General features: G+C 44.1%; 4 protein-coding genes and 1 pseudogene across 15 annotated transcripts; 4 read left to right on the top strand and 1 right to left on the bottom strand.

The window, feature by feature from the left end:
• Positions 1–42201: 42201 nt before the first annotated feature.
• Positions 42202–160144, top strand: IRAG1 (inositol 1,4,5-triphosphate receptor associated 1). 3 transcript variants are annotated; one of them, XM_063094327.1, is made up of 21 exons: positions 42202–42268; positions 86997–87154; positions 101089–101189; positions 102336–102406; positions 104501–104674; positions 105717–105794; positions 106528–106580; positions 106784–106828; positions 108015–108632; positions 110990–111068; positions 123935–124058; positions 128799–128829; positions 131047–131187; positions 132183–132314; positions 134676–134817; positions 143784–143833; positions 144379–144486; positions 146336–146400; positions 154083–154202; positions 155450–155584; positions 159888–160144. In XM_063094327.1, the coding sequence occupies exons 1-21, from the start codon at positions 42202–42204 to the stop codon at positions 160129–160131; spliced, it is 2736 nt and encodes a 911-aa protein (XP_062950397.1). In that variant the 3' UTR covers positions 160132–160144. The 3 variants fall into 3 exon arrangements, with proteins under 3 accessions (XP_062950397.1, XP_062950400.1, XP_062950399.1); XM_063094330.1 differs by lacking the exon at positions 108015–108632; XM_063094329.1 differs by lacking the exon at positions 42202–42268 and having other exon boundaries at positions 87086–87145; positions 106781–106828.
• On the top strand, positions 140205–141818 carry LOC134375018 (AN1-type zinc finger protein 6-like; annotated as a pseudogene).
• Positions 160145–168905: 8761 nt separating the features above from the next.
• On the top strand, positions 168906–181246 carry LYVE1 (lymphatic vessel endothelial hyaluronan receptor 1). Its single transcript, XM_063094608.1, has 6 exons — positions 168906–169109; positions 173208–173379; positions 173501–173640; positions 178806–179108; positions 179721–179799; positions 180328–181246. The coding sequence occupies exons 1-6, from the start codon at positions 169025–169027 to the stop codon at positions 180512–180514; spliced, it is 966 nt and encodes a 321-aa protein (XP_062950678.1). The 5' UTR covers positions 168906–169024; the 3' UTR covers positions 180515–181246.
• A 15418-nt stretch (positions 181247–196664) lies between these two features.
• On the top strand, positions 196665–228537 carry RNF141 (ring finger protein 141). Its single transcript, XM_063092698.1, has 6 exons — positions 196665–196749; positions 203970–204163; positions 211928–212036; positions 216046–216227; positions 221072–221179; positions 225487–228537. The coding sequence occupies exons 2-6, from the start codon at positions 204021–204023 to the stop codon at positions 225635–225637; spliced, it is 693 nt and encodes a 230-aa protein (XP_062948768.1). The 5' UTR covers positions 196665–196749; positions 203970–204020; the 3' UTR covers positions 225638–228537.
• Positions 228538–229257: 720 nt separating this feature from the next.
• On the bottom strand, positions 229258–273258 carry AMPD3 (adenosine monophosphate deaminase 3). Of its 10 annotated transcripts, none has more exons than XM_063092695.1 (15): positions 273241–273258; positions 263491–263716; positions 256197–256401; positions 252696–252858; positions 250229–250448; positions 249120–249249; positions 243552–243746; positions 241811–241942; positions 241078–241241; positions 240182–240308; positions 237237–237400; positions 235923–236043; positions 234585–234758; positions 232870–232980; positions 229258–231775 (listed from the first exon to the last, which is right to left on the bottom strand). In XM_063092695.1, exons 2-15 carry the CDS (start codon positions 263709–263711, stop codon positions 231599–231601), a joined length of 2304 nt encoding a protein of 767 aa, XP_062948765.1. In that variant the 5' UTR covers positions 263712–263716; positions 273241–273258; the 3' UTR covers positions 229258–231598. The 10 variants fall into 10 exon arrangements, 8 of the variants coding, with proteins under 8 accessions (XP_062948765.1, XP_062948762.1, XP_062948759.1 ...); XM_063092692.1 differs by lacking the exon at positions 273241–273258 and adding an exon at positions 272644–272702; XM_063092689.1 differs by lacking the exon at positions 273241–273258 and adding an exon at positions 268177–268487.
• Positions 273259–282074: the final 8816 nt, after the last annotated feature.

Below are 282074 nucleotides of genomic sequence, written 5' to 3'. Positions count from 1 at the left end.
GGCTTTAGCGCACGCAGTGTGGCTCCAGATCCACACTCTGAGTCACTACACTTGACCGCTTTCCATGCAGCTAACCAGGCTTTCCTAAGCAAGCACCGAGGAGGCACTTGGTGAAAAGATGCGGAAGAGAGACACAGTCCTTGTCATCATGGACGCATGGTCCAGTGGGAGACACACTAGCCATACATAGACACATAAAAGAAATAAAAGAATTATAAATTAGGATAAGTTCTATGAAATAAATTGGTGCTAAGATAGAAAATATCGATGACATAGTTTGGGTCTATAAATGGAAAACAAACTGTTTTTTCCTTCTACATTCACACTCACCACTATACATAGGACACTCTGGTCATCAAAATGTATATGGGGTGTTTCCCGTACACCAAGCTATTCTCCAGTGGACATTAACTGGGTGTCCTATAATTCAATTCAATTTTGGCACTACCTGGAGTTAGCATAGTTCTCACAGATTGAGGGCTCAGTCCCACAAGACTGCCCCAGTTCAGATGCCAGTGGCAAGTCCTAGGTTGTCACTTGTGTTTCTGACCAACCAGCTATAAATCAGGGGTTTCCAAGACCCCCTCCTCAGTTTGGTTAACTTGCTAAAGCAACTTACAGAACTCAGGGAAACACATTTACTGGTTTATTATAAAGTATATAATAAAGGAGACAGATGAACAGCCAGATGAAGAGCTGCATAGGACAAGGAATGTGGGAATGGGTGTGGGACTTCCATGTCCTCTCTGTGCACATCACCCTCCAGGAACCTCCATGTGTTCAGCAATTTGGTAGCCCTCTGAGCCCTATAGTTCAGAGATTTTTATGGAGGCTTCCTCAGGTAGGCATTATTGATTGTTAACTCAGTCTCCAGTCCCTCTCCCCTTCGCAGAGGATGGAGGGCAGGGCTAAAACTTCCAAGCTTCTAATCATGCGTGGCCTTTCTGGTGACCAGCCCCCATCTGGGAGCCTACCAAGAGTCACCTCATATTAGAACAAAAGATGCTCCTGTCATTCCAAGAGATTAAGAATCCGTGTCAGGAACTGAGGTCAAAGACCAAAAGATGCATTTAGCACCCCTATCACTCAGGAAATTACAAAGGTTTTAAGAGCTCTGCACTAGGAACTGGGACCAGAGACCAAATATTTCTTATATCACAATATCACAGGGAGAGAGAAACCACAGAGTAGGTCAAACAGGGGAAGTTTAATATAAGGAATTATTAATTGTGGTAAAAGAATAACTGTCAGATGTAAAGAAACTATATTTGGTATCTATCGTAAGGCCAAGGGAGTGTACTTATGGAAGGACAAACTTGATGGGAATTCAGATCCCATTGGAGGAGATGTGGTTCAGCCACTGGATAGGAGAAAGTTGTCTGGTCTGGCCAGGCTAGAGCTGTTCTACAGTTGCTGGACAAGCAATAGGCCACCCCCTGGAATGGCAGGAAGGAGTGCAGGCCATCAGCCACTGGTGGCATGGGTGGTCTGGGCACTGGTTTGGGCCGGAGGTCTTCAGAGCATGTGGGCTGCACAGGCACCACATGGAGGCTCTAGTTTTTGTAGAGAGGGCGGTGGAAAGGTTATGGGTGGGCTGAGCCTGCAAGGCTACAGAGGGACAGTGCTCTGCACTCATCCCTGGGGCGAGGCCACCATATGTCCTTACCCTCACCAACCCCCACCAACCCCCGATCTCAGCGAAATGGCAGGAAAGCCTCTTTCTCCTACAGTGTCCCTCCAGCACCTTCAACTGAGAAAGCTTAACATCTTGCTCACTTTAAAAGACAAATGCTTAAAGGAATTCTGTTGTTTAGCATAAAGTATATATTGAAAGGTTCATTCAGAGCTGAGAGGCAAATAAATTGATAACAAAAAACTGAGCACCAACTTTCTAAAAAATAGAAATTAAAAAATAATATAAACCCAAAGTAAAAATTTTCAAGTCCTTCAACTCTACTCCAGAAAAATACAAAATGACAATCCTGAAAAATACAAAAGGAGAATCACATTCCTTCCCTTCCCATCTCGTTTTCTTTCCTCAAAGGTAAAAAGCATACTTTCCTGTGATGGCTTCCAGATTTTAAAAACGCACTTATCTATATATGTGTCGATGTTATAATTTATGCAAAAGGGATACTTTTCCTCAACACCATGCATTTTTCACTTAATATTTCTTAAAAGTATTTCCACATCAGCACATCCAGATCTACTTTATTTTCTTTAATTGCTCTATAGTATTGTGTCATGTGGATAACAAATAATTTATGTATTTTTGATAGACATTTGGGATTTGCATTTATAAAAATTCTGCCAAGAAGATTTCTGTACATACATGTGGCTGAATTTTTGAAGGTAAAATACAACCATATCTAAATTCTTTACTATGTGAAAGAATACGTGCCTTTTAAATTTTGATAGCCTGTGAAATTAACCTGCAGTAAGATTGCGTCAGTTTGCACTACCCTCTTATCGCAAGTGGAAGACAGTTTTCCTTCCCTCACATTCCTGCCAGCCCTGGAGAAGCCTTTTGCCAGTTTGTGAAGTGAAACAAATGTTTTCTCACTATTTTGATTTGCATTTCTTTAATTATACATAAAGTGAAGCATCCTTCCATATGTTCATAATCTTTTGAATTTGTTTTTTCTATGAATCATTTCTGTCCTTTGCACAGTTTTCAATTGGGCTGTTTATTTTTTTTTCCATATACTTTTATATCAGTTCTATTTAAGTTAAGGAAAAGAGCTCTTTACATATATGTTTTAAATATGTTTTCCCTATTTTTGAACTTAGTCTTTTAATTTTATTTTAATTTTTCTCCCTCTTCTTTTTTCATACTAAAGTTAGATTGCTACTTAAACAAATTTATTAACTTTTCCTTTTATGGCTTCTGGGTTTTTATAACCTGCTCAGAAAAGCCTTCATCTTTCTTAGATTAGTAATAAATTAACCCACATTTTTAGAAATTTTATTTGTTATTCTTGATGTTTGAATATTTGGTTCATCTGGAATCAATTTGGCTATAAGGAGTGAGATAGGAACTCAGCTTTGCTGTTATCTCAGTATGCACCGACCAGCTATGTCGTCGCCATTTACTTATTAATCTCTCTTTTCCCAAGTGCTCTGAAATCTCCCCTTTACAGCATACTAACTTCTCTGTGCATTTGAGTCTATATAGTTCTGATTTTTTCCTTTGGTTCCGTGAATTTCTTCTCTTATATCAAATTGCTTTATTGACTGGAGTTTCAAAATATGTTTTGATATCAGAATAGACTTAGGAGTGGACATACTCTGGATGGGGAGGGCAGAGAAGATCTTGCTGACCAGGTGCCATGTAGGCTGACATCAAAAGAGCAAGAAGTGACCAGCTTCACGGAGATGGGGGCAGGAGCATTCTGGAAAGAGGAAGCTGCATATGCAAAGGTTGGGAGGCAGAAAACAGCTTGGCATGTTTGAAGGAACTAAAAAAAGACCAGTGTGTTGAGCACATTAAACAAGGGAGAGAGGGAGATGGGTTTGGAAAAACAAGCCAGGTTTTACAGGACCTGGAGGACCACGGTGGAGAGCTTGGTTTTGTCCTAAGCACAAGGGGAAGCAGGTAATGAATTTGAAGTAGGGAGGGGACATGCTCCAACCTCCCAGAGCATAACATCATCACTCTGAGTGTTATGAGGAGAACAGGTGGGAGAAAGTCAGTTCAGAGGTCGTTGTGGCTTCCAGGCAAGAGACGGTGGTGGGCAGTGGAGATGGGGAGAGATGGACACGTGAGACACATTCTGAGACACATCTTGGAGAATTGACAAGACTTGTTCCCAGCTATAGGGTGAATAATAGGAAGGAATCAAGGCTGATTTGCAGGGGCCCCCTTTTCCTTTTGTACCTGTCTGGACCATTTATGTTGACCCACCTGGTTTACATGTACATGTTAAAATGGAAAAATGGCAATGGCTCGAGGATGGTTGAAAAACTTTAAAAAATATCATATTTGAGCTTATTTATATTATAAAGTCTCAGCAGGTGGTACCATTTGCTGGCATGGGGAAGATGTGGAGGAGAAACAGGTTTGGGAGTGAAAGGGAGCAGGCCGGGGTTGTATCACGAGTGCAGGAGTGAGATGTTGAGTTTGAGACATCTGAGAAATCCAAAGGCAGGCAGCAAACAGGCAGTTCTCCCGTATCTGGATCCAGAGCCAGAAGGAGAGGTCTAGGTGGAGACACCAACCCACGTATGAATGTCATTTAGAATTGCAGGAATGCATGAGAGGGTGGAGGAGGAAGACAGTGTGGAAAGAGAAGAGAAGAGAGCCCCAGTCTGAGCCCTGAGGACCTCCCGCCTTTAGAGATGGTGCAGAAGGAGCTGGTGAGCGAGCAGCCCAAGGTGTGGTGGGAAGAGCAGGAGAGCGTGGTCTCAAAATCCCCTTCCCGGCCCTTCAGCAGCTTCCACTGCACTTAGAATAGAATCCAAACCTCTTTCCACCCTCTGCAAGGCCCTGCCCACTCTGGCCAGTGTCTGCTGCCCCTCCTTCAGCCCCAGCGACTCCCAGCCTCGGTCACCTTCTTTACGGCCCTCACACGGTCCTCTCGCCTCTCTGCTTGGAAGACCATTCCACACCCCTTATCCTTTAGGTCTGACTCATAGTCATTGACATGAATATTCATGTTATATTCTGTCCCAGCCTCTTACTGATGTCCTTTATCACGATTCGTAACTATATATTTGTTTATACAGGACAGTAAGCTCCATTAGGGCAGGGATAGTTTCTTTTTCATTTCTTTTTGTCTCCTTACTGCCAACACAGCACCTTGCAAACAGTAGGCATGCAGTAAACATATGGTTCATGAATGAATAAGCCCTTTTAATCTTCACCATGGTTTTGTGAGGTAGGGGTTTTAATCCTTTTTTCCCTTTCATTTTTTTTTAAACAGTTGAGGACAGGAAACTCAGAATGCGTAGCTGATTGTTCACAGGTTCCAGCATAAGCGAGTGGTAATAGTGGGTGAAAACACTGGTGAACCATATTCCAGAGGCCAAAGGGGAACGTGAAAGGGTTGGCAAGGAGAGCCCCTGGTTCCCTGCTGCTGGTGAGGCCCGGGGCTGTGTGGGCGAGGCCCCTGCAGAGGGCAGCAGAGGGCTGCACTGGCTGGGGATTCTGCACGCCTGAGCGGCCCTGGGCCCCAGCTGGCCGGCTGCAGGCTGTACTAGGCTAGGGTTTGGAGAGGAGGGACCTTCTGTCTGTTCTTTGTAGGACTCTAAAGTGCGCCGATGGAGAGCTTGAGGCACCCTTCCTATTGTTGCTAGGTGTGCTGATCCCTGTCACACAGAGTATAATGGGCCCCTTATCCTACTCTGGGCCCCTTGTTGTTGGAAAGGGTACAGAGTCTCTCCAAGAAAATAGATGACGGGAGAGTATCAAATCAGCTTAGTTTCCAGGGTAGATTCCTATTGCCCTAAACCCCTCAACATCATCCCAATGCCCTTGGCATTCCCTTGGCCACCGAGATTGTTTTAGGAATGGACGTACAACAACACTGATCCATTAGCTGTGAATGAGGACACAGGTAGCCCTGGAAGCTGTCAGCAGCCAACCTGTTACCCCAAGAAAAGGCTGGTTTAGAAAAAGCTGACAGAGGGAGGCAGAGGTGAGAGACTCATAGACAAACAGAGTTGTGGCCCCCCAAACTTTGGGATCCTCTGTACAATCTGTGCCAGAATCCCACATTATCTCTGGATTTGAGATTTGGGAAACCAATAAATTGTTTTGGTTGTTTAGGGCATTCAAGTTATATTTTCTTTTTCTTATATCAGAAAACCTCAAATGGATCCACTCCTCCCAGAACTCTTTTATGGGAAGGATGGGAGGTCTACTTTAATGGAAGGGCTCTTCCTTCCTCCCCTCTTTTTGCCTTTTGGTCTTCAAAGTGACCACGATGCACCTGGCACAGTTCTTGGAGCTTTACAAATACAACAGAGAACAAGAGAATAGTATTTAAAACCAAGACCATCTATAGCCTCTTTGCCTTATAAGGAAAGTGACACAACTCAAATGTGTGGAGGAAGAAACCTCTAAATGGACCTTGTTCCTTGCAGAGGCTGAGATGAGATTCAAGCCAACGTTTTTGAATTTCAAAGGGCAGGAAACCCTGGCTGGCATGGGAGATTATACAGATATATAATGAGTGAGTGTATATATATGTGTATGTGTACACACACACACACACACACACACACGTACATGCATACGTACACACTTAATCTCTCTAGCCACCCTGAGGGATGAGCATTATTTATTTTACAGAAGATGAGAGAGGCTCAGAGTGGGTGTCACTGCTCAGCTATAAAGGAGTGGAGCTGGGTTTCCAACACAGGGCTCTGGCTCTAAAGATCATGGTTGCCCTTCCAGGGTAGAATACTATCTACCACACCCATGGCTGCCTCCTGTATGTGATTTTTTCTGGGTGGGCTTCTTGGGGGGGTGGTGGTGAAGAGATAAAAGGGAAGTTATCCAGGTATGTTTATTTAACTTTTCATGGGAGTGGTGGAGGGAATGGGCAGGAGAGAGAGCCTCTTACACCAGGATCCTGAGCATGGTAGGATGGAGAAGCAAAGTGGACTTTGGAAAGTCAACCACTGCCAGGGAGGCAGTGTAGCATAGTAGCTGGATACATAGGCTCAGAGCCCAACTAGACTGGGTTCAAGTCCTAGGGCCATGATGTATTAGCTCTCTGACCTCAGGCAAGTTAGTTAACTTATTGAGACTTGACTTTCATCCCTAAAAATGAGACCTATCTCTCAGAGTTTTTGTGTGGATCAAACCAAAAACCGTGAGTACAGTATGCAGCATAGTGCCTGGCATCCCATAGCGCTTGGCAGATCTGGAGGCATTCTCAAGTCCCTTCTGATAATAATCGCCATGCTCAAATACTATATCATACTGAGTGGGCACAGGGAGGCAGCTCATGCCTATTGCTTTTCTCCTTTTTTGCCACTGGGGAGCAAGCTGGTGAGAAGTGGGGTGGGCTTAGCCATGTGCTACCTCTGGCACTGACGTGAAAAGGACAAGGAGTTCCTTGTTACACAAGACAAAAGACCAGCATCCCTCTTGGAGACATCAGGACAGAGGGATTGAAACATCTGTTTACTGAAGACTCCCAAATTAAGGAAGCCTCGCGTAGATGAGTTGGTCCTCGTGGAGCCCAGCGTCCCTTCTGATATTTGGCCCAGAAATCAAGCTGGAGGTGGCAGGAAATCTGACTGCCATGCCTGACCAGGACCTGTTTTGGGGCTTGTCAAGTCTGGGGTAGGAGTGCAGGTCAAGTCTGCCCTGGGAAGATGAGGTCAGTGAGACACATTCAAGGAGACGTTGCTCTCGGATGCCAACCCTGACCTTGCACGAGCTGGAGGAGAAGGAGGTCTCCTTCAGTTGGACACCCCTTTACCTCACAATCATCTCGGCCCTGCCTAGGGCCAAGGTGAGGCAGGCTGCCTGTCACTGCTTGTGTTTCAGAGCAAGGGAGACAGCACTCTCAGGAGGTGAAGGGCACGCATATATGTGGCCCCCACCTCTCCGGGCTGAGCTCTCAGGCCAGAGACCCCCCTGTTAGGCAGGCCCTGCGGGTCCTGCCTGTGATGAGCTCTCAGACATCTTCCTGTGGGCAGAAGGTCAGACCTCAAGGACTGTGCAGAAGAGAGTGTGCTCCTCCCCCCTCTTCATGGACGCAGGGAGCTTTGGCCCAGAAATGGAGCCCAGGGTAATTGTGAGGGAACTGCTTTTGCTATCCATTGCAGTGCAACAAATTAACACAGGACTTAGTGGCTTACAGCAACATTTATTATTTTACAGTTTCTGTAGGTCAGGAATCAGGTACAGCTCATCTGGGTCCTCTGTTTCAGGGCCTCTCATGGGCTGGGATCGAGGTGCCGCCTGGGGTATAGTCATTGCAAGGCCTGACTAGGGAAAAATCCTCTTCCAAGTTCTCTCATGTGTCTGTTGGCAGGATCTGGCTCCTTCCTGGCTGTTGGCTGGAGGCCCCCCTCAGCTCTTTGCCATGTGGGCCTCTCCAACATGGCAACTTGCCTCCTCAAAGCCAGCAAGCTGAGAAGTAGAGAGAGGAGGGGAAGAAAGAGCAAGATGAATGTCATAGTCCTATAGCCTAATCTTAGACGTGACACCCATCACTCTTTTTTCATTTTCTATTTGTTAGAAGGAACTCAGTATGCCCAGTCTACACACACACATGCACACAAGCACATGTGAAGGAATTACACCAGGATGTGCCTACCCAGAGCCCTGACCATCAGGACACATTTCAGAAGCAGCCTGCCACAGGAAGGGAGGAGAGATAAGCAACTGGGATTTATTGAGGTCCAAACATGTGTCAGGGCATCTCATAATTATTCCATTACATTCTCATGAGAGGCTTGTGAAGAGACTGGCCTCAGTTATCCTCTGCACAAGAATATCGAGGAAGGTCTTTGAGGAGTGAAAGGCCAGTTGAGAGATCCACGGAGATCTGAGGAGGCCAAGTCTGAGCGCTGTGAGGAGTTGGAAGCAGGGCTTCTGAGTGTGGAACTCAGAGATTAGTCAAGTTTGTAGCATGGCTGGTCGTAACTGACAGACAAGCAGAGTTCAAATCCAGCTACCATTTAGAATGGGGAAGGTGGAGAAAACTCTCATGGCAGATGAATGGGGGACCATGAGGTTGCCGGGATGACTCCCCGGAGCAGAGGCTGGGACTGGACTTACGATGCAGTCACACACTCATGTTCCAGAACCGTCGGTGACGTCGGAAGAGCTAGTGAATGCTCCTGTAAGAGGAAGTCACGTGAGAAGCAGCCTGTGTGCTTCCAGAAAGGTAGTGGTGGGCATGTCAGCCCAGTAGCCACCCTGATGACAGTCTCAGGCAGAAGTTGGCAGGTGAGTTGGTTCCTGAGGCAATCAGGATGGTCAAAATAGGAGGCGCTTGTGCACAGAAGACATTGAAGCACAGACCACGCAGAATGTTTGGGATTTCTAATGGATGAGCCTGAACATTTACCTTTCCTTAGCTTGTATGATCTTGGTGCGGGGGGAACCCTCTACTGTCCTGGGATGCATCTTTCCTAACATGACCTGGAGCAGATAACTCATCCTCTGTAAGCCTTAGTACCCACACCTTTAGTATGGTGGTTGTATTAGTCAGGGTTCCCTAGAAAGACAGAACGAATAGGATACGTTTTAATTATATGAGATTTATTAGGGAAATTAGCTCGCGTGACTATGAAGAAAAGTCCCACAATAGGCCATCTATAAACTGGATGCCAGGAGCATAGCTCAGTCCAAGTCCAAAGGCCTCAAAACCAGGGAAGCTGATGGTGTCCTTGGTGTAAGTTCTGGAACCCAAAAGCTGAAGTGTCTCGAGCTGTGATGTACACAGATAGGAGAGAAGAGTGTGTCCCAGCTCCAGCAGATCGAGAGAGAGCTTCACCTCTTTCCTCTGTCTTTTGTTCTCTCTGAACCCCCAGCGGATCGGATGGTTCCCACCTACATCAAGGGTGGGTCTTTCCCACCCAATCCAATCAGACTCTCATACTAATCTATGCTGGAAACACCCTCACGGACACACCGAAAAAGATAGCTTTGCCAGGTTTCTCAGCATTCCTTCATCTAACCAAGTTGACACCTAGAATTAACCTTCACAGTGGTATTTATTACCTAATCATAGCGTGTCATAGAAATTAAGTAAGCTACAGACAAAAATCACCTGGTAAACAGGAGGTGCCTAAGAATCGTTCACTCTCTTCTCTCCTGTACCTCCTTCCCCCTCCTCTTATTCAGAATGATATGGTGTGGTTTATATATACACAGTAGATTGACACTCAGCCTTCATTCCATCTGCCTACTAGTGGACTGTCCAGTACTGCACAGGCTGGGAAAATGAAAACTACATTTCCCAGACCCCTGTACAGTCAGGAGTCTGGAGGGAATTAAGACTCCGCCTGTGAGATGCACTGTGGGAGATCTGGGCAGAAGTCAGCAGAGACCATATTCCTGCTGCTCTTGCTGTTTCGGCTGGCACTGCTATGGAGGGACTGTTTTCTCTAGTAGCAGGAGCAGACCACCTAGCATTCTGTCACTGGCCCCATAGACGTTGGGAGACAAGGGCATCCATTTTGCTGGGGTCTTGTGGCAGGAGCAGCCTTGGTTCTGGAGCAGTCACAGGCAACCCAGCAGCTCCCTTGGTGGCCCAGGTCTCCTTTGGGAAGGCTTGCTGAAAGCTCAACCTAAAGTCTATTCTAAATCCCTCCTAGTAGTTCTATAAAACACTTAATACCCTGTTATAAATCCTCTCTTGCTTAATCTAGCCAGAGTGGATTTTGTTCTCTTCAGCTGACCAGTACAAGTGGGATGGAGAGATTTTTATTGCTGAATTCCTCTTAGAGAAGTCACTCTGTGTGTTTAGGAAGGATGCCTGGATAAGTGCTTGGAGGGAAGGTAGTCCCCCCCGCTCACCGGCCCCTTCCTCATTCCCACCCAGGCCTCGGCATCAGCTTGCTGTAAGGCTTTAGGAACTTTATTGTTACTCTACTCCAGAAAAAGAGGGGAAAGGAGACAAAAGTGTGGAAAAGAGGCAGAAAGACCCAAGGGCTGGCAGAAGGCCAGGTGTTGTGTTATACAACCCTTTTCCAGGACTCCCTCCCCTATATTTTCCACAACACTTGGTGTGATCGACTTTTTCTGTTGTCGAAACCAAAGAGTGACTGAATTTCACATTGGGGAGGAGGTCACATGGGGACAGAAGGGATGTGAAAGGAAGACCGAGTTTTGAGAGATGGAAGGGCTGGGAAACGATGGGTCCTCACCGGGAGCCAGCAGGGGCACTGGGGAGCATGTTGAATTCCCCGGTCCAGGGGATTCAGATGTGCAAGGCCATCTCGCTTGGGTAAGAAGGAGCAGAGGCCCTCAGCACACATATGAATAGCACTTGAGACTGATTCTTTCGTGCTTTGCTTGGCTCTTACAACGTGATCTCTGTCTCTCTGAACTCAAAATATTTAAGCTCCACAATCTTCAGAGTGTTGGTCACTTCTCATCTATATAGTCTATTTTGTGTTGTTGTTTACCTTCTCTGCAAGACTGTCAGCTCCTGGAGGGCAGAGGCCCAGATCTGGTTCATCTCTCAGTCTCCGAAGTCATTATGTGCAAGTGTTGCGTGTATGTGCCTCTGTGCATTTTGCTGGGGAGAGTACCCAGACTTTAATCATATTCTCTGAGTCCAGGGCCTAGAAAATGTTTAGAAGCTGCATGAGGGGGTATTTTTTTGGGACATCTGGACACTGTTCCTTTACTTATATGCAAAAAAAGGAGTCATCTTTCAAAAGTCAAGTCCGTCTTATCCTCATGCTTGTCTTCCTTCAAGAGTGTGCACCCGTGGAGATCTGGAGCTCATGGGCCATGCAGGAAACTGAGAATTGGTCTCTATTTCAAGATGCTGTCAATTAGAGACTAAGCTATGCGGTCCATTTTTATAGCTTCTTCCCCAGGACGCCTTGCCCTGCACTCAGAGAGGATCACAAGCCAAGCTGACACCAAGCGAGCCCCACTGTGGGTGGGATCCATGGCTGCTGTGTGCTTTCCAGCCTGTCGTCTCTTAAGCTATAAATATTTATCATGTGGGTATGGGGATGTCAGGCTCCAGAGAATCTCTAGGGTGATATGGGGGGTGGGGGTGGGGTGCAGAGAGAGAGAGAACCCCCTGGAAGCTGATATGTGATGTTGATGCATTAAGACTGAAGAAAAGAGCAATAAAAACCCCATCATGAGACTGTGTTTCCATGGCCCAGGGCCAGTGGAAGATGAGTTCTGTTCTAACCTGTGCATTTCAGCCCAGGAACCACGGGCAAACAGCAGTAAAGCAAAACTTGGATTCCGACAACTGCTGAGTCTGTAAACTGTCTACAGTTCTCATATTTATCTCTTAAGTTAATCCAGTGACACTGCCATTTGGCTGACAGCATTTGCTATGGGTGTGTGGGTGTGTTTAGTGGGGAAGAAAATAAAAGACCGGAGAGGGCCAGATTAATTTTTTTTGGCATTTTATGGTTTTTAACTTGGAGTAACTGGTTGTTAAAATGGAACTGTCGAACTCTCAGTTGTTGCTGAGGCTCCAAATTCCCTGCACTTTCCAAAGTAAGATCACCTATGAATGTTTGTGAAGGGCTGGCCCCTTACCCACTTAAGGATGTGAAAGAGTTGAAGTTGGGATGGCCGAGAGGAGTAGACACCGGAGGAAGAGTTTGAGGAAAGCTGTCCATGTGCTTTGAGTCCCCCAACCCCAGCTCTGGAAAGGGTTCTGGAAGGCCTGAGCATTTTCTGCTCTCAGGAATCCATCCACCAATTTGCACAGCTGCCACCCCAGAACCATGCCACACTGGCCACAATCTCACAGCGAAAGATGTCCCACCCTTTCTCTGGAGACCCATGAACTAGTGTCTGAACGCTGAGGCTGCTGCTACCACCTGTGCCACAGAAAAAGCAAGCACCTCTATGGCAGAGCTTGTCAACAGGCACTAGAAGGGATGGGAGCCTGGCCTGTACTACCCTCCAAGTCTTGCTTGAGTGCATCTTACTGGAGGAACCTATATCCTATCCAGAGCATTACCTGCAAAAAGTCTGGGAAATGTAGTTTTATCTTATCAGCTTCTGCAGTGTGGGAAGGTGCACTAGAAAGGGGTCGGAATGGGTGCTGATGATGAGCTCGCCCTATCTGACACACTCCTACTCATACTCCAAGACCCATATCATGCTGCCTCCTCTCTGAGACTCCTCTCCCACAGCCCTCATCCCACCCCAGTAGAAAACTTCCTCTTCTGTGACCCCCAATTTATTGTAATCCAGGGTAACAGCAGTCTCTGTAGTGTATTGAATTATGTCCCCCCCCCCCAAATTCATTAAGTTTTTGAATTATGGCTTGAATTGTGTCCCCCAGGCTTTTATATATGAGAAACTTGGCCCCCACTGTGACTGTTAAGAGAGTGGGAAATCCTATTATGGTAATTGAAAGGTGGGGCCTTGAAGAGGTGATTGGATTGTAGGACTATGGTATAGTGAACGGATTAATAATGGTGGTCACGGTGTGGTTCTGATGGCTTTAAAAGAAGAGAGGAGAGTCGGTCTCTTGCTGTCTCTGCTTCCACCGTCTTGTAATGTGAGACCCCTGGGTCACTGCCGCCACCACCAGATGGACGTTGGACTTCCCAGCCTCAGAAATTGTAAGCAATAAATTTCATTTTCTTTTTACATTACCCAGTTCCAAGTATTTTGTTATAAGCAATAAAAACAGACTAATACAGTTTCCTTTGTTAAACTGAAAGTTTCTTGAGGGAAAGGATTTTGTATGATTCATTTCTGCCTCTAGTACCTAGTACAGGCCTGATAAGTAGTAATTGTGGTGGTTTTAAAATACACCCACAAATTCTTTGATATTTCTCCCTTCAAAAAGTAGAGCCTAATTTCCCTCCCTTTGAGTATGGCCTAGACTTACTGACTCACTTCCGATGAATAGACTGGTCATAAAAGATATGGCTTGATCTCTCTTGGATCACCAGCTCTGGGGAAGCCAGTCGCCGTGTCACAAGGAGCCAGTCCTATGGAGATCCACATGGCAAGGAACTGAGGCTGCCTGCCAACAACCAGCACTAACTCGCCAGGCATTTTCTTCTTCCAGGAAGGGAACTCTCCCATCTGATGTGGGAGGACATTCAAGTCTCTTGCCTCCCATGATCCATTAAAGTGGTTAAAAACCACAGCCTGTTGACTCATCCTCTTTGTTTGCTATGAATGGTAGACAAGAGGAGAAGGGATCAAGGTGGACAGGATAGAACGGAGGCTAAGAGTTCCCTGTTTTCATTCAGGGTTACTGGTTGTGGTTGGCCAAGCCTGACTTCCAAGCCTGCTGAGGAAGGCGAGGAAGGACATTAGCATTTTGGAATCCTCTCACCTCTCCTTGTCAAAGAGGAGCTTGTGTTCCTGGTGAACCCCAGAGTCGCTGGCATGACTCCTGCCTGATGAAGGAGAGCCATTAAGGAGCAAGTGGCCTGGGTAGGCTGCACCACACAGCAGAGAGAAGGGTGGTTACCCAGCAGAAATGCGAGAGCATCTCATTTCATGCATGAGCCTTAAGCCCAGCTTTCCAAGCAACCCCACCCTTTCTCTGCGTCTTGAGGCAGTTGGGAATAAATGAGCAGCTGGCCCCAGGCAAACCAGCTGAAGGTAGAAATTTGCTTATTCAAGAAGGCAGGGACTTGGCATTCCTTGACCTGCTTTCCCATGCTGAAATCCTACATTTCTTTTTTTCATGATTATTACACAAATAATATAGCATCATTTTTTTTTTAAAGTTCAAACAACACAGTTATATGGTGTAAAAATGTACATATTCTCCTTCACAACCTCCCCCTCCCCCATCTCATCTGTTCCCTGCAGGTAACTAGGGCTAAAGCCTGACACTTCATGGATATGTAGGTATCACACTTTGTATATTGCTCCACAACCTGATTGGCTTTTTCATTTGATGATAAATCATGGACATCTTTTTCATGTCAGGATGGACAGATCTAACTCAGTTTTGTTTTTCTAATAGCTGTCTAATATTCTATAGTATACACAAGAGGAAGAAAACAAATCATGCTAGGAATAACCACTTTCCCGTGCCTTTGGTGGAGTGGGGAGTGGGGTGTGCATAGAGGGGTCTTTGTTCAGCTGAGCGTCCAGAGCGGTCTGGGTGGAAGTGTTGGGGAAGGAGTTATGGAGAGTGGAATTACCCTTTACAACAGACGGGGAAGGACTTGGAGCTTCTGAGACCACGTGTGATGGAGGGAGAAGGGGGAAGTAAGAGGTTGCTGACAAGACGGAGCATGAGCGCTATGCAAAGTGACCTGTCCCCACAGCCCTCACATCTTTAGCTAGTTTACTAAATTTATGAATGAACATATTCCCCATCTTTTGAATTGTGTCCTAAAAATAATATAGCAAGGATGCTATTACTGGGTCAAAGGGTAGGACTTTCTCTATGGCTCTTGAGACATTGTTTGTTAAATTGTTATCCCAAAGAGCTGTAAGAATTACTCTGCTACTTATAATGTCTCCCTGTGTGGGGAGATGGAAAGAAACCCCAGTTTAGGATGTGCATTTCCAGAATAAGAGAATTGAGATGATCTTTGCAAAGTCTGGCAGATCAACACATGAAGGTGGACGGCTGCCATGTGCCAGTTGCTGTGCTACATTCTGATACCAGCGAGGCTGAGCTGGCTCAGGGATCAACCTCAGCTCCCAACCTCACAGGGTTGGCAAGCTTGGGGGTCAGGGCGTGTGGACAGAGAGTGGCCCCGATACTAGGAAAGCCACAGGCCAGGAGTAGCAAACGTGTGGCACCTATGCCCCGCTCCCTGTATCTACTCTTTTAGCAAATGTCCCCGATTGATCATGGAACTTTCTCCTGCTGAGCCCAGATGCTTCTTCAGAATCCTTCTCAACACAGTGCTCCAGGCAACCATTACCAATCAATCAGTGTTGGATACTGGATGAAATGTATTTGTAACAAATTTGCCTGCTATTGGCGCAACTTATAATGGGATTCTGAAATTTTGCCTTTTCCTGAAAAATTATTTTTCATAATGTACACTAGAATATATAACTAATAGCATTTAAAATGCTAATTCATGCCCCACCAAAATTTTCTTACTTGAGAAAATTCTGGCATGGTAGATAGATAGGTGAGTGGAGCTCAGAGAGGCAGCAAGTCCCCCGCCACCAACTTCCTGAAGGCTGTCCTCAGTTCCGTCTGGTGAGCCTGTAAGTCCATATCTGAGACCCCAGACACTTGGGGAAGTGATGGTGGCCACTGATAGTGGTTGGAAGCCCTCTGGAAGTTGCTGGAGCACATCAGCTGGGCCTGTTGATATGCTATCTGGCAGGAAGTCAGGGCCTGGAATCAGAAGAGAAATGAGGGGCATGTTCTACCCAGCATCGGTTAAAGGCCTTTCGTGGTACTTGGACTTGAACTAGATATAGTGGAGACAGAGAAACCCCAATTGAAAGCCTACAGTAGCTCTATGCTTGCTGTTGGGTGAGCCACCTTGCGTGGGATTTTCTCCTTTTGTTTCATTTGTACAAGGATAGTTATTTCTCTGGCAGTTAGAGAAGATGCCTGTTCTCCTCTTTACCTTGAGACCACCAAAGTCACACCCAAAGGAACTAGCTTCAGAGACCAGTTACTTCTGACCTTGGGGCAGCATCTCCCAAGGGTCTCCTCTGGCCAGCCTTTGGGCACTCTGACCTTGGATTGTAGCTTCCCTGCTCTCTGTGGGACTCATGCTGTATTTCTGCCCATCTGTCTCACTCTTTTTTTTCCCCAGCCCCCATTCCACATAACTGCCCGTCTGCTCCTTGCCTGCCCGGGATTCTCATGGGTTCTCTTCGTGCTCAGTACCACTCACTCTGTAAAACTGTGACTGAGCCTGCCAGGCCCATGAATACCGACCTCACCTTCCTGCCTCCTCCTGCCTGCTGGGTCTCAACTGTCATCCTTCACTGGCCTGTCAGCCACCCCAGCTCCTGTGTGGCCATCTGGGAGCTGCCAAGTGTCTGTGCTGAGTGGTTTGAGCAGGAAGCCTGTTTGTGCTGACAACAGTGAATTGAGCATGTCCACAAGAGGAGTACAACTACCAGGCATGGCTCACTTGAGCCCAGGACACACAACTGCATTATTCACAGGACATCCCTTCTGTGTGAGGCCATGGAGAAAAGAACAGGGACTTCAGAGTCAAGCAGTGGAGTTCAAATAATGGCTCAGCAACTTAATTCCCTGGGCAAGTTTCTTAACCTTTCAGAGACTTAGAGTCCCTGTTTGGAAAATGAGGGGAAATAAAGTACCTAACTGACTGAGTTGCTGTGAGGGTAACTGAAATAAGTGGGTATGATTTATAGTGAGTGTTTTTAAAGCATATTAGTTTGGTAGTGCTACAGTAACAAAGTATTGCAAACTGGGTGGCCTAAGCAACAGAAATTTACTGTCTCACAGTTCTGGAGGCTACAAATTCTTTCCAGGGCTGTGAAGGAAGGATCTGTGTCCAAGCTTCTGCCCTGGGTTTGCAGACGGCATCTTCTCCCTGTGATTCTTCATGCTGCTTTCCCTCTGCATATGTGTCTCTTGGTCCAAATTTCCTTTTTTTTTATAAGGACACTGGTCCTATTGGATTAGGGCCCACCCTAATGACCTCATCTTGACTTAACTAATTACATTTGCAACAACTCTATTTCCAAATAAGGTTATATTCTGAGTTACCAGGGGTTAGGACTTCAACATATGAATTTTGGGGTGACACAATTCAACCCATAATAGCAAGCTATCACTTCTTGTCAGGAGTTTTAATAAACCCTCGGTCATTGTTGGGATTTTAGTGGAATTAAATGGTAACCATTCAGCTTTGTACAGTGAGCTGCATTCTAGTTGAGATGCCTGAGGTATCAGTCACACACTGGTAGTAGCAAGTCTATGAGTGGACCTGTAAGCCTCTGAGTTCATGTGTAGAAGCCAAGTCCTGAAAAAGTTTTCTTTTTCCTTTTTCCTAAGTAGTAATGGCAGTGGTGGTGGGCTCCCAAGGGTCATGCAGGCTACACCTGAGCCAGGTATCCATGTTGGATCCCTAGGGCTTGGGGTCAGGGCCAGATCCTGACTGTTTCCACCTCTTTCTCAACCTACCTCCAACCTAAGTCACTAAGATGAAGCATCATGCCTCACAGTAGATCCCAGATCACTGGGAATTCCTTCCCTAAGAAGTGGGGGGGATGGCAGCCTTAGGGAGGTCTCCACCACCCTCCCTGTTCTATAGGAAACCTGCGTTCCCGTGGAGGCAGGAGTACAAGCAGTGCCCAGCAGCTGATAACCGGGCTTTCTTTACACCACACCAAAGGAAGGGGGAAAGCAGAAAGCCAGAAGGAAGTTGGGGTATGTGCAGGGTAGAACAGAGGAACTTTCCTGACCTCTAAGACTTCTGCACACCCAATCCATCCTGACACTGTTAGTTGGAGCCTAATGTCATGGCCGATTCTCTCTGCCCCTCCTCCAGGGGGAGCCACATTCAGGAAGGCTCTGCCCTGAAATTGAGGCAGGAGAGTGGGGAGCTGAGTGTCTGGGACGTCCACATCTGGAATCAGCATCTCAGCCTCTCAGCACCCAGGTGGCCTGCCATTTGGACAGTTGTATCGGCCTCTCACCAGGTCAAGGCTCTGTCTCTGAGCACTGTGACAGGGTCTGTGAAGCTGGAGACAGCCAGGAATCAGCAGTGAGCCCCTGGGGTGCGGCTAAGCCCGGGGATGCTGCGACTTCTGAGGAGGCTTCACCCTTGAGTGCTTGCTGACCCTGTGGAAGGCCCAGGGCCAAGCCCTCTAGTGTCTCTCTTTTTTATTAACTACCCAGAATTTCCTTTCTAATTTCATCTCCTAGTGCAGCTCAGATTCAGTAAATATTTATTAAATATCCACATCGTATTAGCAATTATAGCTCAATAATAATATATGATGCCGACTTCAAGTAGTTTACATTCAGGTGAGGGTTAAAAGGGACATGGAAAAAAATTCACTGAGGCATAGGCAGAGAGTGGCAAGGATGGTCATTTAGATGATGGCAGGTACTAAAAGACAGAGAGAAAAGAGAGGTAACTTTCATCTAAAGTGTCTGGAAGGCTTCATGAAGGAGGTAGTATTTGTCTTGAATTATAAAGAGTGGGTGGGATTTCAGTGAGCATGGAGAGGGAGGAGTAGAGAGAACAGACTGAGAAAGGTGGGAAGGTTGGAACATGCAAGGCATTGTAGAAGGGCAGGTGTTTAGCTGTGGCTTAAGCATGGGGTAGGGGTGGGGTCATGTAGGAACAAGGTGGGAGAAGAAATTAGAAAGGAAGTTGTGCTTGCATTGTGTAGGATCTTGGATGTCTCATGGCGGGATTTAGATTTTATTCTGTAAGCAATGAGAATGCCATTGAAGAGATTTAAACCAGGTTGACATTTTGATCAAAATTGTGCTTTAAGAAGATTGATCAGCAAGCTTTCTGTGCAATGGATTCGTGTAGTAGAGGACAGAGACAGAGAAGCCAAGCTAGAGTCCAGGAGAGTGACAAGGTATGACCTACGACAGCTGGGGTGGGTTCCACAGATCAGGAGTCAGAGTGGATGTGTGGTTGCTTAGAGCAGGATGAGCAGGAAGGGCTGGGGTCCAGAATTAGCCCCCCCAGTTGGGCAGGTGCTGGAGGATGCGACCCAATTGCAGGTCACACAGGGGTTTCCAACTGGCATATGCAGTGACCAAGTGATAAGCAACAATTCTTTAATGTCCCTCAACAGCATGGTTCTAAAGTAAGTTGCTAGGATATCTCAAGTGGTGAGCGTGAGGACAGGGAAGCCCAAGTCAGCAACAGCTGGAATTCCAGGCAGGTAGCCTGGAGCCAGGAGTTCTGTTATGGACCCTGCCAAGTTTGGCAGGGCATGTTCTCCATTCTGCTCCATACTCAGGCCTCTTGGTCAGATCAGCAAGTGCCTGGGCTAGCTTCTGTCTTCCAGATTTGCCCGTATTCAAGTGCTAGAGTCCAAGAACCATGAATTCCATCCTCCAGCCTTATTTCTGTAGCCAGAGCTTCTTCCCCAATGTCTCTCATGTTTTCCAAGGCCCAGGCTTCAGTTTTAAGAAAGGTATGAAAATACCAGCTGCTCCTGTGCTCTTGGGGTCTTCTGTCACCCCTGGAGATGCTTCTTGGGTCTTTCCTAACAGTTCCATTACTCTTCTCATGATATAGCAGGAATGGGCAGGTCTTCTGCAAGTAATTGCATGAACTGTTTTTTGAGAGAAATTTTAGTTATTGGGGAGATTCTAAAATGTCCATTTCACGTGAACTCATTAGAGTCTATTTTTCTATTTCTATTTTTATTTATTTTTTTGCCTATCACTACTTAGGAAAATGGTTCTCAAATTTCAGTGGAAATTTCTTAGAAAGCTTGTTAGAAGTGACAGAATTTAGTCCCTCCCCTTCCCCATCTCCAATCTGGGGTACAATCCAGGAACATATATTTAAAGTATGTATCACAGACGACCACATGTTGAGATCTACTCACTACTTTAGGAAATGGTGTCCAGATATAACCCTGCCTTGACAATTTTTTTTTAATAATGTACTTTATAGAAGTTTTAGGTTTGCAGAGAAATTTGAGTAGAAAGTACAGATAGTGCCCATACCCCTCACCCCCACCCCCAGTTTCTACTACTATTAACATCTTAACTAGTGTGGCACATTTGTTACAGTTATGAACTAGTATTCATGTATGATCATTAACCCAATTTTTACACTAGGGACCCCTCTTTGTATTGTGCAGTTCTATGTGTTCTAGCAAATGCATAATGTCACATATTTACCATTACAATGTCATACAGAATAGTTTTGCTGCCTTAAAAATCCTCTGTGCTCCACCTTTCCTATCTCCTGACCTCTCTCCCTGCTGAAACCCTGGAAAACCACTGATTTTTTTTTCTGTTAACTCAAACATTCATCATTTCTTTGTGTTGTGAACATTCAAAATCCTCTCTTCTAGCTAATCGAAAGTATTCAATATATTGTTAATTATCGTCACCTATAGTACCATAGAACATTAGATATTACTCCTCCTACCTAACTGTAATTTTGCATCCTTTAATCAACCTCCCCCTATCTTCCCTGCCCCTTACCTTTTCCAGCCTCTGGTAACCACCCTTCTACTCTCTACTTCTATGCGATTAATGTTCTTAGCTTCCACATGTGAGTGAGAACATGTGGTATTTCTCTTTCTGTTCCAGGCTTACTTCACTTAACATAATGTCCTCTAAGCTCATCCATGATGCTGCAAATGACAAAATTTCATTCTTTTTTCTGGCTGATTAGAGCATTCCACTGTGTATATATACCACTTTTTCTTATCCATTCATTTGTTCATGGACACTTGGATTAATTCCATATCCTGGTTACTGTGAATAGTGCTGCAGTGAACATGGGATATGTCTTCAAATATCTCTTCAATATACTGATTTCCTTTCCTTTGGATATATACCCACTAGTAGGATTGCTGAATCATACGGTATTTCTATTTTTAGTTTTTTGAGGAACTTCCATACTGTTTTCCATAATGACTGTCCTAATTTACATTCCCACTAACAGTGTATAAGAGTTCTCCTCAATAAATGGTGCTGGGAAAACTGGATATTTATATGCAGAAGAGTGAAACTAGACCCCTATCTCTTAACATATACAAAAATCAACTCAAAATGGATTAAATACTTAAATGTAAGAACCAAAATCATGAAACTACTAGAAGAAAACATGGGGAAAACACTTCCGGACTTTGGGCTGGGTAAAGGCTTTATAAAGAGGAACTTAGAAGCACAGGCAACAAAAGCAAAAACAGACAAGTGAGATTAGATCAAACTAAAAAGCTTCTGCACTGTAAAGGAAATAATCAACAGAGTGAAGAGACAACCTGTAGAATGCGAGAAAAATATTTGCAAACTTTGCATCTGACAAGGGATTAATATACAGAATATACAGGGAACTCAAACAACTCAACAGCACAAAAAACAGTCTGATCAAAAAAGAGGCAAATGACCTGAATAGACATTTCTCAAAAAAAGACAAACAATGGAATAACAAAAGACCACACAAAGCCAAAGCAATCCTGAGCAAAAAAAAGTAAAGCTGGAGGCATAACACTACATGACTTTAAACTATACTACAAAGCTACAATAACCAAAACAGCATGGTACTGGTATAAAAACAGACACATGGATCAATGGAATAGAATAGAGAACCCAGAAATCAACCCATACACCTACAGCCATCTGATCTTTGACAAAGGCAGCAGGTCTATGCACTGGGGAAGAAACTGCCTCTTCAACAAATAGTGCTGGGAAAACTGGATATTCATATGTAGGAGAATGAAACTAGACCCATACCTCTCACCATATACAAAAATCAATTCAAAATGGATTGAAGAATTAAATGTACATCCTGAAACAATAAAATTCCTTAAAAAAAAACATAGGGGAAACACTCCAGGAAGTAGGAGTGGGTACAGACCTCATTAATATGACCCCAAAAGCACAGGCAACTAAAGGAAAAATAAACAAATGAGATTAGATCAAACTAAAAAGCTTCTGCACAGCAAAAGAAACAATCAGCATAGTGAAAAGACAACCAACAGAGTGGGAGAAAATATTTGCAAAATATATATCTGACAAAGGATTAATATCCAGAATATACAAGGAACTCAAACAACTTTACAGCAAAAAAACAAATAACCCAATTTAAAAATGGGCAAAGGAGCTAAATAGGCATCTCTCAAAGTAAGATATGTGAATGGCCAACAGACACATGAAAAAATGCTCAACATCACTTAGCATTCGGGAAATGCAAACCAAGATGACTTTGAGATACCATCTCACTCCAGTCAGGATGGCTAATACCCAAAAGACTGAGAACGATAAGTGCTGAAGAGGTTGTGGAGCAAAAGGAACTCTCATACACTGTTGGTGGGACTGCAAAATGGTGCAGCCTTTATGGAAAATGGTATGGAGGTTCCTCAAACAATTACAGATAGATCTACCATATGACTCTGCTATTCCACTGCTGGGAATATACCCAGAGGAATGGAAATTATCATGCTGAAGGGATACATGTACTCCAATATGTATTGCAGCACTATTTACAATAGCCAAGAGTTGGAACCAGCCCAAATGTCCATCATCAGATGAGTGGATAAGGAAACTGTGGTATATCTACACAATGGAATTCTATTCTGCTATAAAAAAGAATGAAATACTACCATTTGCACCAACACGGATGGACTTAGAGAAAATTATATTAAGTGAAACAAGTCAGGCACAGAAAGAGAAATACCACATGTTCCCACTTATTCGTGGGAGATAAAAATAAATAAATAAATAAACACAAAAACAAATAAAGAGTGGAGGGGGAAGAAGACACAACAATCACAACAATTCCTTGAAATTGTTGAGACAAGTGAACAGATATGATGTGGGGGGAAGGAGAGAGAGTGAGAGGGGAAAGAGGAATGGGTAAAGAGTCACGAAAATCAACTACAATGTATATTGAGAAGTTAAAATAAAAAAATAAAGAAGATATACAAATGGCCAGCAGGTATATGAAAAAATGCTCAACATCACTAATCATCAGGGAAATGCAAATTAAAACCATGATGAGATATCATCTCACTCCAATTAGAATAGCTACTATCAAAAAGACAGAAAATAACAAATGCCATTGAGAATGTGCAGAAATGGGAACTCTTGCATGTTGCCTTGACAGATTAATTTGGAGGGAGGGAGAGGGACAAATCCAATTTCATGTATTTCATATCTGTTTATACAAGGGATTTGTTCAATGCAAAACCAAATGTAATCTGAATTTTAGATCATCAGGAGATTTTTTTCTTTAAGTACATTTACAACTCAGATGAGAAATCTCTAACCATACTGTATTCCTAATAAACTTTAGGATGCCACTTGTTCAGATGAAATGATAATTGCTTGATTTCCAAATGCTAAGTGTTGAGCTGCTTAAGACCTTGAACAGTCTGGGGCTGTAAAGGAAAGACTCTGGTACTTGGAGTATTTTCAGCGTTTTGAAGTCCCTGAGTTTTTCTTCATTGAATAGCTTTGTTTCTTCTAGAAATGGGAACCACTCCTTGTGAATTAGGTCAAGTTAGCGTTGTACCACACACTCGCTGCACTCTGTTACTGGGGCCCTGCCCCTCTTGCTCCCTTTTCTAACAGAGCTGGAAGTTCCCAGTTCAGGGGAGGGGGTGCAGCTAGAGATGGACTCAAGGCAGGGATGATGGCTATTCTCAGGAATGGGGCATGGAATCAGGGGCTCTCCAGAGCAGCCTTGGCCTTTCGAGCTGAAACTGGGCAGCCTTATGTTTTGACTTTCAGGGTGTAGATATGGAGAGTGGGATCATTTTTCCTTTCAGAGAATGCTCCCAGCACTGCAGCAGCAGAGAGAGTGTCTAAAAGAAAACAAAGACACGAAAAAGGAAACGCAAGGGGCCAAGTCCTTTCAGTCACTGGTATCCGGTCCCCTGTGCCAGAGGGTGTAAGCAACAGAGAGTCATTTAGAAGTGTTTCTCTGGCGGCTATGGGGAAATTGGATTGGACAGAAGCAAGGGATAAGGAGACTAGTTAGAAGGAGGTAGAAGAAAGTACTTGTTTATTGAATGAATGAATACTGAGCTGTGAATATTAAGCTGTGGCTTTAGGTCCCCGCTCTGGCCAAAGGACTGGCCATATTCCCTAAGGACTGTGGTAGGCCTTTAGACTTTTGAAAAAGTAGAACTCTTCCCTTCCTGTTCTCCTCCACTGATCCTATAGGTCTCCACTCTTTCCCTTCCTAGGAAGTCCCTTTGGCTGTAGCCCCTGAGATCCTGTCTGTTTTACTCTGCATTCTCTGGTGTTTCTGGAGCTCAGTTGCAAGCTGCTATTCAGTCTTTGGTGAACTCCACTTCTTTGCCTCTTGTCATCTGAGCTGTGTCTTGCTCAACAGTAGACACTATCTTTTCTCAGAGCCCATCTGGTTCACACCACATTTTTAGATCATCAGAAGCCCCACCCCAATCCCCCACATACACATTCAAAGCACAAGCAGGTAGTCTCTGGGCCATGAAATGACAGCTTACATGCAGAGCCAAGGTGGCTACCAAAGCCTGTACACCTTTGAGGAGGTTACCTGACTCTGCTCAGGCACTTGCTGCCCTTGGGGAACCCATCACCCAGGTGCCCCATTCCCAGGGTCCTGCCTTGCAGTTTTCCAATCCCAGGACACTTTTAACATTCAGATAAAAAAAATAATGGGCAGCATTCCCACCCAGGAAAGATGAGGGAGGTCCCTAGCACCCCTCAAAACTAGTTTTTGGAGAATCCAAAATGGGCTTAGATACTTTAAGAAGATGTCTTTTGCTTTTATTCAGAAGAAGGAAGGAAGATCACAAAGGAAGGCTTAGATCCAAAGTGAATTCTTTTGTCTAGTACATGGTTTATTTTAAATGTGAAAGTTCAAGGTTATAAAAACAAACGATTTGGATGGGGCATTTGTAAATTCTGAAGCACAGACATTTCTCCATGTTTGGAGGATGTGCTCAGATATTTGTGCAATTTTTGTCATTGTTGAAGTAAAAGAGGTACTGAGGCCGTGGAACATTGTACCCAGAATGATGTGAAAAATAAATAAGCAACAGTACAGGGCCAGAACCTCAAGGAGGGGAAGGGTAGAAAGTGTGGCTCTGGTTGGTGTTACCCCCACCTGGCCCCAGGACTACTGGCTGAAAACCTCTTTCCAAAACACCAAACCATACGATGAGTGGATTTGCTGATTCAGTGGAACACACTGGCCAGGTGAACTGCTCAAGAACACTCACCTGCAGAAGTGGTATGGATGCCTGCATTCCCTCCATCCTCACCTACTTGATTTTGTTGAAATCTCTTTTTATGAACATGACTTTAGATTGCGTTGACTTGATCAGGCAACTTTGGGAAATGAATTTCCTGGGCCAAAAATTGAATTCTGCTTCAGTAACTGGATATAAGGAAAAAGCATGGGCCTTGGGGTGTTTTAGGCTCAGTTCTGCCATATAGCAGCTGTGTGATCTCAGATAAGATATTTCATTTCTTTAAGTTTCTCTTTCTGAACAGGAAATGAAGACCAAACAGTTTTGGGGAATACATTTAGAGAATAGGTGATGTATATAAATTGCCCTATGTCATACCTGGTACAAAGTAAGCCTTTGGTATCTGTTTTTCTTTTCTCCTCTGCTCCTCTCTCCATCTCCCTCTATGATGCTTCTGCATGTCCAAGATGTCCATCTTTAGTATGGAGGAGATGTTTTTAGAGAGAGCATCTCAGAAGAAACACTAGCTGGCAAGTTTTGCTCAATGTCTATGACTCCCCCACTGGACTCAGACTGGTGTGGCTTGAAAACCTTTGTGCCCTTTCTGCATGTCAGCCTGAATTATTTCTTACACTTAATTTGGGGGGGTAAGGAAGAGCGGGAGAGAGTGTGGGCTCTGGAGCTAGACTGCATGCATTCAAATCCAAATTTTGCCACTTATGTGACCTTGGATAAGTCACATAACTCTGTGGGCCTCAGTTTCCTCATCTGTAAAATGGGTATAAAAATTGTACTTACCTTATAGAGTTCACATGAGAATAAAACAGGTTAGTATATGAAAATGCTTAGAACAGTACCTAGCACTAGAGGTGCCATTTGAATGCTGGTGATGATCATGATGATGCTGATAATGATATCTCCTCTGCTAGACTGTAAACACTTGAGGCAAGGAGTATGTCTAATTAGCTCCCCATCACTAGCACTCAGCCCATGGGCCTGGTCCATGGGAAAAAGCCTCAGTAAATGCTTGAGGGATGAATGCCTACATGAATGAATGATGTGAAAATAATGAGGAATCAATGGATCCACAAGGCAGGTACATGTGGATGTTTCATAGACATATATTTTCCTTCTGGGGGAAAATTCTTCAAATATTCTAATTTCATGGTAAAATTTTAGAGGAATTAAACTCAAATAGCTTAACAGCATATAGGATTTGCATTCAGATTCAATGGTGGTGTCTAATTTCCCAGGGTAGAGCACTCTGGTGGGGCAGGGGCACCCCTGCATTAGGCAGGTCACAACTGACACAGGATTAACCTGTGTCAGGTAGGGACTGTCCAGGAGAGGTAGTCGTTGTGTCATATACCCAGGACCTGGAACATCTTGGAGACAAAGGAGTTGAGCTGTAGGCTAAGCAGCAACTTGGAAATGCTCTCACAGGCTCAGCCCCTAAGGAAATCATGACCCCAAAAGCCACAAGCCATGCAGGACTTCAAGAGCTTGTCTATCAAGAAGAAGGAGGAGGCCAACTGCCTCAGTAGGCTGGCTTCGAGATGGACAATCTTCAGGCCATATGAGTGGGATGGGGTTCCAGGCAAGCCCAAGCCCAAGAACAGATACATCATCTCAGATTCTGCTGTGGGGTCCATATGCTCCTATTCAGATCCAACACTGTTATTATCCTCAGATCCAACCTCGAGTCTTGGCTCTCACCACCTATGAGATCCTTGAACCTCAGTTGTCTTATTTGTAAATGTGAGTCATAATGGCACTTAGTTGGTACTCAATAAATTCATTCATTCATTTATTCAGTCAGTCAAGCTGAATGTTCAACTATGTGCCAGGCACTGTTGCAGGCTCTGGGGATGCAACAGCTAATGAGACAAAGCTCCTGCTTTCACATTCTTGGAGTAGGATATAGACAACAGACAAATAAATATATAACATATTAGATAGTGACAAGTGCCATAAAGGAATAAAAGAGAGGATAGAGAGTCACAGGGTAGACACTAATGCTTTAGATAGGATGGTCGTGGAAGGTATCCCTGAATAAGGTGGCATTTGAACAGAGACCCAAGAGCATGAAGGGAGCGAACCCAGCAGATGATAACAGGCAGAAGACTATTCCAGGCAGAGGAATAAACAGTAAGTGCGAAGGCCCAGGGGTGGAAGGAGCTTGGAGGGACAGTGAGGAGGCCATTGAGACTGGGGACGAGGTCCAAGAGACCAGGAGCAGGTTCTATAGGGTCTCTTAGGCCACAGAAAGGAGGTTGACTTTTTATATCTTTATACTGAGTGACATGCGGAGCCATTGGAGGGTGATGAGCAGAGGAGTGACATGACCTAACTAGTAACTGAAAAAAAAAAGATCACTTTGCCGCTTTGAGGAGGCAGGGGAGCCCTTAGGAGGTGATTATGTTGATTACAGGGCAAGAAGTTATGGTGCCTCAGACCAGAGTAGTGGTAGTCAAGATGGTAAGAGATGGTCAGATTCTGGGCACATTTTGAAGGTACAGCCAATAGATTTTCCTTTCCTTTTTTGTTTTTTGGTTTGCTTATTACTTTTTAAATTTTTTTTAATTGAATCATAGTTGATCCAACAGGGTTTTCTGATGAATTTCCTGTGGGATGTGTGGGGAGCAAGAAGGCAATTAGGAATGACTCTTATGTTTTGTGTTAGAGCAATTGAAGGATAGACCTGCCATATACTGGTGTGGAGAAGACTGAGGGAAGAGCAGGTACTGGGGGTTGGACGTGTTAGGATGAAGGTGTCTATGAGACCCCCAAGGAGAGGTCCAGCCTGGACATAAACATTTCAGAGTCTTCAGAGTACAGACGGCATTTAAAATCATGAGGTTGGATAAGATAATGCTGGGACTGAGTGCAGTTAGAAAGAATCTGGGTCTGAGGCCTAAGCCCTGGAGCAGTCCAGTGTATCCTCCCCCACGCCCTCTCCTCCTTTTTCTTCTTTTAACATTATGAAAGGCAACTGTTTAATTTAATTCAGCTAGCCTACACTTGAACAAACCTGCTTAGAAAATTTCTTCAGGGTTTGCTCTTAAAAGTGATAATGCGCTCTTTGCAACTTCAAAGGCATTTAAAAAGAAAAAGCACCAAACTCTGGGCTGTGGAGGAAGGCCTCGTGGTGCAGGCATTGAACCAGCAAGAGCGGTGCATCTGGAGATCAAGTTCCTTTCAGGATTAGTGAAATCAAGCTTTTCTTAGCATTTGTCTAATGATGGAATGTCAACTTGCAAACCTCAAAAATCTTTTTCTACTTCATGTCTCTTTCCCTTTTCCATCCAACAGAAAAACTATGTGAAGCCAGAAGGGAGAATCTGAGAAAGGTTTGACTCTTCCTTCGGTGAGATAAAACAATCTGTGTGTCATGGAGCCAGCATAAAAATCCTATGTTCAAAGAACAGGCTGAGACTACAGTGTCATTCAGAATAGTTTAGGGGAAGGCAAAATAGGGATACCTCAACCCCTGTGATAAAGACTGGAGGGTCTCAGTGGACCGTGGGTTTTCCATGAGCCAAATTATGACATGGCTGTTACAAGAGCCAACACAATCAAAGAGGTCTAGTGTCCTGGCCGTAGAAAATAAGAATCCTCTGATACTAGCAGTTCCCTATGCTTCTGGGCACTGCATTGTTAGAGGGACTTTGGCAAAGTGTGTGGTGTTCCATGGAGAGAGACAAGCATGAGACAAGGGTTTAAACAAATAACAGGAATTTGGCCTTTGCTGGAGACTGGGTACGCCATAGTCACTGTCTTCAGATATTTGCCAGGGAATGAGGAAGATTAGCTCTGCATTTCTCCATAGGGAGAACCAAAGGAGGGAAAGAGACATAGAACCTGTTATTGTCGGAATGTGCTGCCAGATAAAGTAACGTGCTCTCTCTCCCTGAAGGAATTCAGGTAGGTGGTATGCTGGAATTCATAGTAAGGGATGTTATAGAGCAGAGACTTTTAGGTGGGGGCCAGTGGATGAGTTTCAGGGGGTCTGTAATTCCAAAAAATGTACATGCCAAATTGTATGGGCCTGTGTGTATTTTTCTAAGGAGAGGGTCCATAAATTTTATCAGAGTTATGGGACCCTAGAAATGTTAAGAAAGTTTGCCATAGCAAACACCTCTTAGCTGTAAGCCTGTTTGACCTCTGTGGTCTGCTTAGACTAGGTTCAATGGTTCTAACTAGCTCCAATACCCCCCAACTCCCTGGCCAAGTGGCCCTGTGGAAACAGCACTGACTTTGCAGTTGGACAGACTTTGATTTAAATTCTAGGTCAGCTACCTTCTACCTTTGCAACTATGGGAAAGTTTCTTAACTTCTCTTAACATCAGTTTCTTCACTTGTAAAATAGGAATAATAAAATCTATCTCACTGGGCCATTAAATAATGTAAGGCGGGTCACCTAGCAAAGTTCTTGTCTCATACTAGGAGTCTGATCAATGTGAGGTCCTTTCCTCACTCCTTTTCTGTGACATCTTTTATTGCCTGTCCCACCCACAGCACTGAAAAGGGCCACCCTGTATGTCACATGTCCCCAGCTATGACTGACTCTTTAATTAGAGAGGGATACCCATTCACAAATCAGTTCAAATCTCTCCTTAAACACCTAGAACCTGTCTCCCCACACCCATAACTAGCTCTTTCATTCTTCCCAGTTTAATTTTGAACACCTAACATGCATCAGATGTTAAACCAAGCACTAGGGCTATTGTACAAGGAGGCAGTGTGGGAAATTGGTTTTAGATGCTGGTTCTAGAGTTCAATGGACTGAATTAAAATCTGAGCTTGCTTTCTGACAGCTGACAATAACCTTGGTCGAGTTACTTGACATCCCCAAGCTTTAGTTTCCTTACCTTTAGAGTGCGGTGATGTTGATAATAATAGCATGCCCACCTCATGGGGCTTTAGTGGGGATTGAATGAGATCATCCACAGGAGGGACTTAGCACAGAGCCTGGCACATGATAATCAATGCTCGCTGCTGTCATTGCTGTTAATATTAATATTATTATAGAGATGCATTGCCGGGGTCCCTGTCACAACTAGGTGGGGGAGGCGGAAAAGTCCCAACACCAAGTGACAGGTGTCCAATACTGAGTTTCTCTTTGGTGTGCTCTAGCATTCTCGTGGACTACGAATGGAGAACAGTTAGGCTGAGATACTGATTCCCCAGAGTTCTTTGTGTGTGTTGTAATGTTTGGAGCCACCAGAATCCCCAGTCGACCACCTGCAGCCATGAACGGTCTTGTCCATTTACCCTCGTGTGCAGGTGCATGAGCCATGGGAAGCTCTGCTGTAATGGATGTGCATGAGCACAAGGTGCAGAGGGGCTCACAGGAGGGGATGAGCCCATCCAGGATTTTCCACAGAGCAGTACTGCTTTCTTTGAAATCTGCCCTTTACCTCTCCCCTTCTAAGGTCACCCTGCTATCACAGCCTGTCTTGCCCACATTTTCCCTCCCTCTTCTCACATGCACATTGTCAGCACATGGTTGCTGAGGGAATGAAGAATTGAGCCTCACCATCCCACATCCGAGACCTTCCCAAACCCTTCGGTCTATTGACACAGCTCTCTCAAAGTCTGATAGCTTGTTCACAGTCCTCATCCCCTGGGGCCCCTTGAGGTATTGCACACTACTGGCCACTCCCTCCTTTCTTCCATGCACTGACATCAGCTTCCTGTTTCCACCTGGTTTTTTCAGGCTCTTCATTTTTTGGTCCTCCTTGTTGATTTTGCCCCTTTGTTCTCTTTCCAACCCATTATTATGTGCCCCCTCTTTGAAGTTCTTCCTGTAACTCTCTTTTCTCTTACACTCTAATCTTAATTTACAAAGACCTATGACTTAAAGCTCCCCTAGAGATCCATATTTCTAAAATCTAGGGCCCCAATCTGGACCTCTCTGAAGCAACCATCCTTGCAACTCTGCATTCCTAACCATGCTGGGCATCTCAGTCTGGGCATCCCACCAGCATCTCATATTGAACTTACTTCTTCCTCGACCAGTGCACTCCTGCTCCTGGTTTCCTCACAGCATTAACTTCTCTCTACCTGTCCAGAGATCAAACCTTTGGAGTGACCTGCTCTCTTTCCATCCCCCACATGCCGTTAGATCACAAATTTATTGAGCCTATTTCTTGTCCGCCCACCTCTTCACTGCAGTTGCCACTTCTCTGTGCAGCTTCCCGTGTTCAGCTGTCCCTGTGTTATCTCCACTTGGATGTTTTATAGTCAACTAAAACTGAACATGTCCAAAGTGGAACTCTGAGTCCCCTACTCCTTGTCCCTAGCTCGCTTTCCCCAGGCTTTCTCATCTCAATAAATGACTCCTCTATACACCCAGTTACTCAGTCTGGTCATCCTTGACATCTTCCTCTCTCTTGAGGGCCACTTATTTATGGGGTGTTTCAGGAGGACCCAGGCTGATGTTCAGCCCAGCCACCCCTTGTGGCCACGCAGTGTTCAAATACTGAGGTATTTCCCTGCCAATTGGTAAATAGCTGCTGCCCTGAGATTCCTGATTGCTCCCATCATCACCCCAGTTGCCCTGGCCTCTCCCCAGGATTCCCTGGACCTCCCCATGATTTGGCAACTGAAGGGTTGATGCCTGGTGCTGCAGGGAACCTGTAGGACCCAGCTGTAGCAGGACAGCGACTGGTGCCCATTCTAATTGGCCAGTGCCTGTGCCACAACAGTTGTTAACTATTTTGAAGGCAATTCCCAGTGTCACTCATTTTGAAGATGAGGAAACTGACACTGGAGAGATTAATTAATTTCCCCACTGTTCCTTGGAGTCTGTCTGGCTCCAAAGCCCACTTTCTTTCCAGGGTATTTTGCAATAATCCCCTGACGGGTCCTCCTGCCCTAGACTAATCTTCCCCAGCCCAGCTTTCATCATGCACTTTTTCTGCTCAGAAACTTCCTGGGGCTCCTAGCCCACATAGAGGTAAGCCCAAACTCTTAAGCCTGGGGTTCAAGGCCCCGTCATAGTCTGACAGACTCAGCCAGCTCTGGGACAGAGCCCCCTGCCCCTGCATTCCTGAACACTTTGCCACACTTAGGCCCGCACCTCTTCCTCTAGACACGCCCTCCCTGACCCGCCCTCCACCTTTTGAAGCCAGTGACTGCTCAAATGCCAACTCCTCTAGAAAACAAACCTTCCTTAATGCCCCACCTCTTCTTCCTTGGAGCTCCTGCAGCACTTGGTTCAAGTCCAGTGACCCCATCCCCAGTCCGTCCATGGTATTGACCGTGTTTTTCCTTATAGAATAGTTTTACTAACAGCACCTCACATAAGCACACCAACAGAGGGTTCGCACACCACCTCCATATACCTTGTGTTATGGGTGTTACTGACTTGCTTGAGTCTTAAACCACCAGCTCCTGGAGGCAGGAGTTGTGTCTGGCTCACCTCTGCAGCCTCCCTGCCCGGCAGAGGCCCGGGCACAGGCGTGCGCACATCCATGGAACAAGTGGGGCGGTCGTGCTCTGAGGCAGAGTGGGGAAAGCGGATCACAATTTTCCCAGCAGTTGCTCCCTCCAAGCAGGATGCCAGGACCCTTCCTGTCCCACTTTCTTGCCCCCTGCCCACCCCAGGGCCCAATTCTAATGGAAAGAGCACCTAGGGACTTTTTTTAAAAAAAATATTTAAAAAATACTTTTAAGTCAAACTAATACCTTCACACAATTTTTTTAAAGAACCAACTGGAAGAGAAAGCTTTTAATAAAAAGTCCTCTTTTCCCACCCCAAGTTATGCTGCTAGGAAGAATCCCTTTGACTGTTTCTTTGGATAGTTACTGCCATATCTAAATAATTTGTGAGATTTCGACTTTATTCCTTGATTTTACACTATGATAGACGTTGCGGGAGCCAGCTTATACTGGTTTGATTTTATTCCTCTGCAGGTGGCCTGATTTTCCCCCATCTCTGGAAGTTTTAGTTTCTTGTCTATGTCCTCGATGGTCTCAGTTTCACAATGGTATGTCCCTGTGTGGACCTTTTTCCATTTTCTGTGTTGGGCACCTCATAAGTTCTTCCAATCTCTAGACTCTTTTGCCCCTGGGGAAATTTCTATGATTTCTTTGATAATGTTCTTCCCTCTACTTTATCTGTTTCGGTTTTTTACCCCTGGAACTTCTGTCGGTTGGAATCCCCTGGTTTGGTTCTCTATGCCTCTTATTTCTTTTTTTCTATTTCCTCTCTCCTTGTCTGTTCGTTCTGCTTCACAGAAGTAGAAGCCCCACACCTCATATTTGAATATTTAGTTTTGGCAATACTTGATTTCCAAGAGTTCTTTCTTGTTCTTTAATTCTTTTTTTATTAGATTGCTACATTTTTGCATCTTTCTGTGGATAGCAGAATTATTTCCAAAATTATCTTGTTTCCTGAATCACCTCTGTTTTCTCCATGTCCATGTTTTTCTGTTCGTTCATTCAGTCAGTCTGTGTTCACTGCAGGCCTACTATGACCTGGCACTATTTTAGGTAGTGGGAAAAGAGTGATGAACGAAATGGACAAAAAACCCTGTCCTCATGGAACTCACATGGGGGAGGCTGTGGAAGGGAGAGACAATAAATAGATCAAATATGAAGTTTGTCAAATGGTTGATAGGTACCGTGATGTAAAACAGAAAAGAGGGATAGGGACAGCCTGGGTGGGGGTGGAGATTCGCTATTGCAAATAGAGTGATCAGAGAAGGCCTCATGGGGAAGATGACATTTGAATAGAGACAGAAGATGAGTGTGTGAACCATGTGGGGGAAGAGCATTATAAGCAGAGGAAAGAGCAAGTGCGAGACCTTGAGGCATGGCTATGCTTTGGTTTTTGTTTTGTTTTGTTTTCTTTCATATAGGCTTTCCTTAATATCTAGTTGTCCTTGGTTGCTCATGTCAGAATGAGGCAACAGAGAAGCTGCTTGTTAGTTCTGAGGACATGGGTTTACTGGCTAGCTTTGCTTGATGGGAGGGATTTTTCAACTTTGCTGCATTATAATTCCCTGTTGGGGAGGTGTCTAAAAAAAATTCACAAACCCTGGGCTACAACCCACACAATTTATTTATTTGTTTGTTTATTTGTGTATTTGTTTTTCTTTTTTTAACCCATGCAAATTAAATCAGAATTTCTGAGGATTAGACCCAGGCAGCAGTGGTTTCAAAACTTCCCAGGGGATTCCAATGTGCAGCCAAGCTGAGAACCAGTGCATCAAGGCAGTGGTTCTCAGGCCTGGTTGGACATTACTGGAATCACCTAGAGGGTTTTAGCAAATTACTAATGCCTGGGGCCACACCCCAAACCAATTAAAACAGAGTATCTAGAAGTGAGGCCTGGACATTGATAGATTCAAAAACTTCCCCCAGTGATTCTAATATATAGCCAAGGTTAAGAACTTCGCTTCGAAGGATAATGTGGGCTTACAGCCACACTCTGCTTTGCTCTCCTCTCCCTCCCCAAATGCTGGAATGCAGAGAGCTTTACTTAGGGGGAAACAGCAGCTCCCATAGGAGCTGGTCTAATTTATCCCAGATTATTCAATTTCCTTAGAGAAGAACCCTCTTTTACTGCTTTTCTTGTTGTCTCGTTGCCAAACTTGTTTTCTGCTTGTAGAGGTAGGGGAAAGGGTGAGAGGAAAGGGGAGATTGATGGTTTGCCTATAAATTGTTTTTTAAACTGACTATTGAAATTTGCCTTATAAACTCCAATTCCTTTTTTTTGCCTAATTTTAGACTTACAGAAAAATTGCTAGAATAGTACAAATAATTACCGTATCCCCTTTGCCCAGATTCTCCAAATATTGGTATTTTATCACATTTGCCTTATCTTATCTTTCTATCATCTATTTTTTCCCCTTGAACTGTCTGCAGAACTTACTCAGATTTCGCCAATTGTCCCAATAATGTCCTTCTGAGCAAAAGAAAATCCAGATCATTCATTGCATTCATTTGTCATGTCTCTTTGGTCTCCTTTATTTGGAATGGCTGCTAGTCTTTCTATGTCTATGATATTGACATTTTTGAAGAACATAGGTTTGCTGTTTTGTTGGATTTGGATTTGTCTTCATGATTAGATTCGGGTGACGCATCTTGGGCAGGACTATCACTGAAGTGATGCTGTGTCTCATTGCATCCTATTAGGAGGTAGTTATTCCAATTTGTCCCATTACTGGTGATATCAATCTTGTTCACGTGGCTGTGGTGGTATCTGCCAGGTTTCTCCAAGTAAAGTTACTACTTCCCCCTTTATTATGAATAAGAATATATTAAGGCTATGTAAATGTCATGACTCAAACTTTCAATCAGGAGTTTTAGCTTTCGATGACTTTTCCCATGAATCAATTATTAATATGATGATTGCCAAACTGTGATTTTCTAATTTTATCATTCTTCTGCATTTATTAAAGTTTTCACCCTACTGTAAAGGAGCGCTTTCCCTTCTCTGTTTGTCTATATCAGCATGGATTCATAGATTCTTATTTTAAATGGATTGTAATCCTTCACTATTATCAGTTATATTTTAATGCTCATATTGTCTCAGATTTAGCCAATGGGAGCCCCTTCAAGTGGTCCCGTGTCTCCATAATTCTTACTTTTTGGTACAATAGGATGCTCCAAGTTCATCTTGTACTTTCCATGGCCCAGCACTAGACTAACCCATTTCTCCAACAAGCCCTGGTTTCTCTTATTGGAGAATGGCATTTATAAACCAAAATTTGGACAGTGTGCTCATTGTTACACTGTTATTTCTGGGCCTTCTCAGTGGACAGACCCAGGAAATAGATGTATGTTTATGCACATACACATATGTATATATGTATATAAATACATATGTTTAAATATACATGCCATACACATCTTGTTGGGAAAGTGAAGGAAAATGGTCAGGGCCACTCAGATGTTCAGAATCTTGCCAAGCAGTTGATGTAAATATGCACGTGTGCCCAGGTGTTCCTTGGTCTAATGTAATTGCTCATGTGCACCCAGGTGTCCTGGGTTATGGACTTAAGTATAAAGGATGAGTGGCTCTGATCCACGGGGCCCCCCACCCCCGGGATGCCCCTACTGCTGCTGGAGGCTGTTGCTCCTGCTGCCAGTGCCCCCGGGATGCTCTGAAAGTTGCCGCCACCACTGCTGTTGCTGCTGCTGCTGTAAGCTACTGCTGAGGACTGAGCTCGTGTCACCTGCCAACGGCTCCCGGGATCTTTCCTAATTACCTAGTGTGGACCTGCGTGTGAGGGGTCTGGGGACCCAGTCTGTACAATGGGTTTGAAGGGTCTGAGCCCTAGCCCTGACAATACAAGTGGAAACTTAGTATAACTAAAATAATGAAACATCTTGGCTTTAGTTATGATTTGCCTTACTCAACAACTGGCATTGTCTGTAACTTGACACATCTATATCTATTTAGTTCACTCCAATAAGAAAACTAACTATGATTCCAACACAACACTGCATGGTTTATTCTGTTTTTCCTCCTGTAGGAAAAATATATGAAAATGGTCAGGGCCCCTCATATGTTCAGAATCTTGCTAAGCATTTGATATAAATATGCACATGGGCCCAGGTGTTCCTTGGTTATTGTCTGATGTAATTGCGCATGTGTGCCCAGGTGTCCTGGGTCATTGGACTTAAGTATAATGGAGGAGCGGCTCTTATCCACAGCACTCCCAGCCCCTGGGATGCCCCTGAGAGGGCCACAGGGAGACTGCCACAGCCACTGCCGTTGGATCCACTATACGCTGCCGCCGCCCAGGAAGCTGAGGACTGAGCTCGTGTCATCTGCCAATGGCTCCCAGGATCTTTTCCCAATTACCTAGTGTGGAGCTGTGTGTGAGGGGTCTGGTGACCTAGTCTGGCATGTGAGGGGTCTGGGATCCAGTCTGTACAGTGGGTTTGGAGGATCTGTGGACCCTAACCCCTAGCCCGCACAATAAAAATGGAAAACTTAGTGTAACTAAAAGAATGAAACACTTTGGCTTTAGTTATGAATTGCCTAGCCATACAGTTGGCATAGTCACCTAGCAATACACTTCCTGTTCCTCTGTTTTCCTATTTGGAACTCCCTCCTTTGACAATGAGAAATTTGTCTGTCATTATCTACAGTATATTTGCTGATTTGCTCAATTCTAGAATGCACAGAAAGTATTTTCATAACTACTAACCCATATCTCTATGAAAGAGAAATCTCCTCAACATGTGTTCGCAGGTTTTTTTAACTTTAGCTTGAGGGCATGTAGTCCAACGAAAGTTACTTGGGTTACTTCCTTTTCTGCCCCTTCCATCCATAAACTTTTATTCATCCCTTCTCTGTTTGGCACCATATCTCATTCCTGTCCTTCTCACCCCTGGTTCCTCAAGGCCAGAGCCTCTCAGGGGTCTTGGAGCCAATAAGTTTTGCTCACCACTGCCCTTGTGTTGTCGAGGGCTAGGCCGAGGCCGCCTTCTCCCTGCTGCTTTAGGCACCAGCCTTCCATCCTCTTGCCAGCTTCCAGAAATGGGTTCTCTCCTGCCCCCTCCCTCCCATTCTCCTTATGGCCAAGTATCTATTCCTTTTTAAGGAGTCCTTTGCTATTATTTTAATGGGATCGTAGGAGGGAGAGGAGACACCTGTGTTCCCAATCGGCTGTCTCATACCTCACGCCCACGGACTCCAGAGTCAGAAAGATCTGGGCTTGCAAACCATGAAACACCGGCAAGCTCGTTGGCCTCTCCAAGTCTCAGCTTCCCCACTTTGTATGTGGGGGTGAGAAGCCCCCCACCACATGGGTTTGGTGAGGATGGAGCTACTTGTAAAGTGGCTGACAGTGCCTGGCACCATGTTCGGTAAATGACGTTATTGTCTGGATACAATTCCTATTGATTTGGCCTCTTATTTGTTCATTTACTCATCCAGGGTCCACTGAGTCTGAGCACATCACAGAGTCCCTAAGTACTTGTATAAAAAGGGCCAGGAAGTCAAAACTCCCAGTGAGGTCACCACAGTAATCAGTCCCAGGGCTGGCAGTGTTCTTGGCAGGGAGCTGCTTCTCCTTGCTTGGTTCCCCTTAGTCCCAGGATGCACTTTTTGCCTGGGACTTTAAATCCCTGGCCTCAGGTCAAATGGCCTGTCGGGAGAGCCTTCCTGAGCTGAGTGCCAGTGTGCCTCTGCCGGCCCACTGCTTCTATGCCGAGGACACATGATTGTCTCTGATGGGGATGAGTGATGAGCTGAAGATTTTGGTAAAGCGAGGCCAAATCCCTGTGTGGCTCCAGGAACAAGGATAAATATAGCCAGAGTAATTGCTCATGCTCTTTTAAGGATTAAAAGTCAGCTTTTAGGCAAGCTGTGAAGCTCCATGATCAGGACAGCAAGGGACACAGTTCCTTTTTTAGAGCTGTGGTCAGCACTCCTTTTGGGTTGCTGAATCCCAGACCTCCATGGCACTATTCCCATTTGAGTAATGGGGTCACCTTCAGTAGTCTACACACCATGAGGGCAGGAATGGTCTGTGCTGTCCCTACCACATATCATCACCCAACACTATGTCCGGCACACTAACAGTGCTCAATAAACATTGTTAAATGAATGAATGAAATGTGAAAAGGTTGTACTTTTAAAATAACCTTTAGAATAAGATCTGTAGTCTGGTTAACAGTAACGTCCCAATGCCAATTTCCTGGTTTTGAAATATATTGTACAACAGTGATCTAAGATATCATCATGGGTGGAAGCTGGGTGAAGGGAACATGGGACTTTACTATTTTTGCAACTTCCTGTGTGTCTGTAATTATTCCAAAATAAAAGGTTAAAAAAAAAAGAAAAAGAAAAACAAACCCTTTAGTCAGGATTATGCAAAAACTATTTGATACTTGGGGGAAGCAGTGCTGGAGTATGAATGAATAAATTCTCTGTTCACAGCAATGCTTTTGTTTTATTATTATTCTTGAACATAAACACACAATTTGTTCATATGATTCAAATCTTCAAATGAATAAATAAACAGTGGATAGTCTTTACTCCAGCCACTTAGTTCCCCTGCCCATAGGTAACTAGTGTTAATATTATGCATTTCTTGTGCTAATGGTAGTGAGACTGTGTGCACACTCACATATGCACTTGTGAGTATGTGTGTACAAATGTAAATATATCTGTGTGTAAATATGTACATATTTACGTACACAACACATGGTGATAGATGCTCTTCTGTTTCCTTACTTCTCCACTTGATATGTCTCGGAGGCTTTTCATATCAGTGCACCAAAAGCGTCCTCATTCTTGGTGGTAGCTGAGCTCCATCTTCTTTTATGGCCCCCCTACTGGTGAACATTTATGTCATTTCCAATCCTTTTGCTTTTGTAAACAATAATTCTTTTGCTTTTATAAACAATGCTTCAATGAATAATCTTGTTCATTTGTCATTTCCCAAGTGTAGGAGTGTGTATGTAGAATAAATTCCTAGAAGTGGAATTGGGTCAAAGGGTCGGAGCCTTGTAATCTTGATAGTGCTAAGTTGTTCCCTATAGAGCTCATTCCATTTTACATACCCACAGTAATGTGTTTTATAAAATGCTTGTGTTAATGCAGAGATTTTTTAAAAGTTATTTGGTGACCTTTTGTGAGTCTGGTGAAAGCTGTAGGCCTCTACCCCAAAAAACCACAAATCACATAAAGTTTTGCGTACAATTTCAGTTGGCTCAGAGACCCCTGAAGGCCACCCATGAACCCCAGGTTAAGAAACCCTGGCTGAAGGGGAATCAGCATGGTAAAGAGGAAAGAGCTTTAGGGACAAACCACCTAAAGTCACATCTCAGCTCTACCAGTTACCAGCTATGCAATATCAGGAAAGTCATTTTACTTCTTCGAGCCTCAGTTTCCTTTTTGAAGGAAAAATGTATAGCACTTGTGGGCACACATACAGTTCCTTTAAGTAAAGCATCTAAGATAGTGCTAGAAATATGGTAGGTGTTCAATATAATATATGGTTTTGTGCACACACACACAATCTCACATGCACACAAAGCCTCAGGTTCCATTTCAAGCTCTGGTTTCCAGTTGTTCCTGCAGTAACTGCTGCTGGATTCACAAGATAAACCTTTGGAGCAACATTCCCCAAAGTGGAGTCCTTGGGCCAACCACATAAGAATCACTCGAGGGCCTTAATTAAAATGCAGGTTTCTGGGTCTCACTTCAGATCTATGCAATTAGAATTTCTGGAAGAGGAGTCCAAAGAGCTTCACACTTGGGGATTCTAATGCACAACTGAAGTTGGAGAAACAGTGCTAGAGAGTTTGGTAAATTCCTTCTGGCCCCTATACCTGTAATTCTAGTAGTTACTACCATGTGGCTTTGCCAGTGGGAGCCTGTACCTGCAGAGGGACAGGTGTGGACACCCAAGAGAAAGTATGGCTAGTGTCCAAGACAGCATCCTCTCATTTCATCCACAAAAATACAAGTATTTATGAAGGTAACAGACAGCATGAACTACACCTCCATCAGGGATCTCTCTCATAACCACTAGAGAGGCAAGATGGTCCGGTACTACATGCCTGAGAGAGGGGCTAGGACGGAGGCCCAGTGGAGAAGACCTGCCTCAGCTGGAGGGACTGACTTGTGGCCAGGAGCTGGGGATAAGGACTGTGCACAGCCTGCAACCATCACCAGGAGAACTTTAGGCCACAGGCCTGGAGCTCTAATCCCTAGCACTCTCCACCATGATTGGTCAATGCTTTCTGGGAGGCAAGTGATGGCCTAGGGCCAAGGTTCCTAGATTTAGCAAAGAAAATCTAAGATAAATGACACATAGTTTTTTAGTACAAGGATGTCCCATGTTTATCTGAAATTCAAATTTAAATGGGTGTCCTGTAATACATCTGGCAATTCTACTCAGGTCTTCTCCATGCTGTCTTTCACCCCAGAAGGGGTTGGGGCTCCCGTGTGGCTTGCCCTAAGCGTGGAGCTCCTTGATTTTGGCCTGCACCCAAGGGGGGTGAAAAACAAGTATGGACAGGGTGTGGACTTCCAGGAGAGAGGTAACCCTTCCTTACCCATGTCTGGGCAGGGGAAGGAAGCTAATTCATGCTGATCCAGCACTTACTGTGCTAAGCACTTGGATAGTATCTCATTTAATCCCCCTAACAACCCAGTGAGTGAGGAATTATCGCTATTATTCCCACTTTACAGATAAGGAGAATGAGGCTTCACGATGTTAAGACCACAGAGCTGTTAAGTGGAAGAGCAGGGGTTGACATCCCTGGCGCTGGTGCCAGGTCTGGGATCAGCTGAATCTCCCAGGCCATTTTCTCTGGTAATCCCAAGGGTTTAAGGTGGGAGCAGCCCCTGTCCCCAAATCCCCAGACAAGAAACATTCCCAGTTTCTCCTGGCACTGGGCCAGGGTCTTATCCAAGCTCACATGCTTGCTGGAGATTCCAGTCTGGGAGGCAGATCTGCAGAGTCTTCTTCATCCCTGTCTGGCTAGGACAATGTCCAGTGGCATGAGCTGCCCGTGGGCACTGCCATCTGCTGTGTGGGTACCCAGGGGAGGGGCCCAGGGCCAGTGGCTGCCTTGCAGGCCCAGCCTGCACTGAACCCTGAGGCTGGCTGATTGGCTTCCTCTGCCATTCACCCCCTGAGCCAGGCCAGAGGGGGCTCCTGGAGGAGCTCTCGGCTCTAAGTCCCAACCCCTCTTGGAGGAGGCGGGCGCCGAGGTTCTGCAGCCAGAGGCTTCTCAGCTTGGAGCTCCGGAGCCAGATGTAACATTGACCTTAAATGGTAAAAGCTCCCCAGAGTGAAGAGAGGCTGGCCAGAGGAGGAAAGGGGAATAACTCAGTTTTAGGTAAGTCGTTGCTATATCCTAGAATAACCTGCCTCTTCAGCCGGGAAGCGGAGGGAACCCTTCTCTCCTTAAAGGTACAGGGTGCAGGGATGGGGGGTGCTTAACTTTAACTTTCCAGGGGAGTTGCCTTTGTTGGGTGGCATTTCAGCAATTTTTATGGTTGCTGTCTTAAGTTTTAAATAAGAAGTGAATCTTGCCAGTCCTAACTGAACTAAATTATGCTGCTTTTGCTTGCTGTTGGAAAGCGTGCACAGGTTGGGATGAAAATGTGGGTTTTGACTGGAGATCCCACCCCTAGCTTCCTTATGGGCCCCTCTGCAGCAATGGAGGGGTCCTCAGATTATGCAAGCCTGCAGGCAGGGCTTTCTCCCCTCTTGGTCTCTCTCTCTGTCCCTCTGCACCCTCCTGCCTTGAATCTTGTGTTGGCCCAACCCGTCTTCATCCTTGACCCTACCCCTATTTCTGTCTCTGTCCCTTCTGTTTTGTGTTCTGGTCACAGGTCCTGTTTTTATCTCTGTCCCCTTCTCTCCTTTCGTCTCCAGCTTCCCCCCCTGTGATGGTTCCCTGCTCCCTAGAGGGGGTGCCCATGCCCCAGCCCTGCTTGCCCCCAGGGGCTCCACATTGAAGTTATTCCTAGGCACTCAGGCTGGCTTTCTCCAAAAGAAAGGCCAGTGAAGCCAGAGGCCAGAGAGAGGCCCAGCTGTCTTGTCCCCTCCTGCCCAGTAAACAATTGTAAAAGCCTGGAGAGGCTCTGCAGTTTGAGTAAACAGCAGCACGGGGCCCAGGACCCCTGGCCAGCATTCCAGCCTCCCAGAGTGGCAGCTGCTGTTCTCTTTACACTCTTCAGGCAGCTTGCTGGGGTGCCAGGGAGAAGTAAAGCAGCCCAAGGGCTTGTCTGAGCCAAGTTTTTTGCAGGGAGAAGGAGGAAGCTTCCCAGGACTGTTAGGCAGGGGTACAAGGGAGTCAGGACCTGCCAATAATTGTGTTGCCCCCATAGAGGGCAACAACATGCTGGCGAGGCAGTTGGAGTTACCTACGCCACCCCCGGCCCTCAACTCACCCCAACACTTTTATGGGGGTGGAAACTCAGGTGAAGTGACTTGCCTAAAGTCATACCACCAGGAGGAGCAGAGTTAGGACTAAAACCCAGGTCTGGATGGCTCTAACCCCAGTGCTCCTGCCTCTGCACACAACTGTGAGTGTGAGGGTACACTCCTGCCTCCAATAGTGTCTTGTGATTTTTGACCTAATGGACAACACAGTTGTCACTGCCATGTTTGTTCAGTCTATGATGTAGTGTGTGTGTGTGTGTGTGTGTGTGTGTGTGTGTGGGCGCGCGCGCGTGCGCGCGTGCACGCACCTGTGCGTGTGTGTGTTGGGGATGGCTGTTTGTACCTTCCTCAATGCTTGGTAGTAAGTGGGACATTCCTATACACTCTAAGATCATCTGGGAGGGATAACTATGTGCTTATTACTACAACATGATCAGTTATCCCCATAAATCTGTTTTCTGAAAAAAACAAAATAAAAAGTAAACAGGTAGTTCTCACTCTGTTGAACATTGTTCTAAGCCCTTTCCATTCAGCCCTACAGTCCTGCTCACTACAGAGCAGGGGTTATTATTGCCACCCTCATCCTGTAGATGGGGACATTTTAGCACAGAGCAGTCACACGGCTGGCATTTGACCCCAGGCAGCTGGGCTCTGGAGGCTCTGGTCTTGGCCACTGAGCTCTGTTCACCTCCACTGGGTACCCTTTCTGAGAGGGCAGCAGGGAAGAACCGACTCTCTTCCAACATGGCACATCTGGGACTTCCCACGTGGGATCTTATGTGCCCTTTACAGTGATGTCATGAGGATGTATCTTTACCTCAGTTCTGCAGGTGAGGACACTGGGGCTAGGGAGGTGATAAATGACTTGTCCAAGCTCACCCAGCCTCCAAGTGACAGAGCAGGGTAAGGAAGTTAGGGCCATGTGATGCTTTCTACTTGAAACTGAATTCCCAGGGGGCCCAGGGAGCTCATAGTTTTGGGGTGAGGGTTTCCATGAATCTGTAAGGGGAAGCTAGATTCCTAGCCTGATGGGCTGCACTACACGTAACGGGTTCTCAGCTTCCCAAACAACTCTGCCTGTTTCCTCTAATCCTTCGTAAAGAAGGTGGATGGACACACCGCATTCCTCCAGCAGGTGGAGACTGAGCCCGGCGAGGGCAGACACCCTGTCTCATGTCCCACTGTGCATCCATCACCCAGAATGATGCTGGAAGTGTGCTAAGTGCTCAGGATCGATTATTTTTGTATGACTAAGTGGACATAATGCTCACAAAGTGGGTCTGGTTAAACAGGACCTGGGTTTGTTATATACATGTACCTGAGTATCAGATTCTTCTGTCTGGCTTGAGAGGATATAAGGAGGGGGGTCTCAAGTTATTCACCCATTCCCATCCTGCCACCTCTCCTGGGCAGCCCCACAGAGCCACTGGGCTGCTGCAAAGCCATCCTCTCCCTGGCCTGGAAGTCAGCAGAGGGATTCTGTTTGCAGAGGCCCAGGTGGATGGGGAGAAGAGAACTTGGGGCCTCAGACTCTGCCAGTGCACCTGCCCCTGCCCCTGCCCCTGCCCGGCCCCTGGGGAACTATTTCAGTCTCGGGGACAGAGATGGAGCACTGACTTCTCATGTAGTAAATGTAAAAGGAAAGAGGGGAGGCAATGATATTGACTGAGCTCCTACTTTGTGCCAGGATCTATACTAGATCTATTATTTCATTTAATCCTTGTGTTAGAGATGAGGATGTTGCAGCTCAAAGAGGTGAAGTGACGTGCCTGGGCACCCACTGGTGATGGTGAGCAGGGATTCCAGCTCAGGCTGCTTTGGGCCCACTAGTTAGTAACTCAGGTCCCAGGGACAGTTATTGAATGTCACAGTCTAAATCATGGGAAAACCAAGAAAAGAGGGAAAGGGGATACAGGTTTGCCCAGCAGACCTCGGAGGCCAGACGCTGAGTTCAGGCAACAGCCCAGGGCAGCCTCACCATCAGGCCTTCAGATGCACAGTCTTAGCAGAGGTAACATGCACCCCTGATCTTGGATGGCCCTGCCTTCCCTGCAAGGGTCTTCTCCAGGGGAGATGGAAAGTAGGTGACAGTCATTCAGACAGACAGAAAATCTTCTTTCACAGCCAGCAACAGATGTAAAAATCAGTTTGCTGAGGCTGGGCTTAATCAGCACTGGATACTTTTTTCCTATATTTTTAAAATTTATGTTTATTTTGTTTTTTTTTTTTCCAGGTAATTAAAGTAATGTATATTTCTTGCTAAACTTTCTTGGAAAATACAGAAATGTATAAATAAGAAAATCAGAAATAAATATAAAGAAATAAAAAATTCCCCCAGAATTCCATTACTCAGAGATAAATATTGTTAATATTATAGTGTTTCTTTCTTTATATTTCTTTATATTTTATAAAACTAGGTTCTTACCATATGTGTGATTTTGTGGTCTGCTTTTTTCAACTGAACATTCTACCATAATCATGTTTCTATATCATTAAAGATTCTTCAGAACGTGATTTTCAGTGGTTGTATAATATAGAGTAGTGTTAGCTGTGCAACAGTTTAGTTATCGTTGCTCTCACTGGGCATTTGCAAATGTCGTTTCTCTGAGGACTGTCTCAGTGGCACACACAACATGATGGCTTTTCCATGCGTTCATAGTGTTTGGAGACTCAGCTCTCAGAGGCAGGCTTGTGTGGTGTGGCCCAGGTGTGGGCTTGTTCTGCAAGATGATTGATTGCAAATGGGATACTGACCCAGCCTTAAACACACCAAATCACACTGTAAAAACACTATTTCTTTCTAAGTTCCTTTTAGTCCTTCAGATCAAGGAGAAAGCCTCAATTTGAGGTAAGGTGACCAACTGTCCAGGTTTGCACTGCAATGAGAGCTGCCACAGGACTTTCCGTGCTAAAACTGGGACAGACCCAGACGAATCAAGAAAGTTGGTCCCCCTCATTTCAGCCTTGTGTGCCTTCAACATCTTTCTGACACTTGTTCATCTCCCTTTTTGACAAAGTGAGAGCCAGCCTTGGGCATGGAGCCTTTGGCAGACAAGAGCTAGAGTTTAATAATTGTTTTCGTTTCATTTATTTTTACAATAACTCTCGACTTGTGGTAAGTGGTACTGATTTTTCCATTTAAGGTAGGGATAATAAAGTTTCCCTTTTAAATAAATGTAATGGCAATGGTAGCTAACACGTATTGCGAACTTGCTGTGTGCTAGGCACTGTTCTAGTGCCGTACCTGCAGTAGCTCATTTAGTCCTCACAACAACCCTCTAAAGTAATTTCTATCATTATCCTCATTATACAGTTAAGGAAACTGAGGCACAGAGAGGGTGAGCAACTTGTCCACCAACCCAAAGCTAGTAAATGGTAGAGCTGAGAACTCACTCTTGGCTTTTTAGCCCATTGCTACTCAAGTTAAAGAATATTAATAAATGTATAGGTGGAACACAGACATGGCCAAAATTGTGAGTAGTGTCCAAATGACTCAAGTTTAGGAAACACTGACTTAGTCGAAATTGGGGTTTTATGAGCCTGGTAGAATTGGGGTATCAGTTATTGCCGGGTGTGGGAGAAGTGGAATGACCCCAGCAAAACTGAAGGAAAGTTAGGAACCTCTGGGCAGGTGGGAGGGGCTGGGAGGGATGGGACCATACATTGCTCACAGTCGCTTATAGGGGTGGGACATGGTTCCCATAGTGGCCACCCTGGGAAGGGACACACACAGGCCACAGAGTGTTCTGATTCTGACAAGCCAACCAGGAGGATGATTCCAGAGAGCCAAGGTTCCTGGTTCATCAGGAGAAGAAAGTTGAAGACATCCTTGACTTTGCTCATACAGGTGTGACCAACAGTGTGCTGGGCCCTGAGTCAGCAGATGGACTCAATGTCAACCTGCTCTTCACTCATTATCATGGTAGGGAGACAGTACTTCATACTGGAGGCAGCACAGTGACCCTGCAGTGACCATATGGCTCCATCACTGGCCAGCTGTATACCTCAAGCTGCACCTAATCTCTCTGAGCCTCAGTTTCCTCTTCTGTAATAATGATAGTGTCCATTTTGCAGGGTTAAATCCCTGAGCCAGTATCTATTCTTAGCACCCAGTATACATTAGCTATTATTAATTCTAGCATCCATCTGTCCGCCCTCTGGAAATTCCATCCTGAAGATTTCTGTCCCAGGTTTGAGGGTCTGACAATCCATAATCCTGGGTCCTATTCTCACCTCCATAAACACTGCAAGGAGAATCGTGGATTTATTCTCTAGAGGACTGGACATTGACACCTGGTGGAGCCTTTAAGTAAGCTCAATAAATAACACCTCTTTCCTTTACTTAAGTTCTAAGCCTTGTTGAGAATTTAGAGAATAATATTACCCTTATAGCTAATAAAGCTTGTGGTTTACATAGGCAGGCAAGTAGGCTTTCTAACACTGTATTAAGCCGACTTATGCCCTAGCCAGTGTAGTACTCTCTGGTGAAGGTGGGGCCCCTTAAGTCTTAGAGCCTGGAGGTGCAGAGCAGAATGTATGTTCCCTGCAGGCTGCTCATTCCCTAGAGACAGGGAAGAGGAAAGGGCTGAGATATTCATGCTAACACTTCTCAGAACTCACCCCAGGACAACCGTAACCCTGGGGTAGAGCCAGGAGTATGACATTCTTGGGAAGACAGTGAGGGCCTGGCCAAAGCCCTGCTGCAAAGCCGGTCAATCAGGTGCTGTGCACCTGATGAGACTGGTGCCTTGCCCTAGTGAGAGACAGGGAGGGCTGAGGCTGCAGGGGCTGCACATGGTCCCGTGAGGGTGGGCACCCCAGCTCCTGCCTTTTCCACTTGATGGAACTTCATCCTTTCTCCTTCAGAGATGGCTGGCGGGGGACTTGTTTGATGCAGAGACCTTCCTTGGACAAGATAAGCTAGAAGTATCTGGGATGAATTTTCTTTTAGGCAACTCCTGACAGGGAGCAAATGATCTCTTAACCCCCTTCTTCTTCTGGTTACTTTCGTACAGGTAGACAAGATGAGATAGGGGAAGGGAACTAACACTATTTGAGCATGTTGTGTGCACCAGGCATTTTATATATAAAATAGCAAGAACAAAGCCCAGGAGGCCCCAGCACTACTGTTCGGAGCTGAGGCCCTGGGCTCTTGGGGCAGGAGTCCGGGGCAGCTGCCCCATTAGGCCTGTTCTACTTTGTACCTCTCTTTTGCCTTCTTTCAGGATGTGACAATCTTTATCAGGTCTCATACACTTGTTCATGAACAGGCCCCTTCCTTTGCTTAGAAGGAAAATACAAGTCTAGAATCATGAGCTTTTTACTGGCAAGAAATGTTCCCTACACAGTGTGTCTTGAGTCACTCTCTATGGCTCAAGATTTGTGAACTAAAAGTTAATGTCTATTGTCATGGTCACCCAGTCTGCTTCAGAGACAGTTTGGACTACTGGTTGACCTGGGTTCAAATCCTAGTGCCACAACTTATTATGTGATCCTGGGTGAAAGATCTAACCTCTCTCTGTCTTACTCCCCTTACCTATAAAATGGGGCTGCTGCTGATAATAATATGACTTGCTGAAAGGGTTGTGATAAAGTGGATTGCTGTATCTAAAGTACTTATACATGAATAAGTACTCCATAAAAAATTATTATTATTGGACCCACATTAATATTGAGCACATGGGACTCTTCTATTTTTAGGACCCCAAATAGTCAGGTTTCCCCAAAGTCTGTCTTGTTATGATAGTTTCAACCTCTTTTGGGGATTTCCTTGGTTAAAAGAATGTAATTCTTCCTGGACTTCTTACCTAAGACATCTTTTTTGTTTCCTATCTGAGGTCCAACTGGCCTCTAATGTACATTGGAAGGTGGTGATGAGGAGGATGGGTATTGTCAGGAGGAACTTGCCTAGTTGGCTTCTAAGAGGCCTCCTTAAGGAGCATCATTTTGGGGATGTTCTAGGGTTCTGGGCCTATCCCTAAGCCTGGTGAGTGACCTGGAGTTGATTGCACACGTAGAGACTGACTCATGATAATTAAACTCACAAGAGACTGAAGTATACAATTCTGAATGTCTACATGCTAATAATGTATGATGGAAGATAACCCCTTCCAATGACCAAAACTGCTTGGGAGATAGAGATGTTGGTTTGAAGGCAGAAAGTTCTGAGGGATAGTTCACCCAGGCCATGAAGCAGCCCACAGCAGAGAGACTTCCCCAGAGCCCAGGAGAGGTCTCTCTCCTCTGGGAAGTTTAGATGAGTGAAGTTTCTCTTCACTGTAGAAAAGCACTCTATAAATGGTGGTTATTAGGTGGTATTCACATAGCCTGTCTCCAGGTAGCACACAAGAAATATCAGATTCCATACGTATTGGTTAAAGTTCTTTGGTTACCAAGTATTAAAAACCTATCTTGGCTAACTTAAGTGAAAGTTGGGATTTATTGGAAAGTATTTCAGAGAATCAAAGGAAAAAGTGGATAGCCAAGGCAGGACTCAGGTCATCTCTGGGAGCCTGGCAGCAGGGAATTGCCAATTTTTTCTCTAGAGCAGAGGTCTTCAAATTTTTGTGATGGTGCATCTTATTAGTTAAAAAATTTTAGCATCCACCTCCAATGTATATATATTTTTTATTTTAAATCAAATTCATGAGCTATTGTATTACTATGTTAATACTTTACAAAACATGTAAAATTAGATGTTTTAAAAGAATGAGAAAGGTGAAATAATATTTTGAAAACCATGCTTTATTTATTTAATTACTTAAATGATGATAACCATGTACCAAGCACCCTAAGTGTTTTGCACTGATCCCCTCACCTAAAACAACAAATCCTGTCACGCGGGTGATTATATCATCTTTATTTTATGACCAAGGAAACTCAGGCTTAGAGAAGTTAAGTAACAAGTTTGAGATAACAGGCTTTCACCTCTCAAAGTGTCCTCCAGAAACCAGTAGCACGGGAATCACCTGAGGGCTTGTGGAATGCTCTCCGGTCCAAATGTAGACCTACTGAATCAGAGTTTACATTTTTAACAAGACCTACAAGTAATTTGGATACACATTAAAGACTGAAAGATGCTGGCCTAGGAGATGATTTAATCCCCAGCAGTATGACTTTGGAGGTTATGCTCAAAATCTCTCTTTTATTTTAACTTCTAGAAAGAGGGTGAGCTATTTAAGAACAGCAGCACCAGTAGCTTACTGAAAAGCTACAATTTACATCCATGATTTCCAAGCCTAACAATCAGGCTGTGATCAGCTCTCAGGATGCTGAGGCTTAGAAGCCAACAGGCAGCAAAGACAGTCCCAGGCGTCTGACCCATGGCCTGTCCCACCAGCCCTGCAGCAGCCTCTCTCCTGACCTCCCCACCCCTCCACCTGTGCGTGGCCTGCATGCGCAACCCCTCCTCCGTGCTGCAACTCAGTGCCTGCTGGTTGTGCAGGCGGCCGAGAGGGATGAGCACTCGGCCTTGATGGGCCTCATATTCTTCCCTGCTGGGATAGATCTAAGAGATCGGGGCATCAAAACTGGGGTCTGGAGGGCCGGCCCCTGGCCCACTCGGGAGAGTGCGGTGCTGACAACACCAAGTCAGGTGTTAACAGATCCCCTTATCAGTCATCATTAAAAAAAAAAAAAAAAATGGGGTCTGGTGGCAAGGACCGCTTGGGTTCCAGCTTCTTGCGGCAGGTAGGGCACTCCTTGTCCCCGCTCCACGGAGCTGTGACAACGCAGGCAGAGCGGAATCTGTGGAGGCAGTCCCTGGGTCATGGTGTCCTCCAGCATGTCCAGGCACACGGGGCCCAGGAGTTCTGAGAGCAGCGAGCGAGGGGAAACCGCGGTCTCTGCGCCATCCATGACGGTTTCCTGCGGGGCCCTGTGCAGCTCCTGCAGACTCACTTCCCCGTCTCGCCGGCATTCTGGGCATTCGCCGACGTCGTCATGGTGCTCGGGCACAGACCCCCACCAGGACTCGGGCAGCCGATGAGGAGGAGAGGCAGGCTGGCTCCAGCCGTCCGCGCCCCCGCCTGCCGCCGCGCCTGTCCCCGGGCCGGCCCGGGGCTCCCGGGCCGAGTTCGCTCCCGCCGCGCCCGCGGCTCAAACCGCAACCCCCTCCGCCGCCGTCGCCAGGGCCGGGCAATGGTGCTCTCTACCCATGCAGTGCCAACAACTTTTCTGCTTTCCTTCAAGTATTCTTTAATGAGAGAAACGTGATCGATTTGGCTTCTTTAAGAGGCAAGAGAAGGAAATAGGGTTATCAGAAGCCAGTGAGATCCGGAGCCAGGGAAAGGGAAGAGGGTCCTTCCAGAACGAGCTGTAGTTACAAGAGACATGGTCATTGCCAGAGATGCTCGGCTGCAGCAGGGAGGCAGCAGGGAAGGGAAGGCCCAAACATCTCCCTCCTCCCACCTCCTGCTGGTCCATTGACCACACTCAGCCAGCAAGCAAGGAAGCCACAGTGATACATCCCATAGGTGCCATCCTGGAGCACAGAGCAGAGAACAAGTCAGGAGCAGAGCAGGCAGAGGAGAGAGGACAGAGGAAAAGCAGCTCAGATATACATGTGGAAGGGGGCATCCTTACCTAGTGAACTGTGATGCTAAATTTTCAGTTTTATCCTCCAGTTTGCAAAACTTTTTGAGAGTTTCTTGTGGTTTTATTAGTAGTCATATCTTCAGTCCACATTTTTTGCATGGGCCTTTTAAGCCACATGCCCATTTTATGATGGTTGGTTTGGTTAAAACTAGATAAATATATTTCACTGATCCATTTACTAGGGCACGCACAAACTGCGTCACCCTTCCCTGAAAGCAAATGAATACACGAGGATGCTCTGTCAGTCATTTAGCACTGTGGAATTTCCCCTGTTCCCTTAGGAAATCACACAAAATGGACATGACAGTGACCTTTCAACATGTGGACCGAATAAGGGCACCAATGCCAATTTGTTTATTAAATATTTTAAAAGCTTACTTTGTTCCTACTTTTAAATAAAAATAGATAGCGGTTCCAAATTTTCTTCCTATCTTCCACTGAATCATTTTGCATTCCCTGGGCAAGCATACTCCACTATGACAACCAATGCTGTAGGGCACAGGCCCAGCTTGACCAGCTTCAATGGCTCCTAGTCTCTCTCTAAGGTCTCGAGAGAAAGAACCTGATAGGACCAGCATGGGTCAGGATCAATCAGCCACGGTCAAGGCACAGGATCATGGGGTCTAGAGGTGGCTCTGGGAGCCATCATTGTGTATAGGGGTTCCTCCTAAAGAAGGGGAAATTGATAAAAGCAGAAGTGTCTTCAAAGGATGTCATCAATTGCTGACTTATAATTGCCTTTCTGTCCTGCCCTCTGGAGATGTCAGTTAAACTTCCCAACTCTTTAGCCACATATACAGAGAATTTCTTGGGTTACTTCCATAGATTATTGATCCTGCCCATTTCGTGTGGGTATGTCACCTGTTAATACCTTGAAGGGCAGCCTTATTTCCTTGCTATCATCCCTGTGGATAGCCAACATTCCCAACATCTCTGGGATTCTCAGGCCTCACCCTGACTTAGGCACAGACTGTTTCTTAGGCCAGCTGAGCCTGGCAGAGAAAAGTGGATGTGGTTGGGGACAGATCTGGCATATTAGATCCAGAAACTCTTGGCGAGTTTTCCCTATATCACCATTCCTACAATTTTTGACACAAAAGTTGCTTAGGCACACAAACAAAGAAAGCCTGACTTTTCAGAATCCTGGAGGGGAAGATTCCACTTACTGAAATCTCCAGGGACTTGTTTCACATGACAACAGCAAGAGTAATAATAATATTACTGTAACAGCTGTCATTTACTGAGCACCAGCAAATACTGTGTTAAATGCTTCATGTGTATAATCTTATATTTTTACAACACCCTATGCGTTAGGTAATAATATTTTCTCCATTTTACTGATGAGAAAATTGAGGCTTTGTGAGGTTGAGTAGTGCACTCAGGATTCCACAGCTGAAAAGTGGCAGAGCCAAGGCCATGTCGCCCTTGGTGCAAAGTGCACGCAGCTCATCGATGGATAAAACTCCCTCTTGGAGTTTATCAGGCCAGGAGGGAGTAGAGCCTGGGCCAGTAAGATTGCAAAAAAGGTAGACCATCATGGATTTATGGAAAGATTATAAGGGAAGCTAGCTAGCACCATGGCAAGTTTATAGCAGGTCCTTGGTAGATGTTAAATGAATGAATGAACAAACAAGTGAATGAACAAACCCTCCCAGGTTTAAAGACAGTGAAGGTCTTCCAATCTCCATCCCTGGTGCCACTTCCAAAGCTGAAAAGAAGAGAGAATGGCAGCAGTGGTCCTAGATTCTAGGTCAGGCTCTGCCTCCAAAGTACGTTGTGCCCTTGAGCAAACCAATTCTCCTTTCTCAGGGCCTTGGATTCCTCATCTGTGAACTATTCACTCCCAAGACCCAGTGATTCACCCCAATAGTCACATGACTGAGACCATCCCAGAGCAATAATTGTGCCAGACCCTGTGTCTGTGACAAGGAGGAGGATTGCAGGTGTGTTAGTAGAGTCAGCTGTTATTGTGCATTTTCTAAAAGCCCACTCGGTGCCTTTGGAGACAGTTAGAACAACTGGCATCAGGTCCAAAGTAAACGGAAGGATGTTTTTTTGTTTGTTTGTTTGTTTGTTTTTTGGCAGCTGGCCGGTATGGGGATCTGAACCCTTGACCTTGATGTTACAACACTGGGAAGGCTGTGTTTTTAAGAAAACATTTACTGCTAAAGGGAATGCCTATCCATTCTCTTTCTTGTTAACAAGGCACTTGACTCATGCTTTAGACATACTGCTCAGAACAGAAACGATGGTCTTGTTTTGTCACTTACAAAGGCAGTCATTAGAGCTTGGTCCCTCTTCCCTCACACTCTAGGGCCAGCTTCTCCCAGCTCTCCAGCTCTGGGAGCAGATGGGTATGCCCTATGGCAGTAGGAGGTGGGGACAAAAAGACTGGATTTCAGTTCCTTGAAAGGGATGAACGTCACAGGCACTAGTATTTGGGGGCCTCCAGGAGGTGTCAGGTACCCCCTCAGAGCTCCCTAAGTAGAAGTGATCCGTTGAACTTGAGGAGACCCAGGCAAGTGGTTCAGGCAGCTAACTGACACCTGCACAGCACTTTCTCCGACTGTATCACATTGATCCCAAGGATCCACGGAGCCATGTTATCTGTGTAAACTTTCATGAATTCTGTGGATTTCACAGTTTAATGCACTATAGGTAGCACAATCCCTCCCATGGCCCCCATCCACAGGATCCCTTTAGGAATTCTATGGGCCATAGACACTTTTGCCTTCATGGGCCCCTTCCTCCTTAAGAAAATATTAAAATTTTTATTCTATGACCACATTGGTGGGAAGATAAATATATTAATGTTATCTGTTAAAACATTTTCTTTGCCTAGAAGTTTGTTCTTTTCTTCTGATTTTAAGCGAAATTAAAGCATTTTCATGGGCCCTAAGCACTGTTCCTACTGTTCTTGTCCCTGTCACCTTACTCTTCAGAGTATGGTCTAGGAACCAGCAGCATCACCAGGGGACGAGTTAGAAATACAGAATCTCAGAGCTGCCTCAGACCTCTGCACCTTCCCAAGACCACCAGGTGATTGTCTGCACAGTATAGCCTGAGACACACTGCCCACTACACTGTCCCATGGTATGGTGGGAAAATCTGAATCACAAGACACACACTGTTACCCCCAAATTACAGCAAGAAGTTTAATGACAGAAAATCCTATATGGAAGATACATGCAGCATTAATTACATGGCTACATAAGTGCAAGAATTCCTGGATGGCCCTGTCTACCAAAAGGCTTCTCTTCTGTTAACCAACTGGTGCTTTCCCTGCTCATCACCCCCCTCACCCAGTGGAGAAGCGAGCCTTAGGGGAAGGGGTGCACTTGGCTTCTGAGTTAATTCTTCCAGCTTTCCTAGGAAGCACATGGCCTCCAGAGCCATCTCAGCAGACGAAGAAAGGGATGCAGGAGGCACCAGCTCCAAGTGCCTCAACCCTGAGGTGGCACACAGTCTGTTGGCCAGAGCTAGTCACCTGGCCTCAACCAACTGCAAGAAGGCTGGGAAATGTAGGGGAACACATGAATATTCAGGGAACACTGGCTATTTCTCCCACAGGTGGACTATTCGTGAGGCAAGTTACAGTTACTGTGGAGTCTGAGACCATCCAGAAGGTGAGAAATTAAGGAACTGTAATGTGGGCAACCAGAGACTCAGCACCTGCAGAGAAGTCTTAGAAATGCTGGGAGGATTAACTCAGCAGCAAGTGCACACCCTCCCCCAAGGTCTTACTTCTCCAATAAGGAGCAGCAGGGTACCATCAGCTGGGTAAGGAGGAGACTGGCTTGGGCAGACAAGCCCATCCAGGAGTTCTTGGCACATATATACCCACTTAATGCTGGATATTTCTTCCTTATAGCTTTTCTACTATAAAACTTCTTGCTCCAAGATGGAGGTGGGCATCCCAACTTGTGTTAAAACTTAAGTCAGCCAGATGTACATCCAACGCCACTGAGATTTGGGGTTTGTCTGTTGTTGCAGCAGCTACTGCTTATTATTCCAATTCATCACCCAAGAACCCTTGTCATGGGAGCCCTCTCCCATTCCACCAGAGGGGGGGACACTTACCACCGGTTGTTGGTACTGCCTCCCCCCGCCACTTCGCTCGTCTTGGCCAGAGTGGCCATTCAGGTCTCTTTGCGTCCTCAGTGCTCTAAGCCCAACCTCTCTAGGCCCTCTCCCTGGATTAGAGTCCTGTCACATTCTATTTTATAGGAAGGGAAACTCAAGATCCAATTGGTAAATGAGTAAATTGGCTTCAGAAGCTAGGTCTTCTGACTCCTCTGTGCATGTCTGTGAGAGAGGAAAAATGAAGTAGAAGTAGACAAAGGCCTCCCCAGCCATCAAGGATAGGACATGGTATTCCTAGGGGACCAGGATCATCTTTTACCTGGCTCCTTGCCCACTGTCTTGTGCTGAGAGGTTTTATAAAATTAGAGGTTGCTGGGGTCTGAGGGCACAGAGTGTCAGGAGCAGAATACTGCTCCTGGGGGACTGTGGAAAATCCCCTTCCTCAAAGCTCTTGAGGGATTAAAAATGCCGCTTAACATTTAGTGATCCCTTACTATGTGCCAAACATTGTTCTAAGAAATCTGTCTATCTATCCACGCACACACACACATAAGATAATCTTCATTATTATCATTATTCATGTTTTACCAATGAGGAAACTGAGGCATAGGAAGATGAAGTAACTTGCTACTGCACGGCAGGGCTGGGATGTGAGCCTGAGCATCCTTTTCTCCACGGCCTGTGCCCACAACCATTCTACTTTCTCACCTCCAGACCCCTCTAATCCGAGAGAGCTCAGGGCATCTCAGACTAGTGTTTTGAAGAGGACACTTTGAGATACTCCTTAAAAGAACAAGTTTGGAAAACATATCCTCTTGTTCCCTTCTTGGAGATATGTACTGTATATTTGCTTCTAAAGGCTCTGAGAAGTCCTACAGGACAGATAGTTGTCTAGCTCTGATGTCCCCAAATGTATTACAACATGAAACCTTTCTTTTCAGAGCTGCATCTGAAAACATCATCTAGAACAAAGGTTGTATAGAGCATACTCTAGGAAAAGCTGGCTAGGGGCATTCTTGTTTGAGTGGATTCAGGATGGATCACATGGCATCTAGAGATTCCTTGCTGCCTGCCGAACTGCCAGGGAAGAACTAAGTGGGTCAGGTCAGCCCCAAAAGCTCTTCCCTGGGAGGCAGACAGTGGCCAGAGTGGGGAAAGCATGGGTTCTGATGGTTTGCAATCCCTGCCTGGCCATGCATCAGTTCTGTTACTTTGGAGAAGTCACAGTACCACACTGAGCCTCAGTTTCCTTATCTGAAAAATAACATCCACTTCATAGGGCAGTCAGGGTCTGAGTGAGTAAACATATGTAAAGCATCAGGCACGTGGTAGGCCTTTGATGAACAGTGAATGCTGTTGCCATTACCTGTCATCTATTTTGTTTGTCTCATTCTTTACAGTCTCCTGGTCCCATGTAGAACTGGGATACTAGAATTGGGAGCTTCCAGTGAGCAGGCTGGAAACAACTCCACAATGTCAGGCTAAAGGTCATTGTGCCTCTTTTCCACTCCAAAGAGCTCAGGGGACTCCTCAGTCCAAGGGATAGTTTCCTCCTGAGAAGGGAAAAGGGACATTTTGGGTAGACCAAAAGAATAGGCAGGAAATTTAGAGAGCTGAGGTTGAGCTTATGGGGTTGAGCTCAGATTTAGCCTCATATCAACTTCAAAAGACAGTATTAACTCAGGATCCCAGAAGGTGCCAGAAGACCCAGAAAAGGTAAAAGTTGGTTTCCTTGGTACAGGCAGAATCTTCCCCAGGAAAAAGTTTTGATTGTAAATGAGGTGCCCACAGCAGAGCATGTGCAGAGCTGCCTAGAAAGGGCAGCGCTAAACACTGGAGGATCTGAGAATAAATTTCAGAAGGTGGTTATTTTAAAAAGATCTTGGACAGAGAGGCAAATTGAGAGAGGACCACTGTGGTGGCATGAAGAGGGCACTGGATCGGTCTCGGCTGGACCCCTAATGGCTGTGCAATCTGGCAGAGTCACTTCACCCCACTGAATCTCAGCCTCTGCATATGAAAAACACACAATGGCATCTGCTTTGTAGTATTGCTGTGAAGAGAAATTACAGAGTGGATCTGAAATAGCTTAGACAATGGGAAGCTCTAAATAGCAAGAGATTAGTGTTAAGAACTAGGAACACCCTTTAAGGATTGCCATCAGGAGATGGTGATCAAGACGAAATAGCTCCCTTCTAAAAAGGCTTGGACTCTCCCAAAGTGAAGTCAGCTAAGCAGAGCCATATGTTGGTGAGAATGGGAGATGGCAATTATAAGAGGCTTCCTGGTAAATGTAGAATTACCACATGACCCAGTAATTCCACACCTTGATGTATACTCAAAATAATCAAAAACAGGTATTCAAACAAAACCTTGTATAATGTTTATAGCAGTGCTACTCACAATAGCCAAAAGATGGAAATAACCCAAATGTCCATCAACTGATGAATGAATAAACAACATGTGCTATATCCATGTGATGGAATATTGCTTAGTCACAAAGCAAGAACGAAGTACTGACACAGGCTAGAACATGGATGAATCTTGAAAACATTATGCTCAGCAAAAGAAGCCAGAAAGGCCACATATCTTATGAGGCCATATATATGAAACATCCAGAATAAGCAAATTCGTACAGACAGAAAGCAGGTTAGTGCTTGCCAGGGCCTGGGGGGAGGGGAGAAATGGTGATTGACTGCTTCATGGGTATGGGGTTTCAATTTAGAGTGATGAAAAAGTTCTGGAACTAGGTAGTGGTGATAGGTGTACAACATTGTGAATGTACTTAATGCCACTGAATTGTACACTTTAAAATGGTTAAAATTATAACTTTTATGTCATGGGCATTTTATCACAATTTTAAAAAAATGTCCTGGTAAAAAGGAACTGTGGCCCAAAGTTTAGGCTTCCCTCTCCTTGAGTGTGGCTGGATGCGGGGGTGATGCAGAGTCTGTCGGCTGGAAGCTGAAGTCTGCGTCAGCAAATTCACCAAGAAATAGTGGACAGACCTTGTGCAGGGCCCCAAGTGGACCCCTGCTCTCCAAATGTGTACAAATGACTCTGCCATAAGACAGACTGAGAGGTACTATCTACAAAGGAGTAAGTTCAGGGGTGGGAGGCATTCAGCCTGGGGTCATCTGTGAAGCCTTCTTGGAAGAGAAGATAGTCGAGTAGGTAGGATTTTGGCAAGTGGGTAAGAAAGAAGTGGAAGGTTTTCTCCGGCAAGGTACAAGGATGGGAGGGGAGAGGAAGCATTCCAGAGAGGGGAATGGATTGGTATGAATGGAGCACAGTATGTGTGGAGTCAGGGTGAAGGTCATGAGAGATAATGTTAGAGGGGAATTAGGTTCAGATCATGGAGGACTTTGAAAGTGGAGCTGAGGAAGTTGGGACCTGATCTCCAGGCAGTGGGGAGTCCAGGAGTCTTCCAAGCCTGTGTTTGAGAACACTCAGTGTGGCGGAAGGTGGACTGAAGGACGAGAGACGGAGGACAGGGATGTCTCTATGGGGGTTAGGAGGCTCCTACCAGGGCAATGGCAGTGGGAAGGGAAGGGTCAACCACACCTGCTGAGCTTTGCGTAGCTAGGATTCTGGTTCGCATGGAATAGACACTGATTCAAATTAGATCAGGCAAATGTCAGAATTTTCTGGATCACATAACTCAGAAGTCTAGTGCACTTTTAGATATGCCTGGATCCAAGGGGCTCATCCCCTCTACGTCTCAGCTGTCCTTGGTATTGAATGTATTCTCAGGTGGCCTCTCCTTCATGGTGTCATTGTGGTACTTGCAGTTCCCAGCTTACAAGCTATCCTTTCAGCAACCTCAGCAGCAAGAACTATCCCAGTAGTTCCAACAAAAGTTGCCGAATTGAATTTATTGGCCTGGTCTGAGCCATGTGCCCATCCCTTGGTTAATCACCAGAGCCAGAGGCATGGGGTGTTCTGGTGGGCCAGGCCTGTGCATAGGCCCCTTCCCACAGTGGGGACAACCACCCCCACCCCAAGCACAAGGACAATAAAGATGCTGTTATCAGGAGAAGAGGGCCTGGATGCCAGATGGGCAAAAACTGCAGCTGTCCCCTGAACTCACCAACTCTGTGCCAAGTAGCTCACACATCTCATTTCATCCTCAATCATCCTGAGGTAGAAACTATTGTCTCCATCTTACACAGAAGGAACCGAGGCATAGACTAACTTTTCCTCCCTCCCCACCTCTCAAGCTCATTCCCTGTTCTGTGCTATTAGCATCCCTTAGGGAGGTTACTAAGTGGCAGTATGAGGGTCACAGCTAGGAAAATGAGAACTAAAGCACATGGTCATAAAGATCAAATCACATTTCTTTAAGCGGAGAGACACCCAAACTACATTTAAATCAGAAAGCCTGTGCAGTGGACATAGACCCTGACCACTTATTGTTAGGAGATTGGAGGTCAGTCTCCACGAGGCCGGGGAGATGCTCATTCCCCAATTGCCTCTGTCCCATGAGCAGGGCAGCTGGGAATCATGGTTGATCAGGGGGTGGGAGAGGGAGGTAAATCTCTAGGCATGGGAGTGTAACCTGGACACAAGTGGCCACTCAAAAGCATTCGCTGCAGATGCAAGTAATGAACACCACAGCTTCCCGCCCTTAGGAAGGCATTGCATAAGAGGGTGAAGGGACATTTGTCCCTCGGGGAAGAGGGAGTAAAGGGCACAGGACATACAAAGGCACTGAGGTATACTTGGAGTGACAAGTCTCCATGATGATAACATTCCCCGGAATCTCAGAGAAAGACAAGCTATTGTGGGAATGGCCCCCTTTGACATCAGCAGCAGGCCAGAGGCTCGGGGTTCCCCAGGTGATTTTGCTTCCCCGGTCCTCATTTTTAGGAATGAGTTCACAACTGAATGACAGAGTCACCCAGCCCACTTGTCCAAAGGGCCGTTTCTACCCTTCTATGCCATGTGCCAGGTCAAAGGCCACCAACTTGGTAAGAGTAAGTGGCAGGCATAAATCTCCAGTATTTCCTGTTTGGGAAGCAAAGCACAGGATACAGAGAATTGGGGGACTGGGCAGGCGCAAATGGAACTAGCAGAGCTTAACGGTTGCCCAGATCCCAGCTGGGGTCTGACACAAGGCACTTGGGGTGAATAGGGACATTTTAGAAATGCTAACATTCCCGGGGGACTGGCCCAGCCCAGGGTGGAAGGCAATTTTAGATGCTCTGACTACTATTTTTGGGGCCTGAATCACATTAATTCACGACTGCTCCAAATGGTGGGCAGCCAGGGAGACCTTCAGGGAGCCAGCCCACTCACCAGCCCAGTCTGTGCAGCCTGCCCAGAATCTGCAGGCCAGCGCCTGCTCCCGCTGCTCCAGAGCACTGCGGTGCATCCTATTTGTGGGCCAGTACACAGCACCCAAAGCACCCAACACCTGCTTCTCCAAAGAGAATCCTTCACAAACTAAAATGAAGGAATAAACCACCATCTTAGAGTTTGACTCAAGGCTATTTAAGGACTATTCAGCTCAAAGTCTGGCGAAGTCTAAAGTTAGGAGAAAAGGGACCAGAGCAAGAGCTATCGAGAAAATTCCCTGGTCTTCCCTTCTCAGAGTTGGCTGAATCAGCAGAAAGCTGACACTGTGCAAGCAACAGAATCACTTTTCCTTTTAAGCTGAAATTCCCTTCCCCGTGCCCATCAGCAGAAGAGGAGCCATGGACAAGGGAAAGGGGCACATAGGATGCCTTTATCAGGCCAGGACTGGATGGGATGAAAGGAGAGGGGAACAGAATGTGTTCTGGGAGGTTTCCAGCTGAAGGCCCAGAGGAGTAGTGCTGGTGTGCTTGTAGTAGGTCACATACCTCTCTGCTTCCAAAGCCAGTCCTTACTGATGAAGGGGAAAGAGTACTGAGAATCTCTGAACTGGGGGATGAATCCTGTCCTAGAGTCTCATGTCATAGAGACTTCAGGGTGAGAACTAAAAATCGTCATCCCCACTTGTGCCCATACTTGTAAAAACACATCTATTTGAATGTCGTTGCTAACAGAATTCTAAAGGCCTCAGATGAGAAAAAGTGCACCCTGCAAAAATGATTCTACATTTGGGAATGTTGGGTACGCTGAGTGTGGTGTGTGTGCGTGTGCGTGTGTGTACGTGAGCACACATGCACCCTGCGTATTACTGGAGCAACTTGAACTACTGTAGTAGCTAGCTGTCACTATTCACGCTTGCAATTTTCTGTTTGCTGCTTTGCCTCCTACCTCTGAGCTCAGTGGCTCGGTCTACCTGCTTTGCTGCTTTACACAGAGCTTGACATTTTGCAGGTGTTCAGTAAATATTTGCTAAGTGGAAGAACAGATGAGTGATCTGCACATGCGTATCGGTGATTTTGTCTCTTTTTTAGTGTAGTCTTGTCTCATGTGTCTATGCGTCTGTCACTCTGAGCTCATGTCCCTTGCTTGTCCTTTCATTTCTTTCTGTTTCTTCTAGTCTTTTTATAGTCTCCTTCTCCTTCACTTCTCCCCACATGACTCCATCTTAGACACATTCTCTCTTTTCTTCAACCTGTTTTCTTACACTACGTACACTCAGAAATTTTAGAGATGAAAGGAAGCTTGGAAATCATCTAGCTTAATTTCCACCTCTTGTGTTTGAGGAAACTGTGCCCAAATGTCAAAATGTAATAAGGACCAAAACCAGCTTCCTTCTCTCTCTCTCTCTCTCTTTTTTTTTTTGGTGGTAGTTTTTTTGTTTTTAAGCAGCTTTATTAAGATACAATTCACATACCATGCAATACACCTACTTAAAGTATACAACTCAATGGTTTTTAGTATATTCAGAGAGTTATGTAGCCATCATTACTATTTAATTCCAGAACATTTTCATTACCCAAAAAGAAACCTCAGACCTATTAACAGTCACTCTTCATTCCCCCCTCATCCCTCCAGCCCTAAGCAACTACTAACTTACTTTCTATCTCTATAGATTTCTCTATTCTTCCCATTTCATTATAAATGGAACCATAAAATATGTGGTCTTTTCTGACTGGCTTTTTTCACTTGGCATCATGTTTTCAAGGTTCATCCCTTCATTTATTTCAAGGTTCATATTTTACATGTATCAGTACTTTATTCCTTTTTAATGACTGAATAATATGGGTATAACACATTTTATTCATTCTTTAATTACTTGATGAATATTTAGTTTGTTTCCAATTTTTGGCTATTGCAGATAATGCTGGTATGAACACTGTTCATGTTTTTGGGTGGACATACATTCTCATTTCTTTTGGATACATACCGAGGAGTGGAATTGGTGGATCATATAACAATTCTATGTTTACCTTTTAAGGAACTGCCAAACTGTTTTCCAAAGTGGCTGCACCATTGTACATTTCTACCAGCAACATATAAGGGTTCCAATTTCTGTACGTCCTTGTTGACACCTGCTGTTATCTGTCTTTTTCATTTTAGCTACCCTGATGGGTGTAAAGTGGTGTCTCATTGCTGTTTTCATTTTTACTTCCCTGATGGCTAATGATGTTGAGCATTTTTTCATGTGCTTATTACCCATTTGTATATATTCTTTGGATATACACCTATTCAAATCTTTTACCTATTTTTAAATTGTGTTATTTTTCTTTTTATTATTGAGTTGTAAGGGTTTTTTTTTTATCTATTCTGGATACAAGTTTATTAGATATACTATTTGCAAATATCTTTTCCAATTCTGTGAGTTGTCTTTTCACTTTCTTGATAGTATTATTTGCAATGCAGTGGGTTTTTATTTTGATGAAGTTCAACTTATTTATTTTTTCTTTTATTACCCGTGCTTCTGGTGTTGTACCAAAAAAGGTATTGCCTAATCCAAGGACACAAAGATTTACTCATATGATTTCATCTAACAATTTTATAGTTTTAGCTCTTGCATTTAGGGGTTTGATCCATTTTGTGTTAATTTTTGCACTTGGTACGGGAAGAGGTCCAACTTTATTCTTTTGCATGTGGATATCCAGCTGTTCCAGAACCATCTGTTGTAGAGACTATTCTTTCCCCATTGAATTACCTTGGCACCCTTGTTGAAATCAATTGACTATAAATGTAAGGGTTTATTTATGGATTCTTGATTCTGTTGCACTCTGTTGCATTGGTCTATATGTCTCTCCTTGTATAGCATACAGTATCATACTATATTACTGTAGTTTTATAGTAAGTTTTGAAATTGGGAGGTGTGAATCATGTACACCTTTTTTCTTTATTTCCTTCTTTTTTAAAGATTGTTTTTGTTATATTTGGCCCCTGGTATTTCTACATGAAATTGGAAATTTTTGCTTGTCAGTTTTTGCACAAAAATTGCAAAAATGTAAATTTTAAAAAAGTCTGTTAGAATTTGGATAGAGATTGTGTTTACTCTAGATCAATTAGAGAGTATTTCCATGTTAACAATATTAAGTCTTCTGATATATGAGCATGGGATGGCATTCCATCTATTAAGTCTTTTTTCTAATTTCTTTCAACAATGTTTTATAGCTTTCAGAGTATTAGTTTTGCACTTATTTTATTGAGTGTATTCCTGCATATTTTCTGCTTTATGATGCTATCATGAATAGGATTGTTAACTTTGTTTTTGGATTGTTCATTGCTCATGTATAGAAACATAATTGATCTTTGTATATCAGTCTTGTGTCTTGCAATTTTGCTGAACTTGTTTACTAGTTTTAATAGTTTATTAGTAGATTCTTCAGGATTTTCTGTACACAAGATCATATCATCTGCAAATAGAGATAGTTTTCTTTCTTCAAAGGTGGAATTCTTGTGGCCTAGTTCAGAGTATTTCTATTTCATTAGAAAGGACATAAAAGGAACTTTATGGTTGGCCTAGAAAAATATTAAAGCACTTATTCTGCAAAATTCATTGATCACAATTTCAAAGATTAGGCATTTGAAAAAGACTTGAATTTAAATCTGATATGGCTGAGAAATTCTATAAATAGCTGCATTAGTTTGTTAAGGCTGCCATAACAAAATACCACAGACTGGGTGGCTCAAACTATGGAAATTTATTTTCTAACAGTTCTGGAGAAGTCCAAGATCAAGGTGTCATCAGGACTGGTTTCTTCTGAGGCCACCTTCTCACTGTGTCCTCACACGGCCTTTCCTCTGTGTGCGCACATCCCTGATAATCTCTCTGTGCATCCAAATTTCCTCTTCTTATAAGGACACTAGTCAGATTGAATTAGGGCTCACCCTAACTGCTTCATTTTAACTTAATCACCTCTTTGAAGGCCCTATCTCCAAATACAGTCACTTGCTGAAGTACTGGGAGTTAGGGTTTCAACATAAGAATATGGGGTGAGGGGTACAATTGAGCCTGTAATAATAGCCTTCATAGTTTTCCTCTGAGAGATCTGATCTCTGGTTAGTATAACTAGTGAATTCAGAATTTGTTAAGTAACTCATTCACCATGATCACCAAATGACAGTGACCAGCAGCCAGAATTAAAAGTCACTGCCTACTGTCCTCAAGCTAAGGGATCCTTGTGTATGGTTCTACATGTTCCTGGAGCTCATTTTAGTTCGGGTCTACTCTAAAACCACAACATGGAAGGTCAATGACCAGCCATCTGACTCAAACATGCACATAAACCTAGAATCTCTATTTACACTGCCTGTTTTAAAAACCAAAGCAGAAAGTAGTTCTAGATCCTCCTCTGTAAACAGCATGATGACACATTTGAGGGAAGAGTCCTACTATGAAGGGAAGCTTAAAGTTCTGAAATGCAAATATCTCACTCTAATTTTGCTCTCTTTCAAGCTAAGGGTCAGTTTGGGAAGCTCAAGATTTAACCACTTCTTGCTTTGTAATTCTTGTAATAGCCAAAAGCAAGATACGGCTGATGTCAATCAGTTACGTTAGTAGGAACTGAAAAGCGAGTTTCCCCTCCAGGTCATCCTAGCTGAGGAGTCATCCCATACCAGCTGGTAGAGTTATTTCCCTCTTGTTTTTTTGTTTTTTTGTTTTTTTGTTTTCCTACCCAGTCTCTGCTCCCTTTTTCAGCATTTATTTTTAACTCTCTTGGCCTCTGAGTGTTTTTATTGACATTTGGCCACAGCCCTTTTAAGAAGCAGGCAGTTATAAATCACCCACAGGGAGATCAATAAAAGCCAGTTCAATCCACAGTTAAGACTGATTTGCCCCCAGATATCCAGGATCCTGCAGGCTCAGTATTTTGGCCCATGCGGGTGTCTGCAAGGAGGATGAAGATTAAGGGGGGCATTGCATTCTAAAGAGGGGGTGGGCTGCCAGCTCCCAGAGGCTCAAGGAAGGGATGGACTTTGGCCTCCATCCATGCACTTTTCATCGGCCTCGGGGGAGAGCTCAGTGTTTCCATTTCATCCAGCTCAGAGTTTTCCATGTCAGTGGCATTTTCTTATCTTCTGCAGATCTGCTTCAGAATCTTCTTTAAGCCTCAAGAAAGGGTACTAGGAATGAAACACTGTATTTGCTGGGGAGGGCGTGGAGTATATTTCTGTAGCCCAGAAGTGTGGAAGAGGAAAGACTATCAAGCTGTCTTTTGTCAGGCCACTGCTTTTGGTCACCATAAGTTGGGGGAGGACATCCCTCTGGCTAGAACTCCTGGAAGTCAAAAGTCTGAAAGCCTTTGTACAGAAGCCAAAAGCATGACTGGCCCAAGGTCACAGAGTGGTTTCATAACTAGCTCACAAAGAAATGGTCTCACTGCTTTGAAATCCTAGTTCTTTCCCCCAAAAAGAGCTTTGCTCAGGAAATGTGGATTCATGAGTAGTTGAAATGCAACAAGATGTAAATCTGCAGAGAAAAAAATATCAATCAATTCATTTATTAAAAATAGGTACACCACATTGCCCACTCTAAGGACCATGGGGATCATCAGACCATTTGGACCATCTGTTTATACCCTATTGAATAATGGGGTACACTAACCTCAAAAAGACAGTTTCCTAGAAAGGGTTTTTCCTCCTCTCTCCATCAGGGAAAACATTCCAGTTGCAAGGCCCAGGATGCTGGGGTTGGGGGTGGGAAGTAGTGAGACTGTGGTGCACTGGGGCCAGCGCCTCCCCTGCCCCAGGCGGGAGAGTCAGGCTCAGCACCAGGGCTGCAGAGCCCCTCAGATGCCACAAATGCCTCATTTTAATTCCCAGGTGTCCCTGGTTTTCCCAAGTTGTATATCTCTATTACCCCAACCCTGGTTCTCCAGGAAGTCTTGCCCCATCTTCTCTTGGGGGGTTTCAGGAGATGTGTGCATTTATACTGGGTTAAAGAATTATTCACCTCAGTTCAACATTTGCCAAGCCCTAATTATATATCAAGTGTTGGGGATGTAAAGTAAGAAAGACTGGGTTTTGAAGGATGAATAGGAGTCTTCCATGAAGACCCTTGAATAGCTGCCAGCCAAATGGGAGAGACCAACCTAAAAACAAATAATTGCAATTATGTTAGAGCAGGGTTGTCAAACATTTCTGAAAAAAGTAAATATTTTAGCTCTGTGGGTCAGACAGTGTCTAGCTCAACTACTCAACTGCCTTTATAGCATGAAAACAGCCTTAGGCAATACATAAATGAGTGGTTGTGGCTGTATTCCAATAAAAGCTTATTTACAAAAACAGTCAGTGGGTCAGATTTGGCCCACAGGCCATAGTGTGTGGAACTCTGTGTTAGAGGAATGTCATCATAATATAAGAAAAACAACAACAATAATAATAATAAAAGCTACCATTCCAATAGTTACTTTGTGCTAGACCCTATACTATGCACTGTATGTATAATATACATATATTTTCATATTTATTTTTTATAACAATTTGTGAGGACATTAAGATTCAAGAGCCAAAGTCACAGAGCTAGGGAGTGGCATACAAGGCTAAACTCTGTGTTCCCAACTAAGCAGCTAAAAGGAATGGGGAAGAAGGGCTAATCTGGTAAGGATCATGAGGTGGCTCTGAAGGATGAGTCTTCGATGGAGACCGATGGAGGGGATGGTCTTCTAGGCACGAGAGGCACTAAGGTTTGAAAGCACATGGAATAGTCTGGAAATTGGGTCATTATATGAGGCTGGGGTGTGGGATACCTTAGTGCTAGTGGCTGGAGAATAAACAGGAGAGGTTGACAAGCTTGGAGCAGAGTTTTGCTTGCATGCCAATGAACCTGGACTTTTCATCTGTTGCTGCATCAGATGCCCCTCTGCATCAGAGGGGGTGTTGGTCGTATAAATGCCTGGGCCCCATTCCCAGATATTCTGATTCAGTAGATCTGGGTAGGGCCCAGGAATCTGCATTTTATCAAGCATCTCAGATGAGCCTTGTAGGCAGCCAGATTTGAGAGTCAGTACATGGAGAGCCACTGAAATATTTAAACCAAGGGAGAAATATGACCACAGTTGTGTTTTAGAGAGGCGACTTGAACAGTGTAGAAGACGGATTACTTCATCAGGGCAACCATCCCTCCCAGGGATCCATTTTCTGGTTAGTTCTCAGCTTCTCTCATCTGGAAATGCAGAACAAACAGGAACAGGACACAGGACGGCCGGACTTTGATAAGGAGGGAATTGGGGGGTAACTGAGGTGGCAAGAGTGTACCAGGGAAGCACTGGGTGGAGGCCAGACACCACCTGTGCTGCCCTTCCTCCTGCCCTGGGGCTCCTGTACCACCTAGGCCTTCCAGTTCTGACCTCAGGCTGGGCAGAACGGAGCTGCTCCCCAAGCCTGCCCAGCCTCAAAGCCTGCCAGCATTCCCCAGTCAGTCCTAAAGGCCTTTGCTTTCCCCAAATTTTGCCAACCCTAGAGGAGGGCCCTGTGCAGGGGCTCCAGAAGGAGGACCAGAGGAAAGAGCTTCAGAGGAAAGGCCAGGACAACAATGTCCCAGGCCTTTGGGGCTTCTAGGATCTGGGGTGACCCCAAATTAGGTGTTTTTTTTTAAAATAGAACTTCTGTTCTATAAACTTACTTTGTCATATTACAAATATCTACATTTCTCCAAATTCTATCATATCATTAATGAAAAAATATTTCACAATTAGGAAACATCAACTGTGGGCACAGGAAAAAGGGGAGGCTGGGCTGGTGTAAGTAGCCTGAGGCCACCCTTGGAAAATGTTCGTCGAGGTATAGGTGCTCCCAGGCCTGTCCACTCAGGCATTGGTGTCGCTGCTGAGCTGATCCAAGAAAACCTTGCCAACCGCCAGTGATTTCCCAGTGCCTGTGTTCCTTGTGGCTCGATACCAGGCTTGGAAGGGAGACTGCTCACCTGCCTGCCCACTCACAGCCCGGGACAGCCCCTGCAGAACCTGCGGAGGCATCTCCCACCATGCCGTGACCTTAACCAGCTCTCGGACCTCTCTTAACTCAGACTTTTATAAAGACAAGAAAAAGCTCCATAAGAATGACTCAGCTTAACCTTGGAATCAACTCTATCCTGTTTACCAAACAATTAACTTAAGCAGAGATATTACACATATAACAAACTACAGTTTAACAGACAGCACATATGTAAATCCGATTGTTGAGGACAATACCTTCTTCGTGAGGGATGGGTGAAGACTTAGCCAGAAAAACCTCTTCTGGTCCTGTGTAAATGTTGCTTTTGGGGGTAGTGGTTATCATTGGAGCTGTTAATGCTGCTTCTGCTGCTATTTGGTTCTGAATTACCCTACAAGCCTTGTCCTGGTGTATTGAACAGAACCCTGGGCTTGGAGTCAGACTACCCTGAGCTCAAACCCTGCTTACAGTACTTAGTAATCATGATGCCTGGAGCAAATTACTTAGCCTTTCTGAGCTTTAGCTTTCTTACCTGTAAAATGGAAATAATAAGGATTGGCTAAAGAAAAGGATGCAAAGAGTCAGGTAGAGCACCCGGTGCAATCAATATCAGTTCTGTCCAGCTGATGTTGCAGAATCCCTGCCAGCCCTCCCCACCTCTCCACATTGGAAAAATAACTCCCCCAGACAGAAATTCTCTATGGTTACTTCCTATCTCATGTCATTAAGCAGCCACTGCACATTCCCATTTAAGTGGAGGTACACTGAAATATAAGTGCCTCCAGCTACTAAAGTTTGCTGTGGGAAAGTCCTTCCCAGCCTCCTCCCTCCACCCTCCCTGCCCCCACCCACCCTTCCACACCACTGTTTACCATAGTCTGTGCTTAACCTGTGTCTAAAGACTCAAGTCCTGCAGCTGTTTGCACAGATCTGGCTAACAAAGGGGACTGCTCAGTTTTACTTCAACATGTGGTATCTTGTGGATATAGCCTCTGTCCTGCAATTCAGCTCAGAGTCCACTGGTGGAAAAAAAGACCCCAGCCAAGATTCACAGCTGCTCCCATCCTGCCACTGTCCTCAGTGGGCAAGATGTGAGCGTCCTTCTTGTCCTGCACACTGCAGTCCTCACCCCAAATTCTGGGGCTGAGGTCCTGAGCAGAGGGCTGCGAGCCTGTTCACACAGCCCATCATTACCCACACTTGGGGTCTGCCCTTCTGGGGAGGGTTGGGATTCTGAGCCTATCTGCCTCTGAGCTGGAGTGGCCACCATCAGGAGGCAATGATGTTTGAAAATCATTTGAAGGTTGAAATTCGATTCAACAAAATATGTCTTTATGCCCACCAGGCGATCTTTCAGGCAGGAACATGGAGGTTGATCAAACCTAATCCCTCCTCTGGAGCCTAAGAATTTATATATGTGTGTGCAGTAGAGGGCAAGGGAATGTTCAGTGGTTTGGACTGGGGTTTCTGGCGGGATGCTGAGCCCATCAGTGGAGGCAAGAAATCAGAGGGACATGGTGATACATTTAGTTAGGGAATAACTGAGGGCAAGCTCATTGGCTCTAGATCAGAGTTTTGCAGTTCAAATTCTCAGGTAAGCAGCAGAGCAGACAGGTGAGAGAAGACTTTGGTGCTAAGAAAGACCCTGTGCAGCCACCTTTACAAAGGCTAGGCTGTCTGTAGCAGTTGGCACTCTATTGCAAGTGCCAAAAAGCCAACACAAGCCAGCTTAAGTGAAAAAGGGGTATTCATTTGTTCTCAAAACAGAAAAGGCCAGGGATATCAGGCACAGCTTGATCAGAGCCTTAGAAACTAGCCTCAGGGCCTGGTTTCTTTCTGGCTCTAAGCTGTGCTCCTTTCACATTGATTCCGTCCTTAGACAAGTTCTTCACCACCACCACAGATGAATTCTGTTTGCACCCTCCAAAATTCAAGATTTGCAGTTCAGAGTGAGGATCTCTTTCCCAGGATGCCCAGAAAAGTCTTATTGTGTGTCATGGGCTCTGGTCAGGTCACACGCTCATCTTCCAGCCAATCACTGTGACCAGGGGGATGTGACACAAAAATGTCCAAAGGCTGCCTTCAGCCCTGGGGTTGCCAGCTAGGTCCCTGACTTCCCGTTCTATGACTGCTATCAATAGGCAGCATGGACTCTGAACCCATGGGGCAGAAAGTGGAACACAGGCTGGCAACTTAGCCCAACCTGTACTGGAGAGATGGGGAGACTGAAGCCTGAGTGGTGAAGGAACTCGTTCCCACACAGGCAGGTAGCTTCAGTCTGCTCATCACTCCCCAGAAGGCCTTGTTCCTGAATCCCTGTCCCAGTTCTTCCTTGGGCCTCCCATAGCACGTATTAGTTTCTGCCTTGCAGCCCAGCCCCAGGTATTCAAAAGGAGGGGCCCACCAGGTATTGAGTAATTGCTCTGGACCTGTGCCGCGTTCCCACAGCTGAGGTACGAAAGAAAGCTCTCTGCCCTCAGGCTTGGCAGATGAGATTACTGTACAGGAAACAGAAACCACTGCATGGCAGGCTGGGGCAGCCACACAGTGCTATCATAATCCAGAGAATACACAGCATCCAAGAGAGGTCAGTCTTCCTGGAGGAGGCACCCCAGAGCCCTAGTGCTTAGCACAGCATCTCACACACAGGAGGCATTCAACAAGCATTTCTTGAATGAATGGATGATTTAGGCAGGCACCATGGAGGCCATCTTCTCCTTCTGACTTTCCCAGACCAGTTCGTACATACAGACCCTGATGGTCTCCTCCCAGAACAAAACTAAGAGGGGTGGGGGAGAAGAAGTAGAAATGGGAAGAAGGAACTGGCAAAGAATGGCACACTGGGAACTGGATGTCAATTTTCTTTCTTTATATTATTTTATTTTATTTTATTTTTGGTCGGGAGTGTTGCTAAGTCAAGGAAGAGGTTTTATATATTTATTTATTTATTTGAACAAAGTTTCTAAGGAACCCAAAGCAATAAGGTGCTGCTTCTGGCTTTCCAGACAAGCTGCTCCTCGGGGTCTGGATGGCCTTTGACAGGTCATATGTCCTAGACAACACACCAGTTTGTCTTTCTCCATCCTTCTACCCATCCTAAGGAATAGGCTTCTTCAGGTACAGAGGCCACAAGATCCAAGGAAGAGGTTGTTGGCTCAGATCCAGCCACACGTGTTGGTTTCTGGTAGAGTCTGTATGCGCGGTGTGGGTAGGACTGGCTCTTGCTAGGGTCCCATCAAGGCCGATTATGCTGGTGCCATGCCTTTGGCCTTTGCCTGAAATTAAGGGACAATGGTTCCCAGCTGCCTGCCTCACAGGAATGGGCAACTCCAGGTGCCACTGGATTGCCAGGACCCCCTAAAATCAGAGTCTGTCCCTTTGCCAGAGCTGGAGTTGGGCCTGAGTTTGGGTTCTGAGGTTATGACCACCTTGCAAACCTTCATATCTCTGCTGTCAGGAAGGAGATGGTTCCAGGAGTGCTGTGGCAACAGACACCAGGGTGCTGTTTCATTGAATAGGCAGCACCAGCTATTTGGAGAATGCTTTGCCCAGTGGGGCTTCTCTGTGGCCTCCTGTTGGGTTTAGGTTAAAGCTGGAAGTTCCATTGATAACTTAATCCTACAAATCATTTTGCAAAGGACTCCTGGTTGGTAGAACAGAGGCATGAAGGTGTCAGAGGAAGAAGCCCTGCCCTTTGTGAGGTTTTAGTTGACAGAATCTTATGGGGAAACCTGCACATCTGTGTGGCAGGGAAAATGGGAAACCTAGTAACATCACTGAGGGAAAAACTCAGCCGTTAACCTGGGGAAGCTCAATGGTAACCAGGGTGGGCAAGGCCACCTACCTGCATATACAGCAGCTCAGATGATGCATGTTCACGTCTCTCCAGTAAGAAGAAAACAGGGGGCCAAGTCTTCTCTGCTTCTCATGTGAGGAACTCCAAGGCCATGATGGGGCCACCAGTGAAATTGGCCCTACAGGGGTCACTTGGCTTTCAAATATTTTTCAAAAACCAGGGTTTGTGTTCTTAATCTCTCTGCTTTGTAGAGTATGTGACATAGCTTATTTCATTCATTCATTCATTTATTCATACACTCATTCATCTGTTCAAGAAACCCTCAGAGGTGAATGACATGCTGGCCCTGACTTCAAGGAGCCCACCATCTAGAACACAGTTATTAAATGAAGTGTGGTTGAGAAGCGGGGAGAGGTGTTGGGAGGGGAGAGTGTGCCTTGGCAAGGGCAGCCTCATCACAGTTAATTGAAGGACTACTCACACTTTGCACCACCCTGGAGATTTATGCCTCTGTTAATAGACAGAAATTTGTCATATATCTTAGAGGGACTAGGTAGCAAAAAGTTTGAGAACTGCTGGTCCAGGAAACAAACAGTTCCAAAAGAAAGCAATAGAGCCATGAGGGAAGGGAGAACAAGAGACTGGGGAGCCCAGAAGAGGGGCACCAGAAGGGAAGTCAGGGCAGGCTTCCTGGGGGAAGTGATATTGGGACTGAGTATTAAAGGATGCGCAAGAGTTGGCCAGGGACATGCAGACAGGAAATTCCGCAGAAAGGCTCAGAGCCTCATCTAGCACATGCTGAAAAGAATACCATTGAAGCCTATGTAATCCAGAATCATCAGAGATGAACTGTTCATTTTAAGTAATTTTCTGGATACCAAAGAGACTATCTTCCCCTCCCCCTTTAACAATTGCGTTATTTAGTAGGCAAGTAAGTCATGTCGTTGTAGAAAAATGAAAACATATAGATAAAAATATTTAAAATATGTTAAATGGAGTTTATTCATAACTCCACTTGAAGAAAACCTTTTTTAACATTTGGGTTTGGCGTTCTGGTCTTCCCTTCCCCCTCATCGTCGTAAATAAAAATAGCTGTATATCTATCTACATATATTTCACATACAATGTATATACATGAAAATATATATGATTTCTAAATGAAAGTAGAATCATGCCAATTGTTTTTTCCCCCAGTCAATATATTGTGCACAAAAACGGCTATATCTAAAACATCAAACCTTTATACATTTTGACCATATCTGGATGAAATGTCCTAAAATGGAGCTTATTCTCTGGTCTTTTCCAAGCAGCCGGCATTGGAACTTCGCTTCGTTCCTGCCTATCAGTTTTGTGCTGGGCCATAAACCAGGGAAGAGCTTAGTGCCCAGGAAAGTGTAGAGGAGGAAGCCCCCCTGGGCTGAACAGGGCAAGTCTGTGCTAAGCTGAGTGCTGACGTCTGCTCTTCAGTGTTGCTGCTTTCTTGCTTGTAGCCAGTTGTCCCTTCTTGCTACTTTTCATCTGCTGTGAGCTGGAAAATCAGAAAACCTTTCCAGAATGCATGGAAGGAAGAGGGCTTAGGTTATAACTGAAGCCCTCTGTTGCGTGAAGCACGCGTGACTCGTGTTATCAATATTCTGTTTCTCGAAGGTGAGTAAAGGAATACATCTTAAGTACCTACTATGTGCTGGATACTTTACACACTTTATCTTATTTAAATCTCATAACTATTTTTTGAGAAAAGTATCTTAACCCTGTTTTACAAATGGCAGATTGAGCCCAGCGAAGTTCGTTGCTTTGTCAAGAGCTGGGATGGAACCCAGACAATTCACTCCCAAATTCCTGCTGTTCTCATGGTACCACACCTCACGTTTGTTGTCAATCCTGGGCTGGGATTGGATGGGTGACATTTCCAGAGGCATACCCATTGGAGGTTTCTGCATGGAGCAGGGCTTGGCTTCCCATGAAGGAACAAGGCGGACCCAGGCAAAGGATGTGTCCTGGGGCACCTCCTCAAGGGCCCAGACAGCAAGGAAAGACCCACAGGATCACAGACCACCATGAGGAATCATCAATCTTTAGGGAGGGCCAGTCTCTGTTTAGCTCACTAGCCTTCCCAGATACTGCTTGTAGTTGGCACTGCTTATTAGACTTGGTTTGAATAAGATGAATTAGCAAATAAGGCCCAGAGGAACACTTTTCAAGGTATCGACCAGAGGTGGCCACTGGTGGCTGCAGAATTAATCTACCCAGAGATGTGCTTGTTTGGCCTTCATGGTGTTTCTCTAAATTTTTGAATTAGCTTTAACATTTAAAAATCGGGTTATTTTATATCTGATACCTGGGATTTTGGCTTTTCTTGGAAAATTGTGAGGTCTAGCCATCCAAGGGTGGTATTTCCTCACAACCCCAAAACTGAAGAGTACCTGCCCAGGTTAAATGGCACCTGTACTCTCTGGTCCACCATAGTCCCCATCGCTCCATGGTGGCTCTACCATTCATGTTCCCTGCTGGCTCCTGAAAGACTTGAGCTTGCTACCTCTGCATGAATCCCATTTTTACAGAAGCTGGTTGCCAATTAAAGCAAAGACTGCTTTTCTGTTTATTAGAGATATGGTGTCATTAGTGAACTAATTCAAGGAATATTTAGTGAGCAGCTATTCTGTTTGACCCTGTACAGGATGTGACTCATAAAAATATAAATGCTTATCAAAATATTCTTTAAAATATGAATATGACATAGTCCTTGTTCTCAAGGTATTCAAATTCTGGTTGAGTTGAGGTCTGTACAGTGTGCTCCAGGAGAATAGTATAGTAGGCTGAGTACTCCCCTCCCCAAGATATTTACACCCCAACCCTGGAACCTCTGAACATGTTACCTTAAGTGGCAAAAGGGCTTTTACAGATATGATTCAATTGAAGATACTTACATGGGGAGATTACCGTGGATTATCTGGGTGGGACTTTCATGAGATTCCTTATTAGCAGGAGGTAGGATAATCAAAGTCAGAGAAGAAGGAATGTGAAGGTGGAAGTAGTGATCATGGGAGAAAAGATTCTACATGCTCTGCTGGCTTTGAAGCTGGAGAAAGGGGTCACCAGCTAAGGAATGCAGGCAGCCTCTAGAAGCTGGAAAAGGCCAGGAAATGGATTCTTTCCTGGAGCCTCCAGAAATTTACATCTAAAATCTAAGTGTTGGCAGATTTTAGCCTACTGAGACTGATTCTGGACTTATGACCTCCAGAATTGTAAGATAATAAATTTGTATTGTTTTAAGACACCAAGTTTGTGGTAATTGGTCCCAGCAGCTGTAGGAAATTAACACAGAAAGGTAGTAACTTTTCCTGTGGTGAAGAGAAAAAAATGGGTTTATGAAGAAGGGGTCTTGAGGAATGAGTAGGAGTTCATCAGATATAGAAAGGGGATGGCAGGCAGCCCAGGTATAGGTGAGAGGATATGTGCAAAAGGTGGACAAAAGCAGGGTATGTCTGGAGGTTGGCTGTTGGTCCACTGTGCTTGGAGCATTAAGGTGCATGAAGGATGAAAGAGGAGATAAACCCAGAGAGAGAGGATGGGACCTTGACTCAGAACTGGTCCCATGGAAAAAAGGAATCCTCAAAGGTTTTAAGAAAGGGATGCATGATTGGATTTGTATTTAAGAGAGATTGCTCTGGCATCATTGTTGAGGGTGCTCGGAGGGGGCCAGACCACAGGTAAGGAGACCAACGAGGCTGTTGCAGTGACTCAGGTCACACAGGGCCATGGCAGGGTGGCAGGGATGGGAATAAGGGAAGTGATCAAAGACATTTCTGAACTGGGATTGACATGACTCCAAGTCTAATTGAATGTGGGGGGGTGACAGAGATTCACTAGGACACAGGGAGAATGGGCTGGGGAAGGAAAGAAATGCTGGGTTTTTTCTGGGACATGGTAAGTGTGAGGGGCCCATGGTACACTTGGGAAGAGCTGTCCAAAGGCAATTGGCAATCAGATTTCCATAACTCTGCTATCGTGGGGGTGATAGTAAGTCACCTGTGATCCCTACACACCCTGGAGGAGCCTGGGAACAAGTGGCTCAGTGGTGTGCTGGCACGTGTTTAACAGCCAGCTCTCTAGGGGTGGGGTGGGGGAGGCCCTGATATGTAGCATTGGCCTATTTCTGTGGTATAGATACTTCCATTATGACGAATTTCAAGATACTAACTCAACACCACTGATCATGGAATTGAGAAGAGATGGGCAATAGCACATAATTATGTAGGGCTCCTGCTATACAGAGACAATGGAAATAATTCACCTTAAGAGCACAGAAAATAGTAAAACATAGTAAAATAACTAGACAGTGGTTATTATGAGTATTTCTTTTCTTTTTTTAAAATGTAATTAATTTAATTGTAAGTTTGTGTCATTTAATTTTTTATAATGTCTGTATTTAACAACCAGCTCACAAAATTCTTGAAAATTTTACATTAGGCTCTATGAGCCCATAAAGCAGGCTCCTCCACACCCCTGGAGAGGCTCCTCCAAAGTCAAATTAGAAGGGCCTAGAAATCCACCTACTTCTCAGACAGACTCAGTTACTCCCCGAGGTCACCCACGAGGGGGGGACAGAACCAAGCCCAGGACCTAGGAGGCAGCTCCTGATGGGGTCTCAGAGACCCAGGAATACCGTGTGGTCCTTGACACCAGGATAATGACTCATGTCACTCTGGAATGAGTGACTCAGGGAAGAGGCTGCTGGGCAGCCAGGAACAAAGGGAAATGGGCAAGATTTATTTCTGCTGGGAGCCAACTGGGAGGCTCAGATACTTTCCTGCTGTTCTCAGTGACTTTGAACGGCCTCCATTGAGCAATTGCACATATTTCTAAGAAGAAAAAATCTTTTCAAGTGGACTTATTTTTAAAAAAGAATTGCTGAAGTGAACAAGCTGGAAAGGAAAGCTGGGGGGATGTTTTGGCTTATTTCCTGTCATGCCGGGGGACGGGGAAGGAGAGGACAGTCCTGCTCTGCCTTGACCATTTTTGAAGGGCTGTAGGACCTGGGTCTCAGGCATTTCAGGGTATCCTCAACCCTCTTCTTTCTTCAGAATAGCATCCAAGTTCTAAGGGCCCCCCAGTGCCAGGGAGTAAGGGTGGGTACAATGCCCTGTGTCCTACATCATCTGCCCTGGCCAGCATTTGACATCATGTCCGACATGCCTTCTGTCAGTCCTTGGTGAGTAGGTAACTCTTCTTCTCAAGGTACCTTGCGTCTGGCAACTCTCTGCTGCTGGTGCTGTCCCCTCACCCCTGGGAAGGGAGGATCCCCGTGAGGATGTCTCACCCAATCTAGACATACCAAATAGACATTTCCTCTCTTTGGGTCTTCTCTCCAAGGTTCTGTCTGGGAAGTGGGGCCCAAGACCTCCTTGCTCTCAGACTTGGGGTTTCCCCCCACCTCCCACCCCCAGGGAAGCAGGACACAGGCCCCTTCTAGGGGCTCACCAGTGTCTACACTGTCACTACTACCGCTCCATCCCTCCTGTCTCTGCCTCTTCCCACAATCCTCTACTAGCCTTGGGGAAGGGAGACTTACCCTGCCTTGGGATGCTTCCTTCCAAACATTTCTGTGCCCTGAGCCCTTTCCATTTCTCTTGGAGACCTACGAGGCAGGGCTAGGCTCCCTTTTCTCTGCCTCCTGCTACTACAGACCTCCCTGGGTGATGAGCACAGAATGGCCCCAATGTTTTCCTGAAGGGAAGGGCAGTGGGAGAAGGGACGTGGGGGCGTCCCAACTTTTTTCTCTGTCTTGGCCCACTGCCTCCCTTCCCTGCCCAGAGAACACTCCTGCGCCCCCCTCTCCTCTAGACACTGGGGAGGTGCCCTCCAGATCCTTATCCTCATCCTCCCCTCTCTGCTGCCCAGCAGGCTTTCTCCCCACATGTCCACGCTTTTCCACCCGTCCCTACTCCATAACTCTCCCCTGCAATCCAAGTCACTTTCAGGAGAGAATCTAGTGTCCCCGTGACATGCTGGGTGGCTGTGCCCTCTCCAGTTATTCCTTCACGCACGTATCCTGTGCAGCCCAAGCACCTGTGTGGCCAGATGCCTGCCTGGCCCTCTTCTGGGAGAGGTCCCACACTAGCCTCATCTCTCACTTGTGACATGAAAACCTCTGTCCTTTGGGAGTCACCAACAGCACAGGCATGGAAAAAAGAATGGGGACTTTGAAACCAAACAGACCTGGGATGACAACAGAACAGACCTGTGACTGTCCATAGCACAGACCTGGAATGACCACAGCACAGACCTGGGACTGACCACAGCACTGTGCCCTCTCTCTCAGCCCAGTAATGTTTACAGAATGACTCTCATGCCACTTCCTGCAGACACTGGCTGCCTGATAGCAGTGTGCATATTAGCATCACCATGGTTCATGGCCCTTTATGGGTTTAATTCCAATCATGTCTGATGATCTTTTATCTATTTGTCTACGTAGAGGAGCAGCCCTGGCTAGGCCAGGACTGTGTCTCCTTGACTTGTGAAAGACAAATCTGGGAACTCTGAGCCCCCTAGAATATCCGGCCTTGGTTGGGTTTTGGTGATCCATTGCTAAGAGAATTCAGCTGCCCTACATGGAGAATGGCAAAGGGAGTTACTAAGTACATGCTCTGTGGCAGCACCGTGCATGTGTATTTCCTGATTTAATTCTTTTTTTTTTTTTTCCCTGACCAGTAAGGGGATCGCCACCCTCAGCACGGTGGTGGTGTCCGCACCACACTCAGCCAGTGAGCGCACCGGCCATCCCTATATAGGATCAGAACCGCGGCCTCGGCGCTACCAGCACCACACTCTCCCGAGTGAGCCACGGGGCCGGCCCTGATTTAATTCTTAGAACAACACTAAAAGGTCGGTGCTATTATCTCTATTTGACAAATGAGGAAACTGAGGTCAGGAAAGACTAATCCACCAAGGAAGAGGCAGAGGGAGAATTAGAACCCAATCTGCCAATGTCCAAAGCTCCTTCACAGGATTCCAAGACAGGAAGCAGGATAAGGCTTTGCTGTGGTGAGTCCCCCACTCGGGCTCACTTGCAGGGGTGAAGGACCCAGCTTTGCAGTTGACCGGGCCCAGGGACCCACAGAGGTGCCTTGTAGCACTTTGAGCTGATCTCTGATGCTCAAGGAGATTTCCTAAGTCTGTCCAGGACTGTCCTGGGGCAGGGAGCGGGAGCATCCTCTCTGTCCCGCGACAACGACCATAGGAGGAAGGAAGACGCCTGCTTTCACAGCGTGGACACATTTGCTTATGTACTACAAGCAAAAGCTTCCAGATAAGAAGCCTGAAAGCTGCCATGTGTAGCAGGGCCCAGGGAGCAGGGGTCTGGGGGCCTTCTCTGACTGCTCCTTACTCACAGGTGTGGCCTTGGTCAAGTCCCTGCCCTTGTCTGGGCCTCAGTTCCCCATCTGTGAAAATGGGAGCAGCGGGGAGCACTGGCCCTCCCTGCCAGCCTCTGGATTTGCAGAGGGGCTAACAGAGGTCCATGTGTGGTAACCCCAAACAATTCCCTCCAGCACGTTCTTCATCTAGAGATAGACCAGTGGTATTAATAGCAGCCTAATCTCTTTCACATTCTTTGTGCTGCTAAAATGAAAGCAAAAATTCAAAGCTGGAAGAACAAAAAAACCTCTCTTCTGAGAATACTGAGTCACTCCAGAAAGGTCAGTGGAGGCTAGGTTAACCCATTGTTTCCCAGGAGGGCCTCTTCTCTTGACACCCAAAGATTAGCAGAGAGAATCTGAGAGCCACTTAGTTTATAGGTTGTGCTCCTGAGACACTAGTTTCAGAGAGGGGTTTGATCTCTTGTCAGCAGGTCACAAGGCTCTGGGAGAGACATCTTTGGGTCCATTGTGAGAGGCCTCTGCCTTCCAAGAATGCCACCATGAGCCAGTGGGCTTGGCCCTGCAAGGAACTGGAGAGTCAGACAGAATGTGGTGGACTCCTAGCACCGCCATTCACAGGGCCATGTGACATTGGGCAAGTCTTCAGGCCTCCGTTTCTGTAAAATGGGACTAATTATAATGTTGATATTAATAGTACTTAAATTACCCACCTCACAGGGTTGCTGACAGCACCGAAGGCTACAGTCTCTATAAAAACCACTTCTTAACCTTGACTTCTGATGATGGCCTTAGTGCTTGAGGGGACACAGCAAGCCCCTTGAGATCTACAAGGTAGGGCTAGGCTCCCTTTTCTCTACCTCCTGCTGCTACAGCCCTCCCCAAGGCAATGAGCATGGAATGGCCCTCGCACCATCTGTAGTGTGCAGGATGGAGGTGTTTGGCCAGTTGTGGCTGGGCATGCCTCTGCTCGTGTGACCACCCTGTCACGGCAGCCCTCTCCTACCCTCCCAGCCACCCACAAGGTCCTATAACAAGTATTCGCAGGGGTGGAGCCTGTGCTGTTAACCTAACAAGTGTGGGACTTTCTGGGGTGAATGACTGGATAGAAAAACCAATGGACAGTTGTCTGAGCAGAAAAGTCAGAAGGCAAGGGGATGAATGGATGAGCCGACAGACAATGAATGGAAAGAAGGACGAGTGAATTTGCTGCACCACACAATGCAGGTCATGCAGCTTCAAGCTCTAGGCCCACTCTTTTGCCCTTTAAGACCCCTGATCTGACAACCAATGTGTAGGTCCTGCTTCTTGCCCCCTAGCCAATTCCATCCTCAGCCTCACTGGGAGTACACACTCCAGTTCTCCCCTGGGAGGAAGCAGCCCCCGTGCGAGGCTCTTCTGCTGCACTCCAGCAGAACCCCTGGTGGAGGAGGCAGAGTGAAAGAGGGGAAAGACAATGGGCCTTGGAGTCAGACTAGCCTGGATTATAATCCTTGGCCTGCCACTTACTAGCTGTGTGATCTCGAGCAAGTTGCTGAACCTCTCTGAGCCTTAGTTTCTTAATATATTAAGTGGAAATAATAGAACCTATCTCATGGGGGTTAAACAAGAGAGCACTCAAAATGCACCTCACATAGCATCCAATACTCAGTAGACAACCAAGAAATATCTGGTGAATGAAAGCATGAACAAAATTGTATTAGTTTGCTTTCTTTCATGAGCAGATGCAGATATGATATTCACTTAGTTTAGGGGCTTCTAGCCTCTTCAGTTATACAAGTGATTGGATAGTTATCCCCACAGAGGCTCTTGGATAATTTATGCCAAAGGTAACTGGACCCAGTCAAGTTGTTTTCCCTGTCTGTACCTCAGTTTTCCTTCCTGCAAAATAGGCCAGATTCTACTTATGCACTGGTTGGGGGCAGAATGAATAGAGTCAGAAGAGCCGATTAGGTCTTGACGCTGACCCTCCTAACCCTTTACTAGCCAGACTGGAAAGGCAGCGGGGAGGGCCCTGAAAATGGGTTAAAGAAGGAGCAGCTCAGAGACCAAACATTACTGAATATTTTTTCCTTTTATGGGCCGGTGCTCTAGATCACCACTTCCTGCAGATTTGTATTCTAAACTTTGCTGTGATGGATGCAAGGTCTGTGTGCCCACAAGCTCCAGCGGAACCCAGATGTCACCCTGGGGGAGGGACTCTGCCTTTACCTTGCTATTTTAAGCAGCGAGTTTATAATAATGGGTGGGAGAGAAAGCAAGCAGGATAGGAGCAGCGTGGGAATGGCCCCAGAAGGAATGGTGGGGCTGCTGGGGCTCCCCCCAGGACCTTGGGGTTCCATCTTGTCAAGTGTGGGGCCTCAGCCGGTATCCACTCTGCCTCTATCCTGCAGCAGATGATATCTCTCAGTGTTTGTCTACCTTAATTCATTCCTGTTTTATTTCGCTTTGTGACCCAGGGGCTGGCTTAAGGTCTTTCTTCAAGAGAGGAAGGTAGAAGAAAGGAAGTAGAGAGAGAAAGGGATGTTTCTGATGAAACTTCACAATACCGTGATTCCAGAACCCCAAGATAGGACTATCAGGTCTTGTGGGTTGTTGTGACTTAGAAGAGTACAGGTTTTCAGGGACTCCCAGGGTTGAAGGCCTCTGAAGTGGTCAGGGATCCTGTGACCCTTGCCCCAGCCTTTGCTGGAACTCCCCCAGAATAGGGAGCTCACTGCCTTTAAGAGCAGCCCGTTTCATCTTCAAATCATTCTAACCACTAGGTTTTCCCTTGCTTTCAGCTGACCTTTCAGTCATTGGTCATGCATCTACCCTTTAGGGACAATAGAACCACATGAATGTCTTTTAAATACCTGAGAAAATATTTTATTTTATTTTCCCCCGCACTTAATTTTTCTCCAGGCTAAAAGTACTCTAGTTCTTTAAACACAAATTCTTGTTCTCCTGTCAACCTACTTCTTTTCTGAACATACCCCAATTTGTCTGAATCCTTTCTAGCATGCAGAGCACAATACACTTTGTGTGGATTAAGACATAAAGGAAAAGCGGAACAGTCACCTCCCATGTTTTGGAAACCATATTCCTATTGAGACAACCCAGACCTGCACATACATCACACATAATTTTAAGAGATTTCCTGAGAGGTGTAGCCAGTTTCCCTGGTAGAATTAGGATTTGTGGATACTCTTTGCTACCCTCAAGCCCTATTACCATATATTTTACCCAGCACCATTGATGTCACTGCTGCAGAAGCCCAAGTAAAGATGATAGAAATTAATCACAGAGCTCACCTTTAGGTAAACCTGATGCTCAATTTATTCACATGGTAATCACTTGGGATGGAGACATAGCATGCCCTGGTCCCATAGCATTCATTGCCAAGAGCTAGGTTGAATCTGTCCGGCATGGCCTCTCCCCTTCCTGTTTTATTTCCCCTGCTAGGCGCCCAACTATTCTGTTCAGAACAATTCCATTCAACATTTCAGTTGAGCATCTCAGCTCAAACACTATTTCTAACTTGGATTCTTTGCTAAAACTATGTCCTACCATCCCAATTCCTTAGTTAGGGAGCCTTTTCCGGAGTCCCACATTTTACTTTCAAAGTATTTACCCCATTATACTGTTTTCCACCTGTCTCCCACCACTGGACTCTGTGCTCCTTGAGGGCCAAGACCACATCTCTGTCATCTCTGTGTCACCAGCACCTAGCACAGGCCTGGAAGAGTAGGTGTAAAGTGAGTGTTGGTGTTGAAAGAAGGAATGTTCTGTTTATGGACATTCTACTTGAGGTGAGATTTCCTTAGCTGACCCACAGGGGTCACCCCAACTGTTTCAGAGCTGAGTGGGGCTATCTAGCAACTGCAGAGAATAAGTCAAGAGGGTGGTGGCCTTGACGAGTCCTGGGACTAAAAGTCTCTATTTCTTTAAACACAAATCAACAGCCATTTTTTGATAAATTGTTTCAGTATCCAGGATGAATTAGACACCTCACCTGCCTCCAAAGCACAGTCCAGAAGTCCAGAGGTGTGTGTGTGTTGGCTGGTGGGGAGCAGGGGTCTGTCAGAGCTGTGGCTGATGCCAGGTCCCCACCTGCCCTGCAGCACTCTGGCTCTAGGGCCTTTCTGAGCCCTTTCTGTGGGACAGGAAGAACCCCTAGTATCATGGGAAGTAGCAGGACTTTCTGGCTTTTCCTCCTGCAACCTCCAACAGTCAGAAGCAACTTGCATTGGACCTGGGACACGGTAGGTGCTCAGTAAATGACAGTGTTCTTTGTCTCCTCCACCCCCTCCCCCAGCTGTGTGTGTCCCATCAGCCAAAGGCCCCCTGCCTGTGGCATCTGCGTCTGGTGGTTTTTATCTGCCGTCCAACAGAGTGGCTCCTTCAGCAGAACCAGGCTGCTTGATGGTTCTGCAGATGCCTGGAGGCAACCCCCACCCACTAGAGGAAGAAGGAAGTAGTTTAGGGGTGGGAAGAAGCCAGGGAGAGTCTTCCGAACTCCGGCCAAGCTTCCTGGGCTTCAGACCTCCATGCAGGTAGCCTCCGTGAGGACCTACTCCATGCTCTGTCTGTTTCATCCTTGGAACATTCCTGCATGGGAGGCATTCTTATCTCTGTTCCCCTGACAATAAAACCAGGGCTCAGAGGTGAAGCCAACTTTCCAAAGCCACACAACCAGGGAGTGGCAGAGTGGGGACTCACTTCCAGGTATCTGGTTCCAAAGCCTGTAATCTTTCTACTTGCCTTTCCAGGTGGAGACCTGGCATGGCTAGTCTTCGTTTCTGAAACAAAGCAGAATAGCTAGACCCATTGGCCCAGGTCTGTTGGAAGGATCATGGTCCTAGGTCTCTTGACTGATAAGAAACACGAAAGAGCAGTGAATATGCTTTCAGGTACAAGTAACAGAACACCCAACACAAAGTGACTCCAACACCAAGAGACTTAATTGTTCATGTAACTGGCTAGTCCAGAAAGCACACTCTGATCAGGGCTTCAGTTTCATTTCTCTGCAGGTCTCTTGGCTCTTCCCCCTCTGCATGTGTCCATTTTATCTAGTCTGGCTTTCCTCATGGAAGCAAAATGACACGCATAGCACCAGGTCTCACATCTGCGTGTCTACCACCCAGAGCAAGAGAAAGCATCTGGGTCCCAGAACACTGCCATGTGCTGGGTCTGTTTTCTCTCCCTGAGCCAATCACTGTGGCAAGATGGATGAGATAATGTTAATTAAGGCCAATCCCAGCCAGGCTTCAAGACTGCTGTGCCATGAGGAGGGGGTAGCCTGGCTTCTGGGAAGCAACCCAAGGTTGCTGGAAGTGTGCACTGCACAAGACACACAGGATCCCCCTGGCTGAGCCTCCAGGGTTTAGCAGGACTGGCAGGCCCGGTGAGGCTTCACTCAAGTGTTAGAGCCCTGCTAGGGGTCAGAAGAGCTGCTGGAGGGCGTGAAGGGAGACAGGGGAGGAAGTCAGGAAACCACATCCCTTACTCTCTGCCCACATGGACAAGGAAGGCTGTTGTTTTAGTCCATTTTGTGTTGCTATAACAGTATTACCTGAGACTGGGTAATTTATAAAGAAAAGAGGTTTATTTGGCTTATGATTCTGGGACAGCTGCATTTGGCATAGGCCTCAGGGACAGCTGCATCTGGCATAGGCCTCAAGGACAGCTGCATCTGACACAGGCCTCAGGCTGCTTCTACTCATGGTGGGAAGTGGCAGGCAGCCGGCGGGTACAAGCAGATCACATGGCGAGAGGAAGCAAGAGAGAGAGAGAGAGAAGGTGCCAGGGTCCTATAAACAACAAGCTCTCACAGGAACTAGTAGAGCGAGAACTCACTCACTACCCCTCCTCTCCCAGGAAGAGCATTAATCCATTCATGAGGGATCTGCCCCCATGACTCAATCAGTTTCCAACACTGCCACATTGGGGATCAAATTTCCACATGAGTTTTGGAGGGGACAACAACTCCATCAGCTGTATGATGTAGTAGGAAGAGCCCTGGTCTCAAAATCAGAAAGATCTGGGCTCAAATGTTTGGTTCTCCATATGATTTGGAGCAAGTGACTTCCACTCTCTGGGGCAGCTCTTTCTCTATAAAATGGGAATATTAATACTTCCTTCGGAGGTCATCATGAGGGTTCATGAGGAGACGATGTTGGTGATGCTCCTAAGATAGTGCCTGGCACCTAGTAGGTGCTCGATAAGTGGCACATGAATACCAATCTGATCCCAGTGGAGATCCTAATGGAGTATACTCCATTAGCTACAGCTTTGAAGAGTTTGAAGCACTTTTCTCCCTTCTGAGATAGCTGTGTTTACTGTAAGGACCAAATTAGATGCAAAATCTCTAAGGTCACCTCTGACTTTGTAAACAAAGCAGAGAGCAGGAGGAAATGCAATTCCAAATGCCCTCTCCTAGTCTGGTTTGACCTCCGGTGTTGATGCAAACTCAAGCAGGCTCTCTCTGTGGCTTGTGGCTCCTGGAAATGGAACCCAGCTTGGGACAGGGATCGGAATGGATTTGACTTGTGCTTTTGGCATCTTCCCAGCCTGCGGAGCCCAGGCCTCTTGGAGCATCTTTGGGGCTGACACAGCAGAGGTTCCGGGCACACGCGGCCACTCCCGCCAGGAGGCTGCCATGCCCCACATTCCCGAGGACGAGGAGCCCCCCGGAGAGCCACAGGCAACCCAGAACCCTGCCAGCCAAGTAAGTGCCCCCTCCCTGCCCGTGGCTAGCCTGGCTGGGGGCCAAACCAAGCGCCCTGGTCTGAGGCCACAGCTCCCAGGCTGGCCAGAGGGTTTGCTGACAGCCCATGCAGGTTGCAGTGGGTGCCTAGGAACAGTGCGTGGCTTCCACACTGAAGAGTAAATTACTCTGAGTTCTTTTGAGTTGACCGAGGACCTGCATATCCTGAGTATGGAACTGTCAAACCTGTGTCTGACTGAGGCCTATGAGAAGTCAAACCCCCCTAACCCTGTAGGCTCCCTCCTAAGCTGGACTAAGACTTAGAGGAGAACCGTTAGCACAGACAGCCTTATCACATCAGGACATTGGGCACAAACAAAAGGCCACTTAAAGGGAATCCACTTAAAAAAGAAGATCAAAATTTCATAGTAAATAGAGAAAAGGCTTTTCAGCAAAATTTTATTGTAAAAGAGGAAATAATGAAAATTAATTTAAAGGGTATTATTGAGATTTTACTATACAAATGAAATAATGAAAACAGTTATTTTTATCTATGCATACTACAAAATATGTTATATGCTAATTTTTAGATGGAACAGAGAATTAAGTGTTGATATTGATGTTGGCATGTTTATTTTTTATACCAACAAAATGATCTGTCCACATGATGCCACATTCTTCACATTTTACTTTAGAGCACCTTCATTAAGAGATTCTGCTTGTTTAATATTTAAGGGCTTCATTCGTTTTTCCAATGATCTCTTCCAGTCCTTGGATATTCAGGTCATTCCCCTTTGAAGATCCTGTCTTGCCATCATCCTCATCATTTTTGCTTCTTTTGTTCAGGGATCCAGCTCCATCTGGTCTCACTGGTCACAGGCCTTGTACACGAAGTTCCCCCACGTTGTTTTCTTTCACTTCATCAACTTTGCACTTGGAACTTACATCATCCTGTTATATCTGACAGTCGTCCAGACTGACCCGAGCCAGACGGGATAGACGCTTGTTAAACGCGGGAAGAAAGATGAACAAGCACTATTTTACAAATGGGCAGGTTCTTAGTGGATATTTTCATGTTGTGATGACATTTGTTTTCTTGCATATCATCACTGTGAGAACTTAGATAGCAAATACTAAGAAAAGCATTCTTTTCCTGAAGCCCCATTCTTTTCCATATCCTAAGCTTGTGGGATTGAGATGTGGCAGAACTTGGCAGCCACAGGGGTGGGGGATGCTCTTCCCTTGAATGTCTAAGTGACAGTGGTCCAAGCCCTCATTGCTTTGGCCACAGGCAGCCCAGCTCAGGACAACCCCCCAGCCTGGGATGTCTTGGGCCACAGTGTGTGCTGTTCACCAGCAACGCCCCCAGGCTGCCAAGTTCTGAACATTGGGGATTAAAGAAGAGAATGACTACATGGAGCAAAACACTCCCAACCAGATTCAAATGTGCCTGCTCCCAGATCCTTGTGGTTGTGACTTTCTTGAGTTCTGTCTCCTTAGCCTCCCTGCTCTCCACCCTGCTCTTGCAGCAGCCATCCCTGACTCTTCCCCTTCACCAACAGTGGCAGTCAGTGTCCTTGAACCAGACTCTCACGGAAAAACCTCACTCCCAAATCCTTTAACTCCCCCAAACAGCTTCCCCCAAAATAAAAGCTTTTCTTAAAAACAAATAATAAATTAGCCATCCTTGGGTAATGAAGACAGGCTGTTATATTAAGTTCAGTTCTTCCTAGTTCCATACCTCTTTATTGAAAAGTTCTTTCAAACTATGTTCTCAGGAGACACAAAATAACTCAAAAACCTGTGGGCCCTTCTAACCTTCATGGCTTCAAACCATACTTTACGCACAACTCCCTGAGGTCAGTGAGAGGGTGAGTTTCTAGGGGTGACCAGCAGGAGGAGTGACCCATGAGCTCACCACACAGTCCAGGGTAAGAGAGCTAGCAGGAGCTCGACTCCAGTTACCCACGAGCTCAGTCTCCCTGTGACCTTGAGGCAGAACCAGATTTCCACAAAACAAGGAGGTGGGCCCTGATGGTCTCTGAAAGCCCTTCAACAGCTATGATTCTGTCTCTGTGCTCATGAGAAATCAAGACTATAAAGAGAACGTCTGCAGGCACCCATAGCTTCTGCACTGCTGGAGCCCAGCAGGAGAAGGACCCACAAGGAACTCAGGTGAACAGGGAGGCAGGGAGCCCAGGTCCTATAGGGAGGACACATAGCACAGGATTTAAGAGTCAGACCAAGCCAGTCTGGAATCCCACTTCCTCCATATCAAGAGCTTATCTCGGTAAGGAGACCTTGACGCCGAGTCTGCTAATTTTTCTGTTCCTCTGGTTTTTCATGTGTTGTCCAGGACTAGTGTTAGTTGCTGCTGCCTCCTAAACTCTGTCTGTTCAGCCCAGAACTTGAGTGCCTTCATTGGCCTGAGGGACAGTGGAGCTGGGGCAGGTCAGACCCCCTTAGAATGAAGACCTCATCAGATTCAACATTCCCTTATTCTCTGCCCTTCCTGCTGGACCTTGGGCATCCCTAAGTTCTCCAGAAGCCGACCAGGCATGGTCAGTAAAGAGCTTCTCCAGCTATTGCACCCACCAGACAACCCACAGCGAGGTTCTCAGGCAGCCACAGTCTCAGGGGAGACTCAGGCCTCATGGGCTGGGCTGGAGCCTCCAGGGGCTGGAGCCTGAGTCCCTGGGAGCTGCGGAGCCAGGCAGCCAGGGAAGCGAGGATGGCCAGGAGGACTTGGCTGGAAGTTCCAGTACCGTGTGAATTCCCACTCTGTGAAGCAAGCAAAGGACAGAGCATCCTTCTGAGTTTACAGCTCCCTGGGGTCCAGCCCTCGTACTGGTTCCTCAGGCCCCAGTCCCCATTTCCCATCACTGGCATGAACGCTAGCCAAAGCCTTCTCACACAAAACACAAAAGCTGTAGGACTGGATCCTGTTTTTCTTTCTGCATGCACGCGCGCGCGCACACACACACACACACACACACACACACACATTTTTTAGATCTCTAATCTGAAGCTATAATCAAATGCCACAAAGAAATAAAGCCTCCCAACAGTGCACTCTGTGAGGCTGTGCCTGAGCAGTGTTTTCTAGGTTGGCCCTTGAATACGGAGGGACTCAGAGAGAAGAACTTGTAGTCAAAGGGTTCTGGCAAGACTAGAAGCTGTCGGGACACAAGCCTGGTATCTAAGGTGATCTCAGAAGGACCATCAGAGAGAGCTAGAGGGATCCCAGATAACATCTAACTTCCTCCCAGATAGGCAGTGCTCTCCATAACATGAGCCCCAAACCAGTCACCTTGGGAACTTGTTGAACCCCAGGTTCCTCAGCCACCCCAGACCTATTGAATTGGAATCTTCTGGGGTGGGTCTTAAGAATCTGTAGGAATATTTCCATATGGGAGCTCACGGCCTTACAGGAAGCCTGTGCCGTGGCCGGCCAGCTCTGTCTTAGCCAAGGCGGAATCTGCCTCCCCCATGACGCTCCCTCCGTTCTGCCCTCCACGATGGCCTGTAGTGGGGTGAAAGTCTGCAGAGGAAGGAAGGCAGCTTCTGGGTCTTCCCAGCGTCTCGGGTCCTCCAGTTCCTTCAGTCTGTGCTTCCATGACAGTGTTCAGCACCTCCCCTAACCCGTCCTCAGGCCACATGGCAGCCCATCTACCCCTCACTGCAGGGCCCCAGACCTGGGCCCAGGCTCCAGATGCAGTCTGACCAGGGCATAGACAATTTCCTGGGCTGTGACCAGCAACCATATTAGGAAACCAACTCATTGGGACAGCAGGGCCGCCTCAGAGGTGCCGTGCAAACCTGAGGTACAAAACCTGATTTTCACTGGCTCTGGCTCCACCTGAACAACCCCCATCCTCCTCAAAGTTTCTGGAAGCCCCTAGAGCAGGTCAATGTTAGCTCCTAAGCAGACCTCACATCTTCACATCATCTGCTCCAGCATTGCTCACCACCACCCCCTGTCCCAATCTCTATTGCCCACAAAGCCACTTAATAATAACAGCTAACCATGTACCAGGTACTATTCTATGGTATTGACTCATTTGATTTCCAATCATCCTTATCAGGTAGGTTTTACCATCCCCATTTCATAACTGAGGAAACTGAGGCACAGAGAATGTACCTACCTTCCTCCAGGGCCACACAGCTCAGAAGTGGCAGGCCCAGGATTTGAACCCAGGCAACCCTAGCCCCGGAACACACGCTCTTAGTCTGTACCCTGCACTGAGCACTATTGACTTTACCCCTTGGCCCTCTGTGGGTGCTCTGGTGCCTGGGCCAAGGGGAATTTGTCCTGTGCTCTCAAAGCCACTCATTTTAGAGGGGCCAACCTGGGCCCCTGCAGAACTCACCATCATGTGACCTCCAGAACACCACAGCTTGTGGCACTGGGTTGTACCACACCCCTTCTGCCTGCTGTGCCCTCAGGTGCCAGGGAACAAGCTCACGTCAAACATCCTGCCCAGATACTGTGCGGCCCATGGTCTTCCTCATTCTCCGTTAGCACAACTTCATGCACACTGACTCCTAGAAACACAGACCTCCATGCTGTGGCCAGCTTTAGGCCACATATACGAGGCACTCTAAGTCTCCCCTAGCGCCTACTTTGTGCTTCATTTTTTGATGCTGTAGGCAGACACTGCTGCTTAGCCCTGTTACACAGGCGCATCTTGTGGCTTAAGATCATTGCAACTCTCAGCTAACCACTGGCATCTCCGCCCCTTCCCAGCTCTCTTCTAATTTTCAAGGAATTAAGATGAGATTGGAGTGTGCCCTGGTTAGCAGTCATTTCTGTGTTCTCCTAATAGTAGGGATCTGCTTGTGGAGCACCTAGAACCTCTGACCATGAAGCCACTGGGCCTCCTCCTTTTTTGGCTTAGGATTGGAGACCGTGGTAAGTGCCGCCATAGTGGATCTAGAGTTCTCTCCATGTCTGTATCAGTGTAGTAAGACCCATCCTGGCTGTTGCCCTCAACCACTGCACTGGGCTCAGAGCCTTACCATTTGGCAAGATCGTAGGGAAGGATGTGTGGATGGGAGGATAGATGCATGGATGGATGGACGGACGGACGGATGGATGGATGGATGGTTATATGATAGGTTGGGTGGATAATTACCTGGATGGTTAAATGGCTAGACTGAAGGAATAAAGAAGTGCAGCGGGGAATAATGTTAGGAAGGGAGAGGGGAGAAGATAGAAAACGATGATGGATGAGCGTCTGGCTGGCTGGCTGTGTGACTCCCCAGGGAATAAGAGTAAAGACATTGGACATACTTCCACATACCTGAAGTTTGTTGGTGTGAGAGTAAAAACAATGATGAAGAAGGCAGGATAACCCAGTGATTACTGATCCCTGACTTCTAGGAATAGAGTGGACAATGGCAGGAAAGAGGGTCCAGGTGCCTGGGAGGATCCACAGGACAGACCCTCAGTGCTTGGCAGGAAGGAGCCCATGTCCAGCAGAACTCAGAGGCACTTCCTTTCCCTCCTGTGCCCTTAGGACTTGCTGCTGGAGTAATCATTTTATTGCAAGTCCCCAGAGAGTCATTTTATCCCAGCGCTAACTCCTTTTGGCAGCTGGAGCCCCTCTTTACTGAGCCCCTCTCTACTGAGGCAGTCCCTCCAGGCTATAAGAGAATGACCTGAGGACACAGCCACAACAGTGCCCAGCTGCCAACACCATCATCCCTGTCACTGTTATTCTTGCTTTATCTCAATTCAGTCCTTAAAATAAGACTGGAAAATGAGGATTATTAGCTCCATGAAGTGTTTCAGAACATGAAAATCAGAGAAGTTAAGTAACTTGCCCAAGGTCACCAAGGTGAGATTCCAGTGTAAGCCCCCCTGACTTCTCCACTACCCCACACTGCCTTCTAGCAGGGTCCTCCTCTCCTGGACTCTCAGCTGGGGGTCTATTTGCAGGAGCTAGACTCCCCATGCCCACCTGGGCTGGGGCTGGGGTTGGACCAGTTCCTTACAGTTTCCTAGCCCAGGTCTAGTCATGTGACATGGAGGAAAGGAAGCTAATATTCCCATCTATGACACTAGCCTATATTTATCCCTGTGCCGAGGCAGTTAGGAAACTGTTGTGTATTCCTGGGAATTTATGAGTGAAATAAACATTTAAATGTTTCTATAAGATTTATTTAAAGAGAACAAAATGTGATCTGCTCGCTTATTATAGGGTAAACTTGCCAGGAGATAGCTCAGCTGATCCCAGGGAAGAGAAATGGACCCCTGGGGAGGCTGGGCCCATCAACTGGTAAGGGGGGCAGTGAGCCAACAGCACCATCTGTCCCTGCTGTGTCTGCTCCAGCTGTGTATTCAGCCTCGTGGTGCTGGCTCAAGGACTTCCTGGAGGAAGAAGTACTTTCCATGAGGGAGGGTGCAGCTTGGAAGAATAAGAGAGGAGTGTCAGAGGTCTGCAGGACACCAGGAACCAGGGAAGGCAACATCAAAGACAGGGAGACGGGCCGACCTCATGGCTCACTTGGGAGAGTGCGGTGCTGGGAGCGCACCGCCGCAGGCTCGGATCCTATATAGGGATGGCCGGTGTGCTCACTGACTGAGCGTGGTGCGGACGACACCAAGCCAAGGGTTGCGATCCCCTTACCGGTCACACACACAAAAAAAGACAGGGAGACGGCTGTAAGAACAGCGAGTTATAGCAGGAAGGGCGTAGCCTGTGTGGAGTCACTTCCACTGTTCACCAGCCACGGAGCACTGGACAAGTCAGTTTCTTGTTGATTATAAAGTGGGGATTGAATAGGAAAAGCAGGAAGAGAAAAGAAATGCATCGATCACCTACTCCACGCTGAAGGCCTTCACTTTCATCTCTCATTCTCTGTTCACGAGTCCACAGGATCGGGAGGTATTATCACCCCAGTTTGCAGGTGGGAGTCCTGAGGTTCATTCACAGAATTGCTGGGCAACGAGAAAACACAAGTGTCTGGGACAGGGCCCCACACACAGTAGGTCTCAGTAACTGTCATTTCCCTGTACCCACACTTGTTTCTTTGCTTCCTGTGTCTGTGACCAACAAAGGGCATGTACTGGTTTGAGAAACGGAGGGGGAGAGAGGGAGTGGAGTCAGGTGAAGGCAGCCTTGGAGGTGGGCTTCTCTAGGAGCCGTTGATCCACTGGGCTTGTGTGGTCAGTGCCCCAGAGGAGATGCTCTACGGCCCCATGAGCAGAAGGGCTGGGCCCTCCTAATTTAACTCCAAGTGATTGGTCAGACCCAGAACTAAGAGCAGCAATCTCCTCAAAATCAAATTCCAAAGTAATTCACTCAATCCCCAAGGCAGTAATAACAGAATACAACATCTAACGCTTATTGAGCACTAACTAGGTGCCAGGTGCACTTCCACAGACTTTCCATCCAGGGCTTCCAGATTCGGCAAGTAAAAATACAGTTACGTTCATGGAATATTTGGACATACTCATACTAAGAAATTATTCATTGTTCATTTGAAATTCAAATATAACTGCAGCACTCTGTATTTTATCTGGAAATCCTATTTTTATATAACCCTGTAGCTACCCTGTGAGATAGCCGATAAGGTAACCAGGACACAGAGAGGCAAGGTAACTTGCCCGAGATCACACAGCTAGTAAGTAGGAAGCCATATCATGAGTTAGCATGGCTCCCAGGCCTGAGGCCCTTGAAGTCCTGAAGCCAGTAACTTGCCTGGCAGACTCTATATTTGGTGGCCCACACTGCCCGCACAGCTACCTTGACGGCCTGCCTCGTGCTTGGCAGCCCAGAGTGGAAGCAGGGATGGGTATTTACACTGCATGAAAACCTGGCAGAATTCACCCCAGAGAGCCCCTGGATCTTCCCACACTCTCTCTGCTGGATTACTATCTCCCCAGTCCTTCTAGAGTGAAAAACAGCCCCCACAAAACATGAATGGTCCCACAAAAGCAGTTTCACAGAAAACTAGGAGAAGTTGCCCAGAGCTTGCTCAAGCATTCTGTGAGCTGTCAAGGGGATGAATACTTTGACTTTATGACTTGTATATTTTGCACACATTGGAAGGAGACAGTGTAGAGCTTTCCAGGCTTTTCCATTAGGGGATTAGAGGATTTCCCCCTGATTCCTTTGTGCTTCCTGGCTTAAAGGCAGCTTGGAATTGTGTGTGTCTGTAGCTGCGTGCTTGGCACTTGCCACCATGGCTCAGTTCTACCTTTCCGTGTGGCACCTTTGCCCTCACCTTCCTCCAAGTGAGGGGGCCTGCAAGCCCCTCGGGAGAGCTTTGCTGCAAGTGCCTTTAGCCAACAGGCAGAGAAAACTACCAGAAAGCAGCTCGCTCTAACGCCTTGCAGACCACTGACCTCGTAGGTGCCAGCACCGCTGTCAGTTGTGGGGGGTGGCGCTTCCCATCCCCTGGTGCTAACGGGATCTGGTTCACCTGTGTCTCCTGGCCCCTGCATAGAGCCCAGCCATAGCAGGCCTCCCACAAACATCTGCTGGATGAGCGGACAGAATAAGGCATAATAATATAGGAGTGTTCACAGACTTCATCCCCTTCCTGGACTCCAAAAAGAATCTCATCATTGCCAGCACAGTGCTCCTCTCTTCTCAGAGAAGATCCTTCCTGTGCAAGATGGATGTAAGCTTCTGTGAGCCGGTCACAAAAAGAGAGGAGCTGCACAATAAATAGCTGGGGGCATAAAAGCTGGAGACGGAGCGGGAGAGAGATGGAGATAGGACTGGGGTAGGGAACGTAAAGCAATGGCGAGTCGTCAGAGTGTGGGTGTGAGGAGAGTGTAGGAAAGAAAAACGGGGCGAGGAGAGGTGAGGACGGGAGTGAAGATTTGCTCCCCTTACGCCCATTGAGAAGTGACGGTAGAGAATGAAGTTCTTTCTACAGTGGCTTTTTTGTCTATTGAACAGTTCATTAAGGGATCGTTCTCAGAGTCTGGACCACATGGACCTCAGCCTCATCAGGTTTCAGGTCAGACAGTTTAGCTTCAGAGCCAAACCATGGATGGGTATAAGGAGCACTGATTTCTCTTTGCCCAGGATATTTATATCTATCAAATTGTTCCCCCATTTTCATAGACTCTTGGTTTCAGACCTTATGTTTTATTGTTGGTTACTTCAAATTGTAGGTAGTAGGTCAACAAAATAAAAATAAAATAAAATCTGTATTCCACTGACTTAGAAGACTGAATATCTGAACATATTAAACACTGGGAAATGGATACACACTCCACCACTACCACCTCACTTATTTTTTCAGACCACAACATGAAGTTAATTTGTGTTTGGCCCACCCCACCCCTTCAAATAGACCTAGCCCGTCTGCACCAGTGCATGCTGGAGACTTGTGAAGCCCCCCAACGAGGGCAGAAACCATGGGATGCAACACATGTGAAACTGATATTGTAGCCAACGTGCATCTCTTCTTGTTCACCAGAGGACTCATACAAGAAAGAAATTCTCTAAATATGACAAACATGAGAAAGGTAATTTTCGGAGCTCAAACTTTCATGGTCAGAACAAAATCCACCTGGGGAAGAAATCCTGTGCATACTACAAGCACAGAGTTTCAATTGGCGTTCCCATGGTGATAGTTACACATGAGGCCTGTGCTCCAGAAAACCCGGCCAGGATAAAAATCATGTGACACAAGGGCAGTAATTCAGATGCCTTTGGGGCCAGGTAGCATAAATAATTGAAGCAACCCAGTTTAAGATAGCTCAAACCAAGGGTTACTCTGCAGAAGGGTGGACTTGAGATTGCTTGATCTTTCAGTTTCAAAGAAAAGCAGGGTATCTAGAACTTTATGTGAATTCTTCCAGTTATGAAATGTTGGTAACTAATTTAAAAACTTGTAAATACTACTCCCAGCAAACAGGTCCACAGGTCTCTAATTTGCACCTCTGAGCTCAGAGAATATGCTTCAGAGGATGCTCACTCTTGAATTGACATCCAAAAGACCACACCAGCCAGAAACATTTTTAACGATGTCAGGAGAAGCCTCTGAAAAACTCCAGGCTTTCCTGCTCACCAGGGGATCTATATAGTGGAAACCCTTCCCGCTCCTTCTTCTTCCCAGGCTCTCCCATCTAGCTTGCACCAGCCCCTGGGCCCAGCTGCCCCCACCTCCATCCTGCTACCTGCCTTCCTGTCACTTTGCTTGCCTTCTTGACCTCCGCAGCTCCCCTGAGTACTGTTCCACTGTGTGTCCTCAGGCTCCCACACCATGACCCGAGATCCACCTGCTTCCCTCCTGGCCCCTTGAAGCCCCCAGAGTCACTGCTGCTTGCTGGCCTCCTACCAGGGGAGCACAGTGGAAAAAGCTGGGGAGAACTCAGAGTAGAACCACTACTCCTTTTAATAATAACCTGATTAATGGGTGGTTATAGACCACAGGACACTTGTCAAAGTGTATACAAATTCATCATTTCATTTTATGCACACAGTCTTCTTCTGAGACAGAGCAGGCCTCTGAACATTTTCCTGTTATGGGAACTGTGGGATAATGCAACAAGAGGACAAAGCAAGTGGCTGGCTCATCGCCACCCCATCTAGGTGGCACTGTCCATAGAACGAGTTGTTGCTTTGGGGGCAAGTTCTTGGGCACCTCTTCCAGGAGGAGTCCTTGACAGAAGGATGGAGATCTGTGTTCTTGAAGGGACTGGCACTCTGGGGTTGTGAGGACAGGTCGGCCAGTCTTGGTTCCAGCCACAAGCATCATGCTGACGTCCTGTCACTCCACTTTGGCCAACTGTGAGTATCCAAATGGAGAGTGACACTGCTGAAATTTACCAGGGAGCTCCTCAGAATTCCTACAGGGGAGGATGGATGCTTTAATAACGGCACCTCTTCCATCATGTCAACCAGTGTGAATCATGGGGATTCATGGGTGGATCTGCTTTCAACATTTCTGTGTTTTCTTTTTGAGCAGTGAAGTTATTCCCAGCCTAACCTTCAGGGTTCCCCACCTCCAAGACCATAAAGACCAAACTCATTGGAGTAGCATTCAATGTCCCTCAGAAGCTGGCTCAATCTTTGATTCTAGTCTCAAATTTTTCCTCCATGCCTGGTCCTCTCCTTTCTCACATACCTCATAGTCCATGCATCTGCTCCAGCTACATTGACAAATCCCTAATTCCCAGTTATGCCCTTTGCTAATACTATTCCCTTTCCTGAAACTTCTCTAATTGCTTTGTCTCACAAGCTCCTATTCATCCTTTAAGACCTAACTCAAATGTGTACTCCCCTGACTAGAGTTTTCTTTCCTCTGACCTTTCACAGAATGTGATCCATCCCTTATCGCATCATATTTATTATAAATATGAGTTACTTATCTGTATTCCTTGCTAGGCTGTGAGCCCTTGAGGACCTTCTGTTCACATCTCTAGCTGCTCCTGGCACATGATAGATAACCAAAAATTGTTGAATGAGAGAGAAAGTAATCTGACAGTAATATAATCATTTACTGAAAACATCAATCAGGTGCTAGGTGCTTTATCAACATTATTTTAAATCTTCATATCAATCTTGTGAGTTAGATTTTGTAATCATGGAGCATAGAGGGGTTAAATAACTTGCCCAAGGACACACAGCTAGTAGTTGATGAGCAGAAATTTGAGCCCAGGTCTGTCTAATTCTTCCAGGAGGCAATGCTGTTTCCTGCTCCTCCTCCCCAGCCAAAGTCTCTGTGCAAACCTCCCTTCCATGTGCTGGAGAGTCTGTGTGCCCCCCTCCTCCAACCACTGTAGCTCCCTGTACTGAAGAGGTCCTGGATAAGAACCCAGAGCCCAGGGAATGTGCTCTCAGGAATCTGGCTGCAAGCTTCCATATAAAAGCATCCTTTCTGCATGGGAAGCCGCACGGTGTTCCCTGGCTGGATTCTCACTCAGAGACTTCTGAAGCTCATGTGGCCTTATGTTTGGGGCCAAAGGAAGGAAGAGATGCAAATGAAAATAGGAAAAGCTAGTTTTGCTACAAATTGGGGCATTTAAGAAGTCCAGACAGTATTGTACAGGATGCAATTAACAAAAAGGTATAGTGTGAAAAGGAGAGAGGGCCTCGCCCCAAACCTTTCAAGGAAGTGGCACCTATGCACTGAGGGCTCCTGCCCATCAGCAGCTCCCAGGCCATGGCTTCGGTGGGGCCACTAGAGGTAAGAACACTTAATACCCAGGGGCTCCAGAAGGACCTGCCCTCCCCCCCCCCACCTTCCCCCTGGAAGTGGGAGTGGGGACAGCCAGAACCTACTGCTGTAAGCTGCAGGAAGCAGCATCAACAGGGAGGAGGTGGTGACGTGCTTGGGAGCATCGACAGGACTTTGTTGATAGGACCCAGCAGCCAAGGCAGCACGGCCAGTCTTGGCGGCTGGAAAGAGGAAAAAGAAAATGGCAGGCACTATTTTCAGTTGATGAAGGGACATAAAAAACCCCCAGAGAGTATCCCAGGCATAACCAGGAACAATTCTGAGATAAAAATACTTCAGTAGCAGGCAGCGAAAGAACCAGAGAGATACGGTGTATTACTGTTAACATGGTCCCATTTTTACTCCCAGTCCATTTAGACCTGGGAAAAATAGGTTCAGGTGCATTTTTATGGATCTTATGATATACCTCATATTGCTTTTATTTCATTCATTCATTCACTCAACAAATATTATTACACACCCGACTTGGTTTTACAATTCACACAACCATCAGGAGCACGTGAGTATATGAATTACACGACAACATCACCAACCTGGAACAAAATAACTTTCATTTTGACTTATTTACTTACTAGTTGTGAAATAATACCTCAAAAATCTAAGAAATAGCCCATAGCTTTTGTTTTAATTTCATAAATATATATTTATTTAAACATTTTTACAAAGTAACAAAAATACGGAATAATAAACTGCATTCCATTAAGCATCGAACAAATCACTTTTATTGAAATGCCAAAATTACCCAAAGGTAGGACGGTCGCTGAGGATCAGGCATGTGTGGGAGCCAACGTCTCATCTCTTGGCCATCATTCTCCCCCAGCAGGTGGGCCACAGTCTGAGGACTCCACACCATTCTTTTCCCACATTGCTGGTGAGGACTAACAGGTGTATTTTCCCTAATTTCAGTGCATGAAATGAACTGTGTTCAGCTAGGGTGAATGCCTGCTGGAGAATAAAGGAGAAACTGCCTCTCTTTGTTGTTTTTCCCATAAGTAGCTCAAATAAACTGCATTCGTGCCTTATTCACAATAGCCAAGAGAAGGAAACAAATTAAGTGTCCATCTATGGATGAAGGGATAAAGAAAATGTGAAAAATGTATATATACACACAATGGAATATTCTTCAGCCTTTAAAAAAAAAAAAGGAAATCCTGCCATTTGCAGCAACGTGGGTGAACCTAGAAGGCATTATGTTAAGTCGAATAAGCTAGACAAAGAAAAAACCAGCATGATCTCACTTATGTATGGAATCTAAAAAAGCCAAATTCATTAAAACAGAATAGGATGATGGTTGCCAGAGGTCGGGAGGTGAGGGAACTGGAGGGATGTTGGTCAAAGGGTACAAACTTTCAGTTACAAGATGAATAAGTCCTGGGGATCTGATGCATAGTAAGCGTGGTGACGATAGTTAATAACACTGCATTGTGGACTTGAAATTTACTAAGTGTTCTCACCACAAAAAAAAGGTAACCATGTGAGTTGGTGGGTATGTTAATTAGCTTAATTGTGATAATCATTTCACAGTTTGTATGTATATCAAAACATCACATTGTATACCTTGAATATATATAACTTTTATTTGCCAATTATACCTCAATAAAGTTAGAGGGAAAAACACAAGTAAATTGTATTCGTCCCCTTCTCAGGGCAGCTCTGAGTGTCATAGAATGAATGTTCCAACTCCAGCCCAAAAAGCTGCTGCCAGCCCAAGCCTAACTCCTTTTGTGTTTTTTTCCCCACACCTCCAGGACCCTCCCACTGTAGGAATATCTTGCAGTCCACCCACGATCGTCCTGACAGGGGATGCCAGCCCATCAGAAGGAGAAATCGACAAAAACCTGGCTAACAGGTACAAACCCCAGGTGCCTGGCCCTTGTACTGTGACAAACAATATTTCCTAGAACGAGGGGTTCAAACTGCTATATTTCTCATAAATCTTGTCTTTGGTACTCTGGTTCCTCTTCACATTGTATAAATCTTTTCTTCTTTCTTGTATCATTTTACTGATGAAAGTACAATTGAGTAGTTTTTCAAAATGGGAGCTAGAGCTTGGAATTTTTCCATTATCTTCCTCCCAAAATGATTTTTCTTCTCCTAGATTTGGTCCTTTGCCCTCCACTAGCCTTTGAGAAAAACACAAATCATAGCAGGGGAGTTTCCTATAATAATTGCCCAGTTATTTGCAGACAAACCTGAATGGTGTGAGTCTTTGACTGTGGAATCCCGCCCTTGGCTAAAGTGAGTCCTGTGTAGAATGTGACCTCCTGGGGAACCTGTGCTCATGCACAGAGATATCACTGCCTACTTTTTACACAGCACTGGCCCATGCACAAATCTAGCTGGAATGAGATTGTCTAAGTATAATTTTTAAAAAGTTAAAAAGATAATTCTCATACACATATATAGTGAGCATATGTCAAAGATTAACTTAACTCATTAATAAGGGAAGCAGCAGGATAACAAAGCCAGTTCAAAGGAGGATACAAGAAATGGACATACACATGTAATCAGTGAGGAGGAAAAGAATGCTGGAATAAAATTGCCAAGTTAGATATAGAACAAATTAATGTTCTACAGGGCAATGACACCATATTTGTATCTTTTCTCCCACACAGAAATCATCTGCATCTATACTAGACAATAACTATTTACATTTTATGAGATTTCTAGAAACTAGATGTTAGCTCAGAGTCCGGGCCCTAACAAATAGTAAATAGTAAGTAAAAGTTACATCCCCTTACAGCAGTGGTTTGAAAACGTTAGCGTGCGTCAGAATCACCTGAAGAGCTTGTGAAATCACAGCTCACGGGATCCAGCAGGTCTGAGGTGGGGCCTGAGGATTTGCGTTTCTAGCAAGTTCCCAAGTTGGTAGTCAGAGAACCCTTAGAGGAGCTTGTTCTAATGCGACTTTGAAAGCATACACAGGCATCTAGTTGCCTATTTCCAAGTCATGGATTAATTTTTTTTAACAAGATGACTCTGTTCTGTCTTTCAGAGCTCACAGTCCCCACAAGAGGCTTACCCACCGACACTTGAAGGTTTCCACTGCTTCTCTGACTTCTGTGGGTAAGGGCTAGGCCAATGTGAAGGTGTGTGTGTAGGAAGACGGAGGTCTGGCAGCTTGGCCAGGCTCAACCCCTTCCCCCTCCTGCTCCTCAAGGCAGCCCATCTCTACAAGCCCAGCAGGACAGAGCAGGCCAGCCCCTCTGTGTCTGAGTCCAGAAGTACGATATCTGATTTCTTTTGGTAAAAAGAGAAAACCAGAGCATGAAGAGGAAGATGAGGAAGTCAGAGACCACAGCTCTGTGAAGCTCAATTCTTGGGCTCAGGGGGCAGAGGCTTCCAGCCCCTGCTAGAGAGGCTCACATCCAGGGAGGGGTGTGTCTGAGCACAAGGCAGGCTGCCCCAGTCACCCGCTCATTCCCCAGATGGTCTCTCATGGCCTGCCTTGGGCCATTGGAACATAGATAAGATACAGAGTGGTCCCTGCCTTTGTGTTGCTCATAGTCTCAAGGAGGCTGAGAAGGGAACAAGACAAGGGCTTTCATAAAAGATCTAGGGAAACTGAGGCAAGAAGGGACCCACCTTCTCTTTGTGGAGGGGAAGGTTGGGTTAATTCCAGAGGAGATGGTACTTGCATTGTGCCTTAGAGAGTTAGACAGATAGACAGGATGGAGGAATGGCATTCCAGGTGGAAGAGCAACATGGCAGGGGCAGGAACCAGGACAGAGCACTGTGTAGGCAACTGACCCCTTTGCCATGTGTACCAGTCAGGACTCTTTCAAGTGGTAGTAACCCAATTCAAATTATCTTACAATAATATGATAATAATAATAATAATAATAATAGAAGCCAGGGCTGTGGTTTCAGGGACTACTGGATCCAGGTGCTCAAACTGGCTTTTTAGTGATTGTCACATTCCATCTCTTAAGTCCCTTTCTTGTGTGTTAGCTTTCTTCTTGGGCAGGCTCTTTTGCTCTACCATTTGCTCTACATGGTAGCAAATGGCTACCATCAGCTAATTCCCAAGATTGCCTCTCAGTGGCCTCACATGGCTATTCCTGATCCAGGCCCTGTGGCCAGGGGATTGAATTCATTGATTGGCCAAGGCTGGCACACGTTCCTACTCTTGGCACTTGGAGTGGGATGGGGGTGGTTAGCTCCTTCCTAACTAACATGATGGGGAATCAGAGGGGTTTCACCCAGGGAAAACTGAGGAGCTGCTGCCAGAAGAAGGGGGCCTGGAGGCTGGGGAGGCAAAATGGGAGCCGTTCACTCCCCTGGGGCTGGAGTGGAGGGGCCTCGGGAAGAGTATGTGGGCAAAATTGACTGGGCACAGTTTGGAGTTTGGATGCCACCCTGAGGACCATGAGGAATCCCTGTGAGATGAGGCAAGGAGGATGGTCTGGTCAGATGTGACTCTTAGAAAGGTCACTTTTCTAGGCAGTGGAGGACGGGATGGAAAGGATGACTGAAGGCAGGTTCCATGACATTTATAGGGAAATTCCAGGACTGGATTATTTGGTCGGACGTGGGGGCAGTGAGGAAGACAGAGGCGTGTGGAGTGACTCCCATGTTCCTGAGCAGGTGGGGGGAGGTGATGTCATTCACCCACCACCCTTCTGGTGGTGTCATCCAGAGGGGCTGCTGGAGAAGGAGCAGTTTCAAAGAACGATGGGGACAAACAATGTGAGTAGAGGAAAGAAAGGAAGGAAAGTGGCCAAGGACTGCACTGGTGGCCTGTGAGCTGTGGACTGCTCCCTTGATCCACATCCTTTAAGCTCACTGACTTGTTACAGAAACAGAGACCCAAAGCAAGAACACACTACGGAGAGCAGACAGCATGGAGGTGGGGTTCCTCGATGGCCTTCCTGTAACGGCAAAGTTTAGGGCAGTTCTGGGAACCCAAGGTGGCTTCATGACCACTTGTGAGAAACTACCTGCGACAGCCATAGGCTACAAGCCAGCGGGGGCCAGGCCCGCTGAGGAAGCCACTGCCTGTCCCCTGCAACCTTCTCCACAGACCGGCACTGGGCTGAGGTTTGGCTGGCCAGGCTGGCTCTGGGCGGCATCCCTAGGCTGAGCGTGGGGTGGCAGGGCCTCCAAGCCTGGGACCAAGTCTGCGGTGGCTCTCATCCCAAGCTCACCCTCCCTCTGCAGACCCTGCGGGGCACATCATTGACCTGGTAAATGACCAGTTGCCAGACATCAGCATCTCAGAGGAGGACAAGAAGAAAAACCTGGCACTGCTGGAAGAAGCCAAGTTGGTGAGTGAGCGATTCCTGACCCGCCGTGGGAGGAAGTCCAGGAGCAGCCCCGGAGACTCCCCGTCAGGTAGGGCAGGGCCAGGGTGGACATGTAGCTGCCCTGAGCCCCTCCAAGGCAGGTTGGAGGGGTGGGAAGGGAAGGAACAGGTGCTAGCTGGAGTGGGAGTCTTGCTTCCTAGGGGATGGCCTTTGACATTTAGGCCCCAGGAGGATCCTGCAAGTAGAGGGCATCTTATTCAACCTTTCAGAAGCTCCAAAACACCTACCCAACTCTAGCCCAGAAAGCTCTTCTGCTTTTTACTTTCTGGCCTTGTATGTGACCATTATGACTTCCTGTTTGGCCAAGAAGTGTCAGCCCACATGATACGTGTGAACTTACCTTGGGCTCCCCCCTCCCCATCCCCCAGCTTCTACCTCCCCTAAATCCTGCATGGAGAGAAATCCTCTGTGTGCACCTGTATGCACAGACCCCTGGGTCACCCACACGGATGGAGTCTGTGTGACACTCCCACCTTCCCCCAGAGGCCCTACTCTGTTGGCCTCAGAGGTCTGGAGAGGCCACCTGGGCTCCCTCTCCCTTGTCTCCAACAGTGGGCCCCGGGAAGGGTCCTGGGCATTCTGGGGAAGGGGAGGTGGCCTTTGGGGATTTCTGGGTTAGAGGGAGGCTTTCATGGGCCCTGAAATCCTCCTGCTACTCCTATGTAGTCACTCCTGTTCCTGAGCAAAAACTTGGAGCGGGTTTTGGACAAGTCCAACCACACTTAAGAGGATGAGATGAGCATTTGAAACTAGGGCCATCCTGAGAAGTCTAAGGGTACAGGCTTTGCGGCTGTACCTGCCAAGCAATGCCAGGTCCTCAATTTCTGGAATGTGCTTTGAGGTCAGGCTAGGCAAGCTGAGGAATGTGACTGCACCCCACCCCCCAAATGACCTCAGGGCCCCCCTCTGTTGGACTATAGTAGATGCCTACTATGGCAGTCCAGAATCAGCTCCTGACCCCAACAAGGCAGACACAGTTCCCAGGGGTCAGAATTACTTGAAAGGATGTCTTTGTTAGGCTGAATCCGAAACCTTCCCAAATACTGGCCAATTTGTGTCTGTTTCCACAGCTGTTTCCCCGAACCTCAGCCCCAGAGCTTCTCCTGCATCCTCTCGGAGCAACTCACTCACAGTCCCCACCCCACCAGGTGAGGCCCTGCCACCCAGGCACTGCCTGCCCTGGACTCTCCGCTTGGGTGGTGGCTCAGCCTGGCCTGACCAGGAGCCTCCCAGCCACCTTCCCCGTGCCTGCAGCCTTCCCGTTCAGGATCCCTGTTTGGCCCCCTCCCCAGAGCCTCCTGGCTGGGCCGCCCCAGGGGAGGCAGATATACTTTCTACCAGGGTTCTGGGCTAGTGGGGGAGGCAGGTGTAGCCCAGGATGAGTCAGGCTGGTTGAGGAGGGGGCTGTGACCAGCTCTCTGCCCACAGAGGGCACAGAGAGAAGTCAGCACAGAACTTATTTGGAAAGTCCTCTTATTTGGGCCACTCTTTGTGCTTTGATTTCTCCCCTTTCATTAGGCTGTGCCCAGGGCCACACCCTCGGGCCAACAAGGGACTGGGCAGGGTGCCAGGGAGAGCAGCCTGCCCCACCAGTGCTGTGGGGCGAGTGCAGGCTGCAGCCGGGCAGCCTGGCACATCCTGGCTGTGTGGCCTTGACTTCCCTATGCCTCAGTTTCCTCATGTGTCTCTGTGAGAATTCCATAAGGGCCCACCACAGAACAGGGCTGGCATGTGGACAGTAGTCAACAAATGGTGTTTCTGGCTCCCAGGCCTGAGATTGCTGCAGCAGCACATTGTGGGGAGGTAGACATGTTTTTGCTCAAGGGACAGCTGAGGGTCTGGGGTGTTGGACATCACTTACCAGTGTCTGGAACATTCCAGGTTTGGATGCGTGTGGTGGCTCACAGCCCCCTCTGCCCGGAGCATCACCACAGGTAACACAGGCTCCACTTGCTGTATTGTTTCTATGCCAACGGGTCATTCCCCTTACCCCCTAACACCCTGCAGGTCCCATGGGAGACGAGGGCTCTGGGTGGGGAGGCATTTACACCACAGCTAGAGGCCCCTTGAAGGAATTTCGAGAAGAAATACATTCTCTTCCCATTGCTGACTGACTTGTGTTTACCTTCTCCAGCAGAAGGGGGATGAGGCCGAAGTCCCTGCACCTCACCTTGGCGAGCCTGTGAGTTTGAGCTTGGCCCAGCGTGGATGAGTTGAGTGTGGGAAACACTGTCTCCCAGAAGCCGAGGCTACCCCTCGGCAGCCTGCGAGTGTGTTTGTGTGCGTGAGTGAAGTATTGGGGCTGGGAAATCAGCAGATTCCTCTGCCCTATCATGACTGGAAGTCTGAGGTGGAAGGGTGGGGAGACAGGATTCAGTGGGGTGACCTCCATGGAGGTTCCACCACAGCCCTGCACACCCAGTAGGCTGCTGGTCAGAGATGAGGAGGACAGACCTTCAGGCCCAGCAGCATCCAGGCAACACTGCTGCTCCTGTCAGCTCCAGCCCTGGTTGGGATTCTGCCTGGGGCAGCCAGGAAGACTACGTCTTTATTGATGAGTAATAGAAGTGCCCCATACCCACTTAGAGCGAGGTGCCCAAGTGCTCATGGTGTGTCGGGGGTGGTGTTAGAATACAGTCTCACTTAGAACTGGTCCAGGATAGAGTCCTCTGGAAGAGTTTCAGCACACACAGAAGACAGCCACACAAATACCCAGACATAGACCCACATGCCCTCATGAAGCAGTCTTCCCTTGGGGAATGAAAGAAGGGTGCAGAATCAGAACTTCTGAGCATTAAGATATCTTTTGCAAGAACAATTTCATTCAATGTTCCTTAACCTCTTTGGGATCTTGGAACTGTCTGAGAAATTATTGAAAGCTGTGGATTTTCTTCCCAGAAAAATATACCCTCCCCCATACACACAAACATATACATACACACACTGACACACACATATTTGCATATTATTTCCTAGAGTTCACAAACCTTGTGGAAAATCTGCATCCCTAAGAGTTAAGGGCTTTGCCAGGCAGAGGCAGAACTAGAACCTGGGGAAACTGAGTTGAAGCCAAGTTGCCTTCTATTCCACTCTCCTCCTCAGCTCCTGGCCCTGGAGGAGTTCTTGGCTGGCTCTGAGTGGCAAGTCCCATTGTCCTCTCTGTTTTACACCTCAGGCTTGTCTGTGGTCCCTCACTCTGCTGGCTCAGACCCTTCCACCTCATTCACAATCCACACCCTTATACACACACATACCCAAATGGGCCCTTTGCAGGGTCTGCAGAGGCAGAGGCCCCACAGTAGAAGTGGCCCCCACTTGTCTCCTCCCCAGTCTGCTCCAGGGTCCCAGCTCTACCTTGTCTCTTTCAGAATGTCCCCAAAGGGCTAGCTGACCGGAAGCAGAATGACCAGAGGAAAGTGTCTCAGGGCAGGCTGGCTCCTCGTTCTCCCACAGTTGAGAAGTCCAAAGAGAATGTAATAGAACAAAAGGAAAATTTCGATCCCCTCCAGCACCCCGAGACCATACCCAAGGGCCCAGCTTCTGGAACAAGCAGTGGTGGGAAAATGGCCCTGAACAGCCCCCAGCCCGGCCCTGCGGACAGCGAGCTGGGAAAGCAGCTCCTGAAGACGGCCAGGGAAGGCAACCCTCTGCCAAGAAGTCCAGCCCAGGGCTCAGGAGGGGCAGCTCCCCCAGCACCCCAGAGAAAAGGCTCAGCTGGAGAGCCCACGGAGTCCAAGGTTGGCCCCAAAGCTGAACTGCGGCCCCCTGTGTCGCGGCCCCCCCTGCTGCGGGGGGTCTCCTGGGACAGTGGTCCCGAAGAGCCCGGTCCCCTGCTCCAGAAAGTGCTTGCCAAACTGCCCCTGGCAGAGGAAGAGAAGCGTTTTACAGGCAAAGCCAGTGGCAAGCTGGCCAAGGCGCCTGGGCTGAAAGACTTCCAGATACAAGTGCAGCCCGTGCGGATGCAGAAACTGACCAAGCTCCGCGAGGTGGGTTCCTGGGTGCCAGCTGGGCAGGATGTGAAAGCCAAGTCCCCCCAGGTTGGAGGCTTCTGGGCTGAGTCTGGGCCCTGGGGTAGGGCAGCTCTGGCCTGGACTTGGGCCTTGCAGGGCCCTAAACTTCCCCACCCTGAAGTGTGGTATCTCCTTCATAAATGCCAGTTTCAGATACTTTTTACCCCAGTTACTCAGCAGAGGTCAGTGTGGGATATAGTTGCCACACACAGCCACATTTCAGGGAAATGCAGGTATGTGGAGGGACATATGGGCTCCTCAGTCCTGGACTGCTTTTCCTCCTCCAACTAGAGCTGGTGGCCCTTAAACAGGAATCCCTTGATGGAGTGCGTGGTCATGCCTAGGATGGGGCATGGCAAGGATGAAATACTTTTTCCTTTGTAATTCTCCAAGCTTTCCTTCCTGATGCCTGCTAACCAAGGGCCTCAGATCCATCTACAAGTATGATGATGGCCACGGGAGGCTGCTCTCCCCCTGGTGAATTTCTTCCAGTGCCCATGATGTCCCCAACTTCTATTGGCCATCAAACCAGGCACAGTGGTCTCTCATACAGCTGCCACCCTATGCAGGGGGTGATTGGGGTATCCAGAGATGTAGGGAAGAGAGGCCAGAGTGTGAGGGAGAGAAAAGTTAACAGGACAAAGAAATCTCAACCCAGTTCTCTCTTACCCGGAAGGCAAACCCAGGATACAGGCCAAGGCAACTGGGATTCCATAGCATGGAGACTGGGATCCCCACAGCTGGAGATGGACAAGCTCTCTCAGCTCCCCTACAGAGGGGAGTGTGGGGCAGGATAGGAAATGAGGTACCCAATAGCACTCAAGCACAAGCAAGGGGATTTCTGTTCAAGTAGGGACCCATTCCAAATGCTAGCCACTGCCCTATTCAGAAACCTTCTATGATGCTCTAAGTTGAAGGCTCAGGGAGAACTGGGGCCTGGTTGCTGATGTTAACATTTTATAGGGCCGGCCCATGGCTCACTCGGGAGAGTGTGGTGCTGATAACACCAAGGCCGTGGGTTCGGATCCCATATAGCGATGGCCGGTTGGCTCACTGGGTGAGCGTGGTGCTGACAACACCAAGTCAAGGGTTAAGATTCCCTTACCAGTCATCTTTAAAAAAAAAAACAAAACATTTTATACAGAAAACCTGGCCAGGAAGGCCCAATTAACTAGTGGATCGGCACAGGGCCTGAGGGGCTGCACATGGTGGGCCGCAGTCCCAAATCTCTAGGGGAAGGTGGAGCCTAAGGAGCCAGGCAGCCAAGAGTTTGCCTTCATGGGCCTCCAGTCATCAGAGGCCAGGCCTAGGCCTCAAGCCACCCCCCACACTCCCAGCAGGTTTCTCTCACCCAGCGAGGAAAGTTACAGGAAACCTGGAGGCCCCATGTCACTATCCACTACCCTGGCAGCTGAACACCCCACCCCCACCCCCATCCATGTGCAAGAGCTGATGGGCTGTGGGCCTTTGTTGCCAAGGAGACTGATAAAGGGCCCCAGCCCATGGCTGCCATTTGGACCATGAGCACCCTCTGCTGGCCCCTTCCTTTCCTTCTGGATCCAGTGAGCAAACCACTCAAGTGGCCTCTGCCACGCAGGAGACTGGAAATCCACTGATGGCACAAGTCACAAGGGGCGAGGAGCTCTGCCAGGCATTTCTACTTGAGGGCCCTGGTCTGGAGCAGGTGGGAGCCTACCTGTGCCACATACCTGTGGTCAGCTCCCATCTCTCCCTGAGCTCTGCCTGCTGAGGCCTCAAGCCAGCAATTCTCAGGCCTCATACATCTGAAGAATTTAAAAATTCAAGAGGTGCCCTAACGGCCATTGAGGAACCGAGGGGGTGGGGAAAGTCACAACTCCTGGAAGTAGGCACTCACTGCCCAGAACTACAGGGCAGGAAGCTCCAGGCAGCTACGAATTCACCAGAGATTGTTTCCAGGAGCAGCCCTATCCACACCCAAGGGGCTCTCCTGTCCCAGAGCCTTTAGCTCTGCGCCTGTTTGTCCTCCAGGCCTCCACAAACCTCAGTCACAGTGTGGTTGGGCAGTTCATTTACCCTGAAAGCTACAGGCTTATTTTAAAAAGTAGATCGTGCCAAGGGTAGTTCCTGCCCCCAAGAAATGTGGTGCTAAACGTAGTTTTCAGGCACCTTTATGGGCTGGGAGAGGAGCAGTTTTCCTAGTGCCCCGCAGATCTCAGAGTGCTATGCCAGCCCACCCACCTTTGATGCTGCCACTAGTGTTTCCCACCTAAGCTGAGTAGTCACAGAACCACGGATAGAACGAGTCCCGCCTGATGACATTAGCTGAAGCATCTTTTTCTTTTCCCGCAAAGGAACACATCCTGATGAGAAATCAGAACTTAGTGGGGCTCAAGCTTCCAGACCTGAGTGAAGCAGCTGAGCAGGAAAAAGGTAGGTGGGATCGGGGCAGATGTCCCCTCAGGCCAGGGCTGGATTTGTGTGCACACGGTCAAGGAAGGAAGGTAAACTTGAGGCTTCCTATCAGCAGCCCTTGTCCACCCCAGGGGCAGCTGTGGGCTGGACCCAGAGTGGCCTTCAGTACATATTTGCAGATGAATAAATGAAGCAGATGATGTTTCCTGCCCACTTAGAGTACCTCCAAACCTGCCTCCTTCCAACCAGCCCCCAGGCCTCCAGCAGACCCTGCCAGCCTTCCCTAAGCCTTGTTAACACCTAGTGTGTCTGGAAGGGTGCCCCAGGCCTGAACTTTTGACACTTCCTTTTCCCCTCACACCCAGGAAGCCACCCAAATAGAACAGATCCTCTTTTCAAGCCATCAGAGCCATCTCTTGCCTTCTAATCTGCTGTCACCACAAAGTCCCTACCCCAGCCCGCCCTGCTGGGTGACTGCAAATCCCTTCCTCTGTTCTCCTACTCACCACCACCCCAGCCACCACCCTGCCAGACTCATCTTCTAAAAGTAAGCCTTTTGGTCTCCTACCTGCCTCCCGCTCCTCGCTTCTCTGCCGATGCTTTCAGTAGAGCTCTTGCCCTCCTAGTCTGGCCGGCTGATCCAGCCCTGCCCAGCGCACCCCAGCACCCCTCCTCACCCTGTCTTCAGCTTGCCTGTGACTCACCCACTGTGAGTCAGAACCATGATGGTCCAGCTGAAACCCTGGTTCTGCCACTGACCAGCCACCTGACCTGAGCAAGCTACATAACCTCTCTGTGCCTGATCCCCCATGTCAAATGGAGCTAAGAGCAGTGTTCGCCTCATAGGCTATCACAGAGAGTAAATGGATTCAGTAAGCTAATTATTTGTAAAGTACCTAAAATAGTGCCTAATACATAGTAGGTGTTGTCTAGGTATCAGCTATTATTATCCCTAGAATAGAAGCCTCCCAAACGGTAGGAGTCCGTATGTGTGTGTGTGCGTGTGTGTTGTGTGTGTGTGTGTGTCTGTGTGTGTGTGTGTATCTGTGTGTGTGTGTGTGTGTGTGTGTGTGTGTCCACCACTAAGTGCTTACATCAGTGCTTGGCACTACTAGGCCCTGAATAAGCATTTACTGAAAAAAAATGAGTGAATGAACTTGTGTAAAATGTGACAGAGGAGTTGAGGCAGGTACATAAAAATACTCTATAACTGTAACCTTAGTGCCATGAGGTGGGCAAAGGGGAATGAGGGTGAGTTCAAAGGGATGAATGTTTCCAACAGGCCAGGCTCTGCCCTTCCCTCCTCCCAGACCCTGCTCCCCGGGGCCACTCACCCTCTTGCCTCTATGCCCTTGTCCATGCTGTGTCACCTTTCTGACGTGCTGTCGCCCCTCCTCTCTGAATCACATCATACCTGTCACTTAAAGCAGTGGGTAAGTCCCACCAACTCTGAAATCCCCCTCCTTTCCTTATTCTCTTTTGTGTTTCACTGCCTATATCCTATTCCTTTTGGAAGGGGGGATGGAATATTTATTTATGTTTATTGTGGTAAATATATATATAACAAAATTAACCATTTTTAAGTATACAGTTCAGTGGCATTAAGTATGTTCACATTGTTATACAACCATCACCACCACCCATCTTCAGAATTCCTTCATCCTCCCAAACTGAAACTCTTCACCCATTAAAGAATAGCTCCTCATTCCCTGTTCCCCAGCCCCTGCAGCCACCATTCTACTTTCTATCTCTGTGTATTTGACTTTTTCAGGTCCCTCATGTAAATGGAATCATACAATATTTGTCATTTTGTGTCTGGCTTATTTCACTTAGCAAAATATCTTCAAGCTTCATCTATATTATTTTATTCCTTTTAATCTATAATTTGTATAAAATAAATTTTCTATAGCATTTTCCACAGTATAAATCATTTTGCACCTCTGATTTAATCTAATCTTCCCATAAACTCCCCATAAGAGACACAGGGATTCTTGCTGTCATTTTACAGTTGAGGAAACTGAGGAGCAAGGATGTCCTGCCTCCAAATCTCATGGTTTTGCCATTACACAAGCAGTTTTAAAACTTTTTTCACCTGCACAATATTTCAGACACTCTAATCCATGGAAGAGTATGTGGGGGAGAGGTAAGTGGGCTGCTCTGGTCAAAGAGGATAGGAAGGCTTCGATCTGAACTTTCTGTGGGACCCTCCTCTCTCCACTGCAGCCAGGAGGTACCTCAGTGGAGCCCAGGCTTTACAAAGCACCATTTGAAAATCCCAACCCCTTTTCATGCTGCCTATGGCCAGTCTCAGCACAAAATCCTTTTGTTTAAGGATTGTTGTGTGGGGGCATCCAAGGTGTCATCAACAGTGTTGGAAGCCACTGGTCTGAAATACAGTAACTAACATCTACCTATTCAACATTAACACAAAGGTTCCCAGAAGTAGAATTTCCAACATTTTCTAAAAGATTACATTTTTTAAAAATTAACATTTTTAGAAGAATCTTTTGAAAATGTACTATATACTTCTCCATTTTTAATTTTAAATTTGTTTAGTAAAGCAGATTTAAAACACTAGGAAAAAATTTATCTTAAAAGTTCACCCACAATCTCATAAATTCTGAAAAATCAAAATTTTTATTCTTTTCCAATATTTACCCATATTTATAATTTTTCACATTTGACAGTATAGGTATAACTTCTGTTTCTACTTTTTTGTACTTTTTTCATAACTAATTCCATATTTTTGTCATATCTATTATATAATGGGTGCATGATTCCCTTTGTAGTAATGTGTCTATTGTTGGCTATTTCAGATGTTTACAGTTCTTTTAACAATGGCCTACTATAAGCAATTATGTACTGGTAATTTTTTCCTTCCTTCCTTTAAGTTACTCCCTTGACATAAATTCTCAGACTTGAGATTTACTTGGTCAAAGTGTAGAAACACTTGCATTTACCAAACTGCTTACAGTGTGTAATACTACAGGCAAGACTGAGTGTGCATCTTTCTCCTAAGCATTACCAGCACTGGGCTTTGCTTTTGCTCCTTATAATATAATATATGATAAGAATAATCAATAATAATAAAAATTATAATGTATTGTTATTGTTGTTGTTGTTGTTAGTTTGAAATGCCACCAATTATTATTTCAATTAATTTGCTAGCAAGCTCAAACTTAAAATTTTTAAGTATTTATTGTCTTTTTTTTTTAATCCAGTGAATTAACTGATCATTTCTTTACTGTGTATCTATTTAGGTCTTGGGCTTTTTGTTGGTTGGTTTTTCGTTTGGTTGGTTTGGTTTGGTTTGGCTTGATTTTTTTTCTTTATGTTTTTATTTTTTATTTCTTTTTGTTATAGACTTTATTTTTATGGCAGTTTTAGGTTTACAGAGAAATTGAGCAGGAAGTATAGATAGTTCCCATTTCCCCACCCCACCCCCCAACACATATACACACACATACATATTATTAACATGTTACATTCATGTGGTACATTTGTTACAATTATAAACCAATATCCATGTATTATTACCAGCTCAGTTTTACATTAGGGTCTCCTCTTTGTGTTGTACAGTTTTATGGGTTTTGCCAAATCCATAATGTCATGTATCCATCACAATAGAATCACACAGAATAGTTTCACTGCCCTAAAAGGTTGGTTTGTTTTTTGTTGGTAATATACATAAACTTTATGCGTTATAGATATTAACACTTCATTGGCTGTATTTTTCTCAATATCTTTTCATTCTATCATTTTGTGCTTTTTAAAAAGTTTTGTGTTAATTTAGAGAAATAGTCAAGTTTTTATATAATCATTTTTGCCTATCTTTCCCTTGGAGAAGTCTTCTATTATTTCAGCCATTATAAAAAATATTATTTTTCCCAGTCAGGATAACAGATCCATTTTCTATTATCTGTATCTGTAGTTTGATTTATTTATATTTATTTTTGCTAATACCTCTGAAATTTACTTTAAGATACAGGTATTTTAAGACTTAGTAATATCCTGTTATCCCAATAATATTTTAACAGTGTTTATGTTTCTTTTGTGGCTTAGATAGTCATATGTTACATTCTTTTTTATATATACCAAAAACTAGTTCTGAGCTCCTGATTCTGTTTTATTCTGATCAATACTGCACCATTTTAATTACTGCTGCCTTACAATATGTTCTAATGTGCAATAGGGTTAGTTCTCCCTCATTACTCTTCTTTTTCAGAATATTCATTGATATTCTAAGTACAGAGATTCAGTGCAAAATAACAGAAAGTACAACTAGACAAGAATTTAGGAGACTTGAGTTCATGTCCCAGTCCAGACACCAATTAAAGAATCTTTAAATATGTTCCTCAAACCTTTCTTGGTTTATATTTTATCACATAAAATAATAGAACTATAAAATATATAAATTTCATTACCATTTGAAAATTTATACCATTTTTGTATAATATTTTAATTGTGATTAAAGCTACAAATTGGATTCAGAAGAACTCCCCAAGTTTCGTTTGTTTTACAGTTTATGTATCTTTAAATTACTTAATTTGCAAATATTCCGTTCTCATTCAGGCACACGGTTTGTCCCTCTGTTAATTTAGGTATTCCTTTCTTTCTCCTGTAAAAGATTTAAGGTTCTTTGTATACATCTCCCATCTCTCCTATTGGTAACTTCCAATTGATTTATATTTTTGTTAATTTATGAAGACTCTTTTTTCATTAGGTTTTCTAGCTGATAATCAGTGGCACAGGTGAATTGGCAATACTTCGCTTAATGCTCACAACCACCTTGGGAGATGACCTTATTATACCCACTTTACAAATGAGGAAATTGAAGCTGTAAAGCTACACGACTGCGCCAGTTGTGGAGCTCTTTTACCTGCCGGTAATTCTACACCGACTGGGCCAATTGTCAAGCTACGGCTGGGTCTGGAGCTCACAGACCCCTCGAGCCCATTCACAGACCGGGTCACGAACCCTTCACACGCCAGGCTAGGTCCCCAGACCCCTTACACGCAGGTCTATGAGCTAGGTAACCAGCAAACAGGTCCTTGGAGGCTGTAGGTTGGAAAGCATGGTCGCACACACTTCCGCCACCGAGACAGTAAACTCCAGCCAAGGTGGCAGCACCGCGCATGCGCACTAACTCCACCCACATGCAACCTGCCCACAAAGAGAGCCGCGCCACACCCGACCTGCCCAGGCCAGGGGGCCTGATTAAATTATTCTGTTTTCCCAACAGAGGCTCAGGAAAGTTAAGGTCACATGATTATTAATCGCTGAAACCAGAACTGGATCCCAGATGTGTCTAGCTTCAAAGACCATAGACTGTGCAGAACACCTTTCTTTTTCAAATTCACAATCAAAATATCTGTTATTTTTATTTTATCCATTTCACTGTTTGTCCTAGTTGTATGTGTGCGTGTGTATGTGTGTATTTCTCTGTGTGTATCTGTATATGTTTTATAACTTTGGCAACATTCTCTAATTTGATAATTGTCATAAGGAGAATATTTGCCTTCTTTTTTTAATTGAATTGTTTTTTGTGTTTTTCTCTCAATGTGTCTTATTAAATAAATGCACTATTTTAATTTCTATTATTTTATAGTTCTACTATTCTATATGATAAAATATATAGTATTTAATAAAATATAAAATATGCAAAATATAAAAATATGGTATTGTTTTATATTTTATGTTATTTTATATTTTTACTTTTTTAAGGAAATATTTTTCTCTTCCATCTTTCAAGATTTGTCTTGAATTTTATCAAATGTGCTTTGGATATTCATTGAAAAATCTTGTGTAGTCAATTACTTAATGTATTTAATAATTTTCCATATATAGATATAAAACCTTTTTTTCTGGATTTCTTATTTTTGGGTGCTGGAATAAGACTCACTTGATCATGGTGTGTTTTATTCTACATGTCCTACCAAATTCTATATATCAGTATCTCTTTTAAAGTATGTCGTAACCTTACTGCATTAGTTAAGATAAAATCTGAGTTGCCATGACAAAGGGGCCCCAAATATGATAAGGTGTAGGAGAAAGATGGTTTCACTCTTGAGCAACAATGCCAAGGTGAGCTGTTAATAGACCCTGGTTTCTTCCCTGTTGTCATTCTGCTATGTCCTGAGGTGTTAGACTTGCTACAAGGTCAAAGCTGTATATGGGCAGATCTGGGTTTCCACTTGAGGGAAACAGAGAGAGTAAAAGTCCAGAGCGGGCTTTTTTTTTTTTTTTTTTTTTGATAAGTAGGGTGGGAGTTGCACACCATCCCTTTAGCTACCATAGCATGGATGATGATATGGTCAAGTGGCCATACCTAGCAGCAAAGGAACTGGGGAACATGGTTGCTAGCTGGACAGCTGGCCATAGGCCCAGATTAAATTCCTTTCATATGGAAGGAGAGGAAGACAGATTTTGGCGGTTGACAGGTACCTCTGTCACATTGTCTTTTTTACTTAACAATATACTTTAGACAGTTTCTCATTTAATGCCTCTGGAAATATTCTATTGTATAAGGAAATATACATATATATTCATATATTGTTTGACCCATCTCTTATAAATATTTGTCATTTCCACTTTGTCTCTATTGTAAAAAATGTTATAATGAACATTCTCCTGCATGCATTTTTATAGAAATTCATGTTTTTCCATGGGATATTACCCTAGAGGTGCAATTGACTGATCAAAAGGTATTTACATTTAAATGTATATAATACTGCCAAATCAGCTTACAAAAAATTACATCAATTTAGATATCCACTACCTACAGCAAAACCTAACTATCCAATATTAATAGAGCACAAGATGGATTTTAGAAGTAAAATTATCAGGTAACTGAATTTGACTCCTATAAGCACCAAATTTAAAAAATAAAATTAACCATGGCAGATGTTCAATAAATGCACACTCCCTCCCATTTTCTCTCAGTTTTAGGGTCTGGATGGTTAAGAGCTCAAGCTTTACTTACCAGCTGTGCTAGTTAGAGCTCAGCCTTATAACATCAAGGTCAATGGTTTGGACCCTCTTACCAGCCAGCCACCAGAAACAAAAACAGACAAAAAAACACTTAGCAGTTGCATACCTTTGGGCAAGTTTCTTATTTTCTTGATGCCTCAGTTTGTTCATCTTACAAAATGGGGATAATAATAGCCCCTACTTCATTGAGCTGGTGTAATATTTTTACGTGATAACGTTCTTTATTGCAGCAGGATACTGGCATACATTTTAATTTCTATCGTTGAAGTTGCAGAACTCTGTCTTGCCAGGACATTCCTGTACTCTGTGTTCACCAGTGCATAGGACTGTGCTGGAGATGTGGTGGGCAACCACGTGTGCTTGACTGATATCTGCAGAGTTGTGACTTTGTTTTCTTACATTCTGAAAGCCCCATCAGAGAGCCCCATCCCCTCTTGCACCCAGGCCAAAAGGCTTTGGGAACAGTCTCTGGGAGCTGGCTCAGAGAGCATTTACAGTCTCTAAATAGAACAGTGCATATGTGGGAAAACTCGGGGTCTCATGGGGAGAAATTCGGGTCTCTTATGGTTCTTGTTGGCTGTTCTTTTGGGAGATGGGGAAGATCCTTATCAGAACATCCTGGAGTCTTAAGAACTTTGGCTCTCCTTCAGTTTCTGAGGACTGGGAAGCTCTTTTCCATGCTGCACCTGGTCTTTCCAACAATCCATCCAGTTCTCTTTTGGGAACTGTATTGTACATTTTGGTCTTTGATCATTTGCAGGTTATTTCAAGCCAAAGATGTGAGTCTGAGTGTGGGCCAGTTCCTGGGCTGTGTGCTGGGGATGAATTATATGAAAACGGCTCAGGCCCTGCCATCAAGGAGAGGGCCTTGTGCTGGCTACCCTTATCGGTCCCCTTGGCTACCTCAACAGCCTCCTAACCCGTCACTCTGCCTGCACTCCCAACCCCCTCACCCACCTGAAACTGTGGCCCACACAGCAGTTGGAGGAATCTCTGAAATAAAAATCTGTTTCAATGTCTTCAGAGGCTTCATTCTGCTCTTAGGATGAGCACTTGAATCCTTCATAGGACCTGAGAGGCCTTGTGCAGTTAACCCGGCTCACCTGCCCAGCATCTTTTAGGGCCTCTGACCCCCTCACTCTCAACATCTTGGCCTTCCTTCAGCAGCTCATTCCTCCTCTTCGGCACATGCTGTTCCCTCTACATGAAATGTTCTCCTCTCTTCCTCTTCACCTAATAAACTCTCATTCAATCTTAAGTTACTTGCTCAAATATTACTTTTCTAGGGAAGACTTTCCTGGCATCTTCAGATCCTTCCCCTTTGTAAAATCTGTCACTGTGTGAAATGAAATGTTTGGAGTTTTCTCTGATTAATCTCTGATCCCCTAGATAATAAATTCCCAGAATACAGTGGCATGTCAGTTTTGCTTAGCACTGTATCCTTAGCTCCAAGCCCATTGCCTGGGACATAGTAAGCACTCGATAAATATTAAATGAATTCGTGGATGAATGTGCTCACCTTCAGTGTCTAGGAGAGGAAACACAAGGGTAGACAAAGGCACTGAAATACATTGTGATACGGCTTTAACAGAGCATAAAGTACCTAGAAACAAAGAGGAAGAAGCAGCCAGCTCAGCAGGGGAGAGTTAGGGAAGGTTCCAGGAGGAGCAGCTTTGAGCTGAGGAAGAGAGAGTCATCCCAGGCAGGGGAACTGCAGGAGCAAAGGCATGCCATTGTCTTCTAGTGCCTGGCATGTTTCAGGAACAGAAGGAATCCCATGTGAACCAAGGGTGGGCCACATGTCCCAGAGAGATGGGCAGCAAGGCTGGAACAGTGGGCTAGGATCAAGGAGGGTGAAGGTTTTGAGAGTCAATTAATGAGTTTGAATTTCATTTAGGACACCTTGGAAAGCCAGAGAAGCCTTCAGGTTAGGAAGCATCAGGATCAAGTCTATGTTTTAGAATAATTCTGGACAGATTATGAAAGCTGGCCTGAAACAGGAGAGGCTGGAGACAGGGAGACAGCAGGTTAAGAGGATATGGAAATAGCCTGGTGAGAGGTGATGAGATGGTAGGGATTGGGGAGGACAATTTAAGAGCTATTTTGAGGACACCTTGACAGGACTTAGTGAGGAAATAGAGGTGAGCAGCAGACCAGCAAGACCACTAGGTATCTGTCTGCATGGCTCTTTAAGTGATGGTGCCACTAATCAGGATTGGGAGCACAGGAGGAGGAATTTGTATGGGAAGGAAGACAATGAATTTGGGTTGGGACACAAATGCCCATGGGAAACAGCTTGGATGCAACAGTGCAACGGACCTGGTTTTACATCCTGGCTCTTACTGACTAGCTGAACCCCGGGAAATCTACTTAACTTAGCTGAGCTTCAGTTTCCCCAGAAAATGAGCTTAGCAATATTTACTTTGCAGAGCTATTATAAGGAGTAAGTGAGAAAGCACCTCTAATGCATAGTTGATGTTCAGTAAATGGTGGCTATTGAAATGATTTTTATTCTCCTTATCCATGTGGCAATGTCTAAGAGATGGTTGGATACCTGGACCTGGATTTTAAGAAAAGTGTGGGTTGAGGCAGAGAAGTGCAGTGAATGGGCAGTCCTTCTAGAAACCTCCAGTCTGGGCTCAGAGCCTCAGCAGGTTTCAGGCAGGAGAGAGGCCTCCATGAGAAGACAGCAATGAAGAAAGTTTATCCCCAACTAGTAGCTCTGGCCTTTGGGGGCCATCCTGGAGTTCAGAACATCTTTAACCAGAGACCCAAAAGCTACTTTTCCACATCCCTGAGATGGACGGAAACAAATGATTTCATTGGAATGAGCTAGTATAGGGAGATATTTTGAAAATAATTTTATTTTGTTAAAAGTGGCTCATGTTTATTACCTAAAAATTCAACTAATAGTGAAAAATACAATGAGGAAAGTAAAAATAGCTTATACCAAACACCCCATTCCGCAAAAATACAGGAGGGAAGGAAAAAGTAGTGGGATTATACTAGATATACTTATTCAAAATAAAAAGTATTACAATTCTATTGAACTTGAATTAAAGTGAAGTGAAACTGTAGGACTTGCTGAATTTTGATAATTGCTTCCTCCAAAGAAATTAGTTTCTAAAAGTTTAAAAAATGTATATGAAATGCATTAAGGGTTTGGTTACATGTTTTAAATTTGAATGGTTGCTCTAAACTTTGTATCCAGCATTTGTTTTAATCAGGTATGGTAAGACATGCAGACCTCAAAATGATTGTCATGAAGGAATAAGTTTATACTCACAGGTCTCTAGAAACAGGAGGCACAGAACACCATGCAGGGTCACTTGGGGAAGGACCAGAGTCAGTCAGGAGGCAGAAGTTGGTAGGGCAGAGCATGGCCCAGAGCCTTTACTGGGGTTCTGATGGGAAGGAATGGGCAAGGCAGGATAGGCACCTTAAGTACATTTAGGATAGATAGTTCAAATAATTTCGGCAGGATCTGGGCTAAAGGGGTGGTCCCTAGTTGTTGGTACTTGACCCTGCATGGATTTAGGGCTGGGGAAATATCAGCTTGGTGTGTGAGCTTGATAAAGGAGATGGTTGGGGGTGTGGGTTTTGGATTGATTGGTCTCTATATCAAAGGCACACTTGAAGGAGAATTGTTTCTTATCTCTAGAAATTAGCTAGCCCTGGGAGGGGAAGTCTCTCCAGGATTAAGGACCCAAATGCCAGAGCATCAAGAATACAGAAAATAAGAACATTTAGTCACTACAATGGCACTTGCTGACTTCCTGCAGGAAAAGATGAGAATGGTCTTGTATCTTCCCACCTTTGTGTTTCTTCCTACCTCTCCATCTCTACCTGTACAAGTACCAGGTTCTTTGTACATTGTCAAGGTTACGACATGTACGTTTTATTCTATAACCATGGTTTACTCAGTTGTCTAGCTTTAGACTTAAATGTAAGATTTCATGCTCACCACCAGTCCCTTTACCAAGATTCACCATTCCCAAGTTTATTATTTTGATTTATGTCTTGTTTAGCTGGATTTCATTATCCAACAGTTTTCCTAGAAGGGTTTGGAAGGGTAGAGGGGTGTTATGTTCCCTGAGTTCTAACATATTTGAAAATTTTGTCTTATTCTTGAAGGACAGCTTGCATGGTTATAAAATTCTTGGGTGACTCTTTTCCCTCAGAACTGTGCCAATGTTGCTCCACTGCATTCAATGTTGTAGAGAAGTCTGGGACCAGCTGATTTCCAGCACCCCATAGCCCTTGCCCTGTAGGTTTCTACTTTTTCTATGAGGGTCACTGGAGAAGCATTTATCTTTTTTTTTTTTTTTTTTTAATATGGTATGCTTTGTCAACCTGCAGGTTCAACTTTCCCCTCAATTGAGGAAAATTTTCCCTCAATATATTATATCCTTGAATATGTTCTTTGTTTCATCTGTTTTGTTCGCTATGTAGAGACAACATAATCCATAGATTTGTCAATAGTGTCTCCACTCCAGTCCATTATTCCATTTCTGTATATTTCCATCTATCTTTCCTTCTTCCATTCCTTGTGATCACTCAATTTCTCTCATCCTCCTTACTAATTCAGTTCGAAGCTGTATCTATTTTATTCCTTCATTTCACAATTTATCAGTTGTATATTTTCCAATTTCTTGATTAGTTCTGTTATTTTGGTCTTCAGTTTGTTTCCTTAAATAGCCATCCTCTTCCATCTCTGTATGATCTTCTCATCCTACCTCTGATTTCTAATTTTCATCTCATTCAGGTTCTAATTTCTTCTGCAGTCAAAGCATTTGTGGTATATATTTGGCACAGAAATGGATTTTTGCATTTTTTGATGTGTTTCTTGCAGCTCTGTTTCCATCCTGACATCTGTCTCCTACATGTTTCCCTTTTTCCTTCCTTTCTACCTTCCTTCCTCTTTTGGTTATAGCATTTTTGCGTAGTTGCCATGCCATTTGTTTCCATTTTATTACTTTTGGATCCAGACATTGCTACCTGGACTTTCTCTTCACCTAGATATATTGTGTAGGTTACTTTTCATAGACTCCTTCCCACCTCATCTGAGATCTCTTTGTCTTCCCTTCAGTGCTTTAGTTGAGGATTGCACATTTTGTGTTTGTCTGATTTGTTACAGCTTGGGTCATGGGGAAAAGGGGAAGTTCAGATAGAGCTGTGGGTAATAGTTGTTTATAGAATTGGTTTCTGCTCTTTTTCTATAACTTTGTTCATTGCCCAAAACTTGAGTTTATTATACCAAATCGGGGGCATATCTTATTCCTTTGGGTGGATAGTAGTGGGTTTTAGATCGTTTCACCAATTCAGAGTAGAACTGTAGAGCAACCTGCCCAAGTGTTTATTTTCCAGACTTGACCCAACTCTCCTCAACCAAGTAAAGGAAGAAAAAGATAGACAAAATCCAAGGAGATTGGCCACTATTTTTCAGAAGTTGGACAAGGGTGTGGTGCTGGTTTCAATTGGGGCTTTTCATGTGTCTCCTGCCATTCACTCCATCAGAGGAGCTTGTTTTATTTGCTTTATCTTTAGTCTGTCTTTCTACTAAATCCATCCATATTGTTCGATATAATTAACTCTGATAAAATATTGTGCTAATAGGAAGGACATAGAATTTGGAGCAGATGGACCTTGGTTTGAAGTTTAGTTATGCCATTCACTAGTTCTGTAACCTTGAGCAAGTTACTTAACTTTATTGATGGTTAAGTTCTAGCTCATTGGGTCATTGTGAAAATAAAGTAAGATGACAATTATAAAGCCCTTGGCATATAACTAGGTACTTTTAAATGTTAAAGCTCTTCCTTGCCCCCTGAAGCTAGTTGCCAACAGTACTACTGTAATTTCAGAGACATTTATAAGTAGGCACTTTTCTTTTCTAGGGCTCCATTCTGAACTTTCCCCAGCTATTGAGGAAGAAGAGTCAAAGAGTGGCTTGGATGTCATGCCCAATATTTCTGACGTGCTGCTGCGCAAACTGCGGGTCCACAAGTCTCTCCCTGGAAGGTAAAATCAGGACATAGGTTGCAGAAGACCCTGTGTTGGGCGGCCACTGTGTTAGATTCTAGGTGGGACACAGGAGCATCAGTCTGGATTCTTGACCCCAGAAGGGCCTAAATACAGTGGTCCAGGAAGGGATAATGCATTCATTACCAAAAGAAGAATGAAGGGCCAGGCTAGGTGTTTCCTACTCAAAGAGTAGGCAGGGTTCATAGGTAGGCACAGCCTGTGAAAGCACAATAGTCACCAGAGGCTCAAAGCAGCAGAGAGTGGTGGGCTTTGGGCCAGGAAACATGGATTTTAATCTCAGATACACCATTTACCTATGACTGGGAGATTCTAAGTCTGATATCTGCATAGAGGTGTAGAACATTTGGAAACACATGAAGAAGAATTGCTTGGGAAACCTACCAGGATTCATCCACACATGGGGAGAAAGTGCCTTTTCTTTCTGAGCCTCAGCTTCATTACCTATACAATGGGGGTCATAAGAGCTCTGTCATTGATAGGGTGTGGCACTGGCTAAATGAGGTCATGGGTGAGCAGGGACTTAGGACAGTGTTAGCTCATAACAAGCCCTTGATAATTGGGCTGAAAAGTGTACAGTTTGGAGAGAAGAGAGGGGACTTGTAAGCAATGGGGATTGGATGCATGCTTACAGGTGAGGCTTCCAGCCAGGCCCGGCAACCTGGAGCCTGAACTGTTGGGGAGAAAGACCATTAGGAGAAGCAATCAGGTATAACAGAGCTCCCAGCTTCTGCAGGTAAGTATGAAAGGAAAGCAACTTTTGCTCAGTGGTGGTGAAATATAAAAACTTCACACTGTGATCACATAAAATACACAGTCATCCAGGCAGTATTCGGGGAGACTTGGCTAGACAAACTTCAGGAAAAGTGCTAGAAACAAAGCAGAAGCAGGCTGCACCCACAAATGGAGGAGGATGTGGCTTTGGCCAGTTTACCTCAATGGAAGGCAGAGAGGGGTGTCCAGGAGCAGGAAATCAAAAGAGAAGCACCCCAAGTGTGCTGCAGCTTACAGGACATGTTTACATCTTGTGTCTTTAGGTGTTTGTGACACCCCAATGAGGCAGAAAAGGAAGATTTTGCTCTGTTTGCCTTTAGTGAGGAAACAGAGAGGCCAAGTAACCTACTAGCAAGTGACAGAGGTAGGAACTGAACTCAGGATGGGCTGATTCCGGACAAGCATAATCATTGGTGCTCTTCAGTCTGCAAGATACAGGGCTGGGCAAGAGTGTAACTGGCTTCTTTTCCAACAGTTGAGTTGAAAATAATTAATATGATTCGAGTAGACCCCTAGCTTCCCCAGGAGAGGAATACTGAGCAGTTCTATCTTCCTTGAATAAGTTGATAGCTACCAGCTACCACAAGGCCAGACTGAGCCTACATGGGCCTGCATGGTCAATGAATATGATCAACTTCTGAAGCATGTGGTTTAGACTCTCAGATTGAGATCAATAGCTCTAGTGCATTGTTTTAACAGCCATACGGTCCATCCCCAACCTCCCTGCCCCAATCATCAAGCCAGATTCCCTACTCCTAGCCTCAGTAGAGGCTTGTCTTAGTCAGTTTTTGTGTCATTAAATGGAATACCTGAGACTGAGTCATTTATAAAGAAAAGAGGTTTATTTGGCTCAGGATTCTGGGGTGGCTCTACCTGGTACGGGCCTCAGGCTGCTTCCATTCATGGAGGAGAGCAGAAGGGCAGCTGGCATGTGCTAGATCACATGGGGAGAGAGGAAGCATGAGAGAGAGAGAGAGAGAGAAAGAAATGTATGTGCCGGGCTCTAACTCACCCCCAAGGGAGGGCATTCATTAATCTGTTCATGAAGGATCTGCCCCCATGACTCAAACACCTCCCACTCGGCCCCACCTCCCAACACTGCCACACTGGGGATCTCATTTCAACAGGAGTTTTGGAGGGCCAATCATATCCAAAGTATAGCAAGGACGTTTTCTATTTGGAAACTTGGTTTGGCCCTGAGCTCTCTAGCCCTGCTTTGGGGCTTGGAGTAGATGGGCACAACTGTCACATGAGACTTGTCGTCTAACAAAAGGAAGCCAGAGCTTCAGGACTCCTTCTCCCGGCAGAAATACAGGGAGATTACACTTGAGTTTTAATATGAAGAAGGAGTTGTTCTCATGTCCTTTGTGGACTTTGTGAATTGGGATTAAACCATACCAAGAAGGAGGTCATAGTGTCAGCAAGCTGAACAGATTCAGCAGAAAAAAGCAGGTCTAGAACCCAAATTAGGGACATGACCAGTGGTTGGTTACCAAGATAGCAAAGAGGAAATATCACTAGATGAGGTAGCCCAGGGTCAAACAACAACAGGAGTAATAAACAGGCATTCAATCAATAAATATTCATTAAGTGTCCACCATGTGCCAGACATTAGAATGAGGACCAAGAAAACACAGTCCCTGTTCTCATGCTCTTACATTCTAGGTGGAGAGACAATAATATTTAAGTAACCAGATAAATGATCTGAGATAGTGAGGTTGCCAGGAAGACCATAAAATAGGGCACATGCAGAGAATGACATGGGAATGAATCATTGGGTAGGGGGGTCCAGGAATGCCTCGATGGTAAGGTACTAATTAATCTGATACACGCAAATGACAAAAAGAAGCCATCATTGCAAAGATGTTGGTGCAGAGATTTCCAGAGAAAAAGAGCAGTAATTTCAACAAGTGGTGCTGGGACAACTGGATAGCCTCGTGCAAAAGAGTGAAGTTGGAACCCTACCTCACAGAATACACACAAAGTAACTCAAAATGGGCCACAGACCTAACTAAGAGATAACACTATAAAACTCTTAGAAGAAAACGTAGGAGTAAATCTTCATGACCTTGGATTTGCCCATGGTTTTTTAGATATGACACCAAAAGCACAAGCAACAAAACAAAAAATAGATAAATAGTACTTTGACAAAATAAGAAAACCTTTGTGTTACAAAGAATGCCATCGAGAAAGTAAAAGGCAGTCCACAGAATGGGAGGAAATGTTTGCAAATCATTTGTCTGAAAAGGGATTTCTTTCTAGAATATATGAAGGACTCATAACTCAATAGTAAAAAGACGAATAACGAGTTGTTCAAAATGAGCAAAGGATTTAAATAGAAATTTCTCCAAAGAAAATATATGAGGAGTCACATGACCTTTGGAGGTCCACAGCTCTGCCCCCCAGCTGCCAATGCCAGCTCATAAGAACAGCTCTCTGCACCAGGAACTGAGCATGTCTTGTGGCTTGTTCACTTAAAACATACCTCCCTGAGTCCTCAGAGTTTTCAACATTAAAAAAAAAGTGGGGAAGGGGGAGAGAAAGGGTGTATTCTATAGCAAAAAAGCAGAATGTGAGTCATGAAAGTAGAAAAATAAGTTTGGTTAGTAATTTAGGAAAATAGGTAAATTTCACATAATATCCAAACAAACCCAGGAGTCAGAGGCAAACGCAGAGAGCTTTGATAAATCATTTAAACACTGTGTGTCCGCTCTATATGACAGTTCAGAGTATGTCGGCCCTCAGAGGAGAGGCCTGATGGGTGGGGCTGTGATGAGAACTGTAAGCCTTGAACATCTCTGCAGTTGTTTACCCCATGTTCTGTACTCTGCTGACTTGACGACCGTGGGGTCTCGTTGCCTCATCCTGACAGGAAGGTTCTTGCAGTCCCTCTCAGGGGTGAGAACCAGCCCCCGCAGAGATGGCTGACCCCTACCTTTGCTCTCGGGGTCTCTCTGCACCCGTCCAAGGGAGGAAGCTGTGTTTCCTGAGAAGCTTATCGATGGCGTGCTCTGTTGCCAAGTCCCGTGACACTGACAGGACCCCTCCCGGGCCTCCCCACCCCAGCACAGGAAAGGGCCTGTGCATTATTTACATTGTGCAGGCTTCAGAACGGGGCTGGATTTAGTTACCAGCAAGGGCAGTGGCAGCAGCACAAAGTGGGTTGCAGATAAAGAGACTGCTTACAGCCAGAGCCCTGGCTGTGGGAACCACACACCACGAGGAACCTCTCAGGACACCTCTGTGTCAGCTGGGACTTTCTTGCCTGGCCATCACAGGTTCTCATTGTGGAGAAAAGCTCTAGCCATCCTTTCCTTTTATTCCCTGGCCCACATGCACCTTTGTCACAGCCCTCAGAGACGGGCTGGGTCAGGCTTTGCAGCCCTAGGTGGCCTCAGAAAAACTACAGTGGCAACTCAGATGTGTACAGTTAATGAAGTCCTTATCACATGCATTTTCTCATTAATTTCTCACAGCAAGCCTGTGAGTTAATAGTAATCATAACCAACATTTCCTGAGTGCCTACTGAGTGTGGATGTAATTATACATACACACATACACATCTACATACATGCCTATGCACATATACTCCTTATGAGACTTCTGCAAGGTAGATATTATTATTATTCCCATTTTATAGATGAGCAAGCTGGGGCTTACTGAGATTAAATAACTTGTCCAAAGTCACAGAAATAGTAGTGGCACTGCTGGAAGACTGACCCCAGGATTTGATATTTTCCACCACGTCACCTCTGTAAGAGTCAATATTTGGTTGAAAATCTCACAGATGAGAGAGCACACAAAGGGTACTCTGCATCTTTTCCATCTCATCAACTTAGCTTACTCCAGTCCTGGAAACACATGGTCTGCTGGTCATTCAAAGCCACCACTTGGCTCATTTACCAGGTTGGATCAAGCTCATTCGTGTGTTTTTCTTTTTCACAGCGCCCCTCCACTCACTGAGAAGGAGGTTGAGGTAAGTGACTCTGGTGTCTCATGAAACTTCACACCTGTGCTTCACTTGGGCATACTCAAAAGATTCCTTTCTCCAGCCTCTGGCCCTGGTATTTTTACACAAAAATGAGAATGAGTGACTATGGGATAATATGGACACTGGTGACCAGCCCTACTGAACCACTGAGATCCCTACTCCCACCTCAGTTAATGGAAGATTTTGACAAATTTGGTCAGAGGTGAGAAGGTAGTTGGAAATTCCATATTCCTTCAAGAATTGTTTATGTTCTTTAAATGTATGGCTTAGAAACACAAAGTCAGTTGGGAGGCTGCTGAATTATATCAAATTTATTTCAAAATTATTAAAAATGGTCAGATTTCAAGTTTCAAACTTCAGTCTAGAGGACAAAGGTACTTGCCTTCTGAGGGTTTCACTACAAGAATTAGCCAGCTCAGTGAGGCAGGAGGCTGTGCTGTCAACAACCCAGCCTTGCCTGCTCCGTTACTGTCCATGGGGCCTCCCTGTCCCAGTGCGGGTACTGAGTGGGTTGAAAGGAATTTGCATTTCATTTTGGAGAAGGAGTAGATGGACAGAGAGAATGTATCCAAGGTGAGATACTGAGAATTGCTAATGTGGACCATATAAGCACAGGAAGACAGACAGTATGAAATAGTTACCCACAGATAGGAACACTAATTTCACACATAGATACCGTACTCACAGTTTATAACATATTCATATCCACCTTTCATCTGATCCTTTCAGCCTCTCTGAAAAGCAGATTGAGCAGGAATTAGAACAAAGGAGAAAACTGAGTGATGAAATAACTTACCCCAGGTCCCAGATCCAGTATTTAGCAAAACCAAGATTTGGACCTGGGTGTTCTGACTGAATGCAGGACTCTTTATGTCACTCTACTGCTAAGGGGATAACCCAAGTATAGAAAACCAAGCACTGAGCATTATAAATAGGGTTAACTGAGGCCTGGGTAGGGCAGAGAATCCCCATCACTGGGCTGTGAGCTCAAAGCCCACTCATTGACTTTTTGAAGATGGGCCATGGGCAGTTTGTTTAAAGCCAGATCCTGTCCTGGAACAATCAGCTCTCAGCATGGTGGAAGTAAAACAGGCTTTAGAATCACACAGTCCAAGATTAAATCCTGGCTCTGTGACTCCCTGTGTCACCTTGAACAAGTTAATGAACTCTCTGGTCTTGGTCCTTTTACCCATAAAATGGTTATAGTAGTTCCCATCTAGAGGGTTGTTGTGGGATTAAATGAGCTAAAGTTAGTAAAATTCATAGCAGTTCTGGCATATAGTAGATGCTTAATGAGCACTTTTCAATATTGCCATCAGCATCATTACTGGGTCACTTAAGTGACTTTAGTTCTCTGTCTGGAGATGTCTGCCCGCTACGGACCATGTTACATGAGCTTCTGGAAGCTCGGGCATAGTTAGTAATCACAGGATATAAATCTGCTGCCACTTGATTCAGGCAGGGCAGATGAAGGCTGTAAAATTGAAGACCATTGCTTCCTTCCTGTGTGGAATCTCTCTGTCTATTTCTCCTCCCCAGAAGTTTCCTATTATTCCAGGAATTCCATGTCTAATCGACACCACTTTTTAAAAGTTCATTCGTTCAGGCTGCAGTTGTGGCATGAAATATTTATTTATTCCAGAAAGCTTATTCTAACAGAATCGTACCTAGCCTTATTTAATCTCCTGGAAGCTATCTAAAGCTGCTACTGATGTAGGATTTGGAATACTCAGGCTAGATGCTGGTTAAAGTTTGCTTTGAGTCAACAAGGCTTAAATCTCAAATGGGGTTTCTTTAAATAATGTTTTCATGCAAAATCTCCAAAACCCTTCACGCAATAAATCCCAGCTTAAATCTAAACTGCTTACACAATCAGCTGCACTGGCCTGAGTTTATCTAAACCCAAATACAGGATGTTATTTTCTTGAAATTCATGGAAAAGCAAAGTGTTATTCTCTTATTATTTTTCAGTTAAATACATTTGGTCTTCTGGTCCTGGGAAGGACCTAGCATGGACCTCAGGATACTATTTTACCATCTTTTGTGTGGTTCACTGTGAAGTGAGAGTTTCACTTACACATGGCTGCTTTGGTGACTGGTTCCAGAGGCTGTTGTAAGATGCTCGTACAAGAAACATACCTGCAGCCTTGTTCCCTGCAATAACGCCTCCTAGCACCTCTCCCACACTCTTGTTCCCAACAGAACGTGTTTGTACAACTGTCCTTGGCCTTTAGAAATGACAGCTATACCCTGGAATCTAGAATTAACCAGGCTGAAAGAGAACGCAACCTGACAGAAGAGAACACTGAGAAGGAACTGGAAAACTTCAAAGCTTCCATTACGGTAATTGTGGAGCCTGATTTGAGGAATCCTTGGAGAAGGGACTGTCTCCAAGGGCCATGCCGGTGTCACGCTTCTCTCAGTCACCAAGTAGAGTCTCCCTGGAACGAAATATCTAGAGCTCAGAGAGCTGGAAGGAGCCGAAGTAGAGATCCTGAAGGCCTGGTTACATCAGGGCTGTGGGCAAGGCCTCTGGGTCTTTGTGGGCTTCTCAGCAGGGGCCTGGGTGGCCTGGATGTGACTCCTCCTATCAGGCCTGCCAGGTATACAGTGTCCACATTGGGCTTCTCCAATCCCCAAAAGAAGCTGTGGCCCAGGCCCTTCAAAGTCCACTTCTTTCAGCCAGGTGGGGCTCAGGGCTCATCTCATCAGAGCCAATTCCCGGCTTGGTATCTGTCTTAGTCAGTTCCGGCTGCTGTAACAAAGTACCATAGACTGCGTTGCTTAAACAATGAACATTTATTTCTCACATTCTGGAGGCTGAAAGTCCAAGATGAGGGTGTCAGTATGGTCAGGTTCTAGTGAGAGCGCTCTTCAGGCTTGAGACTGCTGCCTTTTCTTTTTCTTTCTTTCTTTTTTTTTTAAAAAAAGATGACTGGTAAGGGGATCTTAACCCTTGACTTGGTGTTGTCAGCACCACGCTCAGCCAGTGAGCTAACCGGCCATCCCTATATAGGATCTGAACCCGTGGCCTTGGTGTTATCAGCACCACACTCTCCCCAGTGAGCCACGGGCCAGCCCGAGACTGCTGCCTTTTCATTATATCCTGACGCGGTGGAAAGATGGCAAGAGAGCTCTCTGGGACCCCTTTTATAAGAGCACTAATCCCATTCGTGAGGGCCCTACCCTCATGCCTAATCACCTTCCTCCCAAAGGCACCACTTCCTAATAACCACATTGTTCAGGATTTCAGCACCTGAACTTGGGGGGGGGGGCACAAACATTCACTCCCCAACATTATGTGAGGACCCCAGGTGACACTCCTTCTCATTCCACAGTCCTCAGCTTCACTGTGGCACCACTGTGAGCACCGGGAGACCTACCAGAAGCTGCTGGAGGACATCGCTGTCCTGCACCGCCTGGCCGCACGCCTCTCCAGCCGAGCTGAGATGGTGGGGGCCGTTCGCCAGGTGAGACTTGCTAGCCCTCAGCCAGCTCTGCTCCACCTGCAGTAACAAGTGCAATGACACAAGCAGGGACAACTACAGATACCACCTAGTAATGGCTTCCTTGGGGCCAGGCATTCTATGTACATTATTGTCGCAGTACTCAGTGTATTTTTGGTGGACAACTAAACCCTTGAAGTGCTTTTTGGCAAAAGCTTTCTGTGGACACATAAGTTTGGGAGTTACTGTCTTCCTTTCTTGGAGATTTCTAATGCACATTGGCTTTGAGAAGTCCTGTAGTAAAGAAACCTGTTTAACTTTACCTATGTATTTCCCAGATGTACAGTGGACCCTTGAACAAAGTAGGGGTTAGGGGAGCTGACTCCTGTGCAGTCAAAAATCTGTGCATAACTTGTGACTCCCCCAAAACATAACTACTCATAGCCTACTGTTGACCAGAAGCCTTACAGGTAACAGAGTCAATTAACACATATTCTGTATGTTACTGTATCCTTACAATAAGGTAAGCCAGAGAAAAGAAAATGTTATTGAGAAAATCATTAGAAAGAGAACTACATTTTAAAAAATTTTAAATACATTGAAAAAAATCCACGTATAGATGGATCCATGTAGTCCAAACCCGTGCTGTTTTAGTGTCAACTGTATTTAACTGAAGAACCCCCCCCCTCTTTATTCTTCTCAAAAAATACCTATTCAACTCTGATGGAACTAGTATCGGACAAAACATGTTTCAGGAAAAACTTCTTTGTTGTACTTAATCCACCCTGCAACCGTATAGAATAGATCTCCTTTTCTCCAGATGAAATATAGCCTCTCAGAAAGGTAACAGCCCTAGTGAGCGGCAGGGCTGGGTGCAGGCCCAGGCCTGGCGCCCTCTCGGCCCTTGGGAGTCCTGAAGCACACAGAGCACCGCCCTGTCCAGCATGAGGTTGCAGGACCACGCTGCCTGAGTTCTAATCCTGGCTTCACCCCTCATTTGCTGTGTGACCTTGGGCTGGTTACTGAGCTCTCTACACTTCAGCTTCTCCCATGGGAAACTGAGGATGACTATGGTCTCTGCCATGTAGGTTGCTGTAATACTCATGAAGCACTTAGATGATGTTACGGTTGCTATCATCACAGACCATGTCCTGCTGCACTTGGTTGCATGAGAGGATGTTCCTGGGCAATCCTGTAAAATGAAAGGACAGGCCACTGGCCCATCCCACCCTTGTGTCTTTCTGGAGAAAGAGCACCTGACTCAGCAGTGTTGCCCAGGAAGTCACTCCAGCTGGGAGCAGCAACCCAGGGAGGACTCTAGGGAAGTGGCTCATCTCAGCCCCCCATGGCTGTGGGGAACTTTTCAGGGAAGTCACTGGGCACGTCCTTCCATGGCCAGGCAGGGCCTGAGCTGGGCCCCCTGAAGTAGCCAAGAGGGGTATGAGCGGAGAAGAATGATCCTCGTGCTGTACAGCCTTCCCAGACGTGTCCCCCAACCCGTGTGTTAATCACTCTGTCTTCACTCTTCTCCAAACGGCTGCCCCGTCCTGGCTTCTGGGTCCCTATCCTTGCCTTCCTCTTGGCTCCACTGGACTAGTTCAGGCCCTTGTCCTGTTGTTCCCTGTCGCTCTCACAGCCCCAGTCTCACTCCCTTCAGTACCTTCTCCACTTGTGACCTGATTACATCACGCTCTTACTTTAGACATTCTATGGCTCCCCTTTTCCTTCAGAATAAGTCCAAATTCCTTCATCCAGTATTCAATGTCCTTCACAACCCAGGCTTAACTTGCATTTTTTTTCTTACAAATCAACCAAACTGCTCACTGATTCTTACATAAGCAGGATGGCCTGTACTGTCTGGATTTGCCCGACAGCCCTGGTATATGCCTATCATCCCAGCATAATTTGTAATAGCACCCCATTTCACTCTCCAGAAGATGCCTCTCTGGAGGATAAATCCCACCCACACACAAGCCCTGCAATCTCCTGCCTCTGGACTCATTTTGCAGTTCTGAAGCCTGGGGGGCTCATTGTCCTTCCTGCTCATGTCTATGTGCCAGATTCTGCCCACATCCTACATCCATTTCATCCCATCTCCATGATGCCGCCCTGACCCATTCTCTGCAAGCAGAACCAAATTCCCTCCACCTCTCATCTCCAGCAGCACCGTGGCTGTGCTTTTCTTGTCCCCCCTGAAAACCTGAGTTCCCCCTGGTGCCTGAGTCCGCCTCTCAGCTCTCATCCCAGCAGACTCTTAGAGGCCAAAGACACATCTGATGGGTCCCTGTGTCCTTTAGATCCTCCCAGCCCAGAACCTTGCTCAGAGCAAACAAGTGCTGGTGGAACCTTGTCTGCACCCTGCACTCATGCTCCCCTTCCTTGCAGGAAAAGCGCATGTCGAAGGCAACAGAAGTAATGATGCAGTATGTGGAGAATCTGAAGAGGACGTATGAGAAAGACCATGCAGAACTCATGGAGTTTAAAAAACTTGCAAATCAGAATTCAAGCCGCAGCTGTGGCCCCTCTGGTAAGTTCATAGGCTCCTGCCCCCATCTTAGCCCTATAATGAGGGCCCCCAATGGCTCTCAGTTATGATCAGCGCTATCAGGGCAGCCCCAGGACTTGTTTCCAGTTAAGCAAGGCTCTCTGACCCTGCCCAATGCTGCCCACAGGGAATTCACAGCAGCTGCTTCAGGGAGCCTGGGGACCTGGAACCAGGTAATGTGAACAGCCCCAAAGTGATCTCCTAACTCCCAACACTATAAACCAGAGGGGCTGACTGCAGACACAAAGTCCACGAGCTGCAAGAGCTCACTCTGCTTTGTAAGAGTAGTCCCAGACCCTGTAAGTCTTTGTGCTTCGGGACCCCCTTTTGGAGAGCATATACTAAGGAATTTGGGCTTTATTCTGGAAAGCATTAGGGATGCAACCAAGGATTTTAATCAGGGAAATGACATGATCATAGATGTAGTTTAAGAAGGTTCCCTCTGACTGCAATGTGGCAATTACACTACTTAGGCAAACCAAATACAGGAAAACCCATGAAGACATGATTGCAATAGTCCAGGCAAGGGATGAAGTGTGGGCAGTGGGGGTGGAGTGAGAGCCTGGCTAAAGGAGATATGGCTGAGATAAATAGTGTTTTAAAGAAATACTCTTTTTTTAAGTTTTATACAAACTGCTATAGGAGCATAAAGGAGGGGCCACTTGATTCTGCTTAAGGGATTCAAGGAAGTCTTCACAGGGGAATGGCATCTGGATAGTGTTCTCAAGTAAAAATGAGAGAGTACTTCAAAAACTTCATGGAAAAATAGAATTAAAAGATTATGCGAATCTTTCCACAAACTTTTTGAAGACCCCCCTCATAGGAGCTCTCCAGTCAAGAGAGAAAAATACATCCCAGGTGGAGGAAACAGCATGGACAAAGGAGTGGAGATTGTGGGAGAAATGGAGATGAAACAGTTTGATGTGGTTGCAATGACAGGGTGTGATGGTTAGAGGTTGAAGGCGAGACTTGGTAGACCAGGGCCCGCCATGCTAACAATTCAGGCCTTTGTCCTCTAGGCACTGGGCAGTCATTGGTAAGTTTGCACCCATATCATAAACAGATCTTATTTTTAGAAGATTATTCGGCTTGAGAGTAGACAATGCATTGGAGGTGTGCAGAGGGTGAAGTAAGGAGAGACGAGTTAGGAGGCTCTTTTTCAGCCCAGGAGGGAGAGGATAGTACTTGGACCAGAATTTCTCCTTGGGTGTTGCCAAGGTTTGGGCTCCGGCTGATGAGGGCGACTAGCAGTAGAAAACAGACCTTTTAGCAACAGGAATCCCTGTGGAATGCAAACATCCGTGTTACCAAGAGCAGGAGGAGGGAAAGTACAGACAGTATAACAGATGTAGAAACCTTTATAAACAGGAGGTTTCACAAGTTTCCTGGGGAATATTAGTGACACTTCCCAGAGTCCCAAGGCAGTGTATACATGCTCCAGACTGCCTGCTTTGGATCTTGGCAGCAAGGCTCCTGACCCACATGCATCTGTGCCTCTAACAAATCGCTCCCATTCAGTGTTGGAAGCTGGAGAAGGTGCCGCCAAAGAAATCCTGCAAGGTTCAAGGTCTCTTGTGAGTCACTTTATCCAAGATTTATGGGAAGAGCAGTTACCCATGAGGCTCATTCATTCATCCTACAGACATTTATTGATCACCTTTGGTATACCCCATATGATATTGGAATATAGAGATAAAGGGCACACAGTGCCAGACACAAAGGAGCTTCCAGCCTGTGGGGAGGTCAGGGCATTCTAACCAGCACTGTTACAGAAGTAAGCAGACTTCCACAGGGAGCACTCTGCAGAGTCCCACATTCAGTCCGGGGGAATGAGAAAATGCTTATAATAGGAAAGATCACAATAGCTGAGTCTTGAATGATGGACAAATGTTTTGGGGGTATTGTTTCCACTCCGGTTGTTTTTCCAAGCTCTGCCTCAGCTTGGGCTGGTGCAGAGGGGCCAGCCCCCTCCCAGCAGGTGTGTCCACTCCTAGCAGTGTTTGTTTTTTAAGGCTTTACATGACTTCTGATAATCTTTGCCTATGCCTGAGGCTTTGAAAACTACAGCAAATAAAATATCTGTGATTTCAAAAAAAGTAATGCATATTTAAAAAAAATAACATCTACTCTTTTTTCTGAACATGAAACATGCCAATTGTCTACATTTTGGATTATTTCCTTAAGATAGATTTCTGGAAGTATAAATACTAGCATGGGGGAAAATATTTCTAAGACTCTTAAAGCAAATTATTTTCAAATAATTTTTGAAATTGTCCATTTATATTTCCATTTAGTGGGTTACAATAATGATCGATTCATTGTGCCATTGACACCATTCTTGTTATTTCTTTCAAAATGTTTATGACTTTGATAGGTCAAAATTTCATCTTATCTCATCGTTTTCATTTATATCTCTCTGTCTTTCCAAATGTTTACAAGATGTTTGTATTTCTACTTTTGTAAATTCTCTATTTATGGTCTTTGCCCACTTCTAAGATTGGTATTTTATTAATTTGTATGAACTCTTCATATATAAAGAGTATTTTCTGGTTCTCCTGTATTGGCTGACTGGAAAACTTGAAAATCCTTTGACCACAATGCTCAGAAATGTCTGCTGGGCAAAATAAAGCAAATCTTAGTCTAAAAGACTAGCTGAATCCACAGGAAAATAAATTGAAATACACAGATACAAGCAAAGGAAAGAGAACTGAAACCAAGCTGACTCTGCAGCTTCCTTGGGGACAAATGTCAGCCTCAGTTATCTGGGGACTGAGCTTTTGCACATACATGTGATCTGAGACTAGGCCTTGAACACACGTGGTAGAGAGTGAACACTGAGATTCACAAGAGAGTTAAGACCTTCCAAAGACTCTATCTTTAGATAGAATTGGGGCAAGAAAAAAAGTCACCCGCCAGCACAGAAAAAAAAAAAAAAGACAGGGACATTTTTCTGTTTCACCCTGGGCACTAGTAGGAAAAAACACTTTTTCCTTCCTCATAGGAAAAGTGCATGCCCAAAGTGACAGCCGTGATGATGCAATATGCAGAGACTCTGAAAAGAAGAGCAAGACAGTGCCTCTTGGAACACTGTCAGAAACAAACAGAAAGCCACTTAGAGGGACACACCCTCTAAGGGCACACAGGATTCCTCCAAATGAAGCTTCACTGAAGATGAGTTCACAATATAAAATTGTAAAATAAACAAGAAAACAATCCACCACGAACAAGAATCATCTAGACCCACCAAACAATAAGATTATATCCTAAGAACCTCAGATAATAAAATAATCTGATTATATTTTTTAAAGAGATACATTTAAAATTATTAGAGGCATAAAAAAAGCAGATTGAAAATATGAGAATATTTGTTAATTAGTAATAATATTTTTTAAATGATTTTAAAACAAAAATGAATACACTTAAAAAAAATAGAATTCCTTGAAATGAGGAATAGAGTCATGGGAATTAAAAACTCAGTAGTTTAGGTATGATAGGTGTGGTAGTTGAAACTGTTCCTCCAAATTCCAGATCTCCTCCTTCTAGGCACACTTCCCCATGCCTTTGAGTTAGGTAAGGCCATGTGACTTGCTTTGGTGAATGAACTGGGAGCAGAGGGACATGTGTCACATCTGGGCTGAAGCATTTAAGAACTAGTGTGAAATTTGCCCTGTTCCTTCCCCCTGACCTGACAACCATCACTGCTCCAGAAGAGTAGAAGTTCCAGTAGCCTGAGCCCTGAGTGAGGAAATGCAGAGCAGAGCCTGCTGCCAACTCAGAAGTAAATGAGCATAAAAAAGACATAAATCTCTGTTGTTAGTAGCCACTAATACTTTGGAGTTGTTTGTTACTGTAGCATAACCTAGCTTATCCTGACTGATACAACATTTAAATAAGATTGAGCACAGTTGAAGAAAAAACTAACTGGAAAATAGATTTGAAGAAGTTATCCAAAATGCAGTTCAAAGGGATAAACTGATTAAAAATATGAAAGAAACATTATAAGATATGGAATATAGGGCATAGAATGAGAAAGTCCCAAATACATTTATAGGGCAGCTCATAAAGAGAGAACTGGAGGGGAGAAAATATTCAAAGAAAGTATGGCTAAGAATTTTCCAGAACTGAAGAAAGACCTGAATCATTGGCTTGAAAAAGCATAGTAAATTCTAAGCAGAAAAAATAAAAACACATCAAAGAGAAACTGCAGAGCAGCAAAGACAAAGTGAAGATCTTAAAGGTAACCAGAAAGAAAAGATTATTCACTAAAGAATAACAATTCTCAATAGCAGTAATAGTACCAAAAGACAATGGAGTAATCTCTTCAAACAGCTGAGAAAAAATAACTTTCAACCCAGAGATAGTACAAACAGCTAACTATCATGCAAGATTGAGGGCTGGGTAAAGACATTTTGAGACAACACCTGAGAAAGTTTACCTCTGAAAGAACTAACTAATATACCTAAGGAAGAATACAAATGAGCTCGAGAGAAAGGAGTGAGATGCAAGAAGGAATGGTGATCAAAGACACTTGTAAACATGTAGGCAAATCTAAATAAATAAGCCTTCTCTGTAGAAAACAACAGTCATAATGAATAATTTGGGAATACAAACCAAGGTGACATAAAAATAGAAAAGCAATACAAGGGGACTTCAAAAAGTTCATGGAGATGGAATTAAAAGATAAAAATAAAAAATATAAACTTTATTTCTCAACACAAGCTCCACTAAGTTCATGACACTTTTGAAAGCAATGATATCAGCCATTTAATCCATCCCTAAAGAACTGAGGGTCCTGGGAATTTAACCATGTCAATGCAGTCTTTTTTACATTATGAACTGAAGAAAAATTGGTGCCCTTTAAAGATTTTTTAAGATTAGGAAACAAAAAGATGTCAGAAGGAGCCAAATCAGGACTGTAAGGTGGATGCCAAATGATTTACCATCTAAACTCCCACAAAATTGCCCTTGTTTGATGAGGGGAATGGGCAGGAGCATTGTCATGGTGGAGAAGAACTCTCTGGTGAAGATTTCGCAGGTGTTTTTCTGCTAAAGCTTTGGCTTTCTCCAAACACTCTCATAATATGAAGATGTTATTGTTCTTTGGCCCTCCAGAAGGTCAGTAAGCAAAATGCCTTGAGCATCCCAAAAAACTGTTTCCATGACCTTTACTCTTGACCAGTCTGCTTTTGTTGACTTGACCACTTCCACCTCTTGATAGCCATGGCTTTGATTGCACTTTGTCTTCAGAATCATACTGGCAAAGCTACAATTCTCTGAAGAAATGCTTCGAGATCTTGATCCCACTTGTTTAAAATTTCTGTTGAGAGCTCTTGTCTGCAGCTGATCAGGACACAACAGTTTTGGCACCCATGGAGCAGAAAGTTTGTTCAACGTTAATTTTTCAGTCAGAATTGTGTAAGCTGAGCCAACTGAGATGTTTCTGGTGTTGGCTACCATTTCTCCTGTTAATCATCAGTCCTCTTCAATTATGGCACAAACAAGATTAATTTTTTCCTTGCAAATTGCTGTGGATGGTCTGCCACTGTGGGCTTCATCAACAACATCGTCTCTTCCCTTCTTAAAATGAGTATCCATTTGTAAACTGCTGATTTCTTTGAGGCATTGTCCCAATAAACTTTTCATAAAGCAGCAATGATTTCACCATTCTTCCACCTAAGTTCTGCCATAAATCTGATGCTTGTTCTTGCTCCAATTTTAGTAGAATTCATGTTGCTCTGATAGGAGCTCTTTTCAAACTGATGTCTTAGCCTTTTAGTGCCTCAAACCAGATCCTGTTCAGACATGTTTAACAAGTTAGGATGAGTTTATTTTGGTGCAGAAAAATTTGCAGTCTATGCATAGTTTTTTCATAATATGCCTTTTCTATGAACTTTTTGAAGACTACTCATATACTTAAGATTGGAGGGAGTTATTGTTTTAAGATTTATTCAAGAAAAAAATAGATGTCTTGATTAATTTTAAAGTCAATATGGAAGTGAAGTTAATCTGAGGTGAAGCAAACAGAAAATTGTGGAGGTTTTGTTGGAATGAATCTGAAGTCAGCTGCAGTAAAACACTGCAGGCTTTAAAATATTTTCTTCCATAAAACTCAAACTTTAAGTAGCTGCTTATGAAGATAGGGAAGGCAGGAAGCTAATGTCTGTCTCAAGATACAGGACAGCTGTTTGCTCATCAACCTCAACTGTCCCAAGCAACAGCAGGAAAGACAACCTGACATAGGGAACTGGGGACGTCTATACAGAGAGAGAACTACAAAGCATCCTCAGCAGAGTAGGAACCCTGATCCAAAGTCCCTATACTTCTATCAGAGTGCGCAACAGAGGAACACGGCTCAAGAAACCAATCACAGGCAAATGCCTATGCTTTGTTCCACTGGCTGTGGAATTTACGGAAACCCTCACACAAACGGCATGTGTTCAGAATGCTATAAAGAACATCCTCAAAGACAGAATAGTAGTAACAGTAGAAAAATCCACCTGCAGCTTCTGTCAGTAGTCTGAATCTTTACCAGTTCAATGCACAGATGGCAGTGTCCCCGAAGCTCAGTCAACATTAGACTCGACATCTTCATCTATGCAGCCAAACCCTGTATCAAATCAGTCACTTTTATCAGAATCTGTAGCATCTCCCCAAGTGGACAGCACATCTGAGGACAAAGCAGTACCTGAAACAGATGATCCGCAAGCTTCAGTATTAGATACAGCATAACAGCCACCTGAAGAGCAAAGCAAGTCTCTTGAAAAAACAAAACAAAAAAAGAATTGCTGTTTCATGTGCAGGAAGAAAGTGGGACTTACTGGGTTTGAATGCTGGTGTGGAAATGTTTGCTGTGGGGTAACTCACATATAACATAAGCGTTACTCAGATATACACAACTGCTCTTACAATTGCAACGCTGATGCCACTGAGAAAATCAAGAAAGAAATCCAGTAGTTGTTGTCAAAAAGATCCAGAAGATTTGAACTCCTGCTGGAATACAAAATTCTCTGATCATCTGCAAACTAAAAATTGACTGAGGTTTATTTTCCTAGTCATTGGGAATGTAGAGCAATGTGTCTTGCATAGATGTTCTAATCATGCATGTTATCAGAAGAATAGATTTTTGTTTTTGTTTTGAAAATGACTCTGAACATTTATTTCCATTGCAGTTTCTGTGGTGAAAAGACTTAACTTGATAAGTATTATCCTTTTAAGATCATTTTAATGTTAGTTGAGTGCAGAGGGCTTTTATAACAAACATGGAGAAATTTTGGAGGGCTGTGATCTTTCCAGTATTAAACTTGAACTTGCATGCATTAATCTTGCGGTTTATTTTCTCATTGTGTGTGTGTGTGTGTGTGTGTGTGTGTGTGTGTGTGTGTGTGTGTGTGTGTGTAGCTTTTCTCTGCAGCATGATTTCTCTCGATAATGCCTTTAGAGCACAACTAGTTATGAGTAACTGAATGTATTTTAATCATTATGGCTGCTTCTGTTTTTCCATTAACAAAGGTTATACATATGTTAGCATATGGTTTCTTTGCACCCACTATTTATGTCTGAATCATTTGTCACAGAAGAGTGTGTGCTGAGGAGATTATAAGTTTGTGTGTTTTAAATTTTTTTTTGAGTGAAGGAAGAAAAAGCTGTATGCATCTCATTGCTGACTACAGATTTCTTTCAGATTACATTCATTGGCCTGTGTGTACACACTATGAAGAATGATCTGAAGTAATTGTGCTGTATTTATATCTATCCACCAGTCTTTGATTAAATAAAAAGGAAAATTTTAAAAATAAATAAATAAATAAATAATAAAGTCAATATGTTCAAAAGTTAAGGGGACACACTAAAAATTAGAAATAGGATGTATAATTTCCAAACTGATGTGTGGGGTGGGAGGGAAGTTAGAAAAAACAAAGCAAAGTGGATAGAAAATAGAAAATAAGATGGCAGAAACAAATACAAATATATCAATAATCACGAGAAATATAACCAATGTAAACCTGTTGATTAATAGAGAATTTCAGATTACGTTTATAGATATATATATATACACACACACACAGCTATGTGCTTTTAAAGAGACACATCAAAAATATATGCATATGGGGCCGGCCCCCCGCCGCGGGTTCCGATCCTATATAGGGATGGCCAGTGCGATCACTGGCTGAGCGCGGTGCGGCCGGTCACACACACAAAAAAAAAGACAAAAATATATATATATATATATATATATATATATATATATATATATATACACACACACACACACATATGAAAGAGAGATAGATATACAGGCTAGATAATCCGGTCAAACCGAATCAAAATGAAATAAGGAACTCTTGCAAATTCCTTTCTCTGCACGTATTCAGATTTTTCCTGGCAGCAGTATTAGCCTGGTATGATGCTAAACATTTTACATGAATTATATCACTTAATGTATAAAATAAGGAAAAGAAAATTCTGGGGGTGGTAGCTTCCTTTGTTCTGAATCATCTTGTAGGTAACATATTGAAAATACTTCTGTCAGCAAGTTTTTATCCTTTACCAACGCCATACCTTCCTTGCTCATAGTTTCCCTGACTGTACATTCCTTGAATGAGCACGAAATGACCTAATAAGCCTTGGTATTGATATAGGTAGTTTTCACACACTATCCAGGGTGTTACCCAGAGACTGTGTAGAGATGTCAGATGAAGATCACAGGTGACCAGTGCTCAGTGGAGTTAGGATAAAGGTTTTGTCCAAAAAACCCCTCACTCTGAAGATGATCATCTCAGAGGGTAAACTGCCAAACTCAATGTCCCCAACACCCAGACCCTTGGGTCATCTTTTGACGGCCAGTTCTGGTCCATAGACTCCTTGGCTTAGTTTCTGCCTGCCTGTTTCCTGCTGCTGCCTAGTCTGAAACTTATCTGAGTTCTCTTCTCTGTTCCTTCCTGCTGCAGAAGATGGGGTCCCTCGCACAGCGCGGTCCATGTCCCTCACGCTGGGAAAGGTATGCATTTTCAAGGAATACCAGGACTCCCAGAAGGAGTTTGACAGAAGTTTCTACGGTCACCCAAGAAATCATTCATTCTTGTATACATGAGTGCCCTAGAACCTCCAAACATAGTTTCTATTCAGCTTCCCATACTTGCTAGCTCAACTTCTGACATCTAACTTATTCTGCTCATAGTTTCCCTGGATATATATCCCTTAAAAGAACAAAAAATAATGCATAAGCCTTGGTATTGTTACGGCAGTTTTTACACACTATCCAGGGTGTTACCCAGAGACTGGGGGGGGGGGGTCATGACCATTCTGTTCCTCCATAAACTAAAATAGGAACATATTGAGAGATCATCCACCACCAACAGAAAATTGGGGTCAATTTTAGACAGTCTCTCCACACCAGTTTCCAGCATCACCACTACCCCAAAACCAAAATATCCAGTGAATGTCATCAAAGCATCAGGAACCAGTAGGCTTTATCCAGGCCCTTCTAATCTGTGGCTATTGCTACTTCCAAGACAGTGGGCCTGGTCATGTCTCTTTCCACAGAATATGCCCCGCCGGAGGGTCAGCGTTGCCGTGGTTCCCAAGTTCAATGCCCTGAATCTGCCTGGCCAATCTCCCAGCTCATCACCCATCCCCTCTTTACCAGCCTTGGTGAGTATGATGATGCCTGCCTTCCAGACCTATTCTCCCTTTTCCTCTCGCTCACTACTGTGGGGGTGAGCCAGTGGTGGCAGGGTCAATAAGGAAATTTCCAGCACAGAATCTGGGAAATGGGCTCAAAAGTCTCAGCGTAGACCAGGTCACATGTATTCCACTGCTCTGAGAAGAGGTCTCAGTGCCCTTGAGCATGGTGTTGGCAGCTCAGAGAATGTTCCTGACAAATGTCTCTTTTTGTGCTTAACCCACAATCCTCCAAGGTGGATATGATTTTTTTCTACTCTGCAGTGAGTTTTCGGTAGCTAAGGGTTGTAAAGTGTAGTAAGTGGTAGACCTGAGCTTTGAACCTTAGGTTCTCTGGTTCCAGAGACTTCATTCTTAAACCCAGTGTTATCCTGCCTCAATTCATTGCAACATTGTTTATAATAATGAAAAACTGGAAACAATTCAATGTCCATTAATAAGAGAATGGTTAAACAAATTATGGATATCACTATAAGGGGGTTCTATAAAAGAAAATTGTCCCTAATTTATTAAAAATAAAAAGCAATTAAAAATAGTATATGCAAAAACTAGTATGTAAACAGTATGATTCTGTTTTGTACTTTAAAAAAAGTGTGTTTCTGTGTGTACACATAGAAAATCCTGAAAGAAGACATGTGAAACTATTAATAAGGTTATCTCTGGGCAATGGTAAACAGGTAATTTTTATTTTCTTCTTGATTCCTTTTTATATTTCTATAACAAGAATGTATTAGTAATAACCAGAAAAAATATCCATTTCCATTTTTTTAAACAAAGTTCTTATATAACTTCCACATCACAGGCCTTTGTGTATCTGGCTAATTCTATCTAAAACTCTTCCAATTCTTTCTCCAGTGGTTTCCCTATTCTCTGTCCATGACCAGCATTACTCTATAAGGAAACAATTTGATTGCGTAAGCAATAGGTAAAGTAGATACACGCTCTGTTGTTCCAATAAGTAGCATTAATCACTTTCTGCCTCAAGCACTTCAATCCTCTATGAAATCAACCTAAACTGACAAATCACCCACTAAAACAAAGAACCTTAAAAAAATTTCTTAAAGGAGGTTGGAAAGGGTTGGTTAGTGTGTTCTAACAGACCTGTTCCTCATACTCTACCTAAATGTACAAATGTGGCTTCCGAATATACTTGTGTATTACTTTAGACTAGTGACTGGCAACCAGGGCTATATATTAAAACCATACAGGGTACTTTTAAAGCGTTCTATACCCAGGCTCCACCCCCAAAATTCTGGAGTGGATCAGTACTTTTTAAAAAATCTCCCCCAAGTGATTCTAATGTGCATCCAGAGTTGAGAATCATTGCTTAAACCAAATCCATTGCAACAAAACAACATGGAAATCCTGGGGAATTTATTACAAAGAAGTTTCCGATGGCTTGAGCTTTTAGTAATGACAGGAATCTGCCATCAGTTGTGCTTGGAGCTGTATATCTAGGGGCAGTGGTGGGTTTGTGTGAATGAATCCCAGGGAACTCCTCATTTGGTAGGAGGCCCACTGCTGTTCAGTTACAGTCAGTAAACAGGGGACAGAGAAGAACTGATGGCTCTCCTCCAGAATGGAGCAGGTGGCATGGGCCCTAGAAGGAAGGGACAGAGAGGAAGGGAGAACAAGGAAGGCCTGAGGGAAAGGGCCCAAGCCTGGACTCAGATACAGACTGGAAAGTGTTGGGGTGGGGACAGTTAAAGGGAAGAGGAGTCCAGCAGCGCCCCTCCCCAGCATCATCAGAGACCCAGCAGCCCTGGCTTCTTTCTTCCATAGCTCATCCTCAATTCTCTGTCTCCTGTTTTCCATTCAGTCAGAATCACCCAATGGGAAAGGCAACCTACCTATCACCTCAGCACTGCCTGCACTTTTGGAAAAGTAAGTTTGTCATTTTTCCTCTTAACTTTGGGGGCCTCTAAGGAAAATTTCCCCAACTCACCTTTCTTCCTCCCATCTTCACCCCCAAAATGCAATAGAAAGCAAATTAAGTTCTAGGGGAAATAAATGGGATGCTGAGACCCACAAAGATTTCAGACCCAGACCTGGACCAGGAAGACGCTATGGCTAAGGTCAAGTGCATCCAATCTAAGAAGAGCCCAGAGGTGATGGAAGCCTTCTCTGTTGGTTAGAATTCTTTGGGCTACAAATACAAGAAAGTCCCACCTCAACAGGTCTTAAATAATAAGCCCAGAAGTAGGGCTGCTCCAGTTGGGACACAGCAAAGCTCCAGCTCGGCCTCTCTCCAGTTACCTTGTCTCTGGCCACTTGGCGTGTTGACTCCATCAGCAAGCTTGTGACAAATGGCTGCTAGTTCCAGGTGCCCCATTCAGATAGGACAATAACTAGAGGAAGAAAGGGACAGTTTTCCCCATGCTTCTTTCCCAGGAATGAACCCTGAAGACTTTCACCAGTCTTCCCTCTTATGTCTTTGGCAAATTTGGAACATGGTCCCTTTCTAAACCAATCACAGGCTTTGGGAATCAGATTATCATTATGGGCTTAACCTATCCCTGCAGATGGGGAGAGTGTCAGCTTCCCGTGAAGCAAAATGACTCTGTGAAGAAGAATAAATTCCTAAACAAAATCCCGTTGCTATTGGGAAGTAGGAAGGAATAGCAACCAACAGTGTCTAGGCATCTATGCAATTTGCAGGTCTTTTCATCCTCAGCCAGAGCAAGGCAGGCTGTTTCTATGCACTCAGAGGAGTTTATAATTTACTTTTCAAATTCTTTCATTCGCTTGCTGGGAAACATCTGGATCACAGCTGCTATTTCTCAGAACTTTCCCCTTTTGTGTCTTTCTTTACTTGGTAGAACATATACCTTATTCTTCCTTCTTCCTTGCCTTGAGGCAGTTTTAGTCCTTCATTTTTCATGGCTGTTAAAAAAGTTTTGCTTGACCTGGCAGAGAATGTCAAGCTCCCAAGCTCCCAAGCTCCCAAGCTCCCCACCCCCAGACCCAGCCTGTTTTCCTCACCTCTCAGTACATGCAACCACCAATTTGTCACTCAGTGACTCAGCCCATGTTAATCTTGATGTTTGCCCAGCATTTCCTCACTTTCCCACCTCACCCCCATAAGCTTACAGGTCCTCATGTTATGGAGGACTGACTTTCTCTCTCTCTCTCTTTCTTTCTTTCTTGATCACTACAGGGAAATTGTAAAGGGATGACAAATTAACAACTATATGGAAGTAACCAAGATTATAGAACCTTTCCAAGTCTCTAGTCATAGTGCCTAGTCCATGGCCTCTGAATTTCTCCAAAAATGGTCACTTGATAATAAGATCAAATAGCCTGTGGCTAGTTCACAAGCAAACACCTGAGAGCAGATTGCACTGCCCAAAGTGATCTGAGAGAATTCTGAGCCTTGCTCTTGTAAGTTGTTTTGTAATTAACTGCTCGTTGCTCAACAAGGGTCTTAGAACCTGTAGGCTTAAAGAAACATTTAAGTAGAGAGTGATATTTAAAGTCAGTCATAAAGAACAAAGCTCAAGAACAAAAGTAGGAAGAGCCGTATATTCATATTCTTTCACTCCTTCATTCCTTTGACAATTAATCACCAGTAGAATGCACTCGAGGACCTCACAGTTTGGGAAGGACAGATGGGAAACACCCTATTATAATACAGCGTGACAGGTAATATAGTAAGGAAGTACAGGTTGCTAAGGCAACAACACACAAGCCAATAAGCACCTAACCCAGTTTGGGTGTGGGGCTAGGGGAGGGGGAGGCTCAGAAAATGTTTCCCCTAAGAACTTACTTTTGAAGTGAAACCTAAAGGTTATACAATTAATTAAGTGAACGGGAGGTTAGCAACATCTCAGGCTCTGAGGCAAGAAAGTGTGGAATATTCAAGGAATCATGATGATAATGACGATGACTGTTATTATTTACTGCACACTCACTTCATGCCAAGTGCTTTACTAATTGCTTTCCAATAAGAATCTCATTTAATCCTTGCAGTAATCCCATGAAGTAGGTATACCATTAATGTCCTTTTTTTATAGGTGGGGAAACTGAAGCTGAGAAAAATTGTCACTAGTCTGAGGTTACACAGCTAGCAGCAGATAGCAGAACTCATGTTCTTAACCTCTTATCAGACCCTCCAACTGCAAGAACAGAAAGAAGTTCAGTGTGATTATAGAGAAAGAGCCTGGTGACTGTCTGGGCATGGAGTAGAGGGTGGAGTGGGATGGGAAACGGGGTCCACGAAGCCAGGGTGTGCATGATGCCCAGAGTCAGTTTCATGAAAGGAGCCATCATACTGTGATGTGTCACAGACCCATTTTAACTATAATCTCTAAAATAACCATTCTTCTATACTTTTGAAGCAGCCAGGATAAATTTCTTAAAGATTTTTATATGACATTAAATTTGCACAGTAAGCAACTCGACTTTGCTGATAGTATTCTGGAGTGAATTATTCCCCAATAAACTTGTGGTGAACCCCGGGAATCTGGGACTGAGTAACAGGAAATGAGAAAGGACTTTTAGCTTGGGTCCCCTGGGCTGAGCTTCTCTGAGGAAGCCATGGTAGTGGGGGTAACTTAGAAACATCACTGAGCCCAAGAGGGTAAAATCTGTCTATTGGAAAGGATTGTAGTCACTTTCGAATATTGTTGCCCCATGGGAAAAATGGGGTCTAATATACCTGCCTGTCTAACACATTTTAACTAAATGGCCCCTTATATTAGTGAGAACTGAGCCCAATGACAAACACTTCTGACCTGGTGAACATGAGAGAACACTGAGCCTCATTTTAATGAATAATTCCAGAAAGAAAACACATAAGATTTCAGGCTGGAGACAGATGCCAAGATCAGTAACTGGTCCAGGAATCCCTGGGGTGGGCACAAGCTGTGCTCAGTTCACAGTCATGAATAGAGATTCCTTTAGCCCAACTCAAACACTCGGTGCTCAGGAAATTGCCGTTTACAGAGAGAACCTGCCCATTTTACGAGACTCACAGGCAGAGACTGGATGAGTCATAGAGAAATCAGTGCAACTCAGCAAACACTTAAAGGCACCTACTGTGTGCCAAGCACTCTTCTGACCCAAACACAGTTCCCCTCCCTGTGATCACAGTCATCTGGAGGGACTGGCAGGGACATAGAACATAAAAATGGCCTGTCTCTGAGTCATGCTGTAACAGAGGAGCGGTGGGAGAGAGGGAAGGAGAGATCAACTTTAGTCAGAGAGTGTGGGGGAGGGGAGAACGTCAGTAAAGCTTTCACAGAGAAGGTATTTGAGCTGAGTCTTAAAGATGCATAAGGAGAAACTTCCAGATAGTTGGAGAAGCTATTTAGGGAACTGCAAGCTCAGTCAAGAGGTCTGAAGATAACAGCAGACATTTCACATATTGTGTGTTTCCCCCACTCCCACCCTACCCCGGGTTTTAAACAAGGGCCCTCCCAGCCATGTGCCACTCTAAACAGGCAGCCTTTAAAAAGGGGCAGCGTCTTAAGCCCTGGGCCACCCTGAGGGTGGGAATGACCTCACTTAGCAGGTCCCCACACACCACTCAGAACTCCTGGAAAAGACTTTTGTTGAAAGGGAGAGCTCAAGGAGGCCTGGAGAGTGCAGCATCTTGACATGAAGTTATAAGTGAGAGTCTCAGCACCAATCACGTGGGCTTAGGTAAGCCACATAATCCACCCGAGCTTGTCAAGTGGGATCATAGCCTGCGTGGGCGGCAGATAGTGCAGGCAACAGCATGGGTGGGTATCAGACTGCACAGGGTCAGATTTGGGTTCTACCACCCACTGGTTGTGTGATCACGGGTTATTTAACCTCTCTGAGCCTTGGCTTCCTCATCTGTCAAACTGAGGACAATGATACCTTATTGGGTCATTCGTAAGTCTTAAGTGAGACCTTAGAACAGAGCCCGATACATAGATTAGATGTTAGCTCTTCTTATCATTGGGCAGATTAAGTGAGAGAATGTATGTGGAAGTTCCGTAGAGGAGTTGAAATGGACGGAAGATCCCTGTGTAAAAGGTGGGTGACACGGGCTTCCTGGCTCTACCATGTAAAAGCTTTAATCTCTGGAGAACAGTGACCAAGGACAGTGAAAGTTGTCTTGTTTTCTATGTTCTTTTTTTATTAGCATCTTCATTATCACAAATCATACTTATTCTTTATGCCCCTTATCCAATCTCTCTCCATCTCTTTCCCCCTCTCCCCTCTACTAACCAAACATGTGTTCTCTCCTGATAGATTAGCTATTTCTCTGTTGATTTGTTGCCTAGATGATCCGTCCAGTGCTGAGAGAGGGGTACTCCGGTTCCCCACTCTTATCATAGAGCAGATGCTTCTTCTATGACTCTGGAGTGTGCTTTGTGGAGAGAGATAGCCTCTTCTCTTTCTTTTGGTCTCCACTGGTGACTCTCCTCGTGTCAATGCAGTCAAGTGTCTGGCGGGCCACCTGCATGGTGGTTGTAACTACTACCATGGTGACTAGCTGTTTTTACAGCAGCCATGGCAATCATGTCAGCTATGGTGGGCTACCTGTGTGGAAATGCTTTTGGTGTGCTCTTTTCCTGGTGGCAGCTGCATGCCTGGCTGTGGGCGGGTTTGGCTTCCCCCGGCTACATGCCTCAGGACCTTGCGGTCGGGGGAGTGGGGACCATGGCAGCCAGTGAAAGCTTTGTTTACAGTCACCTTGTCAGCAAAACCCTAAGGTTCATGAGTGTGTTATGGCACACAATAGAAATACCTCTGAGAAATTTATTAAAGCGACTTTATGTTAACTTAATGCAAATTTTACCATACTTTAAATTAGTTCACATTCAGGATTCCTCTGACTCTGAAGTGTTAGAATAAGACATATCGAGTTTTCCCTTGAAGATATAAATAATAGCCTGGTAATTTATCAGCTTGGATTTTTTATGGATCAGGTTTGGAAGAAGCTCAGATTGCTCCCAAAATTTACCAATAAATTTACAACATAACAATAGCAACAATAATAATGAATATCATTTGTTGAGTACCATATTCTAGAAAGTTCACTTACATTTCTTCTTTAATTCTTACACCACCACCATCAGGTACATATTATTATCCCCATTTTACAGCTGATGAATCTCAGGAAGGTTCAGTAACTTGCATGTGTTGGAGCTGGGATTTGAACCCAGCTTTGCCTCAGGCAAGTTTCTTTCCTCTTTACTACACTGTCCTCCTTCATACATGTTTAACATTAAGGAGCCTCTAAGGTTGGCAGCTGTAGGTAAAAGAACACAAAAGTCTGGTACCAATGTTTCATGTCTCATCTATAAATACATTCCATAAAAGAGTTACTTTCCCTACCCTTGGCTGTAGCTATGTTTTTCTTCTCTTGACCCAATCATTTGGACAAATAGGAAACTGCACATTAGGCAAAGGTCACATGGAAGAGAATAGATAATGTAATTTGCAAAAGGAGAAATGTTATGAATAGCTGGTATTTTTAGAGTGTTATCTTTCTTGTCCACAATGGGTTTTGGTTTCCAGCCTGATGAAATGTAAATTGTACAAGGTCTGAGGAAAACGAAGAGATGGGAAACCGATGCCAGGAATGAGAAGATGTAAGGCTCACTCATAAACCCCGCCTGAGAGGTCAGGGAGGGATGGCAGCTGTGATCTTTCAGAGTCCTGGCTGGAAAGCTCCGCTCACGGTTCTGCCTTGTTTGAGGGCTCCTCCACGCCAGCTTTCCTCCGTTGGGATTCTGGATGCCTCCGTGGGCTGTAGGATTTACAGGGCAGGCATGGCCGTCAGATGCCTCCCTTAAACTTGTGATCCCACACCTCCAGTGGGCTCCCAGTGCTGCCCAGCCATCTTACTGTGCTTTTCTACTTTTCCTACTTTCCCACATAACCCTTGCCCCTTCTCCTCTCTCCTCAACACTTCCTAGGTCCCCTCTACCTCTCACTCGGCAGGTGGCCTTGTCTTCCACTTTAGAGGGAAAAATTGAAGCTTTCAGTCAGAAAGGAGCCTCTCATCTCCCTTCCCCAGACCCCTAACCCACTGTCTTCATCTTCTTCCCTTTCTTATAACCGAGGAGAGGTTTCTCCATCTTTCTAAGGTCTGTCCCTACTTCCTTTGTCAAAGACTTTGTTCCTTTGGTCATCCCTTTCTCTCATGTCCTCTACAGGATCTCTTCTACCTATATTCAAATGTGTTTTTACCCCTGACCCGCTTCTGCATCTCTGCGCCCTACTCCTCTCCTGCCCTTCCTCATCAGATTACTGTGTCTGTGTCATCCCCTTCTCACCTGTCATTCTTTACCAAGCTCGTTCCCATCTGTCCTTGGCTCCCATCATTACATCAAAGCTCCTCTTGACCTCCATGTTATCAAATCTAATAGTCACTTTGTCTGTCCCCACCTGACTCAGACTCTCAGAAGTGTGACACACTTAACTCTCCCTCCTTGACAAGCTCTCCTCTCCCAGCTCCCCAGCTGCATGCCGCCCTGGTCTTCCTCCCATCTCTCTGGCTGCTACTTCTCAGTCTCCTCTGTGGGCTCCTCCTTTTCCATCTGAGCCAAGTGCAAAGATGCTCATGGCGTGGTCCCGGGTCCTCTTCTCGTCTTTTCTCAGACTGTCTTCTTAGGCAATTTTATCCATTCCCCTGGCTTTAAATATCAGCTATACGCTGATGAAGCCAAATGAATATCCCAAGCCTAGGGCTCTTCTCTGCCTCACTTCGGTATATCTGAATGTCCACTTGTCATCTCCCCTTGGATACCTCACAGGCATCGCAAATTTATCCTGTCCAAAAGTTAACTCCTGCCTCACATCCTTTTTCAGTTCCTCAAACGTCCCAGTACCTTTTCTGTCTCAGTCTTCATACATCCTGCATCCTCTACCTGGGATGATCTTTCCTCTGCTATGATACAGCTGATTTCTCATCCGTCAGTTCTGTGCTTCAATTTCAGCACCTCAGAGAGGCCTTTCCTGACCATTCATTCTAAACACATTCTGTCCTTGGTGTTTTCTGTCACTGCACGGAGTTTGTTCCTTTCATAAAAATTATCATAATTTGTAGTTAATTATGTATTTTTTTCCTTTTTGGGAGTCTTTCTCTTCTGCTAAGCTCCATATTGGCAAAAAAAAAAAAAAAAAGTTCCTTTGTTTTTTTAATCTGTCCCCAGCACATTACAATGTGCCTGGGACTTAGTCAATACTCAATAGATATTGGAAAGAATGAGCAGGGATCATGAGGGTAAAGATGGTCTACAAGGGTGGAATGACACCGAATATTTTGTTCCACCCCCACTTTCCTCATCTCAGCACTATGGAGCTCCCAGTGGTGCCCTGTCCACTCACAGCACCTCCTGGAATGAGAATAAAGGTAGATTTGGGAGCATGAGAAGAAGGGGAGATGGGGCTATAGGGAGGATTCATGGACTAGGGCTTTTATAAAATCTTGTCTCAGGGTAGAAGGGTTGGAAAACATCTGAAAGCTACAGAAAGAACCCGAGTTTCCTCACTTCTAATTAGGAATCAGGCCAAAGACATGGTTTTGTTTTCACACACTCACCCTCCCCCTGCAATGACACCCTGTACTTCCCTCTTCTCACTAGTGGAAAGACAAACGGAGAGCCAGATTGTGAAGCCCCTGCTCCTGCGCCCACCCCAGGCTGCCTGGAGGAGGCTGGTCAGGAGACCAAGGCCAAGGCGGAGGAAGAAGCCTACAACAAGGGGTGAGTCAGACCTCGACCACCTTGAGGGCACCTGGCAGGTCACAGATGATACCTTCCCATGGCCTCTCCTGTTTCTTAGAGGCTTAGGGAAGCAACCAGTGGTCCCAGGACCTCCTTGCCTCAGGAAGGAACTACACAGGAAAGAGCAAGACTGTTCCACAGGAAGGACAGAAGGAAGCAGAGTCAGAGGGTGTGGTTAGATAATAACTACACTGTTCTCTTTTTGAGCAGAAAGCCACCAAAGTGCTGCTGACCAGAATCGTCTGGAAATCAGGGGCCTTGGGTGGGTTCCTCTTGGTGGTGCCTGAGACTTGCTGACATGTGCTCAGAGTTGTCATGTTGCTGCCAACAATGCCCAAGAGCAGCTGCAACTCTGCTCGCTAGAACTGCCCTGCTCACCCCTTCCTCCTATAAACTGGAGTCCTCTCTACTTCCAACCATCCCCTTTTCTGATTGAGCTTCAACGGCATCTGTGGCCACTTGTCAGTCACTGGAGGGACAGACACTGAGCGGGGCCAAAGCCTAGGCCTCAAAGTAGAGAATTACCTCCAACCAGGCATCACACCCTTGACTTCTCCTGTCCCTGCAGCACGTGAGGGACATGCATCTTCTCCCTGACACAGAACCCATGGGCTTCTGTGTGGCAGTCACACACACAGTGGGAGGGTTGCCCCAGCCAAACTGCTGTTCTTAAACAGAGTTCTAGGACAAGTAAACAGTATGTTCAGGGTTTCTCTTGGAAATCCTGTCTTTTCACCACAACTGTCCTCTCAGAATTCGTGGGGTAAATGCCCCCACTGACTTTGTTAGCTTTTACTGAGTACCTCTCTAGGTCAGACCATGTGCCTGGCACTTCCAAAAATGTCCCAACACACTGTGAGACGGGTATCACCCTCTCTATTCTACAGATGAGAGGCTGAACGTCCAAGGTTATGCAGAGCAGATGTAATCTTATCCCTACAGAATGTTTTGTAGGATAAGGACCCAGTGAGGAGATCCTGCACCTACATTTTGTCAGTTTTGTCACACTTTCACATAAACAGGAAGGATGACTGAGGAGTGAGGGGAAATGGTACTGACATGAGCCACCTTGGGATTCGGCAGAACTTCCCAGCTTTTTCCTGTTGTGTGGAACCACAGGAAGTGCGTAATTATTTGAGGTGCTCACGTCCCCTCCCCCAGGAACTCAGGAAAGGATTCTCCCTATCTGGCCTTTCCAGTCTCAATTGTTCCTCTTTTCCCTCCAGATACCAGGAGGGTCTAAAGAAGACCAAAGACCTTCAGGACCTGAAGGAGGAGGAGGAAGAACACAAGAGTGAGAGCCCTGAGGAGCCTGAAGAGGCAGAAGAAACTGAGGAAGAGGAAAAGGATCAGAGAAGCAGGTGGGAAGCCTGTGTTTGGAGCCCTTGCCATTGATGAAATGGGTTACAATTCATCGAATTATTGAATTGCACAAAATCCCTGGAAATGCCAGTCCAGGGCTATAGCGGGTCTGGGGTCCAAGTTAGTAGCCAACAGAAACCAAGAGGGCAGTGTTCATGTTGGACAGAAGGTAGAAGAAATCCCAAAGAGCCAAAATAGTTAACAATGGGAGTTTGCAAGAGCTGGGGGGTCAGAGGAGGTCATGGCAGGCAGGCAGACAGCAAGAGCTCTCAGGAGGGGAGAAGGGTTGAAGGACCGGGAGAGGAGTCCCTTCCAGCCCAGCTATGGCTGGTTCATTTCCAAGCCAACCCCATGATACAGCCAGAGTCAGGGGAGCTGGGCTGAAGCCTTGGAGGGGAGGTCTTACAAGAACAAGAACAGGGGCAGAGAGAACACATTAGGTAGGGGACACTCAGCTCAGTGGCAACATCCCTTTCAAGCTGACCAAACAAGCTTGGTCATCCAGACAGTATCTTCACTTGGGATTGGAAATACTTGGGCTTTTCTTTTAAAATACTCTATATTTCTAGCGTATTTTTTTCTAAATCAGGGGGAACAAATATAACAGGTAGATAAAGAAAGTATAGATCCTGCATCTTGTCCCACTTGTGGACCTACCTGGCCCGAAGGATGCAGAATACTGGAAATAATCTCATCTAGTTCCAGGGCATTCCACGCAATGAAGTAATATGGGAATGAGGTCTCAGCCCTACCAGGCCAGAATTATCCCATTGAAGTACATGCTTAGGGGAAGAATAAACTGGTACCCATAGAAGAGGTGTACGCTGACCTATAGATATAGTGACCACATCACCTGGATTCTCAGGACAGCTGCAATTTCAAATATTCTGCTCTACTTTTCCTATTAATACATTCAAACTACAGGTCTTGAATTTCATTTTTTTAAATGTAGTTATAGCAACTTTGGAACACTTCACCAAAGTCTTTGTTTTTAGACTCTGGGGCTATCCTGAGGTCCAAGGCAGCTCCAAACAAAATGAGTAATTATCTAATTGGCTGCTGGACTTGAGATAGGGTATGTGTTTGTGCCTCATTGCTGGCAAACTCTGGAATTCATAGCATGCAATGAATAAGGCAATAAAGTGAAGATTAGAAGCAGGATGGATATGCTCTAAAACATGTAGGAACCACCCATGGAGTCCAGTTGGTGGAAGATTCAACCAGAGTGAGAGGTCTCAGCCTGCGTGGGTCAAGCCCATCGTTCCAGGGAAGAGCCATCTAGAGAGCTGGGGAAAATGTCCACCATTGAAAACAAACCTGTGCTAGGATACACCACGTCCCCTAAAAAAGAACTTCCAAGTTTAACAAGAAAGCACAACCCCTACTCCAAACAGCTGGATTCTGTTCTCCTTAGGGCTCACCTCCTTCTTGGGGGTCCTCTGTTCTTATTTTTCAGGCCACAATATTACCTTCCTCCTTTTTAATGTAGTTAAAAGCTCTTTCTTTGGCATTTCTGAATATATCTAAGATAGACTGGAACTTCCAACACTTCCGAACACTGAGAAAGAACAAAGAGAAATAAACAGAGAGAGAGTACATGGAATATAAACAATCTGGTTTACAAAGCACAGGGCTCGAAGCCTTATCTAGCTAATTCAATCTCAGGCGATTGGCAGCTCCCTCCCATATCATGAAACCCCAGGGGAAATAAGCCTCTGCGAGAGTCCCTTTCTGTCCAGCTCCTGGTCATGAACACATGGCCACAGTTGCCTGTAGCATCCATTACCTGAAAGCACTCTCTTGTTTCTACTGATCCCGAGAGGCCTTGTTCTGTCTCCCAACCCTTGCTCCCTCTTGTATTTACTTTTTCGTTTTAAGAGTGTACCTGTCCCTCAGGTGATGGATACCAGACATGAGCACAGCCCTCAGAAGGGTCCTCATCCTTAGCACAGGGATGTGGCTTCATCTTTTCAAGTCCAGTGTGGCTTCATCTTCTCAAGGACTGACGTTGCTATCATATATACTGCCCACTCATGGTCATAGGGTCCCTTCTTCACCTATGACCCAAGCTGGACTGTCCCTGAGAGCTGTTATCTTTAATGCCAAGACATCCTCATCCACTCCTGAGTCCCTAGACACGGAGTTGCCTGCAGGCCCCTGCACTCAAACATGATTCCCCCATGAAATTTTGGCACCTCACTAACAAGCAAGGTCTGAAGTTATTAAAAGTTCCATGTCCTACTTAGTGCATTTTAAAAACATTAGACTAAGTGCAGCAGCTGACCTCTTATTTAAGAGATTCAACGCCAAACACTAAAGTCTGTTTCTCTGAGTTTCTTCTCTATTATACATAATAATGTAATCTGTTATAAATATTGCTCTCTGGAGGATAGGTTTAAATGAACTTTGGGGGAAGCAAGCCAATATCTCAACCATATTAAAACAGAGAACACAGTCTTCTGACACTTATGTAATACATTGAACAAGTGAGACTCATAAGGTACAACATAAAACTCTTGTCTTTTCTCCGACCGCCTGTTCAAACCTGCGTCATGGGGTTAAGATGATATGTGGGCAGGTTCCTTTACTTTTCCAATAACTCTCAGAAAACAGAAGTTTGCTTATAACAACCAGAAATTGACTTCTAAAGGAAGTCTATTTCTAATCTAATTCTGTTTCTAACCCCTTTTATAGGCTAGATATGGGTGCCAGCTACGGGTTACAAAGCCAGATCTTGACCTCCTCCTTTGTAGTTCTGCTTAAGAGTGGGGTTAGAGTGGGATTCTTTCCATTGTAGGAGCTTGTTTTGGAGCATGGAAGTACAGTCCACGAAGGACTCCATTTTGACATCCAATGATATCTGAATAGAATCTAAATAGGGAGGAGAAAATAAACTTCCAGTTCCAAGCTCTCCCTTCCCAATGGTTGTGAAAATATCCAGTAATTTTCATACCAGCTAATGTGCTCACTTTTTTGCTTTGCTTAATTGTGCCTGAAATGACCTGATGGGGCTCTCATATGGAGAAGAAAACAATCAGTGTTCCCTATGGCCTTAGCATGCAAGGCAGGCACTCTTGAGGATCTGGTCCCTCTCTAAGGAGGGTGTTTGTTGAGTTTTCCAACCTATTGCAAGTCATCCATTTTCTACTAATTCTGAAGTAGAGTTCTCTACTTCTCAGCAAAGGGCCTGTGTTTTGCAGTGTCTGTGTGAGCCTCAGGCTCTACAGAAAGCCCATCTGTCACTTTCTCCACCTCCTTAGTTTGATAATCTTAGTATTTTTGTTTCTCATATTTTTTTTTAAATAGAGCTGGGATTAAACACAGGAGGAAATTCTAGCTTAATGAAGGTATGCAGAGCTTTGCCAGGGAATTATAGAATGGACTCCTCAAAGGCGGCTGTCTGACCAAATGTCTTTTCACTGGGCCACAAAGAGAGAGGGCAAGTTGACAAGGCAGTTGGAAAGGGAACAAGATGGAAAAGGGGCAAAAATGGAAGGGGAGAAAGGAGAAAAGGAGAAAAAGATGAAAGGAAAGGAAAGAAGAGAGAAAAGAGTGTGGAAAGAGTGAGGGAAGAAAAGGAGGAGGGAGAAATTAGAGAATGAATATTAAGGAGGTTGAGAAAACATCTTGAAGAAGCCACCCAGAGGTTGCCAGAAGGAATCAGAGTCTTCTGATTGTCCTTGGGGTGTTTAAAGTGAGCTCTTAAGGTTGTTCTGATCCCTTGTCCATTTATCACTGGACATCAAGCTTCTTCTGAGAGTTTAGCACAGTTCTTCCACTCTGGATACAGTCAGATGTAGAACAGAGAACAACAAATTATGCATCTGAGCACTGAGGCAGGGGACAGATTAGAACTTGGAGCTGATCACAAATAGAGCTAAGGTCAGAAAAGAAGCTGGTCCTGTCTGGATGCATGGAAACGTGGATCAGCCAACCTTGCCCCCTGGGGCTTGGGAGGGTGTCATGAACTAATCAGTAATCATCCCATAAATAGATGAGGGCATGTGTGGATGAATGATCAAACAAGTAAAGATAGTGTTCTAGACCAGAAGTTCCCTACATCAAGGCTATGGACGGGTGGGGAAATTTAACTATCAATTCCTAGACTATAACTTTAGAGATCCTCATTCACTAGGCCTGGGGTATTTTGAATAATTGCTGCCAAGGGATTCTGTGGACAACTGAGTTTGAGAACCATTGCTCTAGACAGTATAGAAGGTATCCCCAGACAGAGAAGTATGGGTGTGGCATCACATAACTTCCCATTATACTAAACCCTCCACCTACTTTTTTCGTTGACAGCAAACTTGAAGAATTGGCCCATTTCTTACAAGTCATGTATCCCAAACTGTGTCAGCACTGGCAAGTGGTCTGGATGATGGCTGCAGTGATGCTGGTCTTGTCTGTTGGGCTGGGGCTCTACAACTCCTATAACTCTTGTGTGGAGCAGGCCGAGGAGCCCCTTGGAAGATCTACTTGCTCAGCAGCCCAGAGGGACTCCTGGTGGAGCTCAGGACTCCAGCATGAGCAGCCTACAGAGCAATAGGAAACCTGACACCTACCCAGTGCCCTACTGCAGTACACTCAGTCTACCACCCTTTCCCCAAGTATAGTGTCAGACCCAGGTGTGAACACACTGCTGCCCATCCCAACAGGGAATGAGGAGGGGTTCTTTTCACACTCAGCACCTCTGTGGGAGCTATTCATACACAGTAACTTGATGTTCTTGGAGGATCAATGAAACTACCCCAGGAAAGCATCCAGTGGACGAAGAAGTCATCTTCACCAAGGAACTCTAACCGAAGGGAAGGTCTTCTGCCCCTAGCTCAGATGGCCAGGGAGAACTAAAACACCTTCACTGGAGGGACAGTGAGATGCTCTCTCTCCCCCTTTTCCTCTTTCCAATCAGTTATCAGGAAGAATTGTGCTTAACAAACACTGACCCTAAGGATCAGACCTGGAATTTGGAGCCACAACATGAATATCTTCCCATTTCCCATCTCATTTTCAATGACTATCCTTCAGCCTCCCCTTCTCCCCTTTGGAATCAGAGTTTCTTTTTACAGAAGAAAGGTTTCTCAGAATAATGTATAGGCTGAATTTAGCTCAGTGCTTGAAATGAAATGGGAAGATGTGAATTAATATATGAAGGTACTTCAAAAGGTTCATGGAAAGATTAGTATTATCTTTTGATTCCATTTTCCCACAAACTTTTTGAAGTACCCTTGTATACGCATCTATATGCACACACAACACACCCACATACACACAACACGCATGCACATGAAGCCAATGACCCTCCAAAAGTGTGCCCTGGATAAATAAGATGCATGTCAAGCCAACCCACAGATTTTCACTAGGTGTGGGGCAGTCACCGGATGCCTGTTCAGTGAGCTCTCCACATGGATTGAAGATGTTTGAAAAACACTGAAAACTCATGGCTTCAACAGAAGACTTGCCGGTCTTCATTTCCAATGCCAGTTCTAAGCTTCTGTACAGCACAGTCTATTCCCTATTTGTTCTCTACCTTTGAAAGCAGTTAACTCACTTCTCGGGTGAATGAAAAGAAATGGTGTGCTTTCAGCTTTGGTCTCTTACTCGGTGTGTGTGCCCACATGCAAGGGTGCAGTTGTACCTTAGTGCTTCTATTCAAATGGGATTTCCAACCCAAGTGTATGTTTCAGGGCATTGCCAACTATTCAGTACAAAACTGAAGCAGCACATCCCATCTCCAATTTGACTTCTCTCCTCACCTTTACAGCCACTGCCTTCATTCAGCCCTCATCAGTTTTTTGGAGGTGTTGGTTTCTGTGTGGGTTTTGTTGTGGTTGGTTTGCTTTTGTTTCTGTTTTTTTTACTGGTATTGTTTGCCTTTGTTGCTGATATTCATATCGAACATACCATGAGCCAAGCACTGCTCTCAGTATTACACAGGCATCAATTCATTTAGTCCTCAAGAAAAGGAAAAAAAAAATACAAGGTGGGTACTACTCTTCCCATTTTCAGGTAAGAAAACTGAAGCACAAAAAAGACATGTCACTTGCCAAGGACACCCAGCTCGTAAATCATGAAGCTGGAACTCAAACCCAGCTAGTCCAGCTCCAGGGCTGTGCTCTTGACCCCTACACTATGTTGCCTCTTCTGATGATCTTCTAACTGAATGCCTTACATGCCCATCTCGCTGCCCTAAGTGGTCCGCCAGCTACTCTAAACTGTCTCTGGTTCCCAAACTAAATGTTTTCTCTCGTAGCTCTGGCCTCCACTCACTAATTTTTCTCTTGCTGTCCTTCTCTTGTCTTCTTGTCACTCTTTAGGACCAAGTGCAAATATCATCCCCTCCAAACAGACTTTGACAGCTTCTCATCCATACTCCCCACCATACCCAACATAATAGGTCACACCCTCCTCTGTGCTTTCTGGCACTTTTAAAATATCTTTATTATTGACCTTTACCTACAGTATATCACAATAATTCATATGTCTGTCTCCCCTAGTGTTTTTCCTCAAAGACAAGAACCATGTCTTACCCATCTCTTGGGTAAGGGCCTACCATGGTGGCTGATGCTTGGGAGGGTGTCATTAAATGTTGGCCAAAAGAACAAGTAAATATTCAAGGTGGTGGAGAGCTGCCTGGGGATGGCTGGCATTTGCACACTTCCCAGTACCAGCACCATCACCACCATATCAATGAGAAAAGTAACATCTTTTGTAAACTCAACTTTTCCTAATAGTTTCCAGTCTACTCCGTGAGAGAGCAGGAAGGAGACCAGACTAGCAACACCATTTCCAAGCTCAGGGACTGGGCACCATGCAGTCACTCCCTTCAGAGAGACCCCCAAGATCAGGCCCCACTTTTAAACACAATGTTTATTGAAGGGGGCATCCTTTACAGTGGCTAGAAAATGACTGTGAGAGAAGCCCAAGCCAGGGTTGACCAAGGATGTGCCATTAAGGTAAAGAGGTGCAGAGCAGGGCAGAGGGACTTTGGGGACATGGGTGGCTGGTTTGCATGGACTATTCCAGAGGGACCAGACACAACTGAAGGAGCTTTAGCTATATGAGACCCTTAGAGCCAAAGACAGGCTGTGAAGGAAGGTCCAGAGAATGGCTGTGGGGCAGGACTCTAGGCCATCAATGTCCAATCTCAGCTTCCCTTAAAGAAGGGCCAAGCTGAGCTGGCCCATTGTCCTTTCGGCCACAAGTTTTCCACCCTTGTTTCCAGGTGAGACAAAGTCCAGGAGAGTAGGTGCAGAGAGTGCCTGCACCTCCAGCTGCTCCACAGAAAGGCCTGCAAAAATATTTGCAGGTAGAGGCCTTTACCCGCACTACTCTATTTGTGAGTAAGGGAGGTCAAGGAAAAGGACGTCTCCAAAAGGGAGCATAAGTGTAGTCACATTTACAAGGTCATGGCTGAAAAAGTACTCATTGGTCTATCTTTTCTGAAAGCAAAGATCAAACTGAAGCAGTTGGAGCTGCTGACAAAGCAGTAGTGAAACAGAGAGAAACAGGCCCATGTGTCCAACAATGACATTGATCTAAAATAAAAGTTCTCCTCAAAATGCCTCTGAAGTCTGACATTTCCGTTTAGCTCCAGGACTCTGGTTGCCTACCTGCAGTTGCAGAGTAATGTTTTTGTCATTGTTGACATCACCTTCTAGAAGAACCTTCACTTTCTGGCTGCCACAAAGTTATGTGTATTGCTGCCCATGTACAGCCTGACAGAGAAAATGGAGAGGGAGTTGCTGGATTTGTGTATCACTGGTTGTCAGTTCTTAATGTTGTTAAGCCTCACACAGGTGTGCTAGCATTGAACTGTAGAGTGTCACATACCTGAGTTTGAAAATAAAAGCACATTACTAAACCTTTGGCAGAAGCCAAACGTCTCCTCATTTTATGGAGCTGGGCCATGATCATACTTCGACCCTGAATGAGATGCCTTTGGGTATTAGTACCTCCCAGAACCAAGCCAGGCATCCCCTACCCTCGGTCTTTGTATTATGGGCTACCCAAAGGGCTGGATTGGTTCCTCTGTTTTCATTCCCCATTCCTGATCCTAGTTTCCTATCCTTCTTGGTCTACGATTTTTTTAAATTAATACATTGTGCTGTGCTACAGACTGCTGAGTTTTCACCAACCTGATTTCCACAGCTTGCCTACATTTTTTGGTCCTTCTTACAGCTAGGTGCAGGGGAATGGGGACCTTTGGGATCTAGTTCCCTAAAAACAAGCTCTCTTGTCCAACACATTATACCATCTTTATTTACTTCTCTGCTTACCAAAATCAGAAGATTCTGGTGAGGACTCTGAGGCCTGAGAAGATGGCAAAACCACTAGGTGGAGCTGGGTCTTTGAATGGGTACAACATTGAACTGTGACATGAGCAAGCTATAAAATTTTAGTGTATTAAGCCACTGAGATTCAGGAATGTTTGTTATAGCTGCTTCGCCTACCCTGACTAATGCATACATTTGAACCAGAAATAGATGCTTCAATAACAAAATTTCCAGGAGAAGAAAACAAGAAACTAATACTAGGAGCTGGAAAGATGGGGCCCATGTTGTGAATAAAACTAAAACACGTGGTAAAGTCTTACCCATGATAACTTGAAGGGCAGTCTGTGGGCAGCCTGTAGTTCCAGGAGGAGTGTTTGGAGAATCAGTGAGTTGGAGTATGTGAACCTCTACTGGCTGCCTGTGGCAAGATATTACGTGAAAAAGAAGCACTTTGGAAAGAATTGGCTACCTGGAAACAGAAATGATAAAAATACATAGAGTATTCACTAATTTGAAGGATTGAAGGATTAGAAAACTTAACTGCTTCTAAATCCCAAAAAGTAAGACTAAGAGGATCTGTGAGTGAAAAAGAATCAATAAAATTTCTCATTTGAACAGATCAACTCAGCCTCATGGCAAAGACTAGATGAAGGATATAGCCAAAGCATCTGTGGTTTCAAATGAACTTGGTGTAGCCACCATTAAATTAAAAAGAGAGAGAGGCGTGTGGCTGAGAAAGCAAAGAAATACATCTTGAGAATTACGACTGGGAAAGGGTTTGGAGTATAATTTGGGGCACATGGAATCAAAGGGAAGCAAATAGATCAGAAATCTAAGTTTGTGGGAGAATTGTATTTACAAAGAAGCACAAGCCAGGACTAAAAACATCTTCGGTCGTTCAAGTTATAAAACAACCTTTGGGAATCTAAGTTTACACTAGCAGGAAGTTGTGCTACTCTCAAGGAGACAATACTCCCTAATATCCACTTTGAATGTGGCCCAGGAAGATTATATACAATGAACAGCCTCCCAGAAGGAAGCCAAGGGCCACAGAGAACAGTGGACATGAGAGTTTCTCCCAGAAAGCAGAATCAGGGTCGAATCAAGGGTAGGTGACTGTTGTAGGCAGAATTTCCAAAATGTCCCCCAAAGATGTCCTACCCGACCCCTGGAGCCTTTGAATATGAGATATCACCCCTGTCATTATATTATATGGTACAGTAGACTTTAAGATAGGGAGATTATGCAGGTGGGCCCAGTGTAATCGCATGAGCCCTTAAAAGCAGAGAACTTTCTCTGGCTAGTGGTAGTAGAAGTCAGAGACTAGAAATACGAGAAGAACTCATTGTGTCATTGCTGACTTGAAAATGGAGGGGTCTTTATGAGCAGAGAACAGACCCCAGCTGACAGTCAGCAAGAAAACAGGGACCTCATTTCTACAACCTCAAAGAAATGAATTCTGCCAATAATATGAATGAGCTTAGAAGTGGATTCTTCACTAGAGCCTCCAGGTAAGAGTCCAGCCCAGGCAACCCTTTGATTTCAATCTTGTGAGACCCAGAGCAGAGAACCTAGCTAAGCCCACCTGGACTTCTGACCTACAGAAACTGTGAGATAATAAATGGGTATTTTGCCGAGCCCGTGGCGCACTCGGGAGAGTGCGGCGCTGGGAGCGCAGAGACGCTCCCGCCGCGGGTTCGGATCCTATATAGGAATGGCCGGTGCACTCAGCCAGTGAGTGCACGTCACGAAAAAGACAAAAAATAAATGGGTATTTTTTTAAGCCACTAAATCTGTAGCTATTTGTTATGCAGCAATAGAAAATGAATATGGTGGCCTTTATAATGTCTCTTCACTGGTATTTCAGAACTACCATGCCCTGATGATTGACGTGACTCCCATTCTTCCCCTTTACACATGAGAGTTTTTATTGAGGTCATCCAGATCCTGCTTCACCATTACATTTGAGGAGTAACATATAACTTTTTTAGTTTATAGGCCACCAGACCACAAAGTGCCATAGTTGGACCTGACAGGGAAGACTGAGTGTAACTCGGAGATCATGGACTTTGAATTGGATGGGACCTTGGATTATCTCTCTTGAGAACAAAGTACTGTACTTTACATGTGGAAGGAATAGTGAACCCTATACTAGGTGACCAGAAGGGTAAACTGTGGCATAGACTGCTACATGTTCACCAAATCATTTTTCCTTTTACTCTGGAGCACACAACCAGATTACAACACAACTCCTTTGTAGTTAGGTGGGAACATGTGACAAAGTTCAGGCCAAGGGAATATTGGCAGAATTGATATAGTTACTTCCCAGGCCTGGCCCCTAAAGCAATCTCCAGCATTCTCTGCACTCTCTGCACTCTCTTCCCTTTACTGGCTCAATGAGAAGATCTTGGGAAGAACTCAGAGGTACTAGGTGATAGTGGAGCTACACAGAGACTGATAGAACGAGCCTTGGTCTCTGAATAACTGTGTGTAGCAAAATCCCACCAACACACACACACACACACATCACCACTATCACCATCACCACCACCACCTGTCAGCCATTGAATTGTGACATGAGAGAAATAATCATGAGAGAAATTGTTAGGCCATGAGAATTGGGGGTGTTTGTTAGAGCAGTTAGACTACACTGACTAATACACTTGCCTACTATATGGTTTTAAAAATAACTAATCTTTGTAGTATCAAGTACCAAGGAGTTATATTGTTATGTTATTTTTAAGTTCAAAATTTCAACTTCCTTATTTGACAGATGATAAAACTGGGGCCCAGAGAAGTTAAGTGACTTGCTGAAGGTCACACAGATAATTAGTGTTAGAAGTTAAACTAAAATTTAAATATTACTCTCAGTCCAATACTTGGGATTGTGCCATATTTCCTTTCTTCGTGCCACATTTCAAAATTACTACTCTATTGAAATTTGTATTTGCATGCATCAGATTAAATAACACATTCACTCTTGTTACCATATCCAGGGAGCATGAACGCTGGCCTGGATATTCCATGTTTCCTGCTCTCCTTTGAAAGCTGATTGTTGTTCTCTTCATTTTCTTTTAATTTTTAAAACTTTCTTCTAATTCTACAATTTTCTTCTTTAATTACTAGTTGTCCTTGATTACAGCACAAGCTGTTATTTTAGAAGTGGATGGTGCTAGGGCTGGCCCTGTGGCTCACTCAGGAGAGGTCGGTGCTAGTAGCACGGGTTCAGATCCTATATAGGGATGGCCAGTGCACTCACAGGCTGAGCGTGGTGCAGACTGCACCAAGCCAAGGGTTGCGATCCCCTTACCGGTCATAAAAAAAAAAAAAAGAAGTAAACGGTGTTGCCAGTTTGTTTTCCATATCCTGAACAATTTCTCAAACTAGTGAAAAGAGATTATGTGGCAACATTTTCTCTATGGCTCTCCACTTTAGCTTTTAGCTCTTGACAAAGAACTCTTCAGAAACTTATAGTGAGTGAAAAGCCTAGGAACTGAGACTAAGTATATTCACACTTAATAAGAGAGGGAGCAAGTTCCAACCAAGCATCTCCAACCACATCCCAACAGTGGCTTAATTTCTTTCAGTGGGGATATCCAAAACAAAAGATTGTCTCCTCTTCTAGGAACTCATTATTAAACACCAGCACAATCACACAGACTACCTTTATTTAATGATTCCCCTTCTAGTAATTTGATTCCAAAATTTAGGGCATTCTTCTCATTTCTCCTAAGCTATTTCTCCCATCTAAAGCCTTGCCTTCCATGATTCAATTTTTCCCTTTCTGTCTTCCTTTCTTATTTCTTTTTGTAATAATTTAATGAATTCTTGAAAGCTAGTTCTCTTTCAGGCATGGTGCTAGGCTTTAAGAATAATTATGAAGAGGACATGATTCCTGCCTCTCTGACTACCTAGTACCATGGTGGTATAGTCACATGTTTCTGAGGTACTAGGAGCCTAGGGTTTGTGCTCACCTGAGTAATGAGGCCTGTATTGGAGATATATAGGAGCTATTTCCCTGGTTTCTTAGAAGTTCCCTATGTTTGTAAGGAGCAGATTCTCTTTTTGCTATTGGTATTTTCCGCACAGATATTTAACTTTATGATCAATACCACTTATGCAGAAAAAAACTAGCTATCTATGCACTATTCCTATTAAAGACATTCATTTTCAGAGAAAACTTATAAATCTTTGCTCAAGGCATTGCTAGAAAGCCAGTTCCATAATTACCAAGGAGGACAAACTCTGAAAATCCAAGTGGGAAAACATAGAGTGTACTCCGCTTTTACACAGTACAGATATACCTCACATTCAGCAAATGAAAAAGATGGAGTCTAAATTGAATTTCAGTCTACCAGAATATAAGAGAATTTGTTAAAGAGAAAGTTACTATATAAAAACCCGTATTGTGACTGCAGTTGTAAAGCTAAAAATCCTTTTAAAAAGTGTAAAATGAATAATTCTGTAAATTGCCCCTTAGTTGTTTTATAAACATGAATTTTTATATGTGCCTGGTTTCTTTGAAAAAGGAATTACCTGTAGTGGCGTAGAAATTTCAAATGTATCAAAGAAGTACCAAAGGAAGGCATGAAGCGTCTGTGCTCAGTATTTAAATGGGCATTTACTTTCATGAGCTTCAGCATCATTCCCCACAGATCAAGGTGATGCAGCTGGGAAAAAAGATCACCGATTATGGGAGGACGAGCACAGCCCACATTCCCTCTCCTTTAGAGACAGAGACAGCCCTAGCAGTATATAAATGAATGGGCTCCCCAGGCAATAACAATGAGTGGTATGAAAACTGAGCTGGTGGGGGACAGGGAGTGTCAGGGAATGTGAGGACTCGGAAAACCTTCAGCAGTTCATACTGTGCTATCTGCCTTCCTCATTTGTGTGTTTTCTGAGTCAGCATTAGCTAAATTTTCCAGAAAGCCATCCACAAAGTACAGCCTGGGCGTTCAAGGGACGTCACTCATTTCCCCCACTGACCTTGACAAGTCAGAAGCTTGAAAGCAGGGAAATCCGGATGTCTCAGTTATGAAGTGGAGCAGTGGGGGCCTCAACATATTTCCAGAACTCTCCATCTAGACTGGTGATTGAGCATCTGCCTCTCTTACTGCCGGTGGCCACCTGAGGTGCTTCCCTGGCTCTGAGGGGGTTAGCACAATGGCCAAGTGTGTCAGCCTGGTGTTGCTTCTAGTCTCCATCTGGACCACAAGGCTCCTGGTCCAAGGCTCTCTCCATGTAGAAGGTAGGTTTCTTACCAGATTTCCAAATTGAGGCAACCAAGATCTTGAAAATTGTCCTAAGCCTACTAAGCTCTTGACTATGGATTGCTGGGAATGGAGGTCGCCCTCGCTATCAATACCATGTCTAATTGGTAGTATTGCTCTGCCAGAAATGTTTTCACCATATTGTCAACTTCATCAAAATGATTTACGTTTACCTTTGTATCATCTTGACTTTTATTTTTGGTTATGGAATTTTTCTCTTTTTTTGTTGTTTTTTGTTTTTTTGTTTTTTAATTTTGTTTTACTTCTCAATATACATTGTAGTTGATTTTCATGCCTCTTTACCCATTCCTCTTCACTCTCTCCCCTCCCCCTGACATCATACCTGTTCACTTGACTTAAAAAGTTCAAGAAATTTTTGTGATTATTGCGTCTTCTTCCCCCCACCCACCCTTTGTTTGTGTGTTTATTTATTTATTTATTTATAGCTTGGTTATGGAATATTTTTAATGAGGATATTTTGAAACAAAACATTGAAGAGAGATAATTTGTTTTTAAAAGTGTTTCACTGAAGAAGCAAACCATGATTCTGAAAAATTTAAAACAATCACTAAGACTGGGAAAATGGGTAACTTTCACTAAATTGGCCTATTTTATGTTTTGGGGAGTGCCAACATAATTATTTTAATTTCAATCTTACTATACTACAAATGGAATGCAATATTTTTAATATGTAGTAAATAGCAAATTAACTGAAAAAATTTGTGAAAATATAAGTTTAAAAATTAGTCATCAGCTCCCTACCTAAGGGATGACAAAGTGATTTCTGGGCTTTTGAGATGCCTTAATGGAAACCTCATTCTGCCCTGTAGGCAAAAAATATGTAACCACAAATCACTTATTGCAGCTCCAGGCAAATGAAAAATCTGAGCACTTTATAAGGAAAATTGTGTGTTCCTCTGTTGGAAGATGCTGTGAGATATAAAATAGGTCAGGAACAGACATCCAGAGTTGATTCATATATTATTGTACTCGATTTTGTCAGAGAGTTTAGAGTTATATGAATAATTTCTTTCAAATACCAGAACTGTTACTTTCAAATAAGTTTGGTCCTCTTTGAAATCTCCTGAAGAGACCATTTACTATTCCCCACAATGCTGCCATTATTCAAACTATTTTGGAAATTGTTCTTTGACAATGACTCCGTCACACTCTTTGGACCATCCTCAATAATGGCAAAAATTTCCTTAGGAAATTAAATTTTTGTAAACAGCTAAAAGTTATAACCATGACAGCCAAATAAGGTGACAGATGAAGGTGAGCGAACCGGAATGGGAACTATTTTTGCAAACCTATTATGCAGAGATACAGGTTAAGTGTATATATAAAATGTCATCTAATCCTCTCAAGAAGACATTTAATAGATGAGGAAACAGGCTCAGTGAGGCCAAGTGACTTACCTAATATCTTGCATGTAGTAAATAATGAAACTTGGATTTAAATTCAGCTCCTCCTGATTCCTAAGCATGTGCTATTCCCTGATATATCCTAAGCATATATTATTATCTGTTATCATATACATATACCTAATTCCTAAGCATATACTATTTCTACTATGCTTGCTGTTTCCTAAGACATCTTAAGGAAGGGGTTACTGGAGCACCCTTTGGATTCCAGGTTCTTCTTTTTATCCCTAAATGAAATAGGAAAGCATAAAATGACCAATATTTGTTGACTGCCTGCAATGAACCCAGCCTCTGCCATGTACAAGTTATCTAATTTAATTTTGAAAAAAAATCAGGTAAAAAGGTATAATCATCCCTGTTTTACAGACAACAATGCTGACTTGCCCAAAGTCTCAATAGCCGGTTAACAATAGGAGAAATATCCAAAGCTAGGTCTGTTCACCCAGAATAGGTCTATCATTATTCTAAATAATAATATTTAGAGTAAAAATGAGGTATGATGAGAGAGGAACAAGACCATATTATAGTGCAATAAATAAACCTTCTCTGCAGTCAATTCCCAAAGAAGCACCCCTAAGAGATCTGAGCAATAGTAAGCTCATGAGCTAAAGGAGCCAAATTTCAGGATAAACAGCATGTTCAGAGTTCAACCTAGTTGTGTGTGTGTGTGTGTGTGTGTGTGTGTGTGTGTGTTCATTTCCCGATAGCACAGTGGAAGGCAGAACAGTATCACAGTTAAGAACTGGGGATTTAAAGTCAGGCATAATTGGGTTTGTGCCCCCAATCTGCCATCTACTTGCTCTATGTCCTTGGGCCTGCTAAAGTTACTTAATCTCTCTGAGCCTCGCTTGTGTTCTCTTAAAAGAGACAGGGTTAGGGCTGGCCCCATGGCTCATTCCAGAGAGTGCGGCGCTGGTAGCGCCGAAGCCATGGGTTCGGATCCTATGTAGGGATGGCCGGTGCGCTCACTGGCCGAGAGCGTGGTGCTGACAACACCAAGCCAAGAGTTGCGATCCCCTTACCGGTCAAAAAAAAAAAAAAAAGAGAGAGAGACAGTGTTTAGCAGAGAGTAACCTTAACAGATGATAGGTGTTAGAATTACTATTGGTATTAGTATGAATATCAGTATTGGTATAGGTATTAGTATTAATTAGGGCATATGGTCATTAAGAGGCTGCTCTGTCACCCCAGCTGCAAACACTCACATTTAGGTGTTGACTGTCTGGTCTCTCCTGGTGAAAGGAGTCTCAAACTGAACAAGGCCATCCACAATATTGTACATCATACACACATCCCTTTCCCCAGCCCCCTTCTCCAGAACACAGCAATGTCACATGGAGGACTTAGAAATGCTCCTTCCATGTTTGCAAGAGAAAACCTCCTTTAAATACCAACCTAGAAAGTGATAAAAATATTTGACTGGGCATCCAATACACAGCTGTGTGCAAGCAATTATTTGGGTGATTTAAATGCCCTTTCACAGACTTTCATGGATCAAGCCCAGTAGGAATGATGTACTTGAATACATTGCAACTTGGCAATTTCATACAGGTCTTTAAATCCCAGAAACCCAGAGGGAAGGGGCCAAAATAACTTCCAAACCCAAAAGATTTCGAGTAAAGATATTACTCACATCTTACCTGTTCAACTGCCTCAGCTTCCTGTAGGCAGTAAGGAAAATCAATCATCAGCAGACTAATGAATCATTTTCAGTAGGGAAATCAATCATTAGCAGACTAACGAATCATTTTCAGTAGGGAAATCAATCATTAGCAGACTAAAACCAAAATGCATCTAAGATAACAATGATAATATGTTGTCTATGATTTATTGAGTACCTACTATGTGGCAGACAATATGCTAAGCATTTTTATTACAATTAACTCATTTAATTCTCACTATCCTATGCAGTAGATGCTGTTACTCTCTTGATTTTATAAAAAAGGAAACTGAGGCTCAAAGAGATGAAGCAACTAACCTAAGGTCACAGAGCTAGCAAGCAACACAGGCTAGATCCAAACTCAGGTCTGACTCTAAAACTCGACTTCCTTCATTTAGTTTCTCTGTCACACAAGGTTTACTGCCCAGTTCCTCCAGGAATTTCTGAGTAAGCCTGCCCCCCAATGGTCAGAAAAGATCTGGAACTCAGAAAGCTCACATTCTGTTATATAACAAGCACAACGTTTTCAACCCATCTTAGAAACTGTAGTGTGCTGAAACCACACTGGTTTAGAATATTGCTAACTATTCTATTGACAGAGCCCTGAATTCTATCTTTCTCAAATTCTCAGATACTTCATTTTACAAACTCCAGAAAAGGTTTGCAGTAACTGCATCACCTAGACCCTACCCCAGGAACTGGTAGCCAAAGCCCCCATGTGATGAACAAGGCACGTTGATGCAGTGGGTTAGGATGGACTCTGATCTGGTGAGATTTACAGCTTGGACCACAGCACACATCCCTCTAACCCAACAGGCTGTCCTCATGGGAAATGCCTGGTCTGTGTCCTGTCATTTCTAAACCCATTGTCCTTTTCCCAGCCATACGGATCTCACTGTTGCATCAAGATAATAATGCTCACTAGGGAGGAGAACCTAAGGGCTGGGAACAAGGATGGCAGCAAACTGAAGACCTATGTGATTCCTTTGCAGAGCTTTCCATCTCGGTACCATGCAGATTTATGGGGGTCACCTTTGTGAACAAAAAAGTTAACCAGCAGCTGAATTTCACAGAAGCCAAGGAGGCCTGTAGGCTGCTGGGGCTGACTTTGGCCAGCAAAGACCAGGTTGAAGCAGCAAGGATATCTGGCTTTGAGACTTGCAGGTGAGAAACAGCTGGATTCACTAACACTGCTGGAGCTCTTCCGGCTCCATGTTCTTGTTCAGCAGTAGAGATGCTGCTTTCTAATCATTTGTCCGTTCAACCAGTATGTATTCTTTTACAGATATGGGTGGGTTGAAGAAGGATTCTCAGTCATCCCTCGGATCTCCTCGAACCCCAACTGTGGGAAGAGTGGGGTGGGTGTCGTGATTTGGAGAGCTCGACCTAGTCAAACATTCGGGGTCTATTGTCACAACTCATCTGGTGAGTCAGATTCCAAGCTTCTCCATGTGGCATGTTTTCTCTGGGCATCACTAGCTCTGTGATCTGTCTGGAAAGAGTAACCCTAAGTGGCAGCAGAAGCAATCATGATGACGATTGTCTCTCTGACCAGGTTAGAGGTGACAATGTGCCCCTCAGAGGAAAAAGTTAGGAAAATACAATTGAATGGCAACATAGGGAGAGAGCATCCCAAGGAGGCTCAATTACCACCATGCCCCACCCCCCACCCTATGAGATAAACAGGAGGAAGGGAAGGAAACAAATGTACAAATGTGTGTAATGCATCCAGTATGGACAAAGAGATATACTAGGTTATCTCTCTGAACTGTGACAACTTCCTTAGGAGGTATGCTTTATCATCCCCCTTTTGCAGGTAAAGAAACTTAGCTCAGAAGGCATAAGTACATTTGTCTAAGTTCTCATTATTATTAAGGTTCAAACTGAGGTCTAACTCTGAAACCATGCTCTTTCTACTATCCCACATTTCTTTATAGTAGAGGAAATTCAGATGCTACATTCTGCATTTTTAAGAACAAGACCTAATCTTATGAAGGAAGAAATTAAAGCCTAGAGAGGAGAACTGATTTGCTCACGGTCATGCAGTAGTCCCATTAACCTTGCTTGGAGACCTTGGCTGCTTTAGCCCAAGTGTTTTACTATGTAATTTCTCAGAAAGTTTTTCTTTTGCTAAATACTCACTTGTTCTCAGTTTGTCATATGAGACCCTGTGATTTATAACTCTTCACACGTATTCATATATATGACCTTCTAAAGGTTATATGGCTGAGTGTTCATACACAGGACAGATTTCAAAATCATTCTCTGAGATTCAAGAGATAAATGTTCACCAGTCGACATTAGCCAAAACTATCCCAGAAAGGCAATATAGGATCCCAGCAGTTCTCTGAACCAGGGTGCTTTGGCATAGGAAAGGTCCTTGGAGATACTTTGTCCAATTCCCTCACTTCACTCCTAAAACAACTACAGTTTAAAATGGGGTTTAGCTTGTTCAGGGTCCTACAGTCAGTTAGTGGCAGAGTCAAAATTGGAACATAGGGCTTCTTCCAACATTTTTTTCATCATCTTCCCTCTCTTCTCTGCCTCTTTAGCCTTTCATCTCTGGCTGGAGAATTGGTGATTAGAGTTGCCTGTTTCCTCATGGTTTCACTTAACTTGTACTCCCATCCCCTGTATTTTCTATATACTGAAAGTGAAGTCTAGTGGCTTGATTAGGCTCGAGTTCAGTATTCTGGCAAAAATACTTCACATATGATATTGTATATTTTGGATCACATCACAAGAAAAGGCACTTAATGTCAGTATGTCTCGCTGCTCATTATTGCTAACTGTGATCATTTGATTGAGGTGGTGACTGCCTAGTCTCTCCAATGAAATTAGAACAATATGTCTTTCTCTTTGCAATTAGTAGGTAATCTGTAATATTATATTTTGGCACCATGCAAATATCCTGACCCCCAACTACCTTTTACCTAATAGTTTAAGCAGCCATTGATGATCCTTGCTCAAATCAGTTGTTAGAAGGAGGAAGGGGTCCTGCAAAATGGTGATTTTTCTAAATCTATTCTTCCTTCTCTGATAAAGAAGAATCTCTTTCTTTCTCATACACACATACACACACACACACACACACGTACCCCTTCTCCTTATACTACCATGAACACACGGCTTTACTTATTCAATGTGTTCAATATATTATAACCAATGTTACAATTATTATTCTTTTGGGTACTCATCCTAACCCTATCCTAACCATACTCTAATTTTCTTTGTTTTTTTTATTTCCTTTTTTACTGCTATTTTGTGGCATTTTAGGATCGGAGTAACCCTATGCCTAACACTGAGCCTTATGTTAATTGTCTTTCTTATTGCTGTCTTTGTAAGGTTTGGGGATCAAAGTAACCCTTACCCTAATCCTAACTTTATTCTTTTATTGCTGTCTTTGTGAGGTTTGAGGATCAGACCAACAGACTATTAATCCTCTGTGTGCACAATTTGTGTCGTGCTGTTCCCTCTGCGTTGCCTGGCTGACTGCTATTCTTTATTCAAATCTCAAGTGGCATCTTCTCCAGGAACTCCTCCCATTCCCCTCACTCCTTTCTATTCTCTTGGATTCCAACCACACTCTGTTTGATATCTGAGTATCAGAGCACTCAGCATATTCTAGAGAAATTATGTTTGTAGTTTGGAGCGGAAGGAGAGCCGGGTCCTACCACGTCCAGCTGTGATAACTGTGCCCTCGACCAGGTAGGGACCTCAGGACTACATTGCTGTAGCTCCCTCACATGTCCTTCCCAGCCTCACATATGAAACGAGAAGCCAAGGAAAAGAATTCTTACAGATGTTATCCATTATGCCCAGACACTCTGCAAGGCCCTAAACAATATCTTATTAATTCTCAGTAAAATGACACCAGCGTATCATTTCTACTTTTGGGAGAAGTAACCGATGTTTAGAGTGTACCTTGCCTGTGGTCACAGTCAATAAGGGACAGAGCCCAGATTTAAATCTTGAGCTAACTGTATCATGCCATGCTACTTTGATGTACCTTCTGTAGTGATGACCCCACATCAGCAACAACCAAGGCTTGGGCATTAATATTTCTTAAAAGCATCCCAGATTATTCTAACCTGCAGCCAGGGTTGAGAATCACTTTTCCCTTGAAAATCTCTAAGATCTAAGTTTTAGGATTCCGGATACTTCTGGATTCTCTTATTCCTGTGCAATTGTATTAACTTCCTTCTTTGCTTCCAGATTGTACCCACTCCCTGCTCTGCATTTCATTCTCTACACACCTCCACCGATAATTATTTTACTTCTCTGCTCCACAACCTTTTTGATAATATGATATGAATTGTGAAGGCTTGTGCATACAAAATTGGACATTTACGAGAAATTTCATGTATAATTTGGGAGGTTTGTGGACCCTAGTTGAAAAGTCTCTCTCCTACAGAATCAATTCCCAATTTTTAACATGGCAGTTATGAATCTTGATTTATGATCTGGCTCCAAACTATCTTCCCAGTCTCATCTCCTACTTGCAGTCTTTCACATCCCCAGTTACACACACACCCTACACTCCAACTACACTGTGCTATTTGTCATTTTTCTAACATAACTACACTTTCAAGCTTCTGGATTCTTGGATCGTGCTATTCCCATCGACTGGAATATTCCATTCCCTCTTCTATACTAGATGAGCTGCTTCTCTGTTTCAGCTATCCTGGCCTTCTTAGTCATCAAATGGGCTAAGTTCATTCAACTTCTGGCTCCTGAACTTTCTGTTCTCTTTACTGTACTTTAAATGATTTTGCCCTAGATCTTCAATGACTGGCTACTTTTCATCATTCAGGTCTCAGGTGAAGTATCACCTTGCCAAGAGACCTTCTCTTATCGCACTATCCAAAGTATCTGTCCCCCATGCTCCACCCCTACCGGTTTAATCTGTATCCTGTTTTATTTTCTTTCAACATTTATAATTCTCTGAAATTTCTGGCTTTTCTTTTTTAATTATCTCTATCCTTCCAATAGTGTGCAACCCCCTTAAGAGCAGAGACTTGATCTTGTTTGCACCACGTCCCTAGCACCTACAACAGTGCGTGGCATAGATTTGTGCTCCACATTTGTTGAATGAGCACATTAATCTTCCATACACTGCCCAAATGCCATCTTCTCCAAATCCCCAGTGATCTCTCCATATCCTTGACAAAATGCTTTTTCTGTCCTCCGGGAATCAAGAGCCATGACTTATTTGTCTCTGTATTTTCAGTTCCCAACATAGTATGTTGAGCTTAGTGTGTTTCTGCCCCTCCCCAATATTTGAAAATGTTCATTTTCTGAGGGAAGAACTTAGCATGTGCTCAAAAATCAGAAATGTGGGTAAAAGTTTAGAGCAGAGAAGGCCGAGGATGATGTCTATTTGAGTAGAGGTCTTTTCAAAGTAAAATGAATAGTATAAAAACTGACAGTGCATGTGTGGTCAAAATGTTTTATCAGTAGTATCCATGACTTTGACCGGTATTTAATTTAATTTTCAAAACTGAATCAACTTAATAGAATAACTTTTTCTTCATAGTTAACATTCCAACTGATACTATTCACTACCACAAATAATTAGGGTTTTAAAACAGATGCAAATTCATATTATAATATATTGCACGGCTCTGCCATTTACTAGCTATGTGACTTTGGGCAAGTTATTCAATTCCTCTGAACTTCAGTTTCCTCCTGTATAAATGAGGGTTTGAAAAAATCGTTGAATGAAATATCTAATTAAACACCTAGTACTATTGCTGACTCAGAGTAAGAAACTCAACAAATGTTAGTTTCCTCTCTGCCACATTCAACAAATTGGAAAGCAAACCCATATCCCTCTCCCGATCCCCCTTTTTTTCACTTTTTCTTGATGAACCCAGAGAAATCTGGTCTTAGCAGATCTTTGTCCTGAAGTGGCATCACATGTGTATATTTGGCCTCCCCATCTACTCTTTCCTTCCTTTCACTTCTCCTTCCTTTCTTATTTATCAAATATTTATTGAGCATGCACTATATGCCTGACACAGTGCACATACCATGATGACTAAGAAAGACAGGGTTCCTGCCTCCAAGGAGGTCATGGTCCAGTGGGGAAGAGTATAATGAAAACTGTGACAAGAGAAGCACATGGAGGTTCAGGAACATATGCCTAGAAACCCAATTTAGCCAACGAGACTGCCTGGGAAAGAAATAGTCAATCTGAGACCTTAAGGATAAGTAAGAGTCAGCTAAATAAAAAGGGGATAATGAGTCTGAAATGAGAAGCATCATGGTGCAAGCCTTGGATGTGAGAGAAAGCATATCAAGGAATGGAAGAAACCTCAGTATGGCAGGAGCAATGAGAGAAAGAGCAGATGAGGCTGGCAACAATAGCAGGGGCCAGATCATGGAGGCATACAGGCCATGCAGCAGAGGCAGTTACTGAAGGATTCTAAGCAAGGAAGTGACATGATTAGATTTGCATTTCGGTGTGACCATTCTGCCCCAATGTAAAGGGCTTGGGTGTGGGGGGTAGGAGGGTAGTAAGACTAGAGGCAGAAAGAACAGTTAGGAGGCTGCTGCAATATTTACTTCAATTTTCCCTCTCCCAACAGATACTTGGGTTAACTCATGCTCTCCAGAAATCATCACCACCAGAGATCCCATATTTAACACTCAAACCACAACGCACACAATAGAATTTACTGTCAGTGACAGTACATATTCAGCATCATCCCCTTACTCCACAACACCTGCTCGTGCTATTCCTCCTGCTCCGGCTTCCACTTCTACTCCACGGAGAAAAAAATTGATTTGCATCACAGAAGATTTTATAGAAACTAGCACTGTGTCTACAGAAACTGAATCATATATTGAAAATACAGCAGCATTCAAAACTGAGGCTGCTGGATTTGGAGGTAAATGCTTTCTGTGTCTGTGTTATGTGTGTATGCGTGTTTATGTGTAACAGACAATGCATAGAATCCAGCCTGCCTCCTGACTGGGCACTCAGGACCTGCCAAATACAAATAAAAGCTTAGCACAAACTCAACTTTCATAAAGTCATAGAACTTGATAGCTGTAAAGAACCTTAGTGATTAATCTAAAAATTGTGAGTATAAGAGTTTCACTGTTGAAAACTCAAAGACTTTTAAAAATAAATGACTATGTACAAGTTCTTTTAAATATATATATACCTTAAATGCCTACGACTGGAAAGGATTTTTTTTTTCCTATTTAAAAGTAAAGGTCTTGCCGTTAATTAGCTCCAGACAATCATCTCAAGGCCACAGAGAGGAAATGAGCTCTATCTGACATATTGCCTCCTATAGAATAGAGAGAACATGAGAGCAAGGCCAAGGATTCTACAAGCAAGAAGCAGATGAATTGTTAAATGGTCAGGAGTTCAGATCCCCATACCAGTACCAGCCAGCTGCCAGAAAAAAAAAAAAAAAAGACGAAAGGTTAAATGAGCAGTACATACAATGCATAAGTGAAGGACCAACAGACCATGTCTCTGTGTCCTCCAGGTGTTCCGACGGCCCTGCTGGTGCTTGCCCTTCTCTTCTTTGGTGCTGCAGCTGGTCTAGCCGTTTGCTACGTCAAAAGGTGGAGTTTGGGGCACACCTTTGTCACCTCCCTATCTTGTGTTTTTCCAGGGTTGTTATTGGCATTTTATTGGTCAAAATGGAGATGGCAGTCCTCTTATACTGTAAATTTTCTCCCTCATCTCACCTCTCCTCCCTACCCCCCAATCTTTCCTACTATTTCAGCACAAAACTGTCACCCAGCCTTTAGGTATCAGTCAATGACTATGCCTTTGAAAATCAAGAAATACAAAGAAAAGACTGACATCTGGGAAAAATTTATATACCTTATTTGATTTTTAGTTCTTTGTTTTTGGTGGAAGAGCTATGAGGTCAGTCTAAAGTTTGGCCTGTAAACATATTCCCATTTAAATGAATCCATTAAGGTGGAGATGGGTTAATGTATTTGAGCACATATGTGTTAGCATCACTCTGAAATAAAGGTACCCAGAGTACTGTGCCAATATGTGCCATCGCAGACAAAGCATTATCTATTGTTATGTGTGTTACATAGAAGTCCCTCACTTTAATTTTATGTTTGTGCCTAAAGGTATGTGAAGGCCTTCCCTTTTATGAACAAGGATAAGCAGAAGGAAATGATTGAAACCAAAGTAGTGAAGGAGGAGAAGGTTGATGATAGCAACTCTAACGAGGAATCAAAGAAAACTGATAAAAACTCAGAAGAGCCCAAGAGTCCAAACAAAACTACAGTGCGATGCCTGGAAGCTGAAGTTTAGATGAAAAATAAATGAGAAGACGCACCTGAGGCTGGTTTCTTTTCTGATGAATATCCTGGCCCCAGCTGGGGAAACTAAAAGGGCCAAAGAACCAAAGTCCACCCTTGCTTCCTAACTAGAATCAGTTCAGGGCCGCATTTGGACTATGGAGTTCACCAAAGGTAGCTCCCTTCTTCCTACTGCAATCCTTTCTGGATCCTATCCTCCTACCTCCAAAGCTTCCCACAGCCTTTCTAGCCTTGCTACATCCTAATAACATCCCAGTGGGAAAAAGGAGCTTTGCAAAGTACAAGGACCTAAAACAGCTAATCAGTAAAAAGGCCTTCAGGCTGGCTCAGTCTAGGTGAGTTGAGAGCCAAAGGGTCACGGAGACCAAAGACTTCTCTGCTGTTTCCACAACCCAGATATTTCTTCAGCTCTGAAAGGGAAACACTTATACCACCTGGCATGTTCTTCTGAGCCAGGCAAGAGCAAAAGAAGGAGGGAAAATTCCAGCAACTGAAAGCCATGGAGATTGCCATGACTTGAGACCTAATCTCTGTAAAATCAAAATAAATAGAGAAATAGAATGAGGCTGAGCACACTGACAGCACATTGTCAGCAGGCACTATAAACACAGACAGGGGCAAAGTATTCTTCTCTGACTCAGTTGGGTTGGAATTACTTTTTAGAACATATATATACTTTCTTTTCTTTGTACTGCTGCTATTTTCTCTAGAAAAATATACTTTTACAAGAAAACAAAAAAAAATACTCTTACAAATTTCTGTTTTTAGCTGAGTTACAGAAATTATTACTGAGGAAAATTACTGTGTAAAAGAAACATTTGCTGAATATCTACTATATGTCAGGTGCTGTGCAAGATATTACATTCTGTAATTCATCAAAAAATTTCATATAGTAGAATTCTGTCTGAAGCTAATTTTTTTCGGTTTTGTTATCCCTAGCTTACATAATTCCAAACTAATATTTTTTTTACTGAAACTAATCATTCACTCATTTTTTCTAATATGGCAATCATTAAAACCTTAATTTATTATTAACATAACTAAGAAGTACGTTATTACCTCTACACACCAAAGCACGTTTTTTAAAAGCATTAACAAATGGATCACTAGCTCTCCTTCTTCCAGCAAGAAGAGCCTGAGAGGTGGAGAAATATTTGTGACCCTGCAAAATTAAAACATTTAGAAAATCTCTTTGCTTTCTTACTTACATAGATGCATTATACTTTTCATGCAAAATTAAAGAACCAAATCATAACCTGTAGTTTGCAAAAAGTAAAAGGGACAACTTTGGTTGTTAAAATACAAACGTGTAAATCCAACAGTACATACATTACCATGTGGGACTGTTGTTGCTTCAAATGGTTTTATTTTAAGTTGGCCAAGTACGCACACATTAAATAGACCTTTACCTGGGAGTCAGGTCCTTCATTCCAACCCATTTCAGAGTTCACAGGGGAGCTGGAGATTCAGGATAGCTGATTTGTCCTGTTTCTCTAGCTTACTCTCTCCCACTCTCCAGTCTTCCCCCGAGACTGCCAGATCCCTTCTTCCCCTTACCAGTAACCCCACAGCTCCATGGTCCTTTCAGCTCGAAGACCATAAATACAGGCATAGTCTTTTTTTTTGGCCTACAATTAATTGTTGGTCTACATTAATTTTGGTTTGTCAAGAACTAAAAATCTAGAGATCTCACATGTTTACATTTCTAGGTGCTCTTGAAAAGTGGGAAGATCTGGAGACGGAGAACCCATATTCCCTCAGAGCAATAATTAGGTGATTGTGAGTAGTGGCCGTCCCCTTTGAGTGGGCTGTGTGCTCTCCCTTTCACCACAGTCCATCTCCCTCTCTACTGCACCCTCATGCCAAAGTAAAGGTGCCATTTCCTGTGGATCTTGTAATACTGTTGCCTTTTTTCCACACCCAGCCCATGTCACTCGTTTACATCATTTGCCTGGCCACCTTGGTCTCTGTGTTTGAAACTGGTTTGTCAGTCCCTAAGCTTTATCAGCTTCATCTAGCTCCCAGGGAGCGAAGAAGGAAAAAGGGAAAGAGCTTAAATAGTGGTCTTCCTCTTATGTGTGTTAGCTGAAAAATAATCAGATCTTCCACACTACATCTCCCATCTTGTGGGCATATACTACAGAGTAGGAGGCTACCACCTTCTGTTATTTTAGACAGGCGTGTGTCCTACCTAGGAAGACAAAAGGGAGAAAAAACCTCACTCAGCCACATATAATCACTCAGTAGCCCAAATGTCATGTGCAAACATACCGATGAAAACGTAACTTCCATCATTATGCAAGGGAGAAAGTGAGGGAGAAAAAGAGGGAGGAAGGAAACTAATATTTATTGAGTACCTAAGTGACAGTCATTTCACATGTTGTCCCATTTAATCTCCACACCTTCCCTGAGAGGTATGGATTATTACTGTCATTTTTTATTAATTAGAAAACTGGATTTTTAGAGGAGTTAAATCACTTGCTGGGGTCACAGGTCTGGTGAAATGGTAAAGGTAGGATTCAATCCCAGGTCAGACTGACTAAAAAGCCCACGCTTCTTTCCCTACACCACCATGCTTCTCTTGCAGATTACAAGATAGGGATGTAAACTGTTCTGGTATGCAAGCTTGAAATCAGTCACTTGCCAAAACAACAGAGATCAAAGAAAGAAAGCAATTCAGGACTCCTGGGTCAGCTTCAGGGAATCTTTCTTAAATCCCTTGGCAATGACAAGGAAAAAAGAGAACCACCAAAGAACTTTGAGAACTGCTCCCTCATTGATGCAGACATCAGCCTCAACAAAGGCCTACCTGGTCCAGCTCATATGGTCAGAAAATGTAAGGCTCTGAAAGATCCAAGATAAGCTCCTCGAAACTCTTTTTTTACAGAGTTAAAAAAAAAATCTCAATGTCACATCTAGCTGGAGATAGAACCTTGTCTAGAAGTCTCCTTCTTCCTAGTCAAGTTCTCTTTATTCTCCACTGAACAAAGAGAAATTGGAAGGATACAAGGGACCCCCCAGTTCAGACCTGCAATCCAGCTCACCAAAGCCAGTCTTCAAAAGAGGCAGGTAGAGAGCCATATGATGACATTTCTAGTGGTACAAAGGATCTCCCTGTCCAGAAATCCCTCTCCTTCATGCCTGTCTCCCAGGCTCAAACATAATAGATCCATCCTGAATTCCATGTAAAACTGCATGTTTTTTATAAAGGCCAGGCCACTACCGATTATTAACATTGCGGGGGCACACCTGGGGTCCTCCCGCAGACCCAGAAGGAGAAGGAGCCAACAGGATTACCCCTGGTGTTGGGACCGAGGGATCTTGGGGAAAAGTGAGCCTGCTGCCTGCCAACCCAGCCCCGTGAAAGAGCCACTCAGACGCCGCAGGCGTTCTGTCAGGGCAGTTCTACTTTATTGCCGTTGCAGTGCAATTTATATAAGCAAGCAAGTAGGGGCTTTCCATGAACTAACCAATCAATTAAAGGATCACGTGGGCATGCATTTTGTACTAACATGTTGAGCGTAGTGATCACGCAGGGTTCATGAGTGCAGAAATACTGGAGGACCAATAAAAACCTTTTGGAGCTATCTTGGGTTATGCCTCCCCTACTTCCCGTGGGCACCATCTTCATCCTCCACCCGTAGGCACCATGTGGCTCACAGATAATGTTTGCTCCTAAAAATGGGCCCAACATAACATGACAATGTGGGTCCAATAAAAACAAGCTGATTTCTAAGGGTAGAAAGCTGGAGTAAAGCAGATGATTCAAGACCCAGAACAGGGCTTGCTCACATTTGGAGTCTATAAATGTCCGTTGACTTGAACAGAATTGAATCATAATGATTTCCAGACCAAAGGATCCTACCTTTTATTGCTCTTCTCTAGACCTTCGGCTAGTGACCAAAGCAAAATCAATTGCTCTAGGGAAGCACAGGCTTGTGAAGACGATAGTAATAATAGCACGCAAGTAATAAATTCTTACTAAGGAATGGGAGAGTCACTCACACCAAAAAGAAAATGTTCTAAGCCTCCAAACATGAAGAAAAACAATTATTTGTCAGTTCATTACAGTTAAAAGTAAATAAAATTTAGTCGTTTACCCCCGTAATAGTCTATATGTGAGGTCAGGTTTGACCTAAGAGCATTTTAATAATACTAAAATCAGATGGGAGTACTCTCCTCTCAGTATGTTCCCCATGAAATGCCCCAATTTTCGAACAATGCTGATGTAATTTAAGTGTCCCCCTTTAGTATATAGAAGACAGTTCACTGTTTTTTAGATACATTTTTTTATTTCAGAATAGCTTTAAATTTACAAAAATAATTGTGAGGATAGTACAAAGAGTTCCCATACACTCTTTACCCAGTTTTCCCTACTATTGACAGCTTATACTACTATAGTACCTTTGTCACAATTAATGAACCAATATTGACATGTTACTATTAACTGAAGTCCATACTTCATCCTGATTTCCTTAGTTTTTACCTAATATCCTTTTACTGTTCCAGCATCTCATCCAGGATACCACCTTACATATAGTCATCATGTGTCCTTAGGCTCTTCTTGGCTGTAACAGTTTCTCCGACTTTCCTTGTTCTTGATAACTTAGTCAGTTTTGAGTAGTTGCGGTCAAATATTATGCAGAATGTCCCTCGACTGGGATTTCTCTGATGTTTTTTCATGATTACAGTGAGGTTATGTGTTTTGGGAAGGAAAACCACGTACACACCATGTTCACATCATATCAAGGGTACCTGTGAACATGACTGATCACAGTTGAGGTTAAACTTGAGCACCTGGCTTATGAAATGACCGTCAGGTTTCTCCACTGCAAAGTTACTTTTTTCTCCTCTTTCTATACTGTATTATTAGGAAAGAAGTCACTATGCATAGCCCATACTTAAACAGAGGGGAGCTATGCTCTGCCTCACTGAGGGCAGAATATCTACATAAATTTTTTGGAATTTCCTGGCACAGGTGATTGATCTATTCTCCCTTATTTATTTAATCATTTATTTATATCAGTACAGGCTCAAGAATATTTATTTTCTACTTTAGGCTATAATCCAATACTATTTTTATTTTGTGGCTCAATTTGTTCTGATGTTGACAATTGGGAGCTCTTTCAGTTTTGCTCCTGTGTCCCTTTAACACACTCTCACTGCGGTATTTTTATGGGGCACTTCCTTACTTTCTGGCACTATAAAATGCTCCAGACTCATCTGGTATATATTTGGTGGTGTAGTTCTAGAACCAGGCATTTGTCCAAGCAGCCCTAATCAGCTTTTTTGTTTGTTTTGTTGTTGTTGTTTTTGTTTGGGGGGGGGTTGAGACAGAGAGAGAACGGTATTAGAAACAACTGAGATCTAGGCACTCGTGCTACTTCCCAGTCATTGTTTCTTGGCCTTCTCCCAGCAACCTAAGCAACAGCAGTCCCAAGAGTTTCCAATCTCATAGACCGATGACTCTTTTTTAAATTTGAGAAGCAATATAGAGTTTCCAACTTTTTAATTATTTTCAGATAAAGACATCTGAAAATTACACTACTATTTAACATCACTATCATTTTATGAAAACTAGCAAAAAGGAAGGATATAAAATCAGAATAAAGAGAAGTCACTAAATAAATCTAGTTTTATGAAAAACTCACTACATAGACCAGATTTTTCTCATTTTACTCCAGACTAGTCAAAGATTGGCATTTTCCCACCAACTAGAGGAAATAATCTCTGGCTGCAATTAAGATAACCTTTCAGGATTATGTTGACATGCTGAGAGCACAGGTAAACAAGTCCAATAATTGGGATCTAATTCCTTCTACCCTCCTAATTGTCTCTCCTTCCACATTCCTCCCTTCAACCCCACCCTTGTCCACTATATACATGCACCACCACCATTAAGCAAAGATAAAGGCAGTATCTGGAAAAAGAGAGAGGCAATTTTCAACGCATGGTAATTTGATCCTAACTATGATGCGAAGTGCTATAAGGTATAGGCTATGGGAACTCACAGGAGAAACTACTTCTGACGTTTTATCTGGAAAGGGTTCAAGAAGGTGGTAGTGTTTAAGCTAGGCCTTTAAGGATACATAAAATTTCTGACAGAAAAAGATGAGAAAACAACATTGTGGGTGATGGGGTTTTGCAAAGGCACAGAGATGTGAAATAGGAAGCAATACTCCCAAGACAGCCCATTGCATTTTGTGGCTGCAGCCCAGGGTGTCATGGCAGTAGGGAGAGATGGAGAAAAATAAGGCTGGGAAGGTATGCAAGTGACAAATTCTGTGGCATGTTCATTCCTCAGCTAAATACTTTCTCTGTTGGTCGCAGAAAAGCATCACTGCATTATGATTATCAGAGTGACATAAGATTTTTGAGGATTCCAAAAGATGATTCTAGTGGCAATATTGTAAAATATGGCCTAAAGAAATTGTTATACCAAACCTAGCTGATTATCAGACCCATCTAAGGAGATTTGTAAAAGCTCAAAATCACAGGCCCTATCCCAGCCCAATAGAATCAGAATGTTTTTCCATGTTTAGGACCTAGGGATCTGTATTAAAGCAAACAAACAAAAGCAAAAAACTCCCAGAGAATCTGATCCAGTAGGCCCCTGGTCACAGAATGGGAATCGCTGAACTAGAGAGAAGGGGGATTAGGGACAGCAAAACAAAGACGGTAGGTGTGAAATGCTATGAGCTTGGACTAAGGCAATGTCAATGCAAATTAATGAACAGAATATGGATTCCAGAGACATTTCTGAGACTAAAATCAGAAATATTTGCTAATGGATTATATATGAAAATAACTCAAAGATGACAGTGCGATTTTCAACTTGGGCAGCTACAGGAATGGTGATTTCACTAACCAAGCTAGGGGACAAAGAAAAGGCAAGCACATTTGAGAGAGAAGATAATGAGCTTGGCGTGGTTATGTGTTGTTTGTGGTACGGAAACAGAATATTCTGGTGGCAGTATTTAAGAGGTGGGTAAAATTTTAGATTTGGGGGAAAGGCAGGTCTAAAGATAAAGATTTTTAAGCTATTAACATATAAGTGACAGTTGAGGACTTAGGAAGGAATAGGGAAAGACTAGTTTGAATGTAAAAGAATAAAGAGATATCTAATAGTTGACAGTGAGACTTGTGGCAGGACGAATATTACTAACATATGACCTTTACTCCTCTGCCAGTCTATGTTCTCCCTCATCTCCTTTTATAAGAAGGAAGGACTTACCTTGCTGGAGAGAGTCTAGGTCACCTATATGATAAAGGAACAAGAAGGAGACAAGGAAGGAAGGGGAATGGGGAAGAGAAAAAATCACCACATGGGGCTAAGTATTGAGAGGCGTTTGGGGATTTACGGAGGGTGATGCCTCAGAGTCATTGCAGAATGATGGGAGTAGACAGGACAGGAAAGAAAATTTTATAAACTTCACTGTGGCATATGTATTTAGATTCCTTTCATAGTTTTTGAGAAATGCAAGTAAAGGATTGTTTTCAGGTTAATTTTGGTTGCTGTGTTGTGTTTCTTTCACTTCAGCTTCACTCCAAGCCTGAACCACAGAGGTCTAAGATTAATAAAGGATAAAGAAAATAATAAAGTAAGAAATGACAATAAAGTAAGAAAATAAAGTCCCTGAAGTTCTATCATTAGGATACATAGAGCTTGAATGATAGCATTAAATATCAACTGAATTGGAATAACCTCAATTGACTTTCTCTTACACATTCTCTGATCTCTCCATGCTACTTCTCAAATCGGAGTTCAAGCACTCATTGCTTTTTATCTAGACCATTTCTCTCCCTCTTTCCAGTCTTGGCAACCTCTCTGTCACACTTGCAGTTCATCCTTTTAACCTACCAGGTTGAATTTTTTTCAGTACAGAGCTTGTGTCATTCATCAGACCTTTGAGGGCTCCCCATTTTTTCGAGAAGCAAGTCTAAACACATTGTTATACTTGATGGATATGGCAAGTTGGCATTCAGCATCCATTTCAAATGTGTGCCTTCCTAAACTTCAGAGGATGGAAACTAAAACTGCTTTTCCCAGACTCTCTAAAGGTAGGCTTCTGGATGCAAATTCAATCCACCAATTAATCCATGCCCATGTGAGTTAGAAGGCAGAAGGAAGGAGAGACCAACTTCATGCTACATCAGCTATTGCTTCAGGCGAGCACCATCAATGGAGATACTAGGTTTTTCTGCAGCAAAGTTCCAGAATCATGGGTGCTGAGAGGCAATCACAGTGATAGCAGAGATCAGATTTAGATTCTAAGCCCAGTCACTCACTTCATGGATGTAGAGACAGTTGCGGCTGTAGTGGTAGCTGTCTCCTGTTTCCCCACATCTCTTATTATGGAAGAGATAGAAACTTCCCTACTGGGCCAGTTCAGAGATATTGATCTGGGAGCCATTCCTGGGGCTGAGATTAGAAATCATTGTTCTAGGCTTTCTGACAATTTTATAAATACCTAACTTCCTGTATTAAACTTTTTCTGTTTAAAATAGTTGGAGAGGTTTCTGTTTCCTGTAAGGGAACCCTGACTGATAAAAATGACACTAAATACATTTTACAATTTGGCCTCCAATCCTCATCTCAAACCTTATTCATTTCTGCAAGGATACCTCATGCTGTAGCTGCACAAGACCATTTACCATTCCAGAATTTAATCTGTACTATACCCCCTCGTCAGCCAGGGCTATAGTCATCTCAAGGTTTGACTGGGGCAGAATTCACTTCCAGGTTCACTCACATGGTTGTTTAGTACAGTTTGTTAAACCAGGATTTATTTCCTTGTTTCCTGTTGGCCAAAGGCTGCCCTCAGTTCTTTCCCATATGGACCTCTCTATTGGGACATCTCCCAAAATGGTAGCTTGCTTTATCAAAGTAAGCAAACAAGATCAAGAGACGGAGTGTGCTAGCAAGAGGAAAGTCATAATCTTTGAGACCTAATCCCTCTACTTTTGCCATATTCTATTCATTGAAAGCAAGTCACTATGTCCAGTCCACACTTAAGGGAAGGGGACTAAACTAGGGCATGAATACCAAGAAATGGGGATCACTGGGAACCCTTTTAGAAGGCTGCCTCCTCCACATTAATGAATCCTTCTCATTGCTTCTCTTTGCAATTTGTTTATAAATCTTTGTTAGCATATGTCATTGCTAATTGTGTACATATCTGACTTCTCCTTGCATTCTTAGCACTTGTGTAGTATATGCAAAGTTAGCACATAAAGAGTAGCCTCTCAGTAAATGTTGCTGAATGAATGTGAGATTTCATGAGCTGCAAGTCATACCTTTATCCAGTTATTAAGTGTTAAGATCATTCAGTAAAGGGTCAATTGGTCCTGCTCACCTAAATTTTGTTCTTGTTGACAACTTTCTTTTGATATAGAAAGCAGTGTGAACAAGCCAGAAGAATGCATAAAGGCTATTGTACTTGACCTTTACTCTCTGAGTTGGCAATTGACTCACCTCTGTAAGTCATATTAATATTTATTTTAACAGAGAAACTGCAGTGTGTTTTGGACTGTGATCAATTCAAAGAAAGCTGAGCTCCCTCAGCAACCACAAATCTAATAAATATTGGCAAAAATTTGGTTCCTTGATCTTGGTTCCTTGATTTCTAGATTTTTATTTTAGTCTTTAAAATCTAGGATGCTTTCTTGGCAATCTGGAATTCTTCCGTAAATACTATCATTTTCTGGAAATTAGAACCCTTTTCAGGCACTTCCAGACTTTTTTGTTACTATTCCACTTGTTATTTTGCTTGGGTTTTGCCTTCAGCTAAGCTGAAGACATTCTTCTGCAATCAAAAAAAGACAAAATTAAAAATAAAGTCTTCATAAATACCAAAAGACCTAATTGAGTAGTACTCCACTATATATGTTCTTTTACCTATAAAGATTATCATTTCAGCAATGGTCAATATTGTAAATGTAAATAGTAATAACAAAGACTTAGATGTCATAAAACTATAGTATCGTGAGCAAATATCTTAAAATCAAGTCATGTTTTCTCCATTAGTAGGTTTTTTTAAAAGAATCTATTAAAGATAGACTATCAACCTAAAGAACATAACAGAAACTTCTATGTAGTATAGGTATGGGGAGGACATGTTTAAATCTGAAGACCCGGCATGTAAAGTATGCCTAGGTGGTAAATCTGGAAAGGAGGGCAGGATGAGATGTATGTCACTGATAGCATCGGAGACAATGTCAACTCACCATAGGTATGGACTGGTGTATGGGCAGAAGCAAGAGGCAAATCTAATCTCAACTTGGACTGAAACAATGCTCTGTCTGCAGGGGACCTTGACCTGCATCTGAAACCCCAATGCAAGTAGATCAAAGCACTAAGATGCTCAGTCACAATGACATAATAATAATTCAGGGCATCAGCTGAGTGGTCTGCAGCTACATGGAGGAAAAAAATAATATGGAAACAACCAGAACTGTGGAACACTTCATACTGCAATAGAAGCAACAGATTATTCTCATATTTGCTCCCACCGCTATGCCTCCCTTTTCTAATTTCCCCTCATACAAGGAGGAGTTGTTAACCTGATTGATAAAGACCAGGATTTCTACATGGGCACACACATTTTCCTGGTGGGTGGAGTTATTCTGCCTTAAAGCTCAGCACCCATTCATGTCACTCAGTTGCTTGCTTCCTGCCTCAGACCCTGGCAGGGCCTGGTCCCTAAAGGCAGGTTAGCCATTTTCATCTATCACTTCAATGCCATATGTGGTTAGATGGGTGAACTTGCAGCTTCTGTTGCATCTTTCTCTTTATGGATCCTACATAGGCCTCCAAGCTTAAGTCACATGCTCAAAAAAAGTTCCACAGAGAACTCTGCACTGGGGGCTATTGGCTGATACTGAAAGGACGAGTCGACACCAGTTGACGATCCACCAGAGAGAGCTCGTTTTATTAGACAGCACACACACATACATATAGGGCTTTAAGGGAAGGCTGATTGGTTTGAAATACAATCCCTATTTAGCACACCACATGGGGCTTGGGGGGGAGCTGATTGGCGTGCGATTCGCGCCAGTGGGAAGGAGAATGCAGAAGAGAAGGGCAACCAGCGCCATGATGGGGTGCAGCCGAGAAGGGCTTATGTGATCAGGTTTTGATCCCTTGGGGCATTTGGGTTCTTACAGATACTAATAAAGTAGAGGTGGGGGCAGAAATAATTAACCTTGTTATAATATCCAAACTTTCTTTATTCTCCTTTTCCAGAATGATGGTTTGGATGACACTAATGTGCTTCATTTCTCTGGATCTGTTAAAGCAGGAGCCTGCTCCCTGAAAAAAATCAATGTGGGCTGGCCAGTTAGTTCAGTTGGTTTGAGCATGGTGCTGATAACACCAAGGTCCAGGATTTAATCCCCGTACTGGCCAGCCACCAAAAAAATAAGCAGCCCGCCAGGTTTATGTGGAAGCAGATGACTCAAATGTGCTCACAAGCAAGTATCACCTTCCATATGGCATTAAGTTTTTTTCCCACTGCTCTTGGTCTAATTCTACGCCAATGAGTACTACCATGTCTTCCACTAGGCACACTGACCATTTCTGCTTGTTTTTTCCATTTCCCACCAAGCATCATGATTTCCTCTAGGTATCACCACATCCATCAGGTATCACTGCCTCTACTAAGCACCACTTCTAAATTTTTTGGGCACTGCCACACCTATAAGTCACCACAGACTTTGCCAGACTCTACTGCTGTTTCCCTGGTAGTATCCTAGGTGGCATCTACCAAGTGACAATGCTACTTCTCTAGATGATATCTTGTCTGCTATGACAGCTGCCTTTTCCTCCAGCAACCACAGAATTCTCCAGGCACTGCCATCTTTGCCAGGTATTCGTGCAGATGTTGTTGCTTGACACCAGCACTGATGCACTGGAATTCTGAAGCCACTTTGATATGGCTATTGTTGAGTTCAGGTGTTATTACTTTTGGTACATTCATTCCTATGGGAGATATTCTATGTAAATAAGGAAATACAAGATTGGAACACAAATGAAAGATAACAATTGGCAACGTAGATTTGAAAATCATCTGAATACAGGTGGTAATTGAAGCTATGAAAGCGTGAGCTCCCCAAATGTTTAAAAATAAAAGCAGAGGTCTGAGAACAAAGCTTGAGTAGAGGCAACCAGAAAGAAGGGATCAATGAGATATAAAAATCTTGAAGTTTGGCATTCAGGAAGATGATAAAGCTTTAATCTTAATTGCAGTTGACTAGTTGTTCTCTATATTCTACACTGATATAATTAAAAGCCATAGTCTAGTGGGCAGGAAATCTGGATTCTAACCCAATTTAGTTAATTTGATTTGTAGTCTTTAGGTGAATTACATCCCCTCTTTGGATCTCAGGTTTCTCTTCTATAATAGAAGAATGTTAAACCAGATGATTTTTGACATTTCTTTCAACTTTATGATTTTATGAATTACATACAGGAAGTTAAAAATGTTTACAATCCATAGCCACTCAGAGTCTTCTTCAGATATTCCCACAGTCCTGTTACAGATGTTTAGTGACCTTACAAAAAGCAGGAGGCATTGTACATACTTTCCTAGAAATACATATATACTATTTCAAAAGTCAAATTTTCCTGGTCTTCACTACAGGACTGTGTTTACCATAATTTTATTAAAGCCTATGCATTTTCTTTAACTGGAAAATGCCTATATAAACTATGAAAATCTGGATATCCATTACAAATTATAAGATCCATTACAAAATAATTCTTCTCATAAAAAGATTAACTCAGAGGTTTCTTCTTCCGTAACTCTATTTATATTTATGGTTCCCTATAAACATTTTTCCTATACTTTTTTAATATGTAAGAAAAATAAAGATTTTTCTATCCTGCTACAAAATACCTTCACAATTCCTATTTCATAGAGGATTTCTAATCTCTTCTTGAAACAGAGTAAGCCTGGGCCTATGAACCAAACTGACTCCATTTTCCCTGCAAAGGACACTGTTACTTTTCCAACTCCTCAGTCATGAGACCCCTCAGGGCAAATGATTACCCCATGGGCTGCCCTGACAAAATAGACTGAGATAAGAGAGGAAACAGATATTTACTGAATTGCAAAACACCTCCCCAAGACTTGTTTACTATAATTGTAAAAGTTACAGATTAACCTTAAGACCCCTTTAGGAATTCCCACCTGAGCACAAAGCATCAAGGTGACTGCTACAATGACCCTCCTGGGGTGACAATGATGAACACCACTCCCTACCGAGCATGCACCCATGACGCAGCTGGGAAGAGCAGAACGGACCACCTCCAGTGAGGCTGGCCTGCCACCCCTTAACTCCTTTCCCTATAAAAGACCCTAAACAGCTCCCCTCGGGGGGCTAGCTTTACAGTCGCTACCCCATTTATGCATAAGTCTATCTCCTCTTTTAATAAAGCGTTGCTTGCTTTACTGTTGGGTACATTGGTTCATTTCTATGAGTTTGGTATCCGAGAGCCTAATTTAATCACTGGCAAAAATTGGAAAGCTTTGGGCACCAGAGAGGACTCTAGCTGCAAGAGGCAAGTGGCCACTGGGGCTATTTTGCTCCCATGTCTCTGCTGCTGGTAGATCTCTCCTGGAGTCCCTGGCCTAAATTCTAGGCAATGTTTTATTCTCTTTACCTTTCTCTGATTTTCTGAGCCCTCTTCTGTTTGGTTGGATTGCATCCACTTCTCTATAGGTGCACCCTGGAGGGCTCCTGGCTATGCTTTGATTTTCTGATTTATCAACACCACACTCTCCCGAGTGAGCCACGGGCCCGGGCCCTGTTTTTCTGATTTAAATCTAGTTGATACTTTTCTTCCTTATGCTGAAAACAGTGGGGAGAACTGCTTTTATCAATCACTGTTAATGGAATAGGTTGGCCTCACCGATTAGGAGTAGGCTAAACTGGATCCCACTGCTCCTCTTTTCTCTTTGTTTGCTTCGTTAGACATTTAGTTGAGTACCGGTAATCTGAATAAACCTTCCAATCCTTGCATCAACTTTTGGACTTTCAGATCATTTGTTTAAGGCAAGAGGGCAAGCAGAGCCTGACCTGTCGGTAACATTCTCTTATGGTTTTAAAGGTAATTGTGTTTTACATTCTAGTTTATTATGCTTGTGCAGAGTTTTTTTAAAAAAGCTGTTGGGCTAAAAAGGAACTATCTAAAAGTGTCATTAACAATGCTAATTTAATACCAATTTTAAAGTGTTTTAGTCTTGTAGTCTCTCCTTTAGTCCAATCCTCACTATACTCACTATAAAAAGGAGTATTGGCCCCATTTAACAAAACTGAAGGCAATTTACAGAGAGCAATATTCCTGACTGCCAGGTTCAGATTAGGCTGAGATACAAAGCCTTTTAAAATTTAATTAGCTACCTCTTTCTTTTACAACTTTTTTGAGGTACAATTGGCATCCAATAAACTGCACATGATTAAAGTATACAATTTAAGACGTTTTGACATACACTTGTGAAACTATCACCTATAATCAAGAAAATGAACATACCCATCACCCTCAAAAGTTTCCTACTGCCCCTTTGTGATACCACAGTCCTACTCATCTGCACCCACCCATTCCTTCACTGCCCCATCCCCACCCTCAGGCAACCACTGATCTGTTTTTTGTCATTGTGGATTAGTTTGGATTTTCTAGAATCTTATATAAATGGAATCACACAAGGTTTTTTTTAAGTGTTTTTTTTTTTTTTTTTTGGTTTTGTTTTGGTTTTTTTTTTTTGGTTTAACATCCAGCTTCTTTCACCCAAAATAATTATTTTAGATTCACCCATATTGTTGAGTATATCATTCATTCACTCTTCTTGCTGAGTAGTATTTCATTGTGTGGCTATACCACAGTTTGTTTTCCATTCATCTGTTGAACAAATGGATTGTTTCCAGTTTGGGCCTATTACAAATAATGTTATGAACATGCATGTACAAATCTTCGTGTACACACATGCTTTCATTTCTCTTGCTGATTGACAGGGAGACAATGGTGCACAAACAAATATAAACCTGGATCTGATGAAGTCTTACCATATTAATGAGCCACGTTAAAATAGGAGTAAAACGCATAGATTCGGGGTTCAGTGGACTTGGGTTTGAATCTAGCTCTGCTCCTTATGGTTGTTTGACTTTTTCTAAGCCTGTTTCATCTGTAAAATGAGGTTATTAATCATACTTACCTCACAGGATTGCTGTGATTAAATGAATTAATATCTTTAAAGTACTTAGAGCAGAGTTTGGCAATAGCAAGTGGTCAATAAATATCTATTATTTGAGGGCAGAATTAGCTCTTCACAGGGTAAATCTACAAATGACTCGTGTCCCAACATCAAGAAGCATAATAAGCAGTTTAATTAAGCTGCTAAGCATAGAGGCAGTAGTGTCAGCCATACCTGGATTTAAATCCTTGCTATGTTGTTTACTGGCTGTATAACTTTGAGCAAACTAAACAACAACAATGTCTGTAAAGTGTCTAGTGCATGATTTGGCACAAAACAAATGCTTAATGGACAATAATTATTGATTAACACGTCCTGAAAAGCAATAATATCGCCAAGTGTTCGTATTAATAATAGCTGCCATTTATTAGGGCTTACCATTTTAGACCCTGTATTCTCTTTTATGCTTAACAATCCAGCTAGGTGAGCCCAATCGTCCCCATTTCATGACAGAGAAGGGAGATGATCTTTGCGTAGCTATGATCAGTGCGAGGTCGGAGGCCTAGTGAGTGGTGGCTTGGAACCCAATCCTTGACCAAACGAGAGGCTTGCAGTGAGGTCTCTGACACCAGCTGGGTGCTCGACATTCCGCTCTGGAAATGGCGCCAGTAAAGGCGGGAGTCGGCCGTGCTGTCCCCCAAGGCCACCCCATGGAGCCCCTGCCTCGAAGAGCCTGCCAGGTTAGGCCTTTCTGGCCGCCACTTGGGCACTAACCTTGGCCTTCGCTGCCACCACTACCCTCTCAGATGGCCTCCCGGGTGCCGGCTTGTACTGATTCCTCCGGGGAGGCGGGGCGTGAGTGGGGGCGGAGCTCTGGGGAGGAAGGTTGGGGCACCGTCTCCAGGCAACGCGCCGAGGGCGGGGCTTGCGTCACTGAGGTGCGCCGAGTCGCGGGCGCCCCAGCCGCCGCCTGGGAGAACGAGCGGCGGGCCGAGGCGGTGCCGCTGCTTCCGGGAGTGCGATGCCTTGATCCTGGGTGAGTTCCGCAACGCTGTCCTTCCGCCGTTCCTTTCCTAGCTGCTCCATGGTCTTCATGCAGGGAGTACAAACACCGGACAGTCTCGACTGCCGAGCCGGGCTTCGAGGGGCGATAGGCCTGGCCCCGCCTCCCTTTTCAGGCCTCGGTTTAGGGCGCGGGGCTGGCTTGGGAGGCCCTTCTGTGGTCGCGCCGTCCCCAGCCCGGCGGTGTGAATTGCCCGGGGTGGAGGTGGCTTGTCCCGCTTTGGGAGTGGTTCTTGGGGGACGAGGAGAGAGTTTTTCCTCCTCGAGCCCAGAACCGTTTTTCGAATATTGCCGCCGGCTCAGTTCGTCGGCCTCTGGACTTAGCTGTTCGTTAAAAGTCCGGGTGCGCTTGAGTAGGGGCTGAGGCAGCGGGGGAAGAGCGAGCACAAGGGTCGCCCGCGGGGTTGCGCCGCGCCAGGCTGCACACTCCGGATAAGAAACCCTTTGCCTGGGGGGTAGCTTTGAAAGGCCAAGTCGATCTACTTAGCTGACCCTACATTTTTGTAAGTCAGCCTGGGCTTGCTACCCTTACCAAAGGGTTTTCCTTGTCAAGCTTGCTGCTATCTTGAGACCCAACTGAGAAAAACCGTTTCCGAGCTAATAATAATTGTAATGATTACACAGAAGGAAAAGCAGCCTTTGAAATTATTTTGAAATCGTTTCTTCGGTTATTTGTCCCCTATTACAAAATGTAGATTTACTATTATAGAAATTTATCCCCACAGTGTGCTTCCGTATTCTGATCCTGTCCTATTTCACAGTGCCACAGGATTCAGTTCTTCCCTCTGGCGAATTTATAAAGCTGCTGTAACACTTCCAGTTTATGATTCTTACATCTTCAGCACAGAATTATTCCTTTCACTCCCCTCCGCCCATTTTTCTTATTATAAAATGAGGTCCATCCATTCAGAGTTTTGTCTAGGGCATGAACTGCCACGGACTAAGGATCCTAAATTAGTCGCCTACGTATTGAAGTCACCCCTCTGAGAAGTGATGCTTTCTGAATTCAGAACTCAAAAATAGTACGGATTTCTCTCCTTCCATGCTGCTTGGCTTCAGTTTTTAAGTATTTTCCTCTAGAATATGATTATATGTTTCAAAAATATGTTCATTCTTTGTCATTTGATATAAGTGAGCTTTATATTTGACGTATGTAGCCTGATCCTTCTTGGTTCAAGTCTAAATACTAACATGTTTCCCTTCCCTTTTTCCAAAAAAGGCAACGTCCAGAGAAATTGTTATAAGCCTAGTATATTTTTTCCAAATAGAAAATGTATTTAATAAGCACACTGATGCTGTTAGAAATCCATATTCTTAATCTCCAAGTACTCTACCCTCTTATAGTCTTTTGTTTCTTTGGTTTTTTCCCTAAAATTTTTTTCTTTTTTTCTGATTAGGATCTTTGAGCCCAGAATAGGCACGCCGGACTCTACACTTATTCTGACTGGCCTACTTGTTTCACTGTATATCTGTTATAACTGTGTTAATTTCTTGTCTTGAAAAATAGCTGATATCTGCTTACAGACCTAGAGTCTGAGTGAGCAAAGAGTAATAAAGTAAATAATAAATATCCTTAGGGACCTCATACTGGGTATTTATTACTGATGTTAAAGTTGACTTGACAAAACAGTTGATTATTTCGATTATAAATATGTTTTTTGTAAGTGAAGTTGATGATACAAAATTTGATTGAGAAGAGGTTTCAGAGAGGTTTTCTAAATACTGCAGTACTTGTCAACTGGTCATCTTGTTTCAGGCTTTTCAATTTTGCTTTAATCCTTTTATGAATGGATTATGGATTAAATTTTCAGAGAGTTTTTGTGGGGTCTTCTTTGTTTGTGATTGGTTTTTTGTTTGTTTTGCCAGTTATTCATGATATATTTTTTATATTTTTATAAGGAATATTTAACTACAACAATATATTTGTTAGAAAAAGAAGTGATCAACTTGTATGTACCACGCACTAGAGAATGTGGCATTTTTGGAATTCTTGATGTTCTTGTGAGTTTCAAAATAACAGTTTTTTATTTAGACATTCCTTCAAATGATTATTGAAAGCACACTTTTATCTTGCTAGAAAGGACTGTGTTATAGGTGGCACAACAGTATGAGAGCTGCTAGTTCTTTGAGAAATCTTGACCAGAGATTTGTCTTTTATTAAATTCTATGCTAGTGGTTTCCAAATTATGTTCCTGTGCAGTAATGCTGTTCCATGATTTAGATGAAGGTATTTTATTTACATAAAATACTGAATGTTTCCCAATTTAAATTAACTTTAATGATAAATTTTCACAATTTTACGTTTTTCTTACATATATTTTTTTAACTTCTTTCCAAGTTAGTATTAACAGATGAACAAATTAACAAGAATCAAAATGTACTAAGTGAATAAAAGAAAAAAAAAATAACTAGAGGATGGCCTCAACAGACTGTTTTTGTGAACATGCCCTCTTGGTTGTGGTTTTATATTGTATACAGATCACAGAGTCATATTTTTATGCTAGTAATAGATATTAATATCTATCATTATTTTATGTTTTTCAAAATAAACCATAAATTTCAGACCCTCCTTCCCGAACCAGGTTGAGAACTACTGTTCCAGGCTCTCTTGAGTAGTCTCTAGGTAGTGTTGCATTTTAATCTAAACAGTTATTGATGAGGTTTCACAGATACCAAGTGCAGTTACAAGACAACAAGTTAATATGCAGCCTCAAATTATAAACCTTATTATTCAAAGTTAGGACAGCAGATCAAAGCAATGCAAAAAGAAAGGAGAGCATTTTCTAACTCAGTAAATAAGCAACTAAGGCTTCTTTTTAAATATGGTTTTGATGGGCAATGTAGGGTAGCAAAATATGTCACCCCAAAATATGCCACTTTGACATAAGATTTATTTTGAGTTAAAGGCACTTTAAAAACCAGCAAGTGTAAGAAAGGCACTCTACCCTTCCTTTTTCTTCCTGAAGGCAAGAGATGAAACTCCCACATGAAAGGTGCCTCCCTGTGCCAGGAGGAAGGAAGACATTCTTATCACCAAAGCTGGGCAGTCTAGGTTGAGAGAAATCTGTACAAACAAACCTTAAAGTAACCCTTATCTTCCTAGTCACTTTTCTACGATTAATTGCCCTAGCCCAAACCCCTTTGTCTTATCATGTTTTCACAATTTACCACGGTTTATCCAACCTATTATATAAGCTTTCAGCCCTAACTACTCCTTTGAGTCTTCATTTTTCTTGTGAGGGCTCCCATGTACATGTAAAAATTACTAAATAAAATTTGTGTGTTTTTCTCCTGTTAATCTGTCTTATGTTAGTCTGATTCTTAGACCAAGCCAGAGACTCAATGAGGGTAGAGGGAAAGAAATTTTACCTCCCCTATGGCACATTGATTAAATTATCATATTTGTTTACACTAAATATTGAGACTGTATATTTCAAAAGTTTAGTTTTTTCTTAGGTAATGTAGGTATAATTTAAAGTTTCAGTCTGGTTGATTAGAATCTTATTGCATTTTGATTGGGTTGGTACAGGAAAGTTAGAGGAGGGTTAAGTTTCATTTGGGTAGTAAAATATTAGGTTAAAGGTCACTTACACCACTTCCCACCCAGGCAAAAATCTTCTCTGTAACACTCATTAGATGAACCTCTAATCGTTACTTAAACACTTCCATACTTCCAATGAAAGAGCTCACATACATTACAATGGCCCTTTCCACTTCTAGATGGTAGGATATTCTTATATTGAACTGAAATCTGCCTCTCTGACTTATACTTACTGGCCATTCTGTTCTCTGTAACTATATAATATAAATGTTACTTCCTCTTCTACATGACAGCTCCTCAAATATTTGAACAAACCTATGATTGTTATTCCATCTTGTTACCAAACTGTGATTATATAGAATAATCCCTTTGTTTCCTTTTCTAGATCCGTAACATCTTATGTATGTTCTAATTTATTAATACCCTTTAAAAGTCTGATTGCTTAAAGCTGAATACAGACCTTCAGTGTGGTCTAACCATTACAGAGCACAATGGGATTAGTAGGCTCCTTGCTCTGGACATCTGCTTCTAGCAAGAGTTTAGAATTATTTTAGCACCTTTGGTGTCCATATTATACTGTTGACTTGTTTTGATTAAAACTGTCAGACCTTTTATATTTTAACTGCTTTTAAGCATATCTTACCTATGTATTTTTGTGCAATTTGTTTTCCAAAGCATTCAGAATTAACATTTAATCATATTAAATATAATTTACTTAGTTTCAGAAGGTCAGTATCTAGTTCAGTCTTGATTCTGTTATGCAGTGGATATTATTCATTCACTCCAGTTTTGGTCATTCACAGATTGGGCAGGCGTGTAGTCTTGAGTTCAGGTCATCAATAAAAATGTTAAACACCACACCTCCTGGTGTCAATCTCCCTCTCCCTTTGCCTCTCTACTTTTGTCATTCTGACTGTTTTTATTACCTCAAAGGCACCAACTGGCTCCTTTCTATCTCAGGCACTTTCTGTAACCTCTGCTTGGAATATCCTCATCTTGCCATGCCCCCACCCCTCTTCTCTAGCTAACTCTGATTATCCTTCTGATCTCAAATCAAATATTGTTTACCCAGGGACTTCTTTCCTAACAGACTAGATCAAGTCGCCCATTTATAGGCTTTCATAGAACCTGTACTTGTTTGGTTTAGCATTTCTTATCTTGCAGTTGTATATTTATTTGTATGTTACTGCCTCTTCCCCACTGTATTGGATGCTCCATGGCAACAAGAACCATGTTCCTTTTGTTTACTGTTTTATTCCTAGAACGGCACTAGGCAAATATTACTTGTTGAACCTAATTTTTATAAAGGCCATGTAACATAGTGGCTCCCTAAATGCCAGTCTGCAACTATTGGCTCCTGATGATGTTTTCACAAGTTTGGATTAGAACAAGGAAAAATAAGGACAATGTGTAGTGTATATGTGTATATATAGTATACCTAAGTGTGAAGTTACTGCCCTTCTTTGGGAAGGATGTTTATTCTAATATTTTATCCTACTTTTCAGGTTATAACTTGTTCTTTTAAAAAATTTTGTTAAGTTGTCCGGCTAGCTCAGTTGGTAGAGCATGAGACTCTTAATTTTTGTTAAGCTTTGGGGATTTTTTTTTTTATTTTTAGAAACTGTTCTTGCTTAGAATAAAAAGAAGTGAGCAATACCATGGTGCTTTGAGATTTTACTAGTCTGTGAAACTCAGAAATCACTTTTGTTGAATACCCTAGAGACCTCCTCTAATCTAATATCTTTGTTTCTCTTTGGATACAGTTGCTATAAATCCACTTGTCTATGTTTAAAATATATAATTTTGCCTTCAGAGATTTTTTTTTAGTGGGCCGGATCTTCCTTAACAACTTCCTTTCATTTATCTCTCTAATATGATATTTATTGTTGCCAAGTAGGTTTAGATTCAAAATAGTAATTGTTGAGGGTTTTTTTTTTTAAGTACAATTGTACTTTTCCTATACTCAAGGTAACTAAAAGAATAAACCTTAAATACAGTACATTAAATTTTAATATGAAAAGAAAAATTTACGTATGTAAATTTTGCAACTTTACATTTAAATTTTATAACTATATATTTTAAAGTTATAACTTTAATTTTTGATTAAATGATAAAGCAAGTTTCCTGGCAAAACTTTTTCTATAAAATTGTTACTAATTCACTTGCTTTATATGATATAGATGTTAATTGGGGTGAATTAAAATGATAGTCTTTGATGGATAAATAAAATAGAATTTCTTGGTGGGGGGAGCAGGTTTTTTAAATTGTAATGCATTTTTCTTTTTCTATATTTTTAAAAATTGAGAAAAAAACTACTACTAGCTGTATGACTTTGGGCAAGTTAGTGTGCCTGATTCCTTAACCATCCTGTTTCTTCATCTATAAAATGGTTACTATGGGGATTTAAATGACCGAATTTGTGAATACATGTGAAGTGCTTAGACTAGTGTGTTATATAGTGAAAGTGATCAACAAATATTAGGTGCTTTTACTGTCAGTAGTAGTACTATTAGTATTGAATAGGAATGTTCACAGTTATTGAATACATTACTATAGGCAAATTCTAAAAATTTAGCTTGTTTTCTATTTGAATCAGATTCTCAGTGCTTGCTATTCTGGTAAGTCATTATCTACCAAAGAAAAAGAGCTATCTAGAACAAACACATCCAACTCTTCTGTAGCCACAATACATAGAATTGTATCTTTCAAGACTTTAGAGTAAGTGGCTGTTAAATAAATGTTTTGTGATTAAATTTTAAGGTCAATTGAATAAATTATTGATCTATATTAATGGTAGATTATTAAAGTAGTGATCTAGCCTTTTAACTAAAATTATTAATATTTAGAAAACAAGTTACATAAGTCCTAAGTTAAAAACACTGAGAGGAATTAAAGGGCAAAATAACCATCTTTTTTCTCTAAGCAGAAAATGTGAGGTGGTTAAACTATCTAACATTTTAATTGTCTTAGGTTTTTCAAACCAAAAATCTATTTAACATATATATTTTTAAGTTAAAAATAAGTTGCACGTTTATAAATAAGGTAATTCAACAACAAATTTTTAGCTAATATAATTATATCGTGAGCTAGTATATCATAGTGCTTAAGAATGTGAGCACTAGAATCTGAAAAACATGAGTTCAGAGTTCACTTCCAGCACTTACCAACTATGTAACTGTAGATAAGTCACTTAGCTCCATTTCCTTATCTATTTATTTCCTTATCTGTAAAATTGGGATATAATAACGTCTACTTCTTAGGAGGTAACAAATAAAAGACGTAATATATGAAAACACTTAGCTTGGAGTCTGACATGTAGTAAGCAGTCAGGAAGTGTTCTTAGGACCATTATGTAAGGTAGACAAGCTTCCTATTAAATATAATCACTTGCATGTCTGTGTGTGTGTATGTGTGTGTGTTTTAATGGTTTTTGACTTAGCAAAATTATAGGAATTAGAGGTTTGTCACCCTCCCAATAACATGTGAATCCTGTTTCCTCGTTTAGCTATGTGAATAAATTCTACCTTAGACTCGGGTAAATCTATTGAACTCTCACTTAAAGGTCTTCCTAGTTTTTCCTAATTTTTTTGAAGGATGGGTATATTGCTGTTTTTATATAATATATAAAAGTAACTTTTATGTATATTTGGCAGAAACTATGTGAAGCAACACTCTTTCTGGATTTTGAAAGACATCATTTCATCATGGGACAGCAAATTTCGGATCAGACGCAGTTGGTTATTAACAAGTTACCAGAAAAAGTAGCAAAACATGTCACATTGGTTCGAGAAAGTGGCTTCTTAACTTATGAAGAATTTCTTGGAAGAGTAGCTGAACTTAATGATGTGTAAGCCTTGCTCTTTTTATTTCATTTTCTTCTCCCTGACATATACCCCATATGTCCTGGCTGTGTAAGCATTAACGAATTCATTGGTAAGACTTAATGTTTTCAGCAGCAGTTACCAAATATTTATTGAGTGCCTATTATAAGTATACTTTCTGTGTAGCCTTTTTAAAATATGTAATGGGAACAGAAGAGATGGAAGGAATTTAAAATGGAATTTGGAACACAGATTGCAGACATAGGAAACAGTTCTAGAATACAATACAACCCAACATCTCAGCAGTTATATTCTGATAGACTATAAATTGACTCTTGTTTGAAAACACTAAACAAGTACATAACAAGAAGGGATTATGCCAATTAGCTGCTCTAGAGAAAGACCCTAGGATAGTTAAATAACACCGAGAAGGTTGCTGCACGTCGAAAGATTGAACTGGACATTTTATATATATATAGAGAGAGAGAGAGATCTGTGTTGTATACTGAGTCATTATTTTGCCAGAGAAATACACATAGATTAATAGGTGATTTTCATCTGAGGAATAAACTATTTTACTTATTAATATTTTTAATTAACACCTTTAAATCCCTACTTAGCTCTTTTGAATAAATTTCTAAGATTGAATATAAATTTCTCTGCCTTAAAGAGCATACCTAATAGAATTTAGCCTTTTCTTTGTGAATTTATTCTTTATCATATCAATTTATACTGATCTGTATAGAAGCGATTGAAATACACAGGGCTGTTTGTGCCTGAATGGCCGTGGCCCAGACCGCTATGCTTTTTAAATACTACATTTTTGCTTGTCTGTTTTCTTCCCTAGGGATAGGTGGACAGATGTCACTTCTTTCTATTAAATCTTCCTATAGCCCACATCTCCCTTTCTTTATGTATGTCTTCTATCCCCCCAGCTATAATTAGAACTTATTGAAGTTGCTTCTTAAATGAAATCTTAAAGTTTCTCTCTGTAGTCTCTTCAATTTAGATAACATTCACTGAGTACACACGATATGTAAGGCGCTCTGCTAAGGGTTGGACATTTTAACCAAGGCCTAAATTGATTACCCAATTATTAATGGTAGATTAGGCTCTGAGTCCGAAGCTCTTTCCTCTATCCCACATTACCTCTCTTAAACCCAAAGAAAGGCCAAAAAAAAAAAAAAAAAAAAACCCAATATAGGACCATTTAAATTATATATAAATTTATAATGTTATAGTCATTATTGATAGCTTACAGTAAGATATATGAACCTACTGCCTAGACTTTATGACAGCTGTGTTAAGTGGTAAGAGACATAGTTGGCAATCTGGGACACTTTAGATAAATTTGGAATATGGTCTTTATTGACATGGCTAGAGTCTGTTGTTACTAGCCAGTCATGAAGAATAAAGAATATCTTAAAAGTTAAAGGTGTCTTAGGAGATGATTTATTTTAAGAACACTGGATTTTATTCTTTAAGAAAAAAAAAAGAAACAAAAAAACTGCATGGAGTAAGATATATGTAAATGCATAGAAAATGAACTACACGTAACTATTCTCAGTGCTTGTCTCTGGATTAGGAGATGGTGGGAAAAGGAGGCAGTAAAGGGAGATTTTACATTTTATTGTGTATGTATGTGTATCATCTGATCCTTTACGATGAAAATGTAGTCATGGATTTTAAAAACTCTTAACATTTTTACTTTTTTTTTTTTTTTTTAATCATCCAAATGGTAGTATTTGAAGCATTACTTCTGGGACAGTATTTTCAAAGAGTAAAATAGGATTGAGAATCTAGTAGAATCATAAGAGCGGAATGCTTTTTTATGTTTATACTTTCAACTCTAATGAAAAGTAGTTAATGACATTTGCCATCCCTTTAGAGTCTTGAGATTTATATACATCATAATCCCAGTCTGTTCTGTAAAATTTTGCCTTTGGCCTAAATATATTGGATAAAATGTGCCTTATGAAATCATCCACAAGCTAAGCTTGCTGTGTAATACACGGGTTATGGTAAAGAATATATTCCTTTTATTTATTTAGCACAGGACACTACTGACTGGATTTGATTCCTAAAACCAATTCCCATATGTTGGAATTGAGTGTTTCACATGCAGTGTTCTCTGAGAACCGTAAAGTTAAACCAATACAGAAGTAGTATGGCTGGGTAGCTAGAAAACAGAACTGGAAATTGGCACAGCTGAATTATTTTCACTGGCAGACTTTGCTTTCTAAGGCTAGTTGCCTTTTTATTTTATTTTTAATTGTACATGTTTGTGGGGTACACAAATGTGTTGTTTTAATACATGCATATATTGTACAGTGGTTCACTTCAGGTAGATAGCATATTCATCACCTAAACATTTATCTTTTCTTTGTGGTGATTGCAGTCAAGATCCTCCTTTCTAGCTATTTAGAAATATACAATATTATGATATTAACTCTAGTCAGCCTAGAACATCAGAACTTATTCTTCCTGTCTACCTGTAACTTTGTACCTGTTAATCCACCTTTTCTCCTTCCTACCCCCTCTTACCTTCCCAGCCTCTGGTAACCATGATTCTACTCCCTACTTCTATGAGAACCACTTTTTTTTTTTTTTTTTAAGATTCCACATATGAGTGAGATTAGGTGGTATTTGTCATTCCGTGCCTGGCTTACTTAACATGATCTTCTCCAGTTCCACCCATGTTGCTGCAAATGACAGTATTTCTTTTTCTTTTTTTTTTTTTAAATAGGTGGATAGTATTCCATTGTGGATATATATCACAGTTTTTTTATCCATTCATCTGTTGATGGACATTAGGTGGATTCCATCTCTTGGCTGTTGTGAATAGTGCTCCAGTGAACATGGGAGTGCAAGTGTCTCCTTGATATATTGATCTCATTTCCTTTGGGTATATACCCAATAGTGGGATTGGTGGGTCATAAGGTAGTTCTATTTTTTTTTTCTTTTGAGGAACCTCCACACTGTTTTCCATAATGGCTGTATTAATTTATGTTCCCACCAACAATATAGGAGAGTTCCCTTTTCTCTACATCTTGGCCAGCATTTGTTATTTTCTTTCTGATAATAGCCATTCTAACTGGAGTGAGATGATATCTCATTGTGGTTTTAATTTGCATTTCCCTGATAATTAGTAATGTTGAGCATTTTTTCCTGTGTCTGTTGGCCATTTGTGTGTCTTTTTTTGAGAAATGTCTGTTCAGGTCCTTTGTACATTTCTCAGTTGGGTTATTTGTTTTTTTGCTGTTCAGCTGTTTGAGTTCTTGATATATTCTGGATGTTAGCCCTTGTCAGATGTGTAGTTTGTAAACACTTTCTCCCGTTCTGTAGGTTGTCTCTTTTACTTTGTTGATTTTGTCCTTTGCTGTGAGAAGCTTTTTAGTTTGTTGTAGTCCCATTTGTCTATTTTTGCTTTAGTTACCTGTGCCTTTGTAGTCTTGTTCAAAAAAACACTGCCAGGTCCAATTTCATGTAGCATTTCCCCTATGTTTTCTTCTGGTAGCCTCATGGTTTCAAGTCTTAAATTTAGATCTTCAAAAAATTTAGGTCTTTAATTCATTTTGAGTTGATTTTTATATATGGTGAGGGATAGGGATCTACTTTCAATCTTCTGCATGTGGATATCCAATTTTCCCAGCACCATTTGTTGAAGAGGCTGTCCTTTCCCCAATATTTATTCTTGGCACGTTTGTTGAAAATCAGTTGGCTCCAAGTGCATAAATTTATTTCTGGAGTCTCTATTCTGTTCCGTTGGTCTATTTCTCTGTTTTTATGCCAGTACCATGCTATTTTGGTTACAATAGCTTTGTGTTATATTTTGAAGTCACATAGTGTGATGCCTCTAGCTTTGTTCTTTTTGTTCGAGATTGCTTTGACTATATGGGGTCTTTTGTGGTTCCATATGAATTTTAAGATTGTTTTTTCTATTTCATTCTTTCTTTTTTTTTTTTTTTTTAAGATGGCTGGTAAGGGGATCTTAACCCTTGGCTTGGTGTTGTCAGCACCACACTCTCCCAAGTGAGCCAATTAGCCATCCCTCTAAAGGGATCCAAACCCATGGCCTTGGTGTTATCAGCATCACACTCTCCCAAGTAAGCCATGGTCCAGCCCTTGTTTCTTCTGTTTCTGTGAAGAATGTCATTGGTATTTTGATAGGGATTATTTTGAATCTATAGATTGCTTTGGGTAGTATGAAAATTTTGATTATATTAATTCTCCCAATGCATGAACACAGGATATTGAAAGATGTCCTGTTTATTTGTATCTTCTTTACTTTCTCTCATCAGTGTTTTATAATTTTTGTTGTAGACATCTTGTTATTTCTGTCCTACTAATTTTGGGTTTGGTTTGTTTTTGTTGTTCTTGGTTAAATTTACTCCTGGGTGTTTCATTTTTTGGTAACTTTAGTAAATGGGATTACTTTTTTAATATCTTTTTCAGATATTTCATTATTGGCTTATAGGAAAGCTACTGATTTTTCTGTGTTGATTTTGTATCCCACCACTATACTGAATTCATTTATTAGTTCTAACAGTTTTTTGGTTGAGTCTTTAGGGTTTTCTATAATTTATGATCATGTCATCTGCAAATAAGAATAGTTTGACTTCCTTCTTTCCAATTTGGATGCATTAATTGCTTTCTCTTCCCTTATTGCTCTGGCTAGGACTTCCAGTACTATGTTGAATGAGTGGGGAAGTGGGCATCCTTATCTTGTTCCAGATCATAGAGCATAAGCCTTCCACTTTTGTCCATTCAGTTTGATGTTAGCTATGAGTTGGTCGTATATGGCCTTTATTGTGTTGAGGTACATTCCTTTTATTCCTAATTTGTTGAGTGTTTTTATCATGAACAGGTGTTGAGTTTTATTAAATGCTTTTTCTGCATCTGTTGAAATGATCATATTTTTTTAATTCTGTTGATGTGATATATCACATTTATTGATTCATGCATATTGAACCATCTTGCATCCCTGTTATGAATCCCACTTGTTCATGGTGAATGATGTTTTTAATGTTTTGTTGGATTCTGTTTGCCTAGTATTTTGTTGAGGCATTATGGTCATTAAGGATATTGGTCTGTAGTTTTCTTTTTTTGCTCTGCCCTATCCTGGTTTTAGTATGGGGGTAATGCTGGCCTTGTAGAATGAGTTTGGAAGTATTTCCTCCTCTTCAGTGTTTTGGAAGAGTTTGAGAAAAATTGGTATTGGTTCTTCTTTAAGTGTTGGTAAAATTCAGCAGTGAAGCCATCTGCTCCTGTTTTGTTGTTGTTGCTGGTGGGAGTCATTTTATTACTGCTTCGATGTCAGTACTCATTATTAGTCTATTTAGATTTTCTAATTATTCTTCAACCTTGGAAAATTTAGTTCATTTCTTCTAGATTTTCCAGTTTGGTAGCATATAGTTGTCCATAATAGTCTCTTATGATCCTTTGTATTTCTGTGTTATCAGTTGTAGTGTCTCCTTTTTCATTTCTGATTTTATTTGAGTCTTTTCTCTTTTTTCTTCATTAGTCTAGCTAGAGGTTTATGGTTTTCATTGTTTATTTGTTTTTTTATCTTTTCGAAAAACCATCTCTGTTGTATTGATCTTTTGTGTTTTTTTTTTTAAATCTCTAATTCATTTATTTCTGCTCTGATCTTTGTTACTTCTATCCTACCAATTTTGAATTTGGTTTGTTCTTGTTCTTCTAATTCATTGAGGTATAACTTTAGGTTGTTTATTTGGAGTCTTTCTGCTTTTTTGGTGCAAGCATTTATTGCTATAAACTTCTGTCTTAGAACTGCTTTTGCTACCTCCCATAGGTTCTGGTATGTTGTATTTTCATTTTTATTTGTTTTCAGAAGTTTTTTAATTTTCTTTTTAATTTCTTCTTTGACCCATTTGTTGTTTAGGAGCATGTTGTTTAATTTCCATGTATTTGTATAGTTTCCAATGTTCCTTCTTATTATTGATTTCTAGTTTTATTCTGTTGTGGTCAGAAAAAATAGTTGATATGATTTCAGTTTTTTAATCTATTAAGACTTGTTTTGTGACCTAACATATGGCCTAATCTAGGGAATGTTCCGTGTGCTGCTGAGAAAAATGTATTCTGCAGCCATTGGAATGGAATGTTCTTTTTGGAGGGGGAGGAGGATAGAATGTCCATAAATGTGTGTTAGGTCCAATTGGTCTAGTGTGGAGCTTAACTCTGATGTTTCTTGGTTAATTTTCTGTGTAGGGGATCTTTCATTGCTGAAAGTGGGATGTTAAAAGTCCCCAACTATTATTTTGTTGGAGTCTGTCTCTCCCATTAGGTCTAATAATATTTGCTTTATATATCTTGGTGCTCCAGTGTTGGGTGCATATATATTTCAAATTTTTATATTCTGTTGAGTTGATCCCCCATCATTATATAATGACCTTCCTTTTTTTACTCTCATTGACATGAAGTCTATATTATCTGATGTAAGTATAGCTACTTCTGCTCTTTTTTTGGTTTCCATTTACATGAAATATCTTTTTCCATCCCTTCACTTTCAGATGGTGTGTGTCTTTATAGGTGAAATGAGTTTTATGTAGGCAGCATATTGTTGGTTCTTATTTTATAAGCCATTCAGCCACTCTGTCTTTTAATTGGAGAATTTAATCCATTTATATCTAGAGTTATTATTGATATATAGGGACTTGTTAATACCGTTTTGGGGTTTTTTTTCTGGTTGTTTTATGGATCCTTTATTCCTGTCTTACTGTCTTCCTTTGTGATTAAGTGATTTTCTCTAATAGTATATTTTGATTTCATGCTATTTATTTTTAGTATTTATAGGTTTTTGTGTTATGATTATCATGAGGCTTACAAAAAGCATGTTATAGTTATAACAGAGTATTTAAACTAACAGCAGCTTAACTTTGATCACTAAGAAAAATGAAAAAACCATTGCAGACTCTACACTTTGATGTCATTCCTGCCCCACCCCCTTTTTGGTATTTTGTTGCTCCACGGACATCTTTAATATTGTGGTAAGGCTAGTTGTTTAATTTTTGATAGCCTCATTTCATTTAGCTGTAAGTTACTTAGATAAGTGTGATATATCCACTGGTACTTGGAAAGAAATGTTGTAATGATAAAAGGGATCTGCAGTGTTTAAGTATGTCTTTGAACTGATTTAAATTGGTGTTGATAGCATGATACTGAATTGTCTTCTAAAAGTGTTAGATTTTTATGTTAGAATCATATGGCTCTCAAAATTACTGTGATAGGGGAGACAGTAGAGCTATATTTAAAGTATCTCAATTCATTTGTTTCACTTGATCTAGCCCCAAATTATCTATAAAACAAAAACTTTCATAGAGCTATGTTAATGTTGTTGCTTGAACAAGGACTCAACCAAAAGCAAGATTTTTTTCACACCTTATATTTATTTGAGGCAATAGTCAAAGTTTGGGTGAGTAAAACTAGCTGAACTTTATGTACCTGATTTCTTAGACTTGTTTTCCTAAGTATCTTTGTTAGCAATTTAAAAATCACTGATATAGATACGACAAAAAGAGATTTTTAATATCATTTCACTGAGCTATTTACTTTAAATACCTTTGAAATTAAATTGGACGTTTATGTTCAAAACATTTTTTATCCCTGTGTTTTAAGAATCTAGTTATTACAGTCATTATTATTATTTGCCTTTGTGTGTTTTCTTCATATTTCCTTCCCTGTATGGAAGTGTTTCTTCGATCTGGTTTCATAGTTCTGTTATTTTATATGACCTTGGAAAGTTAACAAATGCACTTGTCTCTTTTCAGAACTGCTAAAGTGGCTTCTGGCCAGGAAAAACATCTTCTTTTTGAGGTACAACCTGGGTCTGATTCCTCTGCCTTTTGGAAAGTGATTGTACGGGTGGTCTGTACCAAGGTGAGACTGGTAGAGACATCTACCTCTGAGCTTAAATTGTTTTGGTGGTTAGAACCACATTTAATAGTGTGATATGTAGTATTGTGGAAATAAACGTTAGTAATTTGGTGGTCTCATAAAACATAGTTTTGATACTGTTATTGCCTTCCAGCTAACTATTTGAATCTCACCTGTTGTTAATTTCTATATAGCAGAGATCTTTTAAAATCAAGTGATGTAGTAGTAAACTCTCATCCTTACATTCTACCTCACATGTTGGGTTTTAGTTAGCTGTGGATTTCTAAGGTGACACCCTATTTAGCTCTAAATTGACACCTTAAAAATTAAATTTATGTTAAGTGTAAGCCAGACACAGAAAGAGAAATACTGCACGTCCTCACTCATAGGTGGGTGCTAAGAAAGAGGGAAAGAAAGAAAGATAGGAAGAAAGGGAGGGAGGGAGGGAAGAAGAGAGGAAGGGAGAAAAAGGGAGGGAGGGAAAGAGAGAGTGAAGGAAGAAAGAAAGAAACCACAATAATACGCTGAACTTTCAGAAGGAGACAACAAATCTATGGTTACTAGGGGTAGGATTGGGGTTGAGGAGAGATTAAGGGGAAAATAAATTAATTACTTTAAAAAAATAAACTTATTTCAGGAGAGTTCTTTTAAGAACACAAAGTTTCATTCATTTAAAAAAAAACAGATCTACTAGAAAGAGTTTGTTTTGTTTTTATAGTAATTTTAATTATGGAATGGATTTTTCACCTTCAATGTACTGTTTCGTAGCTCATCTTTGCATTTTAGATAATTGAATATATCAACTGTGCAAAAAATATAATGACATGTCATAGCATATTAGAAAGCCTCAGCCACCAAGGGTTCGATTAGAATAGGTGGTTCTTAACCTTTTTGAGGCCACAGGCCTTTTGGTGAAAATGAAAGCACAAATATTTTTGGCCACCTCCTGTCCCAACCCCTGCTCTAAAACAAAGAGACAGAATCATCCAGATGCATATAAACCTTAAATTGGACATTCATGAATGCCCTGAAGTTCATTCCTGACCAAACCATAAAGAACACCTGGGTTAGATTTTTCCTTTGAGTTACAACCCCTGGGTGTTACTCAAATAATATTCCACATTTTCTCAGTGTCAATTTTATCTCTACTGTTTTACTTCCAGTTTATTCATACAAACACTTGAACACAGGTATGCCAGACACTAGGAATATATGGTAAATAAGACAAATTCCATGCCCTCAAGGAGACTAATCATAGTTCAAGCCCCTTTCTCTTCTGCTCCAGCTTACTATTGATTCTGTATTTATCTCTACTCCTCCAGATTCTGCTCCTCCTAATTCTAATTTATACTACTGTGAGATTAACCTTTCTAAAGCACAACTCTAATTGACCATTGCCCTGCTTTAAAACTTCTCAGCAATTTCTTATTGCCTACAAAGTAGTCCTAACTCTTTAGCTTGGCATTCAAGGCCCTCTATGATATGGCTTCAAAGTATGTTTTCTACTTTATTCACAACTATCCGATTTTGCACTCTTCATTCTCATCGGGCTTAACTAATTTAAGACTGTATAGCTGTTAACATTTCACTTCAGTGCCTCTACTTATTGAATTCAAGCTTAACTAGAATGTTCATTCCTTCTGTCATTTAAATTGCCGTCAGCTACAAGTCACAGAAAATTCTTGAAACAGCTCGAGGATTGGTGAATTCAAAGACCCAGCAGAACTCTCTTCTCAACTCATTGGTCAATATTAGGTTACATCCCCTGTGCACACATATACTGGCAGAAGAAATGTGATTACTGATGGTTTAGATTAGACTAACCAGGAATAACTCCTAAGTCAAAACCTTGTAGTCAACCTTGACTTTTCATTTTCATCTCACACCCCAGAGTCAATCCATAAGTGAATCCTATTGGGTGTCTCTCCAAAATATATTCAGAATCTGGCTAGTTCTCACCATCTGCACTACTAGCACCCTATTCCTAGCAATCATCATCTAATACCAGGATTATTTCAATAGCATCCTAACTGATCTCCCTGCTTCTGCTCTTGTCCTCCTTCTATCTGTTCTCAGCACAACAGTCTATTTCACATCGCAATTTGATATGTAAATCAGATCATATTACTTCTTGGCTCAAAATCCTCCAATGACTTCACGTGCACTTGGAATAAAAGCCAAAGTCATTTCTGTGATCGGCAAAGTCTTATATATTCTGTCCCCACCTTACCCTCTAACCTTACCTTCTACCGTTCCTCCCTTTTCATTCTGTTCCAACCACTCTAGACTGCTTGCCAGGTACATTTCTGCCTAACAACAGCCTTTGCTCTTCGTGTTCTCTCATCCTGGAATGATCTTCCACCCAGGTTCCTGCACCTCTTCTAGTCCTTAAATGTAGCTATCTAACCTAATTTATATTTAATTTGTCTATTTCTCCTACCTATCATGTAATTTGCATGAGGGCAAGGATTTTTGTTTTATACACACTGTGTCACCAGTGCCTGTAGCAGTACATGTGGTACCTATAACATTCTCATAGTGGATACTCAGCAAATATTTGTTGCAGGAATCCTGTGATTACAATAGTTACAGTGTGATAAACCTTGCTATTACAGTACTAAACTTACATGAATTATTCCATAATTTCTTCTGTACTATGCAGTTCAAGAGGAAGCCTGGCCCAGTTTCCTCAGCTCTGAACGTCTATTTTATAAGTCTCTATAATTCCTGTCATTTGTTCTCTACCCCATGTACAGACTCTTATTACAAAGAGACTTGTATATTTGTATCTTCACTTAGATATTACCTTCCAAAAAACTTAATCTACTTTCCGATTATTAGAGCTGGTTATGCCATTTTCACAATGTGGAATCTGACTTATTCTTGCTTCTCAGTATTTTCTTTTACTGTCTTCTCAAATAGTAAACAATTAGTTAATGTTAGTTACAACTGTTTTCATTCCAAATATCCAAATGTTGCTATAATATTGCATTTTCTGATATGTAACCTAACTACCTCACTTTCTCATATCCCAGTTCCATCAACACATTTTAAAACCTAACTTTATTCACAGTTTTAAGTCCCTCTATCTTTTTGTCTCTCCTGTATTCTTCATTTCTTTCTAAATATTTTATGATTTTGCTTCTTCAGTTTACTTTGATATGTACTTAATAGATTTCATGGCTTCCATCCCATCTCCTGTGCTGAAAAGAAGTCTGTCACATCTCTGACCTTTCCCTGATTACTTCAAGTTCTTCATCTAAGAATAATACACCCTCATCCTACTGGATTTGGTCATTTCAAAAAAGAATATATGCCCAACTCATGACTCCACTAAGCTTTATAAAAGCAGTCCTCTATCCTTGCTTCAAATCCCTCCGCATGTTAGATTGTAAACTGGAGGCAGGAAAGGTACAGCCCGTAGAGATAGAACCTCTAGGCCACAGGTTCTACTTCATATTAAATGAATTTTTTGCTACAGCTCAAAACGGCCTTCTGGGAAAAACTCAACCACTTTTCGTTAGGATTTACTTTAATTATCTTTAGTTTAGAAGTTTGGGTACAAAATAGAACTTAAAGATATACAAGAAAGTACTCTTGTTTCAGTTATAGTAGAATGGCATGTGGTTGTTGGATTCAAATACATCCTTTAATTAAGAAACTCTTTAAGAAATTAAAGTGAAATAATTATCAATACTGATCTCTAAAATTCATTTCTTAATTCTGACTAGGAAAGTCACCTCACATCTACACTAAACAGGATGATGCCTACTCCATCTTACAGGGTTATTTTGAATATCAAATAAGATAAATTGATGTAAGTATTTTGAAGCCCACAAATGTAGAGGACATGATATTCATTTATTCAGACTCTTGCTTTCCCATGTAATTTGCATATCTTGAAAACTTTTGTTTCCTAGGATATTTGACTATTTGTTCCCCCTTTCTTGGAAAAATTGGTCAGAGTGATGATCAACCTTTTTTTCTTTTTCCATTTTCTTTGTATTTTTAGATTGACAAAAGTAGTGGCATTGTGGAAGCATCACGAATCATGAATTTGTATCAGTTTATTCAACTGTATAAAGACATCACAAGTCAAGCAGCAGGAATATTGGCACAGAGCTCTACCTCTGAAGAAACTGATGAAAACTCATCCTCTGGAACATCTTGTCAAGCTAGTCTTTGGATGGGAAGGTATATAATGCATGATTACCATGTTTCACTTATTTTCCAATGTGTAAACTACTGAAATCTCATTAGTATTTTTACTGGTGTGACATCTTAAATCTTTTGTCTCAGTTGGTATTGTATCCCAGATCAGTTTTGGGGTTATTCTGTGCTTTAGACATTGTTACAGTGACAAATTAAAGCTAAACTAAAGTAGCTCACATCAGGTAATGTTTCTGTCAGCCCAATCTCCAGGAATCCACTCTTCACTCTGTGTACTTGCATTTAATGACAAAGGAGATATTTAGTGCCTCCCTTATAAAAGGTATTTAGGTTCTTAAACGGTCAATGCCTTTAACGCCCTTTAGAGAATTAGAACCAAGAATTTGGCAAAATCATCCCAGTTTTTCTTAAAAATGTCTGACTAATTGGAGCATCAAAATTATAAATATTGGCTCCAGGATTTGGCAGTCTATTCAGGAATAAAGTGAATGCATATACTGTGTTACCAAGAGGAAACGAAGTCAGCCAGAGTTTTCTTCAATGGTGCTTGTTTACTCAGGCCTATTATATTATTGTTCTGTTTAAACTTTCTTTTCCTCTTGCGTATGCTTTTGGCATGTAGAAGCTCCCACCTGTTGCCATCTGACAGTAATGACCATAATTTAAATTTGTACTTGCTTCATTGGAAAAAGGCTTATGTGGGTCCAGACATGTTGACATCCTGTCTTATTGTCATACTTGGGTAGACAGCAAAAATCTGTATTGATACTGTCCTTTACCTTAAAGTTAAGAATGTGCTTATTAACACATTATTGCTACATCAACAGTTACATTTTCCAGTCCATTATGAACCAATTGGTTTCCAAATACTAAGTGGTAGTTAAATTGTGTTTTCCGTTTATCATTTCCTGTTTCTCTTTAATAGGATTATTTGGTTTTCTAAGTTTGAGCTGTACAAGTGTTACTGACACACCAGATGAGTTTTAGAACATTGTAGGCAGTGAGGAATATTAAAGCAAAGGATTTTCTGGGTGATCCTTTACCTGTCAATATGCTTTTCAGAGTATGGGCCTTATCTTTCCTAAATTTCATAAAGTTCATCTTTCAAAGACAAGGTCTGATTTTCTTTTTTTCTTCTCCCTCTTCAGAGTGGTGATTTTTTAAAAGTGTTTTGAAAGCTGAGGATGATGTTTACCAGTATGCTTAAGCTATAAGGCAGCAAATGAAAAGAAAGTAATACTTTTTTTCTTGTTGCAGTCATCTTAATGAAGGAGGTAAAGGCGTTATCACTTTTCACGTGACCTTGAGACTGGGTAACTCAATGGCCGATTGGTTGGTTAGGGCTGCTGCTTGCCTTTGTATGTTTTTTTGGTTTATAGTGAGACCCTGATACACTAATTTATAAAAAAAGACTTTCCAAGTCAGAGGAAATTTTAACGGGCACTTACATAGTTCACCTTTACATCTGACGCATAATTTTATTAATGGTTTACATTTATTATTTATAAGGTATTAGAATTGTGATGAGTGTTGTACATGTGTAAACTCTTAAATCCTCACAACTCCATTAGAGTACAATTATTGGCCCATTTTAGATGAGGAAATTGAGGTTTAGACAAATAAGTGCCATGATTACAAATTGATCTAGCTGAGACTCACATTCAGGCCTGTCTGGCAGTACAGCCATACTCTAATCTCTGAATTATTACTTTCTGGAGCATAAAGATTTGATAGTACAGTGGTTCTCAGATTTTAATATTCAGTGGTTTTGAGGAGGAGCCCGAGATTCTATCAAGCTCCCAGGTGGTGCAAATGCTGCTGATCCTTGGATAACAGTTTGGATAGCAAGACTGTCCTTAACTGTATTTTGCCAAGTGGTAGTTCAACTTGTCCTTGCAAGTTGGACTACTGCAAACACCCGCAGTTATGTGAGACTCACTGCCCTAGAGGAGCAAGCCTTTTCATACTCAGGCGGCTCTAAACACTATGAAGTTTTCTCTTTTGCTTTATATTCCTCATAGTAGCCAAAATCTGGTTCTCTTTAGGCAGCGTGGCACAGCCCAGACTCTAGAACCGGATTGCCTGTGTTCACATCCTGCCTCTCTTCCTAACTGTGTGATTTTGGACAAGTTATGAAACTCTTTCCTCAGTTTCCTCATCTTTTAAAAGAGGTTGATAACAATAGTATCTACCTCATAGGACTGTTGAGAGAGTTAAATGTGTTGATGATAACGTGCTTAGAATAGTGCCTGGCACATAAATATGTCTATGAGTTAACTATCTTAGTATTAAATTATTACTGTATTCTGCTTATTGCTTTTGGTGGCTGTGCCCACCGGCATCCCAGCAAACAAGTCTGTTTTCTCTTTCAGCCCTTCAAATATTTGAAAACAATAATTCAATTCTCACTGAACTTTCTGTTCTCCAGATAAGCATCCCCAGTTCCCCTGGCCTTTCTTTATATGGGTTTCTATATCAGAGGCTTTCCTGGGTGATCCTTTACCTGTCAATATGCCTTTTAGAATGTGGGGCATAGAACTGAATTCTCCTATCTATAAGTGGTCTAACAGGGACAAATAGAGCAAGACTTTCCTTCTGTCTCATGGTATTGTGTGCTATTAGGATAGTAGCAAAATTAAGTGAACACTGTAGAGATTCCATTGGCTGTTTCTGTGTTTCCTGTTCTTTCTTTTCTCTCTATCCACAATGCTGTTCTTCGTAGCCCTCTGCTTCTCACTTTTAAGCTCTAACCTTCAAAATATTGTCACTTTTTATGGATTCAGTTATATTCTCTGCTACTGACACCCAAGTCTACATCCTTAGATGAAGATTGTAAGCTGCTCAAAAGCAAAGACCCTAATTCATCCAGGTCTGGTACAGACCTAAAATGCACTTAAATGTTGAACTGAGTATATACATAAAATCAGATACATCAGATCCACATCCTTCTAGATTTTCGTTTGGTTTCCCAATTTCAATTCAATGGCTGCCCTCTTTTCCCCGTTACTAAAGCATAACATTTAATCTATTACCACATCCCAATGATTTGCCTTTTGTAATGCTCCTTAGACCTGGCCCTAATTATCTTTCAGGTAAATTGCTTAAATAAGGTCCTACCTGGTTTTCCTCTCTCTAGACTGTCCCTAAAATTGCACTCCCAATTAATCTTCCTAAGTTACTATTTCAGTGAGTTCACTTTCCCTTGATTAAACACTGATTCTAGTTTGCTTACCAGAACAAGTTCAAACATAACTATTTTGACATTCAAGGATAAGATTATCTCTGCTATATTTAATCAGTCTTTTCTGTCAGTTTTCCCCTCAGAGCATTATGTCAGGTTCCTTGTTATGCTCACTCATGCACACACACACACACACACTTTTTTTTTCCTACCTCCACAGCTTTGTTTATGCTAGAATGTCCTCATCAAAATCCCATCATTTTTCTATCTCATCTTCTAACAAGTTCGAAATATACTCATCTCCTCTTTCTTAGCATTTACTGCTTGTACTACACACTTGACATTTATTTATATTGTTTTATGTTCAAATCAATACATTTTAAGGTGCTGTCTTAATGTCTTATATACAGTGCTATAAGCACAGCAGGAAATGAAAAACATTAGAGATAGCTCCTACCCTTAAGATGGTCTAGTGGCTATACTTTGAAGCATTTGAAGTGGCTTATGGTTTAGTGGCTATACTTTGAAGCATTCAGTTTTTGTATAATTATAAAACTAATACATGTTTGATGAAGAATATCATAAGAATTATAGGAAACACAGTAGGAAGCACAATGAATAAAAGAAATAACTTCATGAAACATTTATTGAAAATCTGAGACAAATGCCCTGTACTCAAAGAGCTTACAGTTTATGGAGAGACCAACCAATCAACAGCCAATTATATTCAGTGTTTAAGTCCTTTAATTGAGGCACATGTTGATTTTGAGAGCAGAGAGAAGATGACATTTTGAGCTGAGTTAATGAGGCTGGAGTTTACTAAACTCACAAGGGCATTCCAGGAAGGAAAAATACCGTGTGCAAAGGTACATAGCTCATTCGGGGCACTCTTAAATTGTGTCTGGAGTAGAAGTTTCAATATCTCTTTTCTTCCCAAGAAGGTGAAAGAGCTCTTAGAGGACAGAAACATTGCTTTCTATCCCTTTGTGTTTCCCATAGCACCTGATAATTAAGACTAAGCTATTCTTTCACGTACATGTCCATTATGAGCATGAGCATTGTAAGGCCCGGATTGCAGTGTTCATATTTTAGAGATATTTCTATCTTACATTATGAATAAATTATATATTGGTTGAATTTGTTTATATAAATTAGGCTGAGTTCTTTTTAGAAAGACTTGAATACGAAGTACTTCAAAAAGTTCGTGTAAAAATTGAATTACAAGCTAATATAAATCTCTCCTGAATTTTTTGAAGACCACTTGTATTTCCAGTTATTGTTCATATTTTTTCTTTTTCTTTCTTTCTTTCTTTCTTCTTATTTCTTTTTTTACATTCTAAGATGTTGTTGCAGAGCTGTTGTGGAGGGAGGGAGAGGTGGGAAGAGGGGAGGGGAAGGTAGAAGGTGGGGAGGTACTGACCCAGGGCTGGCTCCTTCGCTGGCCTGGTTGCAGAGGGCAAGGGGGCTTGACCGAGGCCTGTGGTTTATTTTCTTTTCTTTAACCATCACAGAATTTATCTTTTATCCAGTCTTTCTTTATGAAATTTACCCCTCTTAGTACTTCTTCCTGAAATATTTGCTATCCCTAGAAGATAAGTTCATTTTAGTCTGATTTTGCACTAATCATATTGTGCTTTATACTGTGGACAGAGAATATCATTGTTCCAGCTTAGTTTTCACATTGCAGGGTGAAGCAGCTGACCAATGAGGAAGAATGTTGTATCTGTATGGATGGGCGAGCTGACCTCATCCTGCCTTGTGCTCACAGCTTTTGTCAGAAGTGCATTGATAAATGGTAAGTTTTCTACTGCCTTCATGGGATAGGCAAAAATCAGATGGGATAGTATATATGAATAAACTTTGAAAAGTACAAAAATATTGCAGTTGAGTATGAGAGATCTTAATTTTCAGTACATTGAATTTTATGGCATGCCTCCTACTGGTTAAAATATTTTTATACCTAAGGTTTATAAAATGCGGTAATGTAACTTAGTTTTGACACTTTACTTTTGCTGTAAGATTTGTACCTGACTTGAGTATATAACCAAACACTTCACTTTTTCTTCCTTTTTTCTCCTCATTTCTACATTTATTCCCTATATTTGTTTAGAGGGAGTAAATCCTTGAATATCGGACCTGGAGGGAAATTTAGAGATCAGGTAGTCAAGCTCATTATTTTACAAAATAAGAATTGAGCATTTAGAGAATTTATAAAAGACATACAATAAACTACATGTATTTATATTATTGTTTAATGTGTTTTGACATATGTAAATACCCATAAAAACCATCATCACAGTCAAGATAATGAATAAATCCATCACCCCAAAAGTTACTTTCTACCCCATTGTAAAGCATCCTTCCACTCCATTCCCCTAGTCCCCAGACAATGGCTAATCTGCTTTTAGTCACTACAAAATAATTTGGATTTTCTATAATTTTTATAAATGGAATCAAACTGTATGTACTCTTCATTTTGTCTGTCTTCTTTCATTCAGTATAATTATCTTGAGATTTATCCATATTGTAGCATGTATCAATAGTTCATTCCTTTTTATTACTGAGTAGTATCTATTGTGTGGATACCACAGCTTGTTTATCCATTTACCGTAATGTTGATGGACATCAGGTTGTTTCCAGTTTTTGGCTATTACAAATAAAGCTACTATATGCATTCATGGACAAGTCTTTTTATGAACATTTTTCATTGAAACGTATAGATCATATGGTATGATCTATGTTTAACTCTCTTAAAAACTGCCGAGTATTTTTCAAAGCAGTCATACCATTTTATACTCCCACTAGAAGTGTATGAGAGTTCCAGTTGTTCCACATCTGTGACAATACTTGTTATGGTTTGTGTTTTTAATTTTAGCCATTCTAATAGGTGTGTAGTGATATCTCATTGTGCTTTTAATTTGTTTTTCCCTACTGACTGAAGATGTTGAGCATCTTTTCACATGCTAATTTACCATCTGGATGTCTTCTTTGGCGAAGTGTTCATTCATATTTTTTCCTGTTTCTTTACTGGGTTGTTTCCATATTAGTGAGTGTTGGAAGTTCTTTATGTGTTCTAGATACATGTCCTTTATCAGATATATGATTTGCAAATATTTTCTCCCACTGTGTGGCTTGTCTTTTCATTTGCTTAAGAATGTCTTTCAAAGAGTGGAAGTTTTTAATTTTGATGAGGTTTAATTTGTTAATGTATTATGTATGGATAGTGATTTTAATGTTATATCTAAGAAATCATTTCCTAATCTAATGTCAGAAAGGTTTTTTTCCTGTCTTCCAGAAGTTTTATGGTTTTAGGGTTTACATTTAGATCTATGATATATTTTGAGTTGATTTTTTTTAGATGGAGTGAGGTATGGATCAGATTTTCCTTTTTTTTTTTTTTTTTGGCATGTGGCTAATCTAATTGCTCCAGCACAATTTGTTGAAAGGCCATCTTTTCTTAATTAAATTACCTCTGCACCTTTGTTGAAAATGAGTTGCTTAAATGTATGTCTGTTTCTGGACTCTGTGTTCCACTGATCTGTTTGTCTGTTTCACACCAATACCACACTACCTTGATTAGTATAGCTTTATAATAAGTCTTAAAGGGAATGTTAGTTTTCCCACTTTGTTCTTTTTCAAAGTTGTTTGGCTATTTTAGGTTTTTTGTTTTTGTATTCCAGTATGAATTTTAGAATCAGCTTATCAATTTCTGAAAAAGGCCTGCAAAGATTTTGATTGGCATTGTGTTGAATAAATATACCAATTTGGGGAGAGTTGACTCCTTGACAACATTGAGTCTTCCAATCCACATACACAGTATATTTCTCCATTTATTTAAGTCTTCTTTAACTTCTCTCAGACGTTTTTTGGGTTTTTTTGGTTGTTGTTTTCTAAATTAATTATAAAATATTTTAAGTGTACATATTTGTGGGTACAGGGTATTGTTTCAATACATGCCTATATTGTACAATGATTCTCTTAGTAGATAGTGTATCCCTCACCTGAACATTTATCTCTTCTTTTTTTTTTCTCTCAGCAGTTTTTGTAGTTTTCAGTGATGCATATCTTTGACAAATTTATCCCTAAGTATTTCATATTTTTTGTGCTATTTTAAAAGATATTTGTAATCATTTTAATTTCTGATTATTTGTTGCTAGTATATAGAAATACTTATACAATAGATTTTTGTCTATCACTCTTGTATCCTGCAACCTTATTATTAGATATTAGGTATTATTGGATTATTTTTGTATTACTATAAATATTCTTGAGCTTTGTTCTGGAGTATAGTTAAGTTGCTTGAATACAGTTTGATCCTTTTGGGTCTTGCTTTTACAAAAGATTTGTTATGCAGGACCAAAGCAGTATTTAGTTTAGAGCTAATTATGCCCCAGTAATGAGGCAATGCCCCAAGGATTATGAGGTTTTCTAGTCTGGCTGGTAGGAACAGGCAGTATCCCAGGCCCTGTGTGAGCTTTACATACTGTTCCCTCAAATCCTTTTGGGTGATTCCTCAGCCTTGTGTAGTTTCCTTACATGCACACACTGATCAGTACTCTGCTGAATATACTGGAGGGGACCTTCTGTAGATCTCTGGAATTCTCCCTCTGTGCAGGTCTTCAGTACCCTGCCCTGTGAACTCTAGCTGCCTTGGTCTCCTGAGATTCTCATTTCTATCTCTTCAAATTCAGGGGATCTGCCAGGCTCCATCTAAGTTCCCTCTTTTTGCTTTGGGGCCTGGAAACTCTCAAGGCAGTAAGATGGGATAATTACAGAGCTCATCTTCTTTGCTTCCCATGTCTCAGGGATCACTGTCCTTTGTTGCCTGATGTCCAGTGCTTTATATGAAACATTATATGAAATTATCGCTTTATATATTTGTTCTGTGTTTTAGTTGTTTTAAGTGGGAAGATAAATCTGTTCTCTGTTGGCCGGAAGCTGAAGTTGACTATTTTTAAATTGTGACGTTTTATGCACAGAAAAGCACACATAATTACCTTGTAAAATATCTCTGGGGAACCAGAAATCAACCTGAATAATAATGCTAGCTCTAGCTTTCACATTTAGTTTTTGAACAAACTTTTGAATTTTTGCACAAAAGCCAAAGAGCAGTTGATATAATTTGATTACTTTGATCCCATATTTTACTGAGAGATGAAAAGAAAATATTTTTCCCTGAATAATATGTTTCTGGCTCAAATATAGTATTTTTGAAATTTTGAAAATAACATTTGATGAGAAAAAAAATTCCTTTGGAAAACATAATCTTATTTAATTGATCATATATGAGTTCTTTCCCTATCAGGTAAATTATTTTGCATGTAAATTTCATCTTTTATTTTAAACCTTACATGCTCCATTTTATACAGTTTCTTAAAGAAATCTTCCTGTTGCTTGTGAACCATAGGAACTTTTATCAGATTTTTAAGCAAGTTGTATTGTTAAGAGTCATGGAGATATTACTTAGAAAAATAACAAATATTACCCTTTTCTGTTGTCATTTTCTTCTGCCACTGCCAAGAAGTTATTCCTAGAGTAATGGCTTCAATTTGGATAATCACAAATAAACATTTATACTTTACACTTTGATCAAATCTTGCATTGGTGAGAGGGATTTTTTTCTAAGGACTCAGAAGGAATTTTGATTGTAAAAGAAAACTTTACCTGTTTGGGTAAAGGCATATGAGTTGCAGCATTGATTTTAGCAATGAAAGACAGGAAAAAACCTAAATGTCCTTCTATGGGATACTAGCTAAATAAATCATAGCATATCCATACAGTGTGTTTTAAAAGGATACACAGCTCAAACATATGCTGATACATAATGGTCTACAAGATATATTGACAAATAAAAAGAGTAGTGATGTATACATACAAGTTTGATCATACTTAGTCTATCTCTAGAGGAATGTATAGGAAACTGGTAACTGGTTGCCCCAGGGAAAGAGAATTGATGATTGGGATGGGAGGGTGAGATTTATTTTTCACTGTATACTTTTATGCTGTTTACTTTTTTTAAAGCCGTGTACATGTATTACTTTCAAACAAATCCCTGTTTTTAAAAAAGAAAACAAACTATTCTTGTTTTGACTTCTCAAATAGGAGTGATCAACACAGGAATTGCCCTATTTGTCGCCTACAGATGACTGGAGCAAATGAATCTTGGGTGGTATCAGATGCACCCACTGAAGATGATATGGCTAACTATATTCTTAACATGGCTGATGAAGCAGGCCAGCCCCATAGGCCATGACTTTGGGGTGAAGGTTTTCTGTGGCTATTAGGGGCTACAAATACTTTGGTCATAGGGGAAGAATGAAGGGGTATGGTGGCACAGACACAGAAAAATCAATTTTCCCCATCCTCTTATTTTTGCTTTTCTGACAACTTACCCATTTTGAAAATAAACGTTCCATGTCTTCCGTTTATGATATACTAAAATTTGCTACTGTTTTAGATCACGTTTTCCTATTACTTATCTGTTCTAATGTGTATTAGAACTAATTGCTCTTGAATCCTTTGCTAAGGTAATGGCAGCATTTCCAGAGACTTGTGAAACACTATTCTTTTGCAGGGCAGGAGAATTCTGGAATTTTTTTAGTTAGGTTTAAAATAAACCTTGAATGTTAAAAAGTTATAGCCATCTGAGAGAGAAAATTTTAAGTGACTAAAAATGTAGAATACATCAAAGTGCATGTTACTACTTAAAACTAGTCTTTCTACTGGAACCTAAGGAGTATGTATGCCCCCTTGTGATTAATTATTGCTCCTTTAATAATTTTTACTTGAAGTGATCCATAATTATTTCATCACTTTAGCAAAGTGTTTTACAACTACATGTTTTTTACTTTAAAGTTTTGTTGGTTTTTTTTTCTTTTTTTTGGCCAAGCTGTATAATTTGGGTGAGGCCTATAAAGTTGGGTGTGACTTTGCCTTGCAAGTGGATTTCTACCAGGGAATATTCTTGGCTGTTCTGGAAAACACAAACATCCATATGGATAACTGTTCTAAATGGCTTTTGATAATGCTTACACATCTTGGTGTTTCAGAAGGAAATTTTTCTACATCACAAATACTAAATTTTATATTTCCAAATTATGATAAGTCGTTCAGTATTGGTTTATGATGTTTAATTTCTTTACTTGAAGGCATCTTTCAGAGGTTTCAAAGTCCTCAAATTTCTTAGATTCTAAGAGAGAACAAAATAGGGAGAGGTTTTTCACCCTATGTACATAAATAACCTCTGAAAATTACAAGATAACTTGGTTTTCTTACTATTTCATTGTACTTCCTTTGAAATACCCTCAAAGAAAATAGTAATAATGAAATTATGATCTTCAGTAGCACCTCAACCATTTTTTAAAATTTTGCTTATGAAGTAAAATTTTTAACATTAACATTTCAGCAATGTAATAAAACTAGGGCCTGAAGTCTCCTTTAAAAAGTATGTTTACATTCCATGTAACTTTTCTGACCTATTATTGGTAAATTAGTATACAATTTAAGTTGCCACTTATTAATGACAGAATTTTTGGATATTAGGGTTTTAATAGGCATGCAAATATAATAAAATCCATATGAAGGAAAAATATCTGATGGAAGACAGCTTTATTTTTCCCCCCAAAAAACCGAAGATCAACATTCATGATGGGGATAACAAAGTAACAAATAGCTAAAATACTCACTACAGATGTTTGCACAAGCAGAGTACTGGGGCTCTGTCATATCAACCTGGCAATGTACTTGATGGTTGTGAGACTTTATCTGTGGTTTTCACACTGTTTCAAAAGTGGAACCTTTTTTTTTCCAAGTAAAATCTTACACAGAACCTTTACACACATGTGTGCATGCACACACACACTGCCCCACCATATAAGTCATATTTTATTAATATGTATTTCCTTATATAAACTTTATTATATACTATAATTAAATATTGTCAACCAGTAAAAATATATATTAATGCATTGGTGATATCCAATATATTAGAATTTGGCAAGTAACAAATTTGTATGATGGGAGTTGTTTTTTTAATTTTTTCAAAAAAAATTTTTTTTAATTAAATTCAAGTCAAACTTGCAGGACCCTGAATCTCTTCCATAGACTCTTAGTATTCCATTGAACATTTTTTGAAAACCTTAGGATAGATGATCCTCTGAGATCTTTTCCACCTCTAATATTTTAAGTTGTCCTTTTGGATTAGACTTGATGAGTTTAATTCAAATTGCCTAATTTGAAAACGTTTTGAAAATGAACAGAGTTGCTTTACAGATTTTTGGATCTTTCCAGGTAGAGCCAATGATTTTACCCCCCAGAATCCTTCACCTTTCAAGGAATTATTTAACAGTGAGCCCAGTGACTTGATATTGCCCAAACCTTTTTATTTTTACAGAATAAGCTCCAAGACACTAACTGATCTACTGTGAAATATAAAATGTTTTTATTAGCCTTATCAAATAAATGAGCACAGTTCTTTGCCCACTGCATTAAACTGGATGATAATTCTTTAGATGTAAATATTAGGTAAGTTCTACTGTAATAACTAATTGTAAAACTTGTAAATTTGTTTAATGGATGCAATGTACACTTATTGTATTCTGTACAGCTTTGTCTTTTTTGAATATGAAGTACTTAAATGCACTATGATAGAAAATATGTGTGCCTTCTAGGATTGTGAAATGGTTTCATGAATTTTAAAGGAATTTTTTTTATAAGTTATAAAGTTTTCCCAATCCTAACTCAATAACCAAGAGTTTACTCGTAATGCTGTAGAACTTTAGTTTGAGAAAATGAATTTGACTGTGTACTGAATTTAAAGGTTGAGAGTAATAGTATCTGCTTTATTCTTAGGACAAACTGATAAATTGTGCAATAAATAATCTTTAGCAAGTAAATTTTAGCTAATGAGTTTTTTTCTTATCATGTAATTTCACATTCTTATACACTAAATATTTATATTCTTTATAGAAGTATTTTATATTGTGCTCTAGGGGTTGTGATGTTTGTGCACTATGTTTTAAAATTTATTTCAAATTGGACTCAACTTTCTTACATCCAATATATGTCTGTGTAATATGTCTGCTTGAAAATATCTTTTGGTTCAGTGATTTTTAACATTAGGAAGTTGGATTCATTAAAAAGCAGTCGGAAGAATTTGTATTTTTAACTTTTCTTTTTTATATCTTAATCAAGCTTACTTTTTGTAGGAATAAGAAAACTACTTGGAGATAAGCAAGATCAGCTAATCACCCACATTTATGATGGGCAAAACAATGACAATATTAATATAAACAGACCTTCATTTGTTTTTATGTCTTTCTACACTATTGGACAGTAAAAATAATCGATGAAATACTCCACCCTGTGGTAGTTTGATGTTTACCTTGTAAAGTTTTTCCAAGATATAAGAATGTAATTAGATAGGTATCCTAGCATCTTAGTGCTAAGAAGAGGAAGGACATTTATAAGAGGGAGTGGCAGTTTATAATTAAATTTACTGATGCATAGTATCATCATATTATGGAGAAATATACAAATTTTGGTATCAAATGACATAAAAGCCTCCTCAGAGATATATTTTGATAATCTCGCAGCTGTTTGTAGTATTACACTGTGTCATCTATCTTTTTAATAAAAGATTTATTCTTTAGAGTTTAAGGGTGCAAAAATTTCCAAGGAACTATGTTTATCTGATTAGTGTTCCTTTTTTTGGAGTTTGTTACACTCATTCTTTATAACAGTCATAGTTCAGATGTAGAATATTTAGGTGTATCACCAAAATGTCACCTTTGGTTGTGTCTACAAATCCAGAAAAAGATGCATGTTGTTTCACAAACACAGCACTCGGAAACAAGTAAAAGAAAGCAAGAGGGATGTGCTTTTAACTCTGCTTTAATCCAAGAGGCAGCAAAGGCCTGGGAACAGGCATTGATAGATACCAACCCAGGAGCTGTGATATGTTTTCACAAGGCAGGGAGCAATGACATCGATCATTTCAACAGTACAATTTGAAGTAACACAGAATGAACTTGAGCCCTTTAGAATAGGTAACGGATAACATGCCTCAAAAACCATTCCTCTAAAAACCTGGGCCAGTACACAACTGCCTTTTATTCCAATTACGAACACAAAGGAAAGTAGGGATTTATCCCCCAAAAGGCCAGTTAAATACAAGGATGTAATCAAAGTTCAAAGTGCTATAGAAAAGGGTGTCAAAAGCTTGCAGGACAGGTAAAATCCAGCATGTGTTGGCTGAACAGACTAACATAATATCCAGAGAAAAAGAAACGAACGTGTGGCTTTTCTCATGGACTAAAGCAGGGCAGAAGTTAGAGAAAAAGATAGCAGAGGTTTGCCTTCTGGGCCTAGTGAGCTTCAGTTTGAAAATTTTGAGTTTTCCTAGTGAATGTCATCCATGTCTTAGTAAAAGATAAACTAGCAGTTAATAATATTGATAGCTTTTCATTATGCCCAGTCTTAAAGTAAAAAAACTGAAACATTGGCTTTAAATATTAACTTGAAATAGGTTTAAATTATTGAGCCACAGTCCTAACAGGCTTTAATAATTTTTTAAAAATACTTGATATAGATAAAATAACAATGAAAAACTGTACAGTACTTGCTATATTAGAGCAAATGTATACAAATGGGGTCGTTTCAAAAATAATGAATCCTTAGGTTAACGATGAATTTTCATTCAATTTCATAACTAGCTATGAGATAGCATATATATTTGCCTAGTAAAAGACTCATTTACAGTTCCGTATGCTAAGTTGACCGGTGGAGGGGCAATCATCCTAAAGTCACAGGACAAGACAAATAAACATGTTCACAGGCAAAACTAGAATTCTAACTTTATACTGATTCAGAAGGATGTCCTGTAGTCTGAATTTGCCCACAGATATAGATAAGGAAGGTCCTTGAGTAGCTTGTTGAGTACTAGGAGCACATATCCTTAAAACGTTGCCAACAGAGAAATTCACTTAATTGTTCAGTATGCATTTACTGAGCACCTACTACATACCAGGCACTAGTAACACAGATGAAGACTACACTGGTAAAGCTTAAATTCAGATTGGTCTTAAAAAATGACTTCTACCTGGCCCCTGGGACCACTATATCTTCTGAAGAAGTCTTCATGTTAATAAGGGAGAGATTTTGTCTTAAAAAAATAATGCACCTGGTTACGATGATTAAAAAAAAAAAAATTAACATTTGTGAGGCTTATTGGAATAGTGGTGAAAGGACTGGGTTAGGAATAAGGAAAACTAGCTCTTGTCCTATTATTTATTAGGTGTGTGACCTTAAGCAAATTTGACTTCTCTGGTCCTAACTCTTCCTGGGTAAAATGTTAATTCGGCTACAATTATAGAATATTAGAGCCAACAACAGAGATCATCTAGTGCTGTGCTTTTCAAAGTCCTTACTTCAAATGAAAATATGTAGCAGCTCCAATGTAAAATTTACAAAAGGAGAGTCACTTTGACAGTCTCCAGAATCTCACTCACGCCCTTCCCTCCACCACTGTGAAGTGGTCCACAAGGAGGATTCACAGAACACCCTTTGAAAACCACTCATCTAGTCCAAACCCTCACTTTCTAGAGAAGGAAACCAAGATTCAGAATAGGAGTGACCGGTTTAATGAGTACATTTGACTTCCCAACTAGAAAAGAGGGAGGGAAGCTGAATAAAACAGTTCAAGAATTTCATAAAAAATGTAAATTGTCAAGAAAGGATTTTCAATTTTAATTTTCTCAAAGTAGCCCCTTTATGAAAGGGAGCTTCAAAACTGATTTTAAGGCAACCAGTCAGCCAGAGGCTGAAATGAACAACTACCAGTTAGCCTGCAGGGCCTACAGAGAGGAGCGTGGCAGAAACCACACAGACCTCATGTCACTTGGCATTTGAACATGGAAGATCCTGGCCCCAACAATTCAAGTACTGGGGGTTTCAAGAGAAATATTTGTAAAATTAGGAATAAGAACAGACAAGTGCCTAGCTCCCAGGTCCCCAAGGAGAAGTCACCATCTATTATGCAGAAATATTAACAGAAGTGGGCATGTTAGATCTTAAAGTGAACAGTGCAACCAAAATCACTAGTTTGAAATTTCTTCAGAGGATCCTCTTCACAGAGGAAAGTCCTAGTTTGGTCACTGTTAGCCACAGCAGACTTGAAATTAAACCAGAAAGTTAAAATGCATGTCAAGTGCTGAACTTATTTGATCAGGGCTGTGATCTCTTCTGATTTCATGGCATCAGACAGGAAGCTGAGCTCATTGCATAAGGTCTCGTATCGGAATGCCATCCGGATCTGAGCAACATTTGTCTTTCGAATATCATTTCCTTCATGTCCTTCTTTATAATAATTTTGTCCCAAAAACTTTTGCTTTTCCTGTGGACCAAGAGAAATACAAATGAAGCAATACACCTTAGATGTTCTTTGTATATCCATGTGGGCAGCTTTTGACATTTGCCCCAGCAAATCAGACTAGTCCCCCCCTAAAGCAGATCCTCAATCAGGACATCTCCCTATGACACTCATAAAATTCCTCCTGGCCTCTGTGTTCTTGAGGATGTCACCCTGACAACCTCAGTCATTTCCTTTATTCCTGACTATGCTTTCCTTAGAGAGGAAAGATACAACTGCGAGAGCTGCTGGGGATGGAGAAGGCAAGGTGAAGGCTTTAAGACTCTAATTACGTAGTCCCCCGAGAATTGGCAATTGCAGACTGGTGTTTCTAGGCAGGACCAATCCAAGGCACAATCCCACACAGTCTTGAGTCTTTAACTCTTTTCTGCATCTTCATCCAACAAGAGCATCCCCAAATGCAGCCTCTCCCTGTACCAGTGACATCACCCAGGGGAGGTGCTCAGGGACCTAAGATCCCATCCAGAACATGGTTCTCAGCACCGGTTCCACATCAGAATCACTTATGGAGCTTTTTTTTTTTTTTAAAAAAAAAAAAAAAAACAGATGCCCTGATGTCATCCCTAGAGTTTTTAATTCAATCTAGATACTATTCATCTATTCAAGAAATACTGAGTGCCTACTATGTGCCAGGGACTATTCTAGGGCCTCGGGATATAATGCTGAACAAGTCTGCTCTAACAGCCTACATTCTAGAGGGAAGGACAGTAAAACACAAAACTACATACATATTACACTACCAGTAGTAATAAATGTTATGAAGAAAAACATTAAGGGGATAGAGAATGATAGCAAGCATGTGGCTATTTTAGATGGGTGGCCAGGGAAGGCCTCCAAGGAGGTGACACTGAGTTGAAGTCTGAAAAAGGTGAGGGAGCAGCCATGAAAATTTAGCGCAGGATTGTCTCCCAGAGCCTGGGTCAGTGTGCCAGAGAACCTGCTTGTTCTGTTTGTCACAGATCTCCAATGCCAAGAAGGCACCTGGCACACACTAGGCATTCATTGCCCATTTATTGAAAGGACAGGAGGGACAGAGGCGGCACCATCCCACACTGTACCTGATGTGAGAGGCCGCTCTGCAGCACGCTGTTCCTGGCGATCTCGCACAGGTCACACGTGCTCAGCTTCCACACTTGAGCTGCAATGGCATATTCTTCCATAAGTGCTTCCTAGATCCCGCCCCCAAAAGTACATGGATTAGATGGGAGGAGAGCCATGTCAGTGCCTCACATATTTCATCATTGCAGACCTGACTTTTCTTTACTAACTGGCACCTGGATCATCAAACAACATCATGCCTTAAATTCCAAACTCCTAAGATCTTTTTTGTGTATAATCACAGGTTACCAAACAGAAATATATAAAAGAACACCTGAACGCTTACTTATTTGCTGACCAGCACCAAGAGCCTGTCACGTTCACAGCCCTGTGCCAGTCATCAGAGATGCCAGGCTCCGCTCTCCCATGACAACCCCTCTAGTCATGCCTTTTTTAGTACCTGCTCTCTAGCTTTGCTTTTTATTTCACACACCATTTTCTTAAGATTGTCCAAAAGTAAAAGTTAATATGAGTAAAATACTAACAGCAGAGATGGAACGTTAAGTAAGAATGAGAAATGATTACAGTATAAGCAGTGAGCTAGTGTAATCCCAAAATGATCTGGGTTTGAGCTATGGTTCTACTTATCCTCTAGGAGGTGAGATGTCTTCCATTCATCACCAGCCCTTCCAGGACCTCTCCCCCACCCTTCTGCCTCTGTATGCTAGAGCAGTCGTTCTCCAAGTGTCGTCCAAGGACTTCTGGACATTCTCAAGACCTTTTGAAAGGTCTTCCCTTTTCTAGTGTGTCTTTGTGAGACAATATTTTCTTCACACACTTTGATGAAAACAACAATTGAAGAAGCAGATATGAGAATTCTATTAAGTAAAACATTAAAGAAATTTAGAAAAGGGTAAAATATGCCACTTCTCGTTTTTGTTTTGTTTTGGGAAATAGTTATTTTCCAGGAAAACTTCTATTTATGTAACATTTAATAGATTTACTAATGATATTTTTAAATGAGTTAATATTTTTAAATTTCTCATTAGTTTGTAACACAGTAAATATATAGATATTACCCACATAAACAACAGCTCTTCGTGTGCCTTAATTCTTAAGACTATGAAGGAGCCCGAGACCAAAAGGTTGGAGAACCTCTGTCCTAGAAGACTGGTGTTGCTGTGTTTGCTCATCGGTGGCTGGTCTTGTCAACACCATCAAAATGTGCTAGGTACACTTGTGGCTGGTTCTGCACATGACATCACCTTTCCCTTCCTCTTTTCCCCGAGATTCAAAGTGTAATAATAGCATTAATAAAAAAAGGTAGCTAATATTTTGGATACATATGCTGACACTGTATTAGACCTTTGGATCATCATCTTAATGAATCTCACAGTAAGGTAGCAGTAGAGACGGTTTTATTCCCATTTTACAGATGAAGAGAAATATGATACGGAGAGGTCTAATAACTTTACCAGGGTCTCAGAGCTAGTAAATGTCAAAAAGGGAAAATAGAGAAAAGCAAAAGATACTCAATTGTGCCTTCAAGAGCTCTAGAGCCCCATAGAGAGGGCTCCTGGAAGAACACTGGTCCTTCACTAGTGTCTTGCCTCCTGTCTTCACAAACCCTTCCCCAAAAGCAGTATTGAGCCAGGGGCTCAGGTCCCTGCAATGGGAGGACAGGCTAGGACCGATGCCTGCTGGGGCACCACTGCCCTTCCCCCAACGTCCTCACCTTTGTGTAGTGGAACTGCATGGGGTCATCGGTGGAGAGAGAAACATGCAGTCCCTTGTGCAGGAATTCCCTCAGAGGGTTCTTGGAATATTCAAGGAACAGACTGTTGTTGCTAAGAGGAGACATGGCAATGGGGATCTGAGCAAGGTAGTAGAGATACTGCAATACCGGACTCTGCAAAAGAACCACCAAACTCATATGTGACAGGTGCCAGAGAGCGGAGGGGGAGAAAGGGGAGGGGGGAGGGAGGAAGAAAGGGACAGAAGAAACACTCATCAGTGGAAACCAGGTCTGAACAGTGTCCGTGCAAGATCCCAACCGAGCCCAAGTTCCCCAAAGCCAGAACAACCAGACCCCTCTCTCCTTCCCGACCTATGTGTTCATCTTGTCCCGACATCATATGCCCAGCCCTGCCTGGCAACTGCCTTCTTGCCCACTATTGCAAGTGCTTACTCTTGGCTCCAGACTGGGGGCAAAGCTCTGGGCAGCTGACCCCAATCTGTATCTTCAGCTCCCCTCCCCCAGGCAGCAACCCCAGTCAGTAAGTCCAGGAGATGTCTGCTTTTATTGCTTTTTTGTTACTTTGACTGAAAACATTCAGATTGAGCCTATAAATGCTCCAGCTCCTGGAGATGAGCCCTGAGGGACTGGAGGGGGAGACCTGACCAGGCTAGAATGGTTTTCTGGTGTAGCACCTGCCCCACACAGAAATGTGACCTGTGTTAGACCTCGCCAGGACCGTAACAGGGGAGCATTTTGAGCAAGCATTGTTCCCAAGGAAGTGATCCAAATAAGAAGACTATGCACAGAGTTCATGGCAGCATTATTTACTGGTGTAAAAAAGTTGGATGGACTCCTGTGTCCAACAACTGGAAACTGGTTGAGTCAATCACAGACCAAGTGGCAGACTGTTTGTCCAACAGCCTTTAAAATAAGGAGCATAGATATTACGTTGCAACACCAAGAAATGCTTTTTACACAATGTTAAGGGACAAGGCAGGAACCAAAATTCTGTGTTCATTATAATAAGCATGTTAAAAATATGCTCTGGAAAAAAGATAGAAATTGTAAATACTAAAAAGCTCATAATGGCTTTTTCTATTAAAGTAATAGCAATAAGGGTTGGTGGGGGGTTTTATATTTTTTCATTTTTTGGAAAATAAATTGTGATGAGTTTGATTAACTTTCATAAGTAAAAATGAGACCAAGATAACCACAGCCCAGCCCAGAAAAAGGCCCCAGCCTTCTGGCATCTCGGGCCAGAGCCTCCCAGGAGGCAAGAGAAGCCCAGGTCAGGACAGTCACTGCAGGGCAGGCTCCCCTGAGTGGCCTGGTTACCTTCTTGAGGAGCAGCCCATGGGAAATGTTGTCGGCAGTTAGGAAAGCAGACACCAGGTGGGTGATGGAGCCAGCCTCCCCACAGTGAGGCCGGAACAGGAACGTGCTCAGGCCTCGCTCCCTGTAGGAGAAGGGAGGCCCTGAATCAGGAAGGACCCCGGGACCCCTGGTTTGCTCTTCCTGGTGCACCCCTAGCTCAGGGCCTACTCCAGGGGGTATAGTAACCTATGGCAGCTGTGCTGCCCAATGCACCCTGGAAACTACTCCTCCTATGATGGGTAGGTCCTATAATGGGACCCAGGCCCAAGAGCCTCTCAGAACCAAGAGACATCATCTCTGGGGGAGCAGAGAGAGGACTCAGTGGTAGAAAGAGGACCTGCCCTTTCCTCCATCCATTCCTCCACCCGTTCTTCCCATGTCCACAGACATCCAGAGCAGGAAAGGTCATGAGAAACCATCCAGTCTAACCTCTTTGTTATAAAAATGGGCAAACCAAGGCCCAGAGAGTAAAGTCTATATTCAAAGCCACTAAGCGGTGGCAAAGCTAGAACTAGAACCCTCGTCTCCAAAAGCTCAGCCCAGGACTACCTCCAGCCCACCAGGCCATCGTCTTCCATCACAGCCCCATTCGAAACCTCCACACATACAAACTAGCACTGGCCTAGGCTGAGTTAGTGAGGCCCAGGGCCCAGCAGGGGCAGGTGGATGCAAGACTTGTAAGGAGGGCAACGTCTCAGTGTCCTGCTGCCCTGGGCATCCAACTCCTGCCCAGGTGGGCCTCTGTGTGTGTTTGTGTTTGTGTGTGTGTACTGGTGCATGGACAACCATCCATGAGGGCATGCATGGAGTTAGTCTGTTTTGTTCCCTATCATATGTCCAGTGCCCAGGACAGTGCCTTTCGCATCGCAGGTGCCATCATCTGCAGAGAGCATATATGCACATGTGAACGTTGTTGGTATGGTGGTAAGTGAAGAAGCGTGTGTGTTGGCATGTCCTATGTTTCTGTCATCTCAGAGCTGTTCAGATACACATGGAGGTGTGTGTTGGTTAGTATGTGTGTACACGTGTGGTGTGTGGCTGCATTGCATATCTGATACATGTCTGCAATGGCATTACGTGTGGTGGGCATGCTGCATGTGTGTGCCACCATGTAGACACATGCCTCGTGTAGTATGCTGGGAAGTATCTGTGTGTTTTGTGGCATGTGGGCACATGGACAGGTGCATTGGTTCAAGTGCACATAGACACATGGATCACCTGTGTGTGTGCACTGGCACCTAGACGCAAGCGCGTGCAAGGGCTGACCTCACCCACCTGCGGAGGTTGTTCAGCACCATGATGTTGGCATACATGTAGTACAGGTAGTAGCTGTAGGGCGGGTTCTGCTCGCTGGTCCAGATGTCTGGACTGGGGCTCTTGTCTGAGAACATGTGGTCGCTATGCTTGGACTCATCATCCACGCTGTCAAACCCCGTCACCTGAACAGGAGGAGGGGTCCTGAGCATCAAGCCAAGGCAGGACGGGCCAGGAACCAGGCTCGGCTCAGCTTCCCAGGGCTCAGAGCTGAACTGCCAAAGGCCTGAGAGTCTAGGCTTCTCGGGTTCACATCTCAGATGGGGACCCTGCGGCCTGGGTGTGACCATATTCCTCCCAAGGATGGAGAATGGGTACAATGCCACAGTCTGCCCCTACAGGGCTTCCAAAGGTACCAGACTACAGAGTGCTAAGGCCCTGTGTGGCAGTAGTTACAGTGGGAGAAATTCAGGCCAGGCCACGGGAAGAATGAGGTAGCTACACCACCGCCCATCCCTCTGCTGTGCCATCAGCACCAGTGACAAGCTGTGAGGGGAAGGGAACCTATTGTATATTGCATCAGCTCATTTAATATGACCAGTGAGGGAGGGATTGGCTGAGGAAACCAGGGCCAATGCAACTGATGGAGTTGCCCCGGAGACTGTTGTGCTGAGACCACGTGGGCTCCAGGGCTGGACTCGTCTGGGGCTGTGGGCGGAGAACAGCCCAGGGCATGCTCAGGTGTGGCTTGGAGAAAGCAGCCCACCACCTCACTAACAGACCCAGGTGGCCTGGGCAGGCTGAGCTGTGGTTCCTGGGAGGCAGTTCTGCTCCCCAACCCCCACTGGGAATTGCCCTCTGAGCTGGGTCAGAGGGGCCTCAGGAAACCCCCATCCTGCCTCTGCAGTTATACCTCAGCGGGGTCCCACCTATGGCCAAAGAAAGGGAAAAGAGAGGAAGGCAGGGGACCCATCTGGGCCTCCAGCACCTGCTGGCTGATCCCAGAGGTCAAGCCCAGAGCAAGGATGTAGCTGTGGAGGACATGGGCTACCAGCCAGCACAGGTGGGGGGTTGCTAACAGGTCCCTCTTTTCACTCAGTGGTGCTTCAGGAAGGGGCTCTGAATACCAGACAGGAGGAAAAAAGACCGTTCAGCTCACTCCACAATGGCCCAAACGGGGGTGGCCAGCCCAGGCCCCAGCCAGGTCTTCCAGCCTCTCCCGTTCCTACCTGGGCAGTAGGGACCCAGCAGAGCAAGGCACCATGAGGATCTTGGCCAGAATCTTCTTCCCTGTCACAGAGCCCTGTGTGTCAAAGGAAATGACAGGCTCCCCGATACAACTCTAAGCATGCCCTGGATGGGGGGACCAAGGGAGGACCTCGAGCTCTGCTCTGTGCTCACTAATCCCACTCTTCATCTGAACTTTCTGGGGCCTGGCATGGGGATAATGTCGGCCCCTCTCCAAGCTCTATTTAACTGATGCAGGGCCTCACAACTGCATCTCCCATGGTCTCAGGCACAAAAGGTGTCCAAACCCCAACTCCTCCTCCTCCTCCTCCTCCTCCCCAGCCTGCTTCTCCCCCACTGTTGGCAGCGGCCTCTGAAGGGTGCCGCCCACACTCCTGCAAAGCCAGGCACCTGGGAGGCATCCTGGACTCCCCTTTCTTGCTCTCCTGCAGTCTTTGCCCAGGTCCCATCAAGTCTACACCCAGAGTGCTGCCCGGCCTGGGCAGTTGCCATACAACTCCCTTTTCCTCCTGGGAGGCAATACAGAACAGGGGTTTAGGGCCCATGCTCTGCAGTCAGGCTGCCTGGCACGAATTCCAGCTCTGCTACTTTTTAGGTCTATGATCAGAGTGTTTTAATCTCCTCCTATGTAAACTGGAGCTAGCTGCTTCTGAGGGCTGCTGTGAGGATTTTGTGAGAAAATCATGGAGAGCACTCAACACAGTGTCTAATACACAGCAACACAGAATTCCACTGCTTGTTACTAACAACGCAACAGCGATGACGCTGGGGGCTTGGGGGCTGAAGTGAGGCCAAGTTGACCAGGCCAGGCAGCAGCACTCAACAGATGTGGCCATTACCATGGGCACAAGCTCCCGCCATGTCTCCATGGTTGGAACAGGCCCCTGACTCTTCTCTGTCCCTTCTCCCACCTCCAGCTACCACCAGTTCCAGGCCATTCTCCACACATCAGCCAGAATGGCATTTGTCTAAAACACAAATTCAAAGATGCCCTCAGCTGGTCCAAACACTTTCCGGGCAGCCCCCTACAAACACACAGACTCAATCATCCCTTCTCCGTGCCCCAGCCCCTGGCTCCTCTCTACCCCTCCCTGTCAGAACCCCCCATCACCCACCCAACTTGCTTCCCACTGTCTGCAGCCCCTTCTGGGCATCCAGAGGGAGGGACCGGATCCCACCCCCTCAGTCCCTTCCTGGTTAAGTCTCTCCCCCATCCCCTCTCTCCTTCTCCCACGACCAACCAAATATGGAAGAGAAATATATCTGTAGGGTTTGTTGGACTTAACCAAACATGGTGTGAGGACCTTTGTTTCTAGGTAAAAGCAGGAGAGTTGAAATGTCCACATTTCTAAAGAAGACCTGACGTTGCAGCTCAGTGCTGCTTGGGACAGGATCTGGTCTTGCCACCCCTACCTGGCCAGGAGCTGACGCCTCAGTCTTAGCCCACTGCTGCCCTTCCCTGCTGGGGCACAGCCTCCCCCCAGAACCCCACCACCACCACCAGGCCCCTTAGGAGAAGCAGACTTCCCCTCCCTGAGGGAGGCTCCCTTAATTTAGAAATTCAGCTTCTTGGGGCTGGCAACCCCATGCCTGGGGCACATAGCCAGGATCTGAGAAGGGGAGCTCTGGGAGGGGCAAGGAGGACCTGACCCAACCACGTACAACCCGCTACCACCCACTGCCACTATAAGCCTCGCCCGGGGTGCCCCCACACTTACATATTTTAGGAAGAGGTGAAGCTCTCGATGATCTTGGGGGTTGATAGTGGCCTGGAAAAGGGGCAGAAAGATGTTCTCCAGCATCTTCCCAAAGTTCGGCAGCAGCTTCTTTGCCCTAAATATGTCACTGGGGGATAGCAAAGACCTGCTTATTAGGTGGACCCAACAGCCCCCGTGACCTGACAGTGATCACCCCGGTCACTTCCTCAGGCTGCCTCCGTCCCCATTAAACACCAGAGTAGAGTTGGACGTGGCCTGAACATGGATCCTTCCTTCCTTCTCCACTCCCAGCAAGTTCTGCAAGACTAGGCATTAGTTTGCAAACTCAACACCTACCCATGCCCATCAGAGCACTTTCTCGAGCCAGAGACCATTCCAGGAGTGGGGAGGCAGATTCAGGCAACCAAGGATCGAGAGATGAGTCCTCAGACGTCCCAGTGATCCAAATTCCCTGCCACTCAGCTTAGTTCCCCTAAACCACACACCCAGTCCGTCCCGGAGCTATGGCCCACATGGGCCAGTCACCTAGAGAGGACACGGTGGTCTAAGTGATGTCCAGGGAGAGGGCCAGCAGTGCAGGCCACTACCAGGTGGCCTCATAGCCCAGGGCTCACCCAAAAGACAATCCATCCTCAACCCTCAGTGAGAAGAAGGCAGGGTGGTAGCTCCCCCAATGCCTTTACATGTGTATATTTTTCGAAGAACAAGAGTTTAAGTGTCACAAGGCAAGGACACCTTTGGCAACCACTCCTTCCTGTGGAGAAATCCCTGGAGAGGACAAGCCTAAGCTGGCACCAGAAGAGGTCCCACCCCTCGGCAGTTCGGACTCAGCAGCCCACTCAGGACAGGCTGTCATCTCCAGAGCGCCTGGGGCAGAGAGCAGGCACCTCACTTACTAGATCCGGGGCACCTGGATGATCCAGCGCATGTTGGGTGAGTAGACCTTGTGCTGAATGAACCAGCGGGCCAGGTTGGGCCACTCCTCGGGACTGCGGCCGTAGATGGACAGTCGTGGCTCTGAGTACTGGTACTTGCTCTCCTCCAGCTCCCGGGCCACCTCCTGGCACAAGAAGAACTCGGGTCAGCCCAAGAGCATCCCAGCTACACAGGAGACCCTGCACCCAGCTCTCCATCACCAGCTGGGTCCTGCAGCTCCGTCGGCACCTGCTCCCAGGCAGGGAAGGCCAAAAGGCCGATGTGATGCCAGTGCTGCCTGCTGCCGTGTGAGCACTTACCAGCTCCACTTCAGCAGAGGCTCCTCCCTGGGAGGGAAGGCCTTGGGTCTGCACCATCAGCTGCAGAAGCAGGCCAGGCAGCAGAAGCGTCTCCACAAGGAGCTAACCTGCACCCAGCCAAGTTCAGGCTGCAGAGAGACAGCACAGCGAGCCTGGATGCTGTGAGCTCTGCTGGGCTGGATACGCTCCCCTCCTCTTCCCGGCAGTCAGCACATGTAGCACCGGCCTGCCTGTGCTCAGGAGCAGGCGGCCAAGGCCAGAGCACCTGGGCACCTCAGCCCCTGCCTGCGCTGGATGGTGGATAGAGGGGGACTCAGGGAGGGGAAGGGGGTGCCTGAAGGCAGATGCTGTCAGGTATCTGAGGAAGCCTTGGGGAACCTGAGGGCTCACTCACCTTGACCATCCGAGCAAAGTACTCTCCTCCCAGGTAGTTTTCAGTTTTCAAATACAGGTCACGCAGCTCGCTGGCCCCCACAGGGTTGTACTTGGAGTTGAACTTGTCAAAGCGATGGAATGTCTGCCGACCCTGGGGAAGGAGCCCACCAGCCAGGTCAGCACATTGTTCTGCAGCCGCCACACACATTCCCCTCTGCAGACTTTCACAAGGTGGCCTTATGTGTGGCCACACTGAAAGAGGTCTTCTATGTCATTTCTGGCATGAAATCTTAGAAATTCCTGAGGCCCAGGACCACGTTTCCTCACTTGGTCAGCCACTTGGTCAGCCACAGGGTCAGCCACAGGGTCCTGAGGTGAGGCCCTCTGTGAAGGCGTAGCCAGGGCCTTGTGCTCCGAGTGACCACAGCTAGGACCATGGCAGGCTCAGAGGACACTAGACTATTGAACAGTTGGTAATGAAGTGCTCACTATCACTACTCAGACTTTGTAAAGCATGTTTCCTACATTATATCATTTAGTGTTTTGTCTGTTTTCTTAACAAAGATTTTTTATTGTGGTAAAACATACATAACACAAGATTTACCATCTTAACCATTTTTAAGTGGACAGTTCAGTGGCATTAAGTACCTTCACAGTGTTGTGCGGCCATCACCACCTATCTCCAGAACTTTCTCATCCCAACTGAAACTCGTGTTCATTAAACACTAACTCTCCAGTCCTTCCTCTCCTCCGCCCCTGGTACCCTCTCTTCTCCTTTCTTTCTCTCTCTCTCTCTCTTTTTTTTTTTCTGGTATGTATTTATTTTTATTGTAACAAAGTTGATTGTGCATATCTGTGGGGTACACAGTTGAACATCAATATCCGTGTGCAATATGTGATGCTCACATGCTCCTTTCTTTCTCGATGAATTTGCCTATTCGAGGTACCTCATGTAAGTGGAATCATACAATATTTGTCCTTTTGTATCTGGCTTCTTTGATTTGATGATGTGTTCAGGGTTCATCCATGTTGCAGCATGTATCAGTACTTCATTCTTCTTTGTGGGTGAATAATATGAGGGGTGTTCAAAAAGTTTCCGGAAGGATCTGTATTATCTTTTAATTCCATTTTTCCATGAACTTTTTGAAGTGCCCTCGTATTCCATTGTGTGTATATAACACATTTTGTTTACCCCTTCATCTGTTGATGGACACTCGAGTTGTTTCTCCCTTTTGGCTATTGTGAAGAATGCTGCTTTGAAGATTGATGTGCAGGTATTGGTTCCAGTCCCTGCTTTCAGCTCTTTTGGGTATCTACTTAGGAGTGGCATTGCTGGTACATATGATAATTCTAGTTAAAAAGTTATAATTCTATAACTTTTTTGTGGAACTGCCATACTATTTTCCACAGCAGTTGCACCATGATTTAGGGTTTTAATAACTTTGTAAAACTAACGAGGCAGTCACTATTCTACAGACAAGGCGATAAAAGCGTAAGTGAGTTGCCGAAGGGTACACCACTCCTAAGTGGAAGAAGTGGGATTAGAATGTGGACCTGCCTGACCCCAAGCCCCACACTCTTTTCCTCTGTCCCACAGCTGCTCCTAGCCCTGTTTTCCTCTGAGGCCACATTACTTCTCACGGTCTCTATGACTAGAAGAGAAAGAGCTGCTTCCACAGCCAGCCTCTCTCCAAGCACAGTCATGGCAGCTTTCCCTGGTGCTGAGTCCCCAGCCAGGACTGGGGCAGAAGCCCACTCACCGCATGGACGTCCAGCGAATCCACAGTGAGGTCGTAGGGGTCCATGTGCAGGCTGTCGAACACCTGCCGCAGGGTGATCTTCCGGCCCCGCTTCACGGCCACGGTGCGGTCCGGCTCCGTCTGGTACGTGTGCTTGATGAAGCGCAGCAAGTGCTTCTGGTTCATGCAGGCCGCCGCGTGGATGTGCGTGTCCACCTGGAACACAGCGCCCACCACCAGCCCGTGAGCCGGGCCACCTCCCCTGGCAACACAAGTTAGGACATCCAGCCCTCAGTGTGGAGCACAGAGCCTCAGCACCTATAGGCCATGAAGGCAGCCCCTACCAATGCCTCCTGATCCCCCTTCTCCATTTCTCCTCTAGACTTTGGAACTGGTGTCCCTTCCCTTTAGCCTTGCTGCCCAATCTACCTCCTTACAGCAACAAGAGATCTTTCCAAAGTGTAGACTGGATCAGGCCACTGCCCTAACAAACTATCGATGGCCCCCAACACCCTCAGGATAAAGCCTGAGCACCTCAGCCTGGGATCCAAGGCTTACACCAAGCCTTAAGTCCCATCTCGCCACTGCCCCATGCTACGCTCCAGCCATGACGACCACTCACCGGTGCTCAAGGCACCGGGCTATTCCGCACCACATCACTTTGCCCATGCGCTCCCTCAGCCTGGGAGGCCCTCCTTCCTCCTTCCTCCCCACCAATCCCAAACACCTGGAAATTTCCCATGGCCTCCTCCATTTGGAAGCCAATCCTGATCCCCCAAGCACACGTGATCACTCTTTCCCTTGCCCAACTGAGAAACCTCACACAGACACTCACTCCCATTGCTCTGTATGTCCTCAAGATCCACTCTGATATTTCTCTATCTACTCCTTAATTAGACCAGGAGCTCATTCAGGACAGGGACCACGTCTGACACATCTAAGCCTCCAGCACCTACCTCAGGGCCTGGCATGAAGTATTAGTTGATTCAATGGATGGATGAGTGAACAAATGAACAGGTGTGATAGATTCTAACAGTTTCATTGATATCCACATCCTCATGTAACCCTGAGGACCCACCAAATTCCCCACAAAATCCCACTCTTCCCAGTGACCTCTCTTGGAACCTCCAGAACGTTCCCAGAGAAAACCTGCTAGTGGAGGTGAATGAAGAGGGAAGGCACCAGAGGAGAGGCCAGCCACCCCCACACCCTTCCTGGGCTAGTTAGACTTCATCCAAACCCCAAGGAGAAGCAGCTCTCCTGACCCTAAGCCCATATGTAGACTCAGGCTGTAGGACTTATGGACAGAGATCTCAGTAAAGAGCAGAAGTACACAGGGGGCTTAGATTTCATCCCACATTCCACGGAAAGGCAGTTTGTTTGCAGAAAATACTAAGAAGGAGCCCATCAGAGTCTCAAAACACCTCATGGGATTTCTCACATCTTCTGTATTGTGCTAAGGTCCTGTGACAACAAACTGTCCCCTTGCCCCTGTGGTCTCTTCTTTCAACCTCCTGAATCAGCTTATGCTTACTACCAGACCGCTCAATATTGGAATTTCTTTGGGCCTGGTCCTGGGGCCTCTTATCCTCTCACTATATACTCTTTCCAAATGTGATCTGATCCATTTCTGTGCCTTTAATTACCTTCTTTATACCAATTCCCAAATTTATATCACCAGCCAAAAGCTCCAGAATTATACGTACAACTGCCTACGTGACATCTCCACTTGCATAACTCAAAGGCAGTTCAAATATAATATATCCAAAAATGGATTCTCCATCTCTGGCCCCAGCCCAAACCTTATAGTCTCCCAGGTTACTGAATCCCAGAAAATGCTATGTCCTGCACCCTGCTGTTCACGCTGAAAAACTGGAAATCATCCCTGACCTTCCCCTCTCCCCTACCTCAATACCCTGACCCTCAGGGTCAGTCTCATCAGTTCTACCCTCCAAATAGATCCGAAATCCATACAGCGCTCTACGAGCTCACTGCCAACACGCGAGTCTGCACCTGCCTGCTCTCACCCCAGAATTCACAGTGAACTCCTCACTGGTCTTTCCACTTTTCCTGTTACTCTAGTTCAATCCATTCCCCACACACAGAAGCTGGAATGGATTTTTTAAATGCAAATGGATTCTGTTACTAAATACTCTTCACTAATATTAGGACGAGGGCCCTGTTAATATCAACTGGCCCTTCCCCATCTCCCCACCTCCTCATCCCCACTTTCCCTTTTCTCTGTGCTCCACTCATAGGACGGCCACCAGCCCTAAAGAAACGGAGGCCTGGCTAAGCTGAGGGATGGCCTGAAGTCGCTGTGAGCATCCCAAATCCCCTTCCATGGGCCTACAGGGGTCCGCAGAGAGGGAGACAGCAGCCTCACAGCCCAGGGTGCTAGCAACCACAGACTGTACTCTGGAGTTACTGCTGTGGCCGCCTGGGCACTCTGGCAGGGCTAGGGAGAGAAGGCGGCTGACCTCAGGGCAGGGAATGCTGTCCACAGCTGGCCAGGCATCTCCAAGTCATGCCAAGCCAGATATTTGATCTGTTGGGCCTCTGTGAGCATCACACCAGCCAGCCCCTGTCATGGCCCACATCACTCACTCATCGGGGTCCTTCCTGCCACTCCTGTAAGAAAGACAGACCACTGGACATCTGAGACATGAAACAATTCAAAGCACCAAAAACTAAATCATCACCCAAAGCACAGTGTAAAGCCTCAGGCACCTCAGGGACAGGGCTGGGCTCGTGTGGGATGCACAAGAGAAGGACAGCCTGGCTTAGCTCAGCTGGACATGGCGTGGTTCAACTACCTCAGCATGACTCGGCACATACTGGGCTGTCAGGTTGTGTCCTCCAGCTGACCAGTGACACACCACAGGGGGTTCAGCTGCCCTTACCCCCACGAGTCACAAGATAAAGGATGAAAACAACTGGACAATCCAGGAAGCACCCAATCCAAACGTCAGATTCTCAAAAGTGATTATTTTAGGAACAAGTGAAAGAGGCTGTCACTGGCTGCCCGTGTTTTCAATTCACCAGAAGAGCCAAGCACATTTCCTACTTTCACCTTAGATCCAGGTCTAAACAAATCGTAGAGTCTCCAAACAGGGCTGGCCAATACCTGGGACCTGAGCCAGCACTGCCCACTTCCACACCCAGGGCAGACAGCAATAATTGATTACGTGCTCTAAGCTTCAGGAGTAGACTCCCAGCTGGTCAAGTTTGGCACAGAAGATGAAATTTATTTGCTATCCTTAATATGATACTTAATCCAAAATGGGTAATGCCTACTTCTACCCACCTCCCAAGCAGCAAACACACTCAGCCCTTCTGCCTTAGCTCTCAGCAGAAAACAAGTGCCTCAGCTGCACAGTCCTGCTGGCTGGGCCTCGTAGTGTCATGACCCATCAGCCGTTGTGCTGATGTATCACAGACGCCACCCACACAGACCCATGCCATGCCACAGCTCCTGCCCTCAGGCCGCAGCCCTGGCCTGCCCTACGACAGGACAGTCACTTCGAAATAGGGAGGCCACCTTCCAGCCCATTCTAGATTTTAGAAGCCAGCTCTCCTCTCCACAGAAGAGGCTGTGAGGTAAGATAAAGCAGCCAGCATGTGGAAGGCAGGCCCGCCCCCTTCCCCAGGATGGGCAAGCACAAGCCTGACTCACAGCAGGCCTGGGTCCATGTTTATGGCCTGACTGGTGCCAGAGATCAGGCCACTGTGTCATAGCACAGGTGTCAAGGCCGTCTCTGTCCAGAGAGCATATTACCCCCAGACCAACAGGGAGCCAGAGGACTGGCTCTGATATGTAACCCCAGCCCTGCACCAGGACTCTGCCACATCGTGGCCAGAGAGCAGCTGGTAGGCCCAAGGACACCCCCGAGACCCTCCTGGAAACAAACCATGTCAGTCAGCACAGCCAGCACGGGCATCTTCGCCCAGGCACCAGGAAGCAGGCGGGCCTAGAGCATCATGACGCAGAGGGCTGCACGGGCAGCAAGGAGCCTCCTGGACCCCACCCGGGCACATGCTGGGCATGTGGAATAGCCGGGCAGGGCTGAGAGAAGCTCACAAAATGACTGAGGCCCCACCTGTCTGATCACCTAAGGCTCATGGAGAAAGAACAGATGGTGCCTGAAGGTGAAAATGCCAGGCTGCCCTGTAGCTGGTGTCTAATACACGACCTTTCACCTCTGCCTGGAAATCCCTAAGACACTCCCATGAGACTCTCAGAGCCCATGAGCTGAAGCCAAGTTCTCACTTTCAAGGCTCTTGGTCCCATCCACATGGGCATCCATGGTGGGGCCCTGGCATATAACAGAGGTGATCTTGGGGCCTCCCTGGAGGGGCCTTCCCTCTGCATTGCTGAGTGCTCAGGGAGGTCTGCGCTGGACTTCCCAGAGGAGCCACAGCCTCCCTTGGCCTACCCTCCCCTATCAAAGCTGACTCCAAGGAGAGGTAGTCCTTAAGAGGCCCCTGTGGACATGATGACCCACTGCAACTCAGCTCAGGATTGGCCGTGCCTCCTCCAACAAAGCCCAACCCCCACCCTTCCCCCAGGAGCTTCTCGTACCCTGGCCCACCTCTCTGCCTTCTCTGAGAAACCCAGGGGCCTTGCATGATCCAGAACCTCACTCTCCCCACGGCCCACTACCCCTCTCTCCGCCTGCACTCCAGCCACACTACTTGCAGTTACATCAGCCACTGCTTCGACTCCCTGTCCTTGCTCACGCCACTCTCTCTCCTGGCACGGGCACATACTGTTCCCTCCCCTGGGAACGCCAGCACCTCCCTGCCCCTACCCCACCCTCTGCCTGGCGAACTCCTCCTCACTCTTTAAGTCAGCTCAGTTCTGACCTCTCCCAGAAAGCCACCCCTGTCGCAACACTTATGACGCTAAAGTAACAGACTGGGAACTTCTTGTCAACAGGAAGTGACTCTTGCTCACCATCAAATGCCCATGTTAGCACTGATCCCACATCTCACTGTATGCTACTTAAGTGGAAGAAAATGGAAAAACAGGAGGCCACGGCCATCATCTAACATGCACACTTGCCCCACTGCAGCCCCTGCTGCAGCCCAGGCCAAGGCTGCTCATCCACTCAACAGGGAGAAGAGGGGCAGAGATAATGCGCATGTCAGATGCTTTCCTCTAAATACACCTGATCCCGAAGGACGCAAAACCACAAACTCCCAAGTCCAAAAACGTCTTAACAGCTTTTTCTCTCCACAAAGAATCTATTACATGCTCTACTCTAAAATAACCTGTGCACAACTTTTTTGACAGATGAACAGGCTGTGCCCCATTTTCCAAGGTAGAAAGCACATTCCAACAGATACACAAGTGGAGAAAGGTTTCCACCTAGAGTGACACCAGTACTGCGGCACAGCCCGACACAACGAGCACAGCTCACCAGTCCTCCTGCACACACGCATCATGCTCCTCTGGCAAAGGAAGGCTACCCTTAGCCAGAAGCCCTGATGTTCTCACAGGGGACTAGCCCCACACTCGCTCAGGGCACCCCACGAGCTGGGAGGGGGACCGCGTGCGGTAGCTCTGACCACTGGCTGCTAACACACCTTTCTCACGTTATAGAAGTCTCGGTGGGGGTTACTCTTCAATTCTTTGAACTCAGACATTTCATTTAACATCTCATGAAGGCTGAACTTGGATTCCAGAAAGTTCAATCGCCGGTGACAATAGGTTTTCCTGCAGGTTGGGGAGGGGGAGAAACCACAGTGGAGCAAAAGTCACATCAAGCTCTCCAGGTTGCAAACCTCTGGTGTCTGCAGCGGCCAACCCAGGCTCTGGTGGGGTGGAGCAGGGAGGGACAATGAGGTTCCAGTCTTCTACAGACCCAGCTGAACTGTCTAACCACATCCATGTACTCTACAAAGCGAGGGGAGAGTCAAGATACAGGGCAGTACAGATTTGACTTTGGAACTTCCCAAGTCTTAGTTCTGCCCTCAGACCAGTGAGGACGAAGGGCCAAGCTGCCCCTCCACCTCAGGCCCACTCTCCTCCCTTGGAGACTGGCATCACACCATTCCCAGCAAAACCCAAAAGTCAGGAGCAAGCAAGAAGGTCCTCAGGTGTGTCTCGCACCCTCTCCCTCCCCAGACTCCACTCCCACACAGCCACTCCAAGGGTCTCCGAGTCCAGCGTGTTGAACCTCCATTGCTGATTTGAGTAAGTGCCCACAAGAAGTGAGGTGCCAAACTCAGGAAGACAACAACCTGCCAGGTCAGCTCAAGGCACACTCACAAGCAGCATGGGGGGCATGGCACAGAGTTTCCCAGGCTTCCTGCATGCTCCCCTCCAGAGACACCCAAAACCCAATACATGTACAGCCATGCCCTGGGCTGGCAACTCTCTGCAAGGCTGCCATCCTGCCTGGGGAGAGCGGTGACAGCTGTATTAAGGTGCACAGGTGGCCACCAGCCAATAGAAGCTCCACACCTATGCATGCAGAAGGGACAGGTAGTACTGACTCTAAGAAAATGCCAGCCTGTGAAGGAAAAATGCAGAAACCCGCAAAGCATCAAGGAAAGGGGAAACCATTCTCTTTCTGCAGTGGTTTATGTGCAGGAAAGCCTGGAGCAGACGGGTGACCTAGTTGGCCTTTTCCACTCCTTCCTACAGAATGGTATCCATGCAAGAGAGGAGGGTGCAGAGAGAGCTGGCTTACGTTGGGCCATCGGTGATGAGAGCCAGGATGTGGCTCATGTCCACTGTGTAGGTCTCCAGGTCAGGGTAGGGCAGGCTGTGGGGCTCCTGGCGCTCCAGCATCTTCTGGTCATCATACACGAAGAGGATGCCCCCCTGCATGCGGACCAAGTAGCCCAGGTTGGGGGGTGCATCATGCAGGCAGTAAGGGTCTTCCTGGGGCAGTGGGGGAGGGTGGAAGTCTGCAAAACAGGACGGAGTAATGGCAAAGCCCCCCTGCCCGAGTGCGCAGTGAGGCCTGTCCTGGCTGTCCTGCCTGAAGTCCAACCACCCATGCCTGCCCCGACACCTCATACCCTCTTCCCTGCTTCAGTTGTCTCCTTAGCACTATGTAAAATAGTTTTACTTCTTTACCTTGGATAGCGTATGTTTTCTCCACTCACACAGAAGCTCCACACAGAGATTTGGATTCACGTAGTTCACTGCTGTATTCCCCACCACCTGGAACAGTCCCTGGCACATGGCTGACACTTCAACAACTTTTTTTAATTTTACTGAAATAAGCTTCAGTTTCCTTGCACTTCAGAGACCCCAGGAATGCTAAAAAGAGCGGCTGTGTCTTCTCCCAGCAAGAATACAGACAGCACCTGGGACCGCCAGGGAGCAACTGTTCCTGTCCTCCCGCATGTTCCTGAGATCAGCGTGGTCAAGGGGGGACTAGACGAAGAAGCCTCCCACCCCAAAGGAGCACAGGGTAGGGAACCTGTCTCCCACAGAATGGGGAATGCCAACGACCAAGCTCTCTGATCCCCAAGGCTATGGGTTGAGTTAGCCTACAGGACGCAGAAAACACCTCTTTGCTATTTCCTGGCCATGAGACTGAGCAAACCCCTTTACCTTTCTGATCCTATCTCCTCACGTGAGGATAACACCTCCTGCCTTAGCAGGCTGCTGTGAAGGCTGCCACAGTGTGTACAGAAAAACTCCTGGTAAACAATAATGTCCTATAATAAATTTTAGGGCATTAGTCTTATTATTCTCATAATGAGTTTTCTTGACTCTTGATAAACTGTCTGTGGTCAAGGAATGGGTTGTTGCTAAATAACAGTAGAACTGGGGGCTTCAGCTCTTGGCAGATCAGCCAACACCATACAGGATCAGTTGCCAGGTGCCAGCCCACACAGGAGGAAACTCTGGGAACCTCATCAAAGGAAGCAACCAAGATTGGGTGACCAGCTTGGGTGTCCTCCACCAGTGCTCAGAACAGACTGTCCTTAGAGCAGGAATCACAGAGGAGTTGAAGCAGAGGGGGGTGCTGATGCCCGCCATCAGACATAGCCATAGGCCAGCTCAGGAGTCCCTAAAGTGTGTCGGTCGTCTGCGAGATGCAGGCAGTTACAAAGGCCAGGTGAACCCACAGCCTGGGCTCTCAGAGGTTTCTCCACCTCACCACACACATGCCCAGGTCCCCTGTGCCCTCTGTCCATATAAAGTACACATTGACAGTCGTTCCTGTCTGTCCTTGTCAAAACTGGGATGGCGGGATCAACTTCCCTCAGACAGACAGGGAAATGGGCCCAGAATGGCTGAGATTTACCCAGGGCCCCAGGTGGTAACAGAGGCTCAAGTGCAGGGCTCAGAGCTTCAGGAAGCCAGAGGCAGGGGAAAAGTTGGCACCACCAACTATACCTAGGGGCAGCCAAGATCCCAGGCACTGGTGCAGGCCACCAGGCCCTCACCTGCTCCCCACCACTGACTTTCAGAACAAGGTTTCCTGTTGTCCTCATTTATGTTACTTACAGCCTTTACTGAACCCAGGTCTTACATAGGCCAACCAGACTGCACTAGGAAACCCTCCTGCCCTCCCTGATCTCCCCTTCCCTGAGCTCTGCAGCATAAATGTAGCTACCATTTATCAAACACTCACTAGATGCCAGGACTCCACTAAGTACCTCACATGTGTTCTCCTGTTTAATCCTCACTACAACCCTAGGAGATAGATACTGCTAGAATGCCCATTTTACAGACTGAGAAACTGAGGTTTGGGGAAATATCTTGCCCAAGGTCCCAAGAAATTGGTAGAGCCCAGATATAAATGCAGAGCCTACTTCCCTTACCCCAGGACCATGCCCTCTACACCTAATCCCACCCAACCCACCCTACCACCAATTCAGCATTTACTGTCTGATTGTGTTATTTTAAATATCCCACATGAGACTGCCTGCATCCCTGGCAGACTCCCAAGATCAGGGACTGTCCTTCCTCTCTCTCTTAACTTCTACAGCTCATCTCTGCACAGGGACCGGCACGCAGTACACACAGAACCAGTCCTTGGAGGAACCAGCAAACACCGGTGTAAGAGAAGCCAATACCAGATCTCTGTCTTCAAAACACCATCAAGGAAAACACAACCAGTCAGCAAAAAGCCCTGACCAGCTCTTGGGCCAGGCCCCACACTTGGGATCCTACCTCCAGCCAGAGCACCGTACCTGGGAGGCCCTCTTCCGGAGGGGCAGTGTCAGTCTGTGGATGACCCAGATACCGGGCCGTGGTCCGCGGGAAGCGGTGGTAGGCGAGCCGCGCGTACTTCTCCCGGATCATCAGGGCCTTTGCCAGGCTCTTGGCAGCCTGCTCATAGTCCTCCACGGTGATCTGCACAAGGGGGCATGCAGAGAAGAGTTCACACACCTGGCCTGGGACTGCCATCTTTAGAAAGAGCTGCTCTCAAGGTTGACCCTTGGCTGGTATCTGGGAAGCTGGATTTTTGGGGAGTTCCAAAATCCAGCTAAGTAAGAATGACTCACTGCACCTAAACTCTTTGTACAAACAATATGGCTTATGCTGGGCACCTGGTTTCTTTCTGGGAGTCTGGAAATTTGGGATGTGTTACGCAGATGTGTGACGAGCCCCAATAAAAACCTTGGGCACTGAGTCTCCAGTGAGCTTCCCTGGTGGACAACACTTCACGTGTGTTGTCACAATCAGATGCTGAAGGTATTAGGTCCATTCTGGTGGCCACTGGGAGGGGCCCTTGGACGCTTGCACCTGGTGTACTCCATGTCCCCTTCCCTTTGCTGATTTGCTCTGTACTCTTACACTGTTATGAATCATCGCTGTTAAGTACAGCTATACGCTGGGTTTTATGAGTCCTCCCAGGGAATCGCTGAACCTGGCAGTAGTCTTGGGGACCCCCACACAGGAGACAGAGGAGGAGGGTTACGGTTGCTCGTAGACAGTGCTCCTGCCTGCACACCTGAGACCAGCCTCACCAGCTGCCCATCAAACCACAAGCCTGCTGCTGCACCCAGCACATGAAGAGACAGAGCCCAAGTCCTGTCCCTAACGAGGAAGAGCATCATCATTTTCAGTTGAGAAAATCCATGTGTCCTTAGGATGTGAAAAATAAATAAATAAACAACAAAAAACAACTTTCACATGCTCAGGCTGCTGCTTTGCCAACCCCAAGCTTCTGATTAAATCTGGTGATCACCCACCTCACCCAGTCCGTAAGACCTTATTGTCATGTGTTATGTGCCAGACCTTTTTATAGATTTCATTTTGCTCCTCACTGCAACCCATTTTACAAATTGGGAAACTGAGGTCCAGAGAAGCTAAATCACTTGCCAGGAAGTTACAAAGTTAAATTTCAGACTCTGATCTGATCGAGTCCCAAAGTCCAAGGACGTTCTGCTTTCCTGGAGCTGCCTTGTATTCAAAGATGAATGAGATCATGAACCTTCCAGTGGCTCATTAATCTCAGTCAGTTTGGGAAGGATGTGCGTCATGGAACTGTGACTATGCTCGGGCAGACAAACAGCCAGACAGTGTCAAAATGGGGATAAGCAATGCAGCCGGAGGGGGCACCACACACCAGTGGAGCACAGAGTGCAGAGGGCTGGGCCTGGAACTTTCTTCCTCTGCTTTCAGAAAATAATCACTTTTACTTCTGAAATATTTTAAACATACACACAAGCACTGAAGATAAGAGACCCATGCACCTACTTTTCAGAGCTAACAATATTAAGATTTTTCATAATTGCTTCAGATCTCTTACAAGTTTAAATAAATAAACCATCATGGATGCAGCTAAAATTCTACCCTCTTGGCTCCCCCACCCCACTCCATCCTCAGAGAGAGGAAGTTGGTATACATCCTTCTCATGCGTGTTTTTATACTTTTACTAAATATTACTCCTTGCTCTTTGTTAAGGTGGTAGGTTCTACTTTCCTGCCTCCCACTGTCCCCGTGAGGATGTGTTCATCCATTTTATACCTTCCAGTGGGTGGCTTCTGAGAGCAGCAGGAATAGGTGAGCAGACACAAACACCCTAGACAAAAAATTTTCTTGCCAATGACAAAGCCAAACACTTTCTCTGCAAAACCAATGGACTCAACATGACAAGGGACTCAGGCCATGGCTAAGGGTATCAGAGAGGGTGATCAGGAACCCAGTGGACCAGCGACCACCAGACAAGCTTGCAGGCATTGCAGGCCCCATGAGTGGCAGCAGACCCATTTGGTGCCAGGGAGATAAGCAAGATCAGCCTGCTTCTCACAGACACTCAGCTTTCTGGGGACCAATTGCTGGGCTCAGGGGCTCCATGTGCTACTGTGTGTCAGCCAGGAGACTGGTAGAAAGAAGCTAGTAAATGCTCCAGGCCGATGTCCTCCCATTCTTTGGGGGTCAGCCCACCTTGACTCTCCCTCTGCACTGTTCTGCCCACATGCCCAAGCCTGGGTAGACATCAAAGACTCCTGGTCAGGATGCTGATCAGACAAGGCCTGCATTGTTTCCAATCCAACCTAAATTCCCATCCACAGGAACTAGAATAAAATAAACTATGGTACACCCACGCAATGGAATACTATGCACTTGTAAGAAAAGAACAAGAAAGTTTATATGTCATATGTATATGACATTATCTCTAAGGTGTACTATTAAGTGAAAAAAGCAAGGTGCAGTTTAATGTCTATATTAAATTACCATTTGTGTAAGAATAAACTATGTGTGCATAATGAATTGTAGGTACATAGACCATCAACAAGTATGTGAGAATACACAGGAAACAAAAGCCAATGGTTGCCTCGGAGGAGGAGAATGGGTAACTGGAGGATTGACACCATTTTTGTACCTTTTAAATTTTGCACCATATGCAAGTATTCTCTATTATATAAATATATATATATATATTTTTTTTTTTAAACTAAGGGAAAATTTATAAGAAGAAAATTTATAAGCTGCTTTGCTTTTCTCAGATTTACTAACGTCCTGCAACTGCTGTTTAAAAAAAAAAAAAAGAAAGACTGACAAGGCCAACTGAGGCATGAATAATGGGGTGGGGGACAGGGAGATAGAACCAAACTTAACCCTGGCACTAACTTAGTGATACTTCTCTTTAAGAAGTAAGCAATAAAAATACATCATCCAAGCAGATGAATTAGCATATTATCAGTGACTGAATTAACTGGCTTGGTGTAAACCAAGCTTGTTCACTTTCTAATCAAGACCCTCTTTTCCTGGTTGAGGGGGTCTAGACTGTATTTAAAGACGCTGAACCTAAGAATGTAATTAGAGCTGAATCAGCAATAACTAATTTCACATAAACCAATCAATACCATGACTTTGAATCCATTAAAAATCTGGGAACTTTAAAGAGCTCAAGTTGGCACCTTTCTCAATGGACTAAGGGACAGAGGGCAGCGTTCTAGGCCAAAGAACATATAGAACTTACAGGCCACCACCACAGTATGCCTACCTGCAGCCATGGGCCCTCTTTACAGGGATGAGGCAGCCCTCCAGACACAGCCACACCCCGCAATCTCTGGTCAGGCCCTCCTTCTATTCAGACTCTTGTGCCTCCTCTCCACCACCTCCCAAACACCCACAGACTAGGCCAGGCTTCAGGGTAGGCAGGACCCCCATGGCCCAACGGACCCCTGGCACACACAACACTCCCAAAGACCTCAGAGGAGCCATGGGAGACACCTTACCCCAGCACAGTAATCTCCGCTGATGGTGACTCGCTGGAACTCGGGCATGGCATAGGGTGCTGGCGTGGGCTGGGAAGTGGCTCCAGTGGGCACAGGGGTTGTGGGAGACATGGCTGGGCTGGCTGTCGGGGGACCCTTCCAATCTTGCTGTGTTGGCATTTGCAGAGACAGGGACTGGGACCGAATCATCTTGAAACTTTTCTTTCTAAGAGCCAAGGATAAGGAAAAGTGGGAGACATCAGCAGCAAATTGGGGCAAGCAATAGAGACTTTGTTATGTGCATGGTGGGAGAATTTTGCTATAATTAATCACTGGCGCTAGGCCTACCCTTAAGAAGTTTCTAATTATTGATGTCTTCCTCTCACACATGTCTCTCTGCATGAGGTACAGACAGCCCTCCAGACACCCCTACCTGCAGCCACTACGACCTGCTGTGCACAGTGTTTGCACGGCACACAGAGCGTTAGAGTAGGGAGATGCCACAGGAGACAGACAGACAGACGGCAGACTGTTAGGGGCTCTAACACCACAGGACATGAGAGGTGAGGATGACATCAAATCAACCAGGCTTTCCTCACAGTGTGGACAGCATGCTATCTTCAATAAGCTAAACTCTACGTCTCACCATAGGACCACTCTCAGGAAGGACTACAAACAAGGTCACAGGGGCAATCACACTGTTACACAATCACAATCACAGAGTTAGAAACTTAGGGCAGTGGAGCCAGAAGGGATAGTGGTGATCAATGAATCCACCTTCTTGTTTTATAGAGAAGGAGCCAGGGTTCCAGAGATGGGAAAGCGTTTACACAAAGTCACACAGCAAGGTGGCAGCTGTACCCAGCCACCACCCTGCTCCTCCTTCCTCAAGTCTGACGTTTGCCATCTTGGCGGCTACTGCTGGAACAGGCACAGCCCTGTGCGTATCTCTGTTACGGGAAAGGGATTGATCAGCGTCAACTTCAGCTTCCTCCAGACTTGTCACCTTGGCATCAAAAGATGACTTCACTAACTGTTGGGATTGAGGTTGGTTCAAAATGCTATAAGCTTATGCTTATTTGCAAAGCTGATGTGTGCTGACTCAATCTTCCTCATTAATGATATAGTAATGTCTTAAATGACATCACCCCAAGTCCTGGAATTCCCAGGAAGGAAATTACCCCGCAGTGAGGTGAAGCCATCAGACTCCCCTCCCCCATGTCTCTTTCTGCCTCCAGCAGAACCCAGCTTTCCTGCACTGCCCCCACAGTGCACAGCACCAGGAGTTAGCTGACCACTTGCCCTACCTGTGCCACAGGGGCCCAGCAGCTTCCTGGGTATTTATTCCACCACAACCAGGGCCTACAGCCACCAGCAAAGGACTCAGTGACAACTACCACCCTCCAGAGCCCACAGGGTCCCTCCTCTTCCCCGGGCACCAGTGATCCCCACATGACCTCATGGCTCTCCTGGAAGCAACTGTCTTCCTGTCAGCGACAGGTCTCCTCATGGCTGAGCTACAGTTCACTTTACCTGTTTATACACCCACCATCTGCCATGGTCCATCCTCTGGTTCTCACCTGCCTACCTTGTGTTATCACCTCTTGGGGACAAAGCTGTCTACACTTGGAACATGGAGGTGGCCCCTTTTCAGGAGTTTCCCTTTGCCCTGCCCCTGGCCCCGCATAACAGACGCACCAGGCTGCTTTGGGAAACTCAACCTGAACTCCGGGAGCCCCCAGCCCAGGCTTTCCCTAGCCTGCCGTCCATCACATGGGGCTGAGATGAGCACCCTGCCCCAGGGAAGATGCCAACTCGTGCCAGTCGGTCACTCCTCAGAGGCAGATTCACCTTGAGCAGCGAGGTTCTCCCTTTGGCATCTTTCGCACATTCACACCTACAGGAAGAGCATTACCTTCGGCTCCCTCTCACATTCTGACAGGCTCAGCTGGTTCCCAAAAGACTCACGCTTCCGTGTCATTTACATGCCTGCCAGGTCACTGTTTTTACTCTATGCCAATCTCTCCCCCAAATGCTATCTGAGGTCTGGTCCTGCCAAGGAGAAACAACAGGTGACATCTAAGGTGAGCAACAGATTAAGAAGGTAAAAAAAAGAAAAAAAGCAAACAAAAACACAACTGGAAAGCTGAAAGGCTGCCTAAGTGAAAAGCCTACCAGGCTTGTCCTAGGAATGTCTATATTCTTCTGCCCCAGGGAGGAAGCCAGTACCCACCAGCTGGTGCCCAAACAATTCTTCTTGAAGACATCCATTATGGCTACAGCCTTGATCTTCAGGTGAGGTCCAGATTGTCACATATGAGCATCTGTGGGCTGGGCACTGACTTTGCAGGCACAAGGGATAGTTTTAAGAACAGGTGGGTCAGCTCCTCAGGGCCCGCTCACCATGGGCAGGGGCTTGGAATAACCAGAAGCAAATCACTGAGCTTGCATCTCAGTAAGTTGTTAAAGTTGGATGGAGCCCAAGGAGAGGGACCTGTATTTGTTTTCTATTGATGCATAACAAATTGCCAAAAACTTCGCTTAAAACAACACCCATTTACTAGCTCACATTTCTGTGCATAAGAAGTCTGTGTGTGCTTGTCTGGGCTCTATGCTCAGGGTATCGAAAGGCCAAAATCAAGATGTTGGCTACTCTGTGCTATCATCTGGAGGCTCTGGGAAAGAATTCACTTCCATGCTCCTTCAGTTTGTTGGTAGAATTCAGTTCCATGTGGCTGTAAAACTGAGGTCCCAAGTTGCTTGCTGCCTTTGGCCAGGGGTCACTCTCAGCAACTACAGACCACACTCTGATCTTTGCATGTGGCCACCTCCACCTTCAAAGCCAGGAATGGTGCGTGACTGTAGTGCTTTGAATCTCTCTTACTCTCCCTCCTATCAGCCTGAGAAAGCTCTCTGTTTTTAAGGGCTCATGTGATTAGATCAGGCCTACCAATAACCTCCCTATATTAAGGTCAACTGTGCCATATTCCATAACATAATCACAGGAGTGATATTCCATCATATTCACATATGGTCTGGAGGTTAGGGAGGGACATCTTTGGGGGCCATTTAAAAAATTCTGCCTACCATAGGCCCATATCTAGTATTGATTCTGTACAACTGAGGTTCAGCCAACAAAAGTGGAGAGTGGCAGCTGAGTGACTGTGTGTATGCGTGCGTATGTGTGTGTGTGCCCATGTGTATGTGGGTAGGGTATACCCGCCCACACGTGTCCTTCCCCTCTCAAGGCTCTCTGAAGCCCCACTTGTGTCACAGTAATAAAAGAAGTCACCATTAGCTTTATCTGAATTATAGAACCATGGGGTCTTCTGGCTGGAACAGACTTTAAAGACTACACACCCCAACCCTCTCACTAAATCAACCTTTGCTTGAACATCTACAGTGACAGACAGCTCACTACAGTTCTACCTGAGACATCGGCATTCAATCTTTTATTCAATAAACATCTACCAAGTACCTACTCCAAGACAGGCCAGAGCTAGACACACAAACACAAAGTTGAACAAAACACGATCTTTGCCACTGTTAGAAAGCACTTCTTACGATGGCCAAGACCTGTCTGTCCACAGTCCTACCTGTGGCACCTTGTGCTAGCCCCTGGGGCAGGCGCTGGAGTAAACCAGCTTGCTCTGCCACAGCTGCATGCCCCCGCCTGCCCCTGCCCACACGTGCACCTGGCACACACACACTCCCACCAAGGAGCTGGCAGAGTGCGAGGCTGTGAGGACACCAGCTCCAGGACAAGCCTGCGGGCCCAAAGGGCCAGGGAGCTGCTTTGTCATCCCCGATATGGTTGGTCTTCCCAGGGCACAGGGACCTTCTTGCCATCCAGGCCCTCAAGACAAGGAGGTGATCTGGTCACAGAGGCTGTTATTATAGCATCTCATCTCCCAGCACCTGTCTGATGCCCCCACCTGCTCGATGGCCCTTGGCTGCCCCTGCCATTCTCTGTGTCTCTCCCCCACCCTCCCCAACTCTCCTCAGCTCCTGGGAATCAGGCCCCCCCAGAGTCTTCCCTTATAAAAATCTGCTTCATATGCTAAATCCAAGTTAAGAGTCCGTGGGGCCTCCTTTCTCTTCTAGAGAAGAGCCAGCCTCTCCCCAGGGCCTCTGAAGCCCACTGCCCTGTGCAGGCTGTCCAGAGGGCTACCAGGCAGGCAGGTACCGGAGCAAACCTTTCACCAGGCTCTCAAATGTGTGCCGTGAGTCACTTCATTCCCTAAACCTCCCTGTGCTGGGCCCTGAGGTAAACGGGTAGATAAAATATGACTCCTGCCTTCCAGGCGCTGACTGTGTGATGGCAGAGAAGGACCAGACGCTCAACAGATTGTTATCATACAATGTGGTCTCTGTAATGAGATGCCCAGGATATTTTGGGATCCCAGAGGAGACACTTAATCCACACTGGGGGTGGGAGCAGTGGAGCAGCAGGGACAGCAAGAGGGGACATTTCAGAACAGGAGACTTGCTTGAACTCCTCCCCACCCACATTATTCTGGCAGCCCCTCCCCCTCCAGATGAGAGTTGTTACTGTAAAGGCTGGAGGCAGGATAGCATTAGAACAGCCATTTAACAGATTTCATTTGTAATAAGTGATTTTGTCCAAGGTCGCACAGCTAATGCACAATGAAGGCCTGTCTGGTGCTGCAACTACCCTGAGCTTTTTATCTATACGTATAGTAAATTGATATTCAAAACATGTCAATTGATTACAATCCAGCGTTCTGATTTTAAATGCTATGCTCTGTCTATACATGGCTGGCCTTCTACCACAAAGCTGGTTGAAATGTGTTTGTGATACATTTTGCTTTCTTGGCAGCTCACAATACTTTTTTTCTACAATGCATCATCAAAAATATGACGGGTCTTCAAAAAGTTCATGGATTCATATTATCTCTTAATTCCATTTTTTACATGAACTTTCTGTAGTATATGCAAACTATATGACCTTTATGAAATAATTATTCATTATCCCAATTTTTTACTGGAGCGTGCTAGTACGGGCTTAGGAAGAGTGGGATAGGTTGATTTTTAATATAAGTACGTATGGAAATATAGTAACAGTGATGTTTATATAAAATCAAATTTCCAATTTATTACCTAAAAATTTCTTAAGGGCACATATTAGTGAAAATATATTGGCCATGCAATTTGTATACAGTTGATATGACATGATGACAAATGCCTTTTTCCCTGACTTTATGTTCTTCATTGTAACAATAAAGAAAACAAAGTTAGGAATTACGCTATCTTGTCGCTAAGCATGCAATCTTTTCTATAAACTGGAACTAGCTCTAAGGTCCATTGTGCTAGTATATTTAGATGTTTTAGTGAGAGTCAGAGCCTGATCGAATTGCAAGTGGGTTACAAATGACATGGTAACCAATCTTTTTTCCAAAGAACCAGTGGCTGTTTTTTGGTTTCATTGGAGGCAGGAGCCACAAAGCAGCACAGGGTTTTGTTAACAATGTGAATTTGAATGTCATTAGGTTAACAGGCACTCTCCACTTCCACAGCCTCATCACTCATTGCTTTCACTGTCACCGCATTGATTCACATAAAATCGGCACCCCTAGTGTAAGAAGGGGACTAGCTGAGGAGCTGGCATCTACTCTGTAATTGAGACCAAAAGTTCCAGCCTACCTGGAAAGGGGAATGCAGAAACAGCCAACTATGATGTGTGCTGCATAATGGGCAGTATGAAAGGGGTATGCAGAGGCCACTTACTCTGCACACACGATCAGGTGACCAGCAGTCTGACCAGGTGGGTATAACTTTGATTCACACACCTTGCAGCCCTTCAGGTATGAAGACTCACAGCCTCACCCTCTGTCTTCCCCTTCACTCCCCTCTGATAACCTGCCCCTCCTGTTCTGTCCCCACTTCCCTCCGGCCCACTCCTGACCCACTGTAGTCCCACTTGTCTCCCCCCGCCACTCACCTCCATTTCTTCCTTTCCCCAGTCCTTCCCAGCTGCCCTCCTCCCTAAAGACCCCAGAGGTCAAAATGAAGTACAATCTCTACTACCTTTCAAATTAAATGTTACAATTTCTATTCTTTACTTTAAAAGCAGATTAATTGACTGTTTTAAATGAAGCTCCTTTGCCAATGGCCGTGAATTTTTTAAAATGTTACCCGTCCCTGATTTAAGAAGTTTCATAAAGTAAAATGATTTAACAACACTTTAGCTATGCTACGCTCAATTCATAATAAATATCTGTTTATTTATCTTATTCAAAATATTCTTAGGGAAGTGGATGTTCTGGGTAGCCAAATTTTTCAGATAACAAAGTCTGTCCTCTTTATATCCTCATTTTTTAAAAAGATAATTTTGGTGTGGCTTTTTTAATGAAATGCATAACTCCTGCATTCTTAATCAGAGCATACTGAACATAATTTAAAGTTCTCTCAATGACTCAGGGTCATTACTGCATTACCCAGTCACAATCTTACAGGTGTTCTGTCTCTAGACTGTTGTGCTTCAAATTCTTCTGCCTGCTTTTCATGATTATTCTGTTTCCTTCCTCACTGTTGACTGTTGAATAATAACAATAATAAAAACAGGAACATTAATGATGCTCCAAGCACAGCACTAAGCATTTTATGTGTATTAGCTCATATAATTCTCATAAGGCAGGTCCTTTTATCTTCCTCATTTCGCAGATCAGGAGACTGGCTCAAGCAGTTAAGAGCCTTCACCAAAGCCACTCAGGAGTAAGTGATGGGGCTGTCATTTTGAATCCAGTCAGTCTGACCCCAAAGCCCACGCTTATAATCACCACACATCACCTCTGTGACCCTGCCTATAGAAGTCTCTCTCCCACTTCTAATTTGCTCCTTTAAATCTGGCACAAGATAAGAAATAAGACAGCCAGCTTATTAGAAATCTGTGTAAAATAAGAATAAATAGGAGATGGGATGGGAGGTGCCACAGATGGAAAGGGAGTTGGGCGAAGGTGCCCTCCATGAAAATGTTAACCTTTTCACAGCTAAAGGGTATGGGGTTTCTTTTGGGGATGATGAAAATGTTCTAAAATTGGTTGTGGTGACGGTTGCACAACTTTGTGAATATACTAAAAACCACTGAATTGCACGATTTAAATGGGTGGATTGCATCATATATGAATTGTACCTCAATAAAGCTGTAGAGGAAGGAGGAAAAGAGGAAATAAAGGAGGAGGAGGAGGAGCAGGAGGAGGAGGAGGAGGAAGAAGAAAAAAGAAGAGAGCTAGAGGAGTCCTGATGCGCATTTTGGTGGCTCGGAAATGTTTTATGCTGAGTCTCGAGGACAAACCTTTTCGCGGTCTCTGCAGACTTCTGCTCTGCCAGCTCCTTCTGCAGCTCCCTCTCCTTGGCTTCCTTCTGCCCGATGGGGCAGTCCTCGGGGACAGTGAAGAGGGACAAGGCATCTTTGCTGTCCTCTTCTCGGAGCACTTTAGCAAACACCTTCTCGGCCAGAAGTCGGACTTGCTCGTCCACTTCAGAGATGTTCAGCTTGGGGAATTGGCGCGGCATCTCAGCTAGCAGAGAAAGAACAAGCATTGATCCTAATCAATTACTGGATGGCCTGAGTCACCAGGGCGGGGGAGGAGAAGGTACTGAAGTGCAGGCCAGGCCCACCTGGTCCCTGGGGTCAGCTGTTTACTCAGGAATTCCCCATACCAAACCCAGCATGACAAGTTTGAAAATTAGCTCAATAAATAATTAGATGTGAAGTGCATAGGGCCACTTACACTTCATGAGAAAGCAAATGTTCAGAAGTCAAAGAATACACCGTCTAACCAAGCATGCTTCCATTCTCCCAAACCCAAGGAATCTGCAGCACCCTGGCAGCACTGCGCTCCTGACTTGGTTTCCCTGATTGAGAAGCAGCAGGAGGGAGATCAGAGCCATCCCTCCTCCAGACTACGAGGAGGTTGTTAGGGCTGCAACAATAATCAAACCTCACTCCCCCACTTCACAGAGGGGAAGACCAAAGCCAAAAAAGTTTAACAATTAGCTTAAGGTCCCACAAGATTATAGCAGAGCCCTGGGAAATCTAAAGCTATATTCTTCATTACATAAAACAAGGCCTTTTGCTGAAAAGAAAGAATCTGCAACAGTTTCATGGTCCCCCAAGCCCTCTGGAACCCTCTAATAAGACACAGCAAATAAAATAAAGGTTTTGGAACAGGGACACGCTATCCAGCTGAAAACTCCCTCTCTTAAACAATCTTTCCCTACCCAGCTCTCTGCATACTGCTATCAGTAAGTGCCCTAAATCATCGGGTTTCTTTCCTTCTCTGTTTCTCTTTCTCTTTGCAAACACTTGTATAGCACTTAATATACACACTCTCCCAAGCACTTTATACTTTTAACTCAGTCAATCTCATTATTCCCATTTTATAGATGAGAAGTTAGAGAGCCGATTTGCCCAGGGCAAATAATAAGCTGGCAGAGATCTGTGCTGTTTCCAGCCTTTCTCTCCCCTATCCCTTCCTCTCTGAGCCTCTGCTCAGGATCTGAACCCAGGAACCTGGTTCCCTTAATCACTACACTGTGCTGCTTCTCCTTGTCCATTTGGGTGTCAGGGCAGAGTCTTCTCATGGTCCCCAGCATCGCATGTACGATGTAGATGAATACTGCACCCTTTTCAACAAGCTGCCTTCACCAGCAGCAGCCCTGGAAGAGGAGTTTCCTGTCCATCTATGACCACAGTCTCTTTAAGGTGGTTTTGTTGACCAGACAGATGAGATGAAGGTGAGACAGCGCTGTGTTGCTGTCTGGAAGGAAGAGGAAGCAATTACAGGGGAGGGGGACTCATTGGGCCATGCTGGGACAGTTCTTCTCTGGCCTCACAATTTCCTCATCTGTGAGATAAAGTGGCTGGATTAAGTAGTCTCCGAGGCCCTCTTAGTTCTAAATGGTGCAATTCTAGTTACCGAGAGGTTTCAGTTGCCAGAGGAAGGCTTGCTGCTCTAGTCCTGTCTGTGGCATGGGGGGCTGAAAGGGGGAAAGCAGGCTGGTAACAGGCAGTCAACGCCACTGTGTCTGAGGGCCCCTGACTCTGAAACCAATTTCCTCTTCCCTCCACACCCAGGGACATGCCTTTCCTGGGCCTCCCTCACCCTAAGCGGGTTGAGTGAGAGGGAGCTGGTGAGGAAGAGCCACCTCGGCACTCAACTGAGCTGGTCTAGGGAGCAGACACCAAGATAGCAAAGTCCTGGCCTCTGCAAAGAGGAAGAGAAACAGAGCTGACTGTGGAGATCTTCAGGTCCTGATAGCAGGGAGAGGGGAAGCTGGAAGCCATCACAGCAGAAACTCAGAGAGATGACAGGGGAGAGGAAGGCCAGAACAGCACGCAGGACAAGACTCAGGAGGCGCTGTCAGGCTGGAATAAAGTTGGACCCCTACCCCCCAACTCTAAGTCCACAGGCCAAGTGCAATGTTCCAAAACCTCACACCACATCTCAGAAGTCGACATCAAACAGGCCCCAGGCAAAGGTCATCAAATGCCATAAAGCACCCAAACTGTTTGACCAGGTAACCCCACTTCTAGAAATTTCTTCTAAGGAAAGAATCTGAAGGAAGGAAAAACACAAAGATGTTTACTTGCACTCTTTTTGTAAATAGCTTTAAAATGTCCAAATTAGTGAATGCTCACTTGAAAAAAGTATTAGGCAAACAAAATTATGAGGATGATGTAATCACATAAAAGTTATCTTGTGAAATAACAGCAAGTGAAAAAATTAATACATAAAACTGTACCCATGCTTTGAATACAACAATATGAAAATTCATTCCCTAATGGACAAGGACTGCAAGAGAGATAAACACTCAAAATAGCCAGATGGCAGGGTTGCCTTTGTGTGAGGGGATGTCTTACATTTTAATAATTAATGCTGTTATATCTTTTTTTAACAAATACAAAGAAAATGAATAGACAATGAAAAGAGAGAAAAATAGGAAAACAAATCAAACTTATTCCAGTAGATTTGGGCAATTAGGGTCCTCTCCCACCTAACCCACACCAGAGAGAGGCCAGCCTAAAGGGGTTACACCATTGAGACCCATCTCTGCATCAGCTCCTACCCTGCTCAGAAGCTGCCCCCCATCACCACCTTCCCACCCCCTCCGCCCCCCACCCCACACACCCCAAGGCCTGACCCAGACATGCTCTACTGGACCCTCTCAGAGATGGGCATTGGGGGTGGAGGGTCCCTCTATGTCTGATGGCTTTTATGTCAGATCCTGCCATGTTTGTCCATGAAGCATTTTTAGCTTGCTCAAGTCAACTAAACACATTTTTCAGGACGCATCTTTCTATAAAAGATATTCCTCTTTTTTAGCTTAAAAGGTTAAATCAACCTTTCCCAAAATGGGTCCCATGAGAAGTGGATACTCATTGCTGGTAAAACAGTTCCTGTGGTCCGTTATTGGGGAGATGCTGCATTCCATGGCCCTCAACCCACATTCACAAGCACATTAAAGGCTCAAGGATCACAGAGTAGCATTTTCCCATAGAACCCCCCCTTTTTTTTTTTACAGAATCCATATGAATCTCCTGTAGAACTACTACCAGTGTCTTAAATAATTAGTATGGACCAAGAAACCCACTCGAGGTGATACAGTAAGTCTCTGGAGCTTAGTAGTCTGCCACACACCTGCTGTGTTCTGTGCAGACAGCTCCCTCCTGCCAACCCTTTCCTCCACAGCTTGTCTCCCCTCTCAGACCTCCAGACACCCACCAGGCCAGGCATGCCAAGGAAAGCCCACTCTGCAGATGCCAAGCAGAGCTTCGGCCCCAGCTGCCTGTTCATGCCTGGCTCTCGATCATTTGTCAGCCAAAGCCAGCAGGCTTGGGAAGCTTAACTGTGAATTCACCAGCATCAGTCAGCCAGTGATACAGCTTATCTAAGTGTTACATACACCCCAATGAGCTTGAAGAAGTGTCCCAGAGTTAGAAAGCTCTAAAACACCGCCAGTTTCACCAGTCACTTTCATGGCACCACAGCCCCTCCAGAAAGGAAGCACGGTGCCACTTCAATCCCCTCCTACACAGATGAAGCTATTTCCTGCTCTTGCCAGATTCCTATCGCCAGAACCCACAACACCAACCTGAGCCTGGCGCAGGAGCCTCCATGACCACACCTGAGGACACCAGGCAGAAAACGTGCGTGGGCCAGGCTGCGTGCTGCCCAGGAGACAGCCCTGTCTGCTTATCAGTGCAGTGAGCTGCAGTGAGGAAAGCAGGCAGAGTCTGGGCTAGAAATTCTTCCATGAATAGGAAATGCAAATGGAAAATTTCCAAGAGTCCTTAAAGGCCCCAGGTAATAATGCCAGTTATCCAAGGCAACAAGGCGGTGGTAGCCTGAATGCAGTGGCCTCACCAAAAGAAACGCCCCAACGCCACAACACATTTGACTTCCCTGACTGATGGCAGAAGAGAAGCTGCAGCCTCCCCTAACACCCAGACCCCTCCTGAAAGCCGAGTGGCAATGAGCGATGCCATCACCTCTGCTGACTCCGTTGTGAACCCCACTTCAGGCCTGGCCTGGTGACTGGGCTCATCTTACCAAGGGGATTCGTGTATGGCAAAGCCTGCCCTGCCTCCCTGCTGAAGGCCCCTCCAAAGCACCCCTCCTGAGGGCACCCCAGGACTGGCAGACGGAGCTCTGAGCCCAGTTGCCAATATAAGATCCGCCTCCCCTCCTCATCTGAAACAGGGAGGACCATGAACTGCTTCTGCTTTTCCCAGGAAAGGACAGAGACTCAGGGAGAGGGGACTGCCTCAGCACAGGGGCAGGCTAGGGTGAAAAGCTGGCGGCCCTGTCCCACTCCTTCCTTTCTTCCCTGAAAGGAGACACACATCACAGGTGACTAGGCAGCCTGACAAGCTCTGCCAGATCTCCCCGCAACACACACAGAAAAGAAGGATGGCCCGCCCCGCTCCCCCACCCAGCTGAGCCCCTGTGTACCCTCCCTTCTTACTGCCACTCACGGCTCCCGCGTGGGCCTCCAGCTCTGAGCAGCCTCCTGAGCGTGAGTTGGACTCTGCTTTTCTCCCTGGGGAAGGTGGAGCCCACCTCGCCCCAAGTGACCCACAGAAGCAGTCGTCCACCACCAAGCAGGGCAGATTCCAACAGCAGCCCAGGGTGCGCAGCTCCGTTATTCATCTGCCCTTTAGGAAAGTGGGAAGGCTCAGAACAGAAACATGGCCTACCAGTGACTTAGATATATTGTGTGGGTCTGGGAAATCACCATGAGCAAAATGGCTATTTCTGTGGTGCTGTTGAAATCCTGGGGAGAAGAGCCCAGAAAGGATGGGTCAGTTGTTTACCGGGAGGCTAGCTGTAGCCCTGACTTGGGCCTGAGTCACCTCCTCATGTCCAATCGTGAGGTTGTGCCTTATTGAGCCCACATCATAATTCCTGTGAGCACAGAGCAGGATTACAGGGTTGACACATGATCCTTGGGTTACTGCTGGGCTTTAGCTACCCAAAGATTACGGCCCACCTGTCCTCACAGCTGTTTCATGAACAGTGCAAACAGCAGGCTACAAGCAACCTAGAGGAAGGGTAATATTTATTCATTAAATAATTAAACAGATTTACAGCATGAGAAAAAAAAAAATCAAACCCTTAGTACTGTTCTGCCAGAAGGTAGGAGAAGCAAACGATTCCTTCTGCTGGTGTTTCAGGGAAGGGAGAGATTGGGTGGGGGATAAATGGGAGCATCCTAGCCTATGGATCCGAGTCCAACTCATTCAGGGAATTCTATTCTGCACCTTTAACCAGATTCTGAATAGCCTTAGTCTGAACAAGCATTTCCCAAAGTACAGTCTGTAGAACACAAAAGGTCAGAAGGCTTGGAAAATACTGCATACCATAGTCCCTTATGGGGATTCATGCAAAATTTCTACTAGAAGATTCAACACCTGCAGTAAAGAAAACTGCTTAACTTTGTTTAACCCAGCTCACTTATTTGACTGTCCCACCACTGCTGCTCATAGAATAAAACACCTACTAATATTCTGTGTCACGGGCTTTGGAAAATGCCTTCCACTTTGTTTTCCAACCTAGAGAAAGCTACCTTTCTGGAGCCCAGCTCCGCGTGTGAGACTCACTCTATCAGGTGCAGGCAGAGATGGGCTATAGCCCTGCTAAGATGACACAAATTGGAACAATGGCCAAGTGTCCTGCTGGAGCCAAAGGGATGAAAGACCCTCCAGAACATGGGCGGTTTAGTAAAAAAAACTGCAGCTTTGTCTAAGGAGGGCAAGCCCTGCTCAGGACCTCACAATTCTACCTTGAGCCTAACATGTTGCTGCTCCTTGTGGCCTAGATGTCTCCTCGGGTTGAAAAGCACTGACCCCAAGCTCAAAGCCTTATTTCCCTTTTGAATGGACATCAAGACAATCTATGATAACCAGACCCAGAGCCTGCATCTCCTGCCCAAGATAGCAGACTGTATTCACTTTTATCACTTAAGTGCCCCTTAGGAGCCCTAAAAGACAGGAAAGGCTGGAATTAAAGTATGTCTCATCAAGAAAGATACCACTCTCCTCCCTGAAAGCAAGGCATGAGCTTGCCCACAGGGGTCCATTTTCCTTCTCACTTCTGAGGTATGTGTGACTCACACAAGGAGTTGGGCAAGGGGGCTTCACCTGCTAAATATCAGCTCCACGACAGATTCTACCTGTCTCATTCACCATTGTACTCCCATGCCTGGAATACAGTAGGCACTCAATAAATAGTTGTTAAATGAAAAATGTATGAAGCAATGAAGAAGTGAATGAGCTAAGTAGATGAATCCACCTATGGTAATCTCTAGAGTCAGTACAGTGTATGGTTAATAAGCGTAGAGGATTCATAAAACAAATGTACTTCATAGGGCCTGGTTTTCCAAAGCCTTGCAGTTTCAAATACTGACCTGGCAAAGGACCGGAAATTTTCTCCAGGCTATTGAGTCTCTGTTGCAAGATAAGAATTGTAACACAGCAAGGTTGCTGGCTCAAAGACAGACAAGTTACTAATTGATATGTAAAGTTACTAAAAAGCTGCTGGAGGGAAAAGGATTGTTGGCTAAATCAAACCTTTGTTAGTGGATAACTTAATTGCCTAACAGAATGTCATCTGACTTGTTTTTACCGAATGTTACCATCTTCTATTGTAAAACTTGTTAATCTGTACTTAGCAAAACCCTACCTATGTCTCTTCCTGTAACTTCTTGGTCTAGAGAATAAATGCAGGAAGAGAACCCCAATTCATGGTTAATTTCCCAAATGGAAGAAATGCCTCACGCTTGAGGAAGTTCTGGGATATTAACCCCTTTCTGGGGCTTTTCACTGCTCAAAAGAGATGGGCTTTGAGTAACCTTTGGCAGCTCTGTCACCCAGGAGAAAAGGGGTGACAAATCTGTGGGAGGCAAAGCAACAAATAAGATGGGCTCAAGTCAGACTATTGGGTTTGAATCCTGTTCTACCATTTAGATGCATGACCTTGGGCAAGTTACTAAACTTTTCTGTGGGTATTGTATTCCCTGTAAAATGGGGATAACAGAATAATAAAAGTGATGCCAAAGTCCAGAGTTCAATTCCTGCATCTCTGTACTGGCCAGCTGCCAAAAAACAACAAAAAAGTATGGACCTCATGGGTTACCAGGACAAACTAGTTAGCATATGTAAAGTGCTTACACTAGTACCTGGCACAGAGCATCTGCTTTATAAGTATTATGTGTCAACATCATTGTCATCATCACTATGATATCACATGCAAAAGGAAGTCCAGCTGGGAAAATAAACATGAAGTTTCATCTAGACACTGAATTATTTTATTCAGTAGTATTTAGTGAGCACCATTATGTGCCTGCCACTCTCCCAAGTTCCTACATGGGTCCAGGAAGAGGGAAACCATGTTTAAATATGAAGCCAGATCAAAAGGAAGAATAGCCTTCTCTGCTATGAATGATACTTCTTTGTGACTGCATGTAGCCAGGACTCCAGCTATGAGCCCATCCTCCCACGCCTTAGTCAGTTTCTTATAAATCAAAAGACCTAAGCCATTGTCTTTTGTCTTAGATAAGCATACAACACAGAAGAAATAAGAGATTGATATACTTGGCAGAAGAACCAGGAAGACCAATGAGCAGCTTTAGTGGAGAAAAGGTATCTCCCTGTTCAACCCTAAGGCTATGTCTTATCTGCTTATGACATTTTCAAGATCTGGGATTTATTATGAGGCCATTTGTAGAGTGATCCAGCAAGTGTAGGAGCAAGAAAAATGAGCTTCATCTCTCAAAGAACTTCTTAACCCAGCTGAGAGCCACTCGCCCCTTACCCAGGACCTTAGAAGGATAGAGGCTGGGCTAAGGATTGGGGCTGAGAGGTGAAAAAGTCTCCCAGCAACCCACCCACTCAAGCGCCATTATTCCTAGAGAAAGAAGCTCCAGATCATCATCTTCAGAGCAAACCAGGCCCCTCAGAGTTGCAGCCACACCCCTCGGAGCTGAGGTCAGACCTCCTACTCCAGACCTGCTGCCAACACTCCAGGAGGTGGGAGCTGACCCAGGCTCTGTCTGCCTGGCTCAGTGGTTCCACCACCACTCAGCATTAATGCTTTGCAACCAGGGAAGGAATTTCTCCTCCAAGGGTTCCAACTGCAGCCAGCATTCCCATGAAGATGGACAAGTGTTGGTCACATCCAGGGGGACAGCCAACAAGGTCTCAGGCCATGCTGAAGTCCCTCCTAGTGCTGCCAGCTTTTACCCAGCTCCTTTGCTAATTTGTCATCACCAAGCTTCCAGTCACATACTCCTACAGTTTGGGGAAATGACACTCTAGTTAGCAAGCCTCCCCTACTCCGGGGCCTCTCAACACTCACCCCAAGGGCCTCTGCCAGCCTAGATGAGCCATTAGCAGCTCTGCTGGCAAAGCAGCTACAGAAGTTCAAGGGCAGAAAGCAGTCTCCAGAGCACAAGGCAGTACACCCACCTCCCCTGCTGGAGGACAGCCAAAGAGGCGATGACGAAGGCCTCAAGCGCTCCCATCACCCCATTATCCTGTCCATCCCCCTGCCTCCAGGTAGAAGTCCACCTCAGCTGTCTACATCCAACTGGTCCTCAAGCACCTAGAAACTTCTCCAGGCGCTTTTAAGAGGCGGCAAGTCTCAGGTCCTTTAATTTCTCTAAACCTTGCAAATCCAATCTAGGCCGCCAGGGAACCGGGATGCTGCCAGCTTACCTGGGGCCGCTGGAGCCCAGGCCACCTCAGGGCCAGGGCCAGGGCCAGGGGCACAGGCAAGGGCAGGGCTGGGCCGGGGACGAGCCCGTGATCGGCGCCACCGCCTCTGTGAGCCAGGAAGCCGGGAGCCGAGGCTCAGATCCCGGAGCGCTGCCGACTCCCGCCCTGGGCCTCGGGGTCCGCGGGGCGCGGGCCCAAGGTCAGCCGTGCAGCATCGCGCGCACTCACCGGGTTCGGAGGACAGGGCCATGCCGTGGGCCCGAAGGGGGCGGCCGCAGGGCTGGAGCGCAGGTGTCGCGCTGGACAGGGCGCACAGCAAGCGCCGCCCAGTCGGGCTGCCGGGCACTGAAGCCGGCCGGGGCTGGGAGGGCTCAGCGCTGCGGGAGCCCAGCCCCGGAGCCCCCGGGCCGGCGCGGCGGGAGGACGGAGGGCCGCCGCCGCACGCCGCCCCGGGCGGTGCCCTACCTGGGCGCCGAGCGGAGGAAAGGCGAGGAGCCGGGAGCAGACGGGCGCGGGCCGGGCCGGCGCTACCTGCAGCGCCCGGGCCGCGCTGCCAACAGGAAACTTGAGCGCGCCAGGGGCGCGGCGGCCGCCGGGTCCCTCGGCCGGAAGCGCGCCCGCCGCCGCCTGGGCTCCGCGGGGCCGCGCCGCAGCCCGGGCTTAGGTGCCACCCAGGCTCCCCGGACCCCGCCTTCGCTGCCACCCGCCGGGCTCCGACCCCGCTGCCCTGGGCGTTCGGACTGGCCCGAGCTCCTCCCCTACCCGCCAGGACTTTTCCCAGAGCGAGATGGGGTGGGGGGTCTCAGCCCTACACAGGTGACTTACTCCCTGCAGCTGCAGCGACCCGCAAGCACGGGTTTTCTCCCAGGTGTCCGTCTGGTCACTTGCAGCACCTTCTCGCCCCGCCCAACACTCACACGCGCGCGCGCACACACACTCCTGCCCTCTCCAGCCCTCTGCTCTCTGGCCTCTCCACTCGCTCCTCAAAGGCCGGGATGACCTCCCCGTTGCCAGAGCCACTGGGTGCCTTGCCGCCTCCAGTACTCACCTCTCCACGGCATCTGAGCCCGCTGCCCACGCCTACCTTCCTGGAAGACTTGCAATGCACTGTTTCCAGAGTTGGCACCCGCCACCCTCTCTCTCCTCTCTCTCCGAATTTTCCACATACCTGGGTGCCTGTAGCTTCCTGGCCTCCGGGGCCTGGCTTCCACAGTGGTGCTCCCCTGGGTCTCACCGTGCCAGCCTCCTCTCTCTCCGCTGGGCCACTCTGCGGATCTCAGCCACTCCCATGGTTTTAACAACCTCCCGCCTGCTAATGACTCTTGAACCCCATCTCCAGCTGGAATGCTCCAGTGCTGCAGATGGTGTCTCTGACTTCCTGGGGAGCATCTCCACTAGAGGCTTCCAGACTCAAACTCCTAATTGCCTCCCAGGACCATGCCAGAACCTGCTCCTGTTTTCCAATTTCCAATGAATGATACCACCAAGTACCCACTCCCCAGGCTACATTTGGGAGCCATCCTTGACTCAGTCTCCCTTTCACGTCTCACACCAAATTAGTCACCAAGGGGAGAAAAGAAATGATTCATTAGTGAGCACCCCCTATGTGTCCTCACTGTGCCAACTGCTTTCACATAATTGTCTCATTTAGGCACCTAGTTTTATGCCTTCTACCTCATAGCCTGAGATTTGCAATTTATTTATTTATAAATGATATGTAAGAGACCATATTAATATATTATATAGTAAGACACACTAAGATACGTTAAAGGATGTGGTAAAGATGAAACAATAATTTTAAATTACTTGATTTTTAATGAATGGTATGATATACCTTTTACCTTTCACTTTAATGTTATAACAATAATCTCTTTAGTGAGAGAAACATAATTAAAAATGATTTTTTATTAATACATCTTTTATTAATTTTAATTAATACATCTTAGTTTAATATTTTATGAAACCAGAAAGCATGCTTCTAAATTCAGTTAATGTCAAGACTTGGTCCTAGTGGTTATTATTGTTTTTTAAATATATATATTCACAAGCACAAATAGACCCAATAGAAGAACTCTATCTTTGCCTGCACTTACTAAATTATAATTCTTGCTGTTTAAATCCCATCTACCAATTTTACAAATGTGAAATTCCACAGGAAAACTCTTCATTGTCCATGAAGGCAACATTCTCAATGATGTTTTCATTAGCTGTTTTTGCAAATATTTTTAACAAATGTTAGTTTTAAAACCCTTGAAACTCTGCATTTGGAAGATTGTAAAATGGGTTTAAAACTGTGCTTGTAAACTGTGGAGATGGTGACCATGAGAGTGTAGGCCACACTGAGACAGTTCACTTTGGCATTAAAACCGCACAATAATAGAACCAGTTCCAAATCTTAATTTTCAAAGTGCTTTCCCCACAGCGTGATTCTTTTATTTATTTATTTTTTAAAGATGACTGGTAAGGGGATCTAAACCGTTGATTAGGTGTTGTCAGCACCACGCTCTCCCAAGTGAGTTAACCAGCCATCCCTATATAGGATCCGAACCCGTGGCCTTGGTGTTATTGGCACCGCACTCTCCCAAGTGAGCCACGGACCAGCCCTAACATGATTCTTTTAAAGCACAGTTATTTTCTCAGACCGTTACTAAAATATCACCTTTGCCTGAAAGAACACAGTGTGTTTCTTTCTTCTATGTAGCACACTTGTGACAATTACAAGCCAACATATCAGAGGTCAGAAAATTTGGAGCCCTCTGACTAGGATACAAATAATTCACAAAACCTCCGAATACACTTGAAAGCTACTGGACCAGTGAGGATGCCATGGTCCCCTTTCACCTTCCCCTGTGTTGTAGAATCTCCTGTCTTTCCTGACTACACCTCATGGGTACCTGACCCATGAGCTGAGTAAGGGTACCTGTGTTGATCCATACAGTAAATACTGGTAATTAATTTCTTTATTTTTAGACTAAAAAAAAGTAGAAATAGAAGTCTTAATTTTTCTTTTGCATTCCAGTGGATCATTCTGCACACCCCACTTTGAAGACAACTGATTTTTTTATTATTTTTTAATTGACACATAATAATTGCACATATTTATGGGGTGCAAAGTGATATTTTCATACATGTATACAATGTGTAATGATCAAATCAGAATGATTAGCCTATCTATCACGGCAAACATTCATCATTTCTTTGTGTTAAGAACATCTAAATTCCTCAAGGAAATCAGTATAATGAAGAGATACCTGCACCCCCATGTTTATTGCAGCACTATTTACAATAGCCAAGATATGGAATCAGACTACTTGTCCATCAACAGAAGAATGACTAAAGAAAATGTGGTATATATACACAATGGAGTACTACTCAGTTATAAAAAAAGAATGAAATCCTGTCATATGTGGCAATATGGATGAGTCTGGAAGACACTGTTAAGGGAAATAAGTCAGGCACAGAAAGATAAATACTGCATGTTCTCGCTCATATGTGGGAGCAAGAAATTGAACTCATAGAAGTAGAATAGAATCGTGGCTACTAGAGGCTGGGAAGACTAGCGGGGAGAAGGGGACAGGGAGAGGGTGGTGAACAGATACAAACTTACAGGTAGACAGTGTATTAGTCCGTTTCTGTTGCTTATAACAAAATACTTGGAACTGGGTAATTTGTAAGAAAACAAAATTTATTGCTTACAGTTTTGGAGGCTGGGAAACCCAAAGTCCACGGAACACATCTGGTGAGGGTCTTCTTTGGCAGTGGCTTTACAGCAAGGCAGGTGTCTCACATGGCAGAAAATGGTGGAGCGGAGAGACACTTTCATGTGCTCTCCTTTTAAAGCCCTCAGAACCACACCCACAACCACCATTAAATCAACTTAATCACCTCTTCAAGGCCCCACCTTTCAATTACCATAGTAGGGTTTCCCACCCTCTTAACACTGTCACAGTGGGGACCAGCCCTCCAATACATTAAACTTTAGGGGGACACAATTCATTACACTCCATCTTTTCCCCCCAAAACTCATGTTCTTTTCACATGTAAATACATTTATTTCATCCCCAAAGTCTTAACTTGTTTCAACTCAAAGGTCCAAAGTCTCAAGGTCCCATCTATGAAATCAAAACAAGTTATCTACTACCAAGATACAATGGTGGGACAAGCATAGGGTACATATTCCCATTCAAAAAGGGAGAAATAGGCCAAAAGAAAAGGGTAACAGGTCCAAAGCAAGTCTGAAACCCAGCAGCGTGGGCATTAAATCTCAAAACTGGCGAATCATGTACCTTGACAACATGTTCAACATTCTCTGCACACTGGTATGGGCGTTGGGTCCCCAAGTCCTTGGGCAGCTTCACTGCTATGGCTTTCCTGGTCTGAGGCCATGCTTCAGCTCCCACAGGCTGGGGTTGCATGTGGGTAGCTCCACGATTCTGGGTTCTCTGTGGCGGTCCTGCTCTCACAGCTCCTCTAGGTACGGCCTTGGTGGAGTTTATCTGCTGCCACTCCGACCCCATGTTTCCACTCAGCATTGCTCTAGTGAAGGCTCTATATGGTGACTCTGCCCCTGTGGCAGATCTCTTCCTGGGCCCCCAGGCTTTTCCATACATTCTTTGAAATTGGTGTGGAGGCTCCCAAGCCTGCACAGCTCTGGCTTTCTGTGAGCCTGAGAATCTAATACCACATGGACATTGCCAAGGCTTCTGGCTTGTATTTTCCAAAGCTGCGGGTCCAGGCACACCTGGGGCCAATTTAGACATAGCTGGAGCAGCCAAAGCAGGTGGGGTGCTGGTGTGGGGAGCAGCATATCAAGGTGGCCCTGGGCAGCGAGCCTGAGGAGGATGCCTCAGGCCTGTTCCCAAAGACCATTCTGTCACCCTAGGCCTCTGGGCCTGTAATGGAAGATGCAGCCTCCAAGATCTCTAAAAAGCCTTCACGGTCTTTTTTTCCCTTCTCTTGATAATCCCTTTCTTCTGTACTAAGCTCCTTAGCAAAAGGTCTCTGGGCTACACTCTTGCTTTTGTTCTCCTGAAATTACTCCCTGCTTCTCTGCCACATGGCCAGGCTGTAACTTTTCCAAATCTTTACACTCTGTTTTCCTTTTAATTATAAATTCTGGCTTCGTGTCATGTTTTTGCCACCATATCCCAGCATAGGCTCTTGCAAGTAGGCATGCAGCTTCCTTAATGACTTACTGCTTACGAACTTTTTCCACCAAATACCCTGGATCAGCACCTTGAAGTTCCACATTCCATAAAATTTTGGAGCATGAACAGAATGCAGCCAAGTTCCTTGCCAGTTCATAACAAGGGTGACCTCTGCCCCAGTTCCCGGTACGACTGAGGTCTTCTCAGAATGGCCTTTACTGTTCATATTTCTATCAGCATTCTGCTCACCACCATTTAACCAGTCTCTAAAACATTCCAAACCTTCCCTGGTTTTCTTGTCTTCTAAACTCCCACCAACAACTAGGCTTTTTCTATCTTGCTCCTTCAAATTCTTCCAGCCTCTTCTCAACACCCAGTTCCAAAGCCACTTCCACATTTTCAAATATCTGTTATAAGCAACACCCCACTTCTCTGGTACCAATTTGCTGTATTAGTCCGTTTCTGTTGCTTATAACAAAATACCTGGAACTGGGTAGTTTGTAAGAATACAAAATTTATTGCTTACAGTTTCGGAGGCTGGGAAACTCAAAGTCCAGGGAGCACATCTGGTGAGGGTCTTCTTTGGTGGTGGCTTTACAGCAATGCAGGGGTCTCACATGGCAGAAAATGGTGGAGCAGAGAGAGAGAGAGAAACTCTCACATGCTCTCCTTCTAAGGCCCTCAGAACCACACTCACAACCACCACTAAACCATCAACTTACTCACCTCTTCAATGCCCCACCTTTCAATTGCCATAATAGGATTTTCCACCCTCTTAACAGCCACAGTGGAGACCAAGCCTCCAATACATTAAACTTTGGGGGACACAATTCAGTCTATAACAGATAGATTAAGTTTTAGTGTTCTATGGTACTGTTAGGTGACTAAATTAACAGTAACTTATTGTATGTTTTCAAATAGCTAGAAGTGAAGACCATTGATTTAATCCATCCCTTCCATTGCTTCAGTTCAACATGGACACCGCCTAACTAGTCTCTGCCAGTACAACCGCTCCCCCACCCCTCACCCCCCATCACACCCAGAGCAGCAGGAGCACCACCAGTCTCTTCTCCAGCTTCTGCCACCAGAAGCAGACATCCTGAGTCATCAATTCCTGTCCTGCAATCTGCTCAACTCTCCACTCATGCAGACATTTGAACACCTTGGAGAGCACCTGGTACTTTTTTTTTTTTTTTTTTTTGACTGGTAAGGGGATAGCAACCCTTGGAATGGTGTTGTCCATACCACGCTCAGCCAGTGAGCGCACTGTCATCCCTATATAGGATCCGAACCCGCAGCCTTGGCACTACCAGCGCCACACTCTCCCGAGTGAGCCACGAGGCCAGCCCAGTACTCTGACTTCTAATGCACTGGGAGATGGGGGTTGTTCAAGCATTTTTGGAAGCTGACAGCTGTTTGGAGTCTCTGCTCTCCCCCCACAACCCCCAACAATGCTCCCCTCAGGATAATAGTCCCACAAAGCACGTACCTATTCAAGATGGGCATGGCAGCCTCTGAATACCCAGTTTCTCTGCTCCTTTTACAGTCTCCTGTGCCACATTGGCCAAAATCTGCCCCCAGGAGACAAGAGCAGGGCTCTGCTTCCAAGAGAGCTTTAGCAAAGCCTCATCAGATACATCCAGTTTTCAAACCAAAGTGCCCTGGGGCCTTCTACTAATTGAGTGAACTGAAATCATGGCATATGGTCTGACAACAGGGCAGAAATAGGTACATCAGGAGTACATGCTGGCTACCCATGGCAGTTTTCCTGTCTGCAGGCATGGAAGGGCATTGCAGCCCACCCTGATGCTGTGGCATAATGGAAGGACAAGCCTCCCCTACCCTTTCACCCCAGTTCAAGGCTAATTCCCTTCCCAGGACTTTAACTCCAAGTAGTCAATCAGACCTAAGCAAGCTGGAGTCTGACAGAGGCCATGGCAGTCCCCTTACTGTTAAGATCTGGTTTCTTCTTTCTGAAATGGGCTTCTGGAAAGGAAAGAGTGAAACTTGAGCACTTTGAAAATTCATGTGACTGAGAGCAAGGCCCTCATCACAGAGCACATGTACTCAGGACTGTGACTGGAAGTGGGGGGAGGATGTCCTGGGCACCACGTGAGAGCCAGGAGGGGGAGCAAGGGAGAGGGAGGGAGTAGGACTGGGTTGAGTCTCTTCTGGGGGACCAGGGTCCTTGAGCTTCGAGTCCCTCACTCCTCTCTGGAGGGGAGTAAAGGAGGGTCAGTGTGTGGGGGGTTGGCTTGGAGCCCACAGCGTATGACCGCAATTGCTCGCTCCACAGTCTGAGGGCTGGCGCTCCCCAGGGCATGCCTGTCTGCTGATAGGCACGTGGTTTCTGTACCTGAATTGAAGTCTGGGAATGAGCAGTCCCATCCCCATCTACGAACGGCCTGTTGTCTCTGCCTTCCTCCCGGACATTGTATGAGCTCATCCTAGGCTACGCCAGCAGAAGGGCCCCTCTATCACCCCAGCTAACCACCAGCTTGTTCCCACATAGTGCCTCTTTCATACTCTCCAAAACGCCACCATCAGCCTGGTCACTGCATCAGTCCCATGGGACTCTGCAGTGGACTTCCTTAGATGAGAATCGCAGCTGCAAACAGCCTTGCTGACCCATTGTCTGAACTTCCCAATCGCTGCCCTTGCTTGATCCACGTCATCTCTTGCCTTATAATTGAAATTCAGATTTTAAATTCTAGAGTGACTGTAGACATCTAGAATTTTTGGAAGCAAAGAGAGGGAGGTGGATAAAGTAGAGCTCAGATAAGTCTATGATCTCTGTCTCCCCCATTGCCTTCCACCACCACCCCACACCACCCCCAAACTCACATTCCCCTTAGGCCAGATTCATTCCCAACATTCCTCTCTGGCTGTAGCTTCTAGCATTCCTATTCCCAGGCTGTTCTCTTCCCTATGTTTGGGTCAGAACTGCCCACTATTGTTCAATGAGCAGTAGGGTCAAAGGCCGAACCTGCGGTAAGGGTATGCAGCTATTCCATCCCCCCATGTTTGCTTCCCATTTGAGTGTCTGACTCCAGAAAACTGGCCACCATCAGTCCTTGACGGTACCATCAACACTCAGTACATCCACAGCTCTCTGGAGAAAGGGGCAGCTTAAATTGTATCAGAGGGAAGCACAGGGATTTTTCAAGTTCCTGAATTCCTATTATTTAAGAATGAGGGTAACTGTGATCTCACTGGGGATATAACACCTTTGGGTGGGGGAAGAGGATTCTGCTTAATTTGATTTGGGAAATCAAAAATCAAAAAATTGTGATGTTTGCACAATGTTGTAAATGCAATTATTGCCACTAAATTGTACGTGTTAAAATGGCAAAAACCTATGTAATACATGTTTTACTGCAGTAAAAAATTGTCAAAAGAACAAAAGAATAAAAAATAATTTAAAAATTGAATTTTTTTAAAAAACTGTTACTTCCGAGCTCCACTGTTTCTTTGCATCATTAATTGTGAACAGGGCAGGGCAGATAGCTCTTTATCAACTATCCAACTATCCCCAAACCTTCTGGCAAAGTGGTTTACAAGTGCTGTGGGGCAACAAGGAAGAAAGAGTCATGTTCCATGCTGGAAGGGCCCAGGACAGAAAGGAGAGCCACAGGCAGAGAAAGAACATGAGCATATGACAAGGAACGAGGACCCAGAGGTCTCTATGACACAGAAATTTCACCCAGGTCCTCAGAAATCTTGAGAAGAATGCTGGACAAGTGCCAAACAGCTCAGGGCAGGCAATAGGTGCCAGAGCTCATAATTTGTCTAAAGGTTGAATCTTTGAGAAAGAGAAGTAAATCAGAAGTCACCTGTCAACTTATCCCAAAAGGTAAGCTCCAGTCACTGGCTCATCTGCATATTTCATGTTTATATCACATTCCAGATCATTCCCACTTGAGCCAGATCAACCCCCAGTCACCTATTGCAAAGTTCAGATCCTTTCTAAATGAATATAGTAAAAGCTTGTGTTGTACCAATAATTTAGTATTCCCAAATGCATTCATTGGTATTAGATTCACCTGAGGGTAACAGAGACCCAAAATAATGATGGCCTAAAGAAGAGAAAAGTTTCTTTCTTTCTTTCTTTCTGTCACCACATAGTCCAGAGTTGGACATTATGGGCTACTCCACAAAATTCCCAGACCCCTTCCAGCCACCATTCTACCACCCCTCCAGTGTGGCCCTCCTTTCTGCGGGAATTAGAGGCCCTTCTTCCTTTGTTAAGGAAGAGCTGACAGCTAGAGTTTCAGCCATTCCATTCATGTTTCATGGAGCAACAAGGAGGAAGGGATGAAGAATAAAAGACAGAGGGTAAGTGTCAAATGTCTTTTAGTGAAGCCACCAGGTCACCCTTCCCATTGGCCACACTGAGCTGCTCTGTAACATCACTGACCAATAACATTGGTATTTCTTCTCTCACATGTAACTCCACCAAGGCATAGCCTTCCTTTCCAAATATAACTGCCACTAATTTTCACGGTGAACTTG

The sequence above is a fragment of the Cynocephalus volans genome, chromosome 4 (assembly GCF_027409185.1).
Source record: "Cynocephalus volans isolate mCynVol1 chromosome 4, mCynVol1.pri, whole genome shotgun sequence".
NCBI lineage: Eukaryota > Metazoa > Chordata > Mammalia > Dermoptera > Cynocephalidae > Cynocephalus > Cynocephalus volans.
This window is presented reverse-complemented; position numbering and strand designations above follow the sequence as displayed.

Coding starts and splice junctions, on each gene's coding strand:
- IRAG1 (XM_063094327.1), top strand. CDS start 42,202: ATGGTAAAAGCTCCCCAGAGTGAAGAGAGGCTGGCCAGAGGAGGAAAG. Junction 143,834..144,378: donor TGTCCCTCACGCTGGGAAAG/GTATGCATTTTC, acceptor CTCTTTCCACAG/AATATGCCCCGCCGGAGGGT. Junction 154,203..155,449: donor GAAGAAGCCTACAACAAGGG/GTGAGTCAGACC, acceptor TTTTCCCTCCAG/ATACCAGGAGGGTCTAAAGA.
- LYVE1 (XM_063094608.1), top strand. CDS start 169,025: ATGGCCAAGTGTGTCAGCCTGGTGTTGCTTCTAGTCTCCATCTGGACC. Junction 173,641..178,805: donor CTATTGTCACAACTCATCTG/GTGAGTCAGATT, acceptor CTCTCCCAACAG/ATACTTGGGTTAACTCATGC. Junction 179,800..180,327: donor GCCGTTTGCTACGTCAAAAG/GTGGAGTTTGGG, acceptor TTGTGCCTAAAG/GTATGTGAAGGCCTTCCCTT.
- RNF141 (XM_063092698.1), top strand. CDS start 204,021: ATGGGACAGCAAATTTCGGATCAGACGCAGTTGGTTATTAACAAGTTA. Junction 204,164..211,927: donor GTAGCTGAACTTAATGATGT/GTAAGCCTTGCT, acceptor GTCTCTTTTCAG/AACTGCTAAAGTGGCTTCTG. Junction 212,037..216,045: donor TACGGGTGGTCTGTACCAAG/GTGAGACTGGTA, acceptor TTGTATTTTTAG/ATTGACAAAAGTAGTGGCAT.
- AMPD3 (XM_063092689.1), bottom strand. CDS start 268,351: ATGAATAACGGAGCTGCGCACCCTGGGCTGCTGTTGGAATCTGCCCTG. Junction 263,717..268,176: donor TGGAGGCCCACGCGGGAGCC/GTGAGTGGCAGT, acceptor TTTCTCTGCTAG/CTGAGATGCCGCGCCAATTC. Junction 231,776..232,869: donor AGAGCGGCCTCTCACATCAG/GTACAGTGTGGG, acceptor CTTGGTCCACAG/GAAAAGCAAAAGTTTTTGGG.